Genomic DNA, 261,262 nt, shown 5'->3' with positions numbered 1-261,262 from the left:
AAAGTTAAAAAAAAGTTTGTATCTTTTTATTGCCTTATTGTTATTATAAACTGGTAACTGATTAACCACCAGGAGGACTGAATATTGAATACCAAAAAATGCACCTTGATAACACCAGACCTGTCTTTCAATTTTAATAGATTTTATATAAATATGTATTGGAATCATAAATAGAATAGATAGACTTTGAAATGAAACCAATTTTGTACTATATATTTATTGATTACTTGATAAAGAATAAACATAATAGTTTTACATACTTAGCACTGAAACATATCTTGCCTATCAGCTTGGGATGAAATCATTTAAGGTTAAAATTAATAACAAGTTTTAAAAAAATGCAGTAAAAAAGTCAAAATCTAGCAATCCACCAGAATCCTCTAGCCTTTTACATGAGATTTTCAGTGATAATTGGCATCAAGAAGAAATGCCTTAAAAATGGAAAGAGTGACATCTAGAAAGGCAACCTAAAACCTGGAAAAGTGCAAACATTAAAGAGGAATCTCATTTAAATCAGTAGCACCAGGTACTAATTAGAATCCTTCTAACAACTCTTCTGAAGGCTGTATTTGAAAACTATAAGTACAGGAAGCAAAATTAGGAAAGACCAACCATGCATATACCAGATAGCCATACTCAGCATAGTAATAGAACAGTCTTTAGAGTGGATCATTTCCCTACTGATAAAGTTTATAGACTTTCAGAAGGCATTTTACACCTTGGACAAGGACATCCTTTGAATTTTGGTTCATCGTTGGAATACCACAAATATTCATTAAAATCCCAACGAACTTCTAACCAAAATAATATACAGAGCTGTACACGAAGGCAGGCTCATCTAGAGTAAAATAAGGGTGCCTGCAATCCCCGTTTCTTTCCTTTCTGCAATAGACTACATGAAAAAAGCTACTGAAGAGAAATAAATAGCACCCGATGAACAATGTGGCAGCAACTAGAAAACTTGGATTTTGCGGAAAGGATATAGTCCTATCCAGTATATCCATGGACAGTACACTACAAATGCAAAAACATTAATCACTTCTTTCTTAAACATCTATTAAGCTCAGACTAAAACCAAACGAAGACATTACAAAAGAAATGAAGATCAATACAAAGAGGAAACAACCTATAAAAATGATAGACAATATAGAAAGGAGTACATACGCTGATGTTTAATAAAAAATCTACAAAGTCACAGTCAGTTTTATCATTCTAGGTAGTGTATGGAGTGCCAAGACAATCTGAAGAAGTGAAAAATGAAAATATTCAACTTAAACATAAAATCTGCCCTTGTATTGAACAGAAACATTGAGAACAACTAAATCAATGTAAACATTCCAAAGCTTCATTGACTACTGCATGACAGAATCAGGAACATCATATGGTTTGAAAGAGTTAAGATCTGTGGAAAAGAGCTGACCATGAACCATTGACATCCAAATCAAGAAAGTAAAATGTGTATGGATAGGCCATACACAGCAAAACACAACAATAAAAACAGGCACTTACATGGAACCCTTGGGGATTTAAAAACAGACGAAGACCAAGAAACACCTGCCACAGGGACACAATTTAAATGAAGCAAATTAGACACAACTGAAACATTTTAGAAAAACTGGCACTAAATTGAGTTAGATGGAAGGAGTTCGTCAATAACATATGCACCAAAAAGGAGACAGTCGCCTGATTAAGTAAGTATTAGTTGTGTGAAATAATTTTAAATTTAATTTTTGATAAACATGTATTTTGGCCAAACAACATGAATATCTAAATTTTATTAGAAATCCTTCGTTGGAACAAAAAAATTTCTTATGTAAGTTGTATTTGTTACAGATACAAACGAGTTGAGTCTGGTTAAAGATGTCTTTCAGATAAAAGGAGTAGGTCCAGTAAGACCCTTTTTTTTGCCCCAAAATATAGCAGTTTTACAAAATTGTTAAAATGTAATCTTTTAGTTATTTATTGGACAGTAAAATGCTTCTGTTACATAAATATGGGCTGTTTTTGACAGTACATTGCACTTATATTGGGTACTAGCACCATTAAGTCATGGCTAAATTACTGAAATCTTCACAATTCTATCAATTTAGTTAATTTTTAGACGGTTTTCGTGTAAATCAAAAGTGGCCGCATTCGTGTTCATCCTTAACATTGGAATGTAAGTTGTATTTGATGATAATACATAACATACATACAGGTTGAGGATGAACACTGATGCGTCCACTTTAATTTTTGACAAAAACCATGTGAAAAGTGACTTTTCCAGCATATTTGGTAGATTTTTCATATTTGAGCTTGAATCGGATCGTCTTAAATGACTAAATCAGTTAAAATCTTTTACATGAACTAATTGAATCAAATGAAATAGCATCTTAAATGTTCAAAATCTTTCGTCATATGAACCTGAAATTTGAGGCCAAAATCGGTCCTTACCGGACCTACTTCTTTTACAAAAGCTTGTAAAAGCTACAATATTGTTTTCAATAGAAATATATAGCATAATAGCATAAAAGCATTTTGAATTAATTCGAACACTTTTATGACCAATATATAACCTCATTTAAATATTAAATTCCAGATCATTTTCTGCTATTACGAAATAAATTAACACAGAGCAAATTAACCAATATCTCTATCGTTCATATTGTATATTGTTTTTTTTTTCAACAACGGATCCTAGTGATGTATTGCGTGTGCTTAGTTAGTCAATTGCTAATGGACAGTTTCCGTGGCAGAGCTTTTTTTGCCGCCCAGAATAAATATAAATGTACTTAGTTAGACAGATAGTTTCCAAAATTAAGTAACTTATCAATTTTTTGTTATTGTTTTAATTCTTGCTATTCAAAAACGTGTTGTTTGGAGGACAGTCGATACACTATCGTGGTGGTTTTTTTTGTGTTTGAGATTCAACATTCTGTCCTGTTTCACTGTTTCATCTGGGAAACACTGTAGTTGCTTTGACTTTCACCACAATGTTGTGAAAATTCTTATCGGATTTGTATATATGCATTGCATAGGTAATTTGTCTATCTACAAATTGTTCATTACCCTCGTATCATATTCCCCTACTTCCATATTCCGTTTGAATGAAAAAATGAATAATGGTTACATCAGGACGTATATCTCTTTATGTCTTATATTGAGGGCCACTGATAAATCCTATGTAGACGAATCGGAAGTCTGGAGTCACAAAGTCTTTCATGAATTTTTACGTTCCCCATTTTTGAAATAAATTGATAAATACTAGACTGATGGACACAATCTGAACCAATCCAGATCCTCTTCTGCGCCCACTCACCAAACAGTTTTATATTACAACACGAAAGTTTTTTTTTACAGATAAAACGTTATTAATTGGGACAACACTGTTCAATTTGGTAAATGTGTGCATACCTTTTTATAGAAAACTGTAATTTTGACAATCTTAGCTAGTTTGGGGTTCGTGTTGTTTATTCTTTAGTTTTCTATGTTGTGTCTTGTGTACTATTGTTTTTCTGTTTGTCTTTTTTATTTTTAGCCATGGCGTTGTCAGTTTGTTTTATATTTATGAGTTTGACTGTCCCTTTGGTATCTTTCGCCCCTCTTTTAGACTGTCTGCCTATACCCGCATGCAATTTATTATTTCTTTCTGCAATTTCGTAGTGACGAACTATACCTTATTTTGCTTATTTTACCGCTATTTGAAGAATAGCATTTCTGCTGCATTTCTTGCTTTGAATTAAAAAAAACAAGAAAAAAAAAAACCCCATACAATCAAAGAAATGATAATGGCGAATAAAAATAACCACTAGCACAAACAGTAACAGATTTAATAGAAATATACAAAAATGTAACATAATTAGGATAACAAATTAACGAGTAAGTTTTAATAAATAGAAATCACAGACATTTAAGATTATACAAAACACTGACATTTTCTAATTTTTCTTCCTTTGACCATTCTGGAAATTGCAGTGATAGCCACTTGTAGAATGTTAATTCGCACTTAATTCAAATACCATAATAGTTCATGAGGCAAATTTCTTTATTTTCTGATGAAACATGGTGGTAGAAATAACGTTCTCATATTTTATAGTTATTTCAGTAAGGTTCTAAAATGTTTTCAGAACATAATCACCGATTAATAGTCAATGACTAGAAAAATCATGTTATCACTGGAATTTCTTTTGCTTTCCTGGTAACTGATTGTCTTATTGTACTTCACCTAACCCTGACTTCATGTACTTGTAACACGAATTGGTCTATTGTTGTTATGGCAATCAACCGGGATGATTGCTTCGACGGGGTTGTCGATCTTCCACAGAAGGTAGTAACTTTTGGTATTTCACTCTTCGGTGGTTTCATTTTCACTTAAGGAACGGGTCTATAATGTTATCTAATGACCGATTCACAAGAGTGTTATCATTATGATAATTGGAATTAATAATTACTTTTGAGGTAGATTTTGCTTTGGTTTTAGGCAAAGCAATGTTCAAGTTAAAATTTCGCAATTCCTCCTCTAGTTTCGATTTTGAAAAAGATAATGGTTCTGTTTCGACGGTATTATTAGAACTATGATTTGACGTATTGTTTGTTACTATTGAATCGTTTGTGGCAATAGCTCCTCCTTCAACAACCACTCGTGGAATTTCTCGCATATTGAAAAATCCATTCGAGGGTCTTAGATTTTCATGATTTGAACCTTGAAAATATGAACTATGCTGGTTATGTGAAGGCACCTGGTTATACTGATTATTCTGTGAGCCATCAGTTCTCGCCAGGAGATGTAATGTTCGCATAATCAAATTTCTGAAAGATGTCAAATCACCAGTATTCATTGAAGGAAGTGATGACTGGAAAGACCCTAGACGTTGATGGTCAGGTAAAGTGATAGATGGATCTGGTCTAGGTGCTTGCATTCCAAATGTATTCGAATCGGACTGATGTCCAAAGTTGTTAGAATCGCTTTGAACTCCATATTGGTTAGAATCGGTACGGAGTCCATATTGGTTAGAATCGGTTTGGGGACCATATGTGTTAGAATCTGATTGGAACTGATTCTGGTCATATTGTTGCTGATGATGTTGTGGGGCTGAAAGATGATTTGCAGTTTGCCCTGGCCCTGACATACCACTATGCATGTTATTATGTGTGGAAAATATTCTAAATTTATCATTGGTATTTCCACGATTCCTGGGTATTTGATTTGCAACGTTAAAATTTCTAACGACTGGAGAAGCTGAAAACACGTGCTGACTTGAACTCATTGGACTTCCGAATCCACCTTGACGCCCTCTGGCGGAAAAGGTATTTGGTAAAATACGTTGCATATGCTGTGTTACAGGAATAGACAAAACATTTGGCGCCCTTCGTCTAGAATTTACTCCAGGAAGGGTAAAGGTATTCAACCCATATTGTTTACATGATTCACAGCAAAACTGTCGATAATATTTATCCGTACATTTAGATGGATCAGAAGAAATCATATTGGAACACGAATAGTAGGCTGCGAAGGATCGTAGGGAATCTCCGTGTATACATGATTCTAAAAGAAAAAGATAAAGACTTAATTATACTAGGAGAAGCTTAAAAACTAAGAATATTATATTGATATTTTAATATATAAAAGTCTACAGCTACTAAGATTAAACTTAATTCGTCTTAATGCAGATAAACCAAAGTTGGATCATTTAAAAAAAATTGTTTGGCAACATATTTTTGTGTTACAGTAAATGTCTCATGTTTTTTGTATCTTTAGTTGCTGTCTCATTGACGTAAACAAACAAGGCGAGGCACCAATCACTGGTAGAGACTAATGCAAACATGTTAAACATATTTTAAAAGGCACGGCATAATTGTTGATCGGGTCTTAAATACCAAAACTGTAGTTTTATTGCTTATCGTCCGTATTTGATATCTTCTCCTTTCCCGAACATGTTGTAACTTTTTGTTTCATTTTAGCCAATAGAACATTAGCATAAGGCAAACCAATCAGAATAAATATTTTCTGAAATTTAAATTTTAAGATAGCGAAAATACCGAATAGACTAACAGCTTTCACTTCTTTGGAACATGTATGAAGCGATATAAATCATATGTAGCACCCAACCTTTATAGCTGTATAAAGTGTCTGGAAAGTACGAATTTAGCCCACATGTTTTATTATACGTAAAGCTGCGATTGTAATTGATTGAATCATTTTAAATATTGCTGTTAATATTTTTATCGAAATATAGAAACAGTAGCAACAGTAAAGTTTCAAGTATTTTAACATACCATCTTTTGCCGGAGCTTTTTGGTCATAAATACATTCACCATTAACACACCACTGAAAGGAAAACAATATTATTTGAATACTTAGTATGAAATTATTAACTTTCACATTTCATTTTTATTGGTAGATCGTTGTAGCATATGATATAATTGTATAAATATATCTTTGGTTTTCCCACTCAAACATAACAAGTTTACCCAGTGGTGTCGTTCCCTTTACCATTTCCAAATCAATCTGAGTCTATAATATTTTGTTAATTTAAAAATAAAAGCGCAACGTCAATTCAGACCAAAACCTGTTACTAATTTATATACATGTATTGGACGTTATATGACAATCAAATTTTACAATTATATAAAAATTAGAATAATTTATTCACTGGTAACCATTAATCAATTATGTTGTGATCGTAACGTTTTAGTTATCATTTAAATAGGATCAGGGATATTTTCACGTCTCTGTTGAGTGACATATGGAAAAAATTAATTGTATCACTTCCATATCAATTTGATTTTTATTAAGATTTTTTAAGAAAAATAGATCTCAAGTTTTTTCTTTCGCATAAAGAAATATTGACCAATCAATTTGTCAGTACCAAGCACATTGGTTTTTGATACTAGTAATCAATTATATTAAAGCCATCACTGCCTTTATCTGAAACACATAAATGTGTTGATGAAAAGTAGGTGTCCTTACACTTTGTACTTTTGCTTTATAATTTCGGGTAAATACACTCATCATAGATACCAGGACTAAATTTTGTAAATACGCCAGACGCGCGTTTCGTCTACAAAAAAAACCTCATGAGAGTATCATAAACTTTGACAATCTAAATCGGGAACGCAACCATATAGTTCATTTTATCATTTGATAAACTGAAATTGCAATTTCAAAAGCCAGATAGGTATTTTAAATTGCATTGTACCAACACTCGATTACAACATAGAATTGTATTTTGAATTGTATCAGCATAATTGATGTATAATAATTACCTTTTTATTGCCGCATGAGGTTCCTCTTGCTGCATTGTACAGATTATAACTGGTTGACGATTTGTTACTTTTACATGCCATATGTGTGCATACATCTTTAAATAACCCAAGATTGCCTCCCTAAAATAAACAAAATCACGAAGTTTTAAAACATAATGCAATTAACGACACTCTGGGTCAAGACAAAAAAGAAATAACTACTTTACGGTTTATATCTCAAATTAGATCATATAATTTGGACATGAATAATAACAAATTCAATGTATTTTTGATAATTCGCGAAAAATGATAAAAGAATGCGATTATAATAAAAAATGATAATAACTTATATGGCAAACATTTATTAAGACTTGAAAAATTATGATTTAATATACGCACCCATCCATAGAAAGAGTCGTCTCCAAGTTTCATTTGACATTGCTTGTTCGGGCTGAATAATTGACCAGTGGCTACACTTGTTAACCCTGCAAACTCTCTTGGATCGTAGTATGATTTTCTCACAGATAGACAGTTGTGTCCCTGGTTACTTCTGTAGGAAAAAATGGCGAATTATAGTAAAACAATGACAGAGATCGATGGTTTTCGTAGTTTCATTTTGTTATACTAATTGAATTTTGATTGATATAACTTTGAAATTTTAGAATCCCTTCACATTCTGTAGATATCCTTATATATTTGTTACGTGTTAAACGTTTTTTTTTCTGACTGGGAGTGTTCCGATAGATAACGAAGGATCATAACTATATAGAAAAGAACAGAACATAATTGCTTTCTACTTGGTGTTTATACGACACCTGCTTGTTCGTATTTGTAAGTTGAATCTTATAAGTTGTTGCAATGATATATAGATATAGGAAGATGTGGTGTGAGTGCCAATGAGACAACTCTCCATCCAAATAACAACTTATAAAAGTAAACCATTATAGGTCAATGTACGGCCTTCAACACGGTGCCTTGGCACACATGGAACAAAAAGCTATAAAGGGCCCCAAAATTACTAGTGTAAAACCATTCAAACGGGAAAACCAAAGGTCTAATCTATATATCCGTTTAGTTTATGAAGATGGCACTAGTAGATTTCATTATCTTCTTTGATGTAATCAAATGTAAAGACTGAATATTCATAGAAAACAGTAATATATCTTACAATGTTTGCAATCTGTCTAGAAAGTAACTCTTTGAGCATTCAGAAAAACGAAATGGATTGAGTCTGGTTTGCTTTGTTACGTCTCCGCCACCAATCGATGTCATGATATACTTGTTTTGTGGAGTACAGATATTTCTATCACCGTCATGTCTTGCTCCCAGACTGAAATAAAGTACAAATGTAATGAAACGAAAGCCAACATATTGCATGACAATTTTATTCAAAGATATGATACTGTAATATTTTGCTTTAACTAAGTTGCGATCTTTTTTTAGTGAAACTAAATGAAATAAGCTGACAAAAAGGAACATAATAAATAGAAAAATAAAATATGAAAAGCAGAGAATATAATATTAGATTAGGATAAATAAAATGCACTCACCTATGACCTAATTCATGAGTTGCTGTTATAATACAATCGAATCCACCTTTGTCTTCTATTATGGAAACGCTATCTTGTCTACACACTGAATCGAGACTTGCAAATCCTAAACATATAATAAAATATCTTGAATACAGTATTATTAGACTTTAGAGGAAAGGTAATTTATATCTTTACTTAATTGCTAAATTTATATTCTGTAACGCATACTTAACGAAAAGACTAGAGAAGACAAATAAAGCAGATAAAATGCCCCATTAATGAAGTATTATTATACAATGGAACTTTACCACAAGCACAAAAATAAATAGAATTACTTACCAGTAACAGAATAATCACGTGATATTTTGGTGTAAAGGTCTCTCCTAAAAAATAAAAAAAACCAATATGATTAGAAAGTACAAAAATGACGACAAAGACATTACAAAATTGTGTAAATATAGGACAAAAAGATGAGTAAAACAAAACAAACCGAAACAAAATACACAGCAGATATAATGATTGAGCAATACCAACTCGTCAAATGAATTTGATATAAAGTTGTTTGGTTCACTTTTTGTATCGTGATTTTGATAAATGTAAGATGTATTTTTTTGTAAAAAAAGTTGAATCTTCCATCTTTAATGGCATGTTTTGGACTAGGTGTATACATTCAATAATTATTATGTTATGTACTGAACTTTGCTGGCTTTGGTTCCCTGTATTTTATAATTTACTTTATTGGTTATTCTTATGTTTACCTATTCAAATTTTGGGGTTCAAAGTTTTATAACAAATTGGGAATATCATGTGCACATTATATTATAGTTTGATTTTCAAATTTAAATTTTAGCGGGAAACGATTTCAAACAGATAATCACTTACCCCGTGAAAATCATTAAATGATCATGTGGTGGTAGTTCTGACGTCATCATTTTTCTCCATTCAATGGCTCTATACATGGCGTCTTCTACGGCAGCCTCTGATGGATCATTCCATATGTTTACCACCTGGTTCTAGATCCAAAAAATAAAAAAAAAACGTAAAACCTAGTCGACATAACGGTTGTTTTTAAGATTTAAAATGAAAAATTAAACGGATTTATCTTTTCTCTCTTTATTTTGAACTGTTTTTTTCTATTCACTCCTTCAGAAAGTAAATAATGAGACAGACACAATATAGTAAAATTTATGTTATTTTCATTTTACATCAATGGAAACAAATATAAACTTACATCATCGATTAGATATCCAGAAACAACAATTCGGATTTCATAAACTGGGTGTCGGATATTTCTGTAACGAATGTCCATCTGGAAAATAAAAACAATATACTATAATTACAAGTTGTTCTTTTTGGAATAATCTGGTTTTTTTTAAATACCAAATTAATAATTTTACAGGTAAAAGTTTCACTAAAAATTTCACCTAATAAGTTTCTAAAAGACATGGTATTACCACACATTATTTTTCATTGTTCTCTGATCGTAAATGTTTTTGTTTGTCATAAATATATATATATATATAAATAAGTATAAATTCGTGTAAAAATGAAAATAGGAAACTACTTACAGCGTTTACAACATGAGCATAGTATTGTCGAATCAATGCTTTAGCGTCAGTTTCTTTTTGGGAATGCGTATAACCTTTACTCATAGAGTAAAACCTAAAAATAAATATATTAAAAATTAGCAAACATTTGATAACTTAAGTTAATAGTTAAAAGGGGGTTCATATCAACATCGTAAAATGGTACTGAAATACAAGTTATAGGTACTAAAATACAATTCGATATTGGTAGTAAAAAATAAAATTCAAAAAATACTAAACTCCGAGTAAAAGTATCTCGGTTTTTCTTGTTGTAGTATGTTCTTAGAATGTACTGTTATCTCTTGCATGTAAACCCACAACTTGTCTTATATGATATAGAATTGCATCTTAAACTAGTAGCGTTTTTTATAGACAACACCAACTAGCTTCATTACCTTCTATATATGACATCATCCACTAGAATAAGTAGTCCAACTGCATATGTATTTGAGGAGCCGGACGTCTGTTCATGTTGTCCCATTCCTATGCTTTGGTGTCCAGTGAAAGAAGATCCAGCGGCATTATTAATAACTCGAAATCTTTTTCTCATTGCAAAATGTTCAAATTCTGTCTGTGGTTCCTCATTTTGAAAAGCTGTAGTAACAGCTGCTATTTCTTGATCCTCTGTTAAAAAATAAGAATAAAACATTTTTAAATTATATTTATTCAAAATTTTATTGATTGGTATAACCTATAAAATATGACTTCATACATGTAGCTCTGTTTTGATACAAGTGGAACATAATGTCCACTCAATTCTAATTTTATTTAATACTGCAGTATGAATATGGAAATATAGAAGAACATATGATTATTTGAATGAAGACAAAACATATAATTTAGGAGAAAGAAAAGTCTTATTTTTGTATCCAGTTATTTCAATTCAAATTGTATGTAGGGAGTTTGTATGATCTTCTGTGACAAAATCTAATGCGCACTTGAAACAATCTAACATGATGAACATAATACTAGTATATATGATTTTGAGTTGCTATAAAAATGTCATCAAGAACTTATTATTTTACATTTAAGTCAAATGTCAAGATCGGATGTAATTTGCAATATACTCGACTATGCTGGGGCTCCGAACACACGTACAATTATTAGCTGTAAAATTATTTAAAAGAAAAAAAACCAAAACAGTACCTCCAGCTATGCAAGTTTTCCCTTCCCCTTCTGGTTGTTTTCTGTTGTATACGTTATACACATAATTTCTGTTAAAGCCGGTATTTGCCATATCACTGTTTGGTTTTATGTCGAAATCCGTACCATTCAGGTTGATTGATCCTAACTGAAAGATAAAAAAATGTCTACTGTTATCAATTTGAATCTAAATATGTATAAAAGATGATTGCTGTGTTGATTATCGAAAGTTTAATCGTAAAACAAGTTAAGATGCGTAACTTATGCCTAGAATTTCAGATTAATTGATCGCATGTATAATATTTGGCAACATTTAGATCTAGTTCAGTAATCCCAAATAATGTTGCCAACAAAAAATTATGACCACAAGTTGCATTTTCAAATTTAGAGATTTCTTTAGGCGTCGAGTGGACGAACTAACAACAAAGAAAAACATACATTAAAAAAATTAAAAATTGAAAGAGGGTAAGTGAATTAAATGCTCACAATATAAGGTTTACACATTCCATATTCCAATCCCTCACACGTTACAGTAAAAGACGCCAGGGAATCAGGACACTGGTATAGTCCAACATTCTGAAATATATATAAATCTATGAGCTCTACATGTTTATACAAATAAATGTCGATAACACGTTTTTCCCAACTTGTACACTATACATTCATTAGAATTAATCCCGTTGATTCTCCCTCGTTTACGACATCTTTTGAAGCGACGTGTCACCTGATTTTCAATTCTCAGGAGCATAAGAGAAACACTAATATTCACCCTACTTTAAGATTGGTTAGTGTCGCTCAATTTGCATGCATGTTGAGTAATCTGTTATTTGTCATTTTTGTCTTTTTTGCCATTATTTTTCATCAATGTAAAATTTACACCTTGTACTTAATATCTAGCCTACCAGCCTAATATTGTCATCATATCCATATTTGAAACAGACTAAACAGTAAATTAACAAGTTATGAAAAAAGCACCAAAAAAAAAAGGTTGCATAAGTCAAGGAATTGTTGAAATTTGTCGATTTTTGTAGCTTTAATGCCCTTTTAGAGTTGAAGATAAAAAACTATTGTATAATGATTTTTGCAACTAAGCTTAATCTTGGGCACAATTGATTATAAATACTGGGAATGTTATTTGTATCATTAGGGATATAGATTTGCAAGAGATTAACTTGACAATGAAGGAGCAGTTTTGGGGGAATTTGTAAAATGAACTTCAGCAAGTACCTTCAAAGACATTCAGTAACTAAATCATGTTGAACACAGGTGGCCAATAATTAATTAAATAAATCACATTTACAAGTTTAAGTGTAACAATAAATTCATCAAGTCATTGTACGACCTGTAAATCTTAAATCAGAAGTCAGTGTTATTATAACCGCAAACTCATATATTACACAAAATTTTATGCATCAGTCAAACTTAAAAGCGAAAAAGGGCGGATATCGACATAATTATGTTATGTCTGTCATGGTGATGAAGGTGATTGACGGTTAAACACGTTTTTTAAAAGTAAAAGTAATCGAAGCAGTCAAACGTTATTAAGCTTTTTCCAGGGTAAATGAGTTCATTTTTGAATAAACTTTATTATATACATCTGCTAGGGTAGTAAGTCGCTGCTGTAACAAGCGTTACCATAGAAAAGAAAAAAAAATTCTCAAAAGAACAATGAAAATTCTGATGTTTAATATTCATATACTAGTATATCATTAATACAAATTTAGAGTAAATACACTTTGAAAAAATACTGCATATGGTAAAACTAACGCATAATTTTGTAGCGAGTGCTGACTATGATAGATTGCAATTAGGGTAAGGGTAAACTACTATAAATTATTAAAAAGTACACAAATAACAATATAGAATAAGCTACCTGTTCTATAGCAATATTTTCTTTTACAATAGTTTTTTGACCGTCCGAGTTTTCTCTAACGACATATACTGCTTTGGATTCTAGATCGTCATTGTTTAACTCAAGCCGCATTGCATGTGGACCGTCTTCATCTGACAATAGGTCTAATTTAATATCTAGTGTTTCAGGCATTTCATTTTCTAAATGCTGGTCATTATCTGATACCACTTGTGTTACAACTGCTATGCCATGTTGGGTCCCAAAACCTATCATCAAATCAGACAGAATATTATAAGAAATATAAATGTATTTCAAATAATAAATAAACAGACGTTAAATATTAAAGAGTATGCATGCATTTTTTTAAATTACAGATATATCAAGGACTCTCAATATACAATTTATTTGTTGGTATCGTATATAGGACCTTGACGTATTTGTAAGCAAAGTACAGTTGCACAAAAAATATATTAAGCAAATCATTTCATTATATCACTATTGTGTACTTTCATCAATTCAGAAACATGCTAAGTTGACGCTTTAAAATAGGCTCTTACAGGCTTAGGTATATATGACTTCCCAGTCGTACTGCATCTTATTTACCAGTTATTTATCTGGAACTTGATATTGAGTGTTCTTTTCCATATAAAAGGTTTATATCAATAATAGTTACAAGTCATCTTTATACAGATTTATTTACTAATGCGAATGTAAAATAATTTAGTAGTCAAAAGGTTTATGTCTTAAGCATACTAAACGATGCATTAACCTAATTCGTTATATGTATATATATATGAAAATCAAAGGTTCAGTATGTAGAAGCACGATTTTTGTCATTTTTATAAAAATATCTATAAGAAAAATGAAACGTAAGTAGTTTAATACAATTGCAAAATAAAATATAACTTACCAAATTCAAAATCTGAAGAGCCAACAATGGAAATATAAAATCCAAACAGAATAATGTAATCTAGCATTGTCATTCCTTGACACCAAAAAACGGTTGTATCGATACTCGTCTTTAACTGTGAATCACCAATGAACAAAACTCATAAATCTTTTATATTTCAAGAATGTCTGATTATAAATGGATTATTAAAACAGTCTGCCAAATTTAGGTTAGAATAAATATAGAATAAATAATATAGTCCCAAATCAGAAACGTGCCACAGTTTGTGTGCAGACTAAAAACCAGAACTGAATATCGATTTAAATTATTGTATAAATGTATATATATATACATATATATAGTGTTGAATTGTAACACCCACGTGCTCCAATCAAATGTTAAGATATTTTATTCAAATGTTGTAAATACTTCCTCAGTACTTATTATAATTCATTTAGCCTTATGTACATTTATGATTTACCTTAATGAGACAAACAATTAAAGCATCATTCAAAATATTAATTTATGCTATACGTGCTACATTTTTTCAATTTTACAAAATACACGGTATAGTTCCCTTCCTGTAATAAGTTATAAATGTTGTTATCATGTAAACAAAATAATAATTAGGCGATGAACAAATGCTTCCGTGATTTTTACATTCATGTCTGTTTTTTCAAGGATTTTTATCAAAGTTTCACTGATATTACAATTTGATATTTTGCATATGCAATTCTAGGAATCAGAGTTTAAGTGATCTTCAGATCTCAGAAATTCTTTAAGAAATAATAATCAAGGTAAGGAAAAAGAAAAGCAAAACTGAGGAAACTGCATTAAGAGGATCCAGCCCGGGTGTTTCGACAGTCACGCATGCATCAACCGACATGACACTATCGGGATTTATTTTAGAACATACATAGACTTGATAGTATGAAATTAACATCTACACGACATAGAGCCATGCAAATGATTATGTGTAATATGTTTCAATTGACTGCTATGTTAATGCATAGTAAACATTATAATGAAGTATTTTGAACATAAAACAAACGGCCACTAGCAACATGATGTCTGAATGGCCAATAATTATATATTCAATAAACGAAATGCAACAATAATGTTTTGAAGGAATTCGTTGTCTTAATAATAATTTCATTTAACGTGCATATTAAGTAGCTCCGACTAGTTGTCTCTAATACCTAACATAAATCTTTTAATGTTTGTTGTATATGAACTTCATTTTTGATTATGTGATTACTTGGTCATTATTGTAGTGATAATTTACTTACCAGACCAAATATTTCATGATAATTTGATTATGTGATAATCTAGGACTGTATTATTTTTTGTTTATTTGAATATCTTGTTTAAAAATAAATTTAATGATTATGCGATAAAATTGGCAAAAAAAAATGTGACTATGTGGTTACTTGGACACCACCATCAGGGGCCTCTTATATTATAGACTTGAAAACCATTTTCGGTTTAGACCTAATTGGCAACTATTCTGATCTTGATGACAAACAGTTCTTGTTGATATTGTCAGGTTGTATAGTACTAAAAATTATCAAAGGTACCAGGATAATATTTTAATACGCCAGACGCGCGTTTCGTCTACTTAAGACTCATCAGTGACGCTCATATCAAAATTTTTATAAATCCAAACAAGTACAAAGTTGAAAAGCATTGAGCATTCAACATTCCAAAAAGTTGTGGCAAATACGGCTAAGGTAATCTTTGCCTGGGATAAGAAAATCCTTACTTTTTCGATAATTCAAAGTTTTGTGAAAACACATATACATATACAATTTGGATTTCTTTGAAGATTAAAGGAATTTGAATAGAATATTATAGACATCGTTTGTGATGAACCACTTATCCAAACATAAACTTTGACGAACGCTCTTTGACTTGATTGCTGGAATTTATTGATGAAAGAGACATTAGTTTTTTTCTAGATCGGTGGATAGATTTTTCATATTCCCATAGGTCAACATATGAATTTTGCATCCCAAGGGGCAGATGTAAATACAAAGAAATTTGTATTCATATTAGACAAAATTTGTACCAAATCTTCTCAAAGACAGAGACACAATTGTTTATAACAAAAAATGTCGTACCAATAGAGGCCTTCTACTGTATACCCACATTACAAATTTATATTTTTTTATTAATCATATCTTTGATTGGTTAAGTTCATGCGCCTATAATATCAGTTGATATATGTAAACGCCATACAAATTACAATGGGTCAAAAAATATGTTAATAATTAATACTGCGAAGCTAACAATGGTGAAATTTAAAGCGTCATGTTTAATATCCAAGTTTCATCAATGTTAAACTTCAGAAAGAAGATACAGACAGAAACAAACCTTCGAGTTTCGTAGGCATTATATATACAAAGTTGACTGTAATATATATGAAATGTATGCAGTTAATTAGCAACATATCATAATTAGTATACCTGAACATGACATCAAAGTATTTGGCTAAATGGTTTTTGTAATTGTCTTCAACATTTTTGTTTTAATTTTACTGCGTTTGAATATAATACCAGGTGGAACAATAAGGGTGCACACTTAGTATTTATTGGAATACAAATGTATAGTGTAATATTAATCCACAATGTCTAGACAAATATGACGCAAATTAAATGAAAAACATATTATGATAATATCCTGTTGTATCGAAGATTTTTTTTAATTGGTGTTTCAGTTGTTATATCAGTTTGGTTCTCATCAAAGTAGGATTTTTATTCGTGACCAAAATTAGAAATTTGAATCTTCTATTTGTATATTTGTAGAAAAATTAACGTCTAGTCAGAAGATTGCGTTGAATTTAATTAAACATTTAGGAAAGGAAGGTAACTGTGTAGCAAACTCAAAAGTTTTGATTTTATTGCAATATTGTAAAATTTGTGCTTGAGGCTTCTGCGTGCAAAAATTTAAGTTTCGTCAAAAACATATCTTCAGAATATTCAATAATCCACCTCTGTTTGATATCACTATCTGAGAATACATAGCTTATCATAATTATACATCGTTGTTAAATTTGATTGTTGTTCAGGTTTGGAATCTAATATAAAAACGTAAAATTTTTATCTTCCTATTTGATTTTAAATACCAAAAGGAGAAAGGTACGAATTGTTATATTCTAAGTTATTTTCTTTCGTGAATGTTGTTGGTTTATGTGGGATTTCTGAATTGGTTTTGCTTACGGGTAATCCAAGATACAGCATCAACATTTTAATGCCTGTTTTGCATTAGTTATACAATAATCATGAGTACAATTACATTTGCATGCCTGGTTAACTATATAATCTCAACCAAATTGTTTAGCTAGAAAAAAGTTACTGGCATTTCTTGTGGAATTTTTCTGGTAATCTGTAAATATTTTTTACATAGAAGAACATTGTACCAGATAAAACTGAATAAACTCATCATAGATACCAGATCACAAAATATGCACATCCTTGCAGAAAAAAACCCTGAGTATTCCGAAAATCTACATAATCGAATATTTTTCTGGCCCCTCAGTGTGTCGGATAACAAAGGTGCCGCTGCTATTTTATTAAACTTTATATGCAATCAAATATGTCAGGTTGAGATTGTCTGTTATCGGTTGTGATATTTTAGAACAATGTGGTTTTGTGTCAAATAAAACTTCCAACTAGCTAATTGTCAATCAGACATGTACACGAGCCTTTGTATAGTGTTTGTCATTAGTAGCTTGTTTTCGATTTTACATTAGTTTTGTATGATCAAATCATGTAGGTCTATAAATACAAATAATTAATAGCAGTGGATTCTAAAGCCTAGAAAAACCGAGATGCTCAGTCCTAGCACTGAAAAGTTGAATATGTTAAGTAAGAGATTGGGAAATAAAGTCTACCACTGAAGATGCAAGGTCTAGAATTGTAGACGTTAAGTCGAGCGAGTGCTGTAGGTTTAATGTACCAATACACAGTTAGTAGTTTGATTTTTTTGATAGTTTGACAGTTTGAAAAAAGTTGGTGTGCAATACAACTTATTGTTAGATAGCTAACAAAAGAGACAACCAAGAGCCTGACTTATGTCATAAAAAAAGAAACCAAATACCTACAACCATTGAATTACATGTTCTGACTTTGAAATATGAAAGTAAAACAATGAAAATAGCGAACTTCAAGGGAAAATTCAAATCGGAAAGTCCCTTATCAAATAGGAAAATCAAAAGTTCAAACATATGGTACTTGGTTACAGGCGTAGATAAAAAAAAAAAACGATGTGAAATTATATAAGAATCTATAAAATGCAAAACAATTTGTTTTAAAACGTTCAAAGCATCACACCAATAATTTCGTCTATGATAGTTCGACTTTAAAGGGAAATCACAAGGTAACAACAGAAGTACGTGCTATTTAATGATTCAGAGGAAACAAAGAAATGAAACACAATTTATCTATTATATATTTATTTACATGGTTTACCCTAGTTTCCGTTCAATGCTTTATGAATGCACTCTTTATCTATGTAATCTTGTTGCACTAAGACAATAACAGTACCGTATAAGGAAACACATACCACATAGCTATCTAGTGTGTTTTCTGTATTGTCTATTGCTAGTATTGTGGATTTTCCTGACATTTGTATTGACAGATTTATTGAAGAAAAAACGATCATTGTTCGTTTTTATTGTATTTTCATGGGAAAATATAAAATTAGGAACATGTTAAAATCAATAATATTTTCGTTTCGTACTTGAAAATAAATCCAAGGTTGTTTTGTTAAATTCTGTATCTTTTGCACCTTTATCTCGTTTAACGGTTAATTCAAATTAGATACTATAAAATAATATTCCTTTATCTTACATGTCAAAACATAACCATTAATCAATGATAAGTGTTCAATCAGTATGGTTTATGGTGAAACTTAAATGATTTGCACGCAGAAGTATTCATTAATTCTAAACAATGAACAATGCTGTTAAAGGGTTAAAACTACGCTATAAATTTATAATGATATATATTGTGTGAAAATTATCATTGAATTATAGATTAGAGCTCCAAAATGGGAATTTAAGAATGGAGAATGGCAAAACACTTAAATGTTCCACATGAAGGCATACCTTTGCATATAGACGAATCATTTCTTGTAACCCTAATGTTAGCTTAATTGAACTTTTATTTTATACCAAATGTGTTTTGTAGAAACTTATCTAACTAAATGCACGAAGAAATGCGTTATTTTTACAGTTATGACAGCTATCCGCTTTCGATGATAATGTGATTTTCCACACGTAACCACCAAACACCTTACGAATTAAAACTAAGATAAAAATTAGTTCTAATCAAGGAAATGAATAAATATACAAAGCACGCTTGGTAAATCATCAAATTTCAACCAAATGGTTTAGCGAGAATAAATTTACTGGCACTTCCTGATGAGATTTTCTGTTAAAAAATATCCAAAATATAGATATAGTAGGTCGACTTTTCAGCTATTTAATGTCACTCTATAAATATTTCGCTCATTAGGAAAACGCCATGCCATAGATAACAGAATAAGATCATGTCTTGTTTATAACTCAGATCAATTTGATATGCACTGACATCGGAATGACTTTTCTCCTGCAGGAAAGTGCAGACAAGCAGTTAGTTTTTGACAAGATGACGATGAGTTCATCAATACGTAACGTTTTGGTCAGTAAATAAGTGTCTTTTTTGTTAATATGAATCTGTGATAATACAATTTTGCTATTTCTTTACGAATATAGTTCTATTAATCAAAATATGAAATAAGGTATGTCAGGTTGAGATTGTCTGGTATCGGTTGTGAGTTTCTGGAGCAATGTTGAGATTTTTTGTCAATTAAATTTCGAACCAGTCTATTGGCAACCAGATACAACCGTCAACTTTCGAGAACCCTCTGTATAGTGGTTGTGGATTTCCCTTAAACGTCAAACTATCGTAGACGGAAATATTGGTGTGATGCTTCGAAAGTTTTTACACAAATTGTCTCTCTTTTTTTTTATAGATTTATTATATAATTTCACACCACTTTCCAGTAACGCCTGTTATCAAGTACCATATATTTGAACTTTCGATTTTATTATTTGATAAGGGACTGTTCGATTTGAATTTTCCTTGAAGTGTTTTTCTTTTACTTTTTCATATTTCAAAGTCATAAGCATGTAATTCAATGGTTGTAGGTTGCTGCTGCCTGTCGTATTTGTGTTTCTTTTATTTCATGACAAAAGTGCTGTTGGTTGTCTCTTTTGAATTGTTTCTAAACAATGACAGAGTCATTTATAGCTTAAAATAGGCCAGGAGTTTGACATTGTTGAAAGGCTTAATTAATCAGATCGTTGTTTGTATTCATCTGTATTTATTATTGAAGCAAGTGTTTTATTCTCGAAGTCATGATAAAAAAGTAATATTTTATCTTTGATCCAAATTTTTGCAGAAAACGCTTTATTCAATGTGACAATGTAGTCAATCTGTCAATTGGAATTAAAGTTTGATATTACAGAGAAAAGGCAATGATTCCGATTCATTTTTTTGAGGTAAATCTTAAAATATTTGAGAATCTACATTTGGTTGAAAACACATGATCACAATTTGTGTGTAAAGACTATATTTACTATAGAAAAATTGATATGAGAATTTCAAAAAATTACTTAGTCGAACACCCTATCGATATGTTTTGTTTAGTTTTGGATATTTAGTATACAGACTGGAGATTTTTTATCGTCCCTAGTTTGCGGTAGTACCAAAGAAAAGAAAGACTGATTTCATTAAAAAAATGAAGTACCCAACTAAATTATGGTCCTTTTGATTTTGATGTTGAATTCTTCAATTTCAAGCACGCACTTCTATTTTGTATCAAGTTCAAATAAAGTGACAATTATTACATGTCAAATCAACATTTCATGGTGGCTTGTACTTAAACAAATCCTACCTTTAAAGGCATATAAGAAAGAACTAGGTCCCGGAACGTCGGAAGTACAAAAATAGGTATTTCATTTCTGACAAACAGACAAAATGTACTTCTTTTTAAAATTTCATGCAATCTTTTTATTATTCAAAATGATAGTCACAAAGTGTAATATAATGAACACATAATTAGCCTCTCAGCTTTCATTTGATACACCAAAATTACCTATATACTTAGTATTCTAGTACATATATTTTGAAAATTACATCCATGCGTAGGAACTAGTTTGTGTACAACTTTCTGAAATGTGCTTTCAGGCCGTGCCTGCGTCAGTGGTGTTACACCTTAAGTGGCACTAGCTTACAGATATGAAAAACATTAGAATACGAATGGACAATTGAGAATGGAAATGGGGAATGTGTCAAAAAGACAACAACCCGACCATAAAAAAACAACACTAGAAGGGCATCAACAGGTCTTCAATGTAGCGAGAAATTCCCGCACCCTGAGTCGTTTGTTTCATTAATTTGTTTCAATTGGTTTTTTTTTCAATCATTCATAAAAGTGTACGAAAGAAATAATTATTACCTTTTAGCAGTCAATTTGGTTCAATTCTTTTCAAAACAAGTCAAGAAATATCGGTAATAAATGATTCTCTTGCAAGTGAATAATTCGACCTTATTGAAACTGCATTCATGTGATCGTCAATTCTTATTTATGTCTCTTGGTATTACTCACCAAATTTTGCTTATTATTTTTTGCTAAGTAGAAGTTTAAGATAGATATAACACACCACTTTCATCGGAAAATGTCTTTATTAAGTCACAAATATGACAGTTGTATTTCAATCGTTCCGTTGGTTGATAACGTTTAATTTTGACAGCTGTATTCATCTTATAAATTTGCTCTGAAATTCGGTATTTTTGTAATACGTGTTTTATATGTACAACGGAATGATGAGGTTGGTAGTTTTGTTATACGTTTTTCATATCAACTACGGAATAATGAGGTTGTTAAAAGTGTTTGCACGGATTTTTAATGTTATCAGAATCTTTATAATAAGACCGGTGATTATTATTTTTTTTGTTAAGAGATAATTCAATACTGTAATAATATTAGAAGCAATACCATTTGTATCCACGAATAAAACATTAATAATAAGAATAAATTAGTTTTATTATCAGTCAGCATGTAGCATAACAGGAAGACATGCGACAATTTATAAAATATAGACAAAACAGTCACGAGGGTATCACCAGCCCAGTAGTCAGCACTTCGGTGTTGACATGAATATCAATTATATGGTCATATTATAAATTTTCTGTTTATAAAACTTTGAATTTTTTGAAAAACTAAGGATTTTCTTACCCCAGGAGTAGATTACCTTAGCCGTATTTGGCAAAACTTTTTTGGAATTTTGGGTCCTCAATGCTCTTCAACTTTGTATTTGTTTGGCTTTTTAACTATTTTGATCTGAGCGTCACTGATGAGTCTTATGTAGACGAAACGCGCGTCTGGCGTATAAAATTATAATCCTGGTACTTTTGATAACACAACACAGAGGAAATGAAGGTAAAATTAGCAAACCGGTGTTTAATAGTCCTAATTCGATTAAGCAAAAACAAACCCGGGTAACAAACTAAAACTGAGGGAAACACATCAACTACAGGAAATGTTAACAAATATATTCGTCTGTAATGCAGATAGAATAAATAAAATGTGTAGTAACAGATTTACCAATTTTGATTACTAGTATTTAGCGAAATCAACAAAGTGCATTGGCGGCTATATACCAATATGTTCATGGATGACTTACTTTTAGTTCTTGAATATAAATATCACTTCATCAAAATGATTGATTCATTTTTGTGTTGCTTAACGTCCAGTAGCAATTATTTCCAACAAATGAAAACAAAGGTTATCTCAGTCTCATCACCAGGACAAAAAAGCAAAACAGCATAAATACTGAATTGCGAGGAAAATTCAAAATGGAAAGTGTCTAAGCAAATGGCAAAACCAAATGATAATACACATCAAACGTAATATTCCTGACTTGGTACAGGCATTTTCTAAATAAAGAAAATGGTGGATTGAACCTAGCGCTAAACTTCTCACTTGTGTGACAGTCGCATCAAATTCCATTATGTTTACAGGGATGCGTGAACAAAAAGGCATTTAAGGTAAACTTGTCAAAATAAGGATACAACAGTCATCACCGTGTCACAATCTTAATAAGAACAAAAACAAACAAATATTCAAGAAATAAATTTCAAGATGTCGTGTATATTACGTAAATCTGAATTATGATGCAAAATAGGAAAGTATAATTAAAATCTTGACTGTTTCGAAGCAATGACCACTAGGCGGATGATAACAGTTTGGACACCAAATCTGTTCATCTACATCGTTTTGATACATGGGAAATATGATATGAAAGATTGTTATAGAAAGCTATTAATTATGATTATATATTTTTCCTGATAATAAAATTGAGAATGGAAATGGGGAATGTGTCAAAAAGACAACAACGCGACCAAATAAAAAACAACAGCAGAAGGTCACCTACAGGTCTTCAATGTAGCGAGAAATTCCCGCACCCGGAGGCGTCCTTCAGCTGGCCCCTAAAGAAATATATACTAGTTCAGTGATAATGAACGCCATACTAATTTCCAAATTGTATTTGTGTTTGGATCAAAAATACAAATATGCATTGTGTTCGAGAAAAGCCTACACTTTTAATCATTTGACAAACAATACCTATTTATTCAAAAATAATTTGTTAAAGACAAAAACCGTATTTGTGTGTTGTTGATGACACGTGTACCAACTTTTTTCCATAAAAGACACTGATGTATTTAATGAGTTTTGAACTTTAAGGACCTGATTAATGTCGATGCTTTTCCCCGTTTCTTGTAAACGGGATGTTCAAGATAATGGATTTTGTCATTGTGGTAAATAGGTGAATGCAAATCTGTCTTTATAATTTGGGGATTTTTGTCTCATGTAATGATTTTTTTTAAAGTTTCGACCATAAACATTGTCATACTAGCGCACGACACTATCTGTGGTATAAAATAATACTATGATCTGGTTAGTGTTACGTGAAGTTCTCTTAAAGGTTTTTCCATTGTTTGAATCTCAGCATACATTGTTACATATGACGTCAAAATCATCTTTTCTTTCAAATAACCAATCAATTATTGAAACGTGAATATGAATTATTTTATTTGTGTTAAGAGTCTGCCGAATTATAATAATTATGAATCATAAACTGAGATTTTGAAAACATTATATTTTATAATTTAAAATTTTTGACATTGATGGATGTTAAATACAATGATCTATAAATGATTGCTATGATAGAATACATATAACATATCAAATAAATTCTTTAAAATTTATGTCGTCTGATTAAACAAGCAAGGTCAATTTGTCGCCGAATAAGTAATACCTGATTCAGCTTTTCACAGTTTGATTTCAAAATTGTCTGGAACCCTGTCTTCCAGTATAGCTGAATGAAGTATTTTTGCAAGTTAGTCATTGCGTATAAAAAGGTTTTTGCATTTTATTTTTCCATTTGAAATGCATTAATTTTTGAAAAAGTAAATATCTGTCAGATTTTAATGTAGGTACGTCTAAATGCTACATAAAGAATAAAATACAGTTTACAAATTAATGCATGTATTTCCGCCTAATCAGTATTCCGTTTCTCTTTGCATGGCATGACAGTATTAGTTAGATGTAATAATAAGAATAGATTTGTGTACTTCGATGAGAACTAAAAAGACACATTCGAAAGGCAGCATTTGTATTTGACTAATATTAGTTAGTGCACGCGTGTCCTGTTATTGCTGTGGGTTGGTTTTTGTCGAGCCTGCGACTTTAGTTGAAAAAGCGAGACTAAGCGATCCTACTTTCCGTCGGCGTCGGCGTCGTCGGCGGCGTCAACAAATATTCACTCTGTGGTTAAAGTTTTTGAAATTTTAATAACTTTCTTGAACTATACTGGATTTCTACCAAACTTTGACAGAAGCTTGTTTATGATCATAAGATAGTATCCAGAAGTAAATTTTGTAAAAATAAAATTCCATTTTTTCCGTATTTTACTATAAATGGACTTAGTTTTTTCTGCGGGGAAACAAAACATTCACTCTGTGGTTAAAGTTTTTAGAATTTTAATAACTTTCTCCAACTATCCTGGGTTTGTACCAAACTTGGACAGAAGCCTGTTTATGATCATAAGATAATATCAAGAAGTAAATTTTGTAAAAATAAAATTCCATTTTTTCTGTATTTTACTTATAAATGGACTTAGATTTTTCTGCAGGGAAACATTAAATTCACTCTGTGGTTAATTTTTTTTAGAATTTTAATAACTTTCTTGAACTATACTGGATTTCTACCAAACTTTGACAGAAGCTTGTTTATGATTATAAGATAGTATCCAGAAGTAAATTTTGTAAATAATTAAATCCTTTTTTCCATATTTTACTTTTAAATGGACTTAGCTTTTCTGCGGGGAACCATTACATTCACTCTGTGGTTAAAGTTTTTAAAATTTTAATAACTTTCTTAAACTATCCTGGGTTTGTACCAAACTTGGACAGAAGCTTATCTATGATCATAAGATTGTATCCAGAAGTAAAGTTTGTAAAAAGATTACTCCGTTTTTTCTGTAATTTAGTTTTAAATGGACTTAGATTTTCTTACAATCATAAAATAGTAACAAGAGGAATATTTTTATTGATTTTTTTCCTCATTGTTGTTGAGCCTGAGATTTACAGCAAAAATAGGCGAGACACTGGGTTCCGCGGAACCCTTACAATTTTTTCTAATTAGAGGGTTGAGATCTCAAAAAACATGTTTAACCGTGCGGCATTTTTGCGCCTGTCTAAAGTCAGGAGCTCGCATGATTTTTAATTTTTGTTCGTATGTATATGTCGGAGTTTAGTGTGACGTCCGTTATCACTGATATAATACACATTTCTGTTTATTGGCCAGCTGAAGCACACCTTCGAGTTCGGGATTTTCTCGCTGTGTTGGCGACCAATTGGTAGCCTTTAAGTACTGTCAGAAGTATATCAGAGTAAAAGGGGTGGAAATGTACCTTCTTACTCATGTCCTCAATACAACAATACAATTGAATTTTAGTGATGATCTCTTACAGCGATTTGACTTTTACATATTTCTGTCTCAAAATAGCAATTGATTACAATGATAGCAAAATGTCTTAAACTTCAGATGATTTCACAGTATATTTATTGATTTTCATTTGAAAGAGTTAGTATTTCATATTTAGGTTTTGTGTATGCCTGTGGTATTTGTTATTGCTGTTTTTTTTTATTTTTGAAAAGTAACACCTTGTCAATTTAAACATTTTCGATTTCCTAGTTGTTTTTATATGCCAGCAATAAACAATAAAAACAAGCCATAAACTATATCCGAAGGTTCATAAATTTTAAATTTAACATAAACCATTGATGCATTTTTATATTTATACCAAATAGTCTTGATGAATTGATGGAAATTGATGGAAATAAAAACAAACAAGAATTGCAAAATTTACCTGTTGTTGTTTTTGTTATATTTAGTCAGATCGTAGGTGTTAGCTTGTATAATTTATTATCTATTTTAAGCAAGATATCACTATTTTTATAATTTAATAATTTTTCAAATATAACTTGTGTAATGTATCAACTGTATGACTAAATGTAAGAGAATTCAACCACAACTATCAGGCGTCCTAGATCTTTCAATCAATTCAATAAAATTGATTTTTGATCAGAGAGACGTCCCTTACTGGCAACGAAAAACATATATGAATCATAACAACAGATATTTCTAGGTATTAACAAACTAGTATGATATTGCATGATACTTTTCGATAATATTATCATTTAAGGGATCGCATAAATTCCTATGCCAAAGTCAAAGGCAACAAAACATCATAATATCTATTCATAACATCAGTCTCAATACATATGGCCATTGTCTATTAACTTTAATTGATATCTGCATCTTCATTTACAAATCTTCATATCATGAAGTAGTTTGATATTTAAAACACATTGCAATTCATTCTAAAAATGAAAACTGGTTATACATTTGACTCACATTCGTGGTGGGTTCCAAATGTATGACATATTATAAGTATATGGCCAATATGACGTCATTTTTTCTATGGCAGATGTTTAAGAATCCAAATGTTTTGCCATTTTTCTAGTTTTTTACTCTATGGCGGATTTTTTCTATTTTCAATATCCATGCCACATTCTATGCAAAATGAGATTATGTCAGTACATATATTACCGATGACTTGCTTTTAATAAGTGTCTTTCTTTATAAATCTTACGATTTCCAACATATATAAGACACAAATATAGTTAAAAATGATGTAGATACAGCCAATAATTGATAGTTTACAAATCTCACTAGAAAGTATTTTCTACAATAGTACACTTTTATTTGTAATAATTTTATCTTTCAAAATAAAATATGTGAAATCACATAAAACAGTATTAGACAAAAAGTATAAAAAGTTAATAAATACTTGTAAGTTCGGTTAAATCATAATGGTATATTAAGATATAAGTATTACAATCAATTTTTTTAATTAAATGCTGCTACGTCTGATCCATTTTTATTTTTTGTGTAGGGGTTAAGAAACATACAGAGTATTTTTCTATTTTTATCCAGTATTTTAAATATTCTATCCCACCATATTTTGTGGGCAATATGCTCTTATATCTACATTTGTTTATGTAGTATTTAAGTAACAACAAAATATTATTAATTGTTTTACTGTTGAAATAACAAATAATACACTTAGTCGCTGTAATATAGATTATATAAATGAAAAATGTGATAGATTATGTTAAATGGAATTTTAAGATTACAATAGGTATACAAATAACAAGAAAACAAAATAGCATATCAAGTAATCACGAATGAAAAGCTATAAGCTTATCAAAGTCCAAATTAAAAATACGGATAAGGGAACACTTGGATATATACGAGGATGAGGAAAAAAAAGCAGAAATAAACACGAAATACAAACAACGAAAACACCCCGAAAAAATAAATAATGCGAATTATCATGAAGCCTAGAGCAAAATCAGGTGATCTGACAGTCTTTAACTGTGACGTCTTCATGCATGGTAGCCTTTTTTCGTGGCCTTACAACATTGTACAATGAAAAAAGTAAAATCGCAAATATACTGAACCTCAAGGCATATTCAAAACGGAAAGTCCTTATCAAATGGCAAAATCAAAAGCTCAAATACATCAAACGAATAGATAACAACTGTCACATACCTGACTTGGTACAAGCATTTTCTTAAGTAGAAAATGGTAGATAAAACCTAATTTAAAACTAGATTAACCTCTCACTTGTACGACAGTCGCATACAATTCAATTGTATTGTCAACGATGTGTGAATAGAACAAACATACATGTTGAATATACAGCAGTATACATTTTTTGTGTTATAATCTCAATATCTATGAAACCAAAGAAATATGTAACGACAAAAATTCAAATGGAAAAAAAAAATGAAAAATGACGTCGTTATTGAAATTCGACAAAGAACTGAGACCAAATGATTAGATTAAAAAACCCAATACTACAGATCTTGAAAGTAAACATCATCTAAGGATAAGAGAAATGTATTTATACATTGTTGCTTTCATCCTAGAAATGCATATTATGTTATGTGTAGTAGGTAAAATGAGAATGAAAATTTATTAGGCAATATAGGAAAGGTGTACTGACATAAACGGACTGTAAACACATAAAACTTTAAATGGACCTTTCGTAAGTAGAAGCCATATCAATTATGTGTATCAGTTGGGACAAAAATGTTACCGTAATAATATAATAGGGTGCAACCATTCATCTGCCATTCTGCTTCAGATGAAGGTCGCTTTTTGACCGAAACTGGTCAGGTTACGAAACATCATCAGGCGCTATTAATTATGTGTATTGGCATCTACTTTTTTTTAATATTCTTTCATATGAAGATTTATTAACATGGATGAGACTTGGCCAATAAAAGTACATTGTCTGATTTATAATTATGTCCCTTTTTTTTTGAAGTACACATTAATCAACTTTGTTACACGTTTATTTGGATTTTATTTTTTAAAATAAACATTGTTATAAATCTAACCAACTGGTGGTTCTTTGTTTCTCAACTTTGTTTCTCTGAACTTTGTCTTGTATTATTGATTTAGATTTTCTTGCATGTTTTTGTCTGTATTTCAATGATTCCTATTTTTGTCCTGTTTCCGAGGGATCTGTGTCACTGTCTTTTATGTCTACAGTGAGGCAAAGAACTAAACTTAGCATATAAATCTAAAAGTAAAGTAGAAAATACCAAGCAATATACCCATGAATCTTATGCACTACAACGGTATAATGTTTCCAAATGTTGCCTTATTATACATGTTCGATAAAGAGATTCCATGATTACATGGCAGTAGAGCATCATGCTAAGAATAACCACGATGACGAAGACTGCTAATGATGTAATGTCTCATTGTGGTAACCCACAGAACATGCTTTATTTAGCAATTCCTACACTTTTCATGGATCAGAAGGTCAAATTTAAATATGGCTCTTCTGTGGTTTTTCAATTTTTACAAACATTTTTCAAATAACAAAGCTTCATTTGAATTTTATTTTCGCACGTCGGTGGTTTTGTGGTAAGGAAATATTTTACAATGCAACACCTATTTTGTATTCCTTTGTTTAGATATCAACTGAGGCAAATTAGGAGGAAATAAACATGTTCGTGTGACAACAGTACGTTTTCATAGTGTCTGTTTCATGGCGGTTTACTGTATCATGATTGATTGGGTTGGTTTTTAGAAAACTTTTTATAAAAAGGTTCATCTAGTTTCTAACACCGCACAAGAACATCAAATTAGCCGCAAAATTCATTTTATTCTTATTACGAGTAAGTAAACAAAATCAGTCAGAAACCAAAATCAGACTTTCATTGGAAAAGAATTGAATCGTAAGAATCCGAACAAAGGCTGCATTTTCTTTGGTTGATTTCATTAGTTAAAAAGAGTTTGATACACAAAGGTTATTAGAATCTTTAATATAGAATGTTAGAAGACAAATGTAGACTTCTTGGTAATGGTATGTGATTGATGAATATTTATTTTTTCAACTTATCTCTCTGTGTTACTATTTTGATCTGAGCGTCACTGATGGGTCTTATGTAGACGAAACGCGCGTCTGGTGTATTAAATTATAATCCTGGTACCTTTGATAAGTTGTCAGTTTGTTTTAGATTTACGAGTTTGTGACTGTCCCTTTGGTGTCTTTCGTCCCTCTTTGATAACTTTTTACACATAAAACCGAGCCAATCACACAAAAGAAAAGGTCAACCAGGGACGGAAGATACCAAGGGGACATTCAAACTCGTGAAAAATACCCAAGCGATACCCAAACTCACAAGTCGAAAAAAATACTAACAATAACAAGGCCAAAAAAAATCGAACAAAAGACAAAAACTGGTACACAAATCAAAACATAGAAACTTAAAATATTAGAAACACGAATCCCACTAAAACAGATGCTGATCTAAGTTGCTACCGGCCTTTAGGCATATCCTACTCATGTGCGGTACATTTTGTGTTTCTCGTGTAACTATCAAGAAAGCATAAATCTATATGGTATGTCTTATGCAAGAACACAGGTCAAGATTTTTGTTACATTTGGAACATATTCGCCATCATCTGTGAAACAGATATCCCATAACGATCAACCAACATTTCATATTTCTACTTAATATTTCTAGTGGGATGATGTCAACTTCACCACTTAAAACTAAACTTCTTGGTCTAAAAAATTCATTGTAAGCAGCAACTCTCTATAACGAAATTATGTTATGAAATGCATTCTATTGACTATCGTATCAACTAGCATATATCTACTCCATATGTAGACGCTGCAAGATTAAAGGTACAAAGAATTGAAAGCTTAAAATTAGGAAGCCAAAATCATATTTGTTGCCTTTAAATTTCAATCAACGGACATTGGCAATTTCTATTTAAAAATCATGAAATCAGACAGAATAAACTGTATATGATGTATCCAATTCGATGGGATACATACGTTCAACATACTAGTCACCAAACTTTGAATTATTTAGTGAGAGGGCATCATCTTTATAATCTACTATATAAAGTCACCCAAATATGGTTACAGAAACAAATAGACAAGAGGATCACAATTGTTTCTCTAGGGAATGCGGAATGAAAAAAAGTCCTTAAATCAAGCATTTCAGGGGTCAGCTGAAGGACGCCTCCAGGTGCGGGAATTTCCCGCTACATTAAGGACCTGTTGGTGACCTTCTGCTGTTGTTTTTTCTATGGTCGGGTTGTTGTCTCTTTGACTATTCCCCATTTCCATTCTCATTTTTTTCTTGATAAAGTCATATTCAATGATTTTTTTTGTTAATACGATTTATACCCCGCGAAAACAATTTACTTGTATCTTCGTTGGTCATTCTTCATTATTTAATAAAATAAGGCAGGAACTTTTCTATTTGTCTTTTAGATAAAATTTGGAATACTTGTGTAAAGGGTAGGATGATCACATGACCTCATACTATTTCAAGCGGAAAGAGACTTTGATCGTATGAACTCTAGCCATATCGTTCAAATTTTTAAGCATCCACATCTGATTCACGCCAACCCAATATTAGTCAATATCACAATAACGTTGACACCCGGTTTTGATTGCTGATAAGATTGATTGCAAATAATTAAGAAAGGTTTCGTAAAGCACCTGAAAAAATGAGCAGTATTACAATGTCTACAAAAGACTCTATAAAAATAAGATAAGATAGCAAACAAAAGTACGAAGTTGAAGGGCATTTAGGATAAAAAAAATCCTAAAGTTTGGCCAAACTAAGGTAATCTATTCCTTAGGTTAAAAAACATAGTATTTCAAAAAAGCAAAGTTTTGTAAACAATTTATTATAATTTTGGACCAGATCAATGGATTTACTTCAACATAAAGTGTTGACGACTGGAATGGTGATACCCTTGGGGAATAAAAGCTCCAACAGCAGTGGCATCGACCCAATGTTTGTATATAAACTTATCATATATACCAGGATTGCAATTTGTAATTGCGCTAGACGATTACCAGACCAGGTAAAGGATGAGTTTCTAAGTGATTTGCCTATACCTTATTTGTTTATTAAGCATCTTCAGTAAACTAGTTACACAAAAACCAGAACGCCATGTCGAAAGAACAAACCATTTTATAGAACACTACATAGAAAATAAAAACGTAGCAACAACAAAAGCTAAGGGTGTTTTCAGTTGCTCAATCTATGTAAGCAGATTCGGCATCATTAGCAGCACCTGCCATGCAGATCGGGGTGAGTGCAAATATGGTGAAGATTTTCAATTTCAAACTATGAATATAAGGTTATAGCCTCTAACAAATACAGATACAAAGATCCAACGAACCCTTTGCAATACAATTTAAAAATGAAATACAGAACAGAAAAATTAATATAGACTTTTTAGTCATGAATTGCAATTCATAATTTCGATGCCTTCGAATTGCTATTCAATATTAACCATCTCATGGACGGCTTGAAAGAAAAGGATATATAAATACTTGAGGAGATTAAAAAAGAACCCAAAACTACAAGGGCAATTACCAGAGTGAGCTGGAACCTTGGTTCCTTAATAATATCGTAACTTATCAACGAAAAACTAACGTTATAAATCCAGGAAGCTGCAAAGCACTCACAACTGAGCGAATGATGCTCTCGTGGGATTAACAGTTAAACATCAACAGTATCATTCAAGTGCTGGTTAATGATAGTAACACTTTATTAATTTGATGCATTCGAAGAGTTTTTCTGGATTTAACAGGAATACTCAGAACAAAGACTTTGAAAAAAGTTATCAAAGGTACCAGAATTATAATTTAGTACACCAGAATCGCGTTTCGTCTACAAAACACTCATCAGTGATGCTCATATCAAACTATTATAAGGCCAAACAAGTACAGAAACCACTGATTTTTTTAATAATTGATGTATACTTATAGTATTACAGTAAGCCGCCTATAAAACCAATAATAGCAATAATAGTACAACTTAAGAGAATAAATGCAAGTATACAGTAACAGGGCACTGTTTCAGTAAAATTCGATGAAATGGTGTGGTTTGAAGAAACACAAGTCATATCATGTATTTTTATTAATTTGAAGAAACACAAGTCATATCATGTATTTTTATTAATTTGAAGAAACACAAGACATATCATGTATTTTTATTAATTTGAAGAAACACAAGTCATATCATGTATTTTTATTAAACAAAAAATAAATGTCTACAACAATGATGTTACAATAATGATAAGTGTTGCTATGATAATAACAATGGTCTATTTACAGCTGCTTTGTGAGGTACATAATAAAACATGGTCAATTAAAATGAAAGCAAAGAAAACTGGGACACATAACGAATCAATCAACAATCAGTTACATAAGTAAGCATTTGATACCTTATGCTCGCATTTAACTTAAGAAAAATATTTACATAAATAAAAATTCACATTTTATACATATAAACAATATAATATCACAGACATGTCATTTGGAATTTACTTAAAGGAGATCATTACCTACTTTTACCATCAATTTTACAGGTTCATCAAATCTCTAAAGCCTAATTCAATGTAATACTTTTCATTCATATTTATCTTGATTTGGTTTACAGATGTGATGGTCTACACAGATAGACCGCCACATAGTCTATCATTCCTGTGAAATTTTGAAAAAGTCTTCCAGCTCCTATTTGTAATCCAGCTTTTGTTTTCTTTATTTTACCCACTGCATAATCTTCATGTCTTATACCATTACTTCTACCTTCTAGTCTAAGACTGTCATGTATATAATAAACTTCATTCCAGTTGTTATTAGGATCAGCCTGAAATAAAAAAAAATGGTGAAATCTATCCAAGTAATATTACTAGGGTTTGTTTCAGACCCTGAGTGAACATGAGGAAGGGGCACTTTCGGTCTATCCTAGTGATGAAAGAATATGCAAACAAATAAAAAAAAATCACTGATAGGCGATAAAAAGTGACCACCAAATAGTCATACTGTCAATGTATAGCTGATCTCAACTGCTCTCTGTATGCCTAATTGGAGGTCTTTTGATTTTCGAAGGACTTTTACATCGAATAAATCTCAGTTGACATCTTTTAAAGAATTTCTTTTACAATATTCATTTAAACATTTTCACCTTAAAACGCGAGCATGCTTAAAAGGTGTTGTATAATGGTTTACGACACGAAGTCTGTTCTCATAAAGATACATAATTCTGTTCTTTCATTTTGTTCAAGAAAATGTTGCACTTTTCTATTCCATGTCAATTTTTAAGGATATTAGTACATAAAACAAAACGATAAATATCGATTACTTACGATTGATGGAAGATGGAAGGTGGCCACTGAATCTTCTCTCGTCTTTTCATCAACAGTCTTTATCATGTAATGGACATTACGTCTACTTTTGACCAAAGCCATGGACGGAACATTGTCGCAACAGTCATCCCCATTACTGATCAGGGATTCTAACCTGTCGTTTGGAGTGTGTGAATAGTTCATCTTTATAACAAAGTCTCTTGACTCAAAATTGGCAAATCTTGGAATAACAATTTTGGAATTGCCATCAAAGTAACCATAACTACTTCCGTTGATCTTCTTTATTGAAACGTTATGGTTTTCAATATAATTGTTTTTACCGGAATCATCTTTGATTTCTGTACCATCAAACGATATGAACAACTCAGGTTTACATTCTGTCAATGAAATCAAACTGTTTATTAGTATACATATATTATTAAGAAGGTGTTCAGCTATTTATTTGAGAGTAGTATTTATTTTCTTTCGTATGCTCTAAAGTTAATAATAAAAGAACAGTCTGGGGTTACATTCTTAAAATCATATTTTCGGTTAATTGACAAAGTTTGACACAATCCATCGCTGATATCTCGAGGTGTTTCTAAAAGTATTTAGTCATACGAATTTAAATAATCATAATTAAACGTTTAAAAGTTGAAGGTTATTTGTTTATGAAATATTAAAAACGTATAATAAATATGCCCTTAAATAAAAGTTTTATTATAATTATTAGTCTATGATTAAAATAGATTGCTATATACGGAATATTTCAAAGTTATAAGAATGAAAAATTCAATGTGGCGGTGTGTACCATGTTAAACAAATCGATAAATGTCAATCACTAGATCAATTCGGCTTTTAATAAAATATTTTCGACAATTGGTGTAAAAAAATATAATTTATGGCATTCTTCTAATTGTTTTCTTCAATGCAAATTAAGACGCGATAAAATGATCATAAACATCAAAAATCATAACAAAAGTACGCCCACAATACTAAGAAATTATACAAAAATAAGGTCACAATCAGTGTGCTTTTGTGATAAAAATCCTTATTATTCCAACAGAAAACAAAGGATGAAGTTCAAGGGGATACGACGCAACAAGAACAAAAAGTTCAACAAACTCATGTATATTCAACGTTATACAATAAACGAATAGAACAGAAAGTAAGAAAACTAGACAATTTAGGTTTGAAAACTTATCAGAATAAAGTTGTGATAAATGTATATTTATCTTGTATATTATATCATCGCCGTTTTGAAAAGTAAATAGTTGGACCCATATTGAACACATGAATGTGCAGATATAGAAAAGCACGATATAATCGAGGTTTATCAGACAGCTTAACCTTTTAAGAATTTCGATTATCAAACTGGTGAGAACTAGATACATATGTCTTGCTACTGGAATGTGTAGCATATCAATATTATGATACTTCTTAATAAGTAGTTACTGATTTTTTTTTTACATATGAATAAAATGCATACCATTGCTAATATATGTTGGATAAAATAAACTACATGCACATTCGGTTGGATCATAATGAGTCCCTGGTGCACATGGCATTCTTATCCATGATCCGTGAACTATTCTTTCGTAGTAAGTTGCATTTCCAAACACTGGTCTCATATCACAGGCTCCCTCGTGATAAACTATTGGAGGACAGGTTTCAGTTTTACCATTGAACTCTACACATCCTTGATATGGTCTGTACAAGTATCCCTCTGGACAACACAGAGAAACAGACTTTCCAAGATTACATTTCCAATAAGCACGGTTGTTTTTGATATTACCGTAAGGATAAGACAACAGACCAGGCAGTCTGCATTTCTCTGTAAATAAATAAAAATACAATTAAATTGACTAATTAAAATGATTTAACCTTTCATTCTGGTATATAACACCCTCATTTTAAACTAAATATCCCTCAAATTACATTGAGAAGTATGGGATTATCAATATTGTCCTTGTGAATTGAGTTGAAGCAAAACGTTCAAAATATTTATTTTAAATCATGCATGACTAAATGAATGAGCACGCTTCTCAACTGTGCCATTTGCATAGAAAATAGTACGAAAATTAGCATTGCAAGTATATCTTACATACCTTTATGACAGACAACATTTTCAGCAGGTCTACAGGTGAGAACCTCTTGGTCCCAATATTGCCCCCATGGACACTGTCTGTAAGCGCCAACTATCTCATTGTTTTCACCAAAGTAACATTGGATAAACTTATCACAGTCTTCTGGATGTGGATTGTAGCCGACTCCATTCCTTAATTCACAATGCTCACAAGGACCTATAACATAAGACAACACAGAAGTTGAATTAATCTATATACATTATTTAATAATAAGTACTTTGTATCATAATAGTTGTTGATGATTATGAGATTGAATTAATTTTATGCCAATTTATAGTTAGAACATTTGAATTTTGGACCTATAGCTTAACGTATGTGTATACGAAATCCGATATATCCTGTAAAACTGCCGTTACCTATAATTTACAACAATAAATCACTGAACTTTTAATGTAATTTCGTAAAATTTTCCTTTACGTTGCATTTTCGGCTTCTTTTGTGTGTCTTTACTCAACATATGGGATACCATTACGAATTCGAGGAGTTGGACGAGTCAGTGGTATTATATAATAGAAGCTGTACTCACCAGATATAGGCGACCGTTTGGTACGTGAAGGTGTGGTTGTTTGAGGTGACTGTGTTGTAGTCGTTGATGTAGTCGTAGTCAGTGGGATCCATGTAGTTAAATTTTGCGCTAAAAAAAATACATATTATTTTAATGTTTTATATAAATGTTGGTAAATCAAGAAACAATTTCTTCTCCGCTAGAAATCTCTTTCTTTCTTTATTTTACAGATTTTAATACAGCAGGAATTTAAGATAAGAGAACATGGTATACAGGAAAAAAGACCATAATACAATATAGACTTATCAAAACAGTCATGACGTATAGCTAAACAATTAAAGGTAGAAACAAGCAAAAAATAAATAGCATTGCAAACAGCTACAACACAACCACAAAAGCTTACAGGTAGAACAAAAGCACCATGGCATACAGATTTATCAATATCCCATTAATTAATCCATCCTGACATACAAGGAAAGCAAACGTCATGATAAACAGGTAAAACAATTCCATCATGTTCAACCATATAAAACTAAACAATCTAACCATATAAGTAAATAAACCATACTGGTATACAGGTTAAACATACTCGATTTTGCATGCATGTAAAACAAAACCAATAGTTCATACAGGTACAACTAAACCATGAGGTCATACACGAAAAACAAAATCATCATGCCATACAGCTCAAATACAACGAGCATGCCACACCACTAAAACGGAACTAGCATAGCAATATACAAGTTAAATAGTGCAATACAGTGGTTTTGTAGTTAAACATTTTGAAAAAGTAAAAGAATCTCATTACGATTGGCGAACATTGTTTACAGACGTCAAGATCTGTTTTAACCGAAGAGATCTGTCAACTTGAAATGGTCCTTTCGAATGCATTTATTGACGTCCAATAAAATATATAAGCATGATTACTTAAAGTAAAAATAGCAATCGTTGATAACACTTAAAGCATTTAGTCGAAAAAGTCCACCAACGATAGGAAAAGAGTAAGTTTTATACTTGTCAAACGAAAATAAAGTAGCAATGGCTTAAACTATAGTTAAACAATAGATCAAATAGCTATACAAGTGCTGTTCTTATGATAAACAGTATTCACATATTTTCATATTATATATGCACTGATATACCATATTTTCTTGTGTATTATCTATATTTATGGTTTATTTAGCTCTTTCTGATTCAACTAATAAACTGATAAAATATATGACCAAAAACTTTTATATATCTAAAAAGACTTGAATTAAATATAGACTCACCTGGACACACCATTGAGACTACATTGCCAACAGCATCTGCTAGGTCCTGGTATGTATTGACCATCAGTACTTTGTCATCTGCATTAGCTATTCCAGATAGTTCCGTCTTATCTGCGAAAGTAGACACTCCAATAGAATTCATACGGATTCCTTCATTTTTAGCTTCAAATGCAACTCCTATCGTTTGTCCTGGATCAGTAGAACGTTCGGTCGCAATGACAGTCCCTATTTTAGGTACACCTACACTTTTGTAAGTATCTGTGAACATTTTGATCATAGTTTGAAGTCCTGTAGCTATGTTAACGCCTGTGCCGCTCTGTTTAAGGTTAGTTATCTCCTTTTTAAGTAATGCTTGGTTTCCGGTGACTGTGATTTCTTTTGTTACAGTCTGACTGAAAACAATAAGTCCCATTCGTGCTCCGGCTTGGCCGATATGAAGTCGTTCTACTAACTCAATAAGGGCGTCTTTGAGAATGTTAAAGTCTGATGGAGTATTGTGGTCAGATCCATCTACCACAAATATCATATCCATTTTACCTTGACACCCTGGAAAAAAATGGACGCCATCAGTTATATGAATAAATGCATACCCAGTATAGACATATTTGCTTAAGGAGTGAAAGTCGTACCAATATAGCAACGCACCATTCTCAAGTGGTCACATTTAAACTAAAACTTGCATTCAAAGTCAGAAGTAGTATTAATTATCTTTTGAAAATTGTTGTTCGAAAAGTCAGAACCTAGAATAGAATGGTCGAGACTTTTCTTTCCAAACTGTCAAAACGATTGATTTTTGCTTCTACATTGAACGCAAAACAACTATCTGATTTTTGCACATTAACCATGCAATTACATTATATTCTCATTCTCATCATACGGATAATAGGAGCTGTATGTATACGTTAACGAAACAACCCTACAACCCACTTTCAAAAAAAACCAAACACCCCCGAAACAACCAGAAATTATGTATAAATTTTTGAAATATGTTGCAAGAGAATAACTTTTCAGTTTTAGAATATAACCATTGTTATAATAAAGCTGTAACTTGCTTATTAGTTTCAAAAGATACAAATTCAACAAATTTTTATATTTATAACTATATGTAATCTTACCTTTTAGTGGTATTGTATTTGAAGATACTTTACCATATAAAAATATAAAAGAACAAAACAATACTTTCAAATATGGTAATTTTAACATTTTGTAAAAAAATAAATTAATCTCTACTATGAAAAAAGTAATGTTTCAAGTTTAACTTTCAAGTAGATTATGATTTCGTTTAATTTTGGGCGAGAAATTTATATCAGAAACTATTCAATTAGCTTGCAGTTTTCTTTTTCCTTGTTCCTGTACAAGTCCAGTCATTTTAGCACACCTTGACGTAATTCCGTGGCTATTGTTACGTCAGGTGGACCAAACACAATAACCATGCTTCAATGCTCTATATTGATGACATACATGTATTTTTTAAAATCTTGTTTTCACATTACAGGTAAAATACACGTTATTGGAATAAACGGTCTTAAAATAGTCACGTATCTATCTTAATCAACATTAAACAATTAACGAGACATTTTTCAAATTTGACAGTCCCCTAAATATTTTGTAGATTTAGATGAGGTCATGGAAAAGCCATAACAAATGTAGGAGGATTATTATTTATTATGATAATAATACAAACATGATGAAAACGACCGCTGAACTTTTGACGCTATTTTCTTCACCTTAAACTTACCTGTTAAATAGTTTGACTTGTTAAAAACAAACAGGATTTGAATAATTTAAAAAGTCCCTAGGATTCACTAACTGTTTGTATATCAGTCTTAGATGGAGTTTGGTCGTCGCTGTAATGTTAAAAACCAATGTAATAATATCTTTCCATAAACGGAAAATTAACGCAAAGAATTACAAGAGTTCACACAAATTAAAGTAAAAAATAAACAAAATATAAATAAACAACTCCATCCGACGCTGAACTCATGTGCTACGAAAGGATATTTAGTTCCTGCTTCACAAGTGACTACCATTATATTTCAGAATGAAATTCACAGAACGTGTGATAAAGCCTCACAATTTAATGTATAATTGTTCTTGTGTATGTTCGTGAAATGACACAGGCATTTGTACTTTAACAGTCAAAGAAATATATATATATATAAAATAATCTTATATTATTGCAATTATGACTTACTCGGTCAAAGATAGTAAGAAATGATGTCAGTTAATGATGGTGAGAGATAAAATGTTTGTTGGTAAATGTTATAGTTGTACGATTTGTTTGCCACGAGTGGTAGAATTTCTTGAAAAATCGTCCAGGTTCAAAATGCAATTATTGAATGAATTTATTTATTTCTTGCAGAGACATACATATATATATATACACTAGTTGTTGATGATTAAAGAACAAGCCGACTACTCGTTTAAAGCTCAGAAATACCTCATTTAATGATTTCAGAATATTATATGCAACCGATGTTTTTCTATATGTTGTATATTCTTGTCTGATGTAAATATGTTCTATCATCCTAGTTGAAAACTTGTTATGAACTCGATTCGTGTTTTGCAAAACCTTCCGGAATTTTCAGATATTAATTTTCTTCACATGTGTATTTGATGTAGCCTTTAAATAGTGTAGATTCGAGTGTCACTGATGAGTTTTATCTATCAACGCGAGTTTGACGTACCAAATTATAAGCCCTTGTATTTTTGATTTACAACCACTTATTTCATGCCACTGTTAATGACACAATAGTCAACACTTTAGTAAACTGTTCTGGTAAATGGAAATTGTATGATTAGTAAAAACTGTTTATAAAGTGTTGAAAATATTGAAGTTTCTATGGATATTCTACCCCAAGTTAAAATTTGGGCAATTATGGGTTTTTGCCATCGCCGTATTTTGCAAAACTTTTCAGATTTTGTTGTTATGAATGCTCTCCAATTTTGCATTTGATTTTGCTTTACAACTGTTTTTATTCGAGAGCCAATGATGAGTGTTCTGTAGACGAAAAGCACGACTGACGAAGCAAATTAAAAGCCTGGTGTTTTTGATGATTTTATTTACCTCAATAAAATTACAAACAATCTTTCAATTCTAAAATAATTTCCATAGACCAGAACCGAAGTTAAAATAAATAAAACGAAAGAAATGAACATAGTCGGAATCCAAACATTTTTTGACATAACTTTGTTTGTCTTGCTTGTAGTGTTCACGAGAATGCTGATCCGTTTGCAAATTTTATTTTATATAATGACAGTTCAAACAAATCTAGGCTAACGTGTGTCATGTGTATGTTCTGAATAGGAACCTCATCAACGGAAATCATTAGTTACACATGTAGCTTAAATTATGGTGTATTTGTGTCTCTAAATATATAAAGAGATTTGAATTTGATAGGGTCTTGACAGGGTTTTATATTTTTGAATTCCTGGTCACGTCGGGTCTGTGTCAATGGTTTGTATAGATCTGATGAGTTAATCCTTTTTCAACTTATTTTTACCTTACCGTTTGCCTCAATGGGTATCATACAACTTCTTATCTCTATAGTGTATGCTTAAAAAAAATGTGTTCCGAATGGTATGATTTCTATAAATTCAACCGGCGTTTCTGTACGAGTCAGCAACAGGTACCCTGATGACCAAACTTCGATTCCACAAATAATAAAGGTTTGATGGTATGTATAAAAACCAAAAGTCCGTAATAACAAAAACAATTAGAATGTCTAAACCAACGTTGCCCGCGGATGTTGCAACTTTACTTTTATTACAGTTACATAACTTATGGTCTGAAATTTACATACAAAATATCATTTAAACAGCAGTCTAATGTATATATTATATTACTTTTTGATATGATAGGAAATATATCAGTGTTGTTATTATATCAATCACTTATGGAATCTCTTAAAAAAGATATTTTTGTAAAAAAGTTCAATGTCTTTCAGACTATGAAGATTATACTATTTCGCTTTCGTCATGTTCAGTATAATTTTAATAAACATGGTAATTATGTCATATATGAGAGGTTAGGCCTGACATTAAATCGAAAACGATTGGTTCGTAGTTTTACTGTAAACACAAACACATATGAGTTACTACTCTATTGATAATATTTTCATCTTTGTGGCCTGTAAATTTAAAAAAAAAAAATTAAGTGCATTTGTTGGTTTAAGGAAAAAAAAACGTGGTTCACAATATCTGTGATAACAATTTGCGTACATTTTGTAAGTAAGTTGAAGTTGCGCCTCATAGTAAACAGTTATTTGGAAAACACTTCATATCATTAAATGTCACAGTTTCTTTTGAATAACGATAACAAGCAAAATTCAAAATTTAGAACATGACCTTCACCTTTGACATTGATATCCTCCAAATGGATCAAGGACATCAAATCAAAAGACTGTAGGCCTCTACGACTTATAACGTATGCATTTATGCAACATATCGCCTATCTTAAATTTTCAAAGGAAAATAACTCCCATAAGATGTCTTCCGATCACTCCAGTTAAAAGTCACCAAATTATTCTTAAGAGTTGACGAACAATTTGGTGGAAACATTTGGTTAAAACCTTTTACGGTTTTAGAGATATAGCGATAACAAGAAAGGGGGACGCGCGGAGGTAACTCCTATAAAAAAAAAGGTGTTCGGTCACACAGGGTGAGTTTTGAAACCCCCATTACTGTACAACATCATTGGCCAAACATCCATTTGATATGTTGTAAGACAGAAAAACATCTCAGACGGCAGAAGAAAAAATAATTTCTGTCTAAATCATAGCATATGAATAAAGCTTATATATAGAATCGTAATAACTACAAGAATAGAAGAACAAATAAATAAGACACTTCTATAGTAATCAATTTGTCGGAAGTTTATAGTGGTTGCCGTTGATTGCTGTCGGTCGTAGTTATTTTTATCTTGTTTTAGCATACATATTCCATTTTTCATGATGGGCGATTCTTTTTCTTACCATATGATTTGGGTTATGTACGATGACTATATATAGTCTGTTTCTTACATCTATATCCTTTGATCTTTCGTAGATTTCTTTGTCAAATATAAAACATCTCCTTATGAAAATGTAGTGAAATATGTATATAAACTTGATTGTACAACAACATCAAAAAGGAGGAAAGAAAAAAGAGAAACAAACACCATAGAAGATCGTTATAAAATTGATATTCACATGTAGCAACTTTTATTCTAAATTACCAGAATGTTAGCATTTATTTTGATTTTAAGTAATTAACTGAAAGTTTTATTTGAAGAATAAAACTTCGGAATTTTCATATATTTTAATACTCTTCATCTTTGAAAAATATTTATTCTTTAAATCGTTAAGATTCAAGTGCCACTGATGAGCCTTTTCTATGTACACGAGTCTAACGTATCGGATTACAAGCCTAGTATTTTTTTTGTAGTATATGTCACAACTGCAGTATCTTCATCTAACTTCAGCATTCTAAGGTTTTTCTACCACAAGTTTAAAAAGTTTTGGCAACGATCGCTTTTTCCGTAGCCGTATTTAGCAAAACTTTTCGGAATTTTTATTTATTGATGCTCGTCAACTCTGCATTTGATTTTGAGTTGTAACAGTTTTCATTTGATCTCTACTAATGAATGTTATGTATCGAGGGTATCACCAGCCCAGTAGTCAACACTTCTGTGTTGACATGAATATCAATAATGTGGTCATTTTTTTAAATTTTCCGTTTACAAAACTTTATTTTTCGAAAAACTAAGGATTTTCATATCCCAGGTATAGATTACCTTAGCAGTATTTGGCACAACTTTTTGGAATTTTGGATCCTCAATGCTCTTCAACTTTATACTTTTTTGGCTTTATAAATATTTTGATTTGAGCGTCACTGATGAGTCTTATGTAGACGAAACGCGCGTCTGGCGTACTAAATCATAATCCTGGTACCTTTGATAACTATTATGAGGACGAGACGCTCGTCTGGCGTACCAAATTATATGAAAAGAGGGACAAAAGATACCAAAGGGATAGTCATAGTCACAGGGACTGATATCATGATGAGTTTTTACATCTCAATAACATTACAAAAAAAGAAGCATTCAATTGTTAAATGATTTTCCCAAAACCAGAAACGAAGTTAAAAAATAAACAAAGAAAGAAATGAACATAGTTGGAATTCAGAGATTTTTGACATAGTTTTGTTGCTTATAGTTTTCATAAGAATGCCACCCGGTTACAAATTTTATTTACATATGACTGTTTCCATTTAAAAAAAAAGGTAGTAATCAAAATGTGTTTGAGTGTAATAAAATCTAGTTTCAATAGCACGCCAAATGCTCATGTCTGTCTTGTGTGTGGTCAATGGTTACATAATTATTATTATGTTTTTGTCCTTAGATAGATTATCCTTTGATAGCGACTGGATAAGGTTCAGAATGTATGAATTCCCTGTCACGTATTTGTTTGTATTTTTGTTGTAGGTTTTTCTGCTTTGTAATGATCTGTTGAGTTAATATAAAAAAAAAAGATGATGTGGTATGATTGCCAATGAGACAACTATCCACAAGAGACAAAAATGACACAAACATTAACAACTATAGGTCACCGTACGGCCTTTAACAATGAGCAAAGCCCATACCGCATAGTCAGCTATAAAAGGCCCCGATAAGACAATGTCAAACAATACAAAAGAGAAAACTAACGGCCTTATTTATGTAAAAAAATGAACGAAAAACAAATATGGAACACATCAGCAGACGACAACCACTGAATTACAGGATCCTGACTTGGGACAGGCACATACATAAATAATGTGGCGGGGTTAGACATGTTAGCGGGATCTCAACCATTCCCCTAACCTGGGACAGTGGTATAACAGTACAACATAAAAACAAACTATAAAATCAGTTGCAAAAGGCTTAACTCATCAGATGGACAAAAATACAAGTGGACGTGGCCGGGTACTTATACATCCCGACACAAAAAGACACAATGAACAGATCTGAGAGTACTCGCAGTTATCTGACAGCTAGTTCTAAGCCAATTACAACTAATGAAAACAATCATGCATTTAAGACTAAACAATCAATCCGTACACATCCAACATCCAATGGATTTAGTGCAAAGACGTCATAAACAGCCAGAGAAAAACATGACCTTGTGCAATGCCAAGTTACAGGTATCGACAGATTGTAGAGCCATGAATATGCATATGTATATAACATACTAGTAATATTTAGTTAGCTTTTAATCTACTGATAACAAAATCAATATTTATACCAATAAAACAATATTAAATGATCTTATTAAAGTGTTGAATAGGTAACCTTTTAGAATTAGTTTATTTAAAGGAGCGACAAGTTTACATGGATCATTTTTAAATTTTCGTGCACGGTTAACAACATTTCCGTAAAATGAGGATGTGTTATCCCGTTTGGATAAGTTTACAACCAAACTTCAAAACAAAATCTTTATATCTATGGAAAAATTTAGTAAAGGTTTTAAGTTATTTATGGTAACGGTATCCCTGGTTTAATAATTTAACAGTGATACATAGGTTGCGTTCGTTAAAATCAAAAACGTCACAACAGACACGGGCATAGCGAACAAGTTGTGAAATATAAACACCGTAAGATGGTGCCAAAGGAACATCACCATCTAAAAATGGAAAATTAACAATAGGGAACGAAAAATCGTCTCTTTTGTCTTAAATTTTAGTGTATAGTTTCCCGTTTAAAACCGAAATATCTAAATTCAGGAAAGGACAGTAATTACCGAATAAATTTGATTTATTTAAAGTTCTTTGGGGTCAATTTCAGCAGTATATTAAGAAAATTCTTGATTATTTAACGAAAAAATATCATCAAGATAACGGTAAGTGTTGTTGAATTTATAAATTAAATGAAATTAAGCCTTGTTGAACTGATTTGTATAGTTTGTTCTTATCTTGTATCGTTACATCATCATTTCAGGTTAGGGTAGGATTATGTATCATCAAGCACAATGTACCCTGATAACCTAACTTTGATCTGAGCGTCACTGATGAGTCTTATATAGACGAAACGCGCGTCTGGCGTATAAAATTATAATCCTGGTACATTTTATAAATATTTGACAAGATTCAAATATTAAAGGTTTCGTAGTATGCAAAAATTAAAGGGCGTTATAACAGAGAAGATTTTAAAACTGTCTAAACCAAAGTTGCCCGAGGATGTTGCAACTTTACTTTTATTACAGTTACATAACTAATGATCTGAAATTTACATACAACATATAATTTAAACAGCAGTGCAATGTATATATTATATTAGTTTTTGATATAATAGGAAATATATCATTGTTGTTATTATATAAATCACTTATAAAATCTCTTAAAAAAGGTATTTTTGTCAAAAAAGTTCAATGTTTTTTAGACTATGTAGATTATACTATTTCGCTTTCGTCATGCTCATTATCATTTTAATAAACATGGTAATTATGTCATATATGAGAGGTTAGACCTGACATTAAATTGAAAATGATTGGTTCGTAGTTTTACTGTAAACACAAACACATATGAGTTACTACACTATTGATAATATTTTCATATTTGTGGCCTGTAAATTTCCAGAAATTAAAATATCAAGTGCATTTGTTGGTTTTAGAAAGAACAAGCGTGGTTCACAATATCTATGACACCAATTTGCGTACATTTTATCTGCGATAGTTTGAACTCGGTTAAAAAGCTAAATACTATTTAATTGGACTTGTATTTATATTCATTTGAAGTAGCATCTTGTTTTGGATTTACTTTCAGATATAATAATGATGTCCTGTTACTCTATAACCCACATTTAAGTAACTTCTTGCATCTCATATATCCCATTGAAAGTCGAATTATGGATTAAATTGAAGTTAGAACGTCTGATTTATACTTAATCTTCTCATCGGATATGCATACTTTGGAATTGCACATGGGTTTATGTGCCTGTTTTAAGTCAGGAGCCTGTAATTCAGTTGTTGTGGTTTGTTGCCATGTTACATATTTGATTTTCGTTCATTAATTTGTACATAAATTCGGCCGTTGTTTTTCTCTTTTGAATTGTTTTGCATTTGCCATGTCGGGGGCTTTTACAGCTGACTCTATGTTAAGGGCTTTGATCGTTGTTGAACGCTGTACATTGACCTATAGTTGTAAATTTTTTGTGTCAAATGGTCTATTGTGGAAAGTTTTTTCATTGGCAATGAGATCACATCTTCTTTTTAAATTATGTAATACATTTGTCAGACTGCTTATTAAGTCTTTTCACTATATCTCTAATAAATTGATTGATATTTCAGTGTTGCAGTACCTGGTTTATTTATAAAGTTGTTGAAATTGGCTATTAGCCAGCTTTTAATGACTTTTTGGATCCTCAATGCTCTTCAACTTTGTATTTGTTTGGTTTATAACTATTTCGATATGAGCGTCACTGATGAGTCTTATGTAGACGAAACGCGCGTCTGGCGTACTAAATTATAATCATGGTACCTTTGATAACTATTTACACCACTGGGTCGATGCCTCTGCTGGTGGATGTTTCGTCCCCGAGGGTATCACCAGCCCAGTAGTCAGCACTTCGGTGTTGACATGAATATCAATTATGTGGTCATTTTTATAAATTTCCTGTTTACAAAACTTTGAATTTTTCGAAAAACTAAGGATTTCTTATCCCAGGCATAGATTACCTTAGCCGTATTTGGCACAACTTTTTGGAATTTTGGATCCTCAATGCTCTTCAACTTTGTATTTGTTTGGTTTATAACTATTTCGATATGAGCGTCACTGATGAGTCTTATGTAGACGAAACGCGCGTCTGGCGTACTAAATTATAATCCTGGTACCTTTGATAACTATTTACACCACTGGGTCGATGCCTCTGCTGGTGGATGTTTCGTCCCCGAGGGTATCACCAGCCCAGTAGTCAGCACTTCGGTGTTGACATGAATATCAATTATGTGGTCATTTTTATAAATTTCTTGTTTACAAAACTTTGAATTTTTCGAAAAACTAAGGATTTCTTATCCCAGGCATAGATTACCTTAGCCGTATTTGGCACAACTTTTTGGAATTTTGGATCCTCAATGCTCTTCAACTTTGTATTTGTTTGGTTTATAACTATTTCAATATGAGCGTCACTGATGAGTCTTATGTAGACGAAACGCGCGTCTGGCGTACTAAATTATAATCCTGGTACCTTTGATAACTATTAATACCGAACAAAAGATACGTTTCTGTCAACTTTTATTTTGCTTAGTACGACCCTGCTATTTTTTATTAGAGGCTGTAATATCCTTAGATGCTACCGCGTGCCATCATCGACCATTATAACAGACCATAGATATATTACACGGTCATAATGAAAACACTCAGTTATTCATGCTATAGAAGACAGAATTCCCTATCAACATAACAGTTTGTTAAGCTTGCTCTTTAGTATCTGCTATAAGAAATGACATTTTTTCTGCTAGCATTCTTTAAACGGTATGATATTGCTCTTGCTTTTTGGTGTTTGGTTATGTCTTTTATACCGGTTTTCTTCAGTTTTGTTCCTGTCCGATTGACGTTTAGCCTACATCTCATTTCATCCATCATCAAACAGTTAGAATGTTTGTAAACGTTGTTCGTACACACGTCCTTATCAAAAGTTATTAAGTGAGTTAATAGCTTTTCTCGTTATACTGTACCTTTTATGAACTTTTTTTAGTAAAATCACTGATCGAGATTTGCAAAACTGACATCTAAAAACAAGTGACATTGACATATTAAAGTCTGTTGCAAATCAGGAACCACAATATTTGTAATATTGTATGTCATTTCTTATTTTTAGTTATTTTGGAAAATGTTCTTTTTGTTAAAACGCGTCTGTTTGATTTATTCATAAATTTCATTAAACCTCGGTCACACCTTACCGGATAAGAAGAACGGACGCCTAACGGATGAAAATAAAAGTTGTCCGTTGACAAAATTGTTATCCGTTGATGTACTGACCAACTACAACGGACGCCTAACGAATGCATAACGGACATGCAACGGATATGCAACGGACGAGAAACGGAGACGTACCGGACAGAACGGATGTCGAACGTACATCCAACGAACCAGTACCGCATAAAACGGACACCTAACGGAAGCGTACCGGATAAAACGTATTAACAAGATATACGAAAAAATGAAAGGCGACAATAATAATACATCGCATTTATATTGAAAATGATCTGGGTAACTGGTTTTGGTTTGTTCTTCAAAATGCCGCAAAAGGGCAGTGTCTGACCTGAACAACAGCTGCTTGATTGTGAAGATGTGCCCTTATTCTAAGTTCTATAATGAATAATAAGAATTCATGAACCTTAAGAAATCTAATTGGCATTTCTGACGAGAAATTTTCAATTGGCATTTATCCGTTTTAGATATGTTCATCATCCGTTTGATCCGTTATTCGTCCGGTAGAAGTCCGTTTCACATTCGTTCAACATCCGTTTTATCCGTTCGACGTCCGTTAGAAGTCCTTTGGTGAATATATCTACCATACCTCCAACGGATATATAACGGACACGTAACGGATACAAAACGGAAACGAAACGGACGAGTACCGTACAAAACGGACGCCTAATGGACGCCCAACGGACATTTTATCCGTTGGACGTCCGTTCAAAGTTTTGAATATGCTCAAAATTTTCCACCGGACAGAACGGACGTCGACGGATAAAACGTACGCTTAACGGACATGCAACAAATATGGACGGACGCCTAACGGATAAGAATGGACGTCTAACGGACATGAACGGATTAAAAAAAAGTTATCCGTTAGCGTCCGTTCGAGCTATCCGGTAAGGTGTGACCGAGGCTTTAGTAACTTAAATCGAAGTATTTGCTTTTATTACAGACAATGCGTATCCCTCCTAATTTCTTTGTGCTCACTGTTTGAGGACATTTTTCCATTCATTGATCTTTGAAAAGATCAAATACGATGTTCTGTTACAAATCAAACGTAATTTAAATGATATTAATAATTTTCTGTCTAAATCATAGCATATGAATGTAGCTTATATATAGAATAGTAATAACTACAAGAATAGAAGAACAAATAAATAAGAAACTTTTAAAGTAATCAATTTGTCCGAAGCTAGTGGTTGCCATTGATTGCTGTCGGTCGTAGCTATTTTTTTCTTGTTTTAGCATACATATTCCATTTTTCATAATGGGCGAATCTTTTTCTTACCATATGGTTTGGGTTATGTATGGTGACCTATAGTTTGTTTCTTACATCTATATCCTTTGATCTTTCGTAGATTTCTTTGTCAAATATAAAACATCTCCTTATAAAAATGTAGTGAAATATTTATATAAACTGGATTGTACAACAACATCAAAAAGGAGGAAAGAAAAAAGAGAAACAAACACCATAGAAGACAGGGTTATATAATTGATATTCACATGTAGCGCTCAACTTCAAATGCAACTATTTATTCTAAATTACCAGAATGGTAGCATTTATTTTAATTTTAAATAATTAACTGAAACTATTATTTGTAGAATTAAACTTTTCGGAATTTTTATATATTTTAATATTCTTCATCTTTGAAATATATTTAGCCTTTAAATCGTATAGATTCAAGTTTCACTGCAGATTGTTATCTTTGTATACGAGACTAACGTATCAAATTATAAGCCTAGTATTTTTTTATCAGATTTTACAAATGCTGTTTTTCATACCACTTCAAAATTACATGGTAAAGTTTGGGTCAAGATTGTTTTTTTACCGTGGCTGTATTTGGCAAAACGTTTCAAAACTTTAATTTATTGGTTCTCTTCAACTCTGCATTTGATTTTGATTTGCAACTAGTTTTATTCGATCTAAACTGATGAATGTCATGAGGACGAGACGCTCGTTTGGCGTAATAAATTATAAGACTTATCAAATTATAAATCTAATATTTTTTAGGAGTTTTTACACCTCAATAACATTACAAAAAAAACCTCAATTGTTAAATGATTTTCAAAAAAACATAACCGAAGTTAAAAAAATTACATAGAAAGAAATGAACATAGTTGGAATTCATGTTTTTACATAACTTTGTTGCTTATAGTGTTCATAAGAAAGCCATCCGTTTTCAAATTGTATTTTACATATGACTGTTTCCATCCAAAAGCGAAAGATCAAAATGTGTTTGAGTGCAAACAAATCTAGTTTCCACAACACCGACAACTGCTCATGTGTCTGATCAACGGTTACACAAGTATTTTTATGTTTTTTCCTGAAATAGATTCTAGATTTTGATAGTGTCTGGATAAGGTTCAGAATGTATGAATTCGCTATCACGTATGGTCTGTATTTTTGTGGGATGTTTTTCTGCTTTGTAATGATCTGTTGAGTAAAGCCATGTTGAATGGATTCTTATAGTTTGTTCTTATCGTCCATCGTCACATCATCATATCAGGTTAGGGTAGGGTTATGCATCATCAAGCACCGGGTGTGTGGTTAGTGTCTTTATATATCATTTTGGTGGATTGTGGACTTAATAAGACAACTATCAACCACAGGTAAAAATGGATGTAAGCAATTATAGAAAACCATATGGCCTTCAATGATGAGAAACACCCATACAGTATCGTATAGACAGCAATAAAAGTCACCGGTATGGAAAATTTATCTACTTGACATTAGGATGCTAATTATGTCATTTAACGACATAATTTTGTATCTTTTTCAAACATACTCATTTCCAATTGGTAATCATACCATATCCCCTTATTTGTGTATTCATAGCGATCCTAGAAAACTGCTACTTTTTTGGCTAAATAGTTTGTTTTTAGAGTTAAACACGGTCGTGTCTTTCTATAATGCTTATGAAATTATCGTATAAATCTTTTTTATGAATACAAACGGCATGACAGTTAAGAACAGCATGATTTCGTAACAACAAAACAGTCCGTTGAGCTTGATTTTTAATATCTTCTATAAAAAAAAAAACCACTCTTTTCTGTTAGCAAAATGGACTGCTATTGCTCATTCTTATTTGTGTGAATGACATCTTTCATACTATTTGTTTTTTTCATTTTGGTTCCCGTCTCATTGACGCTTAACCTATATCTCTTTACATCAATTGATAAAAAGTTAGACAATTTGTAAATTTTGTTTTACGCACGTCCCAATCAAAGGTCAACAAGTAAGTTAATAGCTTTTCTTGTTCTTACTCATATTATTCCTTTTATGAACATTTTTTGTTAAACCACTGTTTGAAATGGAAAGTGCATGATCGAGACCTAAAAAAGGGACATATTCATGTGTCTATTCCAAATCAGGAACCACATTATTAGTAATCTTGTATGTCACATCTTTTTTTGGGGTTATCTTGGACAGTTTTGTGTTTTATGTCAGTTATCTGTTTGATTTATTCACTAAATTCATTGATTTAAGCCAACTTAGAGCTTGATATATCGTAGAGGGACATAGCTTTTACTACATACCATGTGTTTCCATCTAAATGTCTTTTTGCTTACTATTTTATGTGTGGTTGGGGACTTTTAACCAAAATGTCTGTTAATACATCTTTTAAAAGATAATTACACTATGTTTTAAGCATGTACAAATCAAAGGTAATTTAATCATAATGATTATGATAATAAAGGTAAAAGTAAAAACAAATTTGGTTGAACATAAATCTTTTATAAACCATGGCAATTGAATGTAGCCTAAATCTTTTATTATAATAACAACAACAATAGAAGAACAAATAAATAAGACATTTCTAGTATGCAATTTGTCCAATGTCAGTGGTTTGCCGTTGATTGCTTTCGGTCATATCTATATATTTTAAATTTTATTGTTTTAGCATAAATATTCCATTCATCATGTTGGCTAGTCTTTTACTTACCATATGTTATGGGTTATGTGATGTGACCTATAGTCTGTTCCTTATATCTACCTCCTTTGATCTTTGACGAATAATTGTCTCATTGGCAATCATACAGCATCTCCCTATTCTAATTTGAGTATATTGGATTGGATAGCAACGTAAAAAAAGGAGAAACAAACACCACAGAAGACAGAGTTGTATAATTGATATTCACTGCGCTCAACTTCGAATGCAGCTTTTCTTTTAAATGACCACACTATTAGCATTTATTTTAATTTAAAGTAATTAACTTAAACTTTTATTCGTAGAATGAACATTAAAAGTAGTAAAAATACAAGTATACCATTTTCAACTATCGTTAACTTAAAAGAAAGCTAAAGTTTAGGAAAACTGATACGCTTAAACTTAAACAAGAGGTTTCGAAACCAGGTAGATGACATAAAAAGACCTTCGATGTAAAAAGTAGAAAGTATAAGAAGTATATGCATATGATAATCTTAAAAACACATCCCACACAGGTATAAGTAAATCTATGCAAATGGATAAGCCAGACGAGGATTGTCACCTTTTCTAATGACTAGCAATTTTGTCTTAGAAACAAAAAATATAGAAGGTATAAACGAGAGTCCATATTTACTAGATTATAGCAAATGGCGTGTGTTGTTCAGATTTATAGGGACTTAGTTAAAATACGTAGTGCATCAGAAGGGTAAAATTACGATTGTTTAGATTTGTTTCCTAAAAGTTGAAATCAGCCATCCCAAACTATATGGTTGACTTTGGAATTTTACTGTTCTACTCAATACCAAACTAAAAGTGATTGCATATTGGGCACGACTTTTATCTGAAAATAACGAAAAGCTAGCTTGTTTAGCCCAGCCATAACTATGCAAATCGTTTTGAATAAAATTTAAAGCTCACATAAGAAATGTGCTTGACGCTATTGTCTATTCCTATATCAGGACTAATCACCTTTTCGTAATTATGATTTACTTATTTATTCGGTAAAGATAAGTTTAGACAGGAATGCTATTCTCTTATGTTTAATTCACCTAAATCTATAAATCATAAAAAACATTCGAACTTATTTTCAAAAATATCTTGGAAGATAATGATATTTTTACACTTTGTAATTTCAGAACCACATATAGAAAAAATGCGGTGGAATGGTATAGAAAAGGAAAGACATTATGTTTGAAATGTAATGATAACTGACCATAACTTTTCTTGAATGTAAAACATTTGAAATTAAAGTGTATTCTCGTGTGTGTTTATGGTGATGTCAAATGTACTTTTATATTACAAATTGACTGGTTGCGTTATTTTTCAATTTTATCTTGTCCTTATGTGGTTGTTAATTGATAATGCGTCTATGCTTGCGGTAATGTTTGTTTGTCTTTTGTTACAATAAATAAGTTCGTTTTCATACCTAAATGTATGTATATGTTATTGTTTGTGATAAATTAGTTAAAGTCATAAGAAACGAGTGAGTGGTGAAAAATAATGTGTATCCAATTCTTGAACCAATGCATGTATATATCATAAACTTACTTCTCTGTGCACGATTTTATCATTTTTACGCAAATATATTGTATAATCGTCACTTTTTTCTCTCTCTGTATGTTGTGATGAATATGGCTGCTAATTAAATGCCGTGTTTTGAAGTCGAAGTTGACCGATTGTCGCCTTATAGTAAACAAATAACAAAAAGCATGGGTACTGAGCACGTTTTTAACATCAGATAATTGTTTTTTAAATGACAGATCCATGCGTATTGCGATCACCGGATTTTTACGAGTAGGTTCACGCTCAGGTCACTATGCAAACGGAGAAATTGTCGGTAAATTGCTTCCTGGAAGCAAGCAAATAAAAATAAGTAAACTTCTTCTAAATATGGACAAAAAAGGTTTCATATGACTTTAAGATTATTGGTATTGTTCTTATTATAATTATTGTTTAAGACTTTATATTGTGACAGTTGAAGTTGATATAAGGTCTTCATAAAGCAATCTTTGTTTTTTTTGTTACATCCTTGAAGAACCACGATTTAAACAATTTAATTTTGCAGATGACATTTCCAGTAACTTAAAATCGAAATAAATATATGTGTACTACTGTTGGGTGAGGTAAATTCGGGATTTAACTTCTCCATTTTCGAGTATCGACACATATTTAAATATACTCCAGAAATTTCAACCTCATTAAACATAATTAACCAACTTCATTTGATGATATTCCTTGTTGCATAAAGTGCGCCATAATCAGAATAGAACATGAAATGCAATTTGCAAGCGTTCATAAAATATAGATGTCAAATCACACAAAGAATATCTGTCTGAATAACGGTGAATGAACACATCTTAACATAATTTATTCTATTTAATTCATTCATAGTGTGGGACATCAAATAAATAAGTTATATTTCATCATACAAAATAATCAGAGAAATCAATCACGACATGACACAGATGGACCTTGATGGACATTGATGGACGTAGTTTGACCTGTTGATCATGATTTATTCACAGTGACCTCTGGATGACATCTATGTATTGATACCTGAAAAAGATAATTAATAATAAAGCTATTTTCTTTTTACTGTTGTTTAACATTAAAGTAGTTTTTGTATGAATTGTTGTTAAAAAAGTTACTTTATGATTTTTTTTATTAGACTTTGATTTCAAATCATGCATGGTACAGTTTCTGAATCAATTCGATTTAGAAATTTATATTATGAATCATTTTCAATTTTTCGCAAGAATTTAAAAGATGAAAGCTAACATTGTGTTTTTTACAATGAACAATTATAGTTTCTATTAATGTTAATATCAAAAAAGAATTAAAGAAAAAAATTCTGAAACACCCATGTTTATCATTAACCTTTAAATGGTATTTATCAGAATAAGGATACTATCGTTTCTATACAGCAGGGGAAATAGATATAAAAATTAAAGCCTGCCATATCCATACTGATGCATATTAACAATAACCACAATGAGCAAACGTGGTTTACCATACTTACTTCGTCAATACAACCAATGAAATTATCATATCCTTTACCCCACCCTATCTTCATGCCGCATTCAGATCGTGCAATTGCTCCTGTCAATGAAAAACACGTTCCATGAAACATTTTCTTTTCTAATCATTATGCATTAGACGAATCTAAATTATAGTTTTGTAATGTTCAAATGATCAAATTTATATTTTTTCTTTGATGGAAAATACTACAATGGAAAACACTGAATGACATAATATCCTTATATAAACAAGAAGAAAATAAAGGCAATAGTAGTATACCGCTGTTTAATAGTCAACAATCGATTTAACTAAAACAAATCCGAGTCACAAACAAAAACTGAAGGAAACACACCCATTATAATAGGAAAAATTACCCCAAAACATAACGCTGAACTGTTACAAAAACAATCACCACAAACATGTGTATCTACTAACGAAGGCTTACCATTCATTGGAGCCATATTTGTATGGTCATTTGTTTGTAGAATTAATTCTCCTCTCTCAAATTTAAGCCAAACATCTCTCCAGTCAGTTAGTGGTCTCTTAAATAAAAATATATATATAAAAGTTTTATACAAATATATTGGAAATTATATATGTATATATATTCTGCACTGCAATAAACAATGGACCAAATTAAACTGTATGATCACAATTATTTGTTTAATCTTACATCAAATCCTCTGAATGTTCTATATTAAATTTGAAATTGATTTTGCAATTTGACGGGCATAAATCTTTGAATGCCGAAACATGAAAAACGTGACTGTCTGTGCTTAATAGCCCTGTTGATAGAGACAAAATTCTGGATGTCAAAATGGAAATGAGCTTTATTAACTTGCAATTATACATGTATACAGCAAAGTTTAAGAAAGGTGGTCATGTTTGTCATGTCTCAGTGGAAGGGAAAGTTTTCTTTTTTACTAATAGCTATATGCATTTGAACACCGGAAGAACTGACGGAAATAAATCATCGATATGTTACTCGGGCGGCATTATATAAATATGACATTCCGCGCCATTATACATGCTTGGTACACAAACAATTCAAACCTGTATAGTTTACATGAAAACCAAGGCGCAAGATACCAAGCCGAGACGGACAAAAACCTAACAAACAAATAAAAACGATAAAAATACAAACTACAGTCAACAAAACAGTGCACTTTATTCAAAACGAACTCCATTAAAAGCCTTGTTAATCTTATTTGCTCAACAGGTGTTTTGCATATCCTATTTCAAATGAAAAACCTTAGGCGATAGTTTGGTCAAAATCAGGCAAATCCTAACGAAAACACAAACTCGATCTTTAACTCTAAGATTATCAACTATTAATGGGTAAAACAGAATAACAAAAAAATCTGGACACCTGTTTGATTCAGTTTTGATTAGCTACAAAGGGGCTAAAAATTTTAATATTACTAATGCTACTTTCAAGCAAACTATATTATATATGAAGAATATTCATATAATTTCAAAAATGTGATATTTTTGACAACGAGACAATCATCCACAACTGTTTAAAGAATAAGGATTTCTTTTTAAGGCGCTGAACGGTTCGAAGATGTTCACATTGTGTATGTGTATCATTTCCACTCTGCCAACACATATATCATCAAAACTTGAACTTATCTCATGGAATTATTAACAAAACTCAACTGTAGAAAAGTTTCTATTCATTATCTGACACGTACAAGCTATAGAATTCACATATTTAAATTTATTTCTATGCAGGTGTGGATCTAAAGGGTTCTCTCGCAATAGAAGTCACAAAAAATCTGACATAAATAATTTAAAAAAACCTGAGAAAAAAAAAACGAAAAAAAACAAACTATAAAAATAATAGAAAAAAGTGCAGAGGCGAAATTTCGAACAGAAAATAGACAATAAGATGAAATTAAGGATTTTTACAAAAGTAAAATCACAATAATACTGAACATTTAAAATAGAAAGTCCCCAATCAAATGGCAAAATTATAAGCTTAAACACATCAAACGAATGGATAACAACTGTCATCCTGACTTGGTACAGCTAGGTAAACCTCTCATTTGTAAGACAGTCGCATACAATTCCATTATATTGACAACGATGTTTGAACAAAACTTTTTAATCTTAATCAATTTAAAAACCAACAATTTGAAACAAACAATCACAAGGATGTATAGCAGTAAAAGTTATACCCATATAAACAAATAAAAGAGTACTAAAACATGTAATCAAGATGATAAACATCGTCCGAGATTCTATACTTCAAGACCATTGTGTATTATTTTTGAATTTGATACGGAATATTTATCAGCAAGGTCTTGGTACCTTCCGATGAACTGTCTTTTAGAAAAAGGAAGAGACGTTCTTCGACATAACCAAGGTTAATCAACTTTCTGCTCAGACATTGGTGACGTTTTACAAATACTGAGAAGGAACTGCCAGCTCGTGAATGCCGAATAAGTTGGGAAATGTATATTCTATATTGAGGTGAAGTTGGTAAATGCTACCAAGGTGGGGGAAGTTGATAATTTCCAAAATTAAAGAGTCTCGTTTGTCATACATTCTGGTACTGAGATGACCGAGTATGTCAAATGCGAGGTATACGTTTACAAATGAGGCGGAGTATTTTCTTTTCCTTAAAATACATCGTTTGGGGATACGTTATATGAAGACGAGATCATTTAATCTGTTGAACACATATGTTTGTCCTTTAAACATATTTAGAGGAAAGTTGTCCGCTTCCAGCTTTCTCCAGATGATCGAAAATGAAATATTTTTTATCCCTATCAAATTGATTGCAATTATTGATGCAATTCAAACACTCTAAAGTCTGAAGGCCAGATATGATTCGTCCTACTAATTCTCGGAAGATTCAAATGTCACTTCATTTTTAGGAAAGAATGAGCGTTTACTTGCAATTTCTGACCGATTTATCTTGTGAATTGTGTTTGTAAAGTAATGGACAGAGTGCTGAGATGGTCAAGTCATGATCAATAGAAACTCATTTTTTTATTATGACTAGGTTAAGTTTTACTAAATGCGAAGGAAATTGTTGATGTCTGTTGATTTGAATAAACCGATATCATGTTATCTCTATTATTCCAAATATAAAATTTGTTTAAATGGGTTCTGCCTTTCTGACAGTATGTCACACAAATATGAGGGCAGTAATACTAAACAGAACACAAATACTGATAGCATTATATATTGCGATACTACGCACATACATGTTTTAAAAGACCAAACCAGAGGTGTTAAGGGCAGTGAGGAAATAACAGTTATATCTACAATACCGACGAATCAGGAAACGGCTTATAGGACATCTGAAGTTTAAAAACTAGACCAATGTATAAGTCATTTGCATGTTCAAATGCATGTTGGGGTCTACATAATATTGACCCCCATCAAATATACACTTTGTACTTTAAATAGATAGTCATTATAGAAACAAGGCTTATAATTTATTACGCTATACGCCCGTTTCATTTACAGAATACTCGTCAATGCTTTCTTTACACTAGGGTTAAAATATATGGTGTGCTATGCATAATATATTATTTTCAATATTTACTCGAGTATAACCATGCATTAAAGGAACAGAGATTACTTTGTTAGCCTGTACTTTGGTCCTTTAATAATTGAAAGAAAGAACCAATCAAGAAGTGATTTATTTGAATCTATGTATAGGTATACGAATAGATATTATATATGTAAAACCATTTGCTGGAGAGATGTGGAACACAAATATGCGATCGAATCGGTTTACCAGTATACATTTTACTTGCTGTGGTTATAAAGTATTCACGTTTCAAACTTAAACATTATTTTCATTAAGTGTAAACCAATTATGTTTGCATTCGACAAACCTATATATACAGGCATGGTTTTGAACGTGTATCCTTAATGAATTATTTGAAGGCCCGAGACATATTTCGACCTTTGATGTAAAAGCTTGTTAGTCTTATTTCATTAAGAGTGTCACAACTGACAATTATTTTGCAAATATTAAAATGAAACGCGTGACACTCACTGATTAATTCATGTCAAAGTTTACATGTTTTTAAATCGGAGCAGAATTACTTTGGCTTCTTCATCAGGCAATGTACTTATATGTCGAAACCAAATATACTTTGTAATTTAAATTTTGATGTTATAGATTTAACTACATTTAAATGCACTTATACACCCCGTTTCCATTCTCAATGTTTATTTATACCGGTTTTTTTCTTCAAAACTACTGGCTGTAAACTACAACAAGGAGCATTTAGCAACGTCCAATTTACGACCATTTTTCTTATTGTCTTTGATTAGGTTAAACTAATACAAAATTATTTGTGCACTTCTCAAAACGAACTACAAATATATGTCTATGTCTAATTTCTTAATAACTGGTTTGAACGTAGTGATGATTATTTTAGAGAAAGTAAACTTTATATCATATCATTAAAATTTAAAAAAAAATGACCCCAAAAAAAACGAACTCCAAAGAAACTAAAAAGTAGAGCATGAAAAAATAAATCAAAATTAATTCGTTATACGTAGTAGTATTATTAACAAAACTTATATTATGATTTCTCGTTATCATAATTAGCTGTAGGACTTAACACCAGCTGTCTTAAATTTGACACAATAGTTAAAACATGTTTTGAGTTTAAGTACACCTGACCATTGCTAGTTTCATTTTAGCTGTCCTTTTTGACAGTAATGACTCTTGGTTTACTTATTAAAACAATCTACACTTTTAAGATACTGGTTTACCATATTATAATGGTCGTAAATTATTACAAGTAGGTCGCAAGCTTAATTTATTATTTCTTCATAAGGTACATTATATAGTATTAATCTCGTTTCCCTAAGCCTATATTATTCAACTAAGCTCTGTATAACATCCTTGTGACCCCAAAACCGATTTTTTCTATGCCGACATCTAGTTTCATTTGAAGGAGTTGTCATATTTTTCGACCTGACATTGTCTTCTAAGAAACCTACCAAACATTAAAATAACTATATATCTGAAAAAAGGAAACAAAAAAAAACCCCTAGCAGTAACAACTGTCATTTTGGCACTTCGGTGTTGACATGAATATCAATAATATGATCTTATTCAAGTAACAAAACTTAGATTTTTCGTAAAACTAAGGACTTTCTTATCCCAGGAATAAATTACCTTAGTCGTATTTGGCACAACTTTTTTGAATTTTGGGTACTCAATGCTCTTTAACTTTGTACTTGTTTGGCTTTATAACTATTTTGATCTGAGCGTCACTGATGAGTCTGATGTAGATGAAACGCGCGTCTGGTGGTCTCAATTATAATCCTGGTACTTTAGATCACTATTTGGACTACTTGTCATTAATGACCCTTCCTATTCTTATCACAGATTATCAAATGGTAGCATACAAACTATTAGACTAATTGTCATTAATGACCCTTCCTATTTCATTCGCTTTACTTGTGTGCAAAATGAATAAAACGTTAACTTTGAGTAATTTAGGATCGACTTCTTTATTCAATAACTCAAGTTACTCACATCTTATTTGATTAATGTTTATAAATATAGTAGAAAGATAACAGTATGAAAAAGACAACTTATTTTTTTCAAACTATCAGTTTCATTTCGCTTCATAATATTGAACAGAATTGCAGAAGAAACAAAAACCTTTTTGAATGGTGGTATGTAATGGTTGTTTTTCTATTATCAAAGATAAAACTGCATCGTCAACATCGGAAAGTTATTTAAATGTCTTTAACCCAGTAGAACTAGCGCCTACCGCAAATGACAATCTCTACAATTTCCAGCGTCAAGACAACTTTTGTGATAAAAATTATTTTTTTTAGCCATCCGTGACATATATTTCATATTGATCTAATTATGGCGGTCACATACTTTTGGCCGGTTGATATTTGAAATGCTGTAAGGGAGAAGAAAGCATTTCTAGTATTCCTCTGCCCAAAAAAATCATTGAAGCCTTCAGTTTAGGTAACCTCGGTATATGCCAACAGTCAAATCGGGAGTACTTCCCTATTTTAATATCAGTATGTCAAATCGCCTCTTATAACTAAGCCACACCTTGTGCGACTTATATTTCAACTCCACAAAATGTGCAGGATCTCAATAGTGACACATTCAGATCCAAACATCCTGATTGCACTTTTGATACTTCCTCATTCATACATTATTAGGCTAATAACTTTATTACTATTGGTACATATGTATGGACATTGACAACAACATCCCTTTTGCGCGATACAACATTTACTTAACAGATTGTTACAGTTAAAGGACGTTTTTTTTCTTAAAAGCTAAGCGGTATTACTATGGGAACCGACTATGCGATATTCTATATACAGGAGATTATCAGAAAGAGAAAATAGAAGCTAACCCCTTTAACTTAACGTTCTACTATAAAGTTGATGTACACTCACTAGATAAGTAAAAGTTTGGTGTTTATGTTTAACGCATCAATATCATCGAATTAGAAAAAAAATGATATACCAATGAGAGTCTGAGGAGAAATAAACCACACGACTACAGAGATGATTTCAACTATTATGTTCTGATCTTTCCATGTCTATGTAAGACCATTCCAACGGGACTTGCATATGCAGTATCCACAAGTGGTGTGACATACCAGAGTTCGTATTTTCTTTCATGATTAACTTGACAGATGATTGATGCTTACGATGAAGCTATTGAACAAAAACGTCCTAATGAAATTATCCTGTGCTAGTTTTTACAAACGCGATTATAATTTTCTTGATGGAATATCAGTATCATAGATAACCCTGTCGAAGCTACAATCTTGTGACATCAACAAATGAGATTTATAACTGATTTCGTAATTGCCGTGGGCAACAAGACGGTCATCATGGGAGGCATCTGATATCCTTCCCTGATTCCAGTTGGATTCCTGTTGCTCAGGTTTTACTGTTCTATGTAACGTTTTATGGACTGCGTTTGATCTAATCGTCGTTTTTCATTTTTTTGTCATCATATTGACAGTTTTTTTTTCGATTTTTGTACGATTGTATTTCAATCAGTACCATTATATAAAAAGTGGATTTATTCTAGGACACCAAAACCCATATATATCTTTTGATTTTAGACAGATGTTAATTATCAAAAAGTATATTAATCTTTTAGTAAAAACAAGTGTGTACTTTTCATTTGGAAAGGTACATCAATTTAGACAACAGTAGTTTTATTATGTTCATATATACACCAAGGTAATAAACAAAAAATAAGGAAGCGCATGCATTCCTCAAGTAAAATGTTTTCTTTTCTTTGTTATGCATAGTAATGATAACAATATGGAATTATAATGACCCACACGTAAACAAGTTAAATGTACTTTAAAAAATCAAACGTAAATACTATAAAGGGGCAATAAGGCCCTTATTTGGCCCAAAAATTACTGCAAATTTTAAAGTTATCATACATACTCTTAAATTACTGAAAACTTGTCTAAGGTATAAGGTACTTAGAAAAACAAAACAAATTTGACATAGAACAAGTTACCATGGCAACAAATCTTAACCTAATTTGCATATTTTGTTAAATTTTGTGATTTTCCTTGTTTTTTCATCAAATTTGAAGTATATTTTAGACTGAAAAAGTATGTGCGCACCCAAGAAACAACTTTATTTTCGGTGAGATAATGCCAATAGTTATAATAAAGCTTTTGTTAAATTATTTTGTTGTTTCTCGGCTGCGCAGGATGTTTCCTAAACGGAAATAAAGTCAGAAAAATGCATAAATTTTGTATTTTTCATCGTTTTTGTGAAAATAGTACATATTATGACGTAATTGTGACGTCATCGGATAAAAATCTTCATGTTTTTCATATATATTTCTTGACCCTATGCATTTCTGAACGTTATGTGCCAATTTGAAATATTTATCAAACATTTCATTTTTTTGGGCCAAAACTAGGGCTTAATGCCCCTACTCCTTTGTGTTTATATTACCTTTGATGAAACCCACATTTTCTTTTCTTCATTTAAATTTGTAAGCAGAGAAAGGTGGTTCCCAGACATTTTCGTTCCTATAATCATTGTTGGAGTTTTGTTACAATCGCCATTGAAGATAAGGGACTGTAGGTTAGTTGACCCTATGCATTTCTGAACGTTATGTGCCAATTTGAAATATTTATCAAACATTTCATTTTTTTGGGCCAAAACTAGGGCTTAATGCCCCTACTCCTTTGTGTTTATATTACCTTTGATGAAACCCACATTTTCTTTTCTTCATTTAAATTTGTAAGCAGAGAAAGGTGGTTCCCAGACATTTTCGTTCCTATAATCATTGTTGGAGTTTTGTTACAATCGCCATTGAAGATAAGGGACTGTAGGTTAGTTGTTAGGTCTCGATGTTTGTAGCGTACATGTACGTGAAATGTACCACCATAGTCCATGTTGGCAAAAGCCGGAATAGCAATGGCACTTTTTCCGTCAAAACAGGCAGCTCCAGAAGTTAAGCTAGCATTGTCAACACGTACATACACATTATTTCCTGAATGATCTGAGAAATCATTGGTAAAAGGGAGGTAAATCTCAGGTACACACGCTACAATTCATATAAAAAATTAAAAATCATAAAGAAAAAACAAACACAAAGTGTTATTATAATGACAACGTGCTATCATATGCTAGTGTTTAGCCTAGATCCAATTATGTAAAGCAATATATAGTAGATTAAAACTTATCATAGCCTCGAATAGATGCAACTAAAGCAGATATGTAGATACAAACTGTTCGGAATTTTTTTGTCCTTTAAAAGAGGGACGAAAGATACCAGAGGGAGAGTCAAACTCATAGATAGAAAATAAACTGAAAACGCCATGGCTTAAAATAAAAAGACAAACAGACAAATAATAGTACAGAAGACACAACATAGAAAACTTAAGACTAAGCAACACGAACCCCTCCAAAAACTTGGGGTGATCTCATGTGCCCCGGAAGGGTAAGCAGATCCTTCTCCACATGTGACACCCGTCGTGTTGCTTATGATATTACAAATCCGATAAATAGGCTTATTCGGTAGGTCACATAATGCTCTTTCACTTTGTTTTTCTATTTGGCCTTAACACATCTTTACATTCGAGCGTCACTGATGAGATTCTTTTATAGACGAAACGCGCGTCTGGTATCTTTGATGAGGTTTTGTCATTTGTTTTTAACAATCATCATTATGTCGCCATTTATAGAAATGACCGGATGTAGGTCATTATGACAGCTAATGCTGTTCAACATTATTGTTTGTGCCGTTTTGTTGTTTGGAATTTACAAAAGGTCCTTTTCTTATGTAACAAAAAAATATTTAGTTTTATAACCTTCGTCAACGAAAAACAACATGCTAAACTCCAAAAGCAATTTTAACAACGGAATTTCTGGTTAAAACATGACAAAGCATTGTTTCAAATAGTCCAACTTACTGTGGCCTTCAAATGTATAACTAGAAGGAACTATTTCGGATATTTTTGCACATTCGCATAATTCAATCTGGTATGTCCATCTATGGGGACATTTTTCTTTGATCCATTTTCTCCCATCTCTGCGTTCATAGATACTTCGCTGCCCCAAAACAGGCCTTTTGTCACATACCCCTGAAATGAATAGGAAAAAAAATTATTTTAAAATCCAAGTATGTAAACAGATTCGTTGTTATATGTTCCATTGACCAGGTATACATGGTTAAGAGATACCAATATGTTTACAGCATATCTTTTTCAAAGTTGAATTTCGCAGATATCAAATCGTCCTTATTAATTAATTACTTTTCATATTTGAAGAACATTTGGCACAGTGGTAATGATAGAGAATGCCAATACCAAAAGTACTTTAAAGACGTAGTCTTCTCAATGCGTAGGCAAAGATTCTGTTTTCAAATGTCTCAAAAAGGGACGTTCATTATTTCCATTGAACGTGAGATACGAATAAACCTATGAATGTTTTACCCAATATTGTAACAGAATGTCAACTGTGGTTTTTTTTTCAAAATTGTTCATTCATTAATATAAACTACACATTTCATTACTGTTTGTGCAAGTTTATTTTACCATTTCTATACTAGTATTTGTAGAGGAACCTTGATGAGAAGCACTTAAAAATCTGAATTATTTCTGCATATATTTCATTTATGCATATATCAGTTGTAAAATACTTTGATAAATAATCCTTCATCGATACTCTTACCTCCCCATTCTATGAGAAGACTTTTATGATCTACACTACAAGCAACATCTGGAATTTCACACGTGGAATCCTCGATACAGCCACGCCCATCAAGATACGAATTTCCCCAAGGACAACACCGTGGTTCAGAGATTCCACCTTGACACTCCCAGTATGACCTACAGGTTCGTTTGCTGGCATATTGATACTTGTCAGCCTGGGATTTGCAAACCTCTACAAATACCAACAAAATCCAATTAATAACAATCATTTGAATTTTTAAACAGGCGATGGAGTCAGTTGGTGATTGTAGATTTAGTAGCTATATTTTATTCAAGACACATTTAGCCATGCTTATTAAACCTGAATGATTTACAGATAATTCAACAGAATGTCCACGGTATTTTTTTCTTCAAAATCTTAGTGTACATTCATATATAACTACACAATTAATTGTTCATTTTAATGATTGAAGAGGGACAATGATGAGGAGCATCGAAATGGGTTGGATAGATAGATCCTAATGTTTTATTTTCATTTTGACATACAATATATTGTACTTGTTCTTTTTAATTGTTTTAACTGATACCATTTGGTCCCATTGTAGTATAGATGTAGCAAAGATAGTATGTAAAAAAAATACCATTAAGTGCAATAATATACCAAGAAGTATTACATTAAAAAGAAATTGGAAGCACTCAAAATTTAAAAAAAATTTCCTATGGCAAAGATAAAGCGGTGACGATAAAAGTCTGCCATGTAATGTATGTTTATATCGATCGCATTAAGACAAACATTAGATATAACTTTGATTGTAAGCATTAAGTTAGTGGGAGTACTGACATCCAAGGACCGTTCAATAACAATTTGAAGTATTGACTTACTGATATATTACAGTGATATGTAGGACTATGAAGATTGATTTTACCATTTGATTACGGACTTTCCTTTTTAGATTTTCCTCGGAGTTCAGTATTTTTGTGATTTTATTTTTTTGATAACACGAAACACTAACCATGTGGACAGTATACATCTTTCGTTAGTCTACACGTAAGTGCTGACTGACTCCAGAACAAACCATACGAACAAAGCTGGGTAACCGGCTTCAAGATGCCTACATCTGTTGGGTAGCAGACAACAAATCGGTCACATGATGTCGGATGATTTGTGTATCCAACACCTCCATCCATTTTACAACCTAAGCAAATATCTGAAAGAAAAAAAGTGCGATGAATAAACTTTTGTAAATGCAAAAAATGCATTATACTCGTAAAAACGTCTATAATATCTGCATCTTTAGTTAACAAAACCCAATGAAAATATAAAATGAGAAATGACGAATTTAAAACTCAAAGATGCAGATAACGTAGATGACATTAATACATATTTAGGTAAAACAAACTGAGTCAGTAAAGAACCTGATGTTCAGTGGTTGTCGTTTGTTGATGTGGTTCATAAGTGTTTCTCGTTTTCATATAGATTAGACCGTTCGTTTTCCTGTTTGAATGGTTTTACACTAGTCCTTTTTGGGCCCTTCATATCTTTATTTTTGGTGTGAGCCAAGGCTCATTGTCGAAGGCCGTTCTTTGACCTATATTTTTTTTTATGCTTTTACTTTTTTGATTCATGTACTATTATATTTACCAGTTGGCAACGACTCAGAGATTACAAAAGTCTGTGTTTTTTTCTTCAGTTTCTAACTCCAAACGAACTTTTTGGAGAGAAACTGGAATTTTTTAGAAATATAAAAATCTAGATTACACTTTTTTAAATATAAAGAGTTCAAATTCAAAGTTAGAATTGCATGGTAAAATTGCATTGAAAAAGGGCAAATTATATAAATAGAACGTAAGGTTACAAGGGTGCCGAGGTTTTGTAAGACAAATGTACTATTAGACTTACCAGTTGGCAAAGGCTCAGAAAACACAAAAGTCTGTGTATTTTTCTTTTCTAACTCCAAACGAACTTTTTGGAGAGAAACTGGAATTTTTGGTTTTGGTGGAATAAATTCTGGTAAAACTTGATGAAAAAGAGTTTTTTCCGGAATTTTGTTTGTATGTGAAAGTATTACTGTTCTTTCCTGGCTAGAACCTCCGTTGTTTAGACCAACGTTCGAATCAATCGTGTTTCCTTTGTTTTTGACATCAACAAATTCTGAAAGTTTTGTCAGAACCATTCCGTTTGTAATTACAGCTCCATCTTTATTAAACACATTATTATCAGGAATATTCCATCCGCCATTGATATCATTCGTTCTATCTCCAAGAAATGGCCAATCATTATGTATGCTATTTATTCCGTTTCCAATTGCAACAGGTAAAAACGTACTAGAAATTGCATGATCATTAAAACCGGTATTAACAAATGGACTTTGGCTCGACAATCCTTCTCTCAAAACTTCCCCAATATTAACAGTACCTAAGTGTGCAATATCTAAACCACTTTGTTGATTGCTATTCAATAAATTAGGGGAGTCTAAGCCGAAAGATGAAGCTCCGTTTCCATGAGTATTCAATGTAGGAAAGAAAATATCACTACTAGATCCAAGTAATCCTCCAGTTAATGCAGTTACGCCATCTGCAGTTGTTAACAATTTTTCTCTAATTCCATTAGTTTTAGAAGAAAACGGGATACCATCTTTCGCAGATGTTGCTTTTTTAAGATTTGCATTTTGAAGAACAATGTCCTGACCAACAACCAATCCACCCGGTCCAAACGTAGACAAATGATCATTACTTTTTGAAGTCGTATCTTTCAAAAATACATCACCGTTTGTCAACCCATTCAACAAATTACCACTCGAGGAAGCATGATGACGCTCATGTCCATTTTTCAAAATATTAGTTTGTCCAGTTTCTTTCATATTTAACAATGAATGTCCACCATTGATTGTATTCAAACCTTCAAGTGCAGATCCACCTCCAAGATTAATACCACCTAGGTTGTTTTTATCAAAGTTTGAATCAGTCAGGATACCAGTTCCTGTAACAACATTTGGTAAAACAGCATCGGCGGGTAACATATGTATGCCATTCAAGATTTCGGGTGAACCAACATTAAAAGAAGACGGAGATTCAATGCCAGCTTCAGAAATAACATCCTGGTGTATGCTACCGTCGACCATGTTAGAATTTATGTCGAATATGTTAGTATTTCCAGAAAGTCCGGTTTCGAGAGAATTAGTAGAAGGAAAAACACTTTCAGACAAGATGTCATTTCTTATTTCACCTATCTCTCCATTAAACAAAATGTTATTAACAGTATTTGCATCTATGTTAATGCTATTTAAGCTTCCGATATCAGTTCTCTGTACAAATGTATGTCCATGCTCTGCATTTATAACCATACTATCCGGTTTTGAATTGACACTCGACTGTAATACGGATGTTCCAGTCAAAGGCTGTTTACTGATGATCCGCATATTATTTTCATTAACATTTGAATTCAAAGCACTTTCGAACGGTATCGTACTATGTAAGGTACGTTGAACATTCTGTAAGAAATCAGTATTCCTGTGAAATGTCCTTGATAATCTATCTTCAATGCTATTGTGAACAAAATCTAAATGTTGATAGTGTAGGTTTGCAGAATTATCAATACTCGCCATCGGCAGAAAGGGTTCTTTAAATGTCGAGGACTTTGGACGACGGTTGAAAACTTTATTACCAACTGTTTTCAACTTGAAAAATCTAAACTTGTTTCTACGTATTTTCTTTAATTCTTTTCTTTTTTTGTCGACTACTCTTTTCCTTGAAAATACTTTTAATTTTTGTTGAAAATTTGCTTTTGTCCTCATCTTGATGAAATTTCTCCTGAATGAAGATTGTTTCGCTATGATACGTTTATTTGATTTATCCATGTTTAATGGTCTTATAGGATTTTTTCGAAGTTTTAACTTCTTCACGTTATTATATCTGTATAGTTGTCTGTTGTTTGACCTAGGATTAAAAGACTGTTCTTTAAACGGTAACTTGGATTTCAATTCAAACTCTGAAAGAAAGACATACAACATAGTATCTTTGACCATGAAATTGGAAGTAACCAATTATCATGATGCTTACAATCCAATATAAGTCAACAAATTAGAAACTGCACCTAATTTACATAAAATTGACACATGTTTGAGTTGATCATATTTGACAATTAGATTGAACTATTATTTTCTTTAACCAGACGTGGAATATTTCATTTTCATTTATCAATAAGTACAAGGCCTCACTATGACTTCGAGAACAGCAATAAAAGGGATGTTCCTATGCCTTTGTGTGTTTTGCTGTGTATGTTCTTGTTTAGTGTCATGGATAAGGTAAGTATACCAGTTATACTTTGTTTTTTAATGATTTAAACTTCTCTGCTCCGTTTAATAGTTTCATTTTAAGCAACATCCCTCTTTCAAAGAAATTATGATAGGAAATACAGGCCCTGAAAAATCCTATCATCTTTTGATACATAGATATGAAAATCAGACTAAACTGTATCTATTGTATCCTTCATCTCAAGTTCAATATAATTGATGCGTTCCACATATTATTTAGTGAGAGAATGTTATTTCTTATATCAGATAGTGAAGTTAAAGAATACCACTAACTTCTTTTCTTCCTTCCTTAGAAGTTCCTGTTTGAAGTCAGTCTCATACGAATAAAGCACAAATTCGGTAACAAGAGGAACACAATTGGTTCACATGGGAATGCCGATTGTTTGTTGAAAAATAAGTCCTTCAAACGTAATCAATATTTTGTTAATCAAGAAATCAACAATTTGGGTCCGATTCTGAAATTTTTTGTTTGTTTGCTTAAACAGGTATTTGTTACGAAGAACGATTTATCCCTCCTTAAGACAAGATACTTGTATCTACGTTAGACACTATTTTTTTATGAAATAAAGCAGAACAAACTCTCTCAATTTGTCTTTTAGTTTAATTGGAAATACTTGGATAAAGAGTATAAATTGATGTTAATAATTTAGAAAAAGGTTTCGCGGAGCACTTGGAAGAACCAGCAATATGACATTTAAGCTATAAGCTGTATTGCTTTTGGTTTGAAATAAACTATTAAACTATGACATACAACTCCATAAGAGACCAAAATGACACAGAAATTAGCAACTTCCATAGGTCACAGTACAACCTTCAGAATGAGCAAAACCCAAACCACATAATCAGCTATAAAAGGTATCGAAATGATATATTCAACAAAAATCTAACGAGAAAACTAACGGCCTGATTTGTGTACAAAATCATGAACGCAAAACCAAATGTGAAATATAGCAACAAATGATTTTAAAAATAGTATTAAACAAAGGACACTTATGTATTTTAAATGTCTAATCCAGTGTTGGAAGATGCAGTTCTTCATCGTTTGTTAAAATTCCAAAGGAGCATAGAACAGACCTAGTATGACTACCAAGGATTTACTCCGTGGTAAGTGTACATTTAGGGAAATCAATGATTGATTTTTGGGCTGATCGTGATTTATCTTGTTTCGTTTGTGTATCCTCTGGATCTCGATTTGTATTGTCGTTTTGATAGATATAGGAAGATGTGGTGTGAGTGCTAATGAGACAACTCTCCATCCAAATAACAATTTAAAAAGTAAACCATTACAGGTTAAAGTACGGCCTTTAACTCTATAAAATTGAGAATGGAAATGGGGAATGTGTCAAAGAGACAACAACCCGACCAAATAAAAAAATAACAGCAGAAGGTCACCAACAGGCTATATTCCTTTTCTGCGATTGTTCTTTCATATCTGCAATTTTATTTTAGATTCGTTTTTTTCATTCTGCGGTTGTTATTTTTATTCGGTCTATCCTAACCGCAGTTTTCCTTTTCATTCATTATTTCAATACATGCAGTAGTAATAATAATGAAATAAGGTTAAGTGCGACTTCACTATGTAATGGATTGTATATCTAACGAAAACAAGACAAATCACCGGTAAATAAGATACATGTAGTTAATTACTCCATAACGGTAGAAGTTGTTTAGTGTGATAAACTACAACACGTTTAGGAAAGATAATTTTTACGAGGAAATAACCTTAATGTCCCACACTTACTGTTAGGATATGGTATTGAACTGGTTCCCCATGACTGGTGTCCTGAAAAGTAAAGTGTAGGAGTTAGTGATATATCTTTCAAGTTCCAGCTCGTGAACGTGTGTCGTCCGTCTGTAACGTTATTGTACACTGAATTCACCATCCATCTTTATAAAATAATATAGCTTGTTGGAAGCACAAATTTCTCCGTTAGATTTTATGATTTTTCCCATAACGTGTTATTAGGCGTATTTAAATGAGCATATGTCAAATTTTATTTTAGAAAGAAAATATCTGATTAACATAGTGTGAAACGTCGCACGATACTGGTGTCACCTAACGTTACGCACTCAAAGACGTAAGACAAAATAAAAACGTTGGAATGCATGTTGTTCAGATGGCTTTTTACAATAAATTTTAAAGGATTGATTTTTTTCCTAAGAAAAGATTTTTTTTTTTAGATAAAAGATGTTAAGCTTTAGTTTTATTAACAAATTAAAAATAAAAAGTAACTTGAATCGATTTCTATTTTGTTATGGATAAACTATGCACTGTAAATGTATTGATTTTTGCAATTCAGAATGTCAAGGCGAAAGGACTACGGCATATCTAGCATGGCAGTTCTGCACAAATATATGCAAGGGAATTAGCAGGAAAAATTATTATAGCTGGTTTTTTTTCTATTAATTTGTATTATAGGGGATCCGACTATTATTGTCCGGAAAACACTTCAGTTCCGCGAGGAAATCTCTCTCCCCACCCCTTCTTTATGAATCAGTAGAGCTTCAACATAAAACATTAATTTCAAAGTTTTCTTATTAAGCAACAAAATGATATAGCCGTATTCCAAATCGTCTTTTAAACCCGCAATCATGACAATTAGACGGAACGTTAGAAGCATATTTTATTAAATAACGTCAAAATTGTATGTGGGGACATTGTATCGGACATTTTAGTTTTATCGGATATCTCGTATATTAGATTTAATTTTTGAGCATTTAATATCAAAATAGAGATATTTTTTTGTACTTTTATCCATTATAATGTTTTTTATGTAGCGAATGGCACTGTATTAAATAAACATCAAGAAAAAACAGAAAACGTAACCCAATGTTTAATTTGGTTTGAAGGGGACAAAATGTCGGACATTGCTAATTAACTCAAATAAAAAGAATTTGTTTTGAAAAGTCCGGATTATTGCATGAGGCGAAAGTGTAATCTTTGTACAAAATACTAGTATAAGAATTATTTACTTTCTACATGGGGATTGCTCTGGAATACCCTTTTTGGTACAATTTAAAAACAATTACGACAATCTTTCGTGCATGGGACACATAATTTGTATCATCTTGATCCCGTCTTTTCGAGAGAGAAAAATCGACATTTCGTCATTGCCCACTCATACATTGCTTGTTTTAGACAAACTTTATATCGTTTGGTAATAAAAAGTATATGTATTTTACGGTATTCCGAATTTCACAAAACTAAAAGTGTAACGTTGGACAAGGAAATCATATTGCAAAATAAAAGTTTAATTGAGTTTTTATTAATGAAAATGGTCTGTTACATATACAAAATTGCAATAATCTGAAAGAAGAGTTCAAAAGCTTTAAGATGGTATATAACACTTTATAATACCATTTTTTATGTTTAAAAATTAACAAGATGAATGTGTCTTGTCCGTGATTTCACCAAAGTAATGTTCACCAGTAGCGTGCGACGTTTCTATGTTTTGCCTAATATGGAAACAAATTGGGACAAACTTAAAGCACTGATTCAGTGGTAAGTTTTGAAACAGAAATTGAATTATAGTACGCTTTCAATTGTTACACGAAAAAAACAGTTTCATGGTTTGAATTTACCCTTCTACTATAAAGTGGTAAACAACCGATTAAATAATATAACGTGTACGTCTTAAAACAAATGACAAATACAGTACTATAGGTTTAAATAAAAGCAAAATCAATTACGAATATGAGATTTTCTCTGAAATGGTTTGATTTGTGAAATAAATGTGATGAACCGTCATGCATTAATAATTCATACATCGGTGTGGCTGTTTTGAAACATTTAATCTCATAACAATCGTTAACTTTATAGAAAATGTTGGAATTTCGGACGATATTGGTCAGATTGCACCAGTGCAATCAGAATGCCAATACAGACCAGCATGCATTTTGATGGTATCATTTTTATTGTTTCTATGGTTATACGTTGAAAAGTAAGAACAGAATGTTTTTGATTTTTCAAACGGAAAAAGCTTTGCCTCGCATTGTATGATTTTCTGTCTTAATTGATCATAGATATACATGTAGGAAGGTGTGGTGTGAGTGCCAATGAGACAACTCTCCATCCAAATAACTATTTATAAAAGTAAACTAACATGTTCGATTTAATTCATTTGTTTCTCATTTCTTATGCATATTTACGGAAATAAGATATGTTTAAACTTATATATTCAAAATTATTCGATTTAAAGAAAATGTAGCGGTGTAACATCTTTTCTTTTGAGTGCATGTCTTTTTCTTCTCCTTTACATTCCCGGTGTATGTAATCGACTAGTAGATGACATGTAATGTTTTAATTTACACAATTATGCAGTTAATATTGTGCTATTACATCACTTTTTTGTTGAGAGGAAGACGAAAAACATGTTTATTTTGTGTTTTGTCATTAAAATCCCGCTTGAGAAAAGCACAGAAAAATAATGATTCGAATGTTTCTATTTATGTAACTAGTAACTAACAAATGTAAAAATTGAAGAATATATCTGAAAAAGTACTATCATCTTTTCATATCAAAAATGAACGGAGAATGCGTCCATGGTACACAGATGATGCCCCAGCTTGCATTGAACGTTATAAAGGGGCAATAATGAAGAACTGTTAAAAGGACGCCCACCATTATCAAACTTGATCTCGGTTTGTGGTAATGAGCGTTGTGTATTAGTTTCCTTAAATTGGTTGGGGCAAACTGAAGGAGGAGAACAGAAAACAATTTTGGACGGACATATGGACGAAAATACGGACGAATGAACATACTGACGGACAAGGATAAACTTTTATGACTCCTCCTCTACGGAAGGGCAAACAAATTAATCAGAGGTTTCTATGCTAAAAAATATTATGAAAATAACACTTAATAGTATCCTGTGCGTCCAGAGCGCTTCTCAGAATTAATTTCATCCAGGAATGCTCTAACATAAACATTTGGAAATCATGGATGTATTCAGCAGCTTTCGGCATACAGAGTTCATATTAATATAAAGTCTTTGAACCCCAAATGGCTAAATGATATTATTATTGGGATAAAGTGTATACCTATAATAAATATAATTTACCAATGAGGACGTGGACATACCAGTCTATACTTAATTATACAGGTGAAAAACATATTAGCATATTATTTTATGACCACGACATGACCACAACAATTAAATGTCAAGATACATAAGGTATCATTAATTTTATTGTATATTTTTGTACTTTTCTAGAATTGTGATCATATAAAGTATACTTACAGAATTTGTCTTATAAACCCAAGAAAATCAATCAGCCGAAATGATGGGAGATTGTTAGTTAAAACTTGAGTTGTCTGAATCAAGGCAATTACAAATTAATAAAAAAAATATCTTCTCAAGACATTTGATTGAAACGTTTCTTACACTCAAACTGCGACTTTAAAAAAAAAAGTGTACTGGTAAATCTACCGTCTTTAGTTAGACAGATAAATGATCAAATACTACATGAATTAATTAGATTAGTTAAATTTCGGTCATGTTATAATATAATGTAATGTGAAATAATTTTTTGTAAGACATTCAGAATTTCTACGATCTGTTTATATAATCGTTCAAGTTAGAGCTCTTGTGATCAAGATGCTCTGTCACTCTCATGTCCTCGTGGTTTCCTTGATTCATTTTAACAGTATTTACATAAATATTTCGTTGAATTGTTATTATTCATATTGAAGAATTGATGATAAACATCCTCCTAATTGTCTAGGAAGGAGAAGTACCTCAATTCAGAATTCCTTTATTATATTTTGTTTCTCCGTGTCGTATAGTCTTATTCATTTATACGAAAGAGGTGGAAGTCACCCATGAGGCATTAAAACAATAGTCGAACAAAACAAAATAAATATAAGAAACTCAGTCCTTGCTACATATAAAATAACAAGATTGAAAAATTTACAAATAAAAAACACTACGCATGAAATAAAATGATTGAATAACACGCAATGTAATATTTACAAAGTTTGCGTCACCATACATCTGATTAGTAAAAAAAATTTAAAAAATCGAGACTTGTTTGGTGATTACAGAGAATAGCTATTATTCAAAGCGGTTTTAAAAGTTTGAATGTAGTTTAATGATGGTTAAAGCTAGTTCAACAACCGGCTTTGGTATTATTATTTTCTGAATTAAAAAGATTTCGTTATATCTTGATCCATGATAGTACTGTTAATATAATGAGACTGGTACTGATACAGACGGGTTAATTCAGAAGAAGAATATCGTTAATAAAACACCAATGGTTCAGAAAAATTACGATGATACGTGTAGCTGATATAATGTGACAATTTGGAAAATTTAGAAGAATAACTATAGAAATGCCCGGAAATGCGTAAAGATAGTATAATTTTGTCACAATTGCTTTTCTACCTCAGGCATAGATTACCTTAGCTGTATTTGGCAATTTGAGGAATTTTGGTCCTCAATGCTCTTCAACTTCGTACTTTATTTGGCCTTTTTAACTTTTTTGGATTCGAGCGTCACTGATGAGTCTTTTGTAGACGAAACGCGCGTCTGGCGTATACTAAATTTAGTCCTGGTATCTATGATGAGTTTATTTGCTACATATTTCATGGGGATAAACTTACATACTATCAAAATGCTTTTAAAATTCGACTGACCTAGAGAAAACCGGAATGTCATTGAGAAAAAAAAACCAAGAGAATAGTGGAAAAGATAACACAAAATATATCATAAAACAGGTAAAATATGGATAATACTAAAAAGCGGAGACTTTACAATGCAAAAAGAAAAATCACAAAAATAATGAACTCCGAGGAAAATTCAAAACGAAAAGTTCCTAATCACATGGCGAAATCAAATGATAAAATACATCACACGAATGGACAACAACTGCCATATTACAGACTTGGTACAGACATTCTCAAATCTCACACTTGTATGATATTCGCATCAAATTCCGTATTATTCATAACGATGCGTGAACAAAACAGACATAATTGTTAAAGTTGTCAAAATAGGGATACAGTCATCATCACCGTGTCACAATCTCTATAGAACGAAAGACAATTTTCAAAATATTCCAAATTGATACAGGTTCAAATATCTATAAACAATCTACTTATGTTTCTAAGGAGGTGAATACAAACCTTCCCACGGGAACCGACAACGGCAAAACTTAGCAAAGAACACCATTCCTCTTGGACAACACTGTAGTGTGTAACCTCTATATCGTCCATCGTCGTACGGTTGGAAGTAATAAGCTTGATGCTGCAGATTAGGTATTAGGCCGCATCTTAAATTAGAAAGCACTGTCATGTACGAAACAAGGTTCATTGCCATAGTTTTAGCAGTATTTCCAAATCCTGTTAATCCTTTCCATATTATAATTAAATTGATAAGTTACATCAGTGATGTTTAACAAGTTTTCCGTCTGGATTTACACCTGAACATTCTGTTAGAGAAAAATGTACACCAACTATTTCCCTAGCCGCAAGAAACAAAAGGAAATAAATAAACAAATAAATACTGCTCCTACTAATGTTCATAAAACGCTTGATTAATTCTGCCTTGTTCACATAAAAAGTAACCAAAGTTGACAATTACTGTCCGTTTTATTTCTTATCAGAATAATAAAACTGGTCAGAAAGTCTATTTCCTTTTCCTTTTCGTCTCCTCGTCTCCGCATCCTCTTGTAATTCAAAAAGGATTTTTGTTTCAAACTTAAAATTGAGAATGGAAATGGGGAATGTGTCAAAGAGACAACAATCCGACCATTGAAAAAAAAACAACAGCAGAAGGTGACCAACAGGTCTTCTATGTAGCGAGAAATTCCCACTTCAGCTGGCCCCTAAACAAATATTTACTAGTTCAGTGATAATGAACGCCATGTACTAATTTCCAAATTGTACACAAGAAACTAATAATAATTGCTCTCTACCACTTTAACATATATAGAACGGTCTCAATGCATGCCCTAGTATTAACGAGATAAAAAATCTGCTTTTAATAGAAAAGAAAGAATATTTGGCATCCATCCATCCTACAAAATTACTATATGCACAGCAATGATAACACAAAAAAGCAAAGGAGCAGCTCTTTTACTGTTGTTCTCCATCTCAAAGGTTCAACGTAACCTTCAACACGTAACCAAAATAGAAAACTTTCACCTCTTTTCAATTTTAAGCTATCCCCTACCACCGGATTTTTTTGCAGATTGACGGTCACACAACAATTGAAAACTGTTACAACTGTTACAGAATTGGTGCTTAAAAATGAAAAGTTCAAAATAGGTTACTTTATTTTTGCATGTCAGGAGTGTTAATCTATAATGTTGATAGCAGGGTTGTGATAATTTAATGAGGAAATAAAAAGAAAAAAACAAGGAAAGTACTCTTCCTCATTTCTTCGAATCTAGTATTTAGGATACAACCTATACATTGAAACCGAAATCTTGATTAGGTACCTTATAATTAGGCGTTGGTTTTAGTAATTGTTTATTATTATTTTATTTTTTTGAAAAAAGAACTAACATACAAAAGTGGCAGAGTTTGTTTTCTACTTTGTATTATTTAACAAACAAACAAAAAATGTCAGAAGCTGCGAGTACTCTCGGACATTTACTTATTGTCTATTTTGTTGTGGGATGCATCAAAATTTGCCTCCACGTCCCGTCTGTTTTCATCAGATGTTTTCTACTTGTTATTGATCTGATGAGTAAATCCTTCTTCAACTGATTTTTGTCGAGCCTTCGACTTTAGTCGAAAAAGCGAGACTAAGCGATCCTACATTCCGTCGTCGTCGGCGTCGTCGGCGGCGTCAACAAATATTCACTCTGTGGTTAAAGTTTTTGAAATTTTAATAACTTTCTCAAACTATCCTGGGTTTGTACCAAACTTGGACAGAAGCTTGTTTATGATCATAAGATAGTATCCAGAAGTAAATTTTGTAAAAATGAAATTCCATTTTTTCCGTATTTTACTATAAATGGACTTAGTTTTTTCTGCCAGAAACCATTACATGCACTCTGTGGTTAAAGTTTTTAGAATTTTAATAACTTTCTTAAACTATCCTGGGTTTGTACCAAACTTGGACAGAAGCTTGTTTATGATCATAAGATAGTATCCAGAAGTAAATTTTGTAAATAAATAAATCCATTTTTCCATATTTTACTTTTAAATGGACTTAGTTTTTCTGCGGGGAACCATAACATTCACTCTGTGGTTAAAGTTTTTAAAATTTTGATGACTTTCTTAAACTATCCTGGGTTTGTACCAAACTTGAACAGAAGCTTATTTATGATCATAAGATTGTATCCAGAAGTAAAGTTTGTAAAAAGATTACTCCGTTTTTTCTGTAATTTACTTTTAAATGGACTTAGATTTTCTTACAATCATAAAATAGTAACAAGAGGAATATTTTTATTGATTTTTTTCCTCATTGTTGTTGAGCCTGCGATTTACAGCAAAAATAGGCGAGACACTGGGTTCCGCGGAACCCTTACAAATTTTTTATTTTGTTCTCATGTTGTACTGTTATAAAAGAGAGGCAAAAGATGGTATAGAGGGACATTAAAACTCATAGATCGAAAATAAACTGACAACGACATGACTAAAAAAGATAACAGAGGGACATTAAAACTCATAGATCGAAAATAAACTGACAACGACATGGCTAAAAAAGATAACAGAGGGACATTAAAACTCATAGATCGAAAATAAACTGACAACGACATGGCTAAAAAAGATAACAGAGGGACATTTAAACTCATAGATAGAAAATGAACTGACAACGCGCCATAGCTAAAAAAGAAAAAGATAAATAATAGTACATACGACACAATACAGAAAACTAAAGACTAAGCAACACGAACCCAACCAAAAACTAGAGGTGATCTCCTGTGCTCCGGAAGGGTCAACTGATCCCGCTCCAAATGTCACGTTCACAGGTTACGGGGGACAGTTTGGCTCATGTAAACTAGTTTAACCCTGTCACGTTCTATTTGTACCTGTACAAAGCCATGAACTTGTAGTTCAGTGTTTGTCGTTGGTATATGTCTGACATATTTGTTTTCAGTAGATTGTTTTTTTTTATAAATTATGCCGTTAGTTTTCTCAGTTAAGTGAACTGTTCCATAGTTTTCATGTCGTGGTCTCACTTGGCCGACTTAAGTGAACTGTTCCATAGTTTTCATGTCGTGGTCTTACTTGGCCGACTTAAGTGAACTGTTCCATAGTTTTCATGTCGTGGTCTTACTAAGCCGACTATACTGTATGGGGTTTTCTCATTGTTGTAGTTCGTACGGTGGCCGCCTATAATTACCACTTATCTGAATGTGTTTTTATAGTTGTCTCATTGGCAATCATCCCTTTATTATATATATATATATACTAGTATATAAATAGATTATTATCAGTGTTTGATTTCAATCCGGCTTCTCAATTGTTGTTTATGACTATTTTGGTTAAAGTTATTTCTTTTTATAAATTAGATAATTAAATTCTTTCGGATTAAGTATTTTCATCTGTAAATGTCGTTTATTACTTAAATGGTATAATAAGAAAATAGAAAACGGAAAGAATTTATAAAACCGAAAACCCCGGATGCAGGTTAACATGCATATGTTGACCAATATATAAAACCAATACATATTGAGTTTGATCTTAATAAATATGATAATGAAACAATTCTCGAGGTGTTTGTTTTTTCTTAGTTTGATGTTATACATATTTGAAAGACAGGGGGTGCGTTGTCAGACTGTTGATACAAGATCCATTAGAAAATGTGTAAATAAAGCCGTCAGGATGGTTGGCAGAGGTACCAGTGGTACAACTGACCAAGACTCTGTCAGTGAGTACATACATATATTCTGGATTTGTATAGTCATTATATTAATAACTTAAATTTCAAGAATACACTTGCGAAAATTACATTAGTTTTTTTTCTACTTATACATTGCATTTTATTGTTATATCAGCAGAAATCATTAATATCAGCTTTACAAAAACAGAGGCTCCCAGGAATCTGATGCGCCCACTTGGCAAAGCTATGCATTATTTACTTAAAAGCTATCTTATAAGCACTAAGTAATATATCGATTAGGTTTCATCCAGATCCAACTGAAGAATATATGTTTTCTATAATCTTGGAGCCTTTTGTTGAAACATTAATGTTTTTGTCGTTTGTTCACAATCCTGTAGCTTATTGCCGTATTACCTTTTCCCGTCAACATTACTACGATGTTTTATATTAAATCTTATTTGTGTTTTTGAAATCTAAAATATACGGTCTGGTATTATGTGTCTTTGGTAAATGATCGTAATGTTTAAAGCTATCTATTACATTCAGAATAATATTATCATATGCAATTTACATCCTATTTTTTCCTAATATATTTGCAATTGTATTCTAATAAATTGTGATTTTGAAAGAAACCCACTTTCTGTTATTACATTTTCAGCAGTCAATGACCCAGTAAGTATGTTATCGCTATATAAGAAAAATCAACAAGACCCTAGAGTTATTGCATCATTTTCAAGATCAGCAGAAATAGTCGAAATCGCAACAAGGAACTTGATACAAATGTACGTATCAATTCTATGTATTTGTCGTTCATGTCTTTTAAACAATTATTTAACCTTTTTATATGTTTATACTTGACATTACTATTTTATGCTCCAACCACAGAGCGGAGCGGGGACATTAAGTTTTACCCTTGACAGGCCTACTATACCTTCTAACCGTCCATCCTTCCATCCGTCCATGATGTCCGTCCAATTTTCGCTGAAAAGCACACTTCAGCGAAGAAATTCGTGTCCTCATATACACATTTTTCCTTTATTTAAAAAGATTTTATATACTTTCATTCTTCGTTTTTGAGAATATAAATATTTCTTTTTAAGATATGAGTTTTGGTAAAATAATTTATGATTCATTAGAAATGATAAATACTGTTAAATATGATTTGGAGTTAAACCAGAAACGAATAATTTTTTTATCGTTCCTGGATTCAATACGTTTTTTTTTATTTTTCCCAAAGGATTATTTGTCGCCTTTTGTGTTTTCTTAAAATTACTTTTGACAGGTTTATTTCTTATTTTACTGATTTATTAGACAATGCAGCGGATTTTAAACACGAGTATTATGACAACAGTTCCGTGATTTCAGGATTTCTTAAATTAGATCATAGCTTTCTAGCTTATGACAACAAATTACACGAAAAGAAGAGATTAATCCTTATTAATTGTAAAGTTCATTAGATCAAGGATACATTAAAATTTATATACAAGACCAAATCGTTGTACAAAATAAGAGATTTTTTAGTTGGCTAACTAAAAAATGAAAACGTTAGTTAATCAAAATGAGAGGGTTAAAGTTTATAATAAAGATAGTTTAACTGCGACACATGTTCATGCAGATTTTTTTTCTCTCTCTTTCTTCTATAAAGGACTAGGGGCTATAAGGGCCAATTATCCATATATATATATACATTTGCAAATTTACAGATCTTACATTGTTGGGTTGATGTTTAGACAAGTTGTTTATACATAATGTAAACAGCCATGTATCATCATCACTGCTGGTAAACCAATGAATAAATCTGTTGTAGAGTTGTCACAGGCGCAGGCGTACTTATATAATAATATATACATGTTTAATATATTAGCAAAAACATCAGAAATGTACAGATTTTGTTATATTGAAGGTCTATCTAAAATTTCATAATTAAAAAAATTGTCCTCAAAGTTGTTATTGACTCCCTTACACATGTTTATACGGATATATGGATAGTCTACCTTATACTGTTTCCGTTTTTTTACCATCAAATTTTATAGAACTTGTTCTCTATGCACATTACCCACAAAGACACATCCAATTGGAATATAGGTAGTTTCATTTTCGAAATAAATCTCGTTTTTCTCGCCAATTATGGAAATTTAAGTAAAATAGCCCCCCCCCCCCCCCCCCCAACACACACACACACTTTTCGTTACATAAATCATGGATCTGACCATAATACCAGAGAGAGAAGATTGCCCCATTCAAACAACAAATTTTGAATTTATAATTAGCAAAAACATCAGAAATGTACAGATTTTGTTATATTGAAGGTCTATCTAAAATTTCATAATTAAAAAAATTGTCCTCAAAGTTGTTATTGACTACCTTACACATGAAGTCTATTGATGTCGGATTTTTTAAAGAAATTTAACTAGACAAACTTACGGAAATATAATTAGGAATACACTTTACATTCATAAACAATAAAAAATATGTTTCTATAGGTATAATAATGTATAAACTAAACTTTTGTCAGATGAAAAGGTCCAATTTGGACGGCAAATTTCAGCTTTTTATTGCTCCGCTTGGCTATGAAAAATACAAAAGAACCTATCGCACCAACCTTGCACCAAAAAGATTTTTTATTTGAAGTTTGATATGTACGAACTTGTCAAAATGTTAAAATTTCTAATTGGTGCAAGCATGGTGCGGTGGTCAAAATTTAGAAAAACCATCAAATTTTCGGTATTTTTGCTTATTTTCCCAATTATGACGTCATTTGCACCTACCATTGTGACATTGAACCTTTTTTAGTTGAATAAAAACATTTTTTTTAAATCATTTACTCATATTCTAATGATTTATGGAGAAAAAATCTGCTCTGTTAGAATTTTTATTATCTTGTAAATCTGGGGCCATTTTAGGCCATTAAAGCCCCTACTCCTTTTAATTAATATTCCTTTGTATGTTAGCAAAGTCTACGTTATTTGGCAATATCTTGATTTTAATGAAATTTTTAATATATTTAGAACTTATTGCATTTGAATATCGATGAATGTTGTAAAACTGCCTTATACAATTCTATGTTTGAGAAACCTTTTTATGACACTATCTCACAGTATGGGAACGGAACTGTACGGTTTTCTAATATTTTGGTCATTCGGGAGACTGTCAAGCGGTGCTCCGACATTCGAAAAATAACAAGTTGCTTGATGGAAACTTTGACGAACTCTTATGTTCCTATATAACGTTTCTGCTTCAAGTTTTGATAGCTAAAACATTCTTTATGTAAATATGAACCAATAAAATAATAAGAAAGATATATGCATCAAAACGTTTTCCTTAGAATGGTGGAGCTCCGTGTAAAACGATCAAAATGGTCACACAACAGCGATCAAAAATGTCAAATAAACATCGAACAATCATTGTTTGCTACCTGGATTTTCACATGTACCTTTTTTGATATATAGTCTTACCTGTCTGAAAGTTTCAAAGCCATTGTCCCAGTAGAAATCCAAATATATTCATTTTCTCCATGTCGGATATTTTTATTGACTGTACAATCGCTCGCAAGTTGACTGTAATATCACTCGGAGCCTTCCTGTAAATCACTTGGAGCTATCCTGTAGAATTGCTTGGCCAAATTTATTAAATACATTGCATATGCATTGCATTGGTTGTTTATTGCTGTCCTATTTGTTCATCTATGGTATTTGACACCACAACACATAAAAAAAGAAGATGTGGTATGATTGCCAAAGAGACAACTTTCCACAAGAGACCAAAATGACGCAGAAATTACCAACTATAGGTCACCGTACGGTCGTCAACAATGAATAAAGCCCATACCGTATAGTCATCTTTAAAATGTCCCGAAATAACAATGAAAAACGACTATGGAAAACAAACGGCTTATTTATGTACAAAATATGAACGAAAAACAAATATGTAACACACGAAAAAACAACCACTGAATAAGTATACAAGACAAAACGAAAAGGACAGTACAAAATATGTTAAGAATCTAATCTTGAATAAAAATGAAAATAATCCTCGTACAAAATATATATTTATATATACCGAAAAGATTCCCTGGAAAGTTAATTGGCATATTTTGAATTTTGCTTAATATATTATTCACCAGCAATTTTAGAAAAATAATAAATACCTATTTGAACAATATAACAAAGAATTTTTCAGCACATGATCGGGATATTGTAACTTGATAATATGTACCATAGTTTGTTTGAAAAAGTGTGAGAGAATCGACACATACACCACAGTTCCATATCGACCCTATGATTGGTTTACCAGAAGATTGAAAATGGTAATGTGGTGTTTGTTAGATACCTCACACTTTTAGCAAGAAACTACATTGTAACACATTTTTTTTCCTATGATATCAGTTGAGAACTTTGACACATGTCATTTACCAAATAAAAAAGTGATTGGCTATATGTGTAGATACACCATAGGATGAACTAAATTTCAAAGCAAATCTTTATCGTGAAATTTAGCCTCTCTTATGGTGTATCTACACATACCCAACACTTTTTAATTTGGTATAACAAGGAATTCGAATGTGGAATTGTGGTATCTAACCACTGACCCAAGAAAAGACACGTGTATGTCAATAAACATGATAGAAGATGTGGTATAATTACAAATGAGGTGTCTGTGTATTACAAGCTATACATGTAGCTAATGGTAGAAAAAGCTCCAGTAAAATTAATTTTTATCAAGGATGGGAGAGGACTTGTTATCTGAAAGACAGGGAAAACACAAAATTCTTCAACAGTTGTTTTTTTATATCAATGTCACGATTCAGGAACTTTTTAATATTCCCAACTATAGCATCCGACAAACGAACGAAATAGTTGTTTTTATTTAGGGAAAACAACATTTTATCAAACCACATTTATATTTTCAACATACAAATAAGGAGATGTGATATGATTGTCAAAGATAAAAAATAAATGGATTTAAGCAATTTTAGTCGGCTATAAAAGGTCCCGAAAAGAAAAATAAGAATCAATACCTTTCGAATTTAACTGACCGTCGGCCTAATTCATAATAATTACATTAGATGTATGTTTCATTATAATACGTTATTCTAATTGGCTAATTGCACATCACATGTTATTCCGTAAGCAATTGCATGAGACAATAACATTTCATTCATGATGACACGAGGTTCAACAATAAAGTGCACATGTGAATTTAGAAATTAAACTTCATGAAAATCGTGTTTTTATAATACTAGCTAAAAATGTAATTATAAGTATTGAATGCTTCTTTTTGTAACTTTATAGGGTTGTAAAAGCGTTGACCGTGCGTACATTTTTAGAATGAAGCGCTTCCGCGCTTCATACAAAATGTACTTCGGTCAACGCTTTTACACCCCAATAAATTTACAAAAAGAAGCATTCAATTCTTAAATAAAACAATTTTCGAAAAACATATATGACAGACACGAACCAACGACAACCACTGAACTACGAGCTCTTGACTTAAAACACGTACATAAAGAATTTGGCAAGGGTAAAAATGTTTGTGTGCGCTCATTTCTCCCCAAAACTATCACAGCACAAGACCAAACTATAAAAATCAGATGAATAATCGGATCATCATACTATCATTGACGATATCAGACCAGGTGCGGATCCCGCCTTTCTACAAAGGGGGATCCAAACCACGGAACACCATAAAAATCGAAAAAAAATTGGCTTCAACCACCAAAAACTCCCTCTCCCCGCATACCAGATCTGCTAATGCAGGCTGCAGCCATTCAAATAAAACGTTAAAAATCATTAACACTTTTGAGTGTGTAATTTAGGTTAAAACAAAAATCGATAACAATACCAAAAATCGTAACAGAAAAAGTAGAGAAAAATCATACCAGACATATATTGTATTGGATTGCAGTAGTTTTAATAAATATTTAGATGACAAAAGTATCATGGAAAACATAAACTGATCATGAATGTGGCAGAAGAAATTTAGCATTATCTACTTAAGAGTTATAATAAGTCATATGCCACTAGAAACTATTACAGCAAAATGCATTGACTAGCTTGCTTGATAGGTGGACCGTGAAGTCATAAGACGGTTAAGTAGGTTACCCTCCTTTTGGAGTAGTCTAGTTGGCCAAACGATGAAAAGAAAAGCTCCGAGTGATTGTACAGGAAGGCTCCGAGTGATATTACAGTCAACTTGCGAGCGATTGTACAGTCAATAAAAATATCCGACATGGAGAAAATGAATATATTTGGATTTCTACTGGGACAATGGCTTTGAAACTTTCAGACAGGTAAGACTATATATCAGAAAAGGTACATGTGAAAATCCAGGTAGCAAACAATGATTGTTCGATGCTTATTTGACATTTTTGATCGCTGTTGTGTGACCATTTTGATCGTTTTACACGGAGCTCCACCATTTTAAGGAAAACGTTTTGATGCATATATCTTTCTTATTATTTTATTGGTTTATATTTACATAAAGAATGTTTTAGCTATCAAAACTTGAAGCAGAAACGTTATATAGGAACATAAGAGTTCGTCAAAGTTTCCATCAAGCAACTTGTTATTTTTCGAATGTCGGAGCACCGCTTGACAGTCTCCCGAATGACCAAATTATTAGAAAACCGTACAGTTCCGTTCCCACACTGTGTATCTAAAGCTATCTAAAAAAGGATAAATTTAATTTTAAGACTAAGATATCTTCTAGACGCGATCTTATACGTTCACACCACTACAAGAAAAGTTAATCAAGGAAAGTTATTCCTTGGTTAGAAGTAAATAGTTATAATTTTAACAAATAAACAACAAAACCTTTCATGGAAAGTCTTTTCCGAGAAAAAAAAAATTCTGCACTTATTTTCATTTGGAAGACGAATACCTAACACCAAACCAATTCAATCTGTACAATTTACAAACTATAGGTATATGTTTTTAAAGAAATTTTATATTTAAGATAGCTTTGTATATCATTATAGGACAGGTAGTGGTATGGACACACTGACACCAGATTCGGCAAGCAGTAGTAGGTTTTCAAAAATTGTAGCGCCATTTTGTGCCGCCAAAAAGGTAACATGTGATCCGTATGAAAAATATAGATCTTACGACGGGAAATGTAATAATCTTCAGAATCCATTATGGGGATCTGCTTTAACTGCTCAACCTAGGTTCATATCAGCAAATTATGGAGACAGTAAGTAATGTTTCACAATAACAATGTACCCAAAATTCCCTATAACAATGTACCTACAATTCCCTATAGCAATGTACCCACAATTCCCTATAGCAATGTACCAATAATTCACAATATCAATGTACCCTCAATTTCATATAGCAATGTACCAACAATTCCCTATAGCAATGTACCAACAATTCACAATAACAATGTACCCATAATTCACAAAAACAATGTACCCACAATTCACAATAACAATGTACCTACAATTCCCTATAGCAATGTACCAACAATTCACAATAACAATGTACCCATAATTCACAAAAACAATATACCCACAATTCCCTATAACAATGTACCCACAATTCACAATAACAATGTACCCATAATTCACAAAAACAATGTACCCACAATTCCCTATAACAATGTACCCACAATTCACAATAACAATGATCAACAATGTACCCATAGGGTGCAATCAACAGTTTTTTTCTATGACGTCATGTTTTGAAGGACCATGCATATGTGACCCTTACTGGTGGACTGATTAATAAAGATACTTGTATAAAACTAGATATCACTGGAAATCAGAATGTTCTCTTGTTTATAATGAAATAAAAATAATGTGTACTTTTAATATATTATAAAAACTTCATCCAATGAACATGGGGGAAAAAAGGTATAATTTTAACATAAAAAACTTGAAATCAGGTCAAGTGCACACCCATGAAGACATGATCCATGCACATTTTTCATAATCAAAACTGTATGAATTTTGTAGGTTTTTACCTGGCCTTTCAAAAAAATCTTGTTTCAGGGTACGGTTTCCTGCTCCGAAAAGAGCTACAGTGGCTGCAAATAAGTTTTCAATTTTCACTGCTAAAAAACAGACTGTTTACAGTGTTGTCTCCCCTCGAAACATGTTTTAATTATTTAATATAATTTTTAAAATTATTTCAATCATTCAACCTGTTTTAATTGAAAGCTAATTAACTAATTTTTACAATCAAATACAAAAAACATGATACTTTTTCACCTTTTTCACCAAGTAAGTAAATAAACAGGGGTTTTCCTCAATGGTAATTTTTAGACGGGGAATAACCCCCTAGTTTTTAGTACGAAACTGTTTATAGCACCCATAATTCACAAAAACAATGTACGCACAATTCCCTATAACAATGTACCCACAATTCCCGATAACAATGTACCCATAATTCCCTATATAGCAATGTACCCACAATTCCCTATAGCAATGTACCCATAATTCACAATTACAATGTAACCACCATTCCCTATAGCAATGTACCCACAATTCACAATAACAATGTACCCACAAAAATATAGCAATGTACCCACAATTCCCTATAGCAATGTACCCACAATTTCTTTATAGCTTTATAATCATTCACTAATTTAAAGAATCAACGAAATGCTAAAGACATATATTCATCTCTTTTTCTTTACGTTCAACATTGAATTTATACATATCTGAACCATTTTTGTTGAGTTAGTAACCAGAAGATCTATAGGTCTCCATACGGCCTTCAACAAAGATCAAAGCCCATACCGCATTCTCAGCTATAAAAGATCCCGAAATGACAAATGTAAAATGAGCCGACAGTTCGAGGGCTGTATAGCCAGTCAATAAAATTGAGAATGAAAATGGGGAATATATCAAAGTGACAACAACCCCACCATAGAAAAGACAACAGCAGAAGGTCACCAACAGGTCTTCAATGCAGCGAGAAATTCCCGCAGTTCATTAAAAACTCCCATCAACATGTAAAACAAATCAAACGAGAACACTAACGGCCTAATTAAATGTCCATCCTGCTACTTCGCTGTATTGTATCAATGGAATTGCTTATAGTCACTTGATTTTTCTTTTTAAAGACTGATATATTTGTAGGATACAATAGTGGTAGTGAGCCAAGAAAGAACAGTGTTCGCTATGGTAGTTTACCAAATCCACGAGATATAAGTAACGCTGTACACAAGGAAGGCACAACATTTGCTAGAAGCTGTTTGTCCAATATTGCTTTTACTCACTTTGGACAATTCATAGATCATGATGTGGTTTCTACACCAACAAAAAAATCAAAAAATGGTAAGATATATTTAGAATAATTGTAATTATATGGAGTAACTGTATCAGTGTAAGAGCTGAGTTAGGACTTTTATTGACTCCTATTTCACTTGCGTAGAATCCAATTAGATCCCATATATAGTTGATCTGCATTCAAAGGCTTAATGCAGATTTGGGAGAAATATCAATTAAATGTTATCAAACTGATGCCTTGGGAAAACGTTTAATCCTACTTGGTTCTTTTTTAAATTGAGTACAATTATGAACAAACTAAAATTACATTTACCTTTTCATGAAATATATCGGTGATTCCAAATTTTGGAGGATGTTCCCTGTATTCAACTAGTTACGAAAAAAAACCATATACACAAAATAAGTGATTGTTAGTTTTCATCGCACTGAAGGTTCAGGTAATCTCTCTTACAGATAACAATGGCCAGTCCATCATCGTCCTTTGACATCGTATTATTTTTTAAATCTTCCCATCTGAAATCACTTTGCTAAAATAGGGACGAAAGTTACCAGAGGGACGGACAAACAATCTTTCTATTTTGGACCAAACTTGACTAAATCATTCACATAGTGTCTAGTAAGTGTTTTTTTTTTCAGTCAACAAAATGGTTATTATGACTTAAATAGAACATAAATTGAGGTTACATAATGCTTTAGCTTATATCTGGAAAATTATGACAGTTAGAGAAAAAAATCAATCATAAACAACTACTTCATGATAATTTGCCATTTTTTCTGTTTAAGAATATTTTTAAACTAGACTTTATCTTTTTTCAGGAGAGCCAAAATTGATGTGTTGTAATGGAAATACTCCTGTTAACAGGTAGAGTTCTATATGTTTTTGTTCAAACAATCAACAGAAACAAAATCTGATTTACATACATTTCAATTTCGCAATTTTGATATATTACTTACTTCTACCTAAATTATTCTTTGACATAAAGATTGTATTTTGAACCTTTTAGACAAGTAACAATGAAGATTAACATTCTTAATGATCATATACACTAAATCCATTGTTTGTTGGATGTGTACGGATTGATTGCTTAGTCTTAGAGGCATGATTTTTTTTATTAGTTGTTAATGGCTTTGAACTAGCTGTCAGATAACTGTGAGTACTCTCAAATCTGTTCATTGTGTCTTTTTGTGTCGGGATGTAAAAGTACCCGGCCACGTCCACTTTTATTTTTTGTCTATCTGATGAGTTAAGCCTTTTTCAACTGATTTTTATAGTTCGTTCCTATGTTGTACTGTTATACCACTGTCCCAGGTTAGGGGAAGGGTTGGGATCCCGCTAACATGTTTAACACCGCCACATTATTTATGTGTGTGCCTCTCTCAAGTCAGGAGCCTGTAATTCAGTGGTTGTCGTTTGCTTTTGTGTTACATATTTATTTTTCGTTCATTTTTTTTTACATAAATAAGGCCGTTAGTTTTCTCGCTTGAATTGTTTTACATGGTCTTATCGGTGCCTTTTATAGCCGACTATATGCGGTATGGGCTTTGCTCATTGTTGAAGGCCGTACGGTGACCTATATTTGTTGATGGTTGTGTCATTTTTGGTCTTTTGTGGATAGTTGTCTCATTGGCAATCATACCACATCTTCATTTTTTTTATATACATAATGCATATTCTATACTTTTAGAAGACATTGTTTGTATTAAGGGTGCCTTTGGTGAGTTTGCAAATTTTTAGAGTTTTATTTAATTTACTATCCATAACTTTTTTTATTTTTAACAAAGAGCCAATATAATCTATAAAATGACCTGGGTATTACGTTGTTTTTTATACTTCGCTTTCAGACCTGAATGTCTATCGTTTAGCACTCCTGTAGGTGAATTTCAGACCACGTGTATGCATTTCGCAAGATCAGAAACAGCACCTCGATCTGACTGCTCTCCAGGTATGATAATTACTACCTGACGACTTTGAATTCTAGTATAACGTGCTTCTTTTGCTTTGTGAACACCCCGCCATGCTGTAAATCCAATAAAATTTGTTTGCACATGCGTATATTGACTTCTTCAGAATAATGAATTTAACAAATTATCATGCACTTGATATATTTCCTTTACTTTAAAACTCTTAAATGGTGCACATGATGGAACTAATTTATTTATTATGACTGTAATGTGTTGCATTCCGAAATTGACATTTGACCTAGATACGACAACCGTTCATGCTGGCTTGTCGGTTACCGTTTATACGTATTGATTTTTCCGAACTGTAATTGCTAATTCATTTACTAATTTGAAAGTGAGGCAGAAGATACCAAAGAGGGTTACCATTCTGATGTTACAACCAATGGCAAAAACGTTTTTCGGATATATTGAATCGAGCAGGTTTAAAAAGACATTGTATATTATAATACAGATTATATTTTGTAGGTTATAGTGACCAAATGAACCAAGTAACATCTTACCTTGATCTATCCAGCACTTACGGCAGTTCTAAGAAAATGGCAGATGAGCTCGTGGACTGGAAAACAGGTAATCTTACAGAGAAATTATTCAGCCATGCAGATTTAATCATTCCGACCGCATGTACATATTCAATCTGTCGTTCCGCGAGGTTTTTCATGTTAATACATTTGTTGCTTACTACTAGATAATACGTTTGAATTGTTGGACTGGTGATTCCAGATTCTTATTCAATCTAATTAAAATCCGATCTCTCATCGCTCCCGTTTTCTGATATGTCGCGTGGGAGCTCCCATGCGACATATCAGAAAACGGGAGCGATGAGAGATTTTTTTTTTAAATTAGATTGGTTCGTATTTAGATGGACATTTTTGCGCTTTCGTATATTTTCAGTCATGACTATCGTTTGTTTATATGTATTGATTTGATAATTTAATGCTTCTCTTTGATTGTTGTTTTTTTAGTGTAAAATTAAAGCGTTGACCGAATCATAGTTTGTATGAAAAGAGATATGAAAAGAGGAAGCGCTCGATACTAAAACAATTCACACGTTATAAGCTGTGACAACTCAAATATGATCATTATAGCCAATCAACAGTACACGTGGAGGTATTAAAAATCACTAACAAGAAATATTTGGAGAAAAAGAGATAAATATTATGTAGATAGTTGACCACAGTTAAATTCTACAAAATTCTATATTGTACAGGAAAATTGTTCCAGGGTGCTGGTGGTCTGTTGCCCGATGGTGAAGGGGAATGCATAGAAGGGACACGGTGCTTCAAAGCAGGTAAATTAAAAAGAATTTAAACAAAAGTAACAAAAATAAATTCATATGTTTAAAATGAAAATGTCATCAGTATTGATCTTTATCTTTTTTATACATCAATAGAGAAACAGAAATTAAATAACAATCGAATCCATTTTAAAATTAAAATGCTCTTTAAATGCTCATTACCAATATTTGTTATATTTCAAAAGTTCTTGAAGACAAAAAATACCCTCTTTGAGAAAAAAGCCTACACTGTAATGTTCATTTTCTCAGGAGATATAAGGCATACTGAAGTACCAATGTTAAATGCCATTCACACTATGTTCATGCGTGAACACAATAGAATTGTAGGGATACTGAAAAAGATAAATCCACACCACGACGGACCAAGATTATACAATGAAGCAAGAAAAATACTAATTGGAGTATACCAACATATCGTATACAAAGAATTTATACCAAAACTATTAGGAACAACATTAGCACGTTATCACGGACTTCTCCCAACAACGTACGGACATAAGACACATTACAACCAAAATACAAACGGAGGAACGTATAATGGATTTGCAGGTGCCGCTTTTCGAATAGGACACACATTTGTTGGAAAATTTGTGGGAACTCTTGATGCTTACTATAGAATAAAGGAACAAGAAGTACCATTACAAGGCGAGTTTTTCAACCCAAGGACAATACGTTCTACAGCAGCATTTAGTGTGGATAAAATCTCAAACTGGATGGTAGAAAAGTTTTCTGGGCAATCCGATCGTTTTGTATCATCAGCCGTCAGAAACCATCTTTTCGAGACAAAACCTGGCAATGGATTCGATTTAAGGTAACAAATTGTTTTTAATTCATATTCTATTTTGATAGACGAAAGGCTAGTTTGGCGTACCAAATTATAAGATTGGTATATTTAATGACTTGTTTATAATTGTATTGATTTAGTTCTTTTAATTTAACATTAAAAGAACTAAATCAATACAATTAAAAGAAAACTAACAAATGAATGAAATAAGGTAAAGACAACAAATTAAATGTACAACATAGTTCTATTATTGAGATGATATCTTGCTGTATTTGTGAACTTGTTTTCTTTTGTCAAAGATTTGAATTTTTCATCTGATGAAATGTATTAAGCTGGGGTCACACATTCACGATCTTTACTGCAGTCCTTGACAGGACCATTCTCGATTAAAATTTGTCAAAAGTCTGAAAAAGATCCTGTAGATCGTGGATGGAAATTCAAACTTTAATTCAAATTTGTAAAACAAATAATTCTAATCACGACAACAATCAGATATTGTTCAGGATATAATCCCGTTCTCAATCCGCTTCTAATCCAATTTGTATCTTTCGCCAGGTAAAATTCGACCGAGTCTGTTACGACTGCGTCCAGATTCTACCGAATATAATCCGACAGAGATCAGACAGTGACCAGACAGTGAATTGACGCTGAAGGAAGTTATCCGTTCGAAAACTGTCGACATAATCGGAATCAGCAGGTACTGTCGGAACGTAATCCTATAACGATCCGCTCTATCACATTGCAAGCAGCTTTATCTGGTCTTAGTCGTATTGTATTCTGTAATAAAATCAACGGTACCAATTTTGTTGCACCAGATGCGCATTTCTACAAATCGTGTCTCTTCAGTGAAGCTCGTGGCCAAGATATTTGAAATCCAAAGCTTATATAAAAGATGATGAGCTAGAATCCAAAAGGTCCAAAAAGTATAGTCAAATTCGTGAAAGGAATCAGAGCTTTGCATGAGGGAGATACATTCCTTAATTTATAATAATTTCTAATATTTTGTAACAGCAAATTTTAATAACACAATAAATCCGTATTTTCATGCCACGAAGTACTGGCTACTGGGCTGGTGATACCCTCGGGGACTTATTGTCGGGACTCTGACGTGGGTATTATTGACGAATTTCGTATTAATAACGGGACTGTTCCGGAACGGTTTCGGCAAAAACGGGTCGCAATTGACAAGATCTGGATGCAATCTAGACTCGATCGGCAGAAAAACAGCAATGAAAATTTTCTCCGGATCATTCCCGTTCCACAGGACACCGTCCAGAATACACAGATCATTGTAAGGATTTTGATCCGATACAGCAGAATATGTCACGACATAGGCACGATTATAATCCGACTAGACGAAATCGACTGAGTTTCCCCGAAAGTTACGGGACGCACCTAACTGTCGAGGTGCTTCGCCGAACTATTCGGACCCTTCCCGACACGTAGAAATCTGTTACGAACTTAAACGACTGCGTTAAGACAATGATAGGACATTCCAGATAATTGAAGATAGTAATCCGACTTTTTCTCTTTTCGTTTCGTATCGCTGTCTGATCTCAAACGGGGGCAATAATCGGCAATGTGTGAACCCCACATTAGGGAAAACACTTAACTACTTTTAACATTGTCAAACAAAATTCGGTGCGTTTGACTGCTTATACTTACATCCTTATGATTTTAGTGCACTAAATATACAGAGAGGTCGAGACCATGGCTTGCCTTCCTACAACAAATTTCGAAAGTTTTGTGGACTTCGACCCGCACTAACATTTGGATATACTATGCTTGGACTGCGAGACATGAGCTATGAATCAGCCGGTGCTCTGCAAAGAATGTATAGGTATTGTATTTGAATCATTACAAAGATTTATCAAAAGCCATTGGGTCATGAATTGTGTTTCAATAGTGAACTAAAGGGCCAGACAAACGCATATTTGTGACAGCACAATAAAAAAAGAGTGTGTGCAATTTCCGCATTTTTAAACTTTGCGAAAATAGTTTGATCACATTGGCATATAGGTACGTAATGGAATATATTGTGTAAACGTGTAATATAAGCGGGACGTTATACGAATAATTCCAACGTAAATGTTTTACATTTGTACTTGTTGAACATGTACTAGTATTTTAGAGTACCCAAGTAAACACAAGGTTGTACACAAATTTGTCATAGTCATAAATATTTGTACAGTTCAACAACAAATTTGGGGAGAAAAATGATACGTTGACGAACAAGATCTAGAACATTGCAATATGGAGAGGGAAGAAAGAAGTCTATCAAATCAATGACAACAATTTAATCTTAACGACTATTAACATTATGAAGAACGCTGCAGATATTTGTTTCTTTTATTTGAAGAGTGGTCATCGAAATCAACATTTTTTAAGAGATAACTGTCTTTAAAATATAACTTCTAAAATGAAATATAGAAACTCAATTTACTTTTATTTGGAAATCGCTTTGTACACAGATTTCGAAAAAAAAGACATGATACTATTTCATCAGTTTTGCCTGCATTTTTAACTTAATACATCAATGCTGTGGGAATATGGTTATAAAAAATAAGGAAATGTTGATTCCGTCCTTTTTAAAATGCATTACATTATTGAAAAATCATCTTTCTAACAGGCATCCAGACGACATAGATTTATTCACTGGAGGATTATCAGAAACCCCTGTTAAAGGCGGACTTGTCGGACCTACTTTTGGATGTCTCATTGCCTTGCAGTTTAAGTATTACAGAAATGGGGACAGATTTTTCTATGAAAATGCATTTTCAAATACGGGATTTAATAGTGGTAAGATATAAAACTCGTGACCTTTATGTTATCCTATTATAATCATTTCATAAGCTCATTTGTTTCAATGACAATTGGTCTCATGTACCAGATTATGTATGCTACTCAACGTACTTCTTTCGTCGTCTGTCGACCTTAACATAAAAAAGACATAGATAATTCCCACCTGTTCAACCTTTGTTGGTTTGGTAGATAGTACCGTGTCATCTAAAAAAAATAATGATATTTTGAATGGTTTCCCCCTTGTAACCGATAACATTCAAGCTGGTTATGAGTAATAAGGAGCATAATAACATACTTTAATTACAAAGTATGGTTAAACCGCAAATGTTCTATTAAACCAGTTATGATTTCTTAGAGCGTAGAATACTAAAGTGTATTTATGAAATTTCTTAAATCAAGGTCATGAATATATGTATGAAAATAAGAATATAATAACAAGGATATTTGGTATAATTACCAACAAGTCAACTATACACTGGAGTTCAAATGACAAGGGTGTGAGCACTCAAAGTAACCGTGCGGTCTTAGTCAATAGTAAGCTTTATATGTATGAACTAAGTGTTTTAACAAAAGAGCGACCCACATGCCCTTGTTTCTGAATTTTCCTGAACAATATGTTTATTCAGAGACAAATACCTATACATGTTTAACTTTAAATAATCTAAATGAATTATAGAAAATAATTTTCGAATCTTCTTAGTTTTTAACAGAACCATGTTTCAAGGCAAATATGGACATGTCAAATGAATAGAAGGGGGAAAATGTTCAGTGTTATTTGTTATTTCAGCACAACTAGGTGTCATCAAGAAGCAGACTATGTCATCATTGTATTGCCGTAATTTTAACTTTGCCCAAATTCAAGCAGATGCCTTTGTGTCTTCTCAATCTTCTACGTAAGTTACAACAACACATATCATAATACTCTATACACGAATCAATTAATACTTATATACTAGGTACTAGTATACTTATTCATAGATACCAGGATTAAAGTCGCGCGTTATCTCAACAAAAGACTTATCAGTGACACTTGAATTAAATCACTGGCGTCAACGTGATGATCGTAACTGCAGTTACGATCATCCCAATATGGCGGACAGAAATATAGGGATATTTTAGAAGGTTTATTCCTCTACTTTAACAGCTTATTTTCAGATTTGTATCTTTTCAAGAAACATCTTTATAAGCATTGCCATTGAAATATTTTTTCGGACAGAATTGAAAAACACAAGAAGAATGAAAATCGCGATTCAAAATATCACGATGATGATCGTAACTTTTATTTATTTTTATCAACGATGATCGTAACTTGTAATTAAGATGATCGAAACTGTCTGCTCCCACGAAGCATTTTCTGATAAATATGAACAAATAAAGCTGTCTTGTATGCAAAAAAAATGTACGTTATCAGCTGATAATGTGATGATAATAATGAACGATCACTGAGGGGAGGGTAAAGTCATATTTGTAAGTGCACAAATGGTAACGACTTCGAGAGATTTCTAATTTATCTAGTTCAATATTTAAATGCATTGGGGTTTAACAACTTTATATTGATTTCATATGTTTTATATAAATAAGGTATTGGACAGTTCATATTAATGACCAGTTTGTTAAAATTAAAAAAAAATATTAATTTTTCCCTACACTTTATAGGGACAATAGTACCTTTCGAGGATCTTGTATTTTTGGGGAATTCAGACTTTATAGTTTCTTTTTATCAACAGATTTACGATTTTTAAGGGAGAGGTTGAAAAAATAAAGCATTAACAAGTGAAATCATATCTGTTGAATAAAAAACATTAACAACAATGAAACCGTCAATAAAGAGAGCTACTATTTGATTTTTATTTGGGGGATGGGCTTAGTAGGATGAATAATTTTGTCCTGCATTTTTTATGTTGAACTCTCTATCCGTGTTTTTTTTTTAACTCTATTCGGTCCTGCTTTTTTTCATCCTGATTTTTTTTGCATAAATTGTCATCCTGCCTTTTTGTTTGGCCAAGATGTTTATCCGGCCTTTTTTCACTCAAATCTCCTGTCCTGCCCTTTTCCAAATTTCATCCCGCCTTATAAATATCAAATGGTAGATCCCTTATTGATATGTTTTGCTTAACACAACTTCTTCGACCAACTTCAATAGAACAAGTAATATACCGTATAAATGTGAGAATTTGTAGCTTGAAAAATCTAATATGAACGTGTATACCATCAATTTCAACTTTTCCAAATTTTATAGGCCACAGTAGTTCAGTGGCCTAGCCAGAGATTTAAAAAAGGGATTGGGGACTGGCTGTCTAAGAGTAGGCCCGCTACAGTCATGCTTCATAGATTCCCTATACAATCAACCAAATTTCCCACACAAAAAGGTGATGCGAGCACCTTGACCCTCCCTCGAAGTCCGCCTCTGTAGTCTATCAATTTTAAATAGTCATAGTTTGATTAGAAAAACCAAGACCAGGCAACAATTTAAAACCGATAGAAAGTCATCCAAATAATGTAACTTTATGCCCTCGTTTGCTTTAATCAGTGAAAGTTTTGGCCTGTATTTTTAAACTGTATCATGAGAATGATATTTATATCAACTTCATATCCACGTAAATCCATTTTGAATATTAACTAAATAACTTATAAGAAAATAATATTGAGGACATTTGCATTTGCAAGTCTGCTAATCCCCCTTATATCATTTCTTTTCAGAATAGCGATTTTCATTTATTCTTTGTTTGATTTTGAAATAATATTTCTTTTATCGTGACTGCTAAATAGGGTGTTCATTTAGCGGAAAGAAACATTCGCAATTTTGAGTTACGATCGTCTTTTTATAAAAACAAGTCAAAGTTACGATCATCTGTAGACGAAGTTACGATCATCATGGTGATTTTTTGAATCTCGATTTTCGTTCTTCTGGTTGTTTTTCTATAATTTATGAAAAACACGTTCAACGGCAATGCTTATAAAGATTTTTCTTGATATGAAACAAATCTGAAAATAAGCTGTTAAAGTAGAGAAATCAGCCTTCTAAAATATCCCTATATTTGTGTCCGCCATCTTGGGATGATCGTAATTGCAGTTACGATCATCACGTTGATGCCAATGTTAAATACAGTTTATAAAAAAAGACAACTGTAATACGGATTGAAGAGCAGAGGACACAAAATTCCGAAAGATTTTGCCAAATACAGCCAAATCATCTTTTTCTGCATGGGGTAAATAGTCCTTAGTTTTGTAAACAGTTAATGTTTTACCATGCCATTGATAATGCATGTCAACACTAATGGTGACGTCTATACGTAGTTTGTAGACTCAATATAAAAAGCACATTTATGTTAACAGAGAAGGTTGCGTACTGGTTAAAGTAACTTCTGGTTATAATAATAGCAAATAATGTGGTTAGTTCCCCGTAATTGTTATTTTCTATTGAATTAAAGCTGGTGGGCTGACAAATACAAGCGCATTCCAGATTATAGTGCATTTCAACCAAATTATATCTTGAAATATTAGAATAAGGAAAGCAAACGAAATTAATATTCTCTGCATCATTCTATTCAATTTTGAACTTAGACTAGTGCAGACATGAGCGCTTTCACCACTTTTGGATTCTTTTACAAATTGCAACTTAAATTGTTCAAAGTGAAAAAAAACCAAAAGAAAATTACGTTGAATATATGAACCTCTATGCAAAGATGATTAAGAGTATAAATGTTATTAATTATAGTATTCTTAATTTCAGCTGTAAACAATAGTAAGTATTTTAGTATAAATTACAACCAATGAAGAGCAAGAAAACACGAGTTCGAATTAATGATTCCATTGGTCAGGAACATATATATATATACTAGTATATGATCTTACATTGTTGGGTTGATGTTTAGACGAGTTGTATATATATATTGACTCAGACGTACTTATAAATATAATCATTTTCTGTGACTGTATCTTACATTAATTTGTAGGATCCTTTATTATAGATAATTGAGCTGATCTGTAACAATAACATCCCTTTGCCTTAAATATCATGTACTGTAGTACGACGCTAGATTAAAACTGACGAGGAAAGGTAACACACGGCCATCGAAAGCTTTATTATTGGGAAGCCCAGGTGGTCGTGTGGTCTAGTGGGACGGCTACAGTGCAGGCGATTTGGTGTCACGATATCTCAGTAGCATGGGTTCGAATCCCGGCGAGGAAGAACAAACAATTTGCGAAAGCAAATTTACAGATTTAACATTGTTGGGTTGATGTTTAGCCGAGTTGTATATATAGACAAATAGATATACTGTTCCCAGCATAAGTTAAGTATGATATGAAATGTTGTTAGTAGTAATATTATGGGAATACTATCAGTGTAAAAGGCATACTAAAACGTACAATATGTGCTATTATTCATAACTTAGTTAATATAAAAAAAGAAGATGTGGTATAATTGCCATTAGACAACTCTCAACAAGAGACTAAAATGACACAGAACTTAGGTCACCGTACGGCCTTCAACAATGAGCAAAGCCCATACCGCATAGTCAGCTATAAAAGTCCCCGAAATGATTATGTATAACAATTCAAATGAAAAAACTAACGGCTTTTTTTATATAAAAAATTAACGAAAAACAAATATGTAACACATCAACAAACGACAACCACTGAATTACAGACAGCCTTTTTAAACTTGCTCATCCCAACAACAAAACACATTAAGTACAGATTTGAGATTACTTGCAGTTACTGACAGCTAGTTCAAAGCCAAGTACAACACATAACAGATAAATCGTGCATATAAGACTAAAAGTATGTCTCTTTTCGTCTTGGTCATCATGTTTAGCTATTTGAAGAAATTTAACTACAAGACAATCAAACAAGTCTTTGGTGTAATGCAGTTGATTGGAACTTACATTGAATTTTATCAATTTTTGTGTAAATAGGTAGAGGAAAAGAAAGAAAACCAAAAAGAGAACACATATTCATGTTGTTTTCTGGATTTACCTTCACAAGGAACTAATTAATTCTGAATATTATAAACACATAAGATCATAAGACAGTATTAGTAAATAGAGGGAAAAATATGGTGAAATAAAGACATTGAGACATGATATGTGACATATAAAAGATTGATTATGTCCTAAAAGATTCTACATTAAAGTTATTTTTAAGTCTTTGGTTTCAAAGTTTCATTACTAATAATACTTATAATATAATTACATTGCCTGTAGTATAAGTCGATGGCACACTTATTTGGACTTATTGCATATGTGATAACTTTAATGGGTATACAAATCTTAAGGTACATGTATGTTTTGGATACATTTGTTTGTCTCTTTTGTGTTATGTCACTATCAATTCATTTGAGACACCTGAGTTTGAATAAACTGTTGGTATAATCTCCCTTTTAGCACATTCACATTTCATTTTGTTATTTTAGCACATATCGCCAAAGATGCAATTATCTTCCACAACTTGGAGAGAGAGAACTGTTAGCATGGAGGGATAATGCATATAGATACAGTAGATTCAATCGAAATGGATAAAAAGAAGGAGGAATTCAACGAACTACAAATGGGGATATGGATACATGTCTTACTGCATCATATATAACTGGTGTATATTAAACCTGTTTATGTTACGAGTCAATCTCTGTAAGCATATAAGGATAAGGAATAGTGATGGCCATGCAAATTCTCAGATTAATGCCATATTTACCAATTAAACCTAATAACAATAAAAATAAATTTGATTTGAACAAAATATATATTGTTGCCATGGTATCACACAGTCGTATAATTTCCCATTTGAAAATTGACAAAATGACAAACACTGGTATATTTTTTTGCAGTAATAATCAAATATTGATATGGATATATGTTTAACTATATTATATATTACTGGTTTATATTAAACCTTTCTGTATTAACGTTTATATTAAACCTGTCTGTATTAAAGTTTATATTAAACCTGCCATTATTTAAGTTTATATAAAACCTGCCATTAATTAAGTTTATATATTAAGGCCGCATTTATTTCTAACCAATATTTTGTAGTAAAAAACAATTGCATCGCTTAATAAGTCATTACTGACCCTGTTTGAACTTTGAATAATGCATTTACATGTTGTTGGTAAACAGACTTTTTTTGTAGAAACAAATACTTCGTTTAATCAGGTTGAAGTAAGATAAGAATGTAGCTTTTGTACTAACAAACGACAAACGAAAAACTGCAGACGCACTTTTATCGTATGCATAGTTTGTCAAAATTTATGTAAACTTTAAAAACGTATGTTTGAAAGAAATGATCAAAACCTGTGCGCGCTTAGCCGTTTGCATCGTTTGTGCTAGTAAGAAATGCACCCTATACCTGTCAAAAAAGGTGTATTGAAAATGATTGTGATGTACAAATTATATTCTCATTAGTATCAAATTAATTTCTTTTAAAGATATTGGTTCTAGTGGCTTATTTTTTATTTACCACCACACCTATCTGAAAGGTACTTGTTTAAAGTGTTTTTCCCACTAATGCTTGATCAAGCTTTGATTTTGTAAATTAGATGATACCAATAATAAGTCTGGAAAAAACCGATGCACTTGAATAAGATAATTAGATATTGTATAAATAGAATATTGACATCAGATTGAAACCATTATTTATTTCTCAACTTCATCAAAGATAGTTATATCCAATTAAAAACTGCATTACAACTGTATAATTGTCAACGACAAGTTATTTCATAATTTGCAATAATGATTACTCTCTAAATCTTTAATGTTAAAGAAGGCGTTCTAGGGTTAAAATTTAGATAAAAGGAGCTGATATTGCATGTTACCTGCTGAAATTGTTTGTTTCCTTCTGAATCCGAATAAATAACTAAATGAGTTTATTTTATAATTTGAAAAAAAACCCATATCGACATTTTAATCTTCAGGGGGGTCAGGTAAACGTAATAGGTTGATGTTAGTAAACTTTGTACTTAAAAATGTCAAAAGTAATGCAGTATTTTAATGAAACAATAAGTACAAACAAAGAAGTCAGTATTGATTCTTCCGCGAAAACTTTTAAAACCTGCGTTATTATTCTATAGTTGTATTAGTACTCATCCTGAATATAAAAATATACAAATGACGATTATGCAAACATTAATTAATTTTGCTGCATCTGAATAATTCGTCGAGTCTGCGCATAATAAAAAAATATGTTTGCACAAAGTTTATTTCAGATTTTTGAATGATTCGTTTATAATTAGGTGGAAATTCCATCTTCTTAATTTGATATGTTTAAAACTCCCATGTGTACTGCAAATTATTTGGAGATCAATTCATAACTCTTGTAATATATAAACCAACGTTACACAAACACACACACATACACAATTGTAGAATTAATTATCTAGTTACTACCACAATTTTTATATTAATAAAAATTGTAATTTTCATTGTTATATTTAAATGTTATATCAGTTTTACAAACCTAATCTTGAATTATATCAAAATTCTATCCTATTTTTTGGATTATTTTTTAGAAATTCAAATGTGACGTCACTTAGTGCGTTGATCTTTTCGGCTAACTCGGTTGTGATTTTTCATATGCTGGTTTAGATTGTTTTATGTGTACGATTGTATTCTGTAGTTTAATCACCACTACGGTGTTATCAAGTATATCTATCATATAGTCATTTTTATTAATATATTTTTGTAAAAGTATGAATAATTTTCAATGCTTAGTATGTTCTTATCCAAGGCAGATAACCGTAAACCGTAATAGCCACAACTTTTTTGAACTTTTGGTCCTCAATGCTTTTTAACTTTTTTGATCTGAGAGTCACTGATTAGTCTTGTGTAGACGAACGCGCGTCTTGCGTATTTAATTACAAACCTGGTACCTTTTGATAACTATAATTTGTGTGTTTCTCTGTCCTATATGTTCTCTATAAAAATGGGAGGTTTGACTAGCCACAAAACCAGGTTCAATCCAGCATTATGTCCTGTACCAAGTGAGGAACATGGCCATTGTTTTATTATAGTTCGTTTTTGTGTATGTTACTTTTTAGTGTTGTGTCGTAGTTCTCCTTTTATATTTGATGTGTTTCCCTCAGTTTTAGTTTGTGAGCCGGATTAGATTTTTTCCTCAATCGATTTATGAATTTCGAACAGCAGTATATGCTACTGTTGCCTTTATTTCTCTTTAAAAGCGCAATGTTTGCATTTCTAATTTATTTTATGTCGAACAAAGTATAAAAAAGAAGATGTGGTATGATTGCCAATAAGACAACTGTTCACAAGAGACCAAAAGGACACAGACATTAACAGCTATCGGTCACCGTACGGCCTTCAACAATAAGCTAAGCCCATACCGCATAGTCAGCTATACAAGTAAACTGTGTACTGTGAATAAACTGTTCTTTGACTTCATTCTTTATTTACAAGTCAAATCATCTAGAATTAGGTTATAAAAGTACTTTAGGTATTGAAAAGTAAGTACGATCAACCCATTTCTTGTGGTTTTAAAACATGCGTCTTTCATACAAATTAAAATCCGCCTTCTTATTTACCAAGCAAATTGAGCTTTTTTACAATTTGTATACCACATATTGGATTTTTTTTACAGTTAATGCACATTCATTTTATAATTTATAACTTAAAAGATTTTCTTTTTTCTTTTGCTAATATGAAAAATAAGTTCCCCTTTTTTCAAACACCTTGACCCGTATCTGAAATATGGCTGATTATCAAAAAATTAAATATATACGTCTAGAGCAAATATAACGAAATCTTAAGTCGGTCTAAAGTACATGCTTTTGACAACTCAAATTTATATATAAATAAATATATGATAGCTCGATCGTGGCATGGTATCCTATGGACACCCATTCTTGTTAATGCATTTCCTATCATGATTTTCTTGATAGAGGGTAGCTGCTCACAAGGAAGCTATTAAACCAAGAGTTCCAAATAGTGAAGTTAAAATCCTCCCTTCGTAAATTTTACGGACGCCATCACGAGTTGGTTGACCGTTATGGAATAACCGTTTCTCATATAATATCGGATATGTTCCTTACGTCGTAACTACAATCCCATTCCCTTTCATGAATGTGACCTACCGAATTATACTATTTACCGGATTTGTAATCACATAAGCAACACGACGGGTGCCACATGTGGAGCAGGATCTACTTACCCTTCTTGAGCACTTGAGATCACCCCTAGTTTTTGTTGGGGGTTCGTGTTGTTTATTCTTTAGTTTTCTATGTTGTTTCATGTGTACTATTGTTTTTCTGTTTGTCTTTTTCATTTTTAGTCATGGCGTTGTCAGTTTGTTTTAGATTTATGAGTTTGACTGTCCCTTTGGTATCTTTCGTCCCTCTTTTAATATCTATATTTTTTTCTATTTTTTCATTGCTGTCTTTTCATGCTTATGATGTTATGCGTTTATTATATAGCTGAGAATTTAAAGGTCATGGTGGTTTTCAACACAATATCTAACATAATTGTTTGATAAGATATAAAATACAGTATGTGAGTATGGAGTCATAGATTATGTCTCAGCTATTTGTGAACACTGGAGAATCAATACAGTGAAGGATAGAGTAATGTCCATTACATTGGCGTTGTTTCTTTTCTCTCAATATATTTATGACTTTCGAACACCTGTATACTACTGTTGCCTTTACAAACCGCTGGTTAATAGTCATAAATCGATTTAACTGAGAAAAATCTGAGTCTCATACAAAAAACAGACACTGGAAAGACATCAGCTATAAGAGGAACACAACGGAATAATGGTTTGTTTTGTTGATATGGTTTGGAACCATCAGTTGTTTTTCAATGGACAACATATTTTAAAGCTTGTTCAGATGTACAAAAATGTAAAATAGTTGTCATAAGGTCTTTTGACAAACGGACCGTGAAAATAGTATAAAATAAAGTGATGTGGTATGATTGCAACGAAACAAATATGTTTTGAACTATGATAAAAACCCATACCTAAGCGATATTTTGGTTCTTATTCGGAAAGGTAAACATAAATGTCTCAGTTTTGAACTATTGAGGTCCACTATAATAAAATTACCAGAGGGGTAATTACTAATGTTTCACAGTTTCATGTTGATGGAGAACTATTTCTGTACCGATGTCTGCTGTATATAGCGGACATATCATCAGACATTAAAAAATAACTATTGGCAGAAGTTACATATTTAGTTTTTAGATGTTTTGATGCAAATACGAACAGATGAATTAATGTTATCAAAATAAAAATAACGAACAGTAGGGCCTTTTAAGCATTTTTTTTCCTAAAAAAATCATTAAATCATCACATTTGTTAATGCATAAAAAAATCCTTACAGCAAAATCTCTCTTATGATAATTTTATAACTAATATCGCTCACATAACGTTACCAACTTCTATTTCATAGACTTAAATGTTAACAGAAATAGAAAATAATGCCCTTTAAAAATGTCTATTGAAGTTTTAAACAAACGAAATATTTGTATATTAAGGAAATGCATTAATGAAGTGTCTAATAGCTGTTAATGAAAACATATTAAATGTCAAAAAGTTGCTAAATCGTTCAATTATTATATTGAAATAGTTTTATCAACATAATATCATAAATTTGAATGTATGTTAATGAAATATTTAATGTATGTTAAAAAAAATATTGATTCAATAATATAAAGAATCCATTACAGCCCTAAAGGTTGACCTAAGAACAGCTGTGATATTGGAATCATATTGGAGTCCTATACATGTATTGATTCATAACCGTTGCTCCTTTTTGTTATATCTATTAAAGAAATAATATGTTAATTAGTACAAAATATTTAAACTTGTATGTCTGAAAAGTAGACCTATTTCATGAAATGAAAAAGTAAAAATACAACAATAAAAATAGTCGTATGATACGTTACATTTTTGAATCGGCTAAATCAAAGTTATCAAACATTGAAATAAAGGTTCTCAGATAAATAATATAAATTTAAACAATAATAGTATTAATTCTTATGTTTTCTTTTTTTCTAAATTATCGTTGAATCAAGAAAGAAAAAAATAAATAATACACTAACAAATGCTATTCATATTGTCAATTTTTACGAAAACGTAGGGATCTTCTTTTAAAGGAACAGTACAATAAAAGGGCGAACAACATCTTTTCTTTTCTTTTTATGAAATGAATTATACGTTGATGTAAACGGTTTGCAATTTTTATATATGTGCATTATATATGTAATGAGACTGAAGACTAAGTTAAGTATAAGGATATCTCACTTTCCGAGATGGAATTACCTAATATAGATTATACAGCTTCGGTATTTGACTCAGTTGTGAGATATTGCACCTTCACTGTGTGCGGCTTTTGTCTTTGATGTAGTAAAGCAATGTACATGTAATAGTTTCAGTCCTCGGCTCTTACGTGTGGTATTGCACATTACTGTTTTCTGTACTTAACTCTGTTGTGTGTTTCTGCACTTTCCCCTTATTTTTTTTATTGGTTACATGCCTATCTATGAGTTTGACTCTGTGAGTGTGAAATTCATATGGATTGATATGGAAGGAAAATGAAAATATCATACGTTTGGATGTAAGAAGCTATTTTTAGGATATTACATTTGACAAACGCTCAAAACCAAAACTGATCAACTTGATCAAAAGGAACAAAAGGCAATGTAAATTTATCTATGGTCAACTTTGCCTGAGGCAGTTTCAAAATATTGATATAATTAAAAATGAGACAACTATACCAGCCAGAGACCAATGACAACTTAAGGATGTAAACAACTGCAGAGCACCGTACTGATTTTAACAATGAGCAAAACCAATACCCTGTAGGAGTCTATACAAGGTATCTTTCCGGACATTGTCACTGAACTAACTATGCAACACCCAAAATCCGATATTTAAAAGCATCGACCTTTGTTATACAAAACGTTTGAAGTATTCGCTTTGATTGTTCCCAATATGTCTGTTTGTCAGATTGCTCTGCTTTGAGTACAAAGGGAAGGGTATGCTGAATCACTTATTGTTAAGTATACGCAAGAAAACGATAAATGCTAGGTTAAATATTGAAACTTCGGAAGAAAAAAAAATCGTGCAAATATTTTTGAAGCGTTTTAATATAACACATTTAAATGTTTGAATAAGCAGTAAAAATGTTTTCTTTTGCTTGTCAATAGTTTTTAAACGTAAACTTATTTCCTAAACACTAGCTTGTTGTCAATCAATTAATGTCGATATATTTGCACCAATTATTACTAAATACCAGGTCAAGCGTTGAGTTTAAAATGACTTATCCAAATTTGAGGTTCACATACATATAGATATAGGAAGATGTGGTGTGAGTGGAGACAACTCTCCATCCAAGTAACAATTTAAAAAGTAAACCATTATAGGTTAAAGAACGGCCTTCAACACGGAGCCTTGGCTATGTTCTTTTTAAACATTTTAATTAAAACACAATGACAAATATGTTTAGGTTTTTTATTTTTCTTAGTAAATTTTTCTATAGTCATAGGCTTAATCCTCTTCTTTGACAAGATACGATATGTATTAGTACGAAATCAAAACATACAGATTGCTTCTAAAACATGAGTAACACAAAAAAGACAATGTAACTTTTACAACAACAAAAAATATTTAAAGAAAATATCTTCCACGTTTTTCATTGGATGTTGGATGTGTACGGATTGATAGTTTAGTCTTAGATGCATATTTTTTTATTAGTTGTTAATGGCTTTGAATTAGCTGTCAGATAACTGCGAGTACTCTCAGATCTGTTCATTGTGTCTTTTTGTGTGGGGATGAATAAGTACCCGGCCACGTCCACTTGTATTTTTTTTCTCCATCTGATGAGTTAAACCTTTTTCAACTGATTTTTATAGTTCGTTCTTATGTCGTACTGTTATACCACTGTCCCAGATTAGGGGAAGAGTTTGAATCCCGCTAACATGTGTAACCCCGCCACATTATTTATTTATGTATGTGCCTGTCCCAAGTCAGGAGCCTGTAATTCAGTGGTGGTCGTTTTTTTTTGGTTTTTTTTATGTGTTACATTTTTGTTTTTCGTTTATTTATTTATATAAATAAGGCCGTTATTTTCCTCGTTTGAATTGTTTTTCATTATCTTATTGGAGCCTTTTATAGCTGACTATGCGGTATGGGCTTTGCTCATTGTTAAAGGCCGTACGGTGACCTATAGTTGTTAATGCCTGTGTCATTTTGGTATTTTGTGGATAGTTGTTTCATTGGCAATCATACCACATCTTTTTTTTTTTTTTATAATATCTGAATGTAATTATTAGTTAATCTAAAATTGATAATAAAAGGATATTTTTCAAGTTCATATTTTCTTTAAAAGTTCTTAAATCTTTTTTCATTTGTCATCATTAAAAAGACCATTTTTTCCAAAATGTTTGGGATTTTCGTCATGGAGAAAGTGTTTATGTTTTTGGAGGAATGTTCCCAGGAGGTATACCATTTCGATATTATACTATCAACCCTTTTTGTATGAGAATACCACTTTCTTTTAAACTATTTTAAAGACACATTTAAACTAAATATACTGAAATCTGTAATTAACTTTTATATTTACAATGCAATTAAATTGTTGTCGCTTGAAATACAAAATGTAAATTCATTAAAATAAATATCGACCCCTAAAACGCCTCTTTTCAGTATTCAAATAGTCAAAATATATTTGGTTATTTCCTAATATTATTTTTTACAATGAAGTGTAAATAAAAATAGATGAAAAACTTTAACATATATATATATATGAGAAGTTATCTATTTTGAAAAACGTGTCAATCAAAACCACTAGCATTGTCTAATGAACCAAAAACATATAAGAAATTTCATTATTCACCATACCATTAGAGAAAAGGGAAAAACATTCGTTTACAATACCTGTATGCCTTTTCCAAGTCTAGAACCTGTAATTTAATAGTCGTCGTTGGTAACTGTCTGTTATATATGTTATACTTTATTGTTAGTAGCATAAATAGGCCGTTGGTTTAGATCTTTAAATTTTAAAATAACTTTTGACATGCTGGTGCATTTATTTGTTAGCTTACTATGCAGTATAGCTCATGCTCATTGTTACATTCTCGTCCTTTTGGTATCTCGAGGACACTTTGCTTATTAGAATTACTACCACATTTCTTTACTTACACTCGAATACAAAAGCAAGGACAACGAAAATGAAGAAAAAAAAAACAGTTGTACATGAACATGAATATCAATAAACTATAAATTATTTTTTTACAATCTTATATGAATCTTACAGTAAATGACTTTGTCAAAAGTATACCAGATCAGACCAAGGATTCTGACTACTTGGTTATGCAAAATCAAATACGAATTTGAAAACCATTGAAAATTCATATCTTGCTTAGCTCTCATATGGGAAAAAAACCTTAGTACTTCAAATATATTAGAAGATCAACGGAAAATTATTTCAGTCAGCAAAGGAGGTTTTTCATTTAAGTATGAATATCAAAGCAATGAACAATAAAATGTCTCCATTCGGTTTTCATCAATGAACAAAATCATACTCTGTGTAGAAAGCTATGAAAGGCCTTTTATAGCTGACTATGCGGAATGGGCTTTGCTCATTGTTGAAGGCCGTACGGAGACCTATTTTTGTTAATGTTTGTGTCATTTTGGTCTTTTGTGGATAGTTGTCTCATTGACAATCATACCACATCTTTTTTTTTATACTTTAACAGTAAGCACAGAACGACAACCACTGCATTACAGATTCGTATCTAATTAATCTGCGCCTCAAGGGACAGTTTGGTTGGTTAATAAAATAACTGTTACGCATCTGTACCTAGATAATACTGACATTGACAGAGAAAGTATAAAAAAAAATCTTTTCATTCTGCCTTTTTGTTCATGAGGGAAAATATATTTTTAAAAAGAAACCAAATAAGAAACAATATCGTTCCAGTTTCATTATGAAATTAGACCTCGGTACTTTCAAACTCTTTTAACAGTGACATTGTTATAATGCCATTCATTATACTTTTCTTCAACTCCTTCAATCTTTTATAAAGTAGTCATTGTTTTCAATGAACTCCTACCAATTCTTTGGATTCACTTAACCTTTAAAATCAATTTGTTGAACACTATTGAAAACAAAAGCTTTTAGCAACAAATTCATATTTATAAGAAACTTAAATATTCATTTGAGGGTTTTAAATGCTCTTTTAATATTCAACACGTCACAATCGTTTGTAAAAGGGGTGTGAAGTAATATAAGAATGGTTAATTATTGACAAATATAATTTACGCATTGGTGAAAATTATATGTTATAATTTTTTCGTGAATTGTAATATACTCGCATTTGAGAGCAACCATACAGTACGCATTTTTGTTTAACATAGCCAGAATGAGATAAGAATTGTCATAGACAATGTATTTTATATTTTGGATTTTAAGCATTTGTTATGTTCGGTATGCTAATGGATTGACAGTAAATGGGTACGTTATCTCTTCCATACATCATGTGATTTCAGAAGTATCAAGCATTTCGATTCTCATATTTGTATATTTCACAATTCCTGTGCATTAATTTCGATCTTTTAACAAGCATCTAATACATTAACTTTTACTTTTCATATTTCAAAATTATGATTTTCATTAAAAGTATTGTTGTTTTTATTTTCTTCTTCTACACACCAATAATAGGTCATCGTTACTGAAAACGAACATATTAATACAATTAATTTTGATCATTTTCTGAAAATTAAAAGACTGTTGATTTCCTTTTTGTTTCCGTTGCAAGGTTGCAAAACGGAGCGGCCGTATTGTTGGCACTCTTACACCTTCGTAACTATGTCAGGTTTTTATCAAAATTTATATCAGGGGTTTATATCAGATATTTATCAGAAATTACAGCCGAACAACTATTTTACAGGATTCATGCCCTTCGGAGTTTTTTTGGAGGATTTTACGACTGAAATTAGAAGACCAAAAAATATAGATTTTTTGCAAATTAATAAGTACTGCAACGACAAGGGGTTGGGAGAGAATGGGGATGAGGGAAAAGAATGCCCCTTTTTAAATATTTTTTCTCAATTTAAACAATTTAAACCCCAAAAGTTATTCCCTACAAAAGTTCGTGGGTTACTTATCATAACCATTAGTTTGCGAAAATGGTACTCTTATTAATTCCGATAATTCGTTCACTCTGTTTTGAATACTAATTGCCATACACGTTTTAAGCATTTACAAGTTGAGGATAGTCTTCTTGCTTAATACATTTATAAGGCACATAATTTATTGAAATATTCGAATACAAATGTTAGGTTTTAGTAATTTTATTCTTATTCGAGTGAAATTATTGTACCCATGCGGTTTATATATTTATAAAAATACCCTGAAACTCAATACAGAACTTTTGCATATTAATTTTTCTATGGTACGGAGAATAATTTAGTTACCGCTTCTGAAAAAATTCTCCAAGAATTAAACAATTGTTGGCCAAGAGAAAACATAGACTATATTCTAAAGAGAAAACGTATATCCGAGTTATCTGTAGTAGTATTTTAATGTTTTTTTCCGTCGTTCAAAGCTTTAATGAGTTCGGCCAATTCTCCTTGGTGTTCTCTTTTTTTTAATATTTTTTTACTTTTAATATATTTCTGGTCACGTGACAGTTAGTATTGTGTATGAGCTCCGTGTGTAACCAACATTACTCTGCAGCTCCCAGCACATTAATTTTTCTCACATTATTTTGTGGTATTGGTCGCCATTCAGGTTGCAACACATTGATGATGATGGTAGTTTAACGACCTTGACTAGGTATACAGCCAGTCAAGGTCGTTCAAAACTTCCATCATAATCAATTTGTTGCAGCAAATGTGAAAGATGATTGATGTTTTGAAACGAGGGGAAGACGATGGCTCACACCTATTTGGGGCTCAAATTGATCAAATTTGAAACGCGCTGAAACCAGTTTATACATGTAGCTGCCCTGTTGAAATGACTCATCCTGTCGGTCAATTACATACATGAGTTGGGCTTGCAGAATTTCGTCTCTGTGTCGTAAGACATTATATTATCCAGGACATTGACGAGTTTTATTTTGTGACTATTGAGATCTCCGCCAACATCATGGCACCATGACACTACATCGAAGCTATCCGCTTTCTGGGCCCATGAGCAAGATAAACTTTGATTTTATTGCCTATACACTACCATCATTTCAGTTTACTGCGCTTTTATTATGCCATCCCATTTCTGCAGTAGGAAACTGAAATCGTCGTTGAACAAAATTCTTTCCTTGTTTCCGACCAGTCCTTTGATTTGTCTCTCCAACTGACTTGTATGTTTGAACACGGATACCGAACTACAATGTTATATTTGCTATGGTGATTTGGGGATATAAAACTAAAATCAAAGAAATAAAGTAATGGCCATTATGATTTTTTTCTAATTTATTTTTAGGAATCATGTGATTAAGAATTATTATTATTACAACGACAAGTATACGGTATCCTGTAGCTTTTGGAGCTGGGGTCGATGTACGAGATATAGGTAAGGTTATACTATATATTGTAGCTTTTGGAGCTGGGGTCAGTGTACATAGTACGGTTGAGTTTATACGGTATATTGTAGCTTTTGGAACTGAGTTCGATGTAAATTGATAGTATGATGTTATACTATATATTGCAAGTTTTTGGTAGTTGAGGTTGGTGTACACGTCACAGGTAAGGTTATACGGTATCTTGTAGCTTTCGGAGCTGGGATTGGTGTACAATGTATAGGTTAAGTTATACGATATCTTGTAGCTTTCGGAGCTGGGATTGGTGTACAATGTATAGGTTAAGTTATACGATATCTTGCAATTTTAGATCCTGGGTCCGTGTACACAATATATGTTTAGCTTATACGATATATTGTAGGTTTTTCATATGGGATTGGTGTATAGAATACGAGTAAAGTTGTACGGTATATTGTAGCTTTATGAACTGGGATCGGTGTGCATGGTATAGATAAGGCTGTACGATATATTATAGCTTTTAGAGGTGCGGTCGATGTACATGGTATAGATAAGGCTGTACGATATATTATAGCTTTTGGAACTGGGATCAGTGTACATAGTATACTAGATAAGGTTGTACTATATATTGTAGATTTTAGAGGTGCGATCGATGTACATGGTATATATAAGGTTGTACGATATATTGTAGCTTTTGGAGATGGGGTCAGTGTACACTGTATAGATAATAAAGGTTTAACAATTTCTTGTAGCATTTATAACTTGGGTTGGTGTACATATAAATGTGAAGCCAAACACGTACGTAAAAAACCCTTCTTTTTAAAGCAGAATAATCTTGGTTAGATCAATTTGTACAACCTACTTATTTCATCATTAAGATGTACGAAATACTTGCCACTGGATATTTAACACCAACAATTCAGTTAATATAATAGATTTGGTATCAAATTATTAGATAATGTAGGTTTAGGCATGATTATATAATAGAACAATCAAACACATTCTGAATTTATTTTCCAGAAATGTTCGAGCTTATACTTTAGGCTGTGCTGCTGGATGGTGGTCCATTTTGGAATTCCTTTTCCCTGGATGTGACTATGGTCTGTTATTCAAGTTTCACTGATTTCAAAGACAAATATGAAAAAATGAACTAATTATAATAAAATAACAATATCAAAAATTGTTTGTTAAATAGTAATTTCAGTCATATATATTTTTAAATGACATGTTCTAAGCATAATTGAAGTTAACCCTTTGAAATTTTTTTACTACATTTTTCATAAAAAATGGCTGTTATCATTTTTTCATCTCAAGCAGGATTTGTGAGGCCATGAAGGGATATATGAAAAACATATCAAAATACACATGATATATTCTATTTTTTCACAGCCATTTGCGATGGAAAGACGCTATTTACTGGTGCTTGTAATAAATACTATTCTAACGATTACCAAAAAACAAGAAATAACGGAATAGTACGTTCTAGTGGAGGGACCTGTAGCTCGCCAGATACATGTACTAACTGCAATGACGGGTTTTATTCTAATGGACCGTATTGTGAAAGTAAGTGGTTTATATATTTCAGTTTTATAATTTCTTAGGATTTTTGTAACGTTAAACAATTCAATATTTTAAAATGGAATTCCATAATTAGATTTTTTTTATTTTTTATTAAGAACATTTTTAAAATGATAAAATTTTAGTTAATACAAATTTTGCATATAGAATTTCAATACAGGGACAAACATAATATTTACAACTGACAATTAGCCAAAATGTCACCTTTTCAATATTATGACATATAAAAAGAAGGTCAATTTTGGTTTTGGACGATTTTTATCGTTAGTACGAACCTTCCTGCACGTATGACATTTGCTCCGATTTTGAAAATTTTCATTCTTTCATTTGCGCCGATTTCATTTTTCATTTGCGCCGATTTTATATTTTTTACTAATTGGATTTACAGGTAAGTTCATACTTTTACATTGGCTGAGCACAGAGTATAAAGACAAATCAAGTGACATTGCAATTGGTAAATGGCTATCTCAATGTTTCGGGTTACCATTTCTTTCCCTAAATGAAATCGATGACTGCTTCACGTTTGACATTGTCTGACGCTCTGCCCCTTCTGATAACAAATGTCATACATTCTTAGGTAGCACTCCACAGTTAAGTGTGTAGTTTCGCATTTTGGCCCCTGTGGATTTTTCAAATATGAGAGCTAGTGTGCAATAAAATTCTTTTTTGGATAGCTGAGTATTAAAATAGCCTTTGTGTTGGGTTTATATGAATATCAAGGTTATGTAATGTATGTAATATATGCTGTTTTCTGTATGATTGACAATTCATAACATATGTACAACTGGCTAACGGAAGAGGTCTTTAATGATAAATGAAAATAACATTACTGGGATGGAGAGTTGTCTCATTGGCACTCATACCACATCTTCTTATATCATTTCACCTGTAATTTACCAGTTATTTACCTGTAAAAATATCGGCGCAAATGAAAAAAAAATCGGCGCAAATGAAAGAAAAAACCGGCGCAAATGAAATGCAGATCGGCGCAAATGCAAAACGCCGCTGCACGGGCATCTCAGATCAGATTGCAATTGTTTTGATCAGTCGTTAGTTTTCTGAGTATCCATTTTTTTTCTGTGTGTCCTTTTTATATGTATACCCCATCTACGATTGAAGAGGGGTATTATGTTTTCTGGTCTGTGCGTCCGTCTGTCTCGCTTCAGATAAGTTTTTTTGGCATGGTATTTTTTTATGAAGTTGAAGTCCAATCAACCTGAAACTAAGTACACATGTTTCCTATTATATGATCTTTCTAACTGTAATGTCAAATTTGGGTTCTGTCCTAATTTCACGGCCCACTGAACATACAAAATGAAAGTGCGAGTGGGGCATCAATGTGCTTTGGACACATTCTTATTCTTGTTGTCATGGAGTTGTCAGTCCATGGTCGATTGATGGTACATGCTATTCTCTTTAATATCTCCCAAACTACATTACTGACAAAAGATGTTTTTGCTTTTGTCCATACCTTAATGTGTTAATGATGATAAATTTTGAAATATTTATAGCTGACAAAGAAAGTCAAGATGTTTGAGTTCGATACAGAAGAAAGTATATGACCATGTGTTAAATTAAGAAAATAACAAGATAACCAGGTAATAATATAACAAGAAGGACAATAAAAACCCTTATGCAACTCATTTAATGCAAGATATCCTTTCATTACAGTGTGTGGACCTATTGCCAACTGTAATCACCGACGTTGTACCTCTGGAAGTAACCAAGAATGTTTTTGGTGTGACGGAGAGGTTATGTATTCCCCTTACTGGAGAGCGTATACGAGACATCTGGATATGAAAAAATGTCAGAGTAAGTCTCTTCAATTTTGATAAAATATTACCGTGTGAAAAGGAGTAGGTTCAGTAAGACCACTTTTTGGCCCCAAAATAAAGCAGTTTTACAAAATTGTTAAAATGTAAACTCTTAATTATGTATTGGACAGTAGAATGCTTCTGCTACATACATATGAGCTGTTTTGACAATACAATGCACATATATCCGGTACTAGCACCATTAAGTCATGCTAAATTACTGAAATCGTCGTGTAAAACGAAAGTGGCCGCATTCGTGTTCATCCTTAATATTGAAATGTAAGTTGTATTTGATAATAATACATAACATATATAAAGGTTGAGGATGAACACGGATGCGGCCACTTTCATTTTTACCAAAAACTATCTGAAAAGTGACATTTTTCGGCATATTTGGTAGATTTTTCACATTTGAACTTGAATCGGATCGTTTTCAATGACTAAATCTGTTCAAAACTTTCACATAAACATATTAATTCAAATGAAATATACACTTACGTGTTTAGAAAGTGGTCAAAATCTTTCGTTAGATGAACCTGAAATTTGAGGCCAAAATAGGTCCTTACCGGACCTACTCCTTTGTCAAATTTAAAAACAAACTCTTATTTGAAAATTTAGTGCTGCATAATGTTTTTTACCATCTTACAAATAGAAACAGGAGAACACACCTGATTGCAATCAGTCAGACACATAAACATGTAAAAGTTTAATTTCACATTAAAAAGAGAGTCGGAATGAACGACTGTCCTGTACAAATTGCTGCTCGAAAAAAGTATTTAAATACTCGAAACTTATTTCTTATAAGTGATTACAAATGACAAACACAGAATTTATTGAACTTAAAACCCTCTCTTGGCCAACCTCCACGTGGTATGCACTTAGCTAAAGCTCAGGAAAAAAGGAGCAAAAATCAGAGCAACACTAGTTAAAGGAATAATGAAAAACAAGTCTAAAATCAAAACATATCGGCAAATCAAATCAACTTTATCTTAAGGGATTCAATTTTCTGTCATACTTCTTATTAAAGATGCACACATATATAACTAATTTGTAGCCATCAAGATATTAGAAAAATAAAGTTTTTGTGAGTCTCAAGTTAAATATATATGTTCATTACATATCATGTAATTTTATTCTCTTTGTAGAGGCTTGTTCATGGAGATCAGACAGTACAAGATGCTACCCTGGAACATGTTCAAATGAACTAGCAGCTAATTGTCAATGTGCTGCGAACTTTGGAGGAACACATTGTGAAAATAGTAAATAAAATTCTATCCTGTTTCGTAAAATTTTTATTTGCAATACTCGTTTAACAGATTCCTTCATTTATTATTATTTAATCATTATTTTAAAGTATTTTTATTTTCATAAAATATATGAAATTTAAGCTAAATCTTATAACTAAATGATTATGAAACAAATGTTTATATACATAGTAAGATGTGGTATGAGTGCCAACGATACAACTCTCTCCTTCCAAGTCATAATTTGTAAAAGTAAACCATTATAGGTCAAAGTACGGTCTTCAACGCTGAGCCTTGTCTCACACCGAACAGCAAGCTATGAAGGTCCCCAAAAAATGACTAGTGTAAAACCATACCAACGGTGAAATAAATGGAATGCTGCGAACTTTGGAGGAACACATTGTGAAAATAGTAAATAAAATTCTATCCTGTTTCGTAAAATTTTTATTTGCAATACTCGTTTAACAGATTCCTTCATTTATTATTATTTAATCATTATTTTAAAGTATTTTTATTTTCATAAAATATATGAAATTTAAGCTAAATCTTATAACTAAATGATTATGAAACAAATGTTTATATACATAGGAAGATGTGGTATGAGTGCCAACGATACAACTCTCTCCTTCCAAGTCATAATTTGTAAAAGTAAACCATTATAGGTCAAAGTACGGTCTTCAACGCTGAGCCTTGTCTCACACCGAACAGCAAGCTATGAAGGTCCCCAAAAAATGACTAGTGTAAAACCATACCAACGGTGAAATAAATGGACTAATCAATATAAAAACGAGATTTTTTTTATGTAAGTGTTCATTTTTCAGCATCCGATTCCAATTGTGAACATTATAAATAAGTTGTCAATTTTTTTTGACAATGCAATATATTTATTTTAGTTCTAGATACTCCTGCCATTGAATATAACCATTGCAAATTCACTGACGATCAAGGAATTAACATAGTAGAGAACGACCCAAACTACGTTCAACAAAGTCATCCAATAGTTTGGACTAACTTCCTAGGTTATACCAAGATGAAAACAAGCATGGTCGCCAAGTACATTCAACCGGCCGACAATCGTGATGCTGATAGTTATATTACCGGTTTCCGAGTGGGTGTCATAGAACAGCGCACCACTATGAATTATTACTCAGGTTTGTAGTTTATAAATCTGGTATAGGGAGTTTTCACGTATGTAAAATTTGTATAAGTTGAATTAATTTGAGACAAAATCGTAATTTATTTATCTGTTTACTTTTTAATATTCAGTTATTACTAAATATATTCTTTTAAAATATGAAGATGATATCTTTGATTCAGGCTTTAAAAATATGTAGTAAAAATATATTTAACTTGATTTTTTTATCAGCTGTCAGACCGATTTAGAAAAAAAGATTCTCGTATCAAACAAAAATTAGCGGCAAGGACCGATACATTTGTAATTGACAAATAGTTCTAAGAATACCATAAAACAATGAAAATAACACCTATCTGATTTGTTTATCCGAAACCCATTGGCACGAAGAATGTAAAAACAAATCGAAACAGCAGTTGATATGCTATACAACGACATACATTTTTTCAACAGCTGGATCCGTGACCCCTTCAGTTAAGACATTGACATGCCCTGGTATGCATCGTGATCAACCAGTAGATTTTCAGACATGTCCAATGGATTTCTCGATATGGAATGGCATGGGACATGACGACAAGTAAGTCATTTAGACAGAACAGTATTTGTGAAGATTCAACTGAATGAAGTAAACTATACCTGTTACATATGGAAAGCCAACGGGGTCAAAATTCTTACTTCGTAACTTGTCAATTTGTAACTTGTAACTGTGTGATTTGCCAATTTTGATGTTTTGTAACTTGTCAATTCGTTAAATGTCGATTTGCAAATTGTCAATTTGTATATTGATGTTTGCCGATTTGTCGATTCGTAAATTGTCAATTTGTATATTGATGTTTGCCGATTTGTCGATTCGTAAATTGTCAATTTGTATATTGATGTTTTGTAACTTGTCAATTCGTTAAATGTCGATTTGCAAATTGTCAATTTGTATGTTGATGTTTCCCTTTTTTGAAATTCTATATGGATGTTTAGTAACTTGTCAATTCGTAAATTGTCAATTTGTATATTGATGTTTTGTAACTTGTCGATTCGTAAATTGTCAATTTGTATATTGATGTTTTGTAACTTGCCGATTTGTAGATTGTCAATGTGTATATTGATGATTTGTAACTTGTCGATTAGTTAAATGTCAATGTATGAAATGTCAATGTGTGAAATGTCATCTTTGTATTATGCTAACGATCATTATGACGACAGATGGCGCTCGGTTTTTTCTTCGGTGTATAAGCCTCCTGTAAGTAGGAGCACCTCCATTTGAAATATAAACCTAAGAAAGTTTAATCAATTAATTACAGCAAATGAGTCTAAAAGAAAAAAAAAATTGCATGTGTACAGGATCTCAGTTCTATTTTGTTTACTGACGTGGACTTTCGTTCGAGAACGGATTAAACTATATAAAAATGCATCCCGACTAGTTTAGTCTCCCTCAACGTTATCGATCTATCCTAATTTCGAGTTTAATGAACTAGTCGTTGGTCAGTGGTATATTAAGACTGGATTATTCAGGTAAATACAAGAAGGAGATGTAGTAATAAACCGTATGATTGCCAATGAGACAACAATCCACCAAAGCGAAGTTCAAATAAAGACAATGTAAGCAAGAATAGACAATATACGGCCTTCAACAATGAGAATACCATACAGTCGGCTATAAAAGGCTACATCATTACTTGAAAAAACAGATACTATAGTAATAAACGATTTCAATTAATCCTAAAATGCTATTATCGGACCATTTTATTCTGACAGGAGGGGAAAGGGCTGACATACATATATTAATATACATGCTTACTGAATAGTTCTGGTCAAGAAGCCTAAAAATTGCCGCTACCAGATTTCCTTTCTATAAAAATTTACAACCAAAAAGACCAAAATATGCACGAGCTCTCGATCTCAATAGCTGATTAACGCCCGGTCCTCCCCATATGAACCCCAACCGGTGCCACACCTCCTTTTAGCCCGGCAACCTTACCAAATCTAATATTTTGTCGATCGAATCGAACTAACCGAAATGATTCACGATGTTTATCAATAAAGCTATTTGTTTTGAAATTTGCATGCCATATGAAATTTAAAAACATCATTTGCAATGAATTTGTAACAATATAATCATAATATCCAATTCACAAACTTTGTTGTATTCCGCCTGTCTCTTCTGTAGAGCAGTAAGTCATGATCCCTGGCTACATGTACCATCTACTCAATACCTAGTACATACATCTGGGACAAACCCAAAATCATGTTCAAATATTTTCATGGGGAAATAAAATTAGTGTAACTATATTGGAGATAATTGCCTCTGTCATGCAAGTAGCGAGATGGTGAGATCTTTTCTCTGACAAGTCAAAGGGATAGGGCGTCACTATGTTTAAAAGTGGATGTAATAAAGGGGGGGGGGGGGGGTGTGAGATAAAAAAACAAAATGTTTAACCCCGCCGCATTTTTGCGCCTGTCCCAAGTCAGGAGCCACCTGCCTTTGTAAGTCTTGTATGATTTTTAATTCTAGTTTCTTGTGTATAATTCGGAGTTTAGTATGACGTCCATTATCAATGAACTAGTATACATATTTGTTTACGGGCCAGTTGAAGAACTCCTCCGGGTGCGGGAGTTTCTCGCTGCATTGAAGACCCATATTGGTGACCTTCTGCTGTTGTCTGCTCTATTGTCGGGTTGTTGTCTCTTTGACACATTTCACATTTCCATTCTCAATTTTATGATAATTGATAAATCGGGCCTATGGCAGCAATTCAGTGTTATCTTTATACGAGTTTTTTTTTAATTGTCTGGTTCTATAGCACTGAGAAACCAGTCCCTGTACCACCTCGTACAGAAATATTAGCTTCTGGTTTGAACGCCTTGTCTGTTTGTCTTGTAGTTTCAGTTTGCATGGTGAGCGTGTTAGAGACGTAACCAACTTCTCTGGATTTGTCTCCTGTTATAAATCTCGCAGGTTGTCGCTGTATCAAGTTCTTTCAAGCTTTAATATTGATGTTTGTAGATGTGTTCTGGTTCCATACTATTGACCATATGATATCCCATTATTGACCTGACCATTGAAATATATATGCGGCTTTCTTGCATTCCGATAAACAATATCTCAAATTTCTTATCAGGAATCCTAGTGTTAGTTTGCCTTCTTGGCTACGTTGGAAATATTGGTAGTTCATTTTAGGTCCTCGTTTAGTTTTCTGATTCCTTTAGATTTTATTACAGTTTTGATATATAGTATACATTAAATAAGTGACTCATTTAGAATAATTTTTCACTTCAGTTTGTTTTGTAAAGTACAAATATGATATGATAAAAATTTGGTATCTTCATTACTCATGCAGGAGCAAAATATATAAATATTTTTCTTCCATTTACTTCTAGTTTTAAAAGATCATTAGATTACTACATTCTTTTCTGAAATTTTCATATTGAGATTATAATATTAAGGAATAATGGGTGTCAAACCTTTCCGTCCCATTATACATTTAGTCAAAATTTTGCGGCCCATGACAATATTAGTATAAATTTTCAAGCCCCGTCTTATATTTCATGTATTTAGTCTTATTTTGACCCGGTTAAATATTGAGTAGAAATTTCCTGCCAAGTGACAGTATTATATTTGCGAAGTTGATGAGGAAGCCCGTTTCAGCGACACATCTATATATATACCTTAAAACAGGAAGTGACAAACCCCATCCAAGGCCAGTTGGGTGACCAGTACATTCGTAAACAGACATGTTTATTTGAGGTCACCTCTACATATAACCGAGTCCCTGGTATACATGCCATATAAAACAAACAAATGCATTTATCTATTTGTTTTCTTTTATATATATGTGGTGTACAAAATTGATTTAAATTACTTTGGTATATATTCCACATGGCGGTGCACATACTTACAGGAGGCTTGTATACACATAAGAAGAGCTCTATACAGAGCGCCATCTGTCGTCATAATGATCGTTAGCATAATACAACATTTCACACATTGACATTTAACGAATCGACAAGTTACAAATCATCAATATACAAATTGACAATATACGAATCGACATGGTTCAAAACATCAAATTGAATATACAAATAGACAATTTACAAATCGACATTTAACGAATCGACAAGTTTCAAAACATCAATAATACATTACAAATCACACAGTTACAAGTTACAAATTGACATGTCACGAATTAACAATTTTGACCCCGTTGGCTTTCCATAGTTACAATCAAGTTGTCTTGTCAGATATATTGCATCTGAGGTCAACCCCAGATTTTGGTGTGGTTCGTGTTGCTTTATCTTTAGTTTTCTAAGGTGTGCCTGTTTGTTCCTTTTTTTAATTTTAGCCATTGCTTTGTTTATTTTTGATCTATGAATTTGAATGTCCTTCTGGTATCTTTCGCCGCTCTTTTTGATAATTATGTTAACAGTTTATTTCTAAAAATTTCTGAAGCTTATGGTAAAGTATTGTTTATGTTTTTTTTAAAATATGCTTTAATATGCATATTTTGAAAAATATTTCATAGATTAAATTCCCTTAAAGTAATTTTTAAAGGGTGTATACCTCTTTTCATCTCATTAAAATAAGATACAATATCTATAACTCGTATGATTCTTGTTACAGTGCATTTTGGGGCTTTCATTCGAAATGTATTAATGAGGGAAATGCCTATTGAATTGTAGAATTATGTATGAGGTGTCGTCAACCAATGGTGGCTATGTGGATGTTGCGAACAGAGAGAATGGAAGAACAACTCGATACTATTATCAAGGTCAAACACTGACACGTACATTTGAATATCACTGGGATGTGGTGAATCCGTATCATTGCTCTGTAACGGCAGGAAAGTCTTGTACTCATTTTATATCCATTCCATCAGATATAACTAATAATGTAAGATTTCAAACGTGTTTAATGTGATATATTTTATATTCCATTACTCTATCAGAACAGAATTAATATTAACGGAGTAATATTTGAATCTTTGAGTTTTTGTGCTTATATAAGAAATATGATGCGTTTAGAATAATAATATTTTATAATTTGAGAAATGTCGCTTTTCACCGATGGCTAATATGAGTTTTATTTTTAAGGCCCAGTTTTTCAAATTCAGATGTGTTTTGTTATGAGCAGCGTTCACAGTTTTGTTTTAAACATGGTTTAGGCATATTATATCTAAGAAATCAATTTAAAAATTTTGATAACATTTTAACTGTAAATAAACACTGATACCATTATCATTTGAAAACAATTACCTCATTGCAGCCTATAATGACTTTTAGTTGGGATGGTTGGTCTGATGACTTAGCTGGTATTCTTTATTACGAGTATCAAGTATTTGATCTTGAAAAAGATGGCACACAGTTAGTAGATGGTCGTGTACCTGTAGCAAATGCTGGAAACAAACCCATCAATGATACAGTGAGTTATTGCCTTCAAATGTCTTTGTTATTCTATTGAAATTGATATTAATTTTGTTTGTTCAGATTAAGTCAGGATATATTTTGGTTGGAATGTAGCTATAACAAAATCTACAAGATGAGGGTTTATTGACATTTGCTTAGTACAAACAACGAAATTATAACAACAATATATACATATCATCATTAGCATATTAGGAGGGGATTGCATGAGACGGTGATGTAGCGGGCATGCGTATCACCATAAATAGAAAAAAATCATGTTTAAGCAAAGCAAAAAAAAAAAAACAAACCCAAAAAACGTCAACAAAATCTTCGCCTTAAAATTACCAAAGTCACGTAGGTTCCCTTACCTTTAAATCATTGATGATGGCATATCATATGAATATTTTGTTTACACTGGCCATGGATGAACAGAAATGAAACCGTTTTTAAATTTCACTTGTTTTGGTTTTAGCTTCAGGATACATTTACTTTGACAACAGCTGGAGTATATTCTATTCATCTTTCTGTATTCGATAAAGCCGGGAATTATAAAACTGGACGTGGTATATTCATGTTTGATGACATTTCTGTAGTTGACAAAACTGGAGACGAAACCAAGTGTGCCACTGCATCAAAAGATACACTATATGAATGGGTAGTACAAGACACTAATACGGTACAAATTGTTTGGCCTGATAGATTTATAAATGTACGACATTTGAACAATGGTTGGTTGTATGGTGTTCAAACGTTTGCTCCACAGCCTGACATATCTCTCTATGAGGATCTGTATGGAAATAGAACAAATGCTGCAATTAAAAATAAACGAGGTCAGTATTTGACATCAAGGAATGGTAGCTTTGAAGTAAACAAGCATGTTTATTACCATGTAATTTACTTTCTTGGAGAGTTGTCTCATTACAAATCATACGATGAATGTAAATCCAGAAAAGCGTTTCGGACGCATTAAATTAGGAATCTGTGGTTTTTATTTATTATCTCACATCTTCATACGAATATGTTGAAAAGATAAGTTATTGTTATCATTACAAGGGATTAAGCTGTCTGCCTTTTTTGGTGTTGAACAAGATATAAATCATTTTAGTAGAAAGTGTAACGTATTTGCTGTAAAGTTTACATTTTATTTTCATTTTATTTAACGTTTATTAATCATATTATCATCTACAAAAAAAAGTAAAATCCCAATTTGACATAATTTTAGGTATTGTCGACTTCAAAGTGTCCTTTGAAGTACACGACCCTTCCCTAAAGGATTCCAGACCCCTAACGTCAGTGGTGGAAATTTACAATCAATATGAATACTTAACATTAAACTGGGCAGACGGTGACAGACTCACGGTAACAGTTAAAGCTTTGGATGTTATTCATGAATCTAAAAATGACACCATCATCGTGTATAGAGATGCAACGCCCCCTATTATTCAGAATCTTTGGTTGACACTTGGTGACAGACTGAACGTAACAGTTCATCGTATTGAAGAGTTCACTAAAATGACGTAAGTATTTTTGCCATGTTTTCTTTTAAACACGAAGGGTTCCACATTTGGAGCAGGGTATGCTTACCCTTCCAGAGCATCTGAGATCAAAACCGTTTTTTGTGGTGTTTGTGTTACTCAGTCTTTAATATTCTATGTTGTATTTTTTTAACTGTTCTTTGTTATTTTCCCTTTTCCTTTTTTTGTTATAGTGTTGTCATTTTATTTTCGACTTATATGACAGTTGTTATTCATTCGTTTGGTGTGTTTACGCTTTTAATTGTGTCATTTTCTTCAGGACTTTTTGTTCAGAATTTTCCTCGGAGTTCGGTATTTTTTGTTATTTTACTTTTACATGTATAAGGAATGTGTACAAATATTTACAAAACAAACACACATTGTCGTACAGATCAAAATGTGCTTGTAAAAACAAACTGATTTGTATTAATCAGATTCAAGACTCTTAGCCATGACGGTATCATTGGGTAGGTCATTCTAGTCTCGTATAGTCCTTGGATAGAACGATTCTCTTCGAGGAACTGTGCTATAACATTGTACTTGGAAGGACCTGACATGCAGATTTCGACTAAATCGGGTTGGTGTAATAAGTCCACCAGTAGCATCTTAGTAGACTTGTCCTTTCATGATTTTGTACATGAGTTCTTAACTATCTCAATCTGATGAATATCCTCTTTCAAATATGGATCCAAAGTTGTACCGGCGTATTCCACATTTAGTCTAACTAGTCCGTTAATAGTAATTGCTCTTTCTTCTTGGTGGATTTGTCATGTTAGGTTTCGTTTGAGGAAGCTCATTGTGTCATTTACCTGAGTTGGTACACCCATGTCAACAGTCAGCGGAGGTTTGAAGTACAATAACTTGTTAAATTTTATATTTGATGTGTTTCCCTCAGTTTTAGTTTGTAACCCGGATTTGTTTTCTCTCAATTCGATTTATGACTTTCGAATAGCGGTATACAACTGTTGCCTTTATCAAACAAGTCTACATATTTTGTTTGTGCATTTCAAGCCAGGAAATTGTAACCTTATAGTTGCCGTTGTTTGATGTTTTATTTAATTTGATTATGTTAACTGTTGCATTATATAGTTATCGAGCCCCAGACAAAGTTAGTTGGAAGATTAATACATAATAATGCGTCAAAAGCACCAATGTTTTAAACAAAATATTAATGGGAAATTATCCATCTTTTTGATAGAGTAAACTATTTGCAAATAATCAGAAGAGGAATAAATATATAAGAACAGATTATGTTCTTTTTGTTAATTGCACTTTTCTGTTCCAATATTAGCTTTAAAGCAAGAGAGTAGAAACAATCATACTGTATATTTTCCCCGGTGTTGCATTATTCTGCTGATTACATATGCTCAATGCATTCTCAGTTATGAATTATTATCTCTCACAAATTACGACCAATATATTTCGAAGTTAAAATACAATGCATACATGATATAATACGTCATTTTGTTTTCTCAGTATTGAGTGGGAAGCGTTTGATCTTCACAGCGGACTAGATTCTGTTAACTGGAAGTTATACGACAATTATGGCGGAGCAGTGATACTACATGGGCACGAGCATATCATAGCGCAAGGAAATTCTGAGGTTAGCAATGGCAATCATTACTTGACGAAATAACAACTGTCTATACCAGTAACAGTCGTTCTAAGATTGTTAATGTTGGTTAAAGTTGTAATAGTTGCAAAAGTTCACTGTTCAATTTTTGAAACTTTTAAATTGTTAGTCTCCAACATAAATCGATTGTAACAACGCTAGATATAGCTATAACATATATTAAAGGACTGATACAACCATTTTTAAGTTGTAACAGTTGGTTTACAACTGTCCCAGTCTATGGAAAAAGCGTATCGATAAAAACTGTTCTTATATCACATAGCGATATTGTCTAATATCCATTATTAATATGCAGACATATGCATGCTATGCAGGCATGCGGAAAATGTTGTTCTCGGCAACGAAAAATTAAGAAAATACTGACTTTTATACTTATCGGTCAAATATAAACAACAATTGCGACTTAATTTACATTCAAAAGTTAGTTAGAAGCAAATGTTTATGTACGTGTAAAATTTGAAGTGCTGTGTTTTCTAATATACATAAATATACAAATGCTATTATTTCTAATATCAATGCTATACTTTTAAAATATCATACCGGTGTTTTTGTTATATCAACATTAGTACTTATTAGTATTAATATTTGACTGCTGTACCCATATTTTGACAATTTTACCTATTATGCCTGTTTTGTTCACGCATCGTTGAAAATGTGACAGAATGTGATGAGACTGTCATACACGTGATTTTGAAAATGCCAGTACCGATGGGATTTAATAAACAATGTCGTAATCAAATAGCTAAGTATCAAACTTATTGTTCACATATATAACATTTAACCAATTTTATAATGTACGCACCAAAATAATATATATCTGATATGCTCGCAACGCACGCATGAAAAGACTTTCTCTATTGATAACAATGAAACTAACTTATACAAAGATGAATCATACTGTCCTCGTTCAGACTGATTTGACAAAATCTGACCTGTACTTTTGAATCTCCTTTTTTATACAAATTAGACCGTTGGTTTTCCTGTTTGAATGGTTTAACACTAGTATTTTTTTGTTCCTATATAGCGTGGTGTTTGTGTTAGCCTAGGCTACGTGTTAAAGGATCTACTTTGATCTACAATGGTTTACTTGAAACAAAGTATTACCTGGATAGAAAGTTGTCTTATTCGAATTCATTCACCATCTTCTTATATCTATAAATCTTTAAAACTTCCCCTTATAAATAACGGCTTTCTAGTCCTCAAAAAACGTTATTTGGGTGCTGAATCTTTTGTAAAGTGTAATATGAACTAGCACACTTCTAAAGCTTTAACGGTAACGACAGTAATGATGGTACAAGAACGATTACGTCAATAAAATTACCAAGTAAACTGCACTGAACGATCTAAATTTATAAATATAAAAAAAGATTCGGAATGTTATTTTGCATTTAAGAAATGTTCGTGTATTTATACGATCGGTTACTAGTAAAAAACGAAAGTCAAATCTCTGTGACAACAATACATTGGAAACCCCCACGGTCATCGCGATGTAAAAGAGCGTCAATGCGGCGAGCTGATTATGTTCATAGAGATATCGATTTACCAACGGGAAAAGTCTTTGATATCCAAAATGAACTGTTTTCCTTGTCAAATATGTTTTTCTATGTTAATAATAAACACATTTTCTGTTTGACAAGAGTTTGTGATTTTCGTTGTATCTGAAGTTGTTCAGTTTATAGTCTGAGGTTACTCAGTTGGTATCTTCAAAGTTCGGGATATCAGCATTTGTACATTTTAATTTGTTTGGAATATTTATTTTACCATTTGAATATTCGAAAAAAACGAATACTTTTACATTACCAGCTATTTAATATTTTCTAGAATTTAACCGCATGTCAAGATAACTATGGGTCTAGACCAAGAGGAGCGAATTGCTACTGTACTGCATTTATGGGATGCTATCATCGTCATTTTCATGTGATACCAGAAATAAAGACAACCAGTGGCTTGTTTACAAACAAAGACAGAGGCGTTCATGATTCGGACTATTTCATTGAAGTTAATGTTACAAATAAAGCTAAACTCACAACGGTTTTAACAAGAAAGGTAAGTGGTATTTTTTCGACAACAATATACCCATATATATATAAGCACCAAAATGTATGCTTCAAATTGAATAAAAAAAAAAAAAACTACATTGTAAGATACTTGCGTAAAATTTGTAAGACCATTGCTAAACCTAGAATAAGATTAAGTAATGCAGCATCTATATTATATCTAGGTGTCGTTAAATACTTCAGTAGCACAAATTTGTCTACGATGTTGTTGTAAAAAGATCTATTATACTTAATGGTCTGTTATCATTGTCTTTTAAATTTTAAATTCAAAGTTATAAACTATGACATTTTGTACATACCAACTATCCGTATTAAACAAAGCGTACACTTGATAAATCGTCTCCGTGAAGTGAATTAGATTAAATTTTGTATTTGCCCTAAGACAGGGTAACTTATCTCCCTCATTTTGAAATTTAATATAATACTTAGGTATTTATATTTTCAATCTAGTGCTATTGTCGTCTATATAATTAATTTCTGCTTGCTTTATACAATTGCATTTAAAGTTGATTGTGAAAATCGTCGCTTGAACTAAACAGATTTTATATTCGAAATTCCTTATGAATGGTAAATTAAAAAAAGTGTTCCCTTTTATTCTTATCTTAGATAACAGTAGACATAAGCCCACCACATGCAGGAGCAGTCCATGACGGATTAGTTGGAAATCCGGAAGTAGATTACCAACAGGGAATGAACCTGAATGCCTACTGGGACCAATTCTTTGACAGAGAAAGTGGTGTATTTTTCTATCAATATCTTGTCGGCACAAGCTGTGCAGAGAAAAACGACTTCAGTTTAAATCTAACTGCTTCAAACGTATGTTTATATTAGAAATCTTATGAAAATGCAAATACACGTTTGTAAATCACTAAATAATTCAAAATGTTGTGATTATGTGGAACGCATCTATCCCATCGACCTAGATATTTAGTTCCTTACGTCGTAACTACAATCTACCGAATTAGACTATTTACCGGATTCGTTATCACATAAGCAACACAACGGGTGACCCATGTGGAGCAGGATCTGCTTACCCTTCCGGAGCATCTGAGATAACCGCTAGTTTTTGGTGGGAATCATGTTGTTTATTCTTTAGTTTTCTATGTTGTGTCGTGTGTACTATTGTTTGTCTGATTTTTCCTTTTTAGTCATGGCGTTGTCCGTTTATTTTCGATTTATGAGTTGCCTGTTCCCTCTTTTGTAAACAAGACAACCCTAACACAATCATAAACAAAGGCAACAGTCATGTACCATTGTTCAATATGATAATCAAAAACTGATGCTTCTATTATGTGATAAAAGATACAGGTTTAGAGTATTTGCATATCGCCTTATGTGTTTAACGTTACAAGTAAATTGCTACTTTCCAAGGATCACGCAGTTATCATTATCTAGATTGAAAGGTCTATAAAGATTATGTTTAAAAGCTTTTAATTTCTGTGTTAAATTTTTTTTAAATGCAAATGTAGACCTAATATCAAAGTTTTTTTTTATTTAAAGCTAAGCATTTTAATTTTGTTGCCTTAGAAATATTTTGTGGAATTATGGAAGCTAAAGATCTACATAGTTAAGGGATTGCATACTTCAAACTACATATTCAAAAACGAAAATGAACACACGGTGCTTTGATAATACCAAGGACTATTGAAATAATGGATATATTCCATTTATATATTTTTGCGATTTATTCAATTTTTGTTCGTTATCTTGATTTGTATCGTTTTAATCGATTTATGAGATTCAACCATCGGGAAACAACTGTTGCATTAAGGAGTAGGTCCGGTAAGGACCGATTTTGGCCTCAAATTTCAGGTTCATCTGACGAAAGATTTTGACCACTTTTTAAACACTTAACTGTCTATTTCATTTGATTCAATTAATTTATGTGAAAGATTTTTTTTATTAAATTTGGTCATTAAAAACGATCCAATTCAAGTTCAAATATGAAAATTCTACCAAATATGCCGGAAAATGATTTAACGGTGCTGGTACCCAATATATGTGCATTGTATTGTCAAAAAAAGCTCATATTTATGGAGCAGAAGCATTCTACTATCCAATAAATAACTAAAAGTTTACATTTTAACAATTGTGTAAAAATACTATATTTTGGGGCCAAAAATGGGTCATACTGTACCCACTCCTTTGTATTTATCATTGGCAATAGTAGTATCTACTCTGAAACAAAAGGAGTTACATAACGATCAAGACAAATCGGAACGCTTACTTTTTGAAAAACAGTAATAAAATCACAAAAGTATTGAACTCTGAGGAAAATTGAAAACGGAAAGTCTCTAATCAAATAGCCTAATCAAAAACTCAAACACATCAAACGAATGGATAACAACTGTCATATTCCTGACTCGGTATAGGAATTTTCATATGTAGAAATAGTGGATTAAACCTGGTTTTAAAGCTAGCTTAACCTTTGAATGCATAACACTTTTGGATTGAACTTGATCGAAATGCGGAATAATTGTTAATTAATTTAATTCAAGCTATTAGATGTCATTCAGATTAGAATATGGAGTATTGTCCCCTTACCGGAATACATTTTTTTTCTCAAAAGAATACAGGGACTGAATTTTAAAATAGTATTACGGAATGACTGATTTCATTCCCAGAGAAAAAAATACAATGAAAAGATGACATCTCATGAAGAAATCTCTATACTGAATCAAACATTCATCGATATCAATTGACATCTTTCTTGGAAAATGCGCAAGAAAACGATAATACCAGCTTATAGTTAATTAACAAGATGGTGTCCGTTTCGTCAAAGAAAAATTTAGCAGTAGTGAGCGAATTAAGAAATTAACAAGGCAATATCATTAATTAAGACGTAAAGTCTTATAGCAAGGCAACCAAAAACTCTGAAGTATTGTGTCAAATTTGGCTAACGCAATCTATGTGTAGGCGCAGGAAAACGTTGAAATTTACTCCATAAAAGGAAAATTCAAACTAATGATGTAATATGTACAAATTCATATTTGTAAATAAACAAGAGTTTACCCGTGAGTGTAGCCTTTGTTAATGTTTACTGCCTTTACGATATTTTGATAGTTGGATACGACTGGTGAACGGTTTGTCTACATTATATGAAAACAATCAAAACGCAAAATAAACAACTATATCGTTAATTTTCCATTTATCTCAACAGTAACTTCATAATCATAATTCATTGACACATTGTTAACAGACCTTTTTTTTTAAAGATTACTAGTGCCTTTAACTGAAAGTGCATGCCATCCTTAATTTTTATATTGCAGATTTAATTGAAAGAAAGACATTATTCAATTGCATGAAAATGAATTTATGTTACTAGTATGTCTGTTCTTTTGTTTATGTGTAATAGGTTACAGAAACTTACAACAATTTTGGAAGTTATACCGCTGAAGGTGATGGGACATACTATTTTACAGTTGTGGCCTACAACAGAGCTTTAGACCCATCAGAGCCTGTGTGTTCTGACGGAGTAACAATAGACAGTTCTGTTCCCGGGGTGAAAGAAGTGACTGTTAAAGATGCAGTGATAACTGGTGGTTTGATTACAGACATTAATCAAACTAATTACTACATCCTCAGCTCACAACGTGTAAGGAGAATGATTACAAATGTTACGGCGGATTGTATGTAAGTTAACATTATTTGAGAGATAAATTTGTCGGAACGAATATTTCTACATTTAGTTAATGTTAAAATGGCCGGTGTATATTTACAGATTCTATAGTTTTGGTAAAAAACAAGAGCATTTTGGAAATTTGAACTTCAAAATTCAACATAAAGACCCCTTAACGAGTTGACGGAGAGTTTTGATTTTACGTACACAAATCCTGGCGCTCACACTATAAAATGCATTCCCCATTCTGAATGGATTTGCTAATAATTTATACATCATCAATAATCAAACGGAAAACCAAATTAACCACTTGTAATTGGGTTTACTGCATGACGTGAGAAGTCATGAGGTACCATATTTGTCGACATTAGTCAACCATTTGGAGTGTGGCAGTGAAAAACAAAAGAAATTTGAAATCATCCCTTCCAATGTTTACAGTCTCCATTATGATTGGTTGACCGTTAAGGACTTCATGTGTTACAGATCAGATGCAATAAATATTGCAATAAGGGAAGGTGGAACTGTTATTCTTTGGTGTTTGTTTGGTTAATGTCCTTTAAAATCTAGTTTTTGGAGTGTTTATTGTCTGTTTTGTTTGTTTGTTCAGACAAGTATAGTATAGTCTTGTTTTCTTATCCCGACGGCCCTCTTCTATCTCGTTTCAAAAGAGTTGAAATACATTAAACTTTAAGAATCATTTCCAGCTGTATAAATATAAATTCTAACTTTCTTCGATAATTATAGCACGATTCCAAATTTGTAATGTGTATTTCATGTTTTAGGATGAAGGCTACAATATTAACAGATATCGACCTGTTTCCACTAGAACAATACGATAATGGTTCTTTACCTATGGTAAATGGTGATGTTTTCTGTATTAACTCGACTGGATCACCAAGTAGTATCGGACTGACTCTCTCTAAATCATCTCTTGTAAGTTCTAGAAGTTATTTCAAGATCATGATTATAGGATAAACGTTATATGAGTTAAAGGCTGTTTTTAAATGGTTCTTGTAATTTGACTTTCAAATATTCGGCTTGAAGCGTGTCTGATGGCGCTAAATACAGAAAATCTCTTTGTATGCTAGTACTTTATAAAACTGTTGTGTTATCAGCAATATCTCAATGCTTTATTATTCCCAAATTTAATAAAAATTATACGTTTGAAAAATCATGATATCAGTTTGTTAATGGTAAAATGTGCACAATATGTGTTGGGGGTAATATTCAAAGCTTCACAAACATATAGTTTTGTTATGTATATTGAAGATGGAGTTTTCATGGAAGCCTATTGACATTCCTGCACAAGTGTATGATTATGAACTAGGATTTTCGTCCTCTCCAGGAAGTATGGCACCAGATATAATGGCGTTTGAATCAACCAATCAACATGCACATCATAGAGTGACCCATGGGAATGTACCAGACGGAACTGAGTTCTATATAATTATTAAAACAATTAGCAAATCAAACGTGGAAGGAATAAGCGTAAGAATTAGTAAAATGAAATGTACTTCATATTCTAAGCTCCAATCATGCATTAAATGAATATCAAACAGTTTGACCTTCCGTTGTCTTTCAAGTTGGAGTTTTTCTTGTTATTAATTCATGATAAATTGAACATAAAGTATAAAATATAGTGCTACCATAGTACACACACATTTTCAAACGATTTATACATCAGTGTTATACTAAATATATGTGCAAATATTAATTTTCACACAAAATATGAAAAATTAATCACTTAGCTCCAAGATTATTACTGGAATTAAAAATTTAGGATATCAACTTATGAATGAAATAAGTTAAGCATGATTCTTTTTCTTTCAGACACTCGGACCTTGCTTTATTGACACAACATCACCGGACTTTTCTGGTTCTATCTCAGTTTCATTGTCAGGCGATATTTTGATAGCAGTTTGGAATCTTAACGGGTTTAGTGACAGTGAAGAACTCTTTGAAATGGATTATCAATTTGCTATTGGTATGTTTTTGATACACTGCCTGTTTTGTCTTATCAAATGCTCATGCACGAAATAGTTATAAATACTATATAATTTAACAGGGTAATTGTCGCATTGAAAATAAGATAACTAGGCTTTTTATTTTAATTTAAAGTTTAGAATACTTTGACTACACTTATAATAGACACTACTTACTAGTATTCTGTGTGCATTTTAATCTAGATGTGATACTGAGTTCAGAGATCTTATAAATTACAAACAAACCAAGTCCCTCATGCAATAGTATACAAACATCATTTTTTTGAATTTCCATTTGGTTTCATTAGACGAATACGAATATACAAATATATTGATTGGGGGAGCGACAAACTCTACTTTGCATTGAACATGATTTCTCTAAAAACATCTCAGAAACAGACATGATCAAACCTTTATCATATAGGTCAGACAAAAGAAATATACATTCGCATTACCTCTTTGTACAGGTTCTAGAGCATACGGAACTGACATTCAGTCTTATCAGCCAATACGTGGAGGAGGGACATGTACTATCACGGTACCACCAACATGTACAGCTACAAATATACATGAACTTGACTGGTACCTTCATGGATTTCATACTTACTATGTATCGATCAAAGCTACTAATTCTGCTGGTCAAGCTAATATTCAGACATCAAGTCCTTATATACATGCAGTTGAACCACCAACAGAAGGGGTAGTCATAGACATTGACACACAGGTATGATTCTAAATTGATGATATAACTTTCTGATATCAATTGGTTTGAACACATGTAGCGATTATATACAATTGTTTAATTTTAGATTTTTCTAAACAATATGTAGTTATAATTACTGCTTGGCTTTATGTATTCTATTTCGAGTTTTCTTACAAAAAACAGTGGTAATATTGATTAACTATGACGTTTATTTCAAAAAAGTTATTCGAAGGCACACATATTTCTTTTTTTTTTTTTACCTATGACAGGTGTTATTTTCATTAAGCCAAAGTTTTACTTTTTTTCAGAGTGATCTGGACAAAATACCTTTAACAGTAAGTAAATATGCTGTTGGAAGGATTAGGATTACATTCACTGTAAAATTCTGCAAAGATCTCATGTCTGATTTAAAGAGATATAAGTGCCACACGAATAAAACAAATTATATAAACTAGAGTACAACCAATTATTTAAAATTTGCAACTTCAGAAAAAGAAAACTAAATGAAGCAGAATTCCATTCATTTTCATTAAAAAGAAGTAAAAGAGAGACGAAAGATACTAGAGGGACAGTCAAACTCATAAATCGAAAATAAACTGACAATGCCATGACTGAAAAGACAAACAGACAAACAATAGTACACATGACACAACATAGACAACCAAAGAAGAAGCAACACGACCCTACCAAAAACTAGGGGTGATCTTAGGTGCTTCGGAAGGGTAAGCATATCATGCTACACATATGACAACCGTCTTGTTGCTCATGTTATAACAAATCCGGTAAATAGTCTAATTCGGTAGGTCACATTCATGAAAGGGAAGTAATCTTCTGTAACATTTGTTTCGTTGCGATCCTTGTCATGAATTTAACTACATTATATGTATCAGAATAAAAATAACGTACACATTTTACAAATTTGTGAACAGTAATATATGAATTAAGACATACTAATTGTACAGGATATAGAAGATGTCGATTTCCAGAAAGATACCAATAGTCTTGCTGCTCGCTGGTCAGGTTTCACTCATCCACATGTGCAAATTGCATACAGTATAAGCATTGGTACAACGAAAGGTGGAAATGATATCATTTCAATGAAAAATGTTGGTGATACATTATCACACATAGAAATGGGATTATCACTTATTTCATATCAGGTATGTTATATTGTCATTTAAAACAGTATTCCATATTTTCTTTTGAACATTTATATGGAAATAAGTCAAACGTCTTGACCAATACTTATAATTTCACACTTAGCGTGACTTATACGAATAAGAAGAGGTATAAATAAAGACAACAGTAGTATACCGCTGTTTAAAAGAATACATCGATTAAACTGAAAGAAATCCGGGTCGCAGAAAAAAAAACCCTGAAAAAAACAAATAAACTACAAGAGGAAACTTTTCTAAGAACAAATTAAGAAAAACACATTCTTATTTTCATTATAGGTTTGATTTAATGTTGATGGTCAATCATGGACAATTTCATAACAGATCAAAATACAATACAATCATATATGATAAAAAAAAAGTACATGTGTTGAACATTTGGATCATACCAAACCCTAGGAGAAATGTGTATTTGAATGTTTACTTACAGAAATATTATATAAGTGTCACAGCAGTAAGTGATGGTGGAAATACAACTGTGTCATCAGATGGTGTAACTGTGGTAATAGAAAATGATGTTTTACCAGGGGTGGTTATTTATGATGGCGAACCATGCAATTCGACAGGTAATGATTAATAATCTATGAAATATTAACAAAATATTTAAATGGTGGGTTTCAATTTATATTCCCGAAACTTTCGGTGATCTGAAATTGATAAGCATTCTATTTTGTTTCGTTTCATGTGATATCGGGCTTTACCTAACATCGATTTCGAAACTAATAAGAACCTTGAGTTCCAAATATTTTGATCATACATAGTTTTAGTTATTCCTTTTCGCTCTCGTTTTGACACATAGCTTGTCAAGCATTGTTCATTCGTGCCTTTTAAATATTTGTTTTTTAAGAATTTGAGGAAATTTTAGTACGTTGGATTAACCAATTGTATAGAGTCTACCTTTATTTGTATAGTATCTAAATGTTAAACCTTTAGTACAGATGAAAGCTTTGATTTACCTGGATGAAACATTATTCGGCTTATATTTGCACATGAAGTTAATACAAACATTCGCTTTCTTTCAGGTTTTACCTTAAACCACCACGAGAATGTAAGTTATTTACCGAATAGAATCACTGTTATTCAGAAAAGGGTTTCATTTTTGATGTGTCATCTTGTCCTATCAAAAAAGGAAGAGCATATAAAGAAAGAAATCAAAACATCAGATACATTAAATATTAAAAGAAAAAAAAAATCTGTTAAAAATAACCAGAATAACAGCCAACAAAAGACTGTATAGCAAAAAACAACCAACAGAAAAAACAAGAACAAACAACAGTTAACAAAAAACAACACAGAAAACTAAAGTCAGTAGAGACTACGCAAAACAAACCGCTACTCTCCGTCATGTAACTCTGTCATGTAACTCATAGGAACAAACCTTGTAATAAGTCTTGTATAATGTTCATATTATTCGAGGATACAATAAGTGGATTGTGGTTACAACATTGAATCATATCCGTCATCATCTGTGTAATAGTTATTATTTAATGTTCAACTAAAATTGTAATGGCGTCCGTAACATTTATTTTATAATAGTCAACAATATATGACTGTTTGAATTAGATAAGAAAACAAATCACAATGATTTAAACATTACATTTTATGTTAAAGAAATTTACATCACAGATCTGTACTATTATTTAATAAACTCTTTGAATAAGTTGCATGCCTTCAATTTCTTTTTTTTCTTTTTTTCTCACATTTTAGGACAACAGAATGGTTTGTTTGGTTGACAGAAACTTTCAAATGTCACTGAATTCTCTAAAGGCATATTGGTCTGTACCATTAACAATGCAGACATACACTAGTGATGCTTATATTGCTATTGAAAAACGATCAGATGTTGGAAGTATGATTTTACTTAACTAGTAATATTTAATGACAACAGTAAAACATTAAACATCTATATGTGTTCGACGACACCGGTAGATTTGTCGCACCAATATAACCGTTTGATTTAAATTGACTTAAATTAATGTTATACTATCAGAAAAAATGTAAATAAATAAAGGCAACAAAAGTTAACCGATGTTCAACAAAAGTTTACCGATGTTCAATAGTCCTAAATTGATTAAACTGAAACGAATTCGGGTCACATTCCTAAACAAAGGGAACCACGTCAAAGATAAGAGGAATAAATAGAAACACTGAACTGATACAAAAACAAACACGAACATACATTGAAGCGGACTATCTGATAACAACGGTCCTTTTTCTGACTTAGTACATGAGATTGAAAGAAAAATGGCGAGATGAACTCGTTTTATGGCTAGCCAAATCTCCCGCTTATATATATGGGAATGTAAAGAGTACCGCTTTCGTGACAATATTTTGTGACAGGAGTTACTTTACCAATAGTTTGCAACGTTATGATTTCAGTTATAAGTTGCATTTTAATAATATTTGATTAATTCATAACAGAAACATACAGTTTCAGATGAAAACTAACATACATGGTTACAATCATTTAAACAAACTTTGAGATTTTACCAGGAGAGTCATAGATAGTTAATTGAAATATAAGACGAAGAACCAATTGGAAAACAGCAGTATAAAACCAAAAAAACAATACGAAAGCACAATTGTGGAAAAGATCTAGACGCATGGGAATGCTTAGCATTTTAAAAGAATACTCCATTGAAATTGTCATGTTTCAGTAATGAATATTGAGCATTAATGACCATATATTTTAAGACATATCCGTACATGTAATTCAATATTAGTAGTTCTAAACATTCATCGTATGATAAGTATCCCCTGCATTCAAAGTTTCAATTATCAATTACAATAAGATGATTTTTTTTCTCAGATCAATGGACTATATTTCAAGATTTCGTTCATTTGTCTACAATGTATGACGTCAGTATTGATGATCTGACATTAAGTCCTGGGGTTATGTACCGGATAGCTCTTAAGTTATGCGCGCACACTATATGTTTTCAAACTATTCGATCTGATGGTGTAATGGTGATTGCCTCCCCACCAGATGTTGGCTCTTTAAATGTAGAACATCGTAACACAACACAGACTGGTGGTGCTGAAAAAGTATGTAAAACATTTTTGATATTTACAATTTTCCTGTTATGTCACCCATAGCCATGTCAATTTATCGATTAACTTATAAATACGCAAAGAAACACGTAAAAATGTTCAGAAATGTTATATTCCGAAATATACATCTTCCAATCAGTATGGCAATAGATGTTCTTAATAACTGGACAAACAGATATTGTTCAGCTCCCCCAAAAAAACGTTCGCTTAATAGCCACAGCCGTGATAATTGCATGATTGAAAAGGATTTGATTGTATTGAAGTTATTGTTGGAATTGCGTCAGTTAAATAGCCCTCATTTCGAGGCGCATTAACGTTTTGATCACCATATATATTTTATTTATTTAGTGTTTATACATTTAGTCTCGATCTAATACTAATGAAAGATCACGCACACAGAAATATATTTCACATCCCCAGTATTTATGAGAAATCAAGTTATAACGGAATATCATAATTAAGATTTAATCATCAAACGCGCGATACTGACTTATTTTTTTTATTGTGTTCCTAATCTTATTATAAAAAAACGAGATTTTGTATGGTCATCATTACAAATTGGGTGACCGGTCAGATAGGCTTAAATCTCATTATATCCACCTAATCATCAAACGTTTTGATTGTCTTGTATTTTTTCCTAATGTTGCATTATGGCAGACTCATGATTAATATGAATGATGATACATGTAGCTGATACGTGTACTTGGCTGACATATCCTGTTTCTCTCAGTTTGTAGTTTATGCGATTTATTCCAGTTCAGCACCATGATCAGTAAACTAATGACGCCTCTAATAAACTTAATAAGTCTTATGTTCTAAATATCTACCAACAAGGTACTTATCCATGTTATCCCTGTTAAATAGTGTCAGATGGGGCATGTATAGCCAGAATTGATTAACCTTTAAAACATTTTTCATTCAGTTTTTTCAGGTATATTCTCCCGAATGCACTCATTTAACATATCGGTTAAGTATTATTGCCTCCTACATGTATATCATAAGCATGGTAAAGATAGGACATCTTCGGTTTATTTGTCAAAATTATAAGTTATATGCTTTTGTTTTTCAGTTAGTCGTTACCTTCGGCAAGTTTTTTGACCCAGATATGGTGGATGCCGTTGAAAAATTCGATGCCATTAGTGGTTATGAGTATGCAATAACCGATAACTCAGTTCTAGGAAAACCATATATGATTTGGAAAAGTCTTGTAACGTACACAGAAACTACTGATACGGTAAGCACGGAACAATTTATCACTAAATGTATTTGTTTCGGAAATGTATCAAACCGATAGAATAATTAAACAAAGGCTTTCGTTTGGGATTTTGAAATTATCAAGTTTCGAAATTTCATTTTACTTTGTTGTTGAGGTCGAGATAAATACTTGCTACAATTCCATTCCTATTATTTCTTTGTCACTAATTTATATGTTTACTGAAAACTTACAGTATGCGCATTGCTCTTGGAAAAAGTGACTTTTATATTAACATTTTATACCGACTATATACTGAGGGGGGATCGGAGGGGTCCTGATCCCGAAATCCAAGGCTTAAAAACACGAAATCCCGAGTTCTCGAATGTATATAAATTTAAATCCTGACATTCCGATGTGCTCATAGTTTGTTTATAAGTATGTTAAAGATTTGTATTTTAACTGCCTTTTGTTCGAATTATTAAAAATAAAAAATATACATGGACTATAAAAGTTATAAAATATATTTCAGATTTCTTTTGAAATCATATTAGATGGAACAATGGACTTCTCAAAATGTAAGAAACTCACAGTGAGAGGCTACAACAAAGTCTCCTTGTACTCAACAGTGTCAACAGACATAAAAGACTGTAAAGCACAGAATCCGACATTTATTGATCCGAATATTGTCATTGATGCTGTTGGAGCACCAGATGCTTTGGGTAAAATATTGTTTGATTTTTTTTCCAAAGCTATCGTTTTGATTCTGTAAATTCAGAAATCATTGCGTGCATTTATTGTTCAAATTTTGTCATTTTATACATTTTGATATCAGCAGTATTGCGAACAAATCTTTTTAATTCATATACAAAAAAAATCCAAATGCGAGTGTACATTATTGCGGTAATTACTCTGTCGCGTTTTCCGCAACATCGCAATGCATCGCAATACTTTCTGAATTTACAGTATCTTAGATTCATGTTGCATTATCAATTATTGATTGAGTATTCAAAAAGAACAATCAAACCGTATAAGCTAGAAGCTCTGCATATAACACTGTACTTTAGTAATTCATTTATAAAATCAAAATCAACTCTCTTTTACTATAGTTTTATTTTAAAATGGTTTTACCATTTCTTGTCTATTTATAAAGATGGTATAGGACGTCCGATATTCTTAGAAAAGAATGCCTACTGGACTTTAGCAGACGAAGATTACACACCATACAAAAACTTGATATCAGCAGTTTGGCCAACACTGCGTCACAGAAATTATAATTATGCTATAATAAATGCTCGTACTGTTGATGTAACAACATACTATAAACAAATCAGCCAACTTGAACTAGTGGATCCATGCTCTCACCCTGATGCCATCAAATGTGGACACACAGGTAACTTTTTATAATAGTATTTATTGTCTTACAAGTCAGGAATAGCTAGCTTTAAAACCAGATTTAATCCACTATTTCTACATAAGAAAATGCCTATACCGAGTCAGGAATATGACAGTTATCAGTTCGTTTGATGTGTTTGAGTTTATGATTTCGCCATTTGGTTATGTACTTTCCGTTTTGAAATTTCTTCGGAGTTCAATATTTTTGTGAACTTACTTTTTGATTTTAAACTTCTTTTTTTATTCTTTTTTACTTTTTCTTCCTTTTTCTGTAATAAGTAAGTTTTAATTTTGAAAGGAAATCTCAACCTGACATTATGGTGTGGTAATGGTAACGCGTGTCTGACCGAAGTCTCTGAAATCAAGCACCATACTGAAATAGACACTGATTGTAACATTAATCATCTCTCATTACATTATTGAGTTAAATTTGAAAAATGTCACAATACTCCAAAAAAACAAAATGTGTGCACTAAGAAAATAAAACAAGGATTTGAAGTAACATCGTTCATACTTTAAATAAATGGAGAAAAGTATCAAAAAGGAAACAAGATATGGAGTCGTTGTACAAAAAAGGCCAAAGCCTATAGCTATGAAATTTGAGAAATACTGCACTATTTTCGGTGAATATGGAAAACTCACAAGTTTCGACATTTGTTTTTTTAAGAAAAGGTATTGAATCATACATTTTGTCTCTTAATATCAATAATCAAATTATGATGAGATGTGTTTGATTAATTTGCAGACAGAGAATTCATCAATGAACAGTTTACCAATAACGAGCTAGTACATGGTACAAGATACACAGTTTGTATTTATGCTCCTCCGACATCAATCCAACGTACAGCATGGCTTGAAGAACTTGTTGAAGTAACAGCTTGTAGTGACGGTATCATTGTGGATCTTACTCCTCCAGTGGCAGGAAATGTGTGGATAGGATTTAACCCTGCATTCACTTATCAGGTAAATTAGTGGAGGCCTTTTTGTGTTTTTTCGTAAATAAAGAATATGCGTTTATCTAATGACATAAACCTAAAATGCATTTATATTAATTTCTCATTTCAAAAAATGCTTTATGTACTTTGTATTTGCAACAAAATGTGATCAATATCTTTTTTTTTTAATGTTATTTAGACATCTAACACTGATATGTTTATAAACTGGGATGGATTTAATGATGTCGAGGAATTTAAGACGGGACCACATGCAAGTGGCATAAAAGAATATATACTAGCTATTGGTAAGCATTTTGTCTATCGTTATAAAGTTAAAAACTATTTGTTCTCTTGAAATTGATTATCTTTCACCAAACATTACATTCATATAAAAATATAAAATAAAATGTTAAATCGAAATTAACAGTATTACTTTAATTCCTACTGTCTTCAAAAATAAAAACAACACCTTATAACTTTCATGCGTCCGAAGCAATTTTCTATATCAACCTTCATCAGGAAAAAGCTCAATGCAAAGCCAATGATGAAAAATGGTTTATTATATGTTTTACTAGATGCAGTTTCACGTTATATAAATTGGTCTTTGATAACATTCTGTACGAGAAATCCATTCAAACTATAAAAATTTTATTCTAAGGTACTACTGCGGGTGGTAATGATGTTCACGATTTCGAAAATGTTGGAATTGTTCAGCACAAAGCATTACATAAAATGGTTTTGCAAAATGGATATTCATACTATGCAACTATACAAGGTATGTATACTAATATAATAAACATCCTTAAAATGTTTAGTACATGTACTTTTCTGTAATGTGTTCTTTTGTTATAAGTAATTGCAAAATGATTAGCTATATCTCTTAAATTTAGAAAATTAGTCCATTCTATATATGTGTATCGATTGCTGTGAAATTGGAATTATTAACATATGAAGAATACTCCAGTCTTCAAATATCCAGAAATCAAAAAACAATACGTGCATTCATAGAAAATATTTATAAATGTTAATAAAATTATTTTGCAAAAACAATTCTAAAGTAATAAACTCTATTTCAGCCAGTGATTTTGCTAACAGAGTAACAACAGTAATATCAGACCCTATAATCATTGACAGCACCTCACCTCTAGCTACAAATAGCCCTATCACAATAGAAAACCGACATATTATCTCTAATACAGAAATAAATGCATGGTAAGTAAAAGCAGGCCTCTAATTTTGTGTAATTTTCACATTTCTTGATCGGTGTGAGTATTTTTTTTCTCCTCATCTGTACTCGTCAAATGATTTGTCGAAGTTTAATTGTGACGTTTAATTTTCTTGATTTTTTTTTGGATTTTCCTGTTGTGACGTCATGGAAAAAGGCGACATTGTCTGATGACGTCACATCAAAAGTACACAACTTTCTTCAAATCTTTGATAAGGAAGGATACAAATCAATAGAGAAACAGATTCCACCACTATAACTCGTGTACTATTTTTCTCCACTCTCAACAGTTAAACTTCAATTATTTTAAAAGCTCGGCAAGCCTTGCGCTTTTAATATTAAAATTTAACTGTCTCGAGTAGAGAAATATCGTAACACACTTGTTGCAGTTGTGGAATATATATTCCCTTAACTGGTAAAAGTATATAGATTTTTATGTTTAAAATTCTTGCATTTACACATATAATGGAATTCATGTTTCTGTTGGTGTTTACGATAATTCAATCACCAAGACACACGAGGAGTTCTTTCGGCTAGGAACTTGATAGATTTTTACTTTATAGACATGAAGTGTCTGAATTTTTCTCGAAAATAATCCTAAAATATGGTAAAGTGCACAAAAGGGCATGCAACGAAAAGTTTGTGTATACGTTTGTCTTTTTGTAAACGTTATATGATCTAGTATTACCTATTTATATGCTTGTTGAGAACATGCTACTTTCTAACATTGATTCCTAATAATTATAGTTCCTGTAACTGAACATAGAGCAACATTTGTTTAGGTGCACCGCAATTCTTTTTTGTGTTTTAAGTTGTTATGTTTAAAGTTGACATTCATTTTATTTAGGCTTATAGTAAGTTTGTATGATGTGCACTTTATAGTATCCTCAAACCATAACATTAAATGATGTGTATAATTTTAGTTGGAAAGATATATTTACGGACCTTGAAAGTGGCATAAATTACTATCTCTGGTCTATAGGTTCAGAACCTGGATATACAGATATGATGGATTATGTAAAGGTCATTGACGATGAATGTGGGATGACGGATATGAATAATCCTTTAGATCTTTTAGAAGGTCATTTATATTATATAAACGTGCGAGTAAGTATGCCAAAGAGTGTTGTTAGTTTTCGTGTAGAATTAACTACCTTCAGTCTATCACAATGCATATGTCCATTGAAGAAGACATCTGCTGGCATTTTTAAAAACAAATTTAACACTATATCAGCAAAACATCCTCTTTCTCTCGTTTTCATGATTTTCGTTAAAATATCTTAATTCATATATTTTTTTTCGTATATTTTTTTTTTACTTTTTTTTTTATAATATTGATATTAATAAAATATACTTCCATTTATTCAGGCATTTAATAAAGCTGGGTTATCAACACTTATAACATCGTGGTCATTTGAAGTAGATACAACACCGCCAACTAGTGGCCACGTATACGACGGTGACAAAAGTGCATTAACAGGAGATTTAAAGGATATAGATTATCAGATCGAAACCGAAGTACTTCATTCTTATTGGGAAGGTTTCCATGATTCTCATTCTACCATTAAGGAATACTATGTTTCTATTGGAACATGTCCACAGTGTGAGGATATTTTAGCCGAGCAGGCTGTAGGAATAGTGTATGGTAAGTATGTGCTGTTTACTTTTTTGATAGATATAGGAAGATGTAGTGTGATTGCAAATGAGACAACTCTCCATCCAAATAACAATCCACAAAAGCAAACCACTATAGGTCAATGCGAGGCCCTCAACACGGAGCATTGGCTCACACCGAACAAAAAGCTATAAAGGGCCTCAAAATTATTAGTGCAAAACCATTCAAACGGAAAATCAAACGGTCTAATCTATATAAAACACGAGAAACGAGAAACACGTATAAATTACATAAACAAACGACAATTACTGTACATCAAATTCCTGACTTAGGACAGGTGCAAAATTAAGTTCATTAACATACGGAAATACTGAGATAAAGTGTGTCTTTTGAGCAAATATTAGAAATGTATAAGATTTTTCACAAATGGTTTTGAGTACATGTGTAGACCAAAACTTTATTGAAAGATTTATCATGTAGCTTTTTATATAACTTCAAACAACTCTATATTATTTCATATTACAATATTCTCTATAAAATGGAACAACCAATGACAGCGTCTTTTTTTTCTATATGTCTAATATGTAAGATTATCGTAGTCGAAAAGAAACAGATTTGTTTTACACTATTAAACCTTTTGTTAAGATATTGCACTATAACTATAATTAATGTATCATGCAATATCTTCAAGTTTCTAACTACTTTTCAAAGTTATATATCATTTACATTTAGAGTTTATTCTACAATACTTACATCTTGGAGCTGGAATGAGATATTACACTACAGTTACAGCATGCAACACCGCAGACATGTGTACGACAGTGACATCAGATGGTGTAATAATTGATAATAGTCCACCTTTAGCTGGTGCTGTACAGGACGGAACAGGGATATATGACACAGAATATCAATCCATGACGTATGTATTCAATAGTTTTGATAGTACAATGTACATGTTTATAATTTGTTTTGTTTTAAATATGAATTTAAATTTTAATCAGAATTCAATAAAACAATCAGAAATTAGAGCGAAACCGGGTTCTCATGCAGGACTAAGGTTAGCAAATCCTGATATGCATACATGAGCTATGAATTTCGCGTAAATGCAGTTTGCCCTGGTTCCGGAAGTGTCACGTAACTGTTTCGATATAATTGATGTTGCATGCTGTTCAGTTTCGCACTTGACCCAACCTTCAATAATCAATGCCTCTGTTGATTGATGATTCGTCCCCAGGGTCAGGTCATAACGAACCCAGGTATGAGTACCCAAGCATAGATGGTCTAAGCCAAATTTGGCTAAAAAATTGAAAAACGATTTGATTAGACTCTTGTAGACAAAACATGCTTATGGTGTATTGAATGTCTTTTCTCTTTGAAACGGAAAGATTCAGCGCTAAATGAAATATTTAGTAGCTTTTTGTTCCTAGTGTTGTTTGTTCTGGTTGTTATTTCGTTTAAATTATCGACATTAAGTTTTACTAAGTTAAAATATCTTTGATTTTTAAAAAAAAAAGATGATCAACAATTGTGCAACCATTTAGATGCAGACTAATGCATACTTTTTTGTTTTGTAAAAAATACATTTATATGAAAAAAATAAATTCAATGTTGTTTTTATCTATACTGTCGAATGATGTTTAAATTCAGAACATACTTGTCAGCAAAGTGGTATGGATTCGATGACCCACAGTCTGGCTTAGAAAAATATGAATGGAGAGCCGGGACAAGAAAAGGTGGAGATGATGTTGTAAAAACAATGGAGTTCCATATCACACAGACAGCTGCAATATACAACACATCACTTGGACTTCCTATCAATGAGAGAATATTTGTAACGATAAGAGCGTACAATAAAGCTGGTAAATAATAATAACAGTGACTATTTTGTAATGCATAAACTCGTGATTGCAGATGTGTTTCTACTACCGTTGTATAGATATAGTACTGATATAACAACTTTGCTAATTTTTCATTGAACTAGTACACATTGTGTTTTGCTGCCAACTGAAGCCCTCTTGCGAGTGTGGGATCCGTTGCAGGCCTTCGTATGTTTGTTGCTCTTTGGTCGGGTTGTTGACACATTCCCAATTTCCTTTTTCAATTTTAATTCATTTAAGACGATGTATATGTTAGAAATATTGTAGAATAGAAGCTGAGAATAGCCTGTATATAATAGCATTAATGACACGTTATGGCTCAGATTAAAATTATAATCTAAAAATTCTGACATTCAGATTTTAACGATCGTAGTTCTTTTGTGTTTTATAAAAGTTGAAGCCCGCAAAATAAACCTGACAAATCAAAATGACAAAATTAAAAGAACGAATGAAAACAACTGCATGATTTCCAACTTGGTACAGGTTTTGTCCATAGGCTTATGATAGGTTAAACCTGCTTTATAGCTACCTGATCCGCACACTCATGTATTAGTTATGGTTGGAGATCAAATGTGTCAAATCTGTCTTCAAAGTTTTGTATTGATGACTTAAACTCGCGGATACCAAACAAATTTCAGATTCAATATGAATGAATGTTTTTTTATAGTTGGCCTATACATGGTTATTAATTTCAGGAATGTGGTCAGAGTCATCATCAAATGGATTCTTAGTAGATACAACCCCGCCAGTTTTTAAAACTACGCCTGTCTTTTCTGAAGATTTCGGTATTTTTGGATTATCGCAAATATACCGTACGTCAATGAAAATAGAATGGGATATAGAAGATACAGAATCATTCATTCAGAGACAATACGTCTCTATAAAGTCTCACATTGGTGGAGAGTTCCTGCTGTCATCACATTCAGTATGTTTGAAACTATAGCACAAATTTTAAGTTTATCACATTATTCTGATGTCAACAAATGCAAAGGAACTGCATATCGGAAACGTAGTATTAGTTTTTTTTTATACGAATACAATTTTGTGTTCTAAGGTTTTCTGCAAAACTGATAGAAAGGTTAAAATGAGCTTTATATGATTATGAAGGTAACTTTACCATTTATTGGTTGCAAATATCAATAATCAGCAATTGAATCGGTTCTAATACACCATCAAACCATTTTTAAATTTGGACCTTATATTTGTGGAAATATGTCTTCATTCGCACATTAACACAGTAGCAATACACCAGCAAATCCATTTCACAATTTACGATACCAGTATTTGGTATACATTTTTTGAATTTGTGGTTATCAATGCTCCTTAGCTTTGTACTTGTTTGGCTTTCAAACGTTTTTGATCTGAGCATCACTGAGTCTTATGTAGACGAAACACGGGTCAGGCGTATCAAACTAAAGGCATGGTACCTTTGATAAATATAAATGCCAGATAATTAAAAATGATGGTTATAATTGATTAAGCAGTACTTAGTAATTGTCTTAGCATTATATTACAGATAAATGGTATAGCAAGATCGTATGTGTTTAATGGATTAGATCTCCATGATGGAGTTACATATTACGTTACAGTTATTTCCTGTAATGGTGCAGACATTTGTACTGATGCTATCTCACCAGGAATGTTTGTTGACAGTACGCCGCCGTCAAGAGGTTTGTTTTTGTTGATAATAGGTTATAAAAAAAGCACGAACCAAACAATAGGAACAATCAAAATTTTACTTTAATGCTTAAAACACCCGAGTAGCACTTCTTATATTGAGGACATGACTGATCAATTAATTTTGCCATGTATTCATCTGCTTATCAACACTGTTCCTGAGGCCTCTCCCGACTTGTTTCTTTATTCATATGTTGATAACAAAACACACAAGCTTCATATCAGCGATTATTATTATTTTATATCACGTTTTGCTATAGAGATGATGTCTTTTCACTAAATAATTTCAAGTTTTGGTGAAATTCCTCAATGTTATTGGACTCATTATAAAGGATACCACAGCTACATTTAAGTCTGCTTCATATCTTGACATATGTCTTTACATTGACAATAAGGCTTTGTATAAGGAGAACTAACGTCAAAAGATATCATTTATGCTTTCCAGTTCAAAACATTCCGTTATTTTTACGTACAATTCTAAAAAAAACCGCCATCATATGCAGTATATGTTGTCCAATAGGGACACTGTTTTAGCGTATGCTTTTCCTGTCATATTTTCTTTGATAGACGATAACACTTACAAGAATTCTTTTCTAAAAAGGGTTCCAATTGATGAAGTTAAAGACAGTATTTACGAAGGCCATCTTGCATTTGTTGTCTGTAATGGAATACTTGTTTCATAAATTAAGATGAATATGTTCCCATTATCATGACCACTATCCCGTCTAACTTTCCTCGAATGCGACACCAATGCATAAATTACATGTGCAAAATTTGGAAAATTATTTATTTACCATTCCGAAGCACTCCAGACTAAGTCCAATTTTTGATATGCTTTGTGTTTGTCAGTCTTTAGTTTTCTATGTTGTGTTTTGTCGATTTTTTTATTATCTGTTAGTCTTTTTTATTTTGTGCAATTGCGTTGACAGTAAACATTTGATTAAAAAATCAAATGTTCATTTGTTTTTCACCTCCCTTCTTGTACTACTTTTCAAGTGAATTAATAATGTAAGTCAACTTCGTCACAGGTATGTTTGCAATAACGACAGATCATGCATCAGACCCGGAATTGGCACGACATTCAGCAGGATGGATGACTTGGACATCACATGCAGTGTATCTTGCATGGCTTGGATTTAGTGATGTACACTCAGGAATTGATCATTACATGGTTACTGTTGGATCAACTTACATGGGGAAAGATCTATCTAAGGTACGGCTTGTTAAACTTTCAATAAAAAAGTGTTCTGGTTATATTTTATTATTTTTAATTTTGGCTAAACAAATTTTATAATGGTAATGCAATGGTATAGTTAGACAACTTTAATCTTATGGGCGTGTCATGGAATGTTCCGCTTCCTAATAAACTTAGGAAATGGAAACAGTATTACTTTTCCTCTTGAAGAAAAAACAGGAATTCATAACTTAGATATTTCGTTTTAACTAGTTCAAGAAGACATATACATGTAAAAAGTACAATCACAAAAATACTGAACTTAGAGGGAAAATCTAATCGGAAAGTCCATAATCTTGTAATGGATGTAAATGGTTGTTTTACATCAATTGTGCATAACACTCCACAAGCCTTTAACACAGAATCGCTTGTTTTAAAAAACGAATGTATGTTACTTTTTTAAGGAGAGATGTATGATTAAAAGAACACTAAAACAACTGCAATTAACATTGGTGATAAATCAATACCCATTCAATCTAAAAAATAGAAATCGCAGTTTGTTTCAACCGAATATAGAACCAATGGTCGATAAAGATATGTGGTTGCATAGGTAACTCAGATACTTTGTAACGTTTAGGTAACTAACATTTCAAACATTATGCCGTCTTGTTTCAAAGTTTTATATAAAGAACCGAACGTGTTTCACAATTTCTCGAGGAATGTTTTATTGAACGTTGTTTAACAAGAATGACTTTTAATTGATAGGACATATCTACAATAAATATTCATACTGATACTAACACTGACCATGGTGATGAAGGAAAAGTTCAATTGTTCACTGTAGAGACAAGCAATATTGCAAACCTTGACACAATATTTATAACAGTTTGGGCAGTTAACAAGGTAAGGTTAAACCCAAACAAATATTTTAGTTTTTTTTCCGACGTAGTCGGTATAGTTTCGGTTTGTGCACTTTGAACTTAAGGACGCTTCACTATGGCAATAGACGACGCATGCTCGAAAATCTTTTCTGTGATTGGACAAAATGCTGTCATGCTGGGTGATTTGGTTGTGTTTGAAAAAACGTCTCGAAAATTATATCGTGATGGAAAGCAAGTGAAAAAATATAAATATTTGAACTAGATCTTACAAAGATTTATATTTTTATTAAAATAATTGTTTCTCCAATAGCTCTTTCCATCCATAACAGCTGTTTACTCTGGACAATTTTATAATTATATAACTTTTCATGTAAACTTTGTTGTACGAACGTACATGACTTTTAGAACGTACCTACGCATGTGAGATTTCCGCGGGGTTTTGGTGAAAGTAAACAGTAAGATACTACTTATACTACCAATAGTTTCTAGCTTTGTTAACCATGAATTAAGTTTAATGTAAACAGTAGAAAATGTATATTTGTTTCTTTGTAGTTGCACTAGATTTTTTGACAAATAAAAATTTTAGGTGTCATCACAATATTCTTATATACTATTGCCTTTCTAATACAACCAGACTTAGTAAAGAATTTCTTGTAGTTACATTCAGATGGAGATTTTATTAAGGAGGTCCTGCATCATTAAGTCATTGTACTTCTGAAGGTTATCGAAATGATAGTTTTAAACATATATTCAAATTTAAATACGTCGGATCTCTTTTTTTAAAGATAGTTCTTGTTTGTTGCTCTATTGACAAACGCAAACGTTTTGAATTTCATTAATATATTATTCATTTATTATTGGATTTAAGGAAAATTAACATTATAATACAGGATACAAACGATCCATTACAATTTTGGAAAAAAACATGTCAGATATTTGACACGATAACGAAATATATTACTGGGTAAAAGACAAATTCATGCAACTGCCTTTTAAATGATATGTCCTACTTTTTCTAAACGATGTTTTAATGAACATGTTGTATTTTGATTTGTGAATAGGTTGGTCTAAGGAGTCATTTGATACATTCAGCTTTTACGATTAGTCCTGGTGGTGCACTTGATTTAATTCGCAGATGTGAAGCAATGTCATGTGAAGGTCACTGCATATGTGCTCCTCAAGATCAACAATGTCCGTACTCTGCGTCACTTGGAAGTTGTAATGATATATCGTCAAGTAAGTTATCTCCAAATAATACAGTATTTTAACACATAATTGGTTTTACTTTGCAACCAACTACAGTAAATAATTACAAAGATATCACCACTCAAATATCAATAAGTTGTATTATTTGTTCTTGTTATACATTTAAGCATTTGTATTTTTCGTTTCAATTGTTAAACATTCTAGACTGTTTTTAGACGAATAATGAAGTATGAGTTTGTCGAAAGCTTGCATCAATTTCATATGAACTACTAGTATCTAAATTCTGGTGAATAGTTGTCTAACTGCCAATCATATCACATATCTCAATGTTTTAATGAGTAGATATACGTTACACCATTTATACCGATCTTTTAAAACGTTGATGTTATTTTATCTTTTGCTTTCTCTCGAATTGATATAAATTTGCAATGTCTATGTTCCAACCTTTATTATGCATGTTTCATATTCTGTTTCTTTGTATTTGAAGCTGTCTTTAATAATACTCACTACAGTTTGTTGCTGGTCAGAGATACTAATGGATATTCTGAAAGTGACCAGGCTGTAACAGCATCAAATAATGTTTTAAGGGGAATGTGGATACTTTCACAGGTTCTCACGTTTAAGCCGTTGTGGTATGTATTTAATGATAAATATTAAGAAAATACTTTACTTATTATGAAATCTGAAAAAATAACACATGTTACCATTTTAATTCTTGATTTAATTGAGTGTAAATTAATTATGAAACGTTCAATTAAGAAGTTTAGAACTATTTACGAACATTGAAACACGATCTTTGTCATTTGTTAATCACGACTTAAAGTTGTTAAAAACTAATTATGTGTAAACACTATAAGATTAACGATAAATATCACGAATTAGTTGCCTCAAACGATATAGCTGTGTTTTCAGAGTCTGCATTCTTATCCTTATCAACAATGAGTGATAAGGGTCTATAATTGTTACATCTTGAATGAGTTTTCATTCGCATAGCGGGGGTCAATGAATGGCCAGATATGCTTCCCTTGTAAACACATCCTGGTACCTGCGATGAGTTTTTGGGTACTCAATAAATGTCTTCCATTTAGATAATTATAATTAATTAGGTGCACATGAATAAAACGTTTCAATTTCAATAGATATGAAAGTTTTTTTTTATCAATATAGGTACGAATGGAGTGTCGGACATTCGGAATTCAGCATTCCTCTTGGCATATATGATATACAAGATGAGAAGGTTTGGCAAGATGCCGGCCAATTGCATGATGCTATTTTTACCATTGAACAAGGTGATTGCTACTTATCATAATATACATGAAATGAAACGTGTGAAAAAGTCGAATGATACTCGATTATGGTAGATTTGATTGGTGGAAACATCATAAATGTTTAGATCAGGGCTTTTTTAACAAGATGAAATACAGGGTTATATCACGAAATGTCAGTGAACATCACAGAATTTTCTGTATTTAGTAATGAAATTATAACTAGAAACGGTTGTATATCATGAATTAAAAATATTTATAAATATTGCAATGACCAATAAAATTTATGCCTGCACTGTCAAACAAATATTCGAAAAAACAGAAGAACATCGGACGCCCTCATGATTATTTACCGTTTGGGATTTCTGTATTTCAGATAACCAAGGATATTTCAATCGTCGTCGCCATAATTCTTTCCCTTTTTCTCAATTATGAATTGACCTTATAAAGACTTTTTAAGAAATGTGTGTTTACCCGGAGCGATACGACATTTGCCATGAGTTACACATGATTAATTCCCTTTTTTAAGCAACTGAGGTCATTTTGATTGTGTATTGTTTCTTTGGTATTAAATTCCTCCTATTTACTCTAAAATATTTTCATGTATTTTTATCGTTAGGCGGAGAGTACTTGCACAACACTTTGTCATATGCTGTATTTGTAAGGGTTTGGTATTCAGTCAACACTTATGCTATATTTAAGTCAAATGGAATTTATGTGATGACCCAAGCTCCAGTGGTAGCATCTGTAAGAGGCAGATCTGTAAGTTTATTTACTATAATATAGTCGGAAAATGGTCAATCAATGTCTAAAAATTTAAAGAACTTGATCTCAATGTTACATCACCTTATTTTATTATATTAACTACTTTAAAACTGATACTATGCATGTTCGCGGTTATTACAATTTAAATAGAGAATGTAAATGATGAACTTGTCAAAGTGACAATAACTCGACGTAAGAGTGAAAAACAGCCGAAGGCCAGCAATGGGTCTACAACACAGCGATTATATCTTGTAACCGGAGGCGGACTCCGGCTGGTCGATAAATGGAACTCACACTTAACTCCTGAACGTATACATGAACTAACATTAATACAAATCCAACATGCATACCATCAAAAGTCAGAGGCTTCTTACTTGGGACAAGCAAAATTTTGAAATTTTAATCGATATGTATATATATATCAAAGAACAAATATAGATAGAATGTATGATGTTCATGGTGTTCTTATAAAATAAAGTGTGTTGGTCCGAATTGTTTACTTAGGCAAAACATTATTGAACTTTAGTCTTACGATTGTTTGATATTTAGGTGATAGAGCGAGTACAAGGGACGACATTCAAGGATCATGATTTCATGAAAATGGGTCGCCCAATAACGTTTGAATGGACAGGCAAATTTCTTGAAGCTGAGGCGACTATTGAAATGTATCAATTGTATCTAAGCACTTTTCCGGGAGGTACGTTGCTACTTATACATTAATAAAAGATTTCATAAGTAACCAATAGGGGGAAAATTTAAAGTTGTTGATATTGATAACAATAAAAATAACATATACAGTGTCCTCTTTGGTAATGTGTGAAATATACCATAAAAAGTGCCAGATGTATTCTTTGCAAAAAACATGTGATTTAAAAAATCACTTACACTTTTGAAATTCGCCAAACCGCTTTCATGAAATTCTGAAACAGCTTTTGCAATGAGAAATATTATGCATTCTCCACGTATACTAATGCAATTGTGTTTATATCAGGTAACCGTATATTTTATCAAGACGTTTTTGCTCCTTCGTTTTTACCATTTGATACACGAAATCCAACAAAGGTTTATAAAATATAACTTACAAAATATTTTATCTTTTAAATTGGTGGATTACAAGTTATTTCAGTGTTATTTAACAACGAGACCAAATTGCTATTTTAGGACATGATATCATGAAGGTAAACGAAGTGATTCCAGGGACAGAAAGCGGGTACAACATGTCTAGAATCATTCTTACACCAGGGGTTATCCATTATGCAAATGTTATTGCATACAATTATGCAGGAGCCCATACTACTTCGTCGTCGGATGGGTTTATGATTGACTACAATCATCCTACTGCAGGGATTGTTTATGATGGTCAAGGTAATGATTGTAATATAATGATTATGTTTATCTAAGACACTTTTAAATTTTAAAGCATTCCTGTCAAGTTGGAAAATTAAAGAAATAATACTAAGTGTGTCCCAAAAGGAAAATGCAACGTTATATAAGAATCAAATGAAAACAACATGTTATTAATTTCATATGTTTGATGCGCTTTTTCAAATTTGATTTATATCTGGAAATTTCAACGCCGAATATTTGAAAGTCAAAGACGTATAAGAACTGAAACAGTCGAAGAGCTATATTTCCAGAAAGGATCTCACAAATAGCCCAATTCATCTAATGTCAGTTAGCCTGGTGGAGTTCAAATGTGTGATCTCTATTTTTTGGTATTTAGAACTGTGAATAAAACATATATATATATTATAAACCATGTCAGTGTCAAAGCATTGAGTTCTTGGTTAATAACTTTAAGTTTACCAGAAGCGGTGTCAATCAAGTGATAGAAACTAGTATAACACGTTGTATGTATTTGCGTCGCTTTTCTGGATCAACTTCCATTACAAATAGTATAAAAACTCTTGTGGAGAGTTGTCTCATTGGCAAACATACCACATCTTCTTTTTTTATATTAACAATCATGTTTTTTTAGTCTTATTTACTTTATCAAAAATATATAACAAACAATTATTTAACTTCTTTATGTTTACTCTTTAGAAATACAACTTGTTAATTTACTGTTTCAAAGGTAAATATGACCTTGAGTACCAGAATTCCTCAGATATAATAGCAGCACATTGGCATGGGTTTATCGATACAGAATCAGGTATAACATCGTATCAATGGTGTGTTGGATTAACTACTTTTATTGGAAACAGTCCCACAAAGACGGAATGCTCAATCCTGAGTTGGACGAACGTAGGACTGCATGTATCAGCTTCGAGAAATTTGTCATCTAGTATTGCTTCAGGTGAGACTTGTTTTTTAACAGAAATACTGCAAAATATTGAAAATCAAAATATGCTTCATTATGTCCGACTGGGATATATTGTTTAGACTTTGTATAATCAAATGTACAAAGTAACTAATTAAAATCTAAGGTAATGATTTGATTTCATCATAACTCCTGCAATTTCTATTAGTTTATATATTTACATTTATTTTAACATAAATATGCGAGTGAATAGGCTAAGACTACTTTATAGTCAGAGATAGTGTATCAAATACTTGAGACCCGATGCATGGTTACGAAATATTTTCCTTTAGAACTATTTGAAATGATTATTATGTAAAATTAACCCAGATTGAACAATTATTGATCTATTCCTAGAAAAATATTGGTTGAATTATTTTACAGACTTACTATTTTGCTGACAGTTTAAATAACTGCTAATTTTTGTAACGCTGTCAACTATATTTTTACATGTAATCAACTCTAAAAATCTAATTTTGAGAATCAATAATTATAACTTTATGTTTTTCAGGAACAAAATTATATCATAAAGTATACGCAGTTGATGGTGTTGGTTGGACATCGTCGACCATAGTATCTGATGGGGTGACTGTAGACACAACTCCACCGGTACCAGATCAGTTCGTTCTTTTAGGCATTAACCTCGTTTTCAACCCATCATTTGAAATAACAGGTGGGAATGACGTTCCATGGCTTAATATCAGTTCAACAGATATTTGCAACATGGATGTTACTTATCATCCATTGATGTGGAATATTGAAACTTATTCATGTATGACCGTTGTATCATCTAATGTCAACTTAGCAAAGGACGGTGGAAAATTCTTATATATTAGAGGTAGTATTACACAGAAAATCGATAATATTACAGAAGGGATGACATATAAAGTGACATTTTACTCGAGCCATTTGTCTTCCGTAGATTCTTCGTTAGGTAACAAGGAAGGGTTTATACAGTTGAACAATGAAAAACACGTGTTTCTTATTTACACTAAAAGTTATCGCCAAGATAGCAATGGTGATGTCGACGACCGAGAGGAGCTTTCCTGGCATAGTCATACGTTTTATTTCACGGCTGATTTAAATGAAGCGAATATAACAATTGGCAGTATAGATCTGACTACAGGAATATTTCTGGATGATATAACTGTACAGGAAGTGAACGTCAGCACAGGGGATATAAGTGGTCATGTTTTAGGTCATGTTGTTTACTTACACGATTGGAGTTCCATCCATGGAGCTTGGAGTTTTACAGACCCGGAATCATCGATTATTGATTATAAATGGGCTATAGGTAAATATATTTACAAAGAATATGAACAAAAGAGAAAGTCCTGTAATCTGAATTGAGAAAAGATCAGAAATAAAGTACAAAATGTATATAATAATATTCAATAGATAAATTGAGGTGAATGAACACTATTTAAATCCTACTTTATTGTCACACTAATTCACCAGGGGTTAACAATATACTGAAAATGTTAACATGTTAATGATATATGTATACACTTGCTTTGTACTTAACGACCTTACGATTCTAATGTTTACTCTCTAGTTAGCAAGATCCCACTACAAGAATACTATCTTACCTAGACATATAATTTTGACTCTCTTAATTCCCATGACTAATGCATGCAGATGCAATGAATTGTACAAGAAAATTTAAGTTTATCTATATATAAATAAACAACAGTACAAAACGGCTGGTTGAAAGTCATAAATTGATTGAGAGAAAACAAATCCGGGTTACAAACTGGTAATGCATGTTTGATAACTTGATTCTGCCGCCATTTTAACGATTAATTTTATGTTGGATAGGGTATGCAGAAGGAGGCACACAAATACAACCATTTCGAAGTGCTGGACTGATGAATTTCGGAATCAATAGTAATGTCACGCTTGTACACAATACAAATATTTACATAACAACCGTTGCCATGAATGCTGCTGGTTTAAGAGGGGTGTCGTTTTCTGATCCAGTATATGTTGATCTTACACCACCTGAAATTAATTATGTATATGATGGTAGAGGTAGGTTTGAAAGATTTACAAGGATTAATTAATGGGCGTTTTTTTTTCTACGCGAATTCATTTTTAAGTTAAGTTAAAATTTTCGAATAAAAAGGAGAGGGAACTAACATATAACATTTTATAATCACAGAATCATGTTTGACTATATTGCGAGAGAGAAAAAAAATTTGGAAAATTATTTGTTTCATGCATACAAGCTGTTTTCAATATTCCAACACACCACTCATCATGATTCGCTTTTTAATGACTTTTAAAAAAAATGTATTTTGAGTGTTTGTAGGTTTGTCCGTCGTTCTTCCATTTAATCAATTTCAAACTTTTAAATTCAGCCATATAATAATTGTATATTGAATCTTATATTTGCAAACAGAGAAATGTATTAGAGACATCGACCCATCAACTGTTGCTTAAAATCTAATAAATATTTATATCCTGAGTTATAACATAAATAAATGCATTATCGGATGTAAATAATTTTTTTTTAAGTTTGTTTGAATTATTGTTACTTAGTCGTTCGTATTGTATGCAATGTTTTGTGAATCATAAGGCTGGCCTTTCCATTTATTTTCAGTTTGTTCATAACATTCTTTGACCTTATTCAACATATGATTTGCATCGATGTTTTTATCTTACAAAGGTTGACATACCATGAAAAAGCGTTATTCTTTGTTTGAAGTCGTTTTGTTAAAACTTTTTTTAGGGTTTATTAGTGAACGGATCATAATTGAAAAAAAAAGTATTTTTGTATACTGCAATGCTTTTGTGTAAAATTTTACGTCGAACTCTCATAAGCAATACTCAAAGGACTTTAAATCAAAGTAGATATAATTAAACGGTATATAAATATGTATCAGCTTTGATAAGTGTTTAATAGATCTATAAATTTTCACTTCTGTTCTCGTACTATTGAACAACAAAACTGTTTATCTTAAAAAAATATTTCCGTTCTCCGTGTAAACTGTTTTTTTAAAAATCAACACACATATTTCTATTAACCTGTGAACCCTCGTCTACAAGATGGCATTTTTGTTTAAAATTACAATTGTCTTTCTGAAATTGTTTAACATGTCACCCGTTGTTTTATTGATTTTGTATTTACATTGCGTCATAGATGAAGTGTATTCGTTCAGTGTATTTTCACTTGTGTTAATATGTCTTTTGATTGAGGAAAGCTATTTCAATTGATATTTATACAGTGTCTTTTTATGTTATGATGTTAGACTATTGTTTCAGGTAAGGGCGAAGGTTAATACATATTAAACGTTAGAACCCGCTGCATTGTTTGTATTAGTCCTAAGTCAGGAACCTGATGTCCAGTGGTTGTCGTTTGTTAATGTGGTTCATAAGTTTAAATCTTCTTCTCATTTCTTGTTTATAATGAATTATTAGATCGTTGGTTTTCCCGTTGGAATGGTTTAAAACTAGTAATTTTCGGGACTCTCTATAGCTTGCTGTTCGTTGTGAGCCAATGCTCTGTGTTGAAGATTGTACACTAACCTATAATGGTTTACTTTTACAAATTGTGACTTGAATGGAGAATTGTCTCATTGGCCCTTATACTGCATTTTCTTAGTTTAAGCATAATGAAAAGCATTTATCGGACAACTACAATCGTATAGGAAATTTCAAATATTTGATTTGTTTAATTGCTATGTATATGAAAGAATTTACCTTTCGCCGTTAAGATAATTGATTGATTAATCATTTATTGCTAAACGTCACATAGCAAATATGCAATACATGCTTAAGACATATAAGATATGTGTAGTTCTATTGAAGATAGAAAATCGTGTGTGTTTGAAACTGTATTTTGTATCATTATCACAGGAGAAGATGAGGATGCATGGACTTTAAATGAAGTTGCTGCTAATTGGGCATTTGAAGATGTAGAATCCGGAATAAAACACTGTGAATGGGCTATAGGTAATTTCAATGAATGAATAGACTTATCTAATGATACATTTGATCCAATTAATAAAATTGAGAAAGGAAATGGTGAATATGTCAAAGCGACAACCACCCGACCATAGAGCAAACAACAGCCGAAGGCAACCAAACGCTGTTTGTGACGAAGCACCGTGTTTTGCAAGTGTAGATGGTTGAACATAGACAACTTGTAAAAGAGAAACATTAGTAGTTCAATATATTGATGACGACAACAGATGTGTTCTTGTTCTGCTGTTATTCTGGGAATAAATTTTATACAATAAAGACAATATCCCTCCCCTTCTTCAACATAGTACAATAAAAAAATCCCAATATACAAACAACCAAAACAAAGCGAAATGAACTATTGACTTATATTATATAGGTTGTGTGACATCTAAAACTTTAAAAAAAACTGTCGCATTGACGAAATGACATAATTTCACCTCTAAAATTAGCGCGGCATATACATTTTTCAAAAACAGTTTCAATATAACCATGAACTGCACTAGCATGTAATGGAATAAACATACTCTAATGAAAATACCAAATATGTGTTAATTCTATGTTTTAAACAGACCATTTGTTTTTAGTCCGCTAAACCAGTGGCAAAGTATTCAAATTAGTATGCAAAACATCAGTTTAGTATGTTAGCGAAGGGGTATATATTGATGAGACATGGTAATCAATGCGCTCCTTGTTGATTATTTCGCTTATTTCGTTTGACTTTTTCAAGGTAAACTAGCGATGTTAAATTTCGATATTTCACACCAAGAAATTATCCCTGGTCTAAAGCTTTAACAGTGAACATTCAGAACAGAAATATCTAGTAAAATAGTACGTAGATGATGTATAAAATATAATCAAAGAAAGCATAGCATCCGGGAGAAATAATATTAGATATCAAAGTGTAATATTGAATTATATCATTAATGAAGTTTCAACTTTAAAGCTATAGATAGGCAAGGAATAATTTCTTAAATAATAAGTATTTTAGCATTTAGTATAATAGCGCACTTGTATATATTGATTCTTATACATAATACTTAATGCGAGCGGACTTTGCTGCTTATTTCGCTAATTGTTTTCAAATATTTTAGGATATACACCCGAAGCGACTGATCTACTACCTTACACCGATGTGACAACTAATACAGCGTATATGGACTTCCCCTACAGCGTACTAGAAAACCATACAATTTACACTACACTACATTGTGAGAACAATGCTGGTTTGTTGTCGTCTAAGTCTTCGGATGGAGTTAAGATATCGAACAGACCTCCATTGTCAAATTCAGCAGTGGTAGAGATTATGCCAATATCTAGTACTGAGTTCAGTGCTGATGAAGGATTCCTAGGAGTCTCTGATAATGCCAGATTGAAATGGTCTGGATACACAGACAGCATTGGCATCGAAACATACGACGTAAGTTGTATAACGAAAAGAGTAAAATAATAAAAATACAGAACTCAGAGGAAAATAAAAAACGGAGAGTACCTAATCAAACGCTTTCGAAACGCTTCCACTTATAATCTCTTTTCATACATTTTGGTTCAAGTTTTTTTAATTCTATTGTTTGTAATGGTCAAACACCATAACTTCATAGATGATGTTATAATTTTCTTGTCTATTGCATATATATATATATGTATATCGCGAGTCATTGTATTAAAGCTTTACTGAATATTATTTCTTCGAAAGTTTTTCTTTACGATGTAACACTATAGATGTCATTAAAATAAAACTACTGACTATCTTTTCTTTCAGGTGGAATTCGATAACAATAAAGAGAAAATGTTCTTCCCGAAAAGCCAAGAAGTTCTGTATAGTCATTTCACAAAATTATCTCTGGCAGATGAACAGCAACAATTTTCAGTTAGGGCAATAAATACGCTGTTTCTGAAATCAACAATTGTGCAGAAAAACATTTCAATTTTCACAGAGAACCCTCAGGTTACAAGTAAGTAGACATTTGTAATTGAATGAAATTTGCAGAAATGAGATGCTTTTATTTACAAATTCATATACGAAAATTACTGAATTCATTAAAGTAGAGTTCAAAATTCCTTTATAAACAAATGTTCCTACGATTTAATCAAATATAAGTAAAACAATTTTTTTTTATTAAACAGTCGTTTACAATCTTGATAGGCTAACCCAAATCTGTCAAAAATCGGCTTTAGAATATTCGTTTATCCGATTTTATTATAGTTACAAAGTATGCTAGTGATCTAATACGGGATATATGGGATCATTAAACTCCATATGGGGTGAGACCGAAGCTCGAATACCCATATGGAATTTACTGATCCAATATATAACTCGTTGCGTCACTAGTACACTATGTAGCGAATTAATCTTACCGACAATCGTAACATGTGTCTTTAGACTAGTGGCCTTTCATAGTGAGCAAGTCTTCCATACCTTTAGCATTAAAAAACTAAAGTTCTATTGATTATTCAAAAACAAATGCCAACAATAACAACTTGTAAGCTTTAAACTTGCTATATGAATTTATTTCAATCTCTTATCTTCTGTTAAAACCATTAAAAATTTCTTTGTTATTTTTTTTTATAGGGACGTAACATCCTTTCTAACCGTGTATTGAAATAAGCCCTGCCTACCTACATACCTAATATTGAATATACACGGTCTCCACGCGAACTATTTTAACCAATAATATTACCAGAAATGTATAGCAGGTAAGATTAAAATATTTATTTTCTATACAGGTACACCATTGACACTATCTTGGATTAACAACGAAGTAGTAGTGTCATGGAATGGAATTTTTAATTCAGACAGTGAACTATATTACGAAGTGTCTGCGGGCACTACAGGAGGTGGCGTTAATATTCTTCAATGGCAATTCACCAACCAGACAAGTATTGCATTTGAGATTCCTGCGACTGTTACAACAACGGCTGGATTGAATGTATTTCTAACAGTTGGGGCAGTATCTGTCGGAGGAGAATCTGTTATAAAAACTGGGAGAATTATTTTACCTTAAGGACTACGTACGACAAACTGACAAACATTAGAAATTTTCGCATATTTAATTGTAATAACGTCTAGTATGTAACATACTGGAAAATTTTCTTTTTAATTTATCTGTTATCTCTTGAATACAAATATAATCAATATCATTCAAAAATATCACTTTTGAATTTTTCGTTTTTTCTGCATTGTTAGTAATAGTATATTATACATGTATTTATACATATCTCAAGGAGTTGTTCCTAAAGGAATAAATACGTGATATAAATCCTCAGCTTACATATAAACTCTAGGTGAATGATACTAACACAAATTATATATGTACCTTGCATCACACCAACTTTAACATTTATAGGAGTTGAAAGCAATAGAAAACATATACGACTTACTATTCTTTTTGTATTATAAAGGTTGTTTTGATTTTATTATTAAATGAATATACAATCCGTGTAAACAGTTGAAGGTTACTAATGTTGTGTTGTCATTTTAATGTTATATTTCACATGGCAATAAAAGAGGGAGGTTTGGCATGCCACAAAACCAGGTTAAACCCACCATTTTTTTCTTTAAAAATGTCCTGTACCAAGTCAGGCATATGGCCGTTTTATATTATAGTTTGTTTCTGTATGGTTACATTTTAACGTTGTGTTTCCGTTGTGTCGTTTGTTTTCTCTTATTTTTGAGTGTGAATTCAAATTATTTTAAGACGTGTCACGGTACTTATCTATCCCAAATTCATGTTTTTGGTTTTGATAATATATTTGTTATTTGCATAGGATTTTGTCGAACGCGTAGTCCGTTTCTGTGTGTGTTACATTTGAATGTTGTGTCGTTGTTCTCCTCTTTATATGTAATACGTTTCCCTAAGTTTTAGTTTGTTACCCCGATTTTGTTTTTTATTCATGGATTTATGAGTTTTGAACAGCGGTATACTACTGTTGCCTTTATTTCAACAGTTTTGACAGTTTTATTCAGATACGTCGAAGTTGTCTATTGTTTTAGCATTAAAAATTGTAAAAATGTTATTTCTTCATAATATGCTTTTAATTAACACATTTAGAGTGAAAAGATATAGTCTTGACGGTTTAAAACGAACAAACGCTTAGTCGTTATAATTTCATAGTCCATTGATAAAATAAAGTACAAAAACAAAAATTCAAAACCTAGCATACAAGATTTGTTATCCTGGTATAGATGGGTTTTTTTACCAATAGGTCAATGCAACCTCTGTTGAAGGTTTCACTCCGAGGCTACTATAACCAGTCCTATAGTAAAGCACTTTTGTGTTGATCAAAAAGTTTATTGATATGATTAAAATTATAAATATAAGGTTTACAAACTTTGCAATTTTGAAATACTACGGACTTTCTACCTCAGGAATAACTTTCAATAGCTGATTTTAACCAACCCTGTCTGAACTTTAGGTTTTATTGCTCTTCTACTTCGTACTTTATTTTCAAGCCTCATTTATGAATCTGTTGAAACTTTTGTTGACGAAAATCGCGTCAGACGTAAATACTATTTATCGTGGTATCGATGACAAAGCACATCAAACGAATAGAAAAACAACCGACCCTTTCTTGACTTGGTAAAGGCAGGTCTTGATGTAGAAAATAGTGAATTAAAACTGCTTTTTATCTTTCAAGTGTACGACAGCAACATAAAAGTCTACTTTATTGACAACAATGTATGAACAAAACCAACATAATAGGTAAATATATCAAAAATTGAGGCACAACTGTCAAAACTGTGTCATAACGTTAATGACTATAAAACAAAGATCTATGTCAAAAATAAATGGCCTATAGACAATCTATAGACAAAGCGCATTAACAAAAAATGAAAGACTGAACAGTAAAGTTAAAAGGGTAAAAAGGCAGATTAAAAAAACACTATCAAAACTTATTAAGATGATAAACAGCATCCGTACATAGAATTTCTGATGCAAGACAATCATGCTTTATTTGTGAAGCTGATTTTGAACATTTATCATATTTGATAGACGTTGTTTAAAAAAATGAGACAGAGACGTACTTTGACATAACACTGGTTTATCAACTTTGTGCTGACACACTGATGACGTTTTATAAAGCCTGAGTATCAGTTACGAGTATTTGAATAACGAATACGCTTAATATTCAATTTTGAAATAGTGTAGCTGAAAGCACGAAACGATTTGTACAGGCATATAACAATTGAGACAAAGTCGTGTTGATTCTGTTTTTATCATTTATTCAAAGTGCTGACGGCATTTTTTGTTTTAAAGCTTGAGCCTTGTATTATTGACGTAAACATGACAAATAGCTACCCAAAATTGATTTTGTACTCTTTTCTTTACCTTTTTTTATATGCATGAGCCGTAACCAAAACAATATTAAAAACAGGGAGTCCTATGTTCATTTAGTTAAAATGTTTTTTTTTACGCCCAAACTACAATAGTAGAGGTGCATTATGTTTTCTGGTCTGTGCGTCTATTCTTTTGTGCGTCCGTCCGTTCGTCTGTTTGTTCGTTCGTCCGTCCGTTCGTTCGCCCGTCCCACTTCAGGGTAAAAGTTTTGTCAGAGTAGCTTTTGATGAAGTGGAAGTCCAATCAACTTGAAACTTAGTACACATGTTCCCTTGGATATGTTCTTTCTAATTCAATAACAAATAAGAGTTTTGACCCCCACATTTACGGTCCTCTGAATATAGAAAATGATAGTGCGAGTTTGGCATCCGAGTACTATGGAAACATTATTTTTTGGGAAGTGTTTTGCGTATAACTTTTTCAAAGGATGTTCGCCTGTCATGTTTTGGGATTTTTCTCAGATTTTATCTATTTGAACGCTATTGACCCCCATTTTTCTTTTTAAATTTTTTATACGTGTATAATTATTAGCCATCTGTAAAAGTCTAAAATATTTGTTATTTTTTAGTAGTTTTTGAAGCGTAAACTTGTCAATGATAAATTTAAGCTATGAAAATGAACATTTTTACGCATAAATTTCAAGCACATTGACCTATACATATATGTTTAACTTTTTTGATTCCTTTATTTATCAATATATATATATATATATATACTAGTGTAAGGAAAAGCTTCTTATTTTCAAACTGAGTAGCGAAACTAAAATATGTGGGTTAAATTGCATTGTTAGGTGAGATGCGACAATGCAAACTTGTTTATCACGTCATAGTGACATGCTATCTGCAGTTACCATGTGTTATCTTCCTTGTTACCATATGTCATGAAATTAAAAAGTCTGCTGATAAAACCTGCTGATAAAAACAAAAAACGCTACTCTTGCATTATTCAAACAGAAAATTATTTTTCAAAAGTGCAGTTTCAAGAAAGAAATATATAAAAAGTAAAACCACAAAAATACTGAACTCGTAGGAAAATTCAAAACCGAAAGTTCCTAATCAAATCGCAAAATCAAATGATACAACACATCAAACAAATGGGCAACAACTGTCATATTCCTAACTTGAAATACGCATTTTGAAATGTAGAAAATGGTGGATTGAACCTAGTTTTATATCACGAAAACTCTCAATTGTATGATAGTCTTATGTAAAAAGGTACCTATGCATATAAATGTCCGCAAAATTATGCTACTTATACCAAATGGAAGGGATATTCAAACGAATCAGTCAAAACAAACGGATAAAGCTATGGCAAAATAATCGACCAAAAGACAAACGATCGTTTAAAAAAAATCCACATTTTGTGGCTCTTGTAATTACAAACCCGGTATTAAGTCTAATAAAAAAAACTAAATATGTTTGTGGTTGGAACATTAATTATTAGCCGATATTCCATAATGATTATCCAATTTGTGATGGTATCCGAAATTTTTTGGAAGAGATGGTGTCAACTTCAACACTTGATACGCATGGTTTAATAGCTTCCTAATAAGCATCAACGCTTTAACAAGGCAGTTAAGGCACGCATCTTAAACTTCACTCAATTTGGAATCAAGAATTCTTGATTGAATTAAATCAGACTAAGTAAATAAACAAAATATTTTTGACTTGCCAAATTTGCTTAAACCATGTCTATGATGTTGTATTGACGAAGGGAAAAACAGTTAAATATATGAATTTAATCTTCTGTGAAGTTGTGCATCTGGTTAGGAGTGTAGGAAAACTGTTTTCATTTTAAACAGTTTACAGCTTTAAGCAAGCTTTCAACCTCTTGGAGTATTCATGATAATCTATTTTTATTTATTTGTCCTTTGTTACATGTTCTACCTTTGTAATTGGAATTAAAAGAGGAAAGACACTGACAAAGATTGAAACAAACACTTCACAAGTTTTACGTTAACCATCACGAAAACTGGTCGATAAAGACGATCTATATTATCACATTAGCGAAATGCTTTTGTTATGTGTTTGATTTTTCAACTTTGACTAGAGGTAAAGGGGGGTTAAAATCACAAAATATATGCTTACCCCCGCTGCATTGTTATGCCTGTCCCAACTCAGGAGCCTCTGGCCATTGTTAGTTTTGTATTATGATCTTTAAATTTTATTTTCTTGTTTATAATTCGTATGAGTTTAGTATGACATCCTTTATCACTGAACTAGTATGAAATTGAGAATGGAAATGGGGAATGTGTCAAAGAGACAACAACCCGACCGTAGAAAAAAAACACCATAAGAAGGTCACCAACAGGTCTTCAATCTAGCGAGAAATTCCCGCACCCGGAGGCGTCCTTCAGCTAGCCCCTAAACAAATATGTACTAGTTCAGTGATAATGAACGCCATACTAATTTCCAAATTGTACACAAGAAACTAAAATTAAAATAACACAAGACTAACAAAGGCCAGAGGCTCCTGACTTGGGACAAGCTCAAAATGCGGCGGGATTAAACATGTTTGTGAGACCTCAACCCTCCCCCTATACCTCTAGCCAATGTAGAAAAGTAAACGAATAACAATACGCACATTAAAATTCAGTTCAAGAGAAGTCCGAGTCTGCTGTCAGAAGATGTAACCAAAGAAAATAAACAAAATGACAATAATACAAAAATAACAACAGACTACTAGCAGTTAACTAACATGCCAGCTCCAGACTTCAATTAAACTGACTGAAAGATTATAATTTCATCATATGAACATCAGGCACAATCCTTCCCGTTAGGGGTTTAGTATCATACCATCATAACATATATGAGAGGAACATAACCCGTGTCATGTCAACAACTGTTTTTTTTTAATAAAAGTGTTTAGTTCCGACGCAAAGACCCTATAAGTGAATCAATATTAACGCCAAAATATGCAATCTTTAATGATCTGACAACAGTATCGTAACTATATCCCTTCTTTTTAAGTCTATTCAAAGGTTTTGTTAGTTTTTGAAGTGAATACTGACACCTTAGTGCTTTATAAAGAATATTTCCATAACAAATTGGATGTGAAATACCTGAACGTATCAGAAGTCTGCATGTTGAGCTATATTTACGAATGATGTCCTTATACCGATGATAAAATTTAGTAAATGTTTTAACTAGTTTGTGATATCGAAAACTATATATATATTTGTTTAGAGCAAGCTGAAGGACGCCTCCGGTGCGGGAGTTTCTCGCTTCATTGAAGACCCATTGGTATACTTCGGCTGTTGTTTGCTCTATGGTATATGGGATCTCTTTGACACATTCTTCCTTTATTAGATCTTGAGATACAATGAACAAAACCTAATGTAAGCTATGAAAAGTCCCCATATGACATAAGCAAAACAATTCAAACTAGAAAAACGGAACGGCCTGACAAATGTTCAAAACAATAAATATGATATAAAGATACAAACAACAACCACTAAATTACAAACTCCTGAGTTAGATACACTAGAATGTAACGGGTCAAACTTGGATATTTGCTAACGCTTAAACATTCTCTAGTCTTGGGCAGTGGTGGTAAAGTACAACAAGGTACAAACTTTAATGCCAGATATTTCATAGTCTCTTTTTAAACAATTTACTTAAATTCGGGGTGATTTCTGGCTAGGTATATAATAAATACCCATTGACGAGTGTGTTCAACTTGATACCGGGTATTTGTTTGGCGTTCAAACTATTTTGATATGAGCGTCATATACTGCGAATTGATAACAACCGGCATGTGAAAAAGGTATTGACATGGACACCACAAGGGACAAGAAAGCCTGGAAGACCGAAAGGCACATGGAGAAGAGATATAGCAGCAGAGATAAAAAAAAAATACATGGACCTGGAATCAAATAGAAAAAATCGCGAAAGATAGAACGAGTTGGAGCTCCCTTGTTGATGCCTTATGTGTTCAGGAACATGAAGAGGATTAAGTAAGTAAGTAATAATGAGTCTTATGCATACGAAACACGCGTCTGCGTTATCAAATCATAAGCCTGGTGTCTTTGATAACCATTTACATTACTAGGTCGATGCCACGGCTGGTGGCCACAAGACCAGTAGTCAGCACTTCGGGGTTGACATCAATTATATGGTAATTTTTATAAATTAACTGTTTGCTGAATTAAAGAATGAAATATTCGAAAAATTAGGGATTATTTTATCCAAGGCATACCTGTCCTAAACTGTATTTGGCGCAAACATAGGGAAATTTGGGTCCAGAATGCTCTTCAACTTTATACTTGTTTTGCTTTTAAAACGTTTTTGATCTGAGCGTCACTGGTGAGTCTTATGTAGACATGTAGACAAAACGCGCGTCTGGTGTATCAAATCAAACACCTGGCACCTTTTATAACTATATTCAACTAACCATATGTCTTGTAGTTGTTTGTGTTATTGTCTCGCGTGTACACATCTAATTTGCGTACACGTATTCATAAAAAACGTTATTATAAAACAACTTAACCAGATTGGGAAGTACATGTCGCAGAGTCCGCTGACAACATGCGGTTACTTCATGTAATCTTCAATAGAGCAGTACAATTAATATGAAGATAAAAGATTTTTTTCAGATTTTAATGAATCAACTAATTGTGAAATTTGTCGGATTAGTACACTGTGTTTCAATTTTATATATGTGTATTGTTGCACCGTTTATTTTAATGAAACGTGTTTGTTCAGTTAAGATTAAACACCAGCACGAGGCTAGGTCAAATCGCTTAAGTACACACTTGAACCCAGTTTGATAATCTTTGCTGATACTATATATACATTAAATATAGGTAATTTTGATTATCTAATTATAAACTGATAATAGATAAGATTTTATGGATATCGAGAATGGCGGACGGGCTACGTTATAAAGACAAGGTTACAATAATAACTGGTGGTTCCAGTGGCATCGGAAAGGGATGTTTACAAATGTTTGGTAAAATACAATTTTTATACCTGCTCATTTTTGAAGGCCGTATGGTGACCTATAGTTGTTAATGTCTGTGTCATTTTGGTCTATTGTGGATAGTTGTCTCATTGGCAATCATACCATATCTTTTTTTTTATATCTTATATATTTTCGAAATACAATAATTAGAACAAGCGTTGGCGGAGGGGTAAGAGAGTACTGAATTGAGGAACATCAAACCAATAATATGTACTGAAAAAGGTAATCATAATTGCTCAGATGAAACTTTTTGATACTTATTCAGAAATAGACATTTAACAAAACATTATTAGAATCAGTATTTAGAACCGATTAAGAAGGGAATTTTTAATTGCCAAAAACAAACAAGGTAACATAAGGTAGACATTGGCAGAAATAAATCTTCTCAACTAGCAATAATATGGGGATTAAAGTAGTTTTACAGAAAGCGACGGAATATTAATTTAGAACATGGAATCACATAAATTAAGATATCGTCTGAAATATACATGTTTTTTTAGTACACAAATTAAACAGCAATTTAAGTGAAAATGTTTATTGCACAATTAAATTACTCTATTTATGAAAACTGTGAACAAGATGAAATGGATTTGTGTCTTTACAGCGGGTCTTGCAGCATATAAACATCTAAAATTGGTAAAGTATAATTCAATAAGGCTTATTCCACGTTCATGTTAAATGTGTCTCGGTTCAACGAGTGTTTTGCCTTTATGACAAATTGGCAGTTTTTCTTCAATTGACCCAATACACCTCCTCGAAGTGGTGAATTATCATGCAAAGTGTTATCCCTGAAACACAAACATGGCTACATTGAACTAAGCTTTCAACTTGGATTTCAGTGTACAGTTGACTTTCTTGTACAGGAAATACAAACTTATTAATCGCCAGGAAGCTTGTAGAATGATTAAAAATGCCGTGTTTATGCATGCAGATGTAGTTATGTTGAGACTAACGTAGATATTCATAATAGTTTTTCCTTTTCGATGACTAACAAGGAGAAATACGATATATCTAATGAATTGTAAGGATTCACATTCGTGATATTTATTTATTTATTTTTTATTTGCATTGTAGTACGGAATGGTGCTAAAGTTGTATTTTGTTCAAACGATGGTAAGTTATATATCGATAACACGGTGACAAAACCGGTTTATAATTCGTTGCTAATGGTGTTTCTTTTTTGTGCGCTTCACTCAATTATTTCATAGATTTGTATTATTTACTTTCATATTGTCATATTGGCAGTCATATTTAGATTTTTCAATTTGGATAGATAAATGAATTAATAAATTCTAAGACATCGTAAAATAAGGAGAGAGAAAAACCGGTGATACTTCACAAAAATCAGAAATACTACACATTAACTTACACTTTGCTAACGAAAACATCTTTCCTTTAATTTTTTTTTGCTCTCAATTCTTTTTTTTCAAAATTCAATTCACATTTTGTTTGTATTGAAAGATGATTTTCAAAACAATCTTCATTATTGTAGCCCTACAACCTTCCATTTCTCTTTTTCTACTATCTAATGAATGTTCAAACATTACAATTGTACATTCGTACGCCGGTTTCTAAGTCATTCGGTTGAACTTAACTTGAAAATTTTAGCTTAAAGAAAGAGTTTCTAAATGAACACAACTGTTGATCTCAGGCAATCGTACGTGCATATTATGATTTAGTAATTTTAACATAGAAAATCAAGGTCAAGCTGTTGAAAAAGAATTATGTGAAAGCGAAAAAGGAGAAGCTAAATTTGTGTATGCTGACATGTGTAGTGAAGAAGACGTTAAGGTAAGACACATTTGAACAATCATACATGTGTAGAGAGGAAGACATGCAGTACGCTAGAAGTGTGTATGTTGTCATGTAAAGTAAGGGAGTCATTAAGATAAGCGTCTATGAAACGCAGATTCTTGTCATTGTTGATCTTTCATCTACTAAGCTGAAAAAAAATACATAAAATATGAAAAAAAAATCTAAAATAAACAATTCATAATGCATGGGCTCGATGATATGTATCAGGGTATTGTGTGTATTAAAGTCTAGAAGCCATTATATTAATAATTGATGTGACCTACGAAGACTGCCGACGATCATATAACCCGTGATAAACATAGATATACATATACATATATAGCAAACTTGTGCAATTGGATTATTCTATGTCAGTTTGATTTCATATTGGAGATTACATATATATGTTTATCACCATTTTTATGTTATAACAGCAGGTTTTGTGGATCGATTAGTCAAGCAAATGGTTTATTTCCCTTTCAACGTTTACATTCTTTTCCTATTTATGACTGAACACGTCTTATTCATGCATAATCTGAATCTAATTCATGCATAGTCCTAATCCAACCTACAGAGATAACTTGCATGTAAGATGAATACGATTCAATGAGGTCGAATTATTCAGTTGGAAATGTATACTTCATTATCGATGTTTTGTTTACTGAATACTGAAACCAACCGGATTTTAAAAGCGAATTATTGCTTCACTTTTTCACTTTCATTTAATCTTCAACACCTCGTAAATAGCATATGCCCCTTCAATGTTAACAATATGAACATTATTGTAATAACTTCCTATACAGACATGAGTGGTGAACTTGACCAATTTAACAATTAACTTTTACAGAATCTTGTAGAACAAACAGTGAAAAGGTACGGCAAGATCGATTGTCTGATAAATAATGCAGGCACTCGTAAGTAATCTACAACCACTACTACTCCTGTTTCGGTCTTTTCTTTTATTTATTCGATTTTTTTTATGCTTTTGAATGTTAATACAGTGTGTTCTATGTGTCAAGAAAAAACGGATAAATATGATTAAATACCATAGAATATCTGTTCAACAGCAAGGCAAAGAGATAATTGCTTGAAAGTTTATAAACTTATGTTTCATAAAATATGAAATTAAGAATGGAAATAGGGAATATGTCAAAGAGAAGACAACACGATTTAAGAGCACATAACAGCCGAAAGCCACCAATCGTAAGTCGTGAATAAATCAGTATATTAATGCTGCGTTCGCAAACAATTCGAATAAGTTTAATTTGCAAGCGAAACGTTTTACGTTCAAACGTAAATTTTAGTAAGAATGTAATACGCGTCAAATTCGGTTTACTGTCCGAAGACGTTCGTTTTTGATTCACATTAACAATTAATTTATTATAATTTAACTCGAATCATCAATTAATTAAAAATAATTTCATTCGAATTAATCATAATTTAATTCGAATTATCAATTAGTGAATCATAAATTAATACGCATTATCAATTAATTAATCAAAACTAAATTCAGATTATCAATTAAGTAATCATGATTTAATTCGAATTACAATTTAGAAAGTGTCCATTCTACAGTTTATTTCGAATTAATGCGAATTAATAAATTCCTATCAACGAAAACGCATTCAAATTAAATTGTCCATTTCGAATTTGATTCGAATTACAAAAGAAGAGCGTGTGAAAAAAGATAAGCGAATTGGATTAGCATTCAATTCGATTTAAACGTACGAGTATTTGAGGCATACCAATCAACTTAAGTCTTAAATATTTTCTGAAAGTAACCACAAGATCTTAGGCTAACCTCTAACTGTGCCTATTTCCATGAAATGTCGAAAAAAATAAGAAATTAATTTCAGTCAATTGAACATTCATTATCATTGTTAAATTATAGATCCAGCATTCCAACCAATAGACGAGTTTACGTCTGAAGACTTCAGGAAGTTGTTCGATTTAAATGTACTCGGTTATTTTCGAGCTTCAAAGGTAAAAAAGGAAATACTATTTAGGAATACATGTTAAATATAATCCATAATAACAGCCGAATACAGCCTTTATCAATAAGCCTCTTGTAATTTTCAAAGATGTATTTTCTGTCCAAGCATTTTAACATTGTAACATGCTACAATTATGTCTGGTTCTGTTTATCTTGCCTTCTGTTTGGAAGAGAAAGTTCACATCACATACGTTTGATGTTGAGAATCTACAACGATGTATATACGCTCCAGTTTAATATTTTGATGTCATACCGAGGCCTGATAAAGGTAATTGTATGATCAGCAATCATGATACAGTAAATTCTCATTTGTACGTCTTAAAAGAACATGTTTAGATATAAGAAGATGTGGTAATGAGTATTGTTTATATTTATATTTCATTCATTTTTTATAACATATTCTTTTTTATCTTTTCAAGTATGCGCTTCCGTATCTGAGAGAAACTGAGGGAAATATAATAAACATGGCAAGTATGTCTGGGCAACATTCTGAGAAATTTGCCGTTACATATGCAGCTACAAAGGTAAATTTCTCATCATTTATATGTTAATGTCATATTGATGAATCTATGTTCAAATATAATGTATGGTTTAAAAAGATCTCAAGACAATTCTGAATAAAAAATATAAAAAATAAAAACCCATTACAAGTAGATCAGATCAAAAATTTATGTAAAAGCCCTATTTAAAAAAAACCCACTCCATTTGTGTTTTTAACAAGCTACATTGAGTACATTATAGATCACAATATAAGAAAGCCCTAAAACACTTTGGAATAATTTAAATCAACAACATCATAAACATGCCTTTTTTGGATATACAACCACTTTAGGTAGAAGGTAAAGTTTTTATTACTCTATTTGGCTGGTCATAATCGAAATAGCATTATTCATTTCTTGGAACTACAATTGATGCAATGATGAATATCTTATAGTCAAATGTACATTCTAAACGCAAAATTTTAGGAAAATTTGTAATTTTAGAATGAAGTGGTTTATCATATATTGACAAATACGTTTGAAAACTAAAGTTTGGGCAATTCTGAAAATCAAACAGAGTTCAGGTGTCTACTTATCGGATATAAAGTTATTTTTTCCAGTTCTTTCACACCATTCATGGAGTATAATTTCGAGTTTATCACATGATAGATCTAATCATTAGATAATATATTACATGCCATCGTACAAATTTTTATATTTCTCTTTTAGGGTGCAGTCAGTGCAATGACAAGAGCACTTGCTATAGATGAAGCTATGTACAACGTAAGAGTTAATGCGTGAGTTATATAAAAAAAAATACAAAGGGCATAACTCTAGAACGTTAAATGACTCGCAATCTAGATGCAAACTCTGTCTGCGCCTAAGGTTCTGAGCGTAGTGTAGCAATTGAATAATATTTTAAAGAAATAAACCATAGGAAGAGTGTGGAAATAAAAATGGAACATGTAAACCGGAATCCAAACAGTAAAACTTAATGTACAACGTTGCCTACGGCGGAGACTTAACAATATAAACTGGAAAATCATATAGAAAGTTATTTATAACATAATTTTATTATAGTATATTTTGTTATCTATTTGTACAGAGTTTCTCCTGGTCCTACAAGAACACCATTACTAGTTGAAGTTGCAAACCAAAGTCCGGACACAAAGGCAAGATTGCAAGAACTCGCAAATCACTCAGTATGTGTTGTTTCCATTAAAGATATAGATGAAAAAAATATATTATTTCCACACATGTATATTGGTTAGTACGATAAATACACAGAAAAGGAGAAAAACGAAATGTACCAAAGTTATCAACTTAAAACACTTAAGACTCATCAATTATGACTTACACCTGGTTAGATAGCTAGCCAAACCTCTCCTAGCTCTTTCTGACAGTCGCAAAGAACTCAATTACGGTGACAACAGTATTTGATCAACAAAAAAAACAGATATAATAGGTAAACATATTAAAAAAATATAAATACTAGTAATTGTTTCAATTGGAACCCAACCATGTAAAAACAATCAATGAACAAACAAAACTTCATTGAACATTGTATTGTGTTTCAAAGATATGTCGGTGTAAATAAATAACAAGTATAACATACATGTCTTAAATAAAATTAGTGCAGGAAGTTTTAATAACATGCCATTTCCACTGTAGGTATTAGGACGCATGGGTGAACCTGAAGAAGTAGCATTAACATGTTTATACCTCGCCGCTGACGCTACATTTTGCACAGGAGAAGAAATACAAGTATGCGGAGGATCGGGGCTCAATTACGCCAATAAGAATATGCGTGTAGCTCTCAGTAGTTAAAAAGAAATCAAAACAATGTTTGTTTTATTTTACTGTTATAAAATTTAGAACACAAAGCAAAAACAAAAATAATCAATTTAAAGAGAAAAACCAATGACGTTATTTAAGCTTATGAACTAAAGTATGTATGACATGACAAATCTAGATATTAAATAAATACAAAGCAAGACGTTTAATATGAGTTATGTAAGACAAATATGTGTTGTGACTGTAGATTGGATTCTTTATTTCTTTCTAACCTGGGTAACTGGATAACAGTTGGATTCTATCTAAGAGAATAATGCAAAAATGTATAGGAGCGGGCATATTAGAAAACTGCTTCATAAATCAAAATCTACAATTATATATTTTCTTCTTGATTTAATTGAGATCAAAACTGTCCTACAAGTGAGCGGTTTAGCGCTTTTAAACCAGATTCAAGCCACCATTTTCTACATTTAAAATGCCTGTATCAAGTCGGGAATATGACACTTGTTGTCCATCGTTTGATATGTTTTATCATTTGATTTTGCCATTTGATTATGGACTTTCCCTTTTGAATTTACCATGGAGTTCAATTATTTTGTGTGATTTTACTTTTTAATATGTCAATACATGTACAATACAACCTAACAATATCATTAAACAATGTCCAAATAAGTGTGTACTGTCTAATGCAAGTATAGAGGAGATGCTTATCATATCAATTTACCTCCTCTCGCTGTATTAGCAGTTCATGCACTTGTTTTTCTTTGGGTGTTTTTTTAGGAATTAGAAACCCTTTATTTGACCGACATTAAAGTAGGGGCATATGGTTGGAACCCCTTTCATCTGGTTTGGAAACCTTCTTTAATTATGGCGGGATCCACCCCTGTATTTATACGTGGATTGAACATAGATACAAGTATTTTATATTTATAACAACTCTTTTATATCTAAACACTTTGAAATTGAAAAAAAAATATCATCACAGCAATAATATTCATTACAAACCATTTTAGATAACACTTTCTTATTCCATCACAATTTATTTTAACGGCTAGCCAAACCTCTGTAAAAGATAGGTCACTGCACCGTTTAACTGTTCTTGTTTAACATTTATGAAAAGAGACGCTTTTCTGGATTATTTTCAAAATAAGATAGAACACAGATATCCTTTTTCTAGATTTTCCTTCATCAGGAACAGATATAACATTGGTGCGCTTTCCTGGATTAACCGTCATCATGAACATACAGGACGCAGAATTTTTCGTGATTTACTATTTCCAGGATCATAAAGGACTCAGTGGCGATTTTCTGGATTTACCGCCACTACGAATTGTTAAGACGCTGATGTGTTTTTCTTGATTTATCCACATCAGGATTTGATAGGTGGCAGAGGCACTTGCCTGAATTTATCGTGAAGTCATAGGTCTCATAGGGGCTTTTGTAGATATCCCATCATCAGGAAGATCTAATGATTAATTTCTTATTTCTATATTTCAAAACGTGGATTAATAGTAGAGTAGAAAAGTACATGATTATAAATCAATCAGCCTGTTTTTCCAAATATTACACCCAAGGCATTTACAATAACATGACATATACTATAGTAACTATAATAACGAAGGAACGTTCACAGCAAGTCTTGTGTAAATCTGGTATGTATTAAATATTTAATAAAAATAAATATTATCGTCGTCTGCTTATCTATTAATGTAACTTTTGTATATGTTTTTTTTATATAAAATGTAAAGATATTTAAACAGAAAGCAAAAATTGAAATGAACTTACGAACATTATTTCATACCAGTAAACTCACAGGTCTGGAGTATACTATTTGGATGAGTTAAATGGTGTGTACTTCCGAATTATAATGGTTGCTATCCTTTTTACTTTCACAACTAGAATATATATGAATCAGTATTGGACTACAGTGCAAAATCTTACATATAAAATTGAGAATAAAAGAGGGTAATGTGTCAATTTTTTGTTTATATCAAACCTTCGCATTGTTAGACAGTTTAATAAATATTTGGTGGAAAATGCAAGTAAATGGGTATGGAACCAACAGTTTACTTTGGCGAAGTTAAGTTTATTTTGGGTCTACAATGCATTTTAACTTTGTACTGATTTGGCTTTATTACCATTTTGATTTAAGCGTCACTGATGCGTCTTATGCAGACATCTGGCGTATGTAATTAGAACCCTTTTAACTTTGATAACTATTTACATCACTGGGTCAGTGCCACTGTTGGTGGAAGTTTCGTCCCCGAGAGTATCACCAGCCCAGTAGTCAGAACTTCGGTGTTGACATATTATCAATTACATGGTCATTTTTATAAGTTGACTGTTAACAAAACTTTGAATTTTTCGAAAAACTCAGAAATAGATTACCTTGTCTGTATCTGGCACAACTTTTTTGGAATTAAGGGTTATCAATGGTCTTCAGTTTTGTACTGATTTTCCGTTATAACTATTTTGATTTGAGAGTCACTGATGAGTCGTTTATAAAACGAATCGCGCGTCTGGCTTCTGACAATTTAATCCTGATACCTTTGATAACTATTATTCCTTTAGTTTTACATACACGTACACATGATTAATTACAAATTTTTCGACTCTATTTCGATGATAAATAAATAAAGAAAGAAATTATAATGTTATACGTTCCAACTCCAACCTGGGCAAAGATCCTAGATGAATTTATTATTAATGATTGGTCTAAGTTCACTAAGGGTATAAACTCTTGGAGAAATAGCTTATATACTGATATAAGGCTCATATTATACATCTAACAAAACATGACTGCTTCTGGCAATCCTTTTATGTACCAGTCATACGTTTTATATCGATTTCAATCACGTTTGTGAACGCCTCATAAAATTCCTCCAGAAGACGTTTGCTTTATTTATTTAATAATGTGTAAACGGCTTATTATATCATACACCAAATCCACTCTTAATTCTTAACAAATGTTATAATTTAAACTTGAATATGACAAAATCAGCATTTTGTTGTTGCTCTTTTAGACATTTGAAATGGATGAATGCGATAAGAAATATTTTGGTGGTTACTCAAAGTTGAACATACACGAGGTAAGATACAACGAAGAACTTCAAGAAACAGCAGCACAAATACAGCGAGTCTGTGAAGGAATTATGGAAGATAAAGAGGGTCAACGTTCCACATGAAGAGCTATTTATTAACATGTTATTTTCTATGTCATAATGTAAATGTGGCTGGTTGGTTCATAAATTGGGAAAATGTAATAATCAACCAGCCTAGACGTTATGTCGACCATCAACTATTCAATGGATGTTGTCTTTGCCATGGCCATGATTAAAAATGGTATTAAAGATAAAAGTTAATAATTGTTAGTACAATTTTTTGTTCTTATAAATCATTTAATTTACTTTGAAATAGGTTAACAAACAACATGTTCGCGAACATTTTAACAACATTTTAGGGCATGAGATAATTTCCATTTGTTTTGGGGTGGGTTTTTTTTGTTATCTTTTCTTAGTTTTCCATTGTTATTTTTTGTGTAATGTTGTTTGTCATGTTAATTTTATGCGTTATCGATTTGTTTTCGACGTGAGTTTGAATATCGCTCTGGTAAAATTTGCCTCTCTCTTTCTCTTATATATTACTATTCATGATTAGAAAATTGACATTTGAAATACCGAAATCTTTTATAGATCTAACGTTGACTTGTCTATTACATCTATTTTAATAAACTCTGATAAAGCTTGTCGTCGTTCTAGTACCATTAATGTCTAGTTAAGGGAGAAAGTAGTTAATAAAAAAAACCAAAAAAATAGAAATTACAGTTACCTATTTGTTTGGTGTGCTTGATCTTTTAATTTTGCCATTTGATAAAAGACTTTCCTGCTGGGACTTTCCTCGGAGTTCAGTAGTTTTGTGGTTTTACTTATTCATATATATTCTGAAAGTGGAAGCAAAGGCTTTACTAGATTTCCCTTCGGTTCTTAGAAGGTATTACATATATTATTGGGATCATTTTGCTTAAATAAATACAAGAACCAATGTGCAAACAGACATGTATAGTAACTACATATTTTGAATACCTGAATATAATCTTCATTGTCAATCTTATTTTCCCCATTAAGTACCTAGATGAATAACAACAGTGGTCACTGGTATAGTTAGGGAAACGTTGAAAACACGTTTCTAAATGTTATTATGGAAAGGAAAACTTTAGCATTTTAATCTAAGTCTTTTAAAATGCATTGAGGAATAAATAATACATTTATGGTTTGACACATTTAAGGTAATGTTAAGAGATGAAGTAAGAACAGGAACGTACAGGAATGCAATCCTACAAAATACCCATCTATTTAGAGACAAGATCGTACTGGATGTGGGATGTGGAACAGGTATTTTGTGCATGTTTGCTGCTGAGGCTGGAGCATCGAAAGTTATTGGTGTAAGTTAATCTTCACAAAACACCATATTTTTTGGTTTAATATCGATAGAATATTGAAAGTATTATTGCCTAGTCTTCCAAAAGCATGTAACTAGGATATTTTCAAAAAACTGTTGTGTATTATCCGTATTTAATCCTGAAAAGTGCAATTCAACAACAGATTTAATGTTTAAAGGCGTTCAAATATAAGTAGATTTCAATTTTATTATTCAATTAACATAACGAAATATTCACATTGTTTCAAAGAAAGCATAGAAAAGTCAACTTGGTTGAAAGGCAATACTAAATCCAGTGTTTAAGATATGATTACACAAAAAATTCTGAAATACCAATGATTTCTGATTTTCAACATAACAAAAAGAATCAATCATATTTTGATGCAGATTATTATTTAGAGAAGTAATAATTTAATATTTTATCACCTTCTGTAGTTTCTTTGAATATTCTTACGTTGATTGAAATTTGAGACGGCAATGAAACGGGTGAATTTCGGACCATCTGAAAAATGTAAACTCCATATATAGGATTCAACGATAAACTACTAACGAGGAAATGTTAATATACAATAAGAACACGTCCCGTTTGTCACATTTTTATATCAAAATTATCAGGTAATATTCTTATATCAAGGCCTGAAATAAGTCGCCGTAAGAAATGTTTGAGTTTTTACGAGTGAGTTAAAGCCTAAAATTCAGATATGCAAGATCATATACAAAATCTGGATTATTATTGCTTTTTTGTGGGCAAAATTAAACACAAGAAGCAGAATTATCTTTTTGTGCTGTTTAAGCTTGAATTGAACAGAGAAGTGTTTTTTTTACAGATCGATTGTGCCCAAATAATAGACCACACTAGGGACATTGTCAGCAAAAACGGTTTTTCAGATGGTAATTTTTATTAACGTTTTTGATATTTGAATAGTTTAAATTGTTAGGGGTGATAACTCTTTGTAACTCATTTTATATATCATACGGTTTATTTTGACAAATCAATGCATTGAAACATTTGGTCGAGATCTGAGCAATATTCCAAAACTACATTATTAATGGTGGTGAAGTAGGGATTACCACTGTAATTATATCAATGAAGTTGAGAATGGAAATGTGGAAAGTGTCAAAGAGACAACAACCCAACCAAAGAGCAAAAAAAGGTTAAGGATACCTATGGGTATTAAAAAAAAGAAGAAAAAAACCTGCACCCGGAGGTGTGCTTCAGTTGGCCCTTTTACAAAAATTGGCACTAGTTTAGTGAACATAGACGTCATACTAAGCTCAAAATATATAGATTAACTTGTATAAAAAAAACATACTGTCGCTTCCGTATGCGGGAATATCTCGCTGTATTGAATACCACTCTCTTGCCTTCGGCTGTTGTCCGCTAAGATCATCTTGTTTATGTTCATTGCGCGCATCTCTTCTGTAGTCATTGCGCTATTCTTTTTTGCAGTCATAACTCTGATTAAATGCAAAGTAGAAGATGCAACTTTGCCTGATGGGATAAAGAAAGTCGATATCATTATCAGCGAAACGATGGGATACTGTTTACTATTTGAATCCTCAATAAATTCTATATTATTTGCTAGAGACAAGTGGTTGGTAAGTTAAAAACAGATAAAGAAACAATTAGAGAAAAAAGTAATTGATTTTTAAAAAAAACATGAATTTACAGTCAGTAGTATAAGATCACGACTTTAAAAGATTTGTAAAGAGAAAACAGCTAAGTATGTTTTCTTTACACAGATTTGAAAATTGAAGTTCATGATTTGTTTAGTATTTAGGTTACATTATACGTTATATATGTATATGTAACAGAGAATTAAATCTTACCAACAGCTGTTATACCGTATGCCTTGCCTTAATAAATCTTGACTCAAATAAATCGTACCAATCTTAATTGATAGAATTGTGACATCTATTATGTCTTATACGAATGTCGTTGATATCTGCTATGACTAGAGCGAAAAGTATACCTACACTACAGAATATTTCTATTTAAAGACTTTAAATCCGTGTGTTTTACAAAAGGTTAAGAAGATACCAAATGGGCACTCAAAAGTCCATGACAATAAGCCAAGCACACGACCAAAAGAAACATGATGCATTGACATTCAACAGCTGATATAGTACTACTCATAAAACAAGAAGTTACGCAACACGAACCTACTATTTGCATTATGTAAGGTCTGTTTATTTTTATATCAAGTGTCTTGTTTATGATATGGAGGTATATCTTGAAGTCAAATAACAGTAATATAATGGACAAAAACCCAAACACGATGTATATATGCTTGAGCTTGAGGAGATGTTATATATAACCTCACGATAAACATTCGTTGGTGAATTAATTTTTAGTTAAAACAAATCGTCTTCTCGGCAGTCATATGGTGTTATTATTTCAATTTCTCGAATTCTGCAATTAATAATGCATCATCTCAAAGATTACATAATTAATCATAATCTTGCAAATTGCATCCTGATAAAAGCACAGAGTTCTATAATAGCCGGACAGACAACGTCGAATCTAATACTTTCTTGTAGTTTTAATATTTCGTTTCTGTGTGTGTTGTATTGTCGTTATTTTTATTTTTTTTGGCACGTAATGTTTCTGTTGTTTCGTTATTTTCTTCTTATAGTTAATGTAGATATAGGAAGATGTGGTGTGAGTGCCAATGAGACAACTCTCCATCCAAATAATGTGTTTACCTCAATTTCAGTTTGTAACCCTGATTTGTTTTCTCTCAATCGATTTATGATTTTTTTTCGATAGGCGATATTAAACTGTTCCCTTTATTTAATTATTATCTAGAAAAGCATGATGGCTACAAGACGCAAGGTACGCATTTGGTCAAGAAAAACCTTCACGAGTGACACTCAAATCAAGAATAATATTTTAAAAAAGCTGGATAAAGTACGAAGTTGTAAAATTCTAAAAGGTTTTGCCAAATTTAGCGAAGGTTTCTAAATAATATACTTCTGATGAAGAAAATTCTAAGTATTGCGAAATATTCACAGATTTGTGAATAGGCAATCTAAAACTATCACCATGTGAAAGGTACAGCATATTTGGTACGCCAGACGCGCATGTCGTCTTCAAAAGACTCATCAGTGTCATTCGTATTTAAAATATCAAAAACATTAAATAAAAAACGATGTTTAAGAACATTTAGTACCGATTATTTAAAATAGTTTGCCAAATTATATACAGCTCAAATAATCTAGAAACTTCTCAGTAGATAAACAATTATTGTAAATTAGGACTTTTCTTTTTGAACTCAATTTTGAGTGAATAAGGTTCTTCAAAAGAGATGCCTGATATTTCTTTGTGCTCTATCGATCGTATTTGACTGAGTAAGGTTCTTCAAGAGAGATGCCCGATATTTCCTTGTGCTCTATCGATCGTATATGACTGAGTAAGGTTCTTCAAGAGAGATGCCCGATATTTCCTTGTGCTCTATCGATCGTATATGACTGAGAAAAGGTCTTCAAATTTATATTTCGAAATGAGTTATATCATATACATTTGGTATAATTAGATATCTTTGCTTTTAAAAATCTACTTATTAACTTACATTTATCGATACTCTTTATCAATAGTCACACCACTCGGTCGACACCAAACGTTCCCGATGTTATCATCAGACCAGTAGTCAGCACATATCAATTATGTGGTCATTTTTTTTTTTTATAAATTTCAAGTTTACAAAACTTTTAATTTTTCGTAAAAGTAAGGATTTTCTTATCCAAGGAATATATTACTTTAGCCGTATTTGGCACAACTTTTGGGAATTTTAGAACCTCAATGCTCTTCAACTTCTTACTTGTTTGTCATTTTAATGTTATAATTAACACTGCCATTAAAGCGGGAGGTTTAAGTTCCACAATACGAGGTTCAACCCACCATTTTTTCATAAAATACCATGTACCAAGTCAGGAAAATAGCCATGTTTACATTTTAGTTGGTTTTTCTGTGTGTTACATGTTTTTCCTCTATCGATTTACGAATTTAGAACAGCGGTATTCTACTGCTTACCTTTATTTGACTTTATAGATAGTTTGATATGAGCGTCACTGATGAGTCTTATATAGACGAAACGCGCGTCTGGCGTACTTAATTATAATACTGGTACCTTTGATAACTAGTATATCACTCAAGTGTTCATGTGATTATCAGAAGCTTTTTTTTTTAACGTAACAATATCTTTATTGCATATTTGCTGTAACAACTTACTAAGTTTACAGCTTGTAACTTAGTATCCCTCGTGTTAGTTTACCTAATAGATTAGGGAAGCACTATTTGGTAAGATATAACTTATTTATAATATTAGTATCTATAATATAATTAATTTCACAATTATATATAATAAATATTGTGAATACACATACAGATCTTTGTTAAAAATTTCTTTCCTTTTTTCAAACATCAATTTTCCGGAATCCTTTCCGTTCTCGATTTGATCATATGATCCGTGTGATTATTAAAAGCCCTACATACTGTAAACCAACTTATTTTCGCGACCGATTTATTTTACCGACTTTTGAATCTAGAAAAATAACGCGAATATACATTTAAAACACTGATCTTTTTTTTTTTTTTTATCTTACTTCATAAAGTGATTTAAAAATTGCGAAATCATATCGCTGCTAAGTGGGATAGAAAGGGCTAAACGCGAAACAAAGTATCAACGAAAATAAGTTGAGTTATAGTAGTACCTTCTTTAGCATAGACGAATTCCGTTACATCCAATCTTTAACAACTTCACCTGATTATTTGAATATGTACGAAAACTAGGAACAGTAAAACAACAGCGTCTAAATATTATTCAAATGTACTCAATTATCTTAATTCAGCTAATCAGATGAATAGTGATAAGGTAATTCTGATAATGAAATTAAGAAGGGAAATAGGGAATATACCAAAGAACAAAAACAGCACAAGATTTTATTTACTAAAATATGTTGATGACATGTGACAAACGATTATACCAGTGAAATACTCAATTCATGTTAAATTACTTTTTTTCTTTTTTTCAGAAGAAGGAAGGAGGTTTGATATTTCCAGACAAATTCTGGCTTCACCTTACTGCTTTTGAAGACACACGTTTTCGGGATAAAATATCATGTAAGATCATACTATTTATATTAATATGTAAATCTTTAAATCAAAAAGAAAGTTACATTTTTTTTTCCAAATTAAGTGTTTAAAATAAAACTCATCATACAAAACAGTTTTTTCCTAGAATTAAGTGTTTATGATGTTTAACATAAATATAACTTACATTTATTTCTCTAAATTTAATGTTCATAACCATTCGAAGAAATTGTTCGAAGGCATATAAGTAAAAGATCAATGTTTTTCCTTCACTGCATGTTCACTTGTTTTGTAAATATTTCTTTTTGATTGAGTTAAGCCATTTCAATTGATATTTCATATTTTGTCTTTCTATGTTATGATGTTATACTACGGTGTCAAGTTAGTATGAAAGTTGACACCTGTTAAAAGGTTTAAACTCGTCCTAAGTCGTGAATCTGTTGTATAGTGGTTCTCGGTTGTTAGTGTGGTTCATTAGTGTTTCACATTTTAAAAACAAAGATTAGACCGTTAGTTTTACTGTTTGAATGTTTTTACGCAAGTCCAATTTATAGGACTCTTTATAGCTTTCTGTTCGGTATCAGTCAAGGATGTATATTGAAGGCCATGCTGTCACCTATAATGGTTTACTTTTTTAAGTTGTGACTTGGATGGAGAGTTGTCTCATTAGCAATTATATCGCATCTTCTTATATCTATGATAAACAAAAGACATAGATTATGCAAAATGGTTTTACTCATTGTTTAAGTATGTACGGTGATATATAGTTGTTAATTTCTGTGTCATTTTGCCTCTTGTTGAGAATTGTCTCATTTGCAATCAAACGTCATCTTCTTAATTTTATATAAGCAAACCTTTTCCGTCATGTAAGGAAATTGAAAAGAATAACATAATGTCTCAAGTTTACTCAACAGAAAATTTTGAAACATTTAGTTTAAACCAAAAATCAGACAAAATCTTGGAATGAAATTTCAGAAATGACAAAACCTTCGAAAGAAATTTCAGAAGTGTCATACTCTGAACATGGTACAGTATGATAAAATTGATGTGGTATGAATGCCTATGATATAAATCTTCTCAAGAGACAAAATGGCATAGGTCACTCTACGGCATTCAACAATGCGCAAAGCCATTCTGCATGAGCAGCTATAAATGGCCCCGAAATGACAAATGAAAAACAAATCAACGAGAAAAACAACGGCCTTACTAGTGTTTAAAAAAACGAAGCATTTTATATATACATAATGTTGTTGATGCCCATGTTCACAATATCTAACGTTGTTGGTCAAGTTATGAACTTTAGAAGAAGGAACAATATATATTGCACTTCTACTGCTCTTCAATGATATCGAACAACAAATATTTATTAGATATAAAAAATATTACGTTTTTTTACATTCATTCATGTAAACAGTAAAGTATTATTATTAACCATTAATATGAAATTGAACTTACAACAGTTTTAAAAGGCTGCAACAATAGAAATTAAAATGTTAGCACAACATATGCCTTAATGAAATTGTATAATGTACCTTTTCTTGTTTTGAAGCCTTTTTTCAGCCTCGTGTTAATAAACATTTTATTTGCAGCGACCGTATAGTATACATCATTTTATTTAGATTGGGATAATGTACAAGGGTACGATATGAGTAGTATTATACGACATCAGGACTTTGACAGAATGTATGTCGATGTAATTGATGCTTCGAAAGTGGTGTCAAATAGTTCTCTGATTAAGGTATGAAAATGGTATTAAGATTTTTCGAAAAACTACTTATCTCTTGCGAATATCCTAAATGTTTTAAGTAACAGTACTTTTTGAATGATTAAACCTTGAATTATTATAGTTATCAGCAATTTTTTGAGAATCTGAATATTTACTTCAAGGACAACATTCATGCGAATTTCTCAATTACTTGTAGTTTTATGAAAGTGTATTTAATTCAGCATATTAAAGTTATGAGTATTCTTTTGAATGATTACGGAGTCAAAACATTTACTGAATTTTATCATCGGTATAAGGACATCATTCGTAAATATAGTTCAACATGCAGACTTCTTATACGTTTAGGTATTTCACATCCAATTTTTTATGGAAAAATTCTTTATAAAGCACAAAAATGTCAGTATTCACCGCAGAAACTAAAAAAACCTTTAAATAGACTTATTAAGAAAGGTTATAGTTACAATACTGTAGTAAGGTCATTAAAGATTGCATATTTTGGCATTAATATTGATTCACTTATAGGGTCTTTGCATCGGAACTAAAAACATTATTCAAACACCAGTTGTTGACATGCCACGGGTTATGTTCTACTCATATATGTTATGAGGGCATGATACTAAACCCTAACGGGAAAGATTATGCCTGATATTCATATGATGGAATCATAATCTTTCAATCAGTTTAATTGAAGTCAGGAGCTGACATGTCAGTTAACTGCTAGTAGTCTGTTGTTATTTATGTATAATTGTCATTTTGTTTATTTTCTTTGGTTACATCTTCTGACATCAGACTCGGACTTCTCTTGAATTGAATTTTAAATGTACGTATTGTTATGCGTTTACTTTTCTACACTGGCTAGAGGTATAGAGGAGAGTTGAGATCTCATAAACATGTTTAACCTTGCCGCATTTTTGCGCCTGTTCCAAGTCAGGAGCCTCTGGTCTTTGTTAGTCTTGTGTTATTTTAATTTTAGTTTCTTGTGTACAATTTGGATATTAGTATTGCGTTCATTATCACTGAACTAGTATATGATTGTTTCGGGCCCAGCTGAGGGACGCCTTCGGGTGCTGGAATGTCTCGTTACATTGAAGACCTGTTGGTGATCTTCTGCTGATGTTTTTTTTCTATGGTCGGGTTGTTGTCTCTTTGATACATTCCCCATTTCTATTCTCAATTTTATTGACAAAGAGAAAGAAAGGAAATCAAATAAATGTTGCAATTGTACACTTTGTGTTGCCAGATTTGTTTTCTCAATTTATGAATTTAATTGTTCTTATGATGTTTTTTTTATAATAATTGTGTTGTGGTCTGGAAGTCCTTTAGCTGGAGGTTTACTAAAATCATATAAAATTTGCAACTTTTTCATGATATCTTACTTCTTTAAGGAAATAAATCTATACACTGTCAAAGAAAAAGAATTGTCGTTGGAGGCTCCATATCATATCCAGATTAACAAGACCGGTGTCGTTGATGGTTTTTTTACTTATTTTGATATTGGGTTTTCACATTGCGTGAGGAGGACAGGATTTTCTACAGGTAAGAGTTCCTTTGAAAGTTACTCTCCAAAACGATGTACAACTGTCATTGAATCAGGCATTAGTTAGTATATGCTAATCGTATATACAAATAGGCTAGACAATCTGACATTTATAACCAATATATCCTCGAAAACAAATTTCTCACCACAATTATACAAAATTAATGCTTAATCTCGAGAAAAAATTCTGCATTTAGATTATGAACTTTTCAATTAAAAAAAAAATACATTAAAGAATTTGCTTCATTTTAGCGTAGTAAGTACGCTTTCGTGTATTGTTGTATTTTTTAGTTCGTGTTTAAACTAGTTAGCTTATAACTTGATTTATGTTCGAAAAAGAATAACTCAAATGAGGTGCGAGATTTATTTAGATAGAAATATCAGTATAAGAAAACTTTAATATCATATATATTTCAGATTGGACCGAGTCTTAATGAATAATGAAAAAATAAGTTAACGTTGTATTGTCATTGCAGCCCCGGAGGCAAAGCCAACTCATTGGAAACAAACTGTGATACCCTTTTGGAACTCCAGCCTTTCTGTCACAAAAGGTGACAGCTTGTACGGGACAATCAGCATTAAACCACACGCATACAATAGGGTAATTTACAAGATACATATTCCCTACCATCAGTTATGAAAATATACAGATATATGTGACTCACGCATGTAAGAGTTGAAGGGAAATGGTATATTTAACCTCCGTTTAACTAATTAAATGTAAATAAAGACAACCAGGGATACAGTTTTTTTGCATTTGTTGATTTCCATATCATCAGAATAAGTTTATGTTTACTTCAATATGATGTAGTCGGATCAACCTAAGTATTTTAACTGTTTTAACATTTAAACGATAAAGTGTGAATATTCATTATGATCATTGCTTCTTTAAAAGTTTCAAAAGAGCTATAAATTAAATGGTTGTTTTCCTATGTTTAATTTTCATAAAAATGGATCCGGTTTTTTTATGGGTTTTTTCATGATATTATCTTCGGACAAAATATGTTCTGTTGGAATGTCACTATACATAGATATAGGAAGATGTGGCGTGAGTGCCAATGAGACAACTCTCCATACTTGTTATTCATTTCTTCTGCACAATTATTCTCATTTACATATTATTTTTATTTAAATTTCAGCGAGGACTCTATGTCAAGATCAACGTTAGCAGGGATACAGACAATGAATTGCTTCTAAAAAAAGATTTTTCATTTTTACCATAAGAATGGACATTTTCTGTGATAAAAAAACCATTCTCAATAATTTATTTCATTCATTTCTAGTCAACAATTTACATTCAAGATTTGGCGTCAGGCACTCAGATTCAACTTTTTATTAAAAAAAAAAAGCCAGGAAACGAAAGCAGCAAAAAAAAAATGATGATTTGAATTCACTTGTCGAGTTTCATATTTCTTCAACGTATAGCTCTCGAAACAGTTTGCTTATCGCCTTAGTTAAATGTTAAGCTTTATTTACTCAAAGGCAAAGTGCTTACGTACAATTAAGTATTGTAAATCCGATAATTTTTTCAGTTCATGTTAAAATTTCAACATTGATCCATCGTACGTAATAAATCTGAAACATTCCATAAGTATTATTTTTTTTTCTTATTTCTTAATTTTCATCAAGGAGAGGTGAAGTTACTTTTTCGCAAGGCTTGTTCATTTCACACCTTGTGCGAATGAAGGATTTGCTAGTAAATTTCCTCGCCAAGCTGATTTAGATAAATCCAACTTTTTACTCTAAGTTTGGGCAGACATTTTAGAGTGAAAATTTAAAAAATAGGTTATGATTGCCATTGATCAGATTCAAAATGACAAGGATGTAAGTAACTTCAAATCGCTATTTCGTAACTTGAACAAAATCCTCGATAAAAGAGAACGATATATAGAAATATTGCGATGAGATATGTTTAACACTTCAATAGTATTGCAATCAGGTATGTTCAACACTTCAGAAATATGGTCATTTTTATAAATTCCCTGTTTACAAAACTTTGAATTTTCCAAAAACTAAGGATTTTGTTATCCCAAGCATAGATTACCTTAGCCGAATTTTGCGCAACCTTTCGGAATTTTGGATCCTCAATGCTCTTCAACTTTGTACTATTTTGGATTTATAAATATTTTGATATGAGCGTCACTGATGAGTCTTATGAAGACGAAACGCGCGTCTGGCGTACTAAATTATAATCCTGGTACCTTTGATAACTTTTTACACCACTGGGTCGATGCCACTGATGGTGGACTTTTCGTCCCCGAGGGTATCACCAGCCCAGTAGTCAACACTTCGGTGTTAAATGAATATCAATAATGTGGTCATTTTTATAAATTTCCTGTTTACAAAACTTTGAATTTTTCCAAAAACTAAGGATTTTGTTATCCCAGGCATAGATTACCTTAGCCGTATTTGGCGCAACTTTTTGGAATTTTGGATCCTCAATGCTCTTCAACTTTGTACTAGTTTGGCTTTATAAATATTTTGATATGAGCGTCACTGATGAGTCTTATGAAGACGAAACGCGCGTCTGGCGTACTAAATTATAATCCTGGTACCTTTGATAACTATAACGACAAAGTATATTCAATCAACGACTATATCAAACAGGTGTGCATTTCTCAAATTACAAATAACAAATGGAAGTTGTCTTTCTATTGTTCCATTTTTTTGGTAGCGGTTGATTTTGTTAAATTTATGAACCTATCGCTTTTTGAATTTTCTAAAGAGTTCGGTACTATTGTGAAATTTATTTTACAAAGTTCTAGTTCAAAATTTTACCCACAATCATTACAATATTACAGTCATGCAAACATGTTTAAGTTTTCTACTCTTTAAACTACTTTTCCTTCAGAAAACGACTACATCATCTCATTATAAACAACCATTTCTATAAAATACGGAGTGGAAATCTTTCTTCACGAAGGACCGCACAGATTTGAACACCAGATACACCGAGAATGATATCATCGAAAGCAGGATGTTTTATAGACATCATTGGTGTTGAGTTTGGTGGATTGTAATTTCAACAGAGATTATGTATCATAATGGCTTTTCATTTTGTGCCTCTCCTGACGATTTCCATGGAAATGTCGTACTTTTGTAGTTTAATGTTACAGCTATCATCAATAGAATGTGAAGCCTTTTTCGAATATTTTGATGTCATGCTAATGCGAAAATCATTAATTTGACCTCTGAATATATTTCGCAAAGCGGATTAATAGAAGTACAAACATGTATCGGTACATGATATGAAGTACATTAGCCTTTATAAAAAAATAGTACACCCAAGGCATTTACATGACATAAAACTAATATATACGCTGGAATGTTCATATATGATCAAAAGAAAAACGGGTATGTACTGTATATTCTAAATAGATTTAAAACGATTATCGTCGCCTATTGATGAAAAATTGATATTTTTAAAGAATTGACTTTTTTTCTTTTTTGCAAGAACTTTGTAAATATCCCGCATTGATGCAATCGTTTCACATGGTATAGTAAAACGGAAAAACCATTAAATTTTATTTTAAAAGGAAAAGGTGGAAAAGGGATACAAATACAGTAGGCCATTGTTTATCTGTTTCTAAACGTTGATGTGAGACAATAGTTATTGAATGATGCTTTACAGTGTCAAAAGAATAAAATTAACTAAAATTGTGTTCATAATTAAAACAATTGACGAAAGATCAGTCTGTATGCTAAACATATAAATATATAAACATGGGGAATCGTCATTTTAATTTCTTCAATTGGCCAAAGCTTATAACAATAATGTTTGATGCATATGATACATCTTAAATATCAATCTTTCTGTATCAGTCATATGTAATGATATCGATATATATATATCACGAATGTCATACAAGTGAGAAGTGTAGCGCTACAAAACCAAGTTCAATCCATCATAGTCTACGTTTGAAAATGCCTGTACCACGTCATGAATATGACAGTTGTTGTCCATTCGTTTAATGTGTTTTATCATTTGATTTTGCCATTTGATTAGGGACTTTCAGTTTTGAATTTTCCTCGGAGTTCAGTATTTTTGAAATTTTACTTTTTTTGTGTGCAGACTTTATTAACCCCATCTTGGTATATGATAAAGTTTATGTGTCATGGCTTTGTAAGTAGCATAGACCTCATCTATCCTCAATTTATGTTATAATTTTGAGTTGAATAAGCAAAAACTGTATTGTGTTGTTGCTTTTTCAGAGATTTGAAATGGATGAATTTGATATCAAATATTTTGGTTCTTACTCAAATTTAAACATACATGATGTAAGATATAATACGGCAATCAGATACATATTTAGGGAGCAGAGATTAATGGTCCCCTTATGGAGCTACATGTATGGTAAATTCATAGTTTTTTTTACTTGTCCGACCCAAATGTTGCCTAGTTTTCCCCCTTAAAATCCACATTCACATCTTAGCATTATTACTCCAGAACTCTTTTAAATAGATTATCCTACCATTAGTTCTTCTCTGGTATTTTGAGTACAGTCTGAACAAACTTGATTTTTTTCCACAATTTCGTTTATAAAATTAATTGGAATCTGTAATTTGAATGTCAAGATTGTAATATATCAATCTTGTCCATTTTGTATCTTGAGTGAAGAAGTGTTAAACGTTAATACTTATATGATTTTTTAACAAGCCCAATGAAAAATGTGTCACGAATAAGTATTTTTTTATTTTTTTGCCATGTAATTATCAGATTGTTTTCTATCCTTTAATGAGGCCCGCGGGTATAGGATTTTCAGAAGAAAAAAAACACTTTTATTTTACATTACAAATTTTAATAAATACCTTTAGTAGTTGTTACTTTATCATATGGTACAAAAATCATTCAAAAAAATCAATTCGTGTTGACACCCGGTGACTTTTAAAATGTCGATATCATTGAAAAAGTTCTATATTATCTCCCTTTGGTGTAAAAATTACATTTTTTGGCATAAAATTGAAATATCTTTTTTAACTCATATGTGACCTATATTTTTTATTGTTGTTTTCGAATGAGCTGTACATAAACCAAATAATTGAAATTTTTTAGGGATTTCTGTTATTTAGTTCTTTTTTTATTTCGATATTACCACTATTTCTCCTATTAGTTCAACAGAAAAAAGGACATTAACAAAAGTGTATGCTTCTTTCGAAGAAGGCAAACTGTGCGCGTAAATGAAGGGTGACCACATTTTTCAATTTCATTTTTCTATTAAGGATAAGATAAAGTTCATTTATAGAAAAATATAGCGAAATCCTATATTAAATAAAACAATAATTTAGACCCTTTTGTATTACTCTTCAATCCTAGGAAGTTGACAGTAGGAAATTGAAATCATTGAGTGTTCTGTAGATCTTATTTTGATTTGTCTATCGCGTCTTTTCAAGAAAAAATATGGTAATCTTTGCCTTTTAAGTGTCATTAATGTCAAAATTCAATGAGAATATGATAAGCAATTCTAAGAGGTAAATGATAAAGTGAACAAAAGTGAAAAAAAAAAAACTAAGTATAATGAAATATTACCAATATTCTGAAAAAGAAACTAAAGGATTTCTAAGATATCCTTCCTGTCCTTATAAGTGGTTTTGAGAGAAAAAAAATCTGATTCGTGTGTGTACAAGGGCGAATAAGTCACCAGAAATTTACAATAACAACACATTAAGAACACCAATTATAAATACCGTCATTGCAAATCTCACTTTTACAAGTACCTGAGCAAAAGATATTTGTGTCGCTAGGAAAAGATAAAAAAAAAAGAAAATCTTTTTGAATGTTTCTTAAAGGAAGTGAATACTAACGATTTTAGGGGCATGTCTTTTATACTATGGGAAAAATGAAATACACTTTTATGTTCTGGTTCATTTAAGGTAATGTTAAGAGATGAAGTAAGAACAGGAACGTACAGGAATGCAATCCTACAAAATACCAATCTATTTCGAGACAAGATCGTTGGATGTGGAACAGGTATTTTGTGCATGTTTGCTGCTGAGGCTGGAGCATCAAAAGTTATTGGTGTAAGTTCATGACAGTATTATTGCCTAGTCTTCAAAAAGCATTTAATCAGCACATGTTAAAAAAACCCTGTATCCTTCTTAGTAAATATCATTCGTATTATATCCTAATAATAAAAAACATTAACTACAGATTAAATGTTAGGTTTTCAAGTTTAAATAGTGATAAATGTCAACGCTATGATACAATCAACATAACAAAAAATGTTTACAAGCTAAATGAATAAAATAAGTTTGGCGTATTTGTGTAATTTAGGTTCACAATATATATATAGGGAAAACATTGTAGTGGTAAGTTGCAGGTTACAAATCGGTCGTTGTTATCTTCAGTCTTTTCAACGGAACAAATTATAGCATACATATTTTAGAACTTTTGATCTCAGTTACGAGTATGCTCCTTGTGGTGTAAAATGGTTGTTCTTGTGTTTCCTATCACAAATATAAACAGAGAATGTTTTTGTTGATTTAACTTGTACAGAGAATATGTACAGATCGACTGTGCACACATAATAGACCGCACTAGGAACATAGTTAGCAAAAATGGCTTTGCAGATGGTAATAATATTCATTAACTTATTTCTTTATCAATTCACATTAGTGGTATTAAACAGTTGATGGTGATTACTCTTTCTTAATCATTATATACATCAGCAATTTATTTTGACAAGTCAAAGAACACATATTTTGATTAGAATGATGTGAGGATCTCAGATATATTTAAAAAAAAAAGACATTTTAATACTGCAGTGGGATGGGGATAATCACTGCAATTATCTCAATGTGTGCTTGTTATCTTGATTTACATCTTTTTATTAGATTTATAACAATTGAACATAGGTAAACTTTTATTTTTCGTTAACATGTTGAATATGTGAGCAGTTTTAAAACGTAAATGTAACCGTAAGCTTTATGATAACTTTCATATAAAAGTATTTGACCATGACCAATGGAAACAGACACATACCACAATGATAACTTTCATTCATTTTATAGTCATTTCGCTTATAAATCTCAAGTATTTGTGCTAATAAATTTTCTATGCATGTGCCTATCTATTTTGTAGTCATTACGCTTATTTATTTCATAGTCATAACTCTGATTAAATGCAAGGTAGAAGATGCAAAGTTGCCTGGTGGGATCGATAAAGTAGATATCATTATCAGCGAATGGATGGGATACTGTTTACTATTTGAAACATTTATAAATTCTATATTATTTGCTAGAGACAAGTGGTTGGTAAGTCCTAAGTCAGAGTTAAAAACAATTTAAGCACACAGTAATTGATGTTTTAAATATCAATTTATTTACAGTTTTTCATAATCAAGCCCATGGTATGGCAACATATTTAAAGCACGTTAAAAATGTGTTCTTTGCACAGATCTAAAAATGAAAGTTCATTATCTTGGAGAGTACTGGCATTTAGGTTCCATTATGTACATAGAACAAATAAATAGAATCTGTGCAATATCACTTTCAATTGAAATATCATATGCCTAATAGATAATGACTGCAAAACCAGAGATATATTGTATAGTTTTACGGCGCAAAATCCCTACGCGCAATAAAAAACAACAACAACGAAACAGTGCCTATATTGCTGTTCCATAGTATATCTGCTTCAATTGGTTAATACAATAGATAGTTGTCTGATAAGGAAGTTATTTGTTTTATCGTATTAATTTATCGAATCCTGCGATCAACAATGTAACTTCGTTTCGTTAACAGACGTGTACCCTTACCGCTGCCCATTCACAGCCTCTGTCACAATTTCTTTATCATTTTGCTCTATTATATTTTTTATATCTTTGAATCCATCAAATTTACTTAAGCTTTGGAGTCCGTCATATTTACTCAAGCCTTGAGCTGATAGTTTGACGTAGTCACACTATTCTTTATACATGTTAAAGCTGGCTAAAATTTTGCTGACCAAAGCATAAAGTTCGCTCAAAATCTGTTCAAAGTAGTGAAACGATAGCGGTAAAATACTGCACAGTGGTATCAAATTAGCCTAATTCAGTTGATCACATGAGGATAGAAATGATAAGGTAATTATGATGAGTTATTATTCTAACAAATACGATGATGACACATGCGAACCACTTTACGAGTGAAATGCTCAGTTGTGTAGTAACATATTTATTTTTAATTTCAGAAGAAGGAATGTGGTTTAATATTTCCAGACAAATTCTGGCTTTACCTTACTGCTTTTGAAGACAAACGTTTTATACAAGACAAAGAATCTTGTAAGATCAGAGATTTCTTTATTTTAAATCTTCATATCTTAATAAATTTAGCTTTTTCAACATTTAACCAGAAAAATTAATTACAATTCTAATTCTAAACGTAATATTAATAACAATTTGAAAAAAAGTTCGTTTAGGAACAGATGAAATTAGTATGACACAAAAAATAGACATGAAATAAGCATGTCCGTCATGCAATTGAAAAAACGAACATAATGTCTACCAAACAAAAATCTATGACACACAATCTATGTTTACCAATAATCAGACAAAACCGGAAAATGTCATACCAGAGGTGTAATGGACGACTTTGGTCAAAATCTGATCACTCAGATAATTTAGATGACAGGACAATGTATACAGTAAGTCATATATGAAGTCTACCGATCACCGATGATATCAAAGGAAAGGATAAAAAAAAATGTAATCTAATAGAACAAAATAATATATGGATAAATCTCACATTGATAAATGTAAACTGAAAATTTCAAGCATGCAAAAATTTACACAAATCTCTACGCATCAATATATGTTAATGTCTGAAAATAATAATGTTTGTATGAGACTTCTAAGAATGGCAAGGTTTACAATAGCATTACATAGTTCCGTACCAAATACCGTAAAACACAGAAAAGTGATTAACACTAAACATTGAAAAATTTCCAATGTACATGTGCTTACTACAAAACAGTTTAATAAATATATATTTCTGGTAGCTATAACTATACAGTATATCTTTTATTTGGTTTGGGATAATGTGCAAGGTTACGATATGAGTAGTATTATACGACATCAGGACTTTGACAGGATGTTCGTCGATGTAATTAATGCTGCTAAAGTGGTGTCAAATAGTTCTCTGATCAAGGTATGACATTATATTAAGATTTTAATAAAACATGGTTTTTTTTTTGTTTTTTAGAAAAACCTAAACGTTTATGTTTGGATATATACTTCTGACATTAATAAACTTTGAATTATAAGCAATTTTCTAAAATATGTAGTACCGTCGAGGACAATATACTTTAAAAGAATATATAATTGGTTTCAAACTGCAATGTAGACATATTTGAGCAAATGCACTTTTTTGCGCCTTTATCTACACTCAAAAATTATATTTTATAGACTTTTATAGAATGTGAAACTGTGCATTTGGCAAAGATCATCACGCATGTGTTCTATGGCTTTTTAAAATATAATTTTGACCTTCAGTAGAATGTTTACACAAATTCTCTTTTGTTATTTCATGATATCATACTGTACCTCTTTTCAGGAAATAGATCTGTACACTGTAAAAGAAAAGGAATTGTCGTTTGAGGCTCCATATCATATCCAGATTAAAAAGACCGGTATCATTGATGGTTTGCTTACTTATTTTGACACTGGGTTTTCACATTGTGTGCGGAAAACAGCATTTTCTACAGGTATCTGTTCCTTGGAAAATTTCCCGAATATTTGTCAAAATATTAGAACTGTAAGAAAAAAAATTTGAAAAAAAGAAAAAATCATGATAATCATAAATTAAAATGTTTTTAGCTTTCCAGTGAGAAACCTATTCGGCTCTTGTCTTGCCTTTTTTGTTTGTTTAATGAGTTTAATGTCTTATGTTAGCTTATCTAACGATCAAGTTTAAATATTTGTTTGTAAAAGGTCTTTGAGACTGCAGATTTGTAGCTGTTTGTGTGTATATTTCATGGTTGACATATGAAACCACACGAATACAATAGGGTAATGAACAAAATTCCTTTTCAGGCCCAATATTAATGAACATGTAAAGATTTAATAGTAATGTAATATGCATGTTGGATTAGAAGATAAGTGTCCTTCTTATTCTTAATTAAACAGGTTTATTGTAAATCGAGACGTACAGGAATAACGGTTTGCATTTTGATTTCCATATAATCAGAATAAGTTCTCATAAAACAATAAGAATTGTGAAATGCTTGCAATTGCGTCAACTCTTCACATAGTTCAAATCAATTAAAGGCAATCGTACATTTAAATATTGTCAGATCGACAATTTGATTTTCAAGTGTTGCCGTTATTTATAAAAGATAATGAGCGAATAGTCAATAGCATCGTTACTTATTTAACAGTCTTAACAAACGTACAACACTCACAATAAGAGACCCGGGATTCTATTCTTATTTTAACATCAATTAATTCAGATAAAATTACAAAATGAATTAGAACAACATCGTTGAAATAAAATATAAAAAAACAAATTAAATATTTAATCTGCTTACCCTTCACGGGCACTTGAGATCACGTTCAATTTTCAGATGACTAACTTGTCAGTTCCTCTTGACACGTATTCCCATTTACATAATATCGTTTTATTCTTCATTACAGCGAGACCTAGATGTGGAGGTCAAAGTTAGAAAGGATACAGACAGTGAATTGCTCCTTAAAAAAGATTTTGCTTTTTTACCATCATAACAGATACACGCTTTATGTTCTGAATGTTTAACAGAAAGTGAAATTGAACATTCTTTATTATGACAATTATGAATTAAGTTTATGAAAATCATTGTCAAAGAGTGGAAATTTTAAAATGCGACAAACATACAGGTTTGAGCGTTAGCTAGCTGTAAAACCATGTTTAATACACCATTTTCCGCATTAGGAAATGCCTATACCAAGTCAGGAATATTTTCTACTTGGCTATTTCATGTGAAAAATGATACAAATGTTTGGTAAACAGGAAGGTGTCGAGTGAAGAATCTGTAAACGTATCACAAAGTATAACTGACTCATATAAACCATAAAACCAAATTTCGGAAATCCTTGTATTGTTGGAAAATGCGACGAAAAATATTCATTGGACGTATGGACAAACAGAGATAAAACGGTATACCCCCACTTTTTTTTTAAAGCGGGTGTATTATGAGAAAAATATCATACCTCCTAGTCACCTATGACATGACTAAAAGTAAAACAATTCAAACGTATGTCCTCGGGCTTGAAATTATATTTAGCCCTTAAATTGTTTGTTTGTGGAATATAGAGAAAGATAATCGAATGCCATACATGTACACTAAACATGCATCGTAGGTAAAAACACTCACTCCATTTGTAGGTAATTGTGCTTTGAGTCTAGTAATTAATATTTGATAAATGATGAATGTCTCCATAGAAGACGGATGATGCCAACGTTCTAAAGGGAAATTACTTTAGGACGGTTAAAATGAAACCTCCCAAATTCGAATGGTATCCGAGTATTATGGTAATGAGCATTGATTACCCCCACCACAAAGTCAGGAGCATATGGCTTTTGTTAGGCTTGTATGTTTTTGTTTTTTTTTACTTTTGTTGATTATGTGTTTTGGTGTTTAATTAGTAAATTATAAATGAACAAGAGGTCATTTTTGTTAAGAGATCAGCTGACACCCACCTCTTGGTGCTTGATTTTCTCACTGAGTTGCTTTTACGTTGGAATGTCCTCTATTTGACACATTGTAGACTTCAAATCTTAATTTTTTTATGGTTGAGGCAAACTAAAGTTAGAGAGAAGAAATAAAAAAGTCAGCATTTTTTCCATTTGTAATGGTGCATAACTCTAGAAAAAAAGTGATGCCACCCAAATTCAAACTTGATCTGTGTTTGTGGTTGTTATCATTGTGTATAAGCTTCTTAACACAAGAAATATAACTAGAACTTTCTGCATGACAAGAGTGCACACACTGACATGTCTCGCCTTCATTAATAATCATTGATATTGTTGATGGTCCTATAGATATACAGCTTTATTTCAACTGTTACATTAACTTAACATTAACCAAGAAAACAAAATATTGACCAATGAACCATAAAAATGGGGGCTAGGTCAGATGAACCATGCCAGGCAGGCATGTACAGCTAATAAATCGTCCATACAACAAATATAGTTTACCTATTGCTTATAGTTTAAGAAATACAGACCAACTCACAAAACTTAAAACTGAGTTATGAACCTTGAAAATGAGGTCAAGGTCAAATAAAACCGGCTCGACTGACATAAAGATCATAAAATATTTCCATACACCAAACATAGTTGACCTATTGTGTGTAGTATTAGGAAAAAAGACCAAAACTCAAAAGCTTAACTTTGACCACTGAACCATGAAAATGAGGTCACGGTCAGATGACACCTACCAGTTAGACATGTACATCTTACAATCATTCCATACACCAAATATAGTAGACTATTGCATACAGAATAAGAAAAACAGACCAAAGCACAAAAACTTAACTATAACAACTGAACCATGAAAATGAGGTCAAGGTCAGATGACACTTGCTAGTTGGACATGTACACCTTAAGGTCCTTCCATACATCAACTATACTAGACCTTTTGCTTATAGTATATATTTGTTATGGACTTGACCACCAAACTTAACCTTGTTCACTGATCCATGAAATGAGGTCGAAATCACATGAAAACTGTCTGACAGAAACAAGAACCTTGCAAGGTATACACATACCAAATAAAGTTATCCTATTACTTATAATAAGAGAGAATTTTTACATTACAACAAATTTTAACTTTTTTTTCAAGTTGTCACTGAACCATGAAAATGAGGTCAAGGACATTGGACATGTGACTGATGACACTTTGTAACATGAGGCATCCATATACAAAGTATAAGCATCCAGGTCTTCAACTTTCTAAAATATAAATCTTTTAAGAAGTTAGCTTACGCTGCCGGCGCCACAGCCAGATCACTATCCCTATGTCGAGCTTATTGCGACAAAAGTTGCAGGCTCGACAAAAACCAATGTCATTCATATCAAATTTATTTTGTAAGTACCCTGCAAGAATTTTGTCAAGTATTGATTAATTGATAATTTGATTGAATGGTGTTGAACAGTACTTTCGACACTATTGCGTTATTTTTTGGCAGTCAGTTTTTTGTGGGGACGAAGCCATAGTGACCAGAAGGATCTATCCACCTTCATTATAAAAGCTGACAATCCTAGTTAATTAAGATTGGAGTGGAGTGTGTCTGTGAGATTCCAACTTCCAACCTGAGTGTTGACAAGCTAATACAACATTTTTTGACTACTTAAACCACTCAGTCACCCAGACCCCAGTTTACCCAAGAAAGAGTAAATGTACAGTGGAGTCATCGGTGTCTGTATGGCCTGTGATATCGCACATTTGCTGATGTCATCATATTGACACATTGGAGGGACTCTCAGAACAGGGGTTTCACTTATTTTGGACACACATTACACAAAATCTAGAAGAGAAAACCATACAAACAGAAGATTTTATGAAATAACAAGAATGTGTCCAAAGTACACCGATGCCCCACTCACACTATCATTTTGCATGTTCAATGGACCGCGAAATTTGGTAAAAAATCTAATTTAGCATTTAAATTAAAAAGATCATACCATAGGGGACATGTGTACTAAGTTTCAAGTTGTTTAGTCTTCAACTTCATCAATCAAAGTGCTGGATAGCACCTCTGGAAAGTTTGCAACTGTAGCTGTGTATTATTCCAAAAAGGTTATAGACATGTATTATTTCAAATGTGTATATTTCATCACAGCTTTGATGTTTAAAACTAAACCATTGTCTCGTCAGTAATTATCAAAAATCCCTTTTTTATGTTTATCATAAAAAGTTTTGATATTTGCTCATGATTGCAACCTTAAGCTGTAGATCTAAAATAATGAAATATACATGCAGAAAGCTCTGTTAATTTCTTTAAGTACCATGTCAACTTCATATTTGTTTTTAGTAAATTCACATGTAATTTTTTGTTTGTTTGAATTGTTCCACATATTTCATATCGGGGCCTTTTTAAGCTTTCTACATGTATATGGTACAAACATTTCTCATTTTTGACGACCTTTATTGTTGCCTATAGTTATTAATACATTTTCATTCTTTGAACTCTTTTGGAGAGCATTGGTTCTTTGCAAAAAATACTGCATCCCTACTTATAAATAAGACAATTACAGTAACTTAAATCAATACAACTGTAAAGAAAGTGAATTAATATTAAAGGCTTTTATCAAAAATAGGGAACATGTCCATGGGACTCAAATGATGCCCTCGCTAGCATTAACGTTATCAAACTCAAGAACTGTAAATGTGACACTACCAACATTTTTACTTGATCTGAATTATGGGCTAATAAACATTGTGTATTCATTCTAATTATACAGTATTGCGCAATAGAATTGTAAGATCTTGAAATTTGTTTTGTGTCAGAAACCTATATGTTAAGTCAACAATTTGATCTCAATCCAAATTCAGAGCTGTATCAAGCTTGAATGTTGTGTCCATACTTGTCCCAACAGTTCAGGGTTCGACTTCTACGGTCGTATAAAGCTGTGCCCTGTGGAGTATCTGGTTCCATTTGTAACAAGGCACAACCCTAGAGCAGTAAAAATAAATCCACCAAAATTCAAACTTGATCAGTGTTTGGAATTTTTGGTCCTCAATGCTCCTCAACTTTATTTGTTTTGGCTTTTTAACTATTTTGATCTGAGCGTCACTGATGAGCCTTATGTAGACGAAACGCGCGTCTGGCGTATAAAATTATAATCCTGGTACTTTTGATAACTATTTGTGGTAATGAGAATTGTGTATAAGTTTCATACAATTTGGTTCAGGCAAACTTAAGTAAGAGAACAGAAACGAATTTTGGGATATATGGAGATACTTATAAGTAAGGGAAGAATGTACATTACTTACAGAAGAACAAGGATAAAACTCAATATGGTGGGAGCATAACAACAGCAGTATGACCACATGAATAAAAAGTTTATATATACGCTAGATTCATAGAATTTTTGTTGTTAGCCATTCGTTTGATATATTATGGTAATCATTGGCACTGTGTTTGGATGACAAAGCAATTGAATTTCTATCAAGTTAAATAGGGCATCGCTATGCACATGTTTGTCTGTAATCTATATAAATTTTGAGGTGAAAATGCAGTTATTTAAGCCAAAGGGTACACATCATTAAAATTTCATGAACTTTAATTATTTCTACCGCACTTGTCTTCGTACCCTAAGCTATGTTATTCTAAGAAGTATATGCTCACTCGGTTGCTTTTAATATGGATGCTATATATGATACGAATTTGCTATAATACACCAGAGGTGGTATGATGCAAATTATTGGAAGAAGACTGAAGAAGAATTGACGTTGGGTCAATGTTTTTCTGCTGTCAGTTTGATCCACTTGAGCATGCTGAACGAGTGAAGGCCCTTATATCCACATTGAAATGTATTTAAATAACGGAATTAAAGATTTCAAATGATTTTTGGCATCAAAACCTTTCGATCGATGTTTGACAACAATGCATTTTAAAAAAAAAAAATTTATGAAAGCCGGTACCGTATTTTCCTGTACTCGTCCATTAATGAGATATTAGACATATAATTATCGAGTATTTTATATTCTATCACCTGTGTTTTGTTACAACAAACTTGTCAATTATCCGACGGCTTGGCAGTCAAAATGTCAACTTGTTCTCGCATTTTAATCTTCTTCTTCTTCACGAAGTCCACCCTATTTGCAGGGTCACCGCATTTAAAAATTTTGTTTATTTTTAAAATCGCGTTATTTAAAATCTTATCTACTAGTTAAAATTTAAAATAATAGTAACAGAGTTAGAATAGGATATAACTAAAATTAGTTAAAAACAGGAACTTGTATGTACACTATACATCTTAAAATTTTAAAATGGATAAAAATAATATCTTATCAGTTGTTTAACTTTCTCTTATCAAAGGAAATTGAAAGGAACTACTAATCCGTACTAGTAATGGGTTAAATTTTATGGGCTAGCATATGGTTTCATAATTAAATTATATATATGTATTTAAAATCTTAAATGGTAAAGGATACGAATAAAAAGAAACTTGTAAAAATTAGTTTTATGTAAAACAGTAAAATTTGTCAATACAATTTGGATCTACAAGATTATTTACAGGGGTAATTAACATTCATATTCTCTAGTTATGGTTTAACTATGTAGTACTCAGCTATATCACCTAGAATTTAATTAAGTATATAGAGATAGTAGTTTAATACTTCTTATATGTTACATTCCCACGACTGACAGCCACTTGCAAGTTAAACTCAGAACTCAACTGATTGTTCATTTGCTTTCCAAAAGTTGGGTTCTTTTAGCATGCAATGCATAGATCCAGTCTTTGCAGATTCGTTCTAAATCTCTCTGCTGAGACACGGTTATAAGTTCGTTCCTAGAACAGTCAATCAAGAATTCGAGAAGATCCTCATCAGAATCAATTATACTGCAATAGGGTATTTGATTATCCTCTAGTAGGCATTTCAGTCTATTGTGATGAATTTTTCTCACAGAACTCAGACTTTCACACTTGATTAGAAAATGTTTATAATCTTCAGGTCCTACCATGCATAATTTGCATTCTGCAGATTTTGTAACGTCAAATCGGTTGGTAATACTTTGGGTTTTGTAAGTTCCTGTAAGTATCCTGGATTTTATTATCCCTTTGCTAACATCTCTTTTATGATCTCTGACACTGCTCCAACAGAAGTTTGGTTTTTTAAAGTTCCAATTGTTTACTTCCATATATTTGAGCGTTGATTTACTTCTAGCAGTTTCGGTCCATCTATTTTTCCAGGTTTGGTCTATGACATCATGAGTCAATCTTTTCCAATTTTTCTCCGGATTTAGTATATTAATCTCATGAGCGGATGGAAGATCATAAGATTTGAGAGTTTTGTCTACATTTATGTACCAACTATTTGATTTATCATCTTTTGTAGCTAGCTGTCTAATTCCAATTTTACACTCGATTGAGTTGGGATCTTTCGATATTCTAAGAAATGAGGAAATGACAGCTTTATGTACAAGTTGCTCAATGGATTCAGCTCCGAGCAAGATATAGATAGCAGCATCTGCAGTTCTTTGTGGTAAAGATAGAATTTGCTTAAAAGATTTTTTCTGAAAAGCTTCTAATTTTTGGATATATCAGTTTTAGTAATGTTGAGAATTTCAATTCCATAGAGCATTCTTGGTATAACGTAAGTCCGCCATAGCTTATAAGATAATAGAGGATTTATACCATTTATTCCATGTAATCCAGCACCTAATAGTGAATACATTGTAGCTCTTGCAGCAGAGATTCTTTTCTCTACATTTGGATTATTTTTCTCTTGCCTTTCAATTCCTAAATGTTTGATGTTTTGCTTTTCGTCTATTTTTTCATTAAAAAGTTGAAGATTTATATCTTTATTCTTCTTGTTAATCATTAGAATTTCAGTTTTTTTGCTGTTTATCTTCACCCGATCGTTTTTGGTACAGTTTTCAATGATGCGGAGTTGGGTTGAGGCATCATGTTCTGAGCCAGCACATAGCATTATGTCATCTGCGCACGTTGGGCAACCCACATAATTCGTTCCAATTTTAATTCCCATGTTTGTGGATTCAAGAGTATCAAGGATATTTTTATTATAGGCCTTGTAAAAATTGGCAGAGAGAATTTCTCCTTGTTTGACTCCCTGCTCATTTACAAATGTTTCCGAGATGTATCCTTGAGATTTAACTTGTGTAGTTGTCTTGTTACATAGTTCCTTAATTAGTAACCATGAAGCTCCATTAATTCCTTGATGATATAATTTCCCAAATAGGTGTATATGGTCTACCACGTCAAAAGCTTTTTCTGCATCCAGAGTTATTAGAATAAGACACTCATTTTTATCTTTGGCTTCATTAATTGCTTCAGAGATGAGAAGAGCAATATTAATAGAGGATGCACCTTTAGTGAAACCTTTCTGAAGCTTGTTTTGATGTTTATTTAGTGTACCCTCAATTCTGGCTCTAATACAAAGCTCCAAAATCTTACAAATGATGGAAATGACTGTGATGCCTCTATAATTGGATGGAATAGTAGGGTCTTTGTCTTTTTTGCGGACAGGGGTCAGAAGACCTTTTTTGATGACTTCAGGTACATGCTTTGTATAGAATATACTGTTAATTAAGGTTACCAGGAATTCAGTCAACTCTGTTCCACCATAAATTAGATGTTCTGCAGTTAAGCCTTCTACATCCCCAGCCTTTTTTCTTTTTAATATCGAAATACGCTTGGTGATTTCTGTTGAAGTAACAGGTTGAATTGTTATTTCTTGGTTTTCACAGATGTTGACAATGGTTTCCATGTCTAGCTTGACAAGATTATCATGACCAGTGTTGAAAAAATGGATTTGAATTGGTTTTGGCTAATTTTTCAAAGTGTTCTTTAAAGACATTATTTATCTCATTTGGAGTTGATGCTTCTTTTTCTTCAGTTCTAAGGGTGTGTGTGAAATGAGAAGAAGAAGACCGTTGAGTTTTAATAAGTCGAAAAAACAGATCCTTGTCCCTATCTGAAGCCATCATAATTTCTTCATGTAGTTTAATTCTTTTGTCAGCGGTTTGTTGTCTTTGTATCGATCTGACCGAACGTTTCGTCTCTAGTCTCTTTAAGTTGTAAATATTATTTTTCGACGGAGGTGAACCAACCATTTTCCACAGATAAAATGCCTTTTTTGACAGACCTACAGCTTTAGCAAGTTGTGGAGACCAGCTGATCTTCTTTTTTCTACTAAATTTGGATTTCCTACGGGGATAGCTCAGATTTTAAGCGTTAGTTAGACCAGATATTAGCTGGTTTGTAGCTTGTTCAATACCGTAATGTGTTCTCATGTTCAGATATTTTCTATCTTTTAGTTCCTCCTTCAAATTTTGTTCATAACTTGTTTTATCAACCTTTTCCCAATTAATCTTAGTCACAATATCTCCACTCAGTTGTTTTTGAGCGGTCTGTAAACTAACAGAAAAATCAGCGGAGACGGGATAATGGTCCGATGTGTTATGGCCTTCTTTTAGGATTTTCACCTGCATATATTCAGTTGACTCATCATCATTCTCTCTAGATTTTGTTAAAATGTAGTCTATCTGTGATTTTGAATCACCCTGATGGTACGTATGGTCTATAGGGTAGTTAGATGGTAGCACTTTTTGATTGTCCTTACAAAAGTTTTGAAATAGTTCATCTTGGGTGTCCTTGTAATGTCTATGAAATGAAGCATTAAAATCGCCGGCGATAATAATTGAATGAGTTCCTTGATATTTCAGTAGTAATTCTTTTAAGATGTCCAAAGCTGCTCTATAAGCATCATGCCCTTTGTCGGTACCTCTTGAGGGGAGATATACATTTATAATGCAGATTGGGTTTTTTGTGGTTGAAATTTCGATAGCCTGTATTCTGTTATCTCCATCAGGAAGTTGAGAAAACATATTTGACATGGACTTTCTATACAAAATTGCAATACCTCCATGGCCTCTTGGTCTACTGATTGGAGATAAGGGTTCATTATCATCAATTTGTCTCGAGAAAGTTATAAAATCTGAATGATGTTGTTTCAATAATTCTTTTTCATAGTTAAAAAGCCAATGTTCTTGTATCAGTACAATATCATGTTTATCAAGAAGAATCAGACTGAGTCATTCCCGATTTTTTCGATACTCTCGGGCTTTTACCACGTTTACGTACGTACATAGTAAACAGGTAAAAGTAGAGCGGAAAAGGTTCATTTTCATGAATGAAACTGACGCAATCTGGCGTAGATTTCTTGTGATTTTCTCTTCAGCGTATGGCAGATCCGCGAAGTAGTGTTTGAGATACTCAATTTCACAATGAACTTATATTCATCTGAATCGTCGGTGAACATTCAATTCTTTTTTATTAAAGCTGTAATCTTTTCAGTCAAATGAGTATTTACTCAAAATTTAAAAGAACCTTCCAAGAATCAGAATTCAAACACTAGTACTAGTACTAAATTATCTCGGATCAGAATTCATAAATGGCGATAATCTGTCACCATAAGTTTCAGGCCGATGGCTATGGAAAGTAGCAATAGCAAGCTATAGCAAACTTTCCAAAAACTACCTTGACCAAAAACTTTAACCCGAAATTCCCACTTTCATTTTCTATGTTCAGTGGACCGTGAAGTTGGGGGTCAAAAGCCTAAAATTGGAAAGATCGTATCATAAGCAACAAGTGTACTAAGTTTCAAGTTGATTGGACTTCAGCTTCATCAAAAACTACCTTGACCAAAATCTTTAACCTGAAGCGGGACGAACGAACGAACGGACGAACGAACAGACAAACGAACAGACCAACGAACAGAGGCACAGACCAGAAAACATAATGCCCCTCTACTATCGTAGGTGGGGCATAAAAATATGTTATGAATGTGTTCACACAATATATCCAATTATTGGTTGTATCTATTGAATGAAGTGAAGTCCTAAGTCTTAGGTGCGCGGATACAATGGACTGCACCGTAATTGTAAATCATTACATTCAGCAAATCACAAGATATGACAATAAAGTTCTATTGGGCCTCTTTTTTCCAGTTGCTTAGTTATGAAACTTTCATCTTTTTATGGGAGGCTATTAAAAGCTGTTGAGGCAAATACTGTATTATATTCTATACAAAATGCAAAATGAAAATGAATAAAAATAACTAACAAAATCAACAAAATTATTTAATGAACATGTACAAATAATGAAAGATTCAAGACTTGTTGTGTTGTGACAATATTATGTCGTATCACATATTCAAATCCTTAAAAGAACATTACAGTTAACATTAAATTTCTTTCAAATTATGACAACTAGCACATACCCTTTTAATTGCCCCTCAAACAAAACAAGCTCACACATTTTCTCTACAATTTATGAATGATGAACATACAACATGTTTTGTCATGTTTATATAAAAAGTGTGATAGTAAAAGAAGAAGAATCCAAACTCCATTAAAATGTATTGGATTAAGAAATTAATTTGTTAAACTTTATAAATTCTATAAAAACTCAGAAGTTACAAAAGATAATATCATATAAAATATTTATAAGAGATAAGAGAAAGCAAACTGACAATTAAAAGTTGGAAATGACTCCAAAATTGACTCCAAAATTTATCTAATATGATTGAAAAATTGTTAATTTAGTAAAAAATTCAAAATGGATGTTTTTCAGAGCTACAATAAGCAAAGTGTGGTACTACAAAGGCTGTTTCACAATAACTTCCACTTATAGAAATATTCTTATTACAAGGCGGATAGATTTATAAACACCTGCAAAACTATTTAGCTCCTTCTGAAGACAATGATATACATTTGTTTATAAAGATTCAAATAATTTTATTAGTTGAGCCATTTTATATTACTTTTATAACAATGACCATCTTTTAATGAAATATTCTATGATTACGTGTAAGTGTCAAAAATTATTTGATAGACCTGAAAATATAAAAAGACAAAATGTCATTAATGCAGAATGCATGCAAAATTTGTAGAAAATAGGAGTACAAGAATATAGAAACATTTTTCCTACGATGTCTCTAGCAGCTATACAAAAATATATTAATCAATGACTTAATCAACTTTTTTAAACAAAAATCAATCTTATTTGTCTATGAAAAATACTTGATTTTTGAGAAATACATGCACATGCACACAATTTTTCAAAAAAAAAAATGATAATTGTTAAATATTCATAGATGAAAACATATCTAATTAATTAAAGATAACCGTCACAAGACATTAAAGACTTTAAAGTCATAATTTTATTATGAAACAAAAGATGGTAAAAGTATTTATTACATTTCTTACTTAATGTTGATAGGAATATTGGCCAAAATTAAATTACTTTTTATTTTCATTTGTTATGAGCAATGATGCAAATGTCTTAGTTTAAATGCACTTAATCATAAAATAAACATGGTAAATGGATAACAGAAAAGTTGTATGCAAATAAATGATCACATTTCTAAGTACACATTCCAAGTAAAATATTGTTTGAGACTGTATTTGGTTTAAATCACAAAACTATCTATACCTAGAGTAAAATAAGATCAGAATTTTGCTAAAATCTATAACAGAATTCTAACGACATTCAAAAATATACTGTAAATTCAGAAATAATTGCATGCATTTAGTATTCGAATAAATTAGATTAAAAAGTTTTGTTTCATATTTTCAGTGAATCATTAACACAAATTAATGGGATTGAAAAAAAATTATGAAGAAAAATCACTGCTGGAATAATTATGTTATTGCAAACCGGACTGCTGAAACTGTTAACTGATTTTGTATTTTGTATTTACAAAAACATCGCAAGAATTTATGAATTTCAGTAAGTAGCAGTTGAAGCATGAAAAAAATATTTTTCATAAATGCTTTCAATAAAGATTTTAACAAGTTCCTGTAGATGTTCATATAAGAGTGAAAGTTATCCAACTTGTGTTACTATATGATATTTAATTTAACCTGTATCACTTATGCAAAAAGAGAATGTTTAAAACTCAACATTTTTAGAAAAAAAGGGTTTCCTGCTGAATAAACATGTTTTTTTAATCGACAAGCAAGTCAAGTATAAGAAGACTGACATCTTTATAATGCCATTTTTTTTATTAATTAAACGCTAATTTTAATATTCATGATTAAACAGACCAACTAAAAACCTGACTACTTTTGATACCCCACTTCAAAAATCTAGTTCTATTCTAGCCATCACAGAATTCTATGTTTAATCACATTTATAATCAGTAATCACAAAATATAAGTATTGCACAAAATTGGGAATAACAAAATAATGAAAATGATACATTTGACTTATCATATCATCAATACAGGTTTTATATATGAATTAGCACCTTCCAATAGCCTTCACCAAATGCAATACATGATATATATAATTGATAATTTTTTTTAAATTCTTATCATAATCTGACAATTTTGTAAAAGTTATAATCAAATATTATCAAATTAAGATGGTATACAGAATTTTGCATACATAAAATGAAACAAAATGTATTAACATGCAGATGTAGATTTACAATTTTCTCTACAAGTATTTTGTGAAACTATGATCAGAATGAAAGTAATCTCTGACGTAAAACAGAATTATAAGATATATATTTTTTTAAAGAACTGTAGTACAACTTGACACTTTTCATAATGAAGCATATGACCAAATCAAGCAAAATGTATCAAGTTGAAGGGCACAGTAAATGCCTTTTTAAGAATTGCTAATTTCAGCCACTGCAAAAGGTTTACCTGTCAGAGCCGTAAAAATTGAGAGCCTTGCTTTATTTACCCATGTTTTGTACAAAAAAAAGACTCATTGCTTATTCAGAAAATTTGATGAAGCATTTTTTAAGAGATAATGCTAGTTTCATTGATTGTGGATTGGTTTACAGTCATCAGTGAAAAAAGCTATATGGCTTAAGACAATGCTGGAAGACATTAAATAATTATACTAGGTGTACTTGAAAAGAAAATGATAATTACATGTTCTGTTAAAAATGTTTAGCTGTATTCAAATCCAGTAAATGATTATATCAACTCAACAAAAAAGAAGTGATATTTGATTTTAGAAATTTGGTAAATGTGAAATTTGCTGACATTTTGTGTTAAGGTCATGAATATAGAAAATTTAATTCATGAACTTTCAAAAATTACATTAAGACAGCAACATTCTTCATTTCGAACTTCTTACCATTTGGGATCAAAGCTATAATAGGTCATTACCTTTGTACAGATGCTGACAAGTGTTTTTTTTTTTTTTAAATAAGAGTGTTATTATTGAACAAATTTTCCAATAAGAACTACTTTTAATCTAACTATTTGTGAAAAAAGATTTGTTTATGGTTTGAAAAGGTGGTTTTAGTTTACAAAAAAATGTTTTTTCTCTCAAATCTGTCATGGAATTTTATAAGATGAATATTTAATATACAATTTATGAAACAATTTCTCTTTAACAATCTTTCAATATTTAAATCTGTATTCTTTTTTAGAACAGAGAACCAGAATTTGACTTAATCACATTTTATTTCAAATACATAGAATGCACTGAAGTACTATGGCAGTAAATAATATTAACAACAACCTGTATATGTAACAATTAGTATAATAAATATGTGAAATCAATAAACTACTATTTTACAATTTTTTCAAATTTTTACTTCTTATAGAATGACAAAATCAAACACAAACACACACACATGCACACATGTACATTTCAATCCATTAACATTAATTCTCAGTATGAATCAGGCAGTATAGATTTTAATATCCCCTCTAACCACCAGCAGGTTTTGTATCAGTTATATCCTATCCAGTGGCGGATCAAGAACTTCTTGTAGAGGGGGGGGGGGGGGGGGGGGGGCTCCAGTCACGCTTCAGTGATTCCCTATATAAGCAACCAAATTTTCCCCACAAAAAGGGGGGGGCCAGGCCCCCCAGGATCTGCCTATGCTATCTGGGTAGGTTTTTAAAGATGCATGTTCAGATGCAGTAGTCCTTTTCACCAAAAAACTTTTAGTGTAAAATTAATCTTACGATAAAAATATTTAGTAGAATTGTTAAGGAATATTTAATACTTACGATAAATTTTACACTTAGATTCTTTGTGAAAAGGGCTACAGATCCAGTATTTTGAAAAAGGGAACCACCAACAAGCATTAAACATTAGAAGCAGAACTGATAAAAAGTCTATGCATTCACAATTTATGTAGCTCCATAAGCAGGCCCCATCCTCTTTATAGTTAACTCTGATGTAGCTTGCAATTCAATTTTGGAAACTTAATCAAGAGTTTTTAAGCTTAATATCATGCTACTTAATTTATTATGGTAAATATCGGATGCACTTCATTGACAAAAACAAACACAGCACTTATTTCGAACAATGAAAAGCTGAAAAAAAATCAAAAGGTCAACAATTTGCCTGCTGTCAAATGCTTTGGTTTTTTTTTATCATTGTTGCCTGATTCATACAGAGTCAGCAGTAACCCAAACACAGAACATTCATAATAACACACGTTTTCCTATTTCATAAGCTATTTGTAGATACATGTATATATGTATAATAAACAAAAATATATCATTCATCCCAGTATGTGTACATAATTATATTTTGTTTTTATCACATGCATATTTTAAAATACACATACAAATGTATAAGCAACACATCAAAGAATTTTTTCCAGTTTCAATGGAAAAGAAGAGGTATGGTGTATAAATTTATGACACAATTTTCTTGGACACACCTGAAAAAAAACTTGTAAGATAAGTGGTTTTATTGCTCTTAAAGTCATGTGCAGGGAAAGTCTTCATCACAGGCCAAAAACTCATAACTCACAGTAAGTTTAGGAAAGCTCTTATACCAGTTTTAGCTAGATCTTTAAAAGATGTCTAACTGAACACTATACTTTTAATTCAAACGTGCAATGGAACTTAATTGAATTCTACATTTATGTAGGTCAAAGCTAAATGCCATTCCTTTCTGTATTTATTAAAATTAAAAATTTTTAACTTATTTAAAATTAAATGAAATTCATTTTGTGACAAATTCTTGAAACTTATAATATAAATATAATTTTCTTTATGATATTTAATGAAAATGAGGATTTTGATTTATAAATAAGATAAGAAATGTTTGAACTTAGTAATTTTAGAGGATAGACAGAATGTTATCAACTAAATGAAACAACAGCTAAAGGTAATAAATTCTTCAGGCAAGATCCCAGGGTTTATTTTTCTTCTAAAGTTCCTAGATGTTTTTTATGATTATTTTTAATTTAAAAATTGAATATATCAGCCAAGAATAGAATACTAAGTTTGAGATATTTTATTGTAACTAGTATGTGTTCAAGGGTAGCTAACTGTATAAAGGACAAAATCATAACACAGAATTGAATATGTTTTATGGTTTGTTCAGAGCAATTTCAATTTTATAAGCTACTGCATATGATCTTTAAAGGGTTTTTAAAGTTTTATAGTATGTGTCAGTCAGTTCTGAAAAGTAAAATTCAGCTGACCTAACAAAAAAAAATCATTTACAGTCATCAAGAAATACTGAGTTATGGTAAAACATCCTTTTCTCTTATATTTTCTAGTTATATGCTTTTAATGTATCAGATACTAAATACATCATTGCATTAAGGCATTCAATTCCTTTAATGACATATTTATAAATCCTGAACAATAGGATAAATAATGATATTCATGAAACAGATTCTTCTTTCAACATTATCAAATAACAGCTTATTTTTAATCTGAAAAAGTTATTCACGTCTAAAGCATTTTCAACACCTCAGATGAACACTTTTTTCCTTTATTTCTACCATCATATTCAGAACATGATTTTTCATCTTTATCTTAAATAACAGCCTGTTCATATTCATCATCTCTTTTTCTTTCCTGCCATTTTTCTTTTCATTTCTTCCTCTTCTTTTTTCATGTCTTCCAGATCCTCTTGCATACCGAGTCTTGCACTGTAATACGTAACAATAGTGTAAACATATTTGATCTTTTTTACTTTTTTTTGGATTGGAACGTCACTGATGAGTCTTTTGCAGACGAAAGGCCCATTTGGCGTTAATACAAAATGTTATCCTGGTATCTATGATGAGTTAATCTATATGTACATGACCACAGGTAACATTCAAAGATAGAACACATTCTGGTTAGCTATATTTCAAGTGGATGCTTAATTCAATAACAACAAGTGCTCATAAGAAGATTTCAAATCTCAAATTTTTCATCCTACACCAGGATGACTTATGAACCAAATCACTTAATGTGTTCATTTCTTTCTCTTCCATGTGTCTCCTAACATTTTTTCTTAATTATTTGTAGAAGTTTCCATATTCAATAAAAGATAAAACAAGAACAAAAATTTTGAACCAAATTAAGAACTATATTTTGTGCGATGACAGATATTTGCAATTTGTTAAACTGTTAAACATGTTAAAACTGAGAATATATAGATGAAAACAACTGTAGTTTAAACGTTCAACCAGTCATTGCTAAAAGTCTGTAAAAAGTACATCCATAAGACTAGCCAAATATTAGACCTCTATTTGAGAAAAGATGTCAATAAAATAGTCATATTATAGGCCATTTTAACAAATTTTTTGTTTTTCCCTCGCTGGGATTCAAGCTCATGCTACTGAGATATTGTGGCTCCAAATTGTCTGCACTGTATTGGATGCTCTAGACCACTCAACCACCTAAGTTTCACATATTGTATTAAAATATATGTAATATATATACACGTCGGTACAGAGTATATAGAATTTTAAATCTATTTTTTTTCATGTTTTTAATTCTAGATATCTGTTCGATTTTTTTCTTACCTTCTAGCTTCTTCTTTCATTACATCTTTAAAGTTTGATTCCATATTTGCGATGTCATAATCACTTTCATACTTAAATCTGTTAATATAAAAATAAATGTAAGTTAATAAAATAATAAAAAATTTACACAGAGAACAGAAACTAAATATTTGTAATTTTTCCATTTATAAAGGAGCATAACTCTAGAACAGTTAGAGTGATGCTACCAAAATTGAAAGTTATCTATATTTTGTGGTAATAAGCATTGTGTGTAAGTTTCATAACATTCAATTGAGGCAAACTTAAGTTAGAGAATACAAACTAATAATTTTGCATTTTTTTAATTTATAAAGGGGCACTTTAGAACGGTTTTAAAAGTGAAGCCACCAAAATTCAAACTTGATCTGTGCTTTATGGTAACAACCATTTGATATAAGTTTCATATTATTTGGTTGGGGCAAACTCAAGTTAGAGAACGTAAACCTATTTGGAACGTATGTACGTACATACAGACAGACAAAGGTAAATCTTAATGCCTCCTCTACCATGGCGGGCACAGGACGTTTGCGCTTTTTTACCTGTAAAACGATAGGACATTTGCGCTTTTAATTTTGATTCACCTGTATTAAATTGATCGGACATTTGCGCTTTTTACCTACAGTCAACTACCTGTAATCTTAATGAGAAGTTATCATTACATAAATAAATTTAACTTATATTTGTCATTAGTTAGTTCACATTTACACAGTCTTGATCATGGATTTTAAAGTTATAGAGACTAGACAGGGTTATGGTTGTTGTTAGGACTCTCTAAAGAATACAAGGAATGTACAACTGAAGTGGGAAGGAGAAACTCGATCATTTATTTGAGATGAGGTCTAAGTACCAATCAGGACAGATAAAAAGAGCAAAATTTGTTCACTCATTGGGCTTCAAATATCAAGCTGAAACTGACCTGTAATTGTGATGACAGTACTTGATTTTATTTCTTAAAAATGTTTACTTTTAACTGTACATAAACTTTTAAACACATATCAACAATGTGCTATGAAATGAATTTTAAACATGTAAAGCCCAGATAAAAGAGGAGGGAAGTCATAGATATATATATAAAAAAAGCGCAAATGTCCTATGTAAAAAGCGCAAATGTCCATTTTTAAAAAGCGTAAATGTCCTATGTTTTGAAGCGCAAGTGTCCACAAAAAAAAGCGCAAATGTCCTATGAAAAAGCGCAAACGTCCCGTGCCGACCATGGCTGGGGCATAAAAATGACACTATCAACAAAGGCAGGCTAGTTTAAATATTTTGTGTAAGGTATGTATGTAAACTAATACAAATTTCATGCGATGACTAGTTCTTTAATGACTTACTTTCGCCTATCATAACCAAATATATTTCTGATATGTTTGGAATAATCTTCATAATCATTGTCGTAGCCTTCCATTTCTTCTTCCTCCCCTGACGACAGATAATCCACTACAAATCCATCCAGGTCTCCGTCAAATTCGTCTTCTGAATCAGAGTATTCATCAGGATGCTTCCTCTTCGCTGTAAACATCATAATATATATTATTCAAATTTTAATTTAAATACAAAATATAAAGAAAACATCAATGTTGAACATAGAGTTTTATTAACATAAAAGAAAAAAAAGACAATAGTAAAACTTAATGCCCCCTCGCAATGACGACGGCATAACAATATTTAAGATCATACAGCTACATTGACAGGTCTATACAGATTAAGGGGGCCACAAATGGGGGTCTTATAATAATCAGTTCTAACATTTTCCTTAACTTAATTTCATTGAATCTACTAATAATGTTCTCCCCAGGCCGTTGTACATGTTGTAGCGTTGCGGTACCGCAATGCTATATTTTCTTCCCGTGACGCTATAATAATATACTTATAACACAAATTTTTCATCAAACTTATTCATGTTATTGATAAAAGTGGTAGAATTTGTAGTTACACTTTTTGTTTAACTATCAAAGTTTTTAAATTATTACTTAGAGCTCTGAGAAACATCTCCAACAAGTTGATAATTTTGAATTTCCACCATCATAGACATGATAGAGGACTTGTATTTTATGCTATTGATGGTGTTGCAATTTTGAATTCAATGTCAGACATGTCAGACAAAGAAATCCTTTCAGTGCTACTGTATAACAGATGATAAACAACAAAAAAGTCACAGGACAGAAAGTCACAAATTTAATCATGTTAATGGACAAAAAGTAACAAATAATTTGTTGACAAGTCTTTGAATATATATTTATAAGAAAAAAATATTAAATCATAATCCTGCAAATGATATAATTCCTAATAAATTGGCACCAAAACAACATTTAAGTACCAAGCAACTTTGACATTTTGTTTTCTTAACAATTATTTAATTTTTAATATAATAAATCCAATTACAAAAATATACAATGGTATATATTAAAGTAAAGAAAAATGCGATAATGTTTTTTTTTAATATATCATTTATATAGAGATTTTTCATTCAAAGAAAAATAATATAAAAACTGAAATGTGACTTTTAGTCCTACATTCATAACAGACAGCAGACCCTAAAGTGAAATGACCTTTGTCACATCTGATGGCAGGTAATAAAATTTTGCTATATACATGTATATTTTGAAATTCTTTAATTTAAGTCTTAATTATCTGGTACCCATAAATTCAAATAATTGGATTCTTGATTATGTCTTGATTTTGACTCTACTTGCATTGCATGTACCTCATGTACCTAGATATTAGTATTACATTTTTGTACATTAATACAAAGGTATTTTTCTTTGGACCATGAAGCCAAGACAATTTAATAAAAAAATATTTTTTTATCATTCTTGATCTTTTTATAATAAATTTTGTATACAACATGTACAATATTGCTTTATATACAGTGATATATAATAGTTCATAAGAAGATACAAAAATGTTTTTACAACACTAAAGATGTTCTAATTGAAAAATATTAGTCTCAAACTAATGTAACTTTAATTTTTGTCATGTTACTTTTTGTCCTATGTCTTTTTTACCTAGCCTAGGCCTACATGTACATTCCATAAATTCATTACATGTTTTAATAAAAAAAAATTTTTTTATAAAAATTATAAATCTGATAATGATAAAGATTACAAAGCTGTCTTATAAAAATGTAAACATTTATGATGACAATAGACATGATAGATGACATTACCAATAAGATATTTTAATTGTTTAAACTTTAATTTAAAAGTTGTGTTTATAGCATTTTACACTGTTTTATCACCTGTCATAATCATGACAATCCCAGTTATTAATCTACTGCTCTTAATTAATATCCAGACAATTTTATTACATCTAATGGTCATGATGATCACCTGTTCATTTCATCATAACAGGTGGTCTTACCAGAGATGTCCAGTATGTCAGAGATATTATAAATGCCAAACAAATTTCACAAATAACATCAAAATGTATACTATGCACTTGTGATTTAGAAAACAACTTGAACTGCAGCAATTCTTTCTGAAGGTAAGCCTTACCCTCCTTGCTTAAAACATTTGATTCAGAATTTTAGTGTTGTCAATTTCTTAAAAAATCAAATAGCTGGTATCCATGGTATCAATTTTGATTCAGTTCATTGTTACAATTGTACATCTTTACATAAATTGATTTGAACATGTTGAAACTCTTTAGAAAAATACAAAGTTGTGTTTCCAATGTCTTTCTACCTAACAATAAATGACCGACATTCACCCTAATTTGTCATTTTTTACTTTCACATATATTAAAAAAAAAAAAAAAAAAAAAAAAAAAGAGAAAAAAGGGGGGGGGGGAGGGGGGTTTGAACCAAATCAAAAAACCTTCTAGAGAAGTGTATACATGTATTGTGGAAATATGGTGTCATTGGCAGATGATTGACAGCTTCTTCTAGATTCATTTATGACTTTCTCTAGTATGTCTTAACTCACTGAGGCTCTCAAAGTGATATAAGTTCTTCAATATCATGCATATGGATGCATTGGTACTGCTGAAGACCTATGTTTATAAAATAGCCATTAAATTTTGATTTTTGTTTTGGGGTTACTGCTGCATAGATAAATACCTATTTATCAACTTTGAAATAACAGAATGATCCATGTTTCAAATTCAAAAGATTGTGGCTAACTTCATTGACTTATAATATAACCAATGTAAATTATGAAAAACCTTTGGTCAACCATATATTGTATATACTAAGAAGCATTAACATGATAAATGGAGAAGGGGCGATTTCCCAACCAATTTCAATGTTCTGAATTACTGTTTAAAAAGTGTTCTTCATATTTTTGAATGGAGTTTTTATATTTAATTACCTGGCTTTGATGGTTGATTTTTCTTAATTTCTCCATATATTCTATCAAATGGATTGGAAGAAACTGGTTTTTCATTCTTTGGTGGTCCACACACTAGCACATTTTCACGTACATCATCATAATTATTTCTTTTAGCACCATTTGATTTCTTCCGATACTCATCTTTTTGGGTAATTCTTCCGTTTTCTATATGCTCCCGTTTTATTTTCTTTGCTGGATTTGAGTCTGTATTGTGAGGAGAATTTGTTGCTGAGTGTAGTTTGAACTGTTTTGTAAAAGGTTTTGAAGGAATTGAAGAAGATGACATTGATTTACCTAATTTGTTACTTGATGATGGTTTAGATGAACTAGGCACAGGCGAAGAAGATTTAGTCACTAACTTTTCTGAATAAGGATTTTTCCTTACATTATTTTGTGATGAACTTGCTGATTTTGTCACTAAATTTGAAGTGGATTTACTTTTTAATGAATTAGAGTTTTGTTTTTCTCTTTTAACATCCACAGTTTGTCTCTCTTCAATTTCAGCCTCTCTTCTCATTTTCTTATTTTTCAAATATTCTTGATATTCTCTTTGAGATGCAATCTCTCTTTTATTTAATAATCGCTCCTCATCTTTTTTTGGTTTTTTAATCACTTCAATTTTGACAGGTTCTTGTGATTTTTGTTCAGCAATTTTTAACAGATCATTAAAATTCATTGAAGGTGGTGGTGGAGGTTTTTTCTTTTTCACTGTTTTTTCCTCCCTTGAAGATCTGTCTGAATACCTATCATCACTATATTTATCATTGTATTTAGAATCACTGGAATGACTAGAAGTTTTCTTAAAATCAGAATATTTTCTTTGTTCATCATCTTCATTTTTAGAAGTTTCAGATTTTTTTCCCTTAGCCTCAGTTTCAGATGCTCTATCTTTCCCCTTTTTTCTTTCTCTTGGTTTAGGTTCTTCAGGTCTGTTCATCATGGCTCTTATTCGTGCTGCTTTCTCTTGTAATGCATACCTCATTGTTTCAGCATCTGTTCTATCAAATATCACTTCTCTTTTAATTCCTTCATCTGTTTTTCCAAGCAATGTGATAGTTTTTCCAGTCGCTCTTTCCTCAGCTTCCTTGAATTCTTTTTTTATTTTCTGAAGACTTTCCAGATTTCCTGTCATTTTTTCTCGGTCTATTTTACTGGTAAGAGGTGAATATTTCTGAGATCCGTTTGGTTTTTCTTTCTTATCACTATTACTTGATGACCCCTTTCCAATTGTTTCTGAAATTTTCCTAATTTTGTCAAGTTTTTCTGTATCCGATATTTTATCACCTACACGCCCAAGACTCCCTGATATCTTTTTGATAATTGCAAGTTTTTCCTGGTCTGACAGTTTATCTAACTTATCTTTATAAGATGGTTTCTTGTCAGACTGTTTAGGAACATCTTTATCATTTGAATGTTTATCATTTGAATGTTTATCATTTGATGGTTTCTTGTCGTCTTGTTTAGAAACAACTTTGTCATTTCCAGTTTTTCTCTGCTCTGGATGAAAAGGTTTAGCTTGTTTATATTTGGAGGAAATTTTGTCACTTACTACTGAACTTCTTTTTAAATCAGACTTTGACGAGGATACAGCAGTTTTAGATTTTCCAAAACTTGCGGCTAGTTTTTTAGCTTTCTCAATTTTTTCCTTGGCAGATAGTTTTGCACTTTTATCTGTTTGTTCTGTGATTTCTTCTGGAGGACGAGGTTTCTTCGGAATTCTGAAAACTTTCTTTTTTTCTGCTTCTATTTGTCTTTGTTTTTCTTCTTCTTTTCTTCTTATTTCATCCATTTCTGAAATCATGAAAAATACAGTTGATTATAATTCCATCAATACTTCAGGGAAAGAATTACAAAGATGAAATTGATTCAGAAAGAAAGATAATTTAAACATAAAAATATATGAATATAATGATGCACACGCCTGAAGAAGCTAATTTGTTTAGCAAAATATTGCGTATTTCTATTTAACATCTAGAACTTTTTAATGTATCAATTAGTGTGTTTAAGTTATATTCTTAGACATTTAATTTATATAATTTTAATTCAGTAACTGTATCAGTTTATTTTCACAAACTGATCCACATTGATCCACGCTTAAATAGATTGAATGTTGATTGTTGCTATTTTCAGACATTATATATATATAACTCATATATATAAAACGTCTGTATAGTAGTCAACGATTTTCCCCACGAGGGCGCTGGATCGTTACGAGTAACGATACATGTACACAATAAATAAATTATATAAACGCCTAAAAAAGTGTACACAACAACTCAAAATACAAAAAAAGGTAACTATAAATGTAATTATTTATAAATATTTCGGATAACAGATATCCTTCGTCAGTCAGATAACTCATATATATATATATCATGTAAAAATTAACAGCAAAAATGTGTACTACTTAAAGTACAAGGTTCACTTATGGCCCAAAATGGCCTTAAATATCAACTTTATCATAAAACACCAAAAATTTCACAAATTGGTTCATAAATGTGTCTATTTCAAAAGTCGTAATGCTTAATTATAAATCAGTTCTTTTCATAAAAGTACATAATACTCTCCAAATTAGGCCCATTTTGGGACATTTTGTCAAATGATGACAATTTTGGGCAATTTTCAGACCTAAAAGCTTTAAGAAAAATTTGGCCGCCACCAACGATCCAAAATGTTTTGTAACCGAAAGATTCCAAATGTGATATAGAATTCATATATATAAACTGTTTGGATCGTGGATGGAGGTCATAGTTAATTATGCCAAAAACAATTAAAATTTGGGACAAAATTGACCAAAATCGACCTAAAATACAAATAATGTATATTTAAGGGGTCATAGCTTCAAAAACTTTAAAGGAAGGTGCCAAACAAGTATATTTTAGTCTTTTTTAGAAATTTGTAATTTTGTGGCCCGATTGAAAAAAACATTAAAAATTTAGGGCCAATTTTAACCCTTCATGAACCTTTTTCTTTAGATAGATCTATAAATACATGTAGTTATTAATTTAAAATTTGATTTTCAAATATATCATTATAATACTTCATTCTAATATTATGAAGTGTGTTAAATCCTTTGAAGGAACTATATATTCAATTCTCATTATGCATGTACTTAATACCAACATCATTGATTCTATTGGCCTACATCGATCAGCAATTACAATTATTCTTTTTAATATATATGTTTTTCTTTAACCTTTTCTTTTTTGCTCCTGCTCTTTCTCTTCCTTAACTTTCTGAAGAAATTCAGATTTTGGTCTACCATCTTTATCTTTCCGTTCCTTTCTAGGTGCATCAAGATCACTTCTATATCTTTTTTCAGTTGGTCTCTGCAAATATAAATATCTTTTAAATTATAATAGTTTTTGTTTATCTGTGTGTCATACCAGTGCATATGAATTACTTACCAATGTGTTACAAAGAATCACACATTTACAATTAAATATGTTGAAAAATAAATGTCATTAGTAAGACCATAACTAATATTTCCTTAGTCTTAATTGTTTGTTATAAATTAGGCCACTATTTTTTTCAATTAAATTCCTTCATATTTTTCATGTTAGGGTCTTTTAAAGTTGACGTTATCAAATGGTATGGTTATCAGAGGTCGTACAGTTGCCTATAATTGCTTACATCTACTTTATTACAACTTTAATTTGGTTGAGTGTCTTATCATGCTTATTGGTAATCATATCGCATCTCTTTATTTTTATATTTATTTAATATACATTTGTAATCAATTGTTAATAAGACTACTGGATTCAACTAGTTCATAAACAGCAAACTATAGTACCAATCAACTTCAATGTATGATGTCATAATTTTTATAGATCCTTTTCGAAAAGATCAATCTAATTTCACTTTCAAAGTTTCAATACATGCATGTTGTGAAAGTGAAAGTAGGATTGTCTTAATTATATTTTTAATCATGTTTAAAAACTTTGAAATAAATACAATAATACTTGCATTTGTGTATTAGTTGTTATAATTGATAGATTTAGATACATTGTATAACCACCAGATAAAGCCACAATTACAATAACCAGTCAGGGGTGCTACTTAAATAAGTGATTTTCATTATCACATATTTCAGTGATTGATGACTAAAATCATGAAAATGTTGAATTTGTAAAGTTTTGATTGAAAAAGCATGTATTAATATAGGACTTGCTATAGATGTTAAAATATTCATCTTCACTACATGATCATCACGTATACTTCTAGCAAATAAAAGTCTCCTTTTTTTCCAGTAAAGAGCTACTATAAATTCTCCTGTTATCCAAATTATAAATAACATTTTAGAACCTTTGTTAAATTGAAAATTTTATGTAGCTTTACACTTATTTTCAAGACTTTTGTTACTTTGATCTTCATGATCTTGGAAGTATTATATTGACAGGAATAACAACAAAGGTTTCATCTGCGTTACCGTCTATCTTTCAATTACTCATTATTCAATTTACGATATGGAATGGTAGTTGATTCTCCATATGTGAATGATCAATTCACCTGACACCATGATCACTGACACTTTTCGGTCATTTTGGTTTTCATAGAAAATTACAAATAGACAAGTTGTTGTACTTGTAAAGTAAACAAAATCACCCACTCCTTTCATTTCACAGCTGTGCTTTTTTGTACACTACCTTATAGAGTAATTTGTTCAATGTTGAATTCAGTCCATATTTCCTATTTCTGTTTAGTTCGATCTTCATAGATAATATGATAAGACCCTAATTTATTTAATGAATTATTACATATATATCATTGTATATAGCATACAAAAATACTTGACTTAATAATAAATATCCTTTTATAAATCTCAATAACCTTTACTTATATCAACCGTAAAATAATATACATGATATAAATGTATTTCCAAATTTGTTAACATTATTAACCAGGTTGATTCATCTGTGTTTTTTGTTTAACTCAGGGTTCTCTATTAATTGGAAAATACTTTATAAACTGCTTCAAACCAACAGTAAAAAGCGAAAAATATTCTAAAATACTATTTTCAAGGTCAAACTGTTGTAGTTTGAACAATAATCATTTATTTTTCAATTTTTTTTTAACATCATTCGACTTCTTTCTGAAAATAGAGATTTTACATGATATTGCACCACCTTCTTATCAATGAACAATTAGGATTTCCAACAGGTTTGCTATAATTACTGCACTCCGTAAAATCATCTGACTGATAAGAAATTTCAGATGGCAATTTAAAACTGTGGTATCACCAGATCACAGAAAGTTACCAAATTGGTCCTGATTTGATTTGATTTTGGTGTTTAAATGCCACTTTAAGCACCGCATTTAAGCTTAATTGTGCAGCCATTTTTATCGATTGAGGAAACTGGAGTGCCCAGAGAAAACCATCAAACTTCTATAGGAAAACTGACAATCCTTGTCAATTAAGATTAGAGATGAGTGCACCCGCATTAGCGGGAATTGAACTCACAAACCTAGTGTTGACTGGCTAGTGATAACTGTAGTAACTACTAAGACCACTCAGCCACCGAGGCCAAAAGGGTCTTGAGGCTGAGACTATAATTGGATAAAATCATATGACTTTAGTACAGAGCTAATTGCAGGCCATCAATACATGCTTATTAGTCTTTGTTATTCCTTTTCGATATTACTAACATGCTTTGATATATGGAAAGTATGGAATGTAGCTTTAAACCCACCCCTTGATGGCCATAGAATAAAATAATGAGGAATTGTTTAACATGTAGTAAATTATCCAAGTCCTGAAGAAAGGCTCCTGTCAATCAGTAAGCATGACTGCTTTTTTGTTAATATACGAAGTCCCCTATTACAGTAGAAAATTCAATAATAAAAAAAAAAATTGGGGAAAAATTTCCCAAATTTTTCATTGTACTAATGAACTCAAAATCGTTCAATTTTTTTTTGTCCTGTTTTTGAATTTCCGGATCGGCGCAGAAATCTCCTTCCGTTTCCAGTCTTGTTTACATGAGACTTTGAATAAAATGTCAGTCTAAGAAAGGAATTAATACTTATTCATTTTAAAAAAAAAGTCTGTTATTAAAAAAACGTTACCAGCTGATGACAGCATTTCTTTGTTTACATTGAATATGACGTCATAACTTAAATAACGTCACAACTAAAATCCCTAACAACAGAACCTAAATCGGAAACGTTACGGTTTTCTTGTTTCTCTTTTTACATTGTTGATTTTAAAAATAATCATAGACTTCGTCCCCATTCACAGGTAATTCCTGCCTCATATTAATCAAAGAGCTGATAGCTCTGAAGTGGAAGAAGGTGAATAAAAAGTAACTTGAATTACCATCAAAGTAGACCCACTTACTCAGGCTGCTTTGTTCCATTATTGTTAAAATGTATTTTTTTCTTCAAACAAGAAAAGGTCATAAGTACATGGATTTCCCATCCGTACAATCTCTTTCTATGTTCAGTTGACTATGAAAATTAGGTAAAATCTTTAATTTGGCAGTAAAATTAAGAAGATCATATCAAGAGGAACACATGTGTACTAAGTTTCAAGTTAATTGGATTTCAACTTCATCAAAAACTACCTCGACCATAAACTTTATAACCAGAAGCAGGACGGACGGACAGACTAGAAAACATATTGCCCATAAATGGAGCATAAAAATAGTAAGACTTGTTACATACCTGCCAACTTTTGAAAGTTCCCATATGGGTTTTTACTGCACAACAACAATTTTAAAGGTTACAATTTTTAGCGACGTATTTTGCAAGATCTGGATTGTCTAGAAAAAGTGTCATATTTGTATGATGAACTTACATGCCTTTTCCTCAAGTCTGTTTGCATGATTCTAGTTATATATTAAATCGGTAGAAAAAATATACATGAAGCTAGCAGACCACCTGGTTTATTTTCCAGATTAAGAATATTAGATGCTTGTTGAAATTTCCAATTTTGAATAATGCACAAAGATGGACCTTTAAGTTTAACAGGTTGGGAACAACACTCCAAATGAGGGTAACCTAACTGGAAGATCATCACAACCCACTGTAAAAAATGAGCACAAAAAAAGTCATTTATATTCATATTATTTGATGAAACTTTTCCCCAAGAACTATGCATCTATTAAGTACTGAATGGTCAAAACATCAGGTTTTTTTATCGAAATAAATTTTGTGGTAAATGTAACCAAATGATGTAGAAATTGTGTTTTTTCTTCAAATTTCCATCAAATTGTAATGTTTATAGCTCCCTTATTGCCTCTCTATTTGATTAAAATAAAATAATAAGAAGATAGTTGTTTCTTGTTTTGTTTTGTTTTTTGACAAATGATTGTTAACTGCTTGCAAATGAATAATTATATTTGTATATTTTATCTTGTTGACTTCTAATCAATAAGAAACAAATTTACCATATAAACTTCAATGTCATCCTTGAAAGGAGGTCTAGATTGCTAAAATAATTTATAAATTTTAATTTTTCTATTGGTCCAAATTCATTTAAATTCATTTAATTAACATCATTTTATAATTATTTGATTAAAATATTAATCATTTATAGTCTTTTTACAATTTACATTTTTAAAAGCAAAATAACTGAAAACAGGCTAAAACAAAGGGAAGTAACAAAAAAGTATTTCAATATTCCCAATACACATCCTTTTGATAACACAACGGCAGTTAGCCGGAGGTAAACATCGTTGATTACCAGTATGTTTGACACCCAAGCTGTCAAGTGAAGTCATATAATTATACATCTTCTTTGATGTTCAGGTAAAATTTAACACAGGTGTCAATTACACCCGTACAGTAGTAAGAAATGATTAAATATGGCGTCTGAAAATTTTCATTCATGAAATATTTCATACACGGGAGTTTTTTCTCCTAAACGGGAGGACACCCCTGAAAACGGGAGTTTTGTTCTCCCGCCGGGAGGTTCACATGTATGTTACGAAGGGCATCTAATTCACATGGCAAAGGAAAACCATGAATAAAGACAACACTTTATATATCCTTTTTATTTATATAAAAACAAAATCTTCATGTCTGCAGGATTGCAAATTCGTAACTTCAAGGGCGAACTTGTAAACAGGGCGAGTTGACCCGATACCAAATTCACGCATGCGTAATACAAATATCTACAGTTAAAACATCCTGTTACAAGTAAACAAATAACGTTCATGTGGATGAGATGAAATCTAATAATTTACATAAATAAAAGGGTCATATTTACGATAGTGATTGTTTTACAATCATAATTTACAAATTAAATGATTCAAATGCCTAATCATGTGTAAAAATCGGTGTCAGGAATCTAAGTTGTTTTGAAATTGTAATATACGAAATGAATGCGGCATACAGAGACTCAATGCCAAGGGTCGGCCCCTTAAGTCTTCAGAAGACTTGACGTCTTCTTCCACTAAAAATAATAGAATTGGTCAGAAAGACCCAGGACGAACAAAATTATACACTACATTTTTAAATTTGTATAAGCCTATATATGGATTGGGTACATACCCATGAGGCATGAAAATATCTTAAAATTAATCATTTGTTAATTGTTAGAACCTTTAGCCTTTACATTGTGTGACAGAAGTGACAGAGCTGCAATATGTAAGATCCGTATAAGCGCTCATACACTGATGATTGAAAGAGGGAGACATCTAAATATTCCCAGAAATGAGAGATACTGCTCTGTATGTAATTCTGGTCAAATTGAAAATGAAAAACATTTTCTTTTACATTGTGAAAAATACTCAACTAAGAGGGACATATTTTACCATAAAGTTTCAAATATAATTGTTGATTCTACAAGATTTCAAAAACATGAAAATAATATAATCTTTTTATTAAATAATAATTCATACACAATCCTAAAATTAACTTCCTCTTTCATCTCAGACAGTTTGAACCTGCGTAAAGCAGAACAAACTCTATAAAATTGCTAATAATCATTGTTCATAATAAATAATATTACATATTAATATTGTCGTTATTTTTAATACTTATTTTGTTTGACCAACTATGTAATTGATATATCTTTTTTTAATCATTTACTGTTGATGATATTGATATCGTTCGATGATATTGTTCGAAATATGCCTATTGATATTCTATGCATTATTACTATTTGTATAACAGTTGTATGGGCCATTGCCAATTATTGTAATTGTGTTTGTGCCAATAAAATATTTGTATATTTGTATTTGTATTGTTGAACATACTGTTTCTATTTCGTGTTAAGAATTTAATTCTTGAAACCGATTTAAGTATGATAATTTAATGCACTCGGGGGTTGAAATCTGATCAAGATTTACGAAATAAAGAAGAAGAAACACATAAATTTTCAGTACAGCTGTACTGCGGAATTTGTAACGCCAATGTGTTTACCTGTTTTTGTGTGTTTTTAGAGGCTAAAGATAAAATGGACCCAAAGTCCATCCTTCTAAAGTTTAAGTTAACTCATGTATGTTAAAAAAACTTCTTGAAATGTTGTAAAAACGCCAAGTCAGCTGTATAATTTGATAACCATAATTTCTTGTTGATTTTTATCCGGAAGTTGAGCGTGTTAAGAGAGCGCCCCCTGCATTCTAAACCGGAAGTAAAGACCGCAGTTTCGATTTCATTTCACAACAAAACTCCAGAAAAGTTAAAAAGGAGGAATTTCACTGTTCATTGTTTACCTTTTTTACCTATTTGTTGTCAGTGAGTCTGTTAATTTCAGTTCATATCCTCGTTTTCTTTTATTTATGAAATTCAAACAATAGTAAACTTTTATCAATAATGACAACATTTACTTTTACTTTCATTTTCCCGAAACATGGACATGTAATAAAAATACACTTTTTTCGGTATTTGTTTGACACTAATGAACATTACACTAGTTCTGACGCCACAATGGAAAAGTGTTTATTGTATGACACTGATGTCAACAGTTCAATACACCTTATTGCTAATCCCGGCTGACCAGACCGCTTGAACTTTTGACGCAAACAACAATCACTTTTCCATTGTGGCATCAGATATTTTGTTTTATGACGTCAAAATTTTACGGGAGCCTGTGTGAAATCCAGTAATGGCGGACAAATAGCGATAAGGTGTATCGTGACCTTTTCGCTATTTGTCCGCCATTACTCGACATGAGTTTCCATCTTCTTCTTCCTCTTCTTCCAGTAAGCGGCCACCGTCAACTGGTTGACTATTCTGCCACATTTATGGAGTGCGCGCATGTATAAATTTTGAAAATTTAACAAAAACAAAAACTAGGTGAATTTTATATACAAGTGCAAATAAAAACATGTCAATTTAACTACTGACGGAGCTGAGCCGTGAAAGAATCAGTTTGAGCTGAGCCTTGAAAGAATGTTTGAAGTAATAATAGAAGATATCTGGCTCAAAATGGAAAAGTGATTGTTGTGTGACGTCAAAAGATCAAGCGAGCCAATTTCCAATAGCGAGCAGGTGTATGAGGATTTTTAGTAATTACGAGAGGATATGTACACAAATAAAATTAACTTTTTCATATAAACTTTTTCACAAATTAGCAGGAAAGGGAGTGAAAAAGTAAAATTTAAGTGGTTCACTGGAAAAGTTTATAAATAATGACCTAGCTAATAATAAATATGAAAGCAACAAGAATTTGATTTGCCAAATAATCATAATCAGGTGCAAAATAGCATCATACTTTTTTAAACCACTTTCTTAATATGAGAGATGTCCCTAAATGGTAGAAAAAATCAAACCAAACTTTTTAACAAGAATACATCAAACTCAATCTGGTCTTTTAGTATGATTAGAATTAGTGTACTCACTCATTGTTTATGATTGGGCTTTGAGGGAGCAATATAATTAATCAGGATTAAAAATAAATGATATGGAGATTTAACTTAGTAGATATGGAGTGATATCTCTGATTAAATAGTGTGATCATATTGCTCATGTGAAATTCAAATTAAATATATGACATCAAATAATAATAATCCTTTCACTAATCTTATCTTTATCAATATCTAATTAATCATTCTCCGTCAAGTGGACTTATAACATTCTTTTAAAGAATCCAGTCCTTAGCAAGGAAAGAAGAAGAAGATTCATTATGAGATAAATATCATTGTATAAATAAACCAATTTTTCAAGACATTTCGGCCACTGGCCTTCTTCAGTTCTTTATTTTTCCTCTCAACTACTATTTTTCCTCTAATTGTATGTTCCCTATTGTTAATTTTGAAAACAAGGAGATAGATATCAATTAAAATAATTATACGCCACAAAATATCAACTTTAAAAAAAAAAAATCAATATTCCATGCATACCAAGATTAATGTTTGACGAAAATCTGCAAACTGCTAAAACCAGGTTATGAATTCTTTGGATCAGTGGTTCTCCTATTCTTTTGAATCGTGTTTTCCTTGTGCATGTTGTGCTGTGTGGAAATATAAATGGGGGCTCCTGGTGTGAAGATTTTGTTCTGCCATTAAATTGATCACCGGTCTATGAGCCACTGACAAATTGGTAGCTGTCCCTGTCATTGGTGCATTGTATAACTTTTCTTTACACATATATACATGTCAAAAGAAGCTGGAGGTGTTCCTCGTGTTGATGGCAGCAAATCATAAGGTGACAGTTCGGTTTATCTTTTGTCATGTGACTTTTTTTTTATGATTCAACAACCTAAACACGAGCTTAACTTAGCTAGATTTAACTTTATTTAGATTGAATATACACTACATACACTATGTCAACTCAAAGGACAACAACACTCAAATGTTTTACAGCATTGCAATAGACTTTTGTCGATTACTTGAAAAAATGTAATCAATTACAATCGATTACGATTACAGATTACGGTTACCCCATCCCTGCCAATAGTATTATTAATTGACATTTTTCACCAGCAAGGGGGCTTTCTTCAGGACAAGTATAAACCTTTAATTTATCAAACAGTTAAGTACACTTTTTGCCTAATTGTGTAGCTTGTCATTTACATTTCATAGTACAATACTTGTATGGCAAAGGTGGATCCTTACTGATGCAGGGGTTCGCAGTCCTAAAATACATTTAACTGAAATTCTATAAGTGAACCAATACCATAAGTGTTGACTGTGCTGTAAGGTAAAAACAAGTGAATGCCACTTGGTATCTACAGTTGTTTTAATGAAGATAAGAAGAAGTCACCACAAAAGACAACAAACTCAAAGGTTTTACCTCATTGTAATAGCTTTATTGGTCAACATTTTTCACAAGCAAGCATGGCGTCTTCAGAACAAGTATAAATATCTACCGTAGATAAAACAGTGACATACACATTTTGCGGTTGACTGAAAGTAATGTTGCAATAATGGTTAATATTATGATATTATTGATAAAAAATAGAAAATAGAATCATAACAATAAATCAATTGTGATTTGTTATTTTATGAATGAGTTCCACAGGAAGATAATCTTTATTCTTTATTTACTTTAAACAATACAGTTTATCAGTATCATATGCATAAACATGATAAATCTATAGTTTACAAGTTGTATTCATGCGTTAACATACACATAAATATTAAACAAACATCAGAAATATCAGTCACATATATTATACAGTTTGTGAGTTTCAGACTACATATATAATAAACATAGGTCTTAAATATTATTCCTGCACTTAAATGCATAGAGTAAGTACTTTCCTTAATTACAGAGTTCCTTAGTGTTTTCAACAGAAAGCAATTGTACTAATTTATAAGTTGATGATCTAGTCCTGACCAATAATATTTCCTCAAACTTCTTACGTATATCATAATTTGTACATTGTAAAATAAAATGATATAACCCCATTCAACAAATGTTTTTTATCATGCTATTCATTACTTTTAACTGTGATGAAATAACAAAAAGTAGTATGACATATGATATATCAGCTGGGTAAGTTCACAAATTAAAAATATAACAATTTGTCACCCATAATAAATAAGGAACATTTGATTGAATCAGTGGTCTTAAATATAGCCCCTCTTTGTCGATTTATATTTAACCTCATTAACCACAGTTGTTTATAATGAGGTATTAAAATAACAGTGTATAAATATCCATTGCAGATGACAGTCAGAAAGTAAGGAGACAGAAAATGACAGATAACATGGATAACAGAGAGGAAGATGATGATTTTCTTGATTTGTGTGCAGAGAATTCCTCTCCTTTAGCAGATCCTGGAGTGATTAATTTACCAAAAATAAACTCAAATGTATATGATGTCAGTTCATCTCCATTACCAGACCCTATGACAAAAATTTCATCGGTGAAAAATGAGGATTTATGTATATCCTTATCAACATGTAGTGATCCCGATAACTCATCCTTAGAGGATTACAGTGACATTGAGTTAGAGGACAGTATCAGTAGTATCTCGTCAAAGAAAAAAAGTGCAATAGTTCGAGAACGTTCGTCCGTTGGTATAAAGGTTTGTAATGATGCTGCATCACCTCCAAGTGCAAGTGAGTTACAAACAGAAAAGACATTATCCTCTAAATACGTGCAAGTCATTAGTGATGAGAGTGATGCAGAGAAGACTGAAAAAGGTCATGTTAAAAAAACAACTTTCAAGCAGTCTATTTCTTGGGCGAAACAAAACTCAATCAATAAAATTTTTGGTACAGACAGTTCTGTTATCAGGAATAGGGCAAAGGTATTGTCACAAGAAATTACTGAAGAAAATAAAACTAAATCAAAAACACTGATAAAAAGAAAACCTGTGCAAGATGATGGTGAAACTATTAGTGATGTTTCTCCTTCAAAAAAATTAAAACCTACAGAAGATAAATCAAAGGATGAGATGGACAGTTCGTTGAATAATGTACAAAGAAAGGACAATGCTAGTGTTGGGAATAAACCACCAAAGGAAGTTGTTATCAAAGCTGCAATCTATTTGGTATGTTGGTAACTTTCAGTTCACAAAAACAGCTAGGGGCAATATAAAGATAAAGAGAGGTGGTATGATTGCCAATGAGGCAATTCCTCACAGGGGCAGCTTCCAATTTGTCAGTGGCTCATAGACCAAATGGAGTAATAGCAAGCAACTACATGTACAAATGTATATCAAAATAAGGAGAGGCGGTATGATTGCAAATGATACAACTCTTTACCAGAGATGTAATTGTGTAATACTTGAAGTACACAACTATATGTTACTATAGGGTCTTCAACAATGAGCAAAATTCATATCATAATTTTAAGTGATTGAAGGAATTAACACTCCACAAGATTTTTGTTATCTAATTATAATGTTTAAGACAGCTATATATATACATGATATAGATATATATTAGTCTCTTCTTAAATTTTTCTACATGGCTTTAATATAATTATAAATTGTATGTCTATAATTTTAAACTATTTATATTCATAGAAGTACATGAAGCATAATATATAGAAGATTCTTCTTTTTCAAATATTGTGATTATTCAAACATCAACCATGTCAACATAAAATTTAAATCTTACAAATGTACTTACATCAAGTACATAGTGTTGATAATATTATAATGAGCTCATAGTTTGTTTATATTTCAGAAAGAAATGTTTCCAGATTTAGGTGCTGGTCAAATTGGTGATAAAATAAAGGCAGTGATTAAGATTAATGGTACAATGTCAGAACAGGAACTCATAGAGAGAGTGGTAGAAGGTATATGTGGTAACTATGGGAATGCCACAAGTGAAGATATACAGATAGCAATAGCCAATCCTAAGATAAAGATTTCTCAGAATACACAATATAAACCTGTACATAAGGCCAAAAACCAGCTGTCCAACAGTTCTAAAGGAAAAGCTTTACTGAAAAGAGTAAGGATGTTTGCTTTGCAGATAATGTATTGGTGTTTGTATGATTTAATGTATGATTTAAAACATCAAAGAAAATGTTTCTGGATGCTTATCAAACTCTTTTTGAAGGGGTTATCTAAATATGAAAAACAGAAAATTTTGAAATCTTGCTGAACAAACATGTAAATTATAGATAACCAATAACATCATAAACATGCATCATTTAAACACACTGTCAATTTGATTCTTTGATTTCTATAATTTATTTCAAATAGCATTTAGAAAATCATTGTACATGATGTATTGATAAATGATTATTGTTTGATTTGTCCAGTAACAAATATTTCATGCATAATCAAGATGAAATCATATAATAAACAAGGTCAAACAATTAATGGATTGACAAACATTTTCCCCCAAACTTAAAAAAAAATGGCACCATATACATGATGTATCAATGATAGAAATAATTTATAGTCATGAGAGTACATGTAGGTTGTACTTCATAAATACAGCTGTTTCTGAAAACTCTTTGAGGAGAAATTGAATATTCATAGAAAATTAATTTTTTTTACATACTGGTTCCCAGTTATGCTCTCTGTGTCCCATATCGCAGAGACAGAACTTGGGAATGTTACCAGTAAATAAACATGTGCATATTGTTTACATTGAAATCTGTGGTAACCTTTCATTCGAGGTAGGGGTAGTTAAGAAAATTAGTGTAAGTTTAAACTCTGAGAAGTTCAGGGCATATAAACGTTGAAATATGCCGCACAGCCCTATATTTTGACCTTTGAAAAAAAATGTGGTGCAAATGAACTTTCAATTCTAGGATAAGATCTTTTTCAAAACTTCATAGTAAAAGTGGTGCAGTTTTAGCCGTAAAAGGAGTTCCTATGGGAAATTGCATTGTCAATATTTACAGAAATGCAACCTGTAAGAATCACAGTTATAAAACTGTTATATATAGAGTAGAATTATTAAAGCATATTTAAATTTCAGGTAGTTCACAATACAGAAGACACTGATATCATGGATATTGATATGGATTTTGGTGTAGAACAACCGTCATATGATGGCAAGTATCTTATCAGGACAGATATATTTTGAAACCAAATATTTAGGATTTGAAAATAGTGTTTTGTATCTCAAATGAATGTTTTAAATTTAGATAAAAAAATAAATAATATGCAGTGGGGGCACAGCACTTTTATTACATTGGTTGTAAAGAATGACATTGATTTCCCAGTGAAATAAAAACTTATTATTTCACATGTGAAATTGTGAAATAAACGTGGTTATTTCACTCCTCTGATGTCATACAACAATAGACGTTGTGAAGACGGTGGATCAAAAGAAATTGTGAATGCTTAAAAAATGATATAGTTTATTACATTTTCTACTTTAATTTGATAAATAAAGCCATTTGCCATTATAATAAAAAAGAATAACTAATCAAAGAATTCAAAATATCGCAAAATATTCAACTTGTGACCAAACAACACTGTTAATTAACTTATGCTCTAGGTGCATTTGTAAATTAATGTGTTGCACAGTCACTCATTGAATATTTTCCCTATTTGAATTCTTCAATTAGTTATTCTATAACTATTTGAAAATAATTATTTGTTTTGTTTTATAGCAAGCCCAAAATTACTGTATACATAACAGTGAACTTTTCTAAGTAACAAATGAAATAAAGCATGGTACCTTTTATCAAGAAGCTTTGTTTTTGTGTTGCTGATAATAGTGTACAGTGTATAGAAAGTTTCTTATATATATATATATCATGCATATATAAAAAAGAAGATGTGGTATGATTGCTAATGAGACAACTATCCACAAAAGACCAAAATGACACAGACATTAACAACTATAGGTCACTGTACAGCCTTCAACAATGAGCAAAGCCCATACCTCATAGTCAGCTATAAAAGGCCCCGATAAGACAATGTAAAACTATTCAAATGAGAAAACTAAAGGCCTTATTTATGTAAAAAATTGAACGAAAAACAAATATGTAACACATAAACAAACGACAACCACTGAATTTACAAGCTCCTGACTTGGGACAAGCACATACGTAAATAATGTGGCGGAGTTAAACATGTAAGGGGGATCCCAACCCTCCCCTAACCTGGGACAGAGGTATAACAGTACAACATAAGAAAGAATAAATGCCTACACATATATGATATAAATAAATTTTCTTACTTTTCTTATCCTCATTCATTTAGTCATTTTTATTAATTTAATAATAAATGTTTTATATAATACCAGATCTACAATCATCTTCTCCCGTTACAAGACCTGAGGTTATTGAGACAGAACCAAATAAAATCAAATTAAGATGGAATCATGAAGATACATCAGAATTTCCATATAGTGATAAGAATATCAGATATGTGGTAGAAATACAAGCTCCCCCTGCTAGAGAGTGGACAACATTATCAAGAAACATTGCTGGTACAGTTTATGTGGTGTCAAATCTTAAACCAGAACAGGACTACCAGTTTAGAGTTAGAGCAAGTTCACTATTTGGCAAGGTATCCGAACCGTCTCCTGTTGCAGTATTTAGCAGAAGTATTGGTAGGTTCTCTTGTATTCAAAAGGTGTGCTAAGGTTAGGCTTTGATGATAACTACCTGAAGATAAAGTAAGGAGATGTGTTTTGATTGCCAATGATAATACACCTATCCACAGGAATTCAGTTGACCTAGATTTAAGCAACTATAGGCCACTTTTCAACCTTCAGCAATGATCAAAACCAATAACATGATGACAGCTATATAAAACACCTCACAATACCATAATGCAAAAAAAACACAAACTATTACATGACTAATAATCAGCAGCCAACTATGTACAACCACTATTGTATAGGAACCTGACACTTTATTTTACAGCAACTCCTAAGTAGTGATATTCTGGCAAATCACTGTCTGTCCTTGTCCATTTGTTTGTCCTCCTTTAACAAGTTTCTTTCCCCTTTTATGAGCAAGTACAAATAACAGCAACTTGATATTTGGTTCCATGCTTTGTCCATGTTGTCTGTGATAAAAAAAAATCCTTTGTCAACTATATTCTATAATATTAACAGAGTAAAACACATACATGTATATATCATTCAGTATTTGTTTTATTCGAATTGGCCATCTAAATGACAATCTTACTTTTATTGAAGGCAAACCATCTCCTGTCACTGTTGAAAAACCAGAATGGTGTAAGGCTGTAGAAAACAATTTCTCAATAATCAACAGTTATGATCAGTTTCCATGGTTTCATGGCTATTTAACTCGTATTGAAGCAGAAAATCTCCTCCGATATAGTAGTGGAAAAAATGGAAGCTTTCTAGTTCGCAAAACAGATATAGGTGTAAAGGTTATAGGTGTTTTGTATGAAGGAAGTGTTCGACACTACAAAATATCACAGGATACTAATGGGAAGGTAATATTTGCTATAAAGTAGTGTTATTTTGTGAGGATATGAAATATTTTATATAGTTTATATAGTTTGCTTTGAATATTTGCCTTCTGTACAAAATCCAAATTTTTTGGTGAAATCTTTCTACTTTGCTGAGCTATTTTACAGAAATCCAGCCTATTCTTTTAATAAATTTTACATATTTAACAGGTCCTTAAAGAAACTGTAGGTCTCTGTTCAAATGCCTGACTTTGTTATTGAATACACATTCATATACATTCTACTGTAAATTCAGAAATTTTTGAGATTTTGTCATTTAAGACGTAAACATGATTTGAATTTTTTATGATTTTGAGAAAATTATTGTTTAATTTAGATAAAATATTTCAAAATGCAAGTTTAAATTATTGCGTTTACAACTCTGTCACATTTTACGCAATAATAAAAACATAGCAATAATTTCTGAATTTACAGTACATTTTTGTAATAATTAACACACATAGATATGTTAGATTTGGAAAGACATCTATTATGTTAATTTGTAATGTTAATAACTTGAACATGTTGAACAAACATTATGTTGTAGATTTTGTTAAGAATTCAGCTTTCTTGAACTACAAATTTAACAATCATGTATTCAAGGCATTTTCATAAAGTCACTTTGATCTTTTACTGATGGTCAATATTTTATTGATGAAACAGCAACCCTGCATAATGCTACATTATAATTTTTTATCACATATTGAATAAAAAGACATGCTCAACTTTTAATTTAAGAATTGAATGCTTTTTTTTGTAAATTTATTTGGGTGTAAAAGCATTGACTAAAAAACATTTTGTATGAAGTGTGGAAAACTTTATTCTAAAAATGTGTGCATATTCAACACTATCAATGCTTGTGATTACAATTTTTTGCAAGATTATGAAAACAAGATTTCTATCAAGATTTTCTTTTATTTACCTGTAAACTTTATTATGAAAGCTTGTGTCACATGGATGTTACATTTCATTTTAAAATGAAAGTTAAATTTAGAACGTCACAACATTGCTGTTAGACAATCAAACTAACTTATTATAATAAAACAAACTTGTAATGCAATTATCATATTATACATTATTTAATCTTATGATGTATCTGCAACTCTAAATACTATTTGCCTTCAAATCAATTATTTGAATTATTTATATTTCAGTTGTTTATATCTAAGGACAAGAAATTTAGTACTCTGCCAGATTTGATTGACCATTATTCCATTTGCAATGAAGAGTTAATAACACCATTACAACACTGTGTTCCAAAAGTTCAAGAAAGTTTAACTCAGCCTAAAGGTAAAAGTTTATGTGATAGCAATATGATTAAAGTACTATCAATATTGCAGTGGTGGTGAAGGGATATAAAAATATTAATTATTAAAATTTAAATCATTTTTAATATCAACATATTATTAAAAATTTAATTTCCTATTTTTGTAGTTGAAAAAAAAACTCAGATGCAGAGAATGAGTATTGTGTGTACATGTGATAACAATGTGTACATGTGATAACAATGTGTACATGTGATAACAATGTGTACATGTGATAACAATGTGTACATGTGATAACAATGTGTACATGTGATTACAATGTGTACGATATTTCTTAAGATTTGTTGTGTATGTTATCATATGATAATTTTTGAAAAGTTCTGAATTACTTAAGCTTTAAGTTAAAAATCATAGTGTTAATGAACATATAGAGACAACATTCCCAAATATACTGAATATTTCCACCTGATTGATAAAATCAGTTTTATTCAATAACTTTGAATTCCTAAGTGTACATTTGTTCTTGAAAGATGAAACAATAACACCATAGAAGATAGAAATCCCTGTGAAAGATGATATCTTTTAAAAATATTGTTACATCAGAATATTCTGTGTTATTGGAACATATGATGTATAATATAAAACAATAAAATGAATTTACATGATTCAATAAAAAATAATTTTAAAGTAAACAATCACCATCTATTATCTGATTATTTAATACCTTTTCTTTTACTTGTATGCAGAACCTAAGAGCATTGGAACAAAGAATGAAACAGTTTCTAGACCAGTTGATGGAGAAGAGGTATCATCGTCAACATTGATGTGTGAAGCTTGTCAGTCATTCACGTCATGTTATAAGATTGTACAGTGCTGTGATGGTCATCTTAATTGTAACACCTGTGTAGAGAAAGTAGTCAAGAAGGTGCTATCACATGGCAGTGAAGAGGTTAGTCTGGGATGGGATATGTGTAGAATTATTTTAGGGTTAAACCTTACTGTTAAAGATTGTCACTCTTAAATGATACTAAAATTGCGGTTACAGTTACATCTTGAAATTGTCATAAAATAGAGAATGGAAATGGGGAATGTGTCAAAGAGACAACAACCCGACCATAGAAAAAACAACATCAGAAGGCCACTAACAGGTCTTCAATGTAGCGAGAATTTCCCGCACCCTTGGCGTCCTTCAGCTGGCCCCTAAACAAATACATTCTAATTTCCAAATAGTACACAAGATACTAATTCAGTGATAATGAACACCATACTAATTTCCAAATTGTACACATGCATGATTATGAAATTTACATCATGCTTTTGGAACCAATTTGAAGTAAGACCTTCTATATACAGCACTTAGTTTCACCTGGTAATGCCATGTTCTGCAATGTTCTAAACACACTTCCTGTTTGCTGAAGGATTAGTGTCCACCTAAAGTTAATCATGTTTTCTCTAATTATTTATTTTCAAGAGTACCAGGTTGTTTTTCTACTTTGATCACTTTTGCCAGTTATATTTAGGTTAACAAGCTTGATTAAAAATAGAGAAAAGTGTAACATCAAAAACTAAATATGACAAAAACGTCACTTTATTTTTCTTGGTAAGAATTGTATTTATCTATATATATATATAAAGATCTGTAAAGATCTGTATATTCATTCCATTTTAAAGTGGAATTTATGGTACATTTTTCATTTACTTTTATGAATATTTAATATTATTTTCCAGACCAACATCACATGCTGCTATATTGAGTGTTTTGAATGTAACAGTTATATTCCCGAAAGTATGTTATTCATTCCAATAGTAAAAGTTAAAAATTTTATAATATATTGGACAACTTTAAAAACAGAAAATAAGCTTGTTCATGTTATTTTTTCACTAGACTAAGACTATTCTTATACCCACATGACTTCATATTAATTTCCCCCTAGTCCATCTATTTGTCTGGCTAAAATTAGGATACATGGTTTGTCCGGTGTCATATGGTATTTTGAACCCCCAAAAATTGAACCCGGGGTCAAAATACCATGCGGTAAAATGACCCCGGGGTCATTATACTGCATGGTATTTTGACCCCGGGGTCATTTTTCACATATGGTATTTTGAACCCCCCTGTGGTATATTGAACCCCCCTGTTTTTGATAAATAATATTGCAGATAATTTAATTTACAATTAGTTGGCTATTTTTTTTTTTATTTGAGGTTTTGAGTAGGGGGTGTGGGGGTTCAATATACCGCAGGGGGGGTCAAAATACCATGGCTATGTAAAATTTTGCAAAATATCTCTTCCAGAATGCTCAATACATACAAACTGCTTAACTGAGTATTATTAGTATGATAAGGAGTTTAAATAGGTTGAATTTTTGAAATTGAAGGTCTAAAATAGGGGGTTCAATATACCGCAGGGGGGTCAAAATACCATGGCTAAGTAAAATTTTTAAAATATCTTTTCCAGCATGTTAAATGCATACAAACTACTAATTGGAATATTATAACTATGTTAAGGAGTTAGAATAGCTAGAATTTTTTTAATTGAAGGTCTATGGTAGGGGGTTCAATATACCACAGGGGGCCAAAATACCATGGCGAAGTAAAATTTTCAAAATATCTTTTCAAGTATGTTAAATACATACAAAGTACTTATTGGAATATTATAACTCTGTTAAGGAGATATAATAGCTTGGATTTTTTAAATTGAAGGTATATGGTAGGGGGTTCAATATACTGCAGGGGGCTCAAAATACCATGGCTAAGTAAAATTTTCAAAATATCTTTTCTAACATGTTAAATGCATACAAACTACTAATAGGCATATTATAACTATGTTAAGGAATTATAAAAGCTTGAATTTTTGAAATTGAAGGTCTAAAGTAGGGGGTTCAATATACCGCAGGGGGGTCAAAATACCATGGCTAGGTAAAATTTTCAAAATATCTTTTCCAGTATAATAAATACATACAAAGTACTAATAGGAATATTATAACTATGTTAAGGAATTATATAAGCTTGAATTTTTGAACAGGATTTAATAAATTTTTGTAAAATATTCTGAAAATGACAGCTAGTTGGAACTTGGATGTAGACATTTTTTTGGTACAAGCTGCATAAAGAGATCATGGTTTGTTCAGCAAAGTCCTCCTGCCGCTTTGGAGGTACAGCTTAAATATTTTGTAGGATGTTCATACACATAATGAAGGCGTGTAATGCCACAGTATTTTGATTTTTTTTTCAAATAGTCTGAAAATGTCTGGTATTTGGACTTCCTCATTTTTTTGGTACAAGAAAACACCCTATTTTGTACAAGAGATAATAATCTATTTATATCTAGTTGGAAAATAAACCATTGGACTCATAGATAACTGCATAAGACATTTGAGGAAGAAGGGAAATATTTAAAGATAGAACACCGTCTTACATGAAGTTTATAGAGAATATTTACTGAATAAAAAAAAATACATTTTTTTTTGTTCCTTAGTCTTTTTTAGATCATAGCTAATCATTAATCACAACAAACACAATCTTAATTATTTCATTATTTTTTCAGGTCAAGCAAAGAAAGTTCTGCCATCTCTCATATTTGAACTTTTGGAAGATAAGATCAACAAAAAAGCAAGTGAAACTATTGAGAAAATGACAGACTTATACAGGTAAAATATGTAATAATTTTGGTCATTTTTACATGTTATGAATGGTGACAAGTGCTCAGAAATGCTGATATTTGGACCTAGTATACACATTGTATAATCAACTATAGGTTCTTTTCACAAAAATGTATGATTGAAGTTCATTTATTAAAAGTCATACTGAATTGGGTGTACAATTTTTATCCTTGAAAAAGAAGTATGCAATATGTTCATATTTAAAAAAAAACAAAAACAAATATCCCATTTACCAGAACAATTACAGAAGTGATTATTAGAAATTGTTTTATAATTCTGCTTTTTCCTTTGCAGCTGTCCAATTTGCCAGTACAAAGTTGTGATTGAAGGAGATTTGAAGAAATTTGATTGTCCACAGTGTAAATCAGTAAGATAAATATAATTATGTCGCAATTAGTTGAATACACACCTACTTTTTCCAGTAAAGAGATAGAAACATTGACATATAAAATTTCACCAAAAAATATGATTTAGTTATGAAGCAGTTGTAAAAGATAAAACCCAGGAGAACAAAGTATAGGTAAAAAAATGTAATAAAAATATACTGGTTTAAGTGGAACAACAAGTTAAAGCAATCAAAATAAAAACAAGAAAACCTAATGAAACGAACAGCCAAATGTTATTTTAGCTTTAAAACAATTATTGCTGAAACAAAACAGCATTATCATCATGTGATGTGTTTTCGTAATAATAACAATTTTCACTGCTTATGGTTCTTACTGTTGAGTTTTTATTCAGGTGTTAACTCAAATTTGAAAAGCATGTCCTATCGAATGATTTTAGGTATCTAGTTTTTTTGTCAAGGTTTTTAACGGTTTCCAATTATTTTGTATGTAAAAAAAACGACGCCGTATGTTTTCGTATGAATTAAAAGTTGGATTAGTTCACAGACAGGAAATGACTATATAATGCGGGAATTAGTATTTTCTAAAATTGTGGTTCTGGTGATCACTTGAATCATGATAAAGGTTATTCAATACTTTTTGGTACTAGAAATAAATAGTAAATAGTTTCAGGTTGGTGTTTCATGAGTTGAAATTGTTACATTTTTATTTATTTCTGATTGACACTTGGTTTCTACAAAGGAATTTTTTTTTTTGAAAACAAAATGCATTTTTTTTTAAATTTAGGGTTTAAATGTAAAAAGTAAAGACTGTTTTCATTTTCATGTATCAAGGATGTATAAAAAGAATTGTCAATAAAGTATTGAATAAATGGATTTTGAACAGCTATTTTATATAAGAACCATGATAATTTTAACTCGCTGGTTTGCTATAAAAATGACAAAAAAACACAGGACAGTCACATGTCTTAAAGATCTAATGTTGGGCAGGCAGACAATATAGCTATACTTCATGAAACCCTTCAGAATATTACTCAACAACTATACTAGTGAGGCAAATTTTTGGCATTAAATAAGAATGGCTAATCTGGTCAGTTTTATTAAATTTGTTCTAGCGTCTTTTATAACAAATTTGAATATGTTTTAAAGATATCAGAATGTAGTGTTGTTGTTGTTCCAAATATAGAAACCGAATAAATCCGCTACAATAAAACGCGTGTGAAATAGATACCGATAAAATTATGGATGATATGAAAACATATACCACGACAATATATTACAAATGTTCCCTGACAACTGTATGACTCTGTGAGATGAATGATGTTTTGATGAATCCATTTTATATATTTTTAGTCGACATGTAGATATTGTGGTAAGAAATGGGAATCATCAGATCATGGAAGTTGTACCCTCAATACATTTATGGCTAACTCGGACATGGACGTTACTTCTACATGGTGTACTAATACTTTACCAGAGGGATACAAGGTATAGTTTCAATAGTGGGACAGATCTGATCTTTATTTCTAATTTGTTGTTTGTTGAAAATTCTGTTACCTCTGATACAAAAATTCATATCTCAATACTCTTTTTTTTCCTTTTTTTTTTTAAATAGGTGATATTTTAAACAGTCCATATTTACTATTGGCTAAGGTAATTTTGTTCCCTGTATATAGAATTTTCTTGTTCGTCTCTTCATGTGTCCAAATCATTGATGAATTATAATTTGAGACTCCTTGCTTCAGTGGAATGACACTGATAGAGGGGGAGATAAGGAGAAGGAGAAGGAGGTTATTAATTCTAGTTTAAATAGGTAAACGGTCAAAATCACTGGTAATATAAGATAGATGAACACTACACAATAAAGACCTCCATCTATACCAGAGCTACCTTCTCTTTTAGGATTAAAGGAAACAGTCATAAAGTAAAGAGGATACTATTTGTTTATATCTGTAATGTAGAACTAGTTCCTACATTCTTCTTCATGTTAAGATGCATAATTTTATTTTACATTATTACAGGATTTTAGAGCAGTACCTCTGGACACTGGTCAATCAGAATACAACTTTGTCCTTTCATTATTCCATAAAAAAGGATTAAGAAAAGGGCCGTCAGGTCAGGTTAAAGCTGTATATAGTGTACAGAATCCACGACTATGGCAGAAGTTTTCTTTGTAAGTACCTAATTATGCAGAATGTTAAATCAAGCATGTAAAAGTTTGTAACATTTGTCATTCTATCACACAATTTACAAATTACTGTGTTAACAAATAATTGTCCACTTACCTGTTTCAGTTATAAATGCTTGCCTTCAGTTAGGGCAATCATGTGTTGACTCCAGAACTAGTAATAATAATAATAATAATAATATCTTTATTTAGAGAGAGTAACTTATTTGGATTACACCAATTTTCAATAAGGCTCTCTTAATACAATAATAATTACATTAAAAATGAACAATGAACTAGTGCTGAGTCAACCCTTAATTGAATATTTTTTCATAATACCACTAACACAGGGTTCACACTATTTGGACACTGGGGTGAAAAAGTTGCCTGCTTTACTTATTCAAATGGCCAATGGCTGTTTAAAACATCAAATTTGTAGATTAGTTGTATATTATTTCAAGGTAATAACTTTTTAGTATTGCAAGCTAATAGACAACTTTCGAGTTCGATGCATTTCGTTAAAAATTTCTGGTTTTAGTAAACATCATTTGTGCGTTTAATGGCATCGTCACTTCCATTTCAATGTTGAGGGAGTGGTTGGAAAGTTACAGTACAAAATGTACTATATTGCGGGATTTATTCATCGAACTAAATTCTCATAATTGACAATCAGCACTGCTGTCATTAGGGAATTGTGATTAAGTTCTTACAAAACAAAAATTATTTCTAGTTTACCCTGCACAATGACGATCACTAAGACGCTTGATGAATATTAAAAGTGCAGGGATACAGGCGACCCCCTCTATCTGGTAAATCTAATCTAATTGATTATTTTTTTCCGGTGACGGATGAACTGGAAAGTGGTCTATTGAAGAACTTTCTTTCACTTCTGGCACTAGATTATACTCGAGAGTATGTCAACAGATTTTGAATTTTGCTAAAATGATTTAAGGACTTTATTAGAGCATGTAATTAAAATGCATTCAGATCATGATTGATAAATTGAAAATGTCATACTCCACAGTGTTCCCCCCAGGATTTTTTGATAGCGCTGTGGTAAACGCGTGATTCTCAACAATTCTCAGTAACTTTGTTGCTGCGCACGGTTGGTTTGTAATTGATTTGTTATGTGTTTTTCTTATTTTATGATATTGATGTTTTCTCTTGTAATGATGTCCTCATCATGCTCATGGAAGTTACCCCTTTGTTTGCTAATGTTAATGTCTGGATATAGACATGATAGAAGAAAAGTCTTTTTTCTCCATTTGTAAATTCATATAATCCTCATATTATCTGTGTTTAAAACCCAAGGAAACGTCTTTTCAATGATGGGTGTACCCCAGACTGCCTATATGAAGATTTCTTATCAGTAACAGGTGATGTTACAGAACATGTAGGACCAACAATAAAGTCATTGTCAGCTTCTGTGTTTGGTTTTGTAATCCACTGTAGCAGTGTACTGTTAACCTTACGACGTTTGACAGGAAATGACATTTTTTAGCATTTATGATCTGTCATTTTCTGACCTTAACGTTTTACAATATTGAAATGGCTTCATCCAAACTGGACATCGAGAAAGTGAATTTCTCAAGTCGTATCAGCTTGGGGTTTGTCTTTGTAATCATATCCTCTCAATTGTATAATTCAAATGTTAAAATTCATTACTGTAGAATTGCTGCCTTACCAATAATTAGTTCGAAAAGGTTTTATTTGATACTTCAAAGATTTGCTCATTTTTAGGGTTCGTATGGAAAGTAAGCCCGAAAAATTGTAACAAACCCCCATGTTGAATCATTTTTAAAATCGTTAAACGAAATTTTTAGTGTCGTTGGGAAATGTGGTTAATTTATTTTATCTCGTTTCATTCATATACGCCTCTATAAATTCTATTAATTAAAACAATAGATGTCAATGTTGAAATCTTTGTTTATTTTCATCTCTCAAAGTCGCCATTTTGTAAAATTTATTAGACTGGTCCTGCGGAGTTACTTAATACAACGGAAATAATTCATTCAGAAATAGTAAACCAGTCGATCATGTGAAAAAATGTAGCGACATGGTTGCGTTGAATAGCGCTGCGGTCAGTGCAATAGAACAGCAGGAAATTGTGATAGCGCTGAAAATTGCTGTGCTAAAACGGCCTGGGGAGAACACTGCTCCATTCCAAATTGATTTTCAAAGATTGTTAATTTTCGTAAATTTTTCTTTGGCCACCATTTGACTACAAAGACAGTCAACCAGCATCCTTAAACAAGACCTATACCTATCAGACTCAAATACTTTTGTTTCAAATAATACAACGCAATACACAAGCAATGAATATGGTTACATTATGGACCTCACCAAAGAAGATTACATTGACCTCACAACAGGTAGCAGCAGTGTAACAATTTGTCTGGATGAACTACCGAAAGAATTATGGGTCATATATATGTTTTGTACATTCTATTTACAACATTTACATATGGTTTCAACCTAGAACCCCTCCATTATAAGTCTCATCTCTTATTCTATCAAAGATTCTGATGTAGTGTGAGCCCTTATTTACATGTTCTTATTCTGATGTGCATGTTATATTTCATACTGGATGTTAAACACTCATCCATTATCATTATTATAAAAGTTATTTGCTTATTTCAAATATGAGCGTAAGGAGGTATTTTAGATATCCAATGTGTGTCAAAGGAGTAGGTCCGGTAAGACCGCTTTTTGGCCCCAAAATATAGCAGTTTTACAAAATTGTTAAAATGTAAACTTTTAGTTATTTATTGGACAGTTGAATGCTTCTGCTACATAAACATGGGCTGTTTTTGAGAATACAATGCACATTTATCGGATGGTAGCACCATTAAGTCATGCTAAATTTCTGAAATCTTCGAAATTCTATTATTTTAGTTAAATTTTAGACAGTTTCCGTGTTAAACGAAAGTGGCTGCATTCATGTTCATCCTTGATATTGAAATGTAAGTTGTATTTTATCATAATACATAACATATATAAAGATTGTGGATGAACACGGATGCGGCCAATTTCATTTTTGACAAAAACCATCTTAAAAGTGACGTTTTTTGGCATATTTGAGAGATTTTTCATATTTGAACTTGAATCGGATCGTTTAAAATGACTAAATAAGTTAAAATCTTTCACATAAACTAATTTGATCAAGTGAAATAGACACTTTAAAAGTGTTTAAAAAGTGGTCAAAATCTTTCCTCAGATGAAACTGAAATTTGAGGCCAAAATGAGTCCTTACCGGACCTACTCCTTTATGGTATGTTCTGGATATTTTTATCGTGGTTATTTCTACCCTGGTCTACAAGGACTTATCATTTTTGTAAGTCTTATCTCTAACATGATTGAATGATAAATTTTAGATATTTATATATAATTTTAGAAAATATTTGCATGCACTTATAATCATTGATATAAAAATAAGGATAAATTGCTTATTCCTTAACTTAAATTTAAGGTGGTATTTAGTAAATGCACATGTAAGATATTTGTGAACTTGATTATTATTTTCTAGACAAAAAGAGCACATGATAGAAGACATAGGAAAAGATAATATAAATGAGCAGCATCTTTTCCATGGAACAGACACAGCGGCAGTAGGGGGTATATGTCGTGATGGCCTAGACTGGAGAATGTGTGGTTTGAATGGCACAGCTTTTGGCCAAGGTATATTATTAAACTCAACTTATGAAGGCCAACTTTTAGCTCAAGGCCAAAAGTGGGCTTTTCTCATCACTTAGCGTCTGTCATCCATCGTCATTTGTCTGTTGCCCCTTGTTGTTAACTTTTACAAAAATCTTCTCCTCTGAAACTACTGGGCCAAATTAAACCAAACTTGTCAAACCAACCAAGATGGCTGCTATGGCTATAAATAGAACATTTGTGGCAAAATGTAGATTTTTGCTAATATCTCTGAAACTGAAGCATTGAGAGCAAATCTGACCCTGTCAAGATCTATCTGCCCTGAATTTTTCAGATGAATCGGACAACACGTTGTTGGGTTGCTGCCCCTGAATAAGTAATTTTAAGGAAATTTTGCTGTTTTTGGTTATTATCTTCAATATTATTATAGATAGAGATAAACTGTAAACAGCAGTAATGTACAGCAAAGAAAGAACTACAAATAAGTCAACATGACCAAAATGGTCAATTGACCCCTGAAGAAGTTATTGCCCTTTATAGTCAATTTTAAACACTTTTCGTATATTTTTGTAAATATTTACATCTTATTTTCCTCTGTAACTACTGGGCCAAGTGCATTATAGTTAGAGATAATTATTAACATCAAAAATGTTCAGTAAAGTCACATCTACAAACACATCACCATCACCAAAACACAATTTAGTCATGAATCCATCTGTGTCCTTTGTTTGATATGCAGATAGACCAAGGTGAATGACACAGGCTCTTTCGAGCCTCTAGTTCAATTATGCACCAGTATTGTATATTAATTTTGGAATGGATATTTTGTTGACAAGGAAATGTTTGTTCACTGCATAAAAAAAAACATGAACAAAGAAATATACAAGTTTGAATGATGTATAAAAAACTCTGAATACTCAACTGAAGTTAATACTGTTTATTAGTCAAAAAGTTATATTTTTAGTGGATATTGTTGTGAATTCTGTTTTCACAGAATAAAAATTCAATAAATCATAAACTTTTTATAGTCTTTGTATAGAAACTTTTGAAGAACAACTAAACAAATTTCCTAGAAAATACTGTTTTCCATAAATCCATAACTGGTACGTAGGAATACAAGCTAAGTGAATCAACAGAAATAGGGTTATTGTGTTGGAGACTGTACTTTTTAGCTCACCTGTCCCGAAGGGACAAGTGAGCTTATGCCATCACTTGGCGTCCGTCGTCGTCCGTCGTCATCCGTCGTCTGTCTTCGTAAACTATTTCAAGAATCTTCTCCTCTGAAACTACTGGGCCAAATACTTTCAAACTTTAACTGAATGTTCCTTAGGGTATCTAATTTATAAATTGTATCCGAAGTTTTGATCTATCAACAAACATGGTCACCATTGCTAAAAATAGAACATAGGGGTCAAATGCAGTTTTTGGCTTATAACTCAAAAACCAAAGCATTTAGAGCAAATCTGACATGGGGTAATATTGTTTATCAGGTCAAGATCTATCTGCCCTGAAATTTTCAGATGAATCAGACAACCCGTTGTTGGGTTGCTACCCCTGAATTGGTAATTTTAAGGAAATTTTGCTGTTTTTGGTTATTATTTTGAATATTATTATAGATAGAGATAAACTGTAAACAGGAATAATGTTCAGCAAAGTAAGATTTACAAATAAGTCCACATGACGGAAATGGTCAGTTGACCCCTTTAGAAGTTATTGCCCTTTATAGTCAATTTTTAACCATTTTTCGTAAATCTTAGTAATCTTTTACAAAAATCTTCTCCTCTGAAACTACTGGGCAAAATACTTTCAAACTTTAACTGAATGTTCCTTAGGGTATCTAGTTTGTAAATTGTATCCGAAGTTATGATCTATCAACAAACATGGTCGCCATTGCTAAAAATAGAACACAGGGGTCAAATGCAGTTTTTGGCTTATAACTCAAAAACCAAAGCATTTAGAGCAAATCTGACCTGGGGGCTATATTGTTTATCAGGTCAAGATCTATCTGCCCTGAAATTTTCAGATGAATCAGACAACCTGTTGTTGGGTTGCTACCCCTGAATTGATAATTTTAAGGAAATTTTGCTGTTTTTGGTTATTATCTTGAATATTATTATAGATAGAGATAAACTGTAAACAGCAATAATGTTCAGCAAAGTAAGATTTACAAATAAGTCAAATGACGGAAATGGTCAGTTGACCCCTTTAGGAGTTATTGCCCTTTATAGTCAGTTTTTAACCATTTTTCGTAAATCTTAAAAATCTTTTACAAAATTCTTCTCCTCTGAAACTACTGGGCCAAATACTTCCAAACTTTAACTGAATGTTCCTTAGGGTATGTAGTTTGTAAATTGTATCCGAAGTTATGATCTATCAACAAACATGGTCGCCATTGCTAAAAATAGAACACAGGGGTCAAATGCAGTTTTTGGCTTATAACTCAAAAACCAAAGCATTTAGAGCAAATCTGACCTGGGGGCTATATTGTTTATCAGGTCAAGATCTATCTGCCCTGAAATTTTCAGATGAATCAGACAACCTGTTGTTGGGTTGCTGCCCCTGAATTGATAATTTTAAGGAAATTTTGCAGTTTTTGTTTATTATCTTGAATATAATTATAGATAGAAATAAACTGTAAACAGCAATGATGTTCAGCAAAGTAAGATCTTCAATTAAGTCAATTTTACCAAAATTGTCAATTGACCCCTTAAGGAGTTATTGCCCTTTAAGGACTTTTTTCGCAATTTGTTCATCATGTTGACTTACTTTAAAAAATCTTGTCCTTTGAAACTGCTGTATCAATTTCAGCCAAACTTAGGCTAAATGAGTTTCAGAGTATTTAGTATAAATTTTATATTTTATTTCCTTGTATATCAAGAAACATAGCTACTATGGCTAAAATAGAACATAGGAGAAAATGATTATTTTTTTTGGCTTTTGAAGAAAATAGGACGATCCAAAATACATTTAAATAAATTGAAAAGCCAAAATAATCATTGATGAGAGATTTAACCAAAAGAATTAAGGTGAGCGATTCAGGCTCTTGAGAGCCTCTTGTTATAAATTGTGATTTGAATGGAGAGTTGTCTCATTGGCACTCATACCACATCTGCCTAAATATTTATTATATTTCATTCACCTTGTTGATTTATCTATGGGCCTGTTTGTCCATGGGTTATTGAACAAATATCTTGGTGAGCATTATAAAAGGTAAAGAAAAGTTCATTATATGAAATGTTAATAATTAGAAAATGTTAGAACATACATCTGATTTCTCCATTGTAAGAAGATTTACCTGGACAGTTGTCACACTGACTTCTGTGTTCGTTACAAGGAATTTAAAGGAAAGCAAAAAATAGGTACTGTAAATTCAGAAACATTTGCCTCAATCTATCATATTGCAATTTTTTTAAATATTGGAAGAAAATGCTAGATAGATTATTGTGACTTCACAAAGCTTTAGTTTAGGTATCATATATAAACCTTGCAATATTTTCTGAATTTACTGTATGCTATGTAGTTTGTATATCTTTTCATATTTAATTTATCTAATGTGGATTCGTTAATTTTCATGGATTAAAGAAAACTTACATATTCATGGATATTTAATTTGTGGTTTTGCCAAAGTCTGCATTAATTCCTTTAGAAAAATTTAAATTGTTGAACATTTAAACTTGTGGTTCTCCTCTATCCACGAAATATCCAACAATTGGTATCCGACGAATATTAATGAATCCACAGTAGCTAAAAGAAAGAACATTTTCAACTTCTTACTGAGCTCATTAGTGATAGACAAACAATCAGTATCATAACAATGCTTTTATATTGTATTTGTATATTTTAGGGACTTACTTCGCAACAGAGTCAAGTTATTCAGAAAAGTATTCTCATATTGGAACAATTAGACGTAATAAGTCAGCATATATGCCTAAAGGTTTCAATTTGGGAAGTGCTAACCAACGTCCTTCGTTTGGAGGTAATAATGCTATTCCATTACCCTATACACAAGGTTTTTCTATGGGGGTTAACTCCCCTGTGTTAATAAACAGCAATCAAAATCAAGGATTCGGATTCGGAACAGCAGCTTCAAATAATAATGTCTCAGGATTGTTTGGTGGAACTCCAAATAATCAAAATAGTGGTTTAAACTTTGCACAACTTTTAAATCATTTTCGGAATGTCAGACAATCACAGCCTCCAATCAACCCAGCTACTCATCCACCTGGTTTTAGATTTGGTGGTTCAGCCACTGCTGCTACTTTTGGGTCAGCTAACAACTTTACTTTTGGAGCCCAACCTGTAAACTTTGCAAACACTAATGTGAATATAGAGGCTAGTTCTACTCATCAACCAGAAGATATTCCATTAGAGGAGCAATTTATCCAGACAACGAGCAGATATATGTTTCTAGCACGTGTTTTAGTGGGAAGGCCATGTGCAGGACAACATGGTATGCGTAAACCTCCACGTGATGAACAGAACAGGCTTTATAATTCAGCCAGTGACAATCCAGCTAAACCCAACATATTTGTAGTATTTGATAGTGCTCAATGTTATCCAGAATATCTAATTGAATTTTGACAATTTAGTAATTAATCATTTAAATGAACAAATACTCAGTTGATGCCAAATAAACAAAAGTTGTACGATCTAACCTGTTTATAAATTTACAGAAAAATGAAGTTATATGCTAAATATGCAATTGTAGATGGTGTCAGTTTTACTAGAATTGTTAACTTGACTATATATTATTTAGTTAAAATGTATTCATTGATATTTTGATGTCAACTCAAAAGTTATAATAAGGCCAGAAAAATTCAACGTCCTAGGCGCTGATTGATTCTCATGTAATCTGAAAAGTTATATAGAGGCCATTAATACTGTCTCTGTGGATAAAATAGAGTTATGCTACATTGAAGACCTGTTGGTGACCTTCTGCTGTTGTTTTTTTTCTATGGTCGGGTTGTTGTCTCTTTGACACATTCCCCATTTCCATTCTCAATTTTATTATAAAATGTCTAATTGACAGAAAATATAAACCAAAAATGTTTTTATGATCATAAAAATGGATCATATGATAGTTAAACAAATTATTATATCCTTTAGTTACATGTTAACATTCAACAGACAGTGCCATATTGTAGGAAAGAAATGTTAAGATAGTCTAATTTTTTCTTTCTATTTTATTACTCACGGCCTAGCCAAGATCAGATGTGCATTTCATAGTGGGTTTATGTTATAGGCTTGTAAAGACAAGAAGATAATGTTTACATAAGTAATACATGTTTGAACTGAAGGAGAGAATGTAGGGCTTCACAATGAATATCAAATATCATGTATAGGTGTTACCGTTTTTAAATAAAACACTAAAATACACGCTGAAAATGGGCAAAATTTCACGTTATGTTGTTTCATTTAAAAATTCGCTGTTTTTAACAATTGATAGTTAATAAGTGAAACTAATTTGAACTACATTATTGGTTCACTGTTATAGACAATTTATTCATCTTTCGTTTACTGGTTGTTGCAACAAAAAATCTCCAGTGGTTACAAAGTTATGATCAAACGTTGAATACTATGGGTTTGTTATGAAATTTTGTACTTTTGTTTTTAGCTTGCTCAGTGTAGTGATATAAGAGAAAAATGAATCAAATTTATGCTATTATGTGTTTTGTTTTCTCTTTTAGTATATACTTTATCAAAAACTACCTCATTTATCAAAATTGCAGTACCCTAGCTGGAGATATATGCCATCAAAGTTGGATATACAAATAAAGTGAATAATTGTCTTGTCCGTAGACATGCATTCCCTAGTAAACTGGAAGTGTAATAACATTAATGTTGCATTGCTAAGTTCCTGTTCTTTTGTAGATATGAAAACACTACTAACATTTTTTTCTACCATCTATTAATAGAGGAAAAATTTCAAAAATATGTCTGAATGTCTTGTCCGTAGACATGTCTTTTTATCAATATTGCTTGGCTGCATGGGTCTAAATTAGTCCTATGTGTTGTTTAAACTTAAACATATCTTACTTTTAATAAATAAATGGTAATTTAAGTGTTCTCAATTTTTGTAAAATTACTTTACAGGAGTGGATTTTAAAAAGTGGCAGATCATCAGTCATAACAAGCATACCTTATTTTACTTCAATATTGTTTATTCCAGTTGCTGCATACCTTAAAAGGTTAACTAAATCAAATTAAGAAAAAGTATTTCTCTCTCTCTTACTTTATCTTTTGTATTTCAGTATTAACAGCAGATGAGGAAGTGTCTACGGACAAGACACTTGTACATAAGTATTAAATTCAATTATTTGTCTGCTATGGAACTTAAATCTTATTTTTAGGTGAAGAAAGTTATCTTTTCAAATTAAGACTCAGTATTTTCCACATGAATATAGTCACAATTCATTCTAACAGATTTTTTTTTAACTGAAATTGTCTTGTCCGTAGACATTACCACAATATATTTTAGCCAATTTCCTCGAGTTCAGCCTAATTTGATAGGTAACATGTATGTTATTTTTTCAAGAGAACACATTCAACTATGTCAAAATTGAGTTATAATAAAAGTTTGATTGTTGTAAACAGTCAGATATATGGATTTCAGTCAAAAAAATGTGTCTTCATTTTGGCTCAATCAATAAATTTTTGAGATGTGTAAAGAATTATGGGTACATTTTTATATTTTCCAAAATTAAAAAAACACAATTTAAAATTTAATTGGTAACTTTTAATCTTAACTTTAACAATCATCTTTGAAAGCATTTAATTGAATATCAATAAAATGTCTTGTCCGTAGACATTATCAAAATGTATTTGTTTCCATTTTCCTCCCAGTTAAGCTAAGTTTGATAGATAAACCTGATAAAATGTATGTTTTTTTTTCTCAAGAGAACACTTTCAGCTATATCAGAATTAGGTTTTAATAATGCATTTCATTAAATATAAATACAATGTCTTGTCCGTAGACAAAATATATAAATTGTATTGCTATGTTTGATTGTTTATTGTAAGAATATGCATCAAGTTATTTTAAGGTTCAATACACCAAAAGAAAGGTTTTTTTTGGAAGTTTTGTTATTTATAGATAAGTTTAGAAGCAGTTTTATCAGATAAGATAAATAATCAAAGAAAGCTACTGTTGCTTGAAATAACTGAGTTAAACATGTTCTTGTCATTTTTTTTTCAATTAAAATGTTTGATATTCAATAATTCTAAACATATTTTGTTGTCTTTGTCATTGACCAAAAATCTGACACTGGTGACCATGTCTTGAAGGCAACCATTAAAGAGAATTATACAGTTTTTAAACACCATTTATTTCATAAAAATATAAAATATTTCTACCAAAAACTGCATGTATTATATAAATGCTTCCAGCGTTAGCCTAATGATGGCAATTTTTCATAATTTAAACCATTTTT

At 31.6% G+C, this 261,262-nt stretch overlaps 9 protein-coding genes across 10 annotated transcripts; 5 read left to right on the top strand and 4 right to left on the bottom strand.

Moving 5' to 3' along the window:
• Positions 1-3,918: 3,918 nt before the first annotated feature.
• Positions 3,919-8,842, bottom strand: LOC134683630 (uncharacterized). The gene is made up of 6 exons (XM_063542942.1): positions 8,775-8,842; positions 8,393-8,554; positions 7,624-7,774; positions 7,246-7,365; positions 6,256-6,307; positions 3,919-5,524 (listed from the first exon to the last, which is right to left on the bottom strand). The coding sequence occupies exons 2-6, from the start codon at positions 8,494-8,496 to the stop codon at positions 4,347-4,349; spliced, it is 1,605 nt and encodes a 534-aa protein (XP_063399012.1). The 5' UTR covers positions 8,497-8,554; positions 8,775-8,842; the 3' UTR covers positions 3,919-4,346.
• Positions 8,843-33,476: 24,634 nt separating this feature from the next.
• Positions 33,477-39,756, bottom strand: LOC134683629 (protein PIF-like). Its single transcript, XM_063542941.1, has 7 exons — positions 39,626-39,756; positions 38,511-39,056; positions 37,261-37,368; positions 36,696-36,890; positions 36,077-36,421; positions 34,609-34,985; positions 33,477-34,109 (listed from the first exon to the last, which is right to left on the bottom strand). The coding sequence occupies exons 1-7, from the start codon at positions 39,711-39,713 to the stop codon at positions 33,894-33,896; spliced, it is 1,875 nt and encodes a 624-aa protein (XP_063399011.1). The 5' UTR covers positions 39,714-39,756; the 3' UTR covers positions 33,477-33,893.
• A 15,975-nt stretch (positions 39,757-55,731) lies between these two features.
• On the bottom strand, positions 55,732-78,323 carry LOC134685203 (uncharacterized). Its single transcript, XM_063544703.1, has 10 exons — positions 77,992-78,323; positions 72,610-72,651; positions 68,456-70,543; positions 67,569-67,763; positions 66,575-66,787; positions 65,815-65,985; positions 64,600-64,946; positions 56,838-56,934; positions 56,394-56,473; positions 55,732-55,930 (listed from the first exon to the last, which is right to left on the bottom strand). Exons 1-10 carry the CDS (start codon positions 78,182-78,184, stop codon positions 55,883-55,885), a joined length of 3,474 nt encoding a protein of 1,157 aa, XP_063400773.1. The 5' UTR covers positions 78,185-78,323; the 3' UTR covers positions 55,732-55,882.
• A 3,161-nt stretch (positions 78,324-81,484) lies between these two features.
• On the top strand, positions 81,485-167,014 carry LOC134684327 (uncharacterized). The gene is made up of 65 exons (XM_063543615.1): positions 81,485-81,691; positions 82,302-82,425; positions 88,620-88,834; positions 90,726-90,923; positions 91,692-91,737; positions 92,718-92,818; positions 93,303-93,404; positions 94,045-94,125; positions 94,381-94,942; positions 96,597-96,755; positions 97,545-97,714; positions 98,505-98,610; positions 115,149-115,238; positions 116,224-116,303; positions 116,593-116,766; positions 118,453-118,593; positions 119,741-119,854; positions 120,733-120,990; positions 121,425-121,548; positions 125,643-125,853; positions 126,226-126,381; positions 126,838-127,195; positions 127,588-127,882; positions 129,356-129,482; positions 131,334-131,558; positions 132,176-132,385; positions 134,925-135,202; positions 135,971-136,121; positions 136,458-136,676; positions 137,019-137,172; positions 137,638-137,894; positions 138,182-138,208; positions 138,836-139,033; positions 139,479-139,614; positions 140,071-140,096; positions 140,756-140,897; positions 141,858-142,093; positions 143,169-143,333; positions 143,824-144,013; positions 144,445-144,684; positions 145,432-145,649; positions 145,821-145,926; positions 146,280-146,396; positions 146,698-146,833; positions 147,770-147,953; positions 148,215-148,491; positions 149,194-149,380; positions 150,109-150,320; positions 151,034-151,263; positions 151,855-152,008; positions 153,044-153,228; positions 153,955-154,092; positions 155,132-155,306; positions 155,764-155,908; positions 156,444-156,565; positions 157,161-157,303; positions 157,856-158,003; positions 158,468-158,671; positions 159,381-159,602; positions 160,117-160,899; positions 161,424-161,636; positions 163,464-163,559; positions 164,663-164,988; positions 165,331-165,523; positions 166,296-167,014. Exons 1-65 carry the CDS (start codon positions 81,514-81,516, stop codon positions 166,571-166,573), a joined length of 12,216 nt encoding a protein of 4,071 aa, XP_063399685.1. The 5' UTR covers positions 81,485-81,513; the 3' UTR covers positions 166,574-167,014.
• A 6,739-nt stretch (positions 167,015-173,753) lies between these two features.
• Positions 173,754-180,114, top strand: LOC134683628 (17-beta-hydroxysteroid dehydrogenase 14-like). Its single transcript, XM_063542940.1, has 9 exons — positions 173,754-173,857; positions 174,944-174,982; positions 175,563-175,660; positions 176,511-176,577; positions 177,555-177,646; positions 178,076-178,180; positions 178,865-178,932; positions 179,241-179,337; positions 179,807-180,114. Exons 1-9 carry the CDS (start codon positions 173,770-173,772, stop codon positions 179,960-179,962), a joined length of 810 nt encoding a protein of 269 aa, XP_063399010.1. The 5' UTR covers positions 173,754-173,769; the 3' UTR covers positions 179,963-180,114.
• A 1,246-nt stretch (positions 180,115-181,360) lies between these two features.
• On the top strand, positions 181,361-194,029 carry LOC134683627 (protein arginine N-methyltransferase 1-B-like). The gene is made up of 10 exons (XM_063542938.1): positions 181,361-181,581; positions 182,953-183,018; positions 184,215-184,370; positions 185,194-185,257; positions 185,817-185,965; positions 189,401-189,488; positions 191,078-191,196; positions 192,570-192,720; positions 193,198-193,322; positions 193,861-194,029. Exons 2-10 carry the CDS (start codon positions 182,962-182,964, stop codon positions 193,942-193,944), a joined length of 993 nt encoding a protein of 330 aa, XP_063399008.1. The 5' UTR covers positions 181,361-181,581; positions 182,953-182,961; the 3' UTR covers positions 193,945-194,029.
• A 4,566-nt stretch (positions 194,030-198,595) lies between these two features.
• On the top strand, positions 198,596-203,415 carry LOC134684326 (protein arginine N-methyltransferase 1-B-like). The gene is made up of 6 exons (XM_063543614.1): positions 198,596-198,739; positions 199,228-199,291; positions 199,824-199,972; positions 200,889-200,979; positions 201,696-201,844; positions 203,329-203,415. The coding sequence occupies exons 1-6, from the start codon at positions 198,596-198,598 to the stop codon at positions 203,413-203,415; spliced, it is 684 nt and encodes a 227-aa protein (XP_063399684.1).
• A 13,758-nt stretch (positions 203,416-217,173) lies between these two features.
• LOC134685202 (protein SPT2 homolog) lies at positions 217,174-234,063 on the bottom strand. The gene is made up of 6 exons (XM_063544702.1): positions 233,870-234,063; positions 227,703-227,835; positions 224,486-226,297; positions 221,510-221,687; positions 220,161-220,238; positions 217,174-219,296 (listed from the first exon to the last, which is right to left on the bottom strand). The coding sequence occupies exons 1-6, from the start codon at positions 233,918-233,920 to the stop codon at positions 219,206-219,208; spliced, it is 2,343 nt and encodes a 780-aa protein (XP_063400772.1). The 5' UTR covers positions 233,921-234,063; the 3' UTR covers positions 217,174-219,205.
• Positions 234,050-258,588, top strand: LOC134685201 (uncharacterized). 2 transcript variants are annotated; one of them, XM_063544700.1, is made up of 15 exons: positions 234,050-234,184; positions 237,562-238,391; positions 239,032-239,301; positions 240,283-240,358; positions 241,561-241,869; positions 242,464-242,726; positions 243,896-244,031; positions 244,753-244,955; positions 245,735-245,792; positions 247,554-247,656; positions 247,963-248,035; positions 249,365-249,499; positions 250,033-250,184; positions 253,705-253,856; positions 257,677-258,588. In XM_063544700.1, the coding sequence occupies exons 2-15, from the start codon at positions 237,591-237,593 to the stop codon at positions 258,411-258,413; spliced, it is 3,468 nt and encodes a 1,155-aa protein (XP_063400770.1). In that variant the 5' UTR covers positions 234,050-234,184; positions 237,562-237,590; the 3' UTR covers positions 258,414-258,588. The 2 variants fall into 2 exon arrangements, with proteins under 2 accessions (XP_063400770.1, XP_063400771.1); XM_063544701.1 differs by having other exon boundaries at positions 234,070-234,180.
• The last annotated feature ends 2,674 nt before the right edge of the window (positions 258,589-261,262 follow it).

The sequence above is a fragment of the Mytilus trossulus genome, chromosome 9 (assembly GCF_036588685.1).
Source record: "Mytilus trossulus isolate FHL-02 chromosome 9, PNRI_Mtr1.1.1.hap1, whole genome shotgun sequence".
Classification (NCBI taxonomy): domain Eukaryota; kingdom Metazoa; phylum Mollusca; class Bivalvia; order Mytilida; family Mytilidae; genus Mytilus; species Mytilus trossulus.
This window is presented reverse-complemented; position numbering and strand designations above follow the sequence as displayed.

Bases quoted from the DNA above. Each gene is read 5' to 3' on its own strand.
- LOC134683630 (XM_063542942.1), bottom strand. From the start codon at position 8,496: ATGACATCGATTGGTGGCGGAGACGTAACAAAGCAAACCAGACTCAAT. The intron at 7,366-7,623 runs GTGCGTATATTA...TGTTTATTTTAG, and splicing joins ACGACTCTTTCTATGGATGG to GGAGGCAATCTTGGGTTATT. The intron at 6,308-7,245 runs GTAATTATTATA...TTTTCCTTTCAG, and splicing joins CCTCATGCGGCAATAAAAAG to TGGTGTGTTAATGGTGAATG.
- LOC134683629 (XM_063542941.1), bottom strand. From the start codon at position 39,713: ATGTTAAAATTACCATATTTGAAAGTATTGTTTTGTTCTTTTATATTT. The intron at 39,057-39,625 runs GTAAGATTACAT...ATTTTTTTCCAG, and splicing joins AAATACAATACCACTAAAAG to GGTGTCAAGGTAAAATGGAT. The intron at 37,369-38,510 runs GTGAGTCTATAT...TATTTTTTTTAG, and splicing joins AGTCTCAATGGTGTGTCCAG to CGCAAAATTTAACTACATGG.
- LOC134685203 (XM_063544703.1), bottom strand. From the start codon at position 78,184: ATGGCAATGAACCTTGTTTCGTACATGACAGTGCTTTCTAATTTAAGA. The intron at 70,544-72,609 runs GTAAGTGTGGGA...TCTTTCTTTCAG, and splicing joins TTCAATACCATATCCTAACA to AGTTTGAATTGAAATCCAAG. The intron at 65,986-66,574 runs GTAAGAGTATCG...TATTCATTTCAG, and splicing joins TCTTCTCATAGAATGGGGAG to GGGTATGTGACAAAAGGCCT.
- LOC134684327 (XM_063543615.1), top strand. From the start codon at position 81,514: ATGATAATGAAACAATTCTCGAGGTGTTTGTTTTTTCTTAGTTTGATG. The intron at 94,943-96,596 runs GTAACAAATTGT...TTATGATTTTAG, and splicing joins GGCAATGGATTCGATTTAAG to TGCACTAAATATACAGAGAG. The intron at 125,854-126,225 runs GTAAGATTTCAA...ACCTCATTGCAG, and splicing joins CATCAGATATAACTAATAAT to CCTATAATGACTTTTAGTTG.
- LOC134683628 (XM_063542940.1), top strand. From the start codon at position 173,770: ATGGCGGACGGGCTACGTTATAAAGACAAGGTTACAATAATAACTGGT. The intron at 177,647-178,075 runs GTAAAAAAGGAA...TATCTTTTCAAG, and splicing joins GTTATTTTCGAGCTTCAAAG to TATGCGCTTCCGTATCTGAG. The intron at 179,338-179,806 runs GTATGTGTTGTT...TTTCCACTGTAG, and splicing joins AAGAACTCGCAAATCACTCA to GTATTAGGACGCATGGGTGA.
- LOC134683627 (XM_063542938.1), top strand. From the start codon at position 182,962: ATGGATGAATGCGATAAGAAATATTTTGGTGGTTACTCAAAGTTGAAC. The intron at 191,197-192,569 runs GTATGAAAATGG...TACTTCTTTAAG, and splicing joins CAAATAGTTCTCTGATTAAG to GAAATAAATCTATACACTGT. The intron at 193,323-193,860 runs GTAATTTACAAG...TTTAAATTTCAG, and splicing joins AACCACACGCATACAATAGG to CGAGGACTCTATGTCAAGAT.
- LOC134684326 (XM_063543614.1), top strand. From the start codon at position 198,596: ATGTTAAGAGATGAAGTAAGAACAGGAACGTACAGGAATGCAATCCTA. The intron at 200,980-201,695 runs GTAAGATCAGAG...TATTTCTGGTAG, and splicing joins TATACAAGACAAAGAATCTT to CTATAACTATACAGTATATC. The intron at 201,845-203,328 runs GTATGACATTAT...TCTTCATTACAG, and splicing joins CAAATAGTTCTCTGATCAAG to CGAGACCTAGATGTGGAGGT.
- LOC134685202 (XM_063544702.1), bottom strand. From the start codon at position 233,920: ATGGACTTTGGGTCCATTTTATCTTTAGCCTCTAAAAACACACAAAAA. The intron at 227,836-233,869 runs GTAAACACATTG...TTATATTTGCAG, and splicing joins CTAAAAACACACAAAAACAG to AGACCAACTGAAAAAAGATA. The intron at 226,298-227,702 runs GTTAAAGAAAAA...TCATGATTTCAG, and splicing joins GCAGGAGCAAAAAAGAAAAG to AAATGGATGAAATAAGAAGA.
- LOC134685201 (XM_063544700.1), top strand. From the start codon at position 237,591: ATGACAGATAACATGGATAACAGAGAGGAAGATGATGATTTTCTTGAT. The intron at 244,032-244,752 runs GTAAAAGTTTAT...ACTTGTATGCAG, and splicing joins AAGTTTAACTCAGCCTAAAG to AACCTAAGAGCATTGGAACA. The intron at 248,036-249,364 runs GTAAGATAAATA...ATATATTTTTAG, and splicing joins ATTGTCCACAGTGTAAATCA to TCGACATGTAGATATTGTGG.